This window comes from Kogia breviceps, chromosome 12 (genome assembly GCF_026419965.1).
Source record: "Kogia breviceps isolate mKogBre1 chromosome 12, mKogBre1 haplotype 1, whole genome shotgun sequence".
Lineage (NCBI taxonomy): Eukaryota > Metazoa > Chordata > Mammalia > Artiodactyla > Physeteridae > Kogia > Kogia breviceps.
Genome location: NC_081321.1, coordinates 87,419,620 through 87,663,412, shown reverse-complemented (window position 1 = coordinate 87,663,412; position 243,793 = coordinate 87,419,620). Strand labels below are relative to the sequence as shown.

Here is a 243,793-nt window from a genome sequence, read left to right as displayed (position 1 = left end):
TATCAGGGTGATGTTGGCCTCATAGAATGAGTTTGGGAGTGTTCCTCCCTCTGCTATCTGTTGGAAGAGTTTGAGAAGGATAGGTGTTAGCTCTTCTCTAAATGTTTGATAGAATTCGCCTGTGAAGCCATCTGGTCCTGGACTTTTGTTTGCTGGAAGATTTTTAATCACAGTTTCAATTTCAGTGCTTGTGATTGGTCTGTTCATATTTTCTATTTCTTCCTGGTTCAGTCTCGGCAGGTTGTGCATTTCTAAGAATTTGTCCATTTCTTCCAGGTTGTCCATTTTATTGGCATACAGTTGCTTGTAGTAATCTCTAATAATCTTTTGTATTTCTGCAGTGTCAGTTGTTATATCTCCTTTTTCATTTCTAATTCTATTGATTTGAGTCTTCTCCCTTTTATTCTTGATGAGTCTGGCTAATGGTTTATCAATTTTATTTATCTTCTCAAAGAACCAGCTTTTAGTTTTATTGATCTTTGCTATTGTTTCCTTCACTTCTTTTTCATTTATTTCTGATCTGATCTTTATGATTTCTTTCCTTCTGCTAAATTTGGGGTTTTTTTGTTCTTCTTTCTCTAATTGCTTTAAGTGCAAAGTTAGGTTGTTTATTCGAGATGTTTCCTGTTTCTTAAGGTATGATTGTATTGCTATAAACTTGCCTCTTAGAACTGCTTTTGCTGTATCCCATAGGTTTTGGGTCGTTGTGTCTCCATTGTCATTTGTTTCTAAGTATTTTTTGATTTCCTCTTTGATTTCTTCAGTGATCACTTCGTTATTAAGTAGTGTATTGTTTAGCCTCCATGTGTTTGTATTTTTTACAGATCTTTTCCTATAATTGATATTTAGTCTCATAGCGTTGTGGTCGGAAAAGATACTTGATACGATTTCAATTTTCTTAAATTTGCCAAGGCTAGATTTGTGACCCAATATATGATCAATCCTGGAGAATGTTCCATGAGCACTTGAGAAAAATGTGTATTCTGTTGTTTTTGGATGGAATGTCCTATAAATATCAATTAAGTCCATCTTGTGTAATGTATCATTTAAAGCTTGTGTTTCCTTATTTATTTTCATTTTGGATGATCTGTCCATTGGGGAAAGTGGGGTGTTAAAGTCCCCCATTATAATTGTGTTGCTGTCGATTTCCCCTTTTAAGGCTGTTAGTATTTGCCTTATGTATTGAGGTGCTCCTATGTTGGGTGCATAAATATTTACAATTGTTATATCTTCTTCATGGATCGATCTCTTGATCATTATGTAGTGTCCTTCTTTGTCTCTTGTAATAGTCTTTATTTTAAAGTCTATTTTGTCTGATATGAGAATTGCTACTCCAGCTTTCTTCTGATTTCCATTTGCATGGAATATCTTTTTCCATCCCCTTACTTTCAGTCTGTATGTGTCCCTAGGTCTGAAGTGGGTCTCTTGTAGACAGCATATATATGGGTCTTGTTTTTGTATCCATTCAGCCAGTCTGTGTCTTTTGGTGGGAGCATTTAATCCATTTACATTTAAGGTAATTATCGATATGTATGTTCCTATTACCATTTACTTGTTTCGGGTTGTTCTTGTAGGTCTTTTCCTTCTCTTGTGTTTCTTGCCTAGAGAAGTTCCTTTAGGATTTGTTGTAGAGCTGGTTTGGTGGTGCTGAACTCTCTCAGTTTTTGCTTGTCTGTAAAGGTTTTAATTTCTCCATCAAATCTGAATGAGATCCTCGCTGGGTAGAGTAATCTTGGTTGTAGGTTTTTTTCCTTCATCACTTTAAATATGTCCTGCCACTCCCTTCTGGCTTGTAGAGTTTCTGCTGAAAGATCAGATGTTAATCTTATGGGGATTCCCTTGTGTGTTATTTGTTGTTTTTCCCTTGCTGCTTTTAATATGTTTTCTTTGTATTTAATTTTTGACAGTTTGATTATTATGTGTCGTGGCGTGTTTCTCTTTGGGTTTATCCTGTATGGAACTCTCTGTGCTTCCTGGACTTGATTGACTATTTCCTTTCCTATATTAGGGAAGTTTTCAACTATAATCTCTTCAAATATTTTCTCAGTCCCTTTCTTTTTCTCTTCTTCTTCTGGGACCCCTATAATTCGAATGTTGGTGCGTTTAATGTTGTCCCAGAGGTCTCTGAGACTGTCCTCAGTTCTTTTCATTCTTTTTTCTTTCTTCTGCTCTGCAGTAGTTATTTCCACTATTTTATCTTCCAGGTCACTTATCCGTCCTTCTGCCTCAGTTATTCTGCTATTGATCCCATCTAGAGTATTTTTAATTTCATTTATTGTGTTGCTCATCGTTGCTTGCTTCCTCTTTATTTCTTCTAGGTCCCTGTTAACTGTTTCTTGCAAATTGTCTATTCTATTTCCAAGATTTTGCATCATCTTCACCATCATTATTCTAAATTCTCTTTCAGGTAGATTGGCTATTACCTCTTCATCTGTTAGGTCTGGTGTGTTTTTATCTTGCTCCTTCATCTGTTGTGTGTTTTTCTGTCTTCTCATTTCGCTTATCTTACTGTGTTTGAGGTCTCCTTTTTGCACGCTGCAGGTTCGTAGTTCCTGTTGTTTTTGGTGGCTGTCCCCAGTGGCTAAGGTTGGTTCAGTGGGTTGAGTAGATTCCCTGGTTGGGGGAACTAGTGCCTCTGTTCTGGTGGATGAGGCTGGATCTTGTCCTTCTGGTGGGCAGGTCCTCGTCTGGTGGTGTGTTTGGGGATGTTGGTAACCTTATTATGATTTTAGGCAGTCTCTCTGCTAATGGATGGGGCTGTAGACCTGTCTTGCTCTTTGTTGGGGATAGGGTGTCCAGCACTGTTCTTTGCTGGTCCTTGAGTGAAGCTGGGTCTTGGTGTTGAGATGGAGGTCTCTGGGAGATTTTCGCCGTCTGATATTACGTGGAGCTCGGAGGTCTCTTGTGGACTAGTGTCTTGAGGTTGGTTCTCCCACCTCAGGGACACCGCCCTGGTGCCTGGCTGGGGCGCCAAGAACCTTTAATCCACACGGCTCAAAATAAAAGGTGGAATAAATAGAGAGGAAAGAAAAGGAAGGAAGGAGGGAGGGAGGGAAGGAAGGAAGAAAGGAAGGAAGAAATGAAGGAAGGAAGCAAGAAAGCAAGGACGGAAGGTGCAGAGGAAGAAAGGGAGGAAGGAAGAGAGGAAGGGAGGAAAGAAGGGGGAAGGAAGGAAGAAAGGAGGGAAGGAGGGAAGAAAGGAAGAAAGAAAGGGAGAAGACAGAGTAGTATAAAGTATAGTTATTAAAATAAAAAATAATTATTAAGAAGAAAAATTTCCTTTTAAAAAACAAAAAAAACCAACCAAACAAACAAACAAACAAAAAACAGAAAAATGGGTCGGTCTAACCCTAGGACAAATGGTGCAAGCAAAGCTATACAGACAAAATCTCACACAGCAGCACACACATACACACCCACAAAAAGAAAAAAAAGGGGAAAATAATAGTATATCTTGCTCCCAAAGTCCACCTCCTCAACTTGGGATGATTCGTTGTCTATTCAGGTTTTCAACAGATGCAGGGCACTTCAAGTTGATTGTGGAGCTTTAATCCGCCGCTTCTGAGGCTGTTGGGAGAGATCTCCCCCTCTCCTCTCTGTTCGCACAGCTCCTGGGGTTCAGCTTTGGACTTGGTGCCGCCTCTGCGTGTAGGTTGTCCGAGGGCGACTGCCCTTCGCTCAGACAGGACGATGTTAAAGGAGCAGTTGATTCGGGGGCTCCAGCTCACTCAGGCTGGGGGGAGGAAGTGGCACGGGGGCGGGGCGAGTCCGCGACGTCAGAGGCCGACGTGACGCTGCACAGGCACAAGGTGCGCCGTGCGTTCTCCCGGGGAAGCTGTCCCTGGATCCCGGGACCCCGGCAGTGGCGGACTGCACGGGCTCCCGGGAGGGCCGGTGTGGAGAGTGACCTGTGCTCACACACAGGCCTCTTGGTGGTGGCAGCAGCAACCTTAGCGTCCGACACCCGTCTCTACTGTCCGTGCCGACAGCCGCGGCTCGCGCCCGTTTCTGGAGCTCCTCTACGCGGTGCTCTTAATCCCCTCACCTCACACCCGAGGAAGCAAAGAGGCAAGAAAAAGTCTCTTGTCTCTTCGGCAGCTCCGCGCCCGGTTCTAGGGCTCCTTTAAGCGGCGCACTTAATCCCCTCTCCTCGCGCCCAGGCAGCAAAGAGGGAGGAAAAGGTCTCTTGCCTCTTCGGCAGCTCCAGACTTCTCCCGAACTCCCTCCCGGCCAGCCGTGGCGCACTAGCCCCCTTCAAGCTGTCTTCACTCTGCCAACTCCAGCCCTTTCCCCGGGATCCGACTGAAGCCCGAGCCTCAGCTCCCGGCCCCGCCCGCCCCGGCGGGCGAGCAGACAAGCCTCTCGGGCTGGTGAGCGCCGGTCGGCACCGATCCTCTGTGGGAATCTCTCCGCTTTGCCCTCCGCACCCCTGTGCCTGAGCTGTCCTCCGCGGCTCCGGAGCTTCCCCCTCCAGCGCCCACAGTCTCCGCCCGCGAAGGGGCCTCTAGTGTGTGGGAGTCTTTCCTCCTTCTCGGCTCCCTCCCACTGGCGTAGGTCCCGTCCCTATTCTTTTGTCCCTGTTTATTCTTTTTTCTTTTGCCCTACCCAGATATGTGGGGAGTTTCTTGCCTTTTTGGAGGTCCGAGGTCCTCTGCCAGCGTTCGGTGGGTGCTCTACAGGAGAAGCTCCACGTGTAGATGTATTTCTGATGTCTCTGTGAGGAGGAAGGAGATCTCCGCGTCTTACTCTTCCGCCATCTTTAAGCCGTCTCCAGCAAGAGCTTTTAGCTCAAAGGAATGAAGGAATCACTGTGCAATGATGTGATCAGCAAAAGCTTCAAAGGGTAAGGTAAGGGAGACTTGACCTAGATCTTGAAGAATGACCATATATATTTTTTTGATCATGCCATGTGGCTTAAAGGATCTCAGTTCCCTGACCAGGGGTTGAAGCTGGGCCATGGCAGTGAAAGCCTGGATGCTAACCACTTGGCCACCAGGGAACTCCCAATCTCTTCATATTCTTGATACTTTTTGCATGTCAGAAATGTTTTGTAATGAAAAATTTTTTAAAAGGGGCATGAAACACATAGGGAAACACTCATACTTAAAAAAATTAAATTATAATTAACATAAAATATTATATTAGTTTCAGGTGTACAACAGTGATTTGGTGGTGTTGTACATTATGAAATGATCACCACAAGTCTAATAACCATCTGTCACTGTCCAACATTGTTACAATATTATTGATTATATTCCCTATGCTGTACATTACATCCCATGACTTATTTATTTAGTAAATAGAAGTTTGTACCTCTTATTCCCCTTTACCTATTTCATCTCTTCCCTCCATCCCCTGTCCCTCTGGCAACCACCAGTTTGTTCCCTGTATCTATGACTCTGTTTCTGTTTTGTTTTGTTTGTTTGTTTTGTTTTTTAGATTCTGTGTATAGTGAGATCATATTTGTCTCTCTCTGTCTGACTCATTTCACTTAGCATAATGCCCTCCAGGCCCATCCACATTTGTCTTGCCACAGATGGCAAGATTTCATTCTTTTTTATGGCTGAGTAATATTTCATTGTATATATATATATATATATATATATATATATACACACATCTTCTTTAGCCATTCATCTACTTAGGTTGGTTCCATATCTTGGCTATTGTAAATAATGCTGCAGTGAACATAGGGGTACACATATCTTTTCAAATTCGTGTTTTTATTTTCTTCAGGTAAGTGAAATTGCTGGATCATCTGGTAGCTCTATTTTTGTTTTTTCTGAGGAACCTCCCTACTGTTTTCCATAGTGGCCTCACCACTTTATATTTCCACCAACGGTGGAAGGCGTTCCCTTTTCTCCACATCCTCGCCACTTGTTGTTTCTTGTCTTTTTGATGATAGCCATTCTGACGGTGTGAGGTGATAAACCACACTTTTATTGTTTAAAATAGTGTAGATCAGAAAACAAATGATCATCTCCCTATACTTCATGAGGTGCTATATTTAAACATAACTACTTTTCATGATAGCCAAGCTAAATAGCCATGTGGCAGGCCTTAGAGGGCTAAGGCTGAAAAGGGGTTCCAATGTCCCTTATTTTACAGATCAGGGGAGGGGGGACTGAGTCTCAGAGTGAGGAAGTTGCTCCCCCAAGGTCACAGACTAGCTGTTAAGGAGACAGGGCCTAGTTCCTTCTCTTCTCTCCCTCTAGTTGTTTTGGCTCCATCCCAGGCCTAAGCAAATTTCTGAAATGCCCAGAAGCAAGCAAAGGATCAAGGCAGCTAAGTTCCTACAGGCAGCGAACTGCATTCTGGGCAGGAAAGCGAGTGGCCCCTTGGCTGTGCTGAGCGTATTGGTCATGAACAGCCAGGAGCAATGCACGTTGGGCAATGGGCTGTGGGGTAACCTCAGTCTATCTGCGTATAAGTACCTGATAATATTCTGTTGAAATACCTGTTATCAATCGGGTGTAGCTGCCTGGTATTCAGATGCTTACTGTCCCATGGAGTCACTCTTAGAAACTCAGGAACATAGGTCTACGTTTCTCATGCGCTGGTATTGTCTTGGTTTGCTCTCCTTAGGGGAGTCCCCAGCTGAAGTGTTTTTTTTGTTTGTTTTTTTTTGTTGTTGTTGTGTTTTTTGGCCTTACCCACATGTGGGATCTTAGTTCCCCTACCAGGGATCGAATCTGTGCCCCCCGCAGTGGAAGTGCAGAGTCCTAACCACTGGACCACCAGGAAAGTAACCCCGGCTGGAGTTTTAAGGACAGGAGGCAGGGCGGAAAAGGACCTGGGATCAGGATGCTGGTCTTAGTTCTGGTCTGCTGGCCTGTGTTTCTTTGGATAACTCATCTTCTCTCTCTGGGCCCCTGTCTGCCGTGCTGTCTGTAAAGTTTGGCAGGTGATAAATATAAAATGATCTCCAAGTTCTCTTCCAGCTCCAACTTTCCTTGACTTTATCGTCTTATATGATTCTTTGGGAGCATCTTGTGGGCAGCAGGAGGTCTGAGGGAAAAAGAACTAGAAGGTGGGCAAATCCCTGGAGGTCAAGGATAACTTCTGTCTTAACCAAGGGTGTGGTCCTGGCTCCCATCAGTGTCTGGCATACAGTGGATGCTCAAACATTGTCTTTCTTACTGGGGTGGGGCTAGTGATTTGTTAGATTTGTTATTGGCGATGGCCTCCAGGCTGGGCTGGCATCTTGTATAACCTTATCCAAAGTCTGTTTACTTTTAGAAGATACCCGGATGCACCAGGAACTCAAACTCTTGAACTTTCAGCTGGGGTGTAACCCCAAATCCGTAGGGCTGTAGGAACCAGAGGTGCCACTTGAAGTGAGAATTTAGCGCCATCTAGTGTCTAAATTGGGGATCATAAGAATGATTTCTTCAGTTTTTTAGGTATTGCGTTTCAGAAAGGAGGGATAAATCCAGTTGTGCCATTAAAAGGTACCAAGAAAACCCACTATTTAAAAGACTCATGAGTGTATTGTTATGTGACATGAATACTTTTAAAAATATGTATACTCTCCCCCAAAGGAGCTCCCTCTGAAAACTTAGGTAATGATAAAGGGTTTTGTTAATAGGAATCTTTTGTTAGTAGAGGCTTAGTAAGTCCTAAAGGCCTTATCTTTCCCACGTCCAGCTAGTTCAGAAGGGCAGGCGCTGACCCTTAGAGCAGTCCAATGCTGAATGCCTAGTCATGAACATGAGTAGCAGTCACTCATCATTGTGTATCTGTGTTTTATGTCATGCATTAGGTAAAACACATTTATCTCACTTAATCCTAGAGATTATCCCAGAAAGTAAGAACGGCAGTTCTTACTGATTTGCTGATCATTCACAGCAGCTAAGAAAGTTTTATTAATTTGCCCTGACATCACACAGTAATCGTTAGGGCCAGGATTCAGACTCACATTGGTCTGTCTCTAACGACTGTTCTGTCTACTGAAAATCACATTCTTTTTGCCATAGTGATATAACTGGCATCCCATAATGTCCAAGGATACAACTCTACATGCTTGTACTGTGTATATAATACTGATGGTTAAGGAATTGGGTTCTGGAGCCAGACTCTCTGAGTTCAGATCCTAGCCATGACAATGTCTATCTGTCGGACATAGGGAAAGCTACTCAAGAGCTCCATGCATCAGTTTCCCATTATGAATGAGGATGATGCTAATAACACCTACTTCATAGGGTTGTGTGACCCTTAACATAGTCACTACATCTCAGGTGCTGAGAACAGTGCCCTTCACACAATAAGGTGCTCAGTAAATATGACTTCAAAATTGACTGTAAGGCAGGGAGTTGAAAAATATGAGTCCTGTGAAATGAGCTCGCCTGTTGTTGGCCGACAGAATGCATGCTGAGAGTTTTGAGTCCAAGCACCTCTAGGTGGTCCTGTGTCCTCTAGATCTCACAGTTCCCATCACTAACTCACTTCTGCTTCTCCATCCATTTAGGACCCTTGTCTGGCTCTCAGAGGCATTTGGGATTTTGATTCTTGCAGTGTATGAGATGAATTAATGGCAACTCTCAACCCCGAGAAATGGAAACTTTGGGCTCTTTGTGAATCTCTTTTAAGGCCTGCAACTTCACAGCTTTTTACTTCAGAGAAGATCTTTGGGTTCTTTCGTCGTGCAATATGGTTTCTCCTGCCAAGAACAGGGGCTCTGCTAGCCAAGAACTAGGGCCAGCTCCAGCTCCACCTTACCTCCTTCCACTGATGTCTACTTTCCTCCCATCCTTCCCAGGGAGGAACCAGGCTCCGGAGGTAAGAAGGGGTGCGAGAGAAAGTGAGTGAGATTTGCAGACACAGCCGAGAGCCCCAGTCCCTGGAGTCACTCGGCAGAGAAAGTCTGCCCTGAGGACGCGTCAAAGCCTCAAGAGTCTTGAAAACTACACGCAGACCAAAACGGCAATTTCCCTCCACTGCCAGAAGAGGGCAGTGTAGTGCAGAGGACAGAGAAGATTAGTCCTCGGAGACGGAGGTTCAAGTCCAGAGTCTGCTTGGAAGGACGTAGCTGTGACCTGCACAATAAGCTTGGCCCCATTTTTCCTGATGTACAGCTCTAAGGTTCTGCGATCCTGTCAGGAGAGAATTGGGATGAACTAGCCAAGAACTCCTAGTCAGCCTATGTAAGTAAGAAACCAGAAATGGAGGAGGGGAGTGGGGGGATGGGTGAGAATGGGGTGGTGGTACGTGCAGCTGAGAAGTTGCTTTTGTGAGGGTTCAAACCTCTCTACGTGAATCCAGCAGGGGGAAAAAGGCTTAAAACAGCTCTTTTAGGGCCACATGCTCATGTTGGTGAGGCATGTCAAACCACCCCAAGGAGTCTGGAATCCAGCATTGTAGCCTGCTCCTGCCCTTGTCGGTACCACTGTTTAATCCCGAAAAAAACATTTACAGTTACAAATACCACACGCTGGTGGTTTGCGCATCTCTGCATTGTGTAATAGCAGAGCCTATTTTTTTCTTGATGGAAATTCCTTCCAGAAATGGCTGATGCAGAGCCTGTGGTGGCCTCAGCGTACCCCTAGGCAGAGATAAAAAGTGAGGTCAGCAGGCAAAACCCTTTCTGGCTCAGCAGCTCCACTAAAAGCACCTTGCTATGCTTTAGAAACCCCATCCTGCTAATTTTGGGCAGGGTCTTTTCCCACTGAATTCACTTGATCAGGTGCCCTGGTCGGGTGCCCCAGAAGTCAGGGACAGTGATGTTGTATCTTAAGAGAGCACTAAGGGTCTAGCTTGTCATTAGGAGATGAAGGGGCATTTTTGGTGGTTTGGTGTCTACGCATCTCCATTGGCCTCTAATTCTGCCAGACTCACCCAAAAGCCAGCTGTAAAAGTATAAACTCTGGGCAGGGAGCCTTGTTCAGGAGCTTGCTACCAAGCTTCGCATTTCCCAGCCTGTTTCTACATCTGTTGGCTGTGGACCTCTTACCTCACTTCCTCTTATTACCCTTGGACTTCTTGGAGCTAGTGGGGACAGGATAGCCGAGTAGCTAGGAACACAGGCTCTGGAGCTCAGCTGTCTGGGTGTGTGACTTGGGGCAAGTTACCTAACTTATTTCCCCAGTTCCTCACCTGTAAAATGGGGGTGATTATAATAGTACCTGCCTCACAGAGTATTTGTGAGGATGCAAGTGCTTAGCACAGTATAAGTAGGCACCTGATAAAGATTTGTTGAACATATATATTCATGTCTACATTGCAGACTAATGTATGCAGAGAAAAAAAAAATCCTAGAAGAAAACACATTAAAAAAACCATTATCTCCACTTCCACATCTGGCTGAGGTGGATACAGGGACTGGATTTGCCCATCTACCTGAAACAACTAAATACTAACATATAATAAGTGCTTATTAAATGTTTGCTGATATTATTGTTTTCATGCCTTAACTCACTTATTCGTGACAAGTGTGTGAAGCATTTTATTTTTATTTATTTATTAAAAATTTTTTTCTATTTATTTATTTGGCTGCGTTGGGTCTTCATTGCTGCACGTGGGCTTTCTCTAGTTGCGGCGAGCTGGGCTACTCTTCGTTGCACTGCATGTGCTTCTCATTGTGGTGGCTTCTCTTGTTGCGGAGCATGGGCTCTAGGCGCGCGGGCTTCAGTAGTTGCAGCACGCAGACTCAGTAGTTGTGGCGCACGGGCTTAGTTGCTCCGAGGCATGTGGGATCTTCCTAGACCAGGGCTTGAACCCGTGTCCCCTGCATTGGCAGGCGGATTCTTAACCACTGTGCCACCAGGGAAGCCCATGTGAAGCATTTTAAATCATTAGTCTCATTTTACTGCCAAGGAAATTGAGGGGGAAGAGGCACAGATATTCTCTTTTGTAATTCTCAGCCAATTACAAACTCTTAGCCTAGAGCACTGAACTCTCAGCTCAGCCTTTGAGGTGCAGAGATAATCAGAAGTCATTTACAGTGATACTGAAGAAATCGAGTGTCTAGGATTCAGATGGAAAGTATCCAGGGGTGGCGATTCCCCTGGCAGCATCCACAACATGTTGTTTTCACTTGAACTTTGCTTCTCTCTTGTTTGAATGTTTTTGGTGACGGGGTCTCTAGCCTTTCTTTTGCATCAGTGAGCCACCAGCTATCCTTCCAACCCAGGGCTGTGTTGTGGTGATTGCAGCCAAGACCATGAAATGTACAAGCTTACTAAATTCATTGTGCCTCAAACGAGCCCATTATCTACTCCTCTGAAACCCTCTCCTCCTCCAGTGAACTGTATCAGAGTAAATGGCTTCTCCATCTATCTGGTTTCTCAGGTCAGAAACACGAGACTTACACCTCCCTCTCCCTCACTGTCTACCTCCAGTCACCAGATCTCACTCATACATCTCTCTAAACATTTCTTGAGAACGTTTCCTGCTCTCCACTGCCATGACTATGGTCCAAACCACTGTCTTTTCTTGCCCAGACTCTTGTGATTGCCTCCTGCCTGATGTCCTTGTTTTCCCCAGTCCATCCTTCCCCAAGAAGCCAGAGTGACATTTTAACAAGACAAATCTAATTTTATAACTCCTTTGCTTAAAACCTACAGTGTCTGTGTTGCTCTGAGGGTAAAGTCCAAAATTACACTGGAGTCCCTAAGTTCACACTAGAAGCACATGAATCTTTCAGTTTCCTGCCAATGCAAAACTCCTCATCACCTCAGCAACTTGGCACAATCTGGTTCCTCTGTCTAGAATACTCTTTCCACTACCCACCTTCACCAGGCCAACACTTGGTCATCTTTTTGACCCCAGCTCAAATGCTGCAACTTCATGGAAGTCTTCCTTGATTCTCCAGGCTAAGTCAGATCCTTCTGATATATGGTCTTCTGGCATTCTGGCTTTCTCTGTCTCAGCTCTCATCATAATTGTTATTAATTATTGCTCTAGTTCCTTGATTTTCCAATATTTATATTTCTAAACACTTTAATGTCTCTGAAATCAGGATGCATCTAACAATTGAATGTGCCTCAGAAGTATTATTGGTAGTGTTTTTCTTTTTTAGTTGTATATAAAATAATGGTGCAACTTACAAGCAGTGCCATCTTAGAGCTGATGAACTACGGTAATTATACATTCATTGGTTTGACTGATGTATCTCCTAGACTGTAAGTCATGTCTGTCTTGATGAGCAGTGTATCCCCAACACTACTATAGTACCTGGCACATAGTAGGCACTGGATAAAGATTTGTTGAATATACACACACCTGTATATATTACAGAGACTAATATTTGCCAGGAAAATAATTCCAGAAGAAAATAAACAAAACCCCTCATCATCTCGACTTCTGCTTCTGGGCCAAGGTAGAGTAACAGTATTGGATTTACCCACCCATCTAAGACAACTAAAAAACTGAACCAAATGTGTGAAACAATGATTTTCAAGACATTGGATATCAGACAACAAAGGACAGTGAGCCCTGAGAGAAGGGAAACAAATGAAGTGAGCCCTGGACCTACCCTAATTTGCAGCCTGAAGAGAGTTTCCAGGCTGTGGTGTAGGGAGAGGGAACCCAGGTGGATCTTGGCAGTCTCCCCGAGTTGAGGAGACAGAGGTCTCCTTCTGAGGAGTCCGTAGTGGCTAGCATTTACAGGACAGAGTACTGGGAAGGAGAGAGAACTATGGAATTCTGCAGATAGTCCTCCTTAAGTCTTCAGGTGAACAGCCTTCAGCTCATGTGTTTGAGGAAATACCCAAAGTTAGGGAAAGAACTCCTCAAATGGATGGGAGCTCGCTCAGGGCAGGGAATAGTCTCTGTTCCCACCAGTCAAAGTGAAAACCTCATAATTCACAGGGCATTGGGTAGAGCACTCAGTAGAGTTTTGCCTCAGTAGTAGGAGAAATTAGCCCTAGATTAAACATTAAACTCTCCTTGAGTCCTGCCTAACAAAATTTAAAAGCAAGACTCGAAAATACTGTACTGTTTCTGGGTAACTTAACTATGTTCAAGAACAAAGTTCCAGAGTAATTATAAGACTACAAAAACATCCAACACCCAAAAAGGTAAAATCCACAATGTCTGGCATTTTATAAAACACTAGGAGGTATCTGAAAAAGCAGGAAAATATAATCATAATGAGAAGAAAAATCAATCAATTGAAAGTGACCTAGAAATGCCACAGATATTAGAAATTTTAGACAAGGATATTAAAGTAATTATTATAATTGTATTCTATGTTTTTTAAGAAGCTAGAGGAAAGATTGAACATATTAAATAGAGATATGGAAGTTATAAAAAAGAAGACTGAAGTCGAACTTCTAGAGATGAGAATGACAACGTCCAAAAGGGAACTAATGGCAGATTAAATTTTGAGAAGAAAGATGAATGAACTTGAAGGTATAACAATGAAAACTGTTCCAAAAAACATAGAAAAAAAGACTGAAAAAAATAAATAGAGCTTCAGTAGGCTGTGGTAAAACTACAAGTGACCTGATACAAATGTAATTGGAATCTCTGAAAGAGGAGGGGACAGAAAAGCTGAAAGAATTTATCATTAGCCAACTTGCACTATAAAAAATATTAAGGGAAGTCCTTCAGGAAGAAGGAAAACGATACCAGGTTGAAATTTGGATCTACACAAAGAATGAAGAGCCCCAGAAATGTTAAATTACATGAATAGATATTATTTAAATCCCTCTAAAATATAATTGACTGTTTAAAAAGGAATAACAATGTATTGTGAGATTTATAACATGTAGAAGCAAAATGTATACCAAAAGGAGGAGGGTGAAATAAAAGGATATTGTTGTAAAGTTCTTACATAATATGTGAAGTGGCATTGTATCACTTGGCGGGAGACTGTGATAAGTTAAAGATGATTATTATAAACCCTTGAGCATCCACTAAATTACAAAACAAAGAGTTAAATTATAGCTAATAAGCTAACAAAGGAGACAAAATGTGAAGGGATAGAAAGGAGGGATTCCAAAAGGGTAGGAGAACACTTTGGGGAGGGGGTGATGAATATGATCGCTATATTATCGTGGTGATGGTTTCATGGGTATATACATATATATCAACACTTATTATACTGCACATTTTAAACATATGCCCTTTGTTATACTCAATAAAGCTATTAAAAAGGATATCTCTTGGGGCTTCCCTGGTGGCACAGTGGTTAAGAATACACCTGGGGGCTTCCCTGGTGGCGCAGTGGTTGAGAGTCTGCCTGCCGATGCAGGGGATGCGGGGTCGTGCCCTGGTCCGGGAAGATCCCACATGCTGCGGAGCAGCTGGGCCCGTGAGTCATGGCCGCTGAGCCTGCGCGTCTGGAGCCTGTGCTCCGCAATGGGAGAGGCCACAACAGTGAGAGGCCCACGTACTGCAAAAAAAAAAAAAAAAAAAAAGAATACACCTGCCAATGCAGGGGACATGGGTTCAAGCCCTGGTCCGGGAAGATCCCACATGCTGCAGAGCAACCAAGCCTGTGTGCCACAACTACTGAGCCGGCGCTCTAGAGCTGGCAAGCCACAACTACTGAGCCCACGTGCTACAACTACTGAAGCCCATGTGCCTAGAGCCCATGCTCCGCCATAAGAGAAACCACTGCAATGAGAAACCCACGCACCGCGACGAAGAGTAGCCCCTGCTCGCCACAACTAGAGAAAGCCCATGCGCAGCAATGAAGACCCAACACAGTCAAAAATAAATAAATAAGATAAATACATTTTTTTTAAAAAAAGATATCTCTTGATGGTAAGGTTATGAATCTCTTTTATTTTCCTCATTATCCTTTTCTAAGTTTTCCAGAATGAAGATGGGAAAGAGAAAGCCAATGAATCTGTTTTTGTAAAGCCTCTGTATCTTTCTTCTCCTTTTGAAAATTCGCGAAATTCTCCTGTTTTCCATACTTTTTCCTTTACCTTCTCTGTAATCCATCCAGCCAATGATCACCAGCTTCATTCCCTTAAAAGGCATCTCTCTCTTCAGCTTCCCATCATCTCTAATTTAATGAGGTCCTGAATCCTCCGCTGGGCATTTAACACCAGCAGTTAACCTAGCATCTTTCTAGATGGGGTCTGGTTACCCTATTCCAGTGGGCACATTTTGATAGTTAGGGGCTTGCCTGGAATTTGGGTTTCCATCCTCCAGGGCAGCATGTTTCATCCACTGCAAACCCTGAGGAGGGAAGGAAAACCCAGAGGCTGGGAGCCACTTCCCCACCCCCAATGCATCAGTTCCCAGCAGAGCCCAGTGCCTCGTCAATGGTGGGTGAGTCAGGAAGAGGGGTTTCAAGTGTCAAGTGTCAAGTGTCCCAGAAAAGAGAAAATCTTGAAGTGATGTGAGCTACACAGACCTCTGTATCTCTCAGAATATGTCAGAGCTGGGGGGTGAATATTTTTTCCCAGCTATACATTCTGAAAAATAATCTGTATATCCCAACATTAATGGTTTCTGTCTCCTCCCTCCCTTCCTCCCTTCCATCCTCCCTTCCATCCTTCCCTCCCTCCTTCCTTTGACGGTCTCTCTTTCCGGCTCCTTTTCCTTCTGCATCCACTTCCACCAACGCACCCTTCTCTCCTTACATGAGACTCTTGTTTTCTTTGTCATCACTATTTCTTGGTTTGTCATTTCCAAGTACATGGTCTTAAAACGTGCCCGGTGACTCGAGGGCTCCCTTGCGAGGCTGTTTCCAACAGGTGTGTCCCCTTAAGCCCAGGGCGCCCCCAGCCCAGCCCCGGCCCCCAGCTCTCATTTCCGCCCTGCCCACCTGCCCTGCCCACTCCTTTTCTCTCTCTATCAGCCTCAGCTCTGGCTGAGCACAGTGAGGGCTGCCTTTAGCAGGTGTGCCCCTGGTGAACAGCCTGGCTGCCAAAAGCAATGCCCCTGGTGCCGGGCAATAGCGCTCCGCGTGGCAGAATGTTTATGGAACTTTTCCGCAGAAAAAATCTGGCACCTGACAGTTTTAAACCACGGGGAGGGGTCCCGAAAAACAACTTATTTTTGCACTTTCTCCAAGAACTTTCTCAAAAGCAAAGGCAAATTACATTTTTTATGGAGAAAGAAAGAAAACCACATGGAACCAACAACACAGGGTAATGACAGAGGATGAGGGAAACGCTGTCAGTGATGTGAAAACAGGCTGTCGTTTTTTTTCCCTTAGCACTTTTCACTTTGGAGGCAAAAGAGCCACGGGTCTGCTACATTCCTGTGGACGGTCCTGTTTTTTTGCCAGGATGGATCTGGTTGGGGCAAACTCTTTTGGTTCTGAGTAAGGGTGGAAAGCATAATAAGTGTCTGTTGGAAAGATCATAAATTCCTTGACCTTCTCCAGGCTCTGGGGCTCTGGGGAGATGAGATTCTGAAGCTCCCCGTTCAGTTCTGTGCCATCTGGCTCTGGTCTAATGAAGGTCCAGTGACCCCTGGTTTCTGGGTAATAAAGCTCTGTGTTTATACTTCTCCCCTCTGCGAGAGCTTGAACTACCTGCTGACCTGCAAGGTCACTCACCTTATATGTTAGCGGTGGGGAATTAGGGGCAGGAAAGCAAGCAGGCAGAGACACTTCTAGAGAACATGCACAGAGGGGATCTGTATTGGTTCCCCACGGCTACTGTAACAAATGACTGCAAACATAGTGCTTGAAAACGACACCAATCTATTCTCTCACAGTGCTGGAAGTCGGAGTGTAAAATTGGTTTCACTGGGCTGAAATCAAGGTATCAGCAGGGCTGTGTTCTTTCTGGAGGCTCTGGAGGAGCCTCTGTTTCCTTGCCTTTTCCAGCTTCTAGAGGCTCATGGGCCTGTCATCTGTCTTCACAGCCAGCAGTGTAGCATCTTTGAATCTACATGGCATCACTCTGATACCCGGCTTCATCACGGCATCTCTAACTCTATTAAGGACCCCTGACATTGGACTCACTGAGATGATCCAGAATAATCTCCCCATCCCATCTCAAGGTACTGAACCTAATGACCTCTGCAAAATCCTTTTTGCCATGTTGGGTAACACGTTCCCAGGCTTCAGGGATTAGGGTGTGGGTATCTTTGGGGGTCCATTATCCTGTCTGCCACAGGCCTCTTGGAAAGGCAGTTGCCTTAAGTCATGTGGTGAGACTCAGAGGACAGAGAGGACTTGCTTTAAGTCAGACAGCCTGTCATTGACTGAGATGGGACTCGAATCCTAGTTTAGGACCCCTGTCTTTCCACGGCATTTGGATTTGAGAGTAACCTTTTGAGGATGGGTGGGGATCCTTGCAAAGCAAATGTTAGCCTTCATAGAGAGGAAGCAACGAGACGGCCCAGATGGCGTTGGAAGGGTTCGTTAAAAAATTATGATTGGGCTTCACTTTGTGCAGAGATTATGGTAAGTGATTAAAGGCTTTACTTCACAAAATCGTTCACAAAACACTATGCAGTAGGGATAATTATAAGGTCCATGTTACAACTAAGAAGACCAAGGCTAAGGGAGACTAAATAATTTGCTCAAGAAAGCAGTGAAGCCAGGATGCAATATCAGATCTGTCTGACTTGAAAACCCAGGTTCTTGGACTTCCCTGGTGGTGCAGTGGTTAAGAATCTGCCTGCCAGTGCAGGGGACAAGGGTTCGAGCCCTGGTCCGGGAAGATCCCACATGCTGCAGAGCACATAAGCCCGTGCACCACAACTACTGAGCCTGAGCTCTAGAGCCAGCAAGCCACAACTACTGAGCCCATGTGCCACAACTACTGAAGCCCGCACTCTTAGAGCCCATGCTCTGCAACAAGAGAAACCACCGCGATGAGAAGCCCGCACACCCCAATGAAGAGTAGCCCCTGCTGGCCACAACTAGAGAAAGCCTGCACAAAGGAACAAAGACCCAAGACAGCCATAAGTAAATAAAGAACTAACTAACTAAATAAATAAATAAAATAATCCCTGGTTTTCCTACTCAGGTGTCTCTCATATATGGACCCATAAAATCCTGTCTTTATGACTCTCATTGCATTAGTTAAACTTTATTAAAATTACCTTAAAAAAAACCACACCCAGATTCTCAATGACTGTGGTACCAAGGGAGGACTCATGAAACACCCTCCTGCCAGGAGAAAACTTTGCTGTTCCTCCTAATTTACCTGCAAGGCTGAGTTAATTCAGTACCACTCAGCGGATAGAACAGACATTTATGGAGAAAGTCGAGGTACAGAGAGGTGAATAACTTGTCAAAAGTCACACAGCCAGGCAGAGGCAGGGCCAAGAATAGATGCCTGAAGTCTCTGTGGGGACCTCTGTGCCAAAGATTATTCAAGGTATGAAAGGGACACAGGAGAACTGGCTCCTCCCTCCCTCAACCTTCTCTGCAGGATAGAGAAGGAGGCACAGAGAGGCATCACCTGGATGAAGATAGTAGGATTAAGTCCATCACCATTGCCATGGACAGCAAAGCCCTCCATGATGGCTTGGCTTCTACCTGCCAAGCACGTGTCCTGCCTCTGTCCCCTGGCTTGCCATACCCCATCACACTGGCCTTCTTTCAGTTATGCCAACGCTCCAAAATTCTTGCTAATTTAGGGCCTTTGCACTTGTTACCCCTCTGCCTAGGGCACACTGCCCCGGTTCTTACATGGCTGACAACCTCTTCTCGTTCCAACCAGTCATCTCAAATATCACCTCCTCAGGAGGCCCTCCCTGATCACCCAATCAAAATTATCACAACACTTCCCAACCTTAACCATCACTCTCTGTCATGGAACATTGTTATTTTTCGCTTCACTGCATTTACTACTATTTGATTTTTTAAAAATTTATTTTAATTTTTTTGGCTGCGTTGGGTCTTCGTTGTGCACGGGCTTTCTCTAGCTGCGGCGAGCGGGGGCTACTCTTTGTTGCACTGTGTGGGCTTCTCATTGTGGTGGCTTCTTTTGTTGCGGAGCATGGGCTCTAGGCATGCAGGCTTCAGTAGTTGTGGTTCACAGGCTCAGTAGTTGTGGCTCGTGAGCTCTAGAGTTCAGGCTCAGTAGTTGTGGCTCACAGGCTTAGTTGCTCTGCGGCATGTGGGATCTTCCCGGACCAGGGATTGAATCTGTGTCCCCAGCATTGGCAGGTGGATTCTTAATCATTGAGTCACCAGGGAAGTCCCTACTACTATTTGATTTTCCTACTTACTTTTTTTTTTAACATCCTTATTGGAGTATAATTGCTTTACACTGTTGTGTTAGTTTCTGCTGTATAACAAAGTGAATCAGCTATACATATACATATATCCCCATATCTCCTCCCTCTTGCATCTCCCTCCCACCCTCCCATACCCACTCCTCTAGGTGGTCACAGAGCACGGAGCTGATCTCCCTGTGCTATGTGGCTGCTTCCCACTAGCTGTCTGTTTTACATTTGGTAGTGTATATATGTCCATGCCACTCTCTCACTTCGTCCCAGCTTACCCTTCCCCCTCCCCGTGTCCTCAAGTCCATTATTACTGGTCTCTAACACTCCCCCCACCCCTCCCCATAAGCTTCATTAAGTGCAGGAGTGTTGGTTTGATTATTTACAGCTGTGTCTCCTAATGCCTGGTAGATGGTATGCCCTGAATAAATGTTTGTTGAATGACAAATAAAAGTCAACGAGGTGAATATAGGTGGTGGGGAGACATACTAGAACTCTAGGAAGAGGGAAGAGCGTCTGTGAAGGTCGAGGGCTTTGAGAGAACAAGGGGCAGTGGGTGGTTGGCCAACTGGTGTGGCTGGACCATCTGCCCTGAGATGGTGAGTGGAGGAGATGGAGAGTTGGGCTGGGTGGGGCAGGCTGACGCAGGGTCTTGTCTGCCAACCCAAATAGCTCAGAGCTTATCCCGCAGAGACGGAAAACCACGAAGGAGTTTAGGCAGGGATGTGTCATTGTCAGATTCTCATGTTCTCCTGACCACTTTGGCTGAGTAGGAAGCCTGGATTAGATCAGGGAAAGGCTGGAGCAGGGGTAACAGGTAGGAATGGAGTTGCATGGTCCGGATGAGGGGGTGAGAACCTGAATAACATCTGGGGATGTTGCCCATGGCTTTTGGATGCTTCCTGTAATTGATATGTGTTACACGTACATGTTTGGTTCTCTAGGCGCACTGTCCTTGCTCTTTGTAGAGGATGTTGTTTGTGCTCTCTTCATAGTCTCTGTCCCTCCCGATAGGGACAGGTACCCAGAGCTCTTGGCCTGCCTTGGAGTTAACACGTGGGGAGCAGCCTCAGCCAACAGTCAATGTTGGAGGACAAACACCCCAGCCTCCTGGTACCCCAGGGGAACAGCCCTGAGGCCTCTTCTGCATCGTCTCCCGATGTCCCCAGTGGGACTGAGCCTCAGGGTAACCTAGTCCCTCTAATGGCTTCCTCCTTTCCTTGGCTCTCTTCCTCATTCTCGTCTTAGTGTTTCTGGGGTTGACTACCAACTAAATCACTCACATCCAAATCCTTGTCTCAGGGAGTGCTTCTGGGGGTTCCATCCTGAGACTCTGTTCCTCACACCTCACACCCTCCTTGGCATTTTCTGTCTCTGGATTGTTCTTCCCCCAGGTTTCCAGAAGGCTCACTCCTTTATCTCCTCAGATCTCTCCTGAGATATCACCTTCATTATCAGTCAGGATGGGTTAGTTATGCTGAGGTAACAAGCTGCTTATCTCAGTGACTTAACCAAGGGAGACTTATTTGTCCCCATGCCACGTGCCTCCTGGGGTTTAGCAGGGGTGTTTTGCTCATCAGAGGCCCCCAGGACCCAGGCTGATGGAGGCTCCATGGCCACACGGATTCCACAATCACCACAGCCTGGTATGGACCATGGGGAAGTGACCCTCGCCACTTCTGCTCACGCAGCAGAGGCCAGAGCAAATAAATGGCTGCACCTAGTGGGGGGGGCAGAGCAGTGCAGTCTTCAGGTCCGAGAGGCAGAAAGCTGGAAATATTTGGTCCGCATCCCCAGAGACTCCTACATCTTGGGGAACTTGGCTGTGAGCTGGAACCCCATAGGCACAGGTCATGTCCTGTGTCTTCAACTGGCTACCTGAGTATACGCACTTGGAGAAAGTTTGTTGAGCTGAACAAGCACGATATGTTCGCTTTTCCTTACATGTATGATATTTCAGTAAAAAGTTCAAAAATTGTACTCCTGTACTTGCTGCCTTCTTTCCTCCTTCTTCTCCATAGCATTTATCACCATATAACCAACGACGTATTGTGCTGCTTTATTTCTCTCAACCATTGGAAAGTAAGCTTCATAAAGAGGGAGAGCATTTTCAGTTTTTTTTTTTTTTTTTGGTCCAGGCTTCATTGCTGTTTGATCAGGTTCTGGTATACAGTAGGCATTCATGCATGTGTATTAAATAAATGAATATTTGGAACCAGATGTAATATTCAAAATATGTCATAGGTAGAAAGTAAAGGCCTGATCCACTTGGGGTGGATATTTGCTATAAACAACCAGTACAGTCTTACCGGGCATTCTGGCTGAATATTAGCCCTGACTGAGACACTAAATGGAGCATCTGAGAATCTTATACTCTCACTTTTGCAGTGAATTAGGCATGTTCTGGGAACAGGCATCGCCAGGGCTAATTCTCTGTAATTAGCTGAAGGAAGGGGAACTCACACCTCCTGAGTATTTTACCTGGTGCCAGTCCTGGGCTGGGCCTATTATTATTATTATTATTTTGCGGTATGCGGGCCTCTCACTGTTGTGGCCTCTCCCGTTGCGGAGCACAGGCTCCGGACGCGCAGGCTCAGCGGCCATGGCTCACGGGCCCAGCCGCTCCGCGGCACGTGGGATCCTCCCGGACCGGGGCACGAACCCGCGTCCCCTGCATCGGCAGGCGGACTCTCAACCACTGCGCCACCAGGGAAGCCCTGGGCCTATTATTTAACTTTATGGTCTATGTTGTTTTATTTCAAAATAATCCCCAATTGCATACCCCAACATTCTTTTTCCTCCTGGCCTCCCCTTTCTTCTCTCTGTGCTCACTTTAGCAGTGCACCTGGCAGGTAAAAAGGTGCTCCTGGGGCCTCAGTGGTTGACGAAAACCAGGTTAGGAAAAATGGGCTGTTATGTGGGTCTGGCTGGGACCAGCACCTCCGGCAAAAGCAGAAAAGACAACGCCAAGAGGGCCAAGTGGGCCTCCTTTTCTGTCTGTATTCACACCTCATCTTTCCCTGTCACATGTGACACCTAGAAGATTGTATACTGAAGCTGCCTGGCTGGCCCAGGGGTTCATACATAATGTCCTAGAGCGCTTATTCTTTCAACTCATTATTATTATTGTTTTATTGAAGTAGTGACTTGAGAATGCTAAGTCTGTTCTTTATGAACACTGGCTTGCTTCAAGACTGGGCCTCTGGGTCTGGCTTGGAAAAGAACTTGAGAGTGAACTTCACAGACTACACACTCAGTTCCTCCTGGATTTGCTCACTGGACTCCCCAGTGTATCAGGGAATCAGTCCAAGAACTTGATAGGGTTTGGGTTCTGTTAGGCTTTTAAAAGTTATTGTTGAATTCCCTGGCAGTCCAGTGGTTAGGACTTGGTGCTTTCACTGCCATGGCCTGGGTTCAATCCCTGGTTGGGGAACTAAGATCCTGCAAGCTGCGCAGTGTGGCCAGAAAACAAAAAGAAAGAAATCGCTGGTGGTGATGTGATGGCCCCAGAAAAGAATAGAGGCTTTGGAATCAAGAGCTATAGCAACTCTTATCTGGGAAGATGATTTCATTTCTGTGTTCCTGCCCCACCATCACAGGGCATCAGAGCTAAAAATGAAATTATTTAGTCAATCGAATCAACAAATGGCATCTTCCACTCATCCGGGCACCAGACGTGGAACTGGGGTGCAGCAGTGCACAAATAGAGACATCGTATTTCTCCCGTCATTCCTTCAATGAGTATTTACTGAGTGTACACTGAGGACCAGACCCCGGGTTGGGTGCAGGAAAAGCAGAGATTGATAAGACACAGTCTCTGCCTTATAACCCAGTGGATAAGAACATGAACTGGGGAGTTCATATCCCAGATCTGCCCTCTTCATAGCTGGGTGACCCTGGAAAAGTTGATCCAACTCAGTGTTTTAGTTTCCATGTCTGTAAAGTAGGGATAATAGTAGGACCTATCTTATAGGGTTGTTGTTATTAAAATGACCTAAATGTTAGGTCTTTGGAATAGTATCTAGCAAGTGTTCAGTAAATGTTAGCTATTATTATTAGTAATCATTCTATTGTTTATCCAATCAGGGAGACAAATAGGCCAAATTTTACAATGTGATACAATCTATAATGAATGAAGGGTTAAGGAAACATAGAGAACAATAACTTCTGATGGATTGAGAAAAAGCTTCATATGAAAGGGTATTTTCAGAGGCAGAAGTTGGGTTAGGAGGGAGTGGGGTGGAACCGTCATCAAGGGGAACAAAGTGAGCAAAGACACAGATGTTCGGGAACTCATGATGTGCTTAAGGAGATCAAGAATATTTGAGAAGGAATCATAGGAGGTGAGGCTGGACCAACTTTGTGGAAATAACCTGCATTCTGGAGCCAGGCAGACCTGAGTTCAAATCCTAATTCTGCTACTTACTGCCTGGATGCCTTCTATTAAGTGATTGAAACTTTTGGGGTCCCCTCAAAAGGGTAATACTTTTGCCTGTGTCATATAACCCATGAGAGAAACATGGTGTCACCAACTTGTCCCAAAGAATCTCTGTCTATTCTTTCCCTCTTGAATTTTGTGGAACTACAGACCAGTTCAGAGTTCTGCTCCATGATTTCCAAATAGCTCCCCCCAAATCAATCCTGTGTTCACAGAGTCCTTGTAGCCACCCAGAGATGTTGGCCACATTCTCCTTTCGTCCCTGGCTCTTGTTGAGTTGTCTGCTTCTGTTTGCACTGTTGCATCTGTGCCACTGTAGACTCTTAAAGTCTTGCAGTTATGTCAATAAACAGCTTCCTTAATGACTTTCAATGGAGCCCCCTTGTTTCCGGGTCTCAGGCATTAGTCAGAGACAGCCTGGGGACAGGACCTCGTGCCCAGAATCAACCCTCCCCCCATAACACTGGCCTATCACTCTGGACCCTCTCTACTGTGCTTTCACTCTCTTCCATTGTTCTTAAGCTGTGTGTGTGTGTCTGTGCATCCACACATTCACAGGTACACACATCCTGAACCCATTTGGTGGTTTGGAAAAGCCCATAAATCCCTTCTCAAAGTCCTAGAGGCAGCTAATACTACTGTGGTTTGCTGCCTACACCCTAATGAAAAATATGTTACATTTCAGTTCTAGGTTAGTGAAAATAAAGATGCATGTTTTTCTTCTCCAAATTTTTGGATTCCCTGAGTTCTATTTATAGGCACTTCGGGATATGTGGACCCCAGATGTCCCAGATATATATTATGCTGCATAGTAAGCTACCTCAAAACTTAGTGGCTTAAAGCAATACCGTTTTATTCTTCTGCTCCACATGGTATGAACTAGAATCACTTTGTGGTGACAATTATCTTGTGACTAGTCTGATCTGGAGGCTCCGAGAGCTTAAAAAGAAAATATGAGTCCTCTTTAAGGGCTAGACCAAGAATTGGCATGGCATCACTTTCACTGTACTCTACTGTCAGATAGTCACAGGCCTTCCCAGAGTCAGGGGAGGTGAAATAGATCCCACCTCTCAATGGGTGAAGTGTCAAAGAATTTATGGTTATCTTTCATCTGTCCTACCAGGTGACAGTAAAATCTTTGCTTTTAAAAAATCTTTGTTTCTAAAGCAGTCTATTTCCTAGGGGGCTCCCCGGTCCCTCATGCAAATCAACTTCTGCCAGGCTAGCCCCATAGATCTGCTGAACAAGCCGCACATGTCAACATATTAGATTGAGCAAGACTTAAATGCCTTGGTTGCAACTCCCTTACATTCCTAGGACTATGCAAAGATCAAATGTGATAATATGTGGCAAGTCCCCGGTATAGTAAGTAACTCATGGTCAGATAATGTCAATTCCATTCCCATTCCCTTTCTGTTTTGACAAAACGATAGCAAACACTCTCAGAATTCAGAGAAGGAAGGGTTCGTTTCATGTGGGATATCAGGAAAGCTGCTGCAGGGCTTAACAATAATAACTAATATTTATTTGGTGCCTTCTTTATGCCACATCCTGTGCTAAGTGCCTTACTGGCTCATCTCATTTAGTTGAATCTTCTCTGAGTTGATGAAGCAAGTATTCTTGTTTCCTCATTTTTCAGATGAGGAAACTTAGATTCAGAGACGTTAAATAATTTGTCCAAATCACACAGGAATCAGTGGTCGAGATGAAATTTGAATCCAGGCACTGTAATCATAGAGCCATGCTTTTATTTTTTAATTTTTTTTTTTTTTTTTTTTTTGGCAGTACGCGGGCCTCTCACTGTTGTGGCCTCTCCGGTAGCGGAGCACAGGCTCCGGACGCGCAGGCTCAGCGGCCATGGCTCACGGGCCCAGCCGCTCCGCGGCATGTGGGATCTTCCCGGACCCGGGCACGAACCCGTGTCCCCTGCATCGGCAGGCGGACTCTCAACCACTGCGCCACCAGGGAAGCCCGAGCCACGCTTTTAACCACCATAATATATTAGTTTTCTATTGCTATGTCACAAATTATCCCAAAAGTTATCAGCTTAAAACAACAATGAATATTTATTATCTCACACATTTTCTATAAGTAAGAAACTCAGGAGCTATTTACCTTGGGTGCTAAAGTTCTCCCATGAGGTTAAAATCAAAGTGTCAGCTGGGGCTGCAGCTGTCTGAAGGCTTACTTGAAGCTGCAGGACCCTGTTCTCAGATGGCTTGTGCCCATGGCTGACAGGTCTGAGCTGGCTGTTGGCAGGAGACCTCAGTTCTTCACCGTGTGGACCTCTCCAGAAGGTTGCTGATGTCCTCTCAACATGGTAGCTGACTTTCTACTGAGTGAATGTTCAAAGGGAGATCAAGGTAGAAATTGCAGTTTAAAAAAATGGCCTAGACTCAAAAGTCACACGCCATTTCCACAAAATTCTTTTGGTAACATAGGTCAGCCCTATTCAGTGTGGACGGGAACTGCACAAAGGTGTGAATACCAGAATATGAAGGTCACTGGGGACCATCTTGGAGGCTGGCTACTACAATGTGCTCTTCAACACAGAGAAGGTGTTCAATAAGACATTTCACATCTTTGGAATGGTATCGATGGAAGTGCTAGATTTTTGAGTTGGATCTAGAAGGCTGGACAATATGTTAATAGTTAGAACTGCTGGGAAGTATGAGTCCATCATTTCTCTTTGCTTCTTCACCCCTAATCATCATCGTCATTGTTAACCGATATCATCAATATTGTTGTCCTCATTATCATCAGCAGCAGAAGCACCATCATCGCCGTCATCATCACTCTAGAGATATCCTCGGCTACCTTCACAGGTATTTACAATCTGTGCTTTTAAAGATACGGACAGATGTATATAGAGTCCACACGTGTATAAAGTTAAATCTATACTGTACAGTGCAGAGCAGCGGTTATTCTGGTCGAGTGGGATGGGTGAATTGTGCGCTCTAGCGAAGACCTACTCATTTGCCTTCTGGAAAGCCAGTCTCTATTGAGGCCTAGAAAAGGAGGGACTTGGTACCTTAGCTGAGGGCTGTGAGGGAAATATCTTAGTAAACCAAAGTGGGCTAGCCCCAAATGCCCTTGCTGTATGTTCCCTTGGCACTCTGAATTTGTAATTTCTCGTGTAACAGGATGTTACATTTGACTTTTGGTGTTTTGGCAAAGTACCCAAGGTTGAGACCATCTGTGTAGTACTTGCTAAGAGATTGTGAAATCAGTTGTTGTTTAAAAAAGTGCTTAGCTCATCACCCACATGAGCTAAGACACATGGAGGACAAACAATGGGATAGGAGTGAGGACCGAGGAAGAGAGACTGGAGAGCGAGTAGTCAGAGTGGGGAGAGGAAGGGGCATCCTTCTCTCGCCTTCCTTGGAACCAGATGCGGAGGACTTCTGAGAATCACTTGGAAAAGTCCCTGGCATTGAAGGGACTTAGTGACTGGTGCACAACTACGCCTGGAGGGTCTAAAGAGAGAGTCAGACTGGAATTGCCTTGATGAGAAAGAGAAAGAAAGGGACTTCCCTGGTGGCGCAGTGCTTAGGAAGCTGCCTGCCAATGCAGAGGACACGGGTTCGAGCCCTGGTCCGGGAAGATCCCACATGCCACAGAGCAGCTAAGCCCGTGCGCCACAACTACTGAGCCTGCATGCTACAACTACTGAAGCCCACGCGCCTAGAGCCCTTGCTCCACAACAAGAGAAGCCACTGCAATGAGAAGCCCGCGCACTGCAACAAAGAGTAGCCCCCGCTTGCTGCAACTAGAGAAAGCCCGCGTGCAGCAACGAAGACCCAATGCAGCCAAAAACAAACAAACAAACAAATAAATGAAAAAGAAAGAGGAAGAAGGACCGCACTGGTATGAACAGTCCTCGCATTGCCAATGGGAGCCTGAGTATTGTCCCAAGAAGGAGGAGCCAGGCTTGAGTTATCTTAAGAGGGGCCTCCATCCAAGAGATCCCTTGTGAGGCACAAGGTGACTCCAGTAGAGTGTCTGAATAGGACAGATGGCTGGAAGTGAGGGGTTGAGAGGTCAGCTGGGGAAGGCATGGCCCATATCAGGGAATTATAGGAGGCCAATTCCATCAATGGCAGAAGGGAGTGGAGAGGAAGTCCCTGTGGGAGAAAGAACCAGTGTTTGCACATCTGCATGAATGAGGACATTCGACCAGTACAGATGACCCTGGCTCCATACAACAGTCTCACCTTCTTTACCTCTCTCACCTCTCCTTCCTGCCAGTGAAACAGTGGGTGGGGAAGAAGGGCAAGGATCAGCAAAGGAGCCCATACAATCCCTTTCCCTATTGCAGCTTCCCAGCCTGAGTCAGTACCAAGACGAGGCTGGGGGAGGGCTTTTTAACTGGATGAAAGATTGGAACTTTGCCATTAGACTAAGTGGGACTTTATAAATTACCCAGAACGTGAGATTATTCTTTAATATCTGAGAGTGGCCAGAATAAATATAGGGTCCATTGAAGATACCTAAGATTTCCAAGGAACAGGAAGACAGAGCAGGTTTGAAGAGGCAGCAATGAGAAAATAAAGTTGCTTTCAACTGATTCCAGTTCATTCAGGAATCTGGTTACCTTTTAAAAGATGGTTCTTTTCTGCTGCTCTTTAAGCTCTATGAGGGCAAGAGGGCATGTTCGTCTCCTTCACTGTGGGATTCCTAGCACCGAGGACAGTGTATAGCTTTCAGCAGGTGTTCAGTAAAATTGTGTTTAATTGCACTGAATTGAGTTGAACTCAGGGAGTGGGCAAGAGGTGGGTGAATGTGATGCCAAATCTAGTGATGCAGTGGGAGAGAAAGAAACCACCTTTCCCCCATTTAGGATCCAGTGAGGAATGTATGATATGATGGCAAGAGCGCCATATTGCAAGCCCTGGGTTCTAGGCCTGATTCTGCAGCCAGCAGGCTGATTACCTCGGGCATGTCACTAGAACTCTCTGGGCTTCAGTTTTCTGATCTGGAAAGTGAAGAGTTCAGTTGGATTTGCAAGTAGATTCCAAACAAGGCTGTACATGAGAATCATTTGGGGGTGCTCTGTAAACACAGATTCCTGGACCCTCTCCTATGCTTTTTCCAACTGAGGGTGGTGGGATCTAGAATAGGGTTCCAGATTCTGAAGGGTTTCCTAGGTAATTCTGATATACCTTTCAGCTTTGGAACCACTGGCTGAGATGATTGCTGAGGACTGTTCAAGCTTTAAAGAGTCCAAATTGCTTACCTTATCTGAAAAATGGGAATATTCTTAGTATCTGCCCCAAGGTTGGTATGAGGTTTAGATGAAATAATACATGGGAAGAGTTGAGAGCAGCTTCTGGCACATGCTACCTACTTAGTAAATAATATCTCATGAACTATAAAAATAGAGGTTTGCCAGTAGAGTAGAACTGTCAACTTTAAAATGGGTTTTAAGCCCACAAATATAATGCCAAATCTTTTCCTGTTTTCCTTTTATTCCTTTACACATTTCTAGCCCGGGCCGTACCCTTTCTCCCTCTCATGTGTTTGTAATTATTTTCTCTTTAAAATGTTTTCTTATCCCATCCAGCCACATCCCACGCCTGTAGTGTGTTTCGCCTTACACTGAAATTATGGACATCGCTCACTAATTTTCCAGTTCTCAGGGCAAACTCCCACCAGTACCTCCACCCCAGTGTCCCTGAAATGCAATGTCTTAGAAAGTCCCTGGCACGCGAGGCAAGTTTTCTGTAAGTTGAACAAGAACCGAGGGCAGTGGGTAACTTTGCTTTCACGGTCCAGTCCTGATGGACGGAGGGGTTGCTGTTGTCCTGGCGAATGTTGATCTTGGTCATGCTCAGCTTCCCGGCTGGTTTTCATTGCATCCTGACTTGGCCCAAGCCAAACATTTTGTGCTGGGCCAGCAGTTGTGAAATCCACAGCAGATCCAGTGGTAGTGTGTCTATTTTTAGACATCGTGTCCTCAGGGCCACAGAGAATAGGGGTTCTGTGGTATTTTGCTGCTTCTCTTGGGCCTTGCTGTCAGGGACCTGACTTCATTTTTCACTCACCATCAGTAATTGACTGCAGAACCACTTCTGGATTTCTCCAGAACCATCTCAGACTTTCTCCCTGCACCCTCCCACGACTGAGCTGAAAGTACACTGCCTGATTTCTTGGACGGAAATTAATCCTGGCCTAAGGCACTGCTCCAGTACGGTTTTCTATAGCTGAAGAGGATAGGCCAAAGGTCAGCATATTCTAAATCCCTACAGGTCCCTTGCTTTTGATGAGCTGTTAAGGAAGGGGACGATTGGAATTGGAGAGAGTGGGGTTGGGTAGGCTTATTCCAAGGTTTGTGGATCTCCCTCTGTTATCACCCCTTGACTTCGCATCACTGTAGCACTTAGCCAATTGCACTGTTAGTTGCTTGGGAATTTGTCTGGATTTGCTAGTAGCTTATAAGCCACTATGGTCCAGGCACTTGGTGGGAACTCAGGCAATATCTGTTGAGTGAATTTGGAGTAAACTACATGAGGAGTGGGTCTCATCGACCATTTATTTCCGTTTCACACAGGATTTGGAGGTGGTAGGGACTCTATCCTATCTATGAATGAATGAGTTTCAGCATCTGTGGCTTTGGAGTCTGCCACGTGTGGTTTCAAATGCTGGTTCCACAGCTGTGTGGCCAAAATCTATCAGTTTCCTTTCTGAGCCTCACTTCCTTATCTGCATAATGGAGCTAACAGTATCCATCACTCCGAGCTTATCTTGAGGGTTGGATGAGCTAATGTACCAGTTGAAGAAAAAATTCGGTAGAGAGAGACCCTTAGAACTGATGGTGACTCTGGGAGAAATTAAAATAGAGGCAACAGAGCTGGAGGGGAGACAGTAGGAAGAGAGGCAAAGATACAGTGAGGGCCAGTGAAGGGTATAGAATGTATCCATTTCCCTCAGCTGGTAACCATTACTGGATGCATGGTCCACCCTCTCTTTCTGGATCAGAGACGTAGAGGTCCAGCTAGGGAGACTGGAGAAGTTTCCTGCCTGACTCCACTGAGGGAGTCCCTGCTGGAAGTGATTCTGGGACAGGATGCAGGTCACTGGGTCCAGTGGAATCCCAGAACACTGGGAGGCTGAGCACACACCCAAATACCCCGCCCAGATCTGGAAGATCAGTCCTGGTGGCGCCAAGGTAAATGAGTTTTTCAGACTGTGACTTCTCCAAAATTCTTAATGTCTATGGTTAGTGTTTGAAATATGTTATATGGAATATTTGGCTGTTCAGAAGTCTAAGATAGTAGTATCATGTGATGATAGGGCTTCTCTTATATTTTGTGTAACCTCAGAGGTTCTACAAAAAGAAATTAGGGAGGGGAGAGAAGCATGTCACTTCAGAAATATTTTTTAAAATTCCTAATTTCCCAGGAAAGCTAATACAATAAAGTTAACACATATATCAAATCTATCAGTGTCTAACACCTTCTAGATATTCAAGAACTATTACTTTTTCTTCTCCTCTGCAGCATTAAAATGTGGTTAAAAAAAATCAAGTCACAATAAAAGGAAGGAGCCCCAAACCTCCAATTCCAAATCTAAATCCATTTTTTTAAGACGTTGCAGAATTATAGCTGACGAACGGCTCCTATTAGTCTCATGGCAGAAAGTAACAGAGCGGTAACTGAACCACACGATGGCTCTAAAAGTCTCTTCTCAGTGGTGGCTCTGTCACATCTGCCCACATTCAATTTGCCAAAGCAAGTTTATGGCCAAGCCCAACATCAATGGAAGCACCAAAAGCTGTGTGGCAATGGGCAGGGATGTTTAATCTGCTTACGAGAAAGGCAGTGACTGATTGGAACAGTAACACAATCCACTGTCAAGACTTTGGAGGTGGGACTTCCCTGGCAGTCTAGTGATTAAGACTTCGCCTTCCAATGCAGGGGGTGCAGGTTTGATCCCTGGTCAGGGAGCTAAGATCCCACATGCCTCGCAGCCAGAAAACCAAAACATAAAACAGAAGCAATGTTGTAACAAATTCAGTAAAGACTTTAAAAATGGCCCACATAGGGCTTCCCTGGTGGCACAGTGGTTGAGAGTCCGCCTGCCGATGCAGGGGACACGGGTTCATGTCCCAGTCCGGGAAGATCCCACATGCCGCGGAGCAGCTGGGCCTGTGAGCCATGGCCGCTGAGCCTGTGTGTCCGGAGCCTGTGCTCCACAACAGGAGAGGCCACAACAGTGAGAGGCCCGCGTACTGCAAAAAAAAAAAAAAAAAGGTCCATATTAAAAAACAAAAAAACTTAGCACTTTTCTGGTGGTGCAGTGGTTAAGAATCTGCCTGCCAATGCAGGGGACACAGGTTCGATCCCTGGCCCGGGAAGATCCCACATGCCGCGGAGCAACTAAGCCCGTGCATCACAAATACTGAGCCTGTGCTCTAGAGCCCGTGAGCCACAACTACCGAAGCCTGAGCGCCTAGAGCCCGTGCTCCACAACAAGAGAAGCCACCGCAGTGAGAAGCCCGCACACCACAATGAAGAGTAACCCCCCTCGCCACAACTAGAGAAAGCCCGCGTGCAGCAACGAAGAACCAACGCAGCCAAAAAATAAATTAATTAATAAATTTAAAAAGAAACCTTGGAAAAAAAAGACTTTGGAGGTGATTGGATTCAAGCACTTCACTTGACAGACGGAGAAACTGAGTCCCGGATTAAAGTAACTTGCTCGCAGTCACGTGGGTCACCAGTGGCAGAGTAAGGGCGAGGACCCAGGTCTCTTGTGTCCCAGTCTAGAGCTCTTCCCCGCTCCCCAGCTGCTCCCTTGACGTTCCACTTTGGAGAGTGAGGTGAGATGTTCCCAGTCCTCTGTTCCCTTCCGCTCACTCGCACAGTACGCTTCCCTGCACTGATTGCTGGATGTTGGTCAGGGCAAAAGAGAAAATTCTCCAGAATCATTATCTGAGCTGGTTTCTCCCAGGCATTTAGTGAGAACAGAGAGCAGGTTAGGGCTGATCAAACAAAGTCTAAGAAATTATAATTCTGGGGATCCTGGAATGGGGAAGGTATCCGGAGTGGAGCCACAAGGCCACAGCCCGCCCGCAGCCAACGAGCAACATGAATGAGAAATGCATTTTGGTTGCTGTAGACCATTGGAAGCTTGCGGCTGTCTGTTATGGAAGCCTTTCTTAGAGAAAGTGGGTTAGTACAGTCTCTAGCTTTGAAGTTCTGGGTCTTCCTGCCTCCAGTGCAGGAGCCTCTTGGTCATCCCCCTCCGAACAGATGGCATGCCCATTCTAAAACCAGATTTGATTGTATCCATTAGGGCTCTTTTGGCTGCAAGTTCAAGAAAACCCAACTCAACAGGCAAAAGACCAAAAGAAAAAAAAAAAAAGGAGTTTAAAGTTTATTTAACTAAGAAGTCCAGGATAAATTTGGCCCAGCTTTACCCAGAGGTGCAATAGTATCATCGGGACTCCATGTCTCTCTATCTCTTGACTCTGCTTTCCTGCTTTCTCATTTTTTGCATTAGTTTCAGACTTTCTATGGTAGCAAGAGAGCTATTTTAACCACCTTCTCTAGGTTTAAACCCTTCTAGGTCCAATCTAGCCTAAAAAAGGCACTCTTTTACCAATAGTGCTTGCACGAATCCCAAGAGTCACTTTGAGTGGAACAACTTGGGTGAATATTCCTGAAACAATCCCTATGAAGTCAGGAGGATAGAATTATTGTGATAAGCTTGTCTCTAAATCAATCACTGTGGCTTGGGGAATTCTGTGCTCTGATTGGCTGGGTTTGGGTCACATGCCCTCCCTCTACCTCTAAGGGTTGTAGAGAGGTGGTTCTCCTAAGGAAATCTGAGCTACTACTGCCAGGAGAAAGGGTATGTCCGTTGGGAGGGAAATCAGCAAGTGAGCATTATACTCACTATGTCACTTTTACAACAGTGAAAATAAAATTACCCCCTCACCCCCTATAATTTTCAGGACCAAATCCCAACTCTTTGATCTGGTCCTCATTCACTTTGCTGACCTCATCTTCCTCCCCATCTTCAGTAAATCCGTCCCTCTTGTCCACGTTCACTTCCTCAGAAGTCAAGAGAGGTGTCTTGAAGCCAAATGAACAATTTACTTGGTCCTTTCAGTGAGCTGAGGCACGGAGGGGCCGGGTGACATGGGGACGGGGTGGGGGGAGTGGGGGGTGGCATGGTGGTGCAGCCTTGTTTGAGCTCACCTGTTCCCTTCCCAAGCACTCCCTCTTAATCATCAGGTAAAAAGCCCCTGCTTTTGGTGAAACTCCTAGTGTTTACCTGTTGTCCACCTCCCCGCCCCCATCCTTGTGCTCTCCTCCCCCTCCCTCACACCACACCAGCTTCTCCCTGGTCCAGCTGCAGCAGTGAAGCCCCCCTGGTGGTGTGAGCCCCTTCTGGGGGCAGCTCTGGGGTCCAAGTGGCTGAGCCCAGCAGAGCAGGAGGGCTCCTGCCTCACAATGGCCCCAGAGGCCCTGGGGCTGGGGACAGGCAGGGTGCCAGCTGTTAGTGAATGGGCTGGCGACCTGGCCAATCTCTCTGCTGCCCCTGACCTTGTGCTCTACTGGCCGCTGCGAGCCTGGTCCAGCTGTGAGAGGTCAGCCCCTCTATCCTCGGGCAGGGTGGTTTACATTTAGGCTTTTTTTTTTTTTTTTTTAGGCTTGTTGGAGACTCCCTTCTGAGGGATTCAGACTGGGAGGCTGAGAAGGGGGTGGGAGGTGGAGTTGGAAGGAGTGGGGAGGAAGCAGGAGAGAAGGGGAGGAGAGAATGAGCTTTGTGGGTGAGAGGTCAGCTCTGTCCAGAAACCAGGGCTTTTGGGGATTTGTAACCTCTTGGGCAGCACTTTGCAATAAGGCTAATGGTAATAATAATGAAAATAACACTTATCAAGCATTTGAAACCCTTCAGGACAGTTGTTCTCTGATTTAATCTCATTTGACAGATGAGAGAACTGAGGAACAGAGAGGTTAAGTAACTTGCTCAAGGTCACACAGTAGGTGATAGACCCAGGATTCCAACCCAAGTAATTGGACTTCAAAACCTAAGTCTTTATGAAATAATAAACCCAGATTACCTCATGTGCATGTTGGGAGACCCAAAGGTTAGCTATCACGTATACCCAGTTCATTGCAGAGCTGGAACCTCAGAAATGTAGAGAGGCGGAGTCTTGAGGGTTGCCTCAAAGTCATACATGTGACTGGAGATGGAGCTGTGTAAGAACGTAGTCCTTAACTTCTACTTCAGTCACATGTTAAAAAAAGATCAGGACTCAACTATGCTAAAACAACCAGAATTCCACCTCCCTGGTGACTTCAGATAGAGACTCCAATGAAATATTTCCAGAAAATGTACCACGAGATTCTCTGTGAAAGAAGAGTCCAGAGGTAGATGAAGTCTGGGCAGTGTCTTGCAGAGATTCACAATGCATATTTGTTTACCAAAGGCAAACTCTCTCCATCACTTGATCATGGAGTTTTGGTAAAATGTTTGATTCAGTGGGACTTAGAGAAAAGGACCAGCCACAGCTCAGCTTGGGAAGAAGGGGGTAGGATTCAGATAGAATTGGGAGGGCGTATGGTATGGGGGAAAGGGCGTGGACTTCAGAGTTGGGCAGACTTAGGTACAGACGTTTCCTGTACCACCTGTGTAATGTCGGGCAACCCCTTGGAGACTGTTGCCTCCGTTGGATGAAAATGGTCTGTGTGACCAGTGATAGCTATTAATACTCTTAAAATAGTTAATAGAAGTTCCAAAAGTGTATTAAGAGAATGCAGGGTTTTTTTTTTTTGGAATTGAGAGGTATTACTTGACAAAAGTTTCTGTGGCCAAATAAGTTAGAAAATGCAAGGGATGTAGATTTCTTTCTACAGAACTTCTCAATGCCTTTAGTTGAGTTCTTCTTCAACTCCATCTCTAGTCCTATTTCTTAGGATTCCCAATTCTGATTTTTAAAAAAGGAACACGACTTTCCTATTTATTTTTTGATAACTACTTACCCTTTGGGTCCTCTAAGTCTTAAAGCACCTGGAATCTTTCGTGGTACTCTGAACGTTAACTAGTAAGGTCTCCTGAGCTAAAGGGATGATTATATGTGTGTCACGCCAGGTGTCATGGGGGACAGAACCAGCATTTACTGAGTGAGGGCTTACTATGTGCTGGTTAATTTACACACATAATCTTATTTATTTCTCACAAAAGTCATGTGCCATTTTAGTAACCCCATTTTATAGACTGGGAAACTGAGGCTCAGAAAGCTCAAATATTCAAGGCAACCTGTATAGTGTATGGCTCTGCTGGGCTTAAAATCTAACTTCAGGCTGACTCCAGAGTCCGCATGCTTGGAGAGGTGGTATGAGCACGGACTTTAGGGACGTCAGAAAATAAAAAGTAACGAAATAGAGAAGTGAGAAGCTTCTTGGGCAATGAAGTGTAAATAGAGGAACCCTAGGGGGAAAAGTGAGTTAGCTGGGCCACATGCTTTTCTCTGGCTAAGTGCTGGGGCTGGGGAGATAATTGAATAAATAAAAAGCTGGGTCAAGTTTCCTAAAGGTTGACAAGCCAATAACATGACAGTCTCATCCAGTTGGGGATGGAAAATGGGGCATAATTGAAAGGAATTGGCTATTTCTGCCTCCTTTGGCTAAGCGCTGGACCTTACATGTGTTCAGTTTGGATAGATTGTGATTTTCCTGCCCTGTTCTAGTCTTTTATTTTTTCTTTAATTTCTGAAAAATGATCTTGCAGCCAGTTTCTGAGAGATGATGTTTTCATTTTACATGGGGTTGCTTTAATAACTTAATATTACTTATTGTCATTTGCACGAATCCCTTGAATATTGGAAATAAAATCTTTAGGGGACAAACTTGCCTTCTTTCTCTTTGGGGACTAATGATTGTTCTTCTTAGAAGAATGAAATGGAACCCGGGAGAATGAAGCCTAGAGAGGAAAAATGGAAAGTGAGCTAGAAGCCAAGGCATATGGGGTCCAGTTCTAGCAGAGCTAAGTCAGAGCTAGGAGTAGAGGCACCACTTAGCTGTGTGACCCTAAGAAAGTCCTTTTACTTCTCTGGGTGTCCATTTCCTCATTTGTCGAAGAGACGGTCGAACCAGGTCATTCCTTGGATGCCTTCCAACTCAATATTCCATAACTACAAACTTATTGTATATGCACGGGATAAATAAATACATGGTACAAACTCTGGACTGCTGGTGACATCAGTCTTGGGGTGCTGGGTCTGGGGGCGTATTGGGAGGGGTGGTCTGTGGGAAGACAAGGTCTCCTTCATGATATCAACCTCAGAGCATTAGAGGTGCTCTCCCAACTCTGGATGCTATGCCATACCTTGCACAGACCAGGTGGCATAGTGGTTACAAGGTGTGAATCTCAACCTGGCCATTTTGCTAGCTGGGTGACTTGGCCCAATGACGTCACCATACTTTGAAAGAGGATCCCAGCGTTTGTGATATACAGGTCAGCCTGGGAATCACTGGTGCCACTCAACTCTTCAGTGTTTTCCACCTCTAAAATAGTTTCCAGTCAGTTATCTTCTGAACCTGTGAAACTGAAATAATAAAACTTATAGACCATAGACTCGTAGTGAGGGTTAAGTGAGATCATGTGACTAGTGCCCTGCACACAATAAATGCTGAATAAGATAGCAGTAGCTCAAGGTAGGTGCCCGATTAATGCCTGTCTACTTACTGTGTGTGTATTAGTGCAGCTGCCTGCTCCTGTTTAACCCCAGGCCCTTTCTGTACCACACGCTCCCCCCCAAATACCCTTCTTCCTCGATGCTGTCCCTGTTGTCCACTCTGCTTTCTCCTTTGAGCCTTTATTCCAGAGCAGCTGCCTCTTCCTGGGCACCCGTCTGTTGGCCTGGCCGTTTGGCAGAGCCAGTTTTCCCCTCATGCTCCGGTTCTAGGTCCTCACTGTCTGAGACTAGAATTCTGAAAGTCAGGTTTTCTTTTAAATGAAACAAAGTGTTTCCTCTTTATTATGAGAGCAATTAAGCTTTTAACTGATCATCTGGAAAATGAGAGAAGAAGAAAAACTTAAATCTTCATCAGTCTAAAACTGACAGCCAAGTGTAGTGACTGTAATATCATATTTTTCTCACATTCTTTTTGTCTACACGAAATGTGTTTGAACATAATTGGGACCAGGTAGTATATATAATTGTGTGCCCTTATTTTTCCTATAACATTATAATAAGCCTTTAAGCTATTATCACAAACTCTTCTTAAGTGCACTTAGGAAAGGGCATCTAATACTCCATCAAGAGTGGTGGCCCATCATTTCTTTAACTATTTCGTTTTTGTTCATTTAGGAGGTGTTTGTTGAGGGCTTACTCTGGGTCAGGCACTTTGTGAACCATTAGACATTTAGGTTGTGTTCATTTTTCTAATAGTGTACATAGTCCTGGGATGAACAGTGTTCTACATGAGAAATTATTTTTCAAGTTTGAGATGAACTTCTTAGGCTAGGTTTCTAGAAGTTGGGGGCAGTTGGCTGTAGTTAGTGGAAAAAATCATAGGGCTCTGAGTCAGACAACTGGAGCAGTATCCCAGCTCCATCTTTCAGTAGCTGGATGACTCAGGACAAGTACATTCCCTCTCAGAGCTTTGGTTTCTCGTCTCTACAATATGGGTTAGAACGCATAACCTATCCATATTGTAAGGATTCAGAGGTAAGTGCTGAAATAACGCCTGGTATGTAGGTAGTATTGAACAACAATCACCACAACAAAATATATCGTGTTATTGAGTTTGAGAGTATGAACATTTGGGACATTCTATAGGCTTTATAGGTCAAGGCATCTCTTATTTACTCTTTCCAGCTGTCTTCTCATTTCAGCTAACTCTGGGCCTGGGAAGATCTTAACTAGACTCCTCTCTCTCTCCGTCTACCTAGGAACACCTCTCTGTGAGCCCATAGGGAAAGAAGCGGGCTTTGAGGTCTAATCTACAGAGAACCAAATTCTCTGCCCCGCAACCTGTCTCCCCAGCTGGCCTCCCTTGGTGCCAAAATCTTCACCATGACAGGGGCTTCTCTGGCCCAGAGGCAAGAGCTCTGGCCTTACTACAGGAGGGTGCAGTCTGCAATCTGTCTCTGCCCTGGAAGGTCCCAGGAAGGAGCCTCTCTGAATCCAGCCTCCTCTAGCCTGCAGGAGCCAATGCTCCCTTCCTTCCCCCCAAAGTTGAGAGAGGCCAAAGGGGTGCGCGTAGCCCCCGCCGGCCCGTATCCTGTCAGTTGAGTCTGACGAGGTTTGGCTGCAGAATCCCTTCACCTGCTCAGGCACCCAGCCTTCCACTCAGGTCCAGCTGACTTTCAGCCTGTAGAACTCTTCCCCAGCATTGACAGATCTTCTGCTTTTTAAAATATAAGCTCAAACATCTGGATTTAAAAACACAAAATAATCTCCCAAGTTTGAAATGTTAGCAAACGCTTATTCTTCCTTCAAGACCCTTTCCAGCTCTCAGCTCTTCTGGAGACTCGTCCCTTGTCCTTCAGTCTCCTCTGTGCCACCCACGCCTTCTGCTTCTCTCCACCATCCTCATATCTCATCACCTGTGTAACCACTCGTGGGATGCTTCCCCGTCCGTCTCTCACATTTGACCCTGAGTTATTGAGGGTGACCACCTGGTCTGACTCATTCACTTTCCCTGGGCCCAGCACAGGGCCACGTACAGAGAGATACTCAATAGACTTCTAGAAGGAATCGATGAGTCAGTGACTGAGGAAGAGCTGAAGCAAGCAGATGTTATCTTATGATGCAGAACGTGCAAACCCAAGGACCAGGTTGGTAGAAACAACAACAAAAATCCTTGAAGCTGGCTGCACTTAAGACAACAGGTACCTGGCTGTTGGTAACGCAAACCATCTACCTTCTGCCCTGTTATGTGGGTTAAGCACACTGCCCCACGAAACACACCGGGGGCCACTATTCTGCTATCCTGGCACCTCCTTATGTGGTGATGGATTATACATTATGCTCTGTAAACCAGCTATGCTCAGGTGCAAAGCTGAGAAAAAGAAACAGGATACAAATGACATAGGTTGCTAGAGTAATCAGGATGCTGGTGAGGTTCTTGCCATTAAAAATGTATTATGGGGACTTCCCTGGTGGTGCAGTGGTTAAGAATCCGCCTGCCAATGCAGCGGACATGGGATCGATCCCTGGTCCGGGAAGATCCCACATGCAGCGGAGCAACAAAGCCCGTGCACCACAACTACTGAGCCCACGTGCTACAACTACTGAAGCCCGCGTGCCTAGAGACCGTGCTCCGCAGCAAGAGAAGCCACTGCAATGAGAAGCCCGCACACAGCAACACAGAGTAGGCCCTGCTCGCTGCAACTAGAGGAAGCCTGTGAGCAACAACGAAGACACAACGCAGCCAAAAGGAAATAAATGAATAAATTTTAAAAATGAATTATGGTTATAATGAAAAGTTTGTTTAGTTAGAAAGAATTTTGATAGTGAAACATGCAGAAAGGTACAAAGAACATTACAACAAACATTCACATAGCTGCCACTTTGACCTGCTGTTGACATTTTATCTTTTTTCCCTCAAATCTTTTTATATGAATGAAATTTTAAAATTACTGATACAGTGAAAATTCTCTCCTGCCTTCTTTCTCGGTCTACCTCCTCTACCTCCTTCTTCTCCCCACCTTACCCTCCTCACACACCACAGGCACCGATATCCCTCGTTTGGTGGGTCTCCTTTCCACCTTTTTCACAGTTGTCAATGTCGTTTACAATAATAAATAAAAACGAGAGAACAAAATCATTTTTGCCTTTCTCTATCCAATCCCTATTCTTTTAGATACCAGGATGAGAGGCTTAAAAATCTCAGTTTTGGGGACTAGAATATTCTAGTAGACATCACTAGGAAGAGCATGGTTCTTAGACCTAAGAGATGCTGTATAGGCAGTGTGGTATGTTCAATGGGATTAAATGTGTCCAGTGCAACTAGAGAAATGACGATACATTCAAAGTTTACAACATGGTGGGTACTTTATTATTTTTTATTTTTTTGTCTGCACCATGCAGCATGCGGGATCTTAGTTCCCCGACCAGGGATCGAACCTGTGACCCTGCAGTGGAAGTGCGGAGTCCTAACCACAAAACCCCAGGTAAGTCCCTGGTGGGAACTTTAACTATGTAATCTCATTCAATCTTTCCAGAAGCCTGTGAGGAAAGTATTTCATCCCCATTTTACAGAGGAAGCCGAGGCTTAAGGATGTGATGAGATAGCCCAGGCAACTCCACTAACAATCATAGCTGGATTTGAACCCGGGTCTGTCTGACTTTAATGCTCCTGTAGATGACGGCTGAGTGACACAGGCTGCGAACGGATTCAGGCCTACTGGCCAAGGTTCTTGTTCTCGTTGAATAGAACTTCCACTTGGTTCTCTGTTTTCTTTCACTCACTCAGAATTTTTCTGAAAATTTCTCTCCTTAGGGCAACATTTTCCATCACAGAAGGTGATTTGTTTTGGAAATAGTTGAGTAAAAACAGCTCTGTATTGCTTGCTTTCCAGAGAATGGAAAAACACATGCTCTTCGGTTGTGTTTTTAATAGGTACTTTGAGAAACAACACACAGACATTCACATAAATTATTTCTTCTTTGTTAATCACCCTAAATGCCATCCACAATGTTTCCAATGAACAGCTGGGAATGTGAGTTAAGAAACTGAGTGATTTCTTAACATATTTACTTTCCTTATGAAATCTGTAGCCTTTGCTTTAGAAAGAGAAATGTGTGTGTGATTTCTCATCTTGGAGTTACTTAACATTTTCCAAGGACCAGCAGACTTCCAGGTGATTTTGAGGGGCATTCAAGTAGACATGGGATCTTCAACTTAAAAATCTCATAGGACAGGCAGAGATATAGAAAAATATATGAACGAATAAATGGCTCGTATTTTGCAGTTAAAAAAGCGTTCGCATACCGTATTTCGTCCATAATCCTGGAGGGTAGGGGAGCAGACTGTTATTCCCATTTTACAGCAGAGGCAGGTGGGGTGCTCAGAGGTTGAGTAGCTGGATTAGGTACCGTGACTGGCGAGGGGCAGAGCTACCCCTTCACCCAAGTTCTCCTGAGTCCTGGAGCCACGCTCATTCCCCAGGGAGACAGAGTGATGCGGTTTGAGTCTTGACTCTGATGCTTACCAGACAACGTGCTCTAAACTTCACGTCTTCAACTGTAGAAGGAAGAACTAGGGTGCCTATAAGCAGAGGGATGGGAGAAGAGTCAGTGAGCTAAGGAGAGACTTGAAGGAAGATGTCTTAGATCAGGCTCACCAAGTAGTCTAAGCAAAACGGGGGTCAATAGGAGCATCCTGGGGTGTCTCATGAAAACCAAGTATGAGCTCTCTTTCTTTTTCTCTCCTCCTTCGTTGCTTTTCTTCAATCCCCACCCCCCCACCCCAATGGCTTCTCATCTCTGCTTTTCAATCTGCCAGTCTCTTTTCTTCTTCCTTTCCTCCCTTAGGCTTTCTTGGTTTCTCTGGACACGGGACATGCAGTAGCTACTGCAGTTCTTACCTGTCCTCTTGGTTCAAACACCAACAGAGAAGAACCAGAATTTCTCAGTATCACTTACAAAATTTTAAAAAGACAAGATCTAATTGGCTTAGCTGGGGTCAGGGTTCCTGGAGAGGAGCCATGGGGCCATGGGTCAAGTGGTCAACAAGCATTTAATAATCCCTTAAGTACAGGCAGTGTGCTTACTGCCATGACCTGATCAGATTTTTAAAACCATTGTTAATCGAGTGTTTCTGTAAGTCAGGGATTGTGCCTTGCACCAATTTCATTTCCTCATCACAGCAACTCTTTGAGGGAGACATTATTACCCCCATTTCTTTTAACATACGAAGACATTGAGGCTCAGAGAGATGGAACCATTTTCCTAAGACACATAGGTAGTAAGGGCCAGAGGTAAGATTTGAACTCAGGTCTATCTGACTCCAGAGTAGGCAAGTGTAACCACCAGGAAGTATTGCATGTAAGATATTTATTGCTTCTCCAAATGTAAGGAATGACTGAAGGAATGAGTGACTCAATCACCATTATTTGAAAGATGTACTAGAACAGGGGAAGGTCATGTTTCCTTCCCAAGCTTTCGTGGAGGCTCGTATACTCTGATTCACATAAGGGTCATTCTTGGGTCCCAGTTTAAAGTATTTTTTGAGCCTGTCATGGTACTTCATCTGCTGGCTCTCCACCCTTCTCCTCCTTCAATCCCATCCCCAACTCAAGTAACAGCCAGACCCCCGAAGGCACCCTGCCCTCCATCCTTCACTAAAGTTCCAACTTGCATCTTTTGATCCTCAATACAAAATAATTGACAATATAGGACTTACTAAACAGAGCTAAGCCTTTCTCAGACCCTTGTATGATGGGAAGTCTTGGAGGTTTAGGTGAGACGTCTGTTTCATGACCACAGGGCACTCTAAATAGGCCTGGATGTTCATGGTTTCAGCTACTGAACCATCCCCAGACCCCTTCATGGAGCTTTGCTTGGGGCAGTAGAGGCAACCTGGTTTAAGTGGTAATAAAACCCTGGAGAAAACTCTTGTCTTAGTAGCTGATCAGAGAAGAATTCCTTTTGGGGAAAGGACCTATATAGTTGTGAAAACTGATGAAACTCCTTGGTGTGAGACCCCTTGAAGTTCATACCAAGATTATTAGGAACTCACCAAATTCAAGTGTGGCTCTCTTTTCCAGGCTGGGCCCAACATTTTGATCTTTTAAAATAAGTAACAAAGAAGAAGCTTCTGGACACTGGAAGATGTGACAACCACTCAAAGATTGTTCTCCTGCCCGTCAGTATCAACTTGACCAACATTTGGCTATTACCATGGCACTTCAGCCCTCAGCTTGGGACGTGTGTTCCTTTGTGACCTGTCTGAAGAGATGTCCCAGTCTGGGTAGGGGCATATCCAGAGTTTTTTCCACAAATGGATAGATATCTGCTTCAAAGGGGGAGATGATATTTTTATAAAGTCTCCTGGGGAAAATACTATTGGAGGGATGATATTGGATAATAACTCCAAAACCTCAATTGAGGTAGCATTAATCGTTCCCTCTTAGCTTTTTAAATTGAACATTAAACAAAAAGAATGGCCCAATGATTGAATGACTATTACTTGTAGGCGTGTTCCAAGTACTATATGTACCATTTCATTTAATAATACAAAATATATTTTTCTGAGAAACATGCACACAGATCTTAGTGTGACTCACTGGAGGCAAAGGGAACTAGTTAAATAAATTTTCATTCGCCCCACCCCCAAAAAATAGTAGGGAAAAAAATCTTAAAATGTATGTTGAATTTGAAGAAGTTTGGTCAGGAAATAAAAAAACCATGCTGGGTATTTCTAATACAGGGAATTTAATACAGGGTATTGTTATAAAGATCTTGAAAGGGCTAGAAAAACAGAAATGAGAAGGAGATGGGAGGGAGAACACAAGGGAAGACACCTGGGCACCCAGAGTTGCTGGTGTCTTTGGCAGGAAGCACTGCCTCCCTGGGGAGGTTGTTGCAGTGAGATCTAAGTCAGTTAAAGTGGTGCCTCCTTGGCCCAGGCTGGACTGCTGAAATAGAGCTGCTTCTGCCAGAGTGGTTGGAGTCCAGACTCACCTAACTGGTGCAGCAATTCTACCTGTCAGGGTGCCAGAGCAGGAAGCTTCTCACCAGTGCAATAGCTCTCTCTTGGCAAGGTGTTCTAAGTGAAGTGTTGGTTTTTATGTCTGGCTCCCCTAAGCTCACTTGTGTTCCTTGAAGGGAATGACTTCACTTTATTTGTTGTCTCATTCTTTTTAGTAATTGAGTTTTTACCTGGGCACATGGCTGTCCAGAATATAGACTTCATTTCCCAGCATTCCTTGCAGCAAATATGGCCATGTGATCAAGTTATGAGCAATGGGATATGACTGGAAGTGAGGGAGGAGGTCTGCCTGCCTTCCCCTACCTCTTTCTCCTTTCCACTGGCCAGAATGCGGACATGGTGGTAAACCATTTTGGACCATGTAGATGAAGGCAACATCTCTGTACTAGTTTTCTGGAGCTGCTGTAACAAAGTACCCCAAACTTAGTGGCTTAAGAAACAGAAATTTATTGTCTTGCCTTTCTGGAGGCTAGAAATCCAAAATCAAAGTGTCAGCAGAGTTAGTTTCTCCTGAGGGGTGTGAGAGAGGATCTATTTCATGTCTCTAGACTGGCTTCCGATGGTTTGCTGGCAATCTTTGGCATTCCTTGTCTTGGAGAAGCATCGCCCCAATCTTTGCCTTTGTGGCTTTCTCGCTGTGTGCATTTCTGTGTCCAAGTTTCCCCTTTTTATAAGGACACCAGTCTTATTGGATTAGGGGCCCACCCTACTCTGGGATAAGCTCATCTAAACTTAACAAATTACATCTGCGATGACCCTATTTTTCCAAATAAAGTCACATTCTGAGGCACTGGGGGTGAGGACTTCCATGTATAAACTTTGGAGGGGACACAATTCAGCCCATAACCACCTCACAGTGGATGCTGTGCTTATTATCTTTTAGGACCGAAGGATTTATACCCACAGCTGCCAGCCCCCGGCTTTCAGCCCTTGCTGAGACGTGCCCTCAGCTGAAGAGAGTCTTCTGCTCCAAGGTCACACACCTTCCCTGGGGGCAGACAGTAACCAATGCCCAGTCTCTGTGTGTGTGTATAAAGGCCCAGCCCCATTACCTCAGCTTGGACAACGCTGAAAAGCCATTGCAGCTACAGGGCGCCCCAAAGGGTCGGCTGAGGCCTTGGTCGTGACTGATTCACAGCCCCACTCCTCTCTCCGCTCAATCCAGCCTGCACCCTTTTCCACCGGTGCTCATCCTGCATGTGAACCTCCATTTCTGAGTCTGTTTCCTGAGGAGTTCAAACGGCAACACACCCTAAAGAACCCAAAGCAGAGAAGAACCCTGTGTCCCTGGCCCCAGGGAGCAACCCTCTCAACCTCTACTGTTTACTGTGATATGAGAAAGAAAGAGACTGCTCCTTCATTTAATCCTGAGCTATTTGCAGCCTCTCTTACTGCAGCAGAACCTGTGTCCCAAGAACTTGTTGAGGTGCAGGGGGTGGTACGCACCGAGCAGGTGATTGTGCTTAGTGAGCTCTGATGATCTCTCCAGCCTGGAATTTCCAGGATCCCCAGATTCTGTGAACACTGCGGAGTGGGCAGTGGTCCACAAATCTGTGCATCGCACGGGAAATTAAAAAATGCTTGTTTTGGAGGCTGCATCCAAGACCTCTGGCGTCTTTGCGGAGGGGCTCAGGTGGTTGTGAGGTTGCCAGCTGGGCAGCCATCTGCAGATGACATTTGGGGTGCACTGGTGTGGGGGAACTCATTGAGTTTTGCTTAGGGGACTTCTTCCAGCTCTGAGTGTCTCTCTTCCCAGCTCTGTTATTTTGTCGGGCTTCAGTTTCTCCATCTCTAGCACAGGACTGAGTTATTTGCAAGTCCCTTGCTCTGCCTACTTCAGAACGTTGCACGAGGCCAAATTGAGCCCAGATGAAGGGCTTTGAAAGGTCAGTCGTGCTGTCCAAATACACAAGGTGAGATGATCGTGATTGGTATTGACATTAAAAGGCTGTTTTTGGTCACAGGTTGTGCAAACCAATGCTTGACAGATGGTGTTCCGCTAATGCTCCCAGGAGTCTTGTTACTGGGGGATTTTCCACTGAATGCAGTTTTCTTTCAAAAGTTTTGTTTTGAAACCAGAGAGCCAGTGAGGAGTGTTGGTTAATCCTGGATGTGGGCTGAGCAACTCAAGCTGAGCATGGAGCAGGCCCTTTAGCTAGGCCTGGACCTTTGCGTGACCTGGGAAGAGAAGCTCTTTCAGTCCCTAGGACAGCTGGCTGCGGTTGATCCAATGTGAGCCGCAGGCTTATTGCAGTTTCCAGAAGTCTCTGATCTGAGGTGAGCCAAACTCTCTGCCTTTGTCTTTTTTTTTTTTTTTAATTGAAGTCTAGTTGATTTACAATATCGTGTTAGTTTCAAGTGTACAGTGCAGTGATTCAGTTATATATATATATATATTCTTTTTTTCAGATTCTTTTCCCTTATAGGTTATTACAAAATATTGAGTATAGTTCCCTGTGCTATACAGTAGGTCCCTGTTGGTTATCTATTTTATGTATAGTAGTGTGTATATGTTAATCCCAATCTCCTGTTTTATCCCTCCCCCCCAACCCCCTCTCTGTCTTCGTCTTTTTTTTTAAAGTTATTTTTATTTATTTGTTTTTGGCTGCATTGGGAAGCTGTGCGCGGACTTTCTCTGGTTGCGGCGAGCGGGGGCTACTCTTCGTTGCGGTGCGCGGGCTTCTCATTGCAGTGGCTTCTCTTGTTGTGGAGCACGGGCTCTAGGTGCACAGGCTTCAGTAGCTGCAGCCCGTGGGCTCAGTAGTTGCGGCTTGTGGTCCCTAGAGTGCAGGCTCAGTAGTTGTGGTGCATGTGGGATCTTCCCGGACCAGGGCTCGAACCCATGTCCCCTGCATTGGCAGGCAGATTCTTAACCACTGCGCCACCAGGGAAGTCCCTCTGCTTTCATTTTGATATGCATTCTTTGGGGCAGGGGTATGTGAGGGACAGGGGGACTGGGAGGGGGAGGGAGGGAAAGGAGAGGGAGATCATAGCACACTGGAGCTGGAGGGGACCTTAGAGCCATCTAATCCACTCTCTTCCTATTGCCCGTCATGACACAAGGCTCAGAGAGGTTTATCTTGCCTAATAACATCACACAGCAAATGAGGAGACAGCTGGGTGCAGAACACAGGATTTTAAACTTCTGGGCCTGGGGCTGTTCGCCACCCACAGAAACTGTTGACTGCAGCTTCCTGGAAGGTTCTGCAGAGCTGGGGAGTGGGGTGGAGTGCGGACTCATTTGCTTGGACCCAATTTCCCATCTCAATAGCTGGTTCCTACCTCTGGTGTTGCTAGATCCTTGTTAGAGTAGCTTCTCAGAAGCAGCCATGGGCTGTGACCTGGCTGGTCCTGGTTGACCCTACTTTGAAATGCAGTAGCAAGTTGATTAGGGTCTGGTGCAAGGGCAGTGTGACACCTACTTCTCAACAGACTACCCCAACCACTGCCTGGAGGTGCTCCATTGAAAGGCCCTCTTTGGAGCTGCCTTTCTAAGATTCCTCTATTTCAAAGGTAAATACCCCTGGGAGGCAACACTTTCCCATCTGACCTGCTATTGTTGTCAGGGAGTGTCTCTGATCTCAGAGCTGTTCCCGAGAGAGAATTGAACTGGGTGCAGTGAGGGGGGTGGTAGGGTGACAGAGAGAATATGGAAGTGAGGACCGGGGGCGTGGGAAACTTCTTTTTCTCGCTGCACAACTCTGGTGAGGGCTGGTGGGCTTTGGGACCCAGCCCCTGCCTGGGTGAGGGCCATTTGCCCTTCTTGCCCAGTGATCTTGACCTGACTCCCCAGTTCTGAGGACTGCCTGGGAAACCCTGGCTGTCCTCAGAATTGGGCCCACCTTTGACTCTTCTCACAGGTGGGGAGCAGGGGATTTCAGGGTGGGCTCCGCAGCTGGGCACAGGGGCTACAGGGGTACAAGGGCCCAGGCAGAGGGCTAGAGGACACTTCTGGCCACTTTGGGGGGCAAGGAGGGGCTTGTAACGGCCTTTCCTCTGCTCAAGGCCTCAAGGTGGGCCTTCCCCTCCCTTGGTGGGGAAGCAGGGGTGGGCTCAGAGCTCCATGATGGCCATGGGAAGTCTTGAGGAGGGGTCTTTGCAAAGGCAGGGGAGGTCCCTCTCTTCCTAGTGTTATTTCAGGGGAAACCAGAAGAAGCCCTGACCCCTAAATATATCCACACCCCAACCCCCACACCCCCACCATTGGCTCTGCCTTCTCACCAATGGATCAGCATTTCTTTGAACAAAGAAAGAACATTAAAAAAAAATTGTCATGAATATCATAGAAAATCTAGAAATGCATAAAGAAAAAACAGAAACAATCATCTATAATCCTATTGCCCATAGACAAGCACCGTGAACATTTTGGCTTGTGTCCTCCCAGTATTTGGGCTGTGAGTGTGTGTGTGTGTTTGTGTGTTTGTATGTGTGCATCTGTAGATATATGTGTATGCATGGGTGTATATGTATACATGTGTGTGCGTGTATTCAAACGTGTGTGTACATATGTATCTATGTGTGTATGTGTATACATGTGGTGGTGTGCATGTGTATATATGTGTGCGTGTGTGCGCGTGCGTGTAGGGTCCACCAAAAATAGCCCTCTTCCCCATCTGATGTCTGAACTTCTTGGGAGAGTCTGAAGAGCTGGGACGGAAAGTTTATGAAGAGAAGGGAAGGGAGAATTACAGAGGTGTGGACGGAGTGAAGGAACAGATACGCAGTGGTGTGGCCCTCTAAGGCTAGCAATAGCTGGAAGGCCTTACCTGCCCTATGGATGCCAGGAAGACAGAGGGATTCCATTTAGAGAAGCTGTAGCCGTGGAGGGGGTTATAGGGCAGGATCCCTGGCCACAGGAGGATGCAGAAGTTGCTAGCAGTAGGGCACTTGCCATCCTCTGACCCTTGCTGGTGCCTCCCAATGGCTGAGCCCAACTGAAAGCCAGAAGTCAAGGGGAGTCAGCCTCCCTGGGTCAGAGAAAGAACAGAATGGATAGGTGTTGAGTGGGAGGTGCAAACAATAGGCAACAGAAACTTCCTCCCCTGGGGAGGAGTGAGTGAGGAGCGGGCTTTGGTGGTGGAGCTACTTCACAACCAAGGAAAAGTCAGGAATGGGGGAAAAAGTCCTTCTTCTTCCGCTTCCTCTCCCCCAGTTGTCTGTCAGTCTATCTCTCTCTATCTGTTTACCTGTCTAACTATCATGGCTATCTGTCTCTAAATTCTTCTAGGAGAAAATCGTAGGTGGGATGAAGTAGCAGCTAAGTTCAGGTTTTGACAGCAGGCCGCTTAGGCTGGAGTGCTGGCTGGACCACTTGAGAGCAGTGGGGGAAAAGAAAGCAGTGCGAGTTTGAGCTGCTTATCTCACCGCTCTGAGGCTCGCTTTCTGCATCTCTCAGTGGGGCCGGTGGGAGGATGAGATGAGTGAATACAGGTAAAATGTTCAGAACAGTGTCTGGAATATAGTAGGTGTCAGTTAGTTTGTAGCTGTGCCAACAGCCCATTGTATTAAGGCCTAGTGAATAGTTGGGTAACGCTTCCTCGTGCAAAGCAAAAAAAAGAGCCAGTCACCAGGTCATGGGAATGGGGGCGGGGCTGGGGTCGGCTTGCCCTGTCTCCAGTGTCTCACCCCACGTTAGATTCAGACTTCCCAGTCAGGGCCTCTAGAGGGTCTTTCTGGGCACTTCTGTTCTAGTTCAAGCCTTTGAAAATGAAAATCCTCTAGGGGTAGGAGCTATTCTCACCGAGGTGCTAAGAGTTTCTCAGATCTTGGCAGGTAAGGAGGAGACATTAGTGACTCAGACTGGAAAGGAGGGAAAGGGGAAGGGAAGGAGGAAAAGGAGGAGGAAAGTGCTGCAAAAGGCAGGAAGGAGCACTGTGAGATGCCAAGACCAGTTCTTCTGGACCAGGGTGCACTGGGTCCCTGTCCCCTGAGCCCACCTGGCTGCCTTCCCACGGGTCTCCCCTGCCTGACATGCAGTGAGGCTCAGTGGTCTCAGCCAGGCCTGCCTCAAGGCCCTCTCTGCCCTTCTTAGGTAGCAAGTCATGAAAGGAGCCTCAGTTTCCTCACCTGTAAAATGGGAACAGCAACCCTTCGTTGGCTTGTAGTGAGGTTAAATGCAATACAGTAATGCATCTGTGGAGCTTGCTTGAGTGCCTGGCACAAAACACAAAGGCAGCATATGGTCGTGTAAAAGAAAACCAAAGGACCTGAATAGACATCTCTCCAAAGAAGACATACGGTTGAGCAATCAGCACATGAGAAGATGCTCAGCGTCATTATCATTAGGAAAATGCAAATTAAAACCACACTGAGATATCACCTCACACCCATTAGGATGGCTACTATTACTTTTTTTTTTTTTTTTGCGGCTGTAACTCGTTTCTTGCGGGATCCTAGTTCTCCAACCAGGGATGGAACCTGTGCCCCCTGGAGTGGAAGCTCCACTGGACTGCCAGGGAATTCCCGAAGATGGCTATTATTTAAAAAACGGAAAATGATAACTGTTGATGAGGATATGGAGAAAATAAAACCTTGTGCCCTGATAGTAGGAATGTGAAATGGTGCAGCCACTGTGGAAAACAAAATGGTGGTCCCTCGAAAAATTAAATGTAGAATTACCGTTTGATCCAGCGATTCCATTTCTTCTTTTTTTTTTTTTTAATTTATTTTTGGCTGCGTTGGGTCTTCGTTGCTGTGCGCGGGCTTTCTCTAGTTGCGGCGAGCGGGGGCTACTCTTCATTGCGTTGCGCAGGCTTCTCATTGCCGTGGCTTCCCTTGTTGCGGAGCATGGGCTCTAGGTGCGCAGGCTTCAGTTGTTGTGGCTCGTGGGCTCTAGAGCGCAGGCTCAGTAGTTGTGGCACACGGGCTTATGTGCTCTGCAGCATGTGGGATCTTTCTGGACCAGGGCTCGAACCCGTGTCCCCTGCATTGGCAGGTGGATTCTTAACCACTGCGCCACCAGGGAAGCTCAGCAATTCCGTTTCTGGGTACACACCCAAAAGAAATGAAAGCAGGATCACGAAGAGGTATTTGTATGCTCATGCTCATAGTAACATTATTCAAAGTAGCCAAGATGCGGAAGCAGCAAAGTGTCCATTGATGGATGAAGGGGTAAACAAAATGTGGTATAGACATAAGATGGAACATTATTCAGCTTCAAAAAAAGAATGAAATTCTGACAAAAGCTATAATACAGGTGAACCTTGAAGACATTATGCTAAGTGAAATGAACCAGTCACAAAAGGACAAATTTATTGTTTGATTCCACTTTTACCAGGAACCTAGAGTAGTCAAAATCACAGACAAAACGTCTAATGGTGGTGGCTGGGGGGAGGGTGGAAGGGGAGTTAGTGTTCATGGGTACAGAGTTTCAGTTTGGGAAGATGAAAAAATTCTGGAGATGGATGGTGGAATAACGATTGCACAACAGTGTGAATGTACTTAATGCCACTGAATTGCACACTTAGAAATGATTAAAATGGTAAATGTCATGCTATGCATATTTTGCCACAAAAAAGTAACGAAACCAAACCAAACCAAGGAAGTTACAATAACAATGTTATTTTTAACAACAATTACTGTTATCTTTCTGAAAGTGGATCTTGTTTCTTAACACTCTTGTCTTTCCCAGCCCAGCACAGTTCCAGGCTCTAATGAAAAAAGCCATTGGTAGTTATAAGATCATCTCCTCCTCTTGGTCTTCCTTCTCCATTTCCTTCTTCTTCTGCAGGGCAGGTCCTGGGTCTTTTCCCCATTTATTTCCAGAGCCTAGCACAGTGCCTGCTTACTAGAATTTTTTTTTTCAATGACAAAGGCCATTCCTAGGAAAAGATTTGTCCCTGTTCTCTCACTTATACTCCTAGAAATGCACCTTGAGGCTACTGATGTGGGTTATATAAACGCAGCAGAGCAATGAAGAAGCTAATAAAAAAGACAGTTCCTCTCTTCCAGAGGGATCAGAGCTATCTGTTTATTGAGATAGAACCTGATAGGTGAAAATCGAAAGCTTTGAGGCAGAAGAGCCAAGACTTGGTGAGAGAACAGCAAGGTTTCATCCCTTTATAGAAATGCTGAGTCCTTAATCACTAACCAGAAAAACAGACACGTGTCCTCTCCAAGATTCAAGTCACTTCCAAAGAGACTGGTTTCATTCCCTCAGGAATAAGAGGCTTTCCTGGCACTTTGTTTTATTCATTGAACACTCCTTTGAAATGTTCTAATTTGGGGATACACAATAGTCATTTCTTGGTAGAGCAAAATTTATCTCAGGGTTTGAGAGCTAGTAGGGTAAAACCCTTGGAGACTGGAATGAAAGTCTTGTTTGCCTGTCTGGCTTATTTTCACAGAGCCTTTGGAACCATTGTGGTCCTTTCTCATCTTGTAGACCATGTGACTCATCTTTGGAGTGAGAGGAAAAAAAGAAGATGCAGAACTGGGGGTCTTTGACCTAACTGACAAGGACAGCAGATGGGTTGCTTCTTGCCTCACTTTGTCCTTAAGAGGGTCTGTGTGTGGTTACTGCAAATTTCACTACTCTTCTGTGCACACCAGGGTTGCCAACTGTATTAGTTAGCTTTTGCTGTGTGACAAATGACTCTAAAACGTAGTGGTTTAAAAAAATAGCCATTTATTCAGCTCATGAGACTGGGTGTGACTGGCTGTTTCTCTTATCTGGGCCAGGTATGACTTACAGCTGTTGGGTTCATGCATTTGTGGTCAGCTGTGAGATGACTTGGGGGCTGGCTGGTCTATGGTGGCCACAGCTGGGTTGGCTCATCTCTGCTCCATGTGGCCTCCCATCCTCCAACAGGTTGGCCCAGTCCAGGCTTGTTCCTGTGGCAATTGTCCAAGGCTGAGAGAGAGATAGTAGAAATGGACAAGGTCCCTTGAGGTCCAGGCTTGGAATTGTCTGGATGTCACTCCCACTGCGCTTTATTGGTCAGAGTGAATAATAAAGCCACCCCAGATCCAAGGAGTGGGGAAATCGATTCAAGGAGGGGAATGATGGCAGGCCGTTTTTTGTAAACGATCTATCATTCTAACTGTACAAGTTTGCTATCATCTGGGACATCAGGTGGATGGGAGAAATAATGAAATAGCACTTAGCACAGGGCTTGCCGTTAGCCGTGCTCAGGAAATGCTGAATAACTAAATAAAAACATCTTATTAGGCAGAGAAGATAAAAGTATGAATAAGATGCAGTCCTTGCCCTCAAGAATCTCAGAGCCAAGAGGGAAGACAGATGCATAAACAGATCATTCTGATACAGTGTGGTCAATGTGGCCTTAGCAGTTTGGATGGAGTATTGCAGACACCAATAAGACACAGGTCCCCCTCATCCAGCCTGGGAGTGGGGTGTGGGGAAGCCAGAGGCAGTGAGGTAGAGTGGTTAAGAGTATAGTTTCCAGCCATCTTGCCCAAGTTGAAATCCAGTTCTGATGCTGGATGTGACCTTGGGCAAGTCACTTGACCTCTCTATACCTCAGTTTCCTCATCTTTTACACGCAGATGTTAAAAGCAGTGCTTACTTCATGGTGTTTGCATGAGTTTTAAATGAATTAATATTTGAAAAGTACTTATAACAGTGACTAGCATATAATAAGCATTGTGTGTTAGCTACTATTATTATCAATTATTTTTAATAATTAGTAGGTGTTAGCCAGATGGGGGCTTGCAAGAGGTCAGAGCATTCTAGATGTTGGGGGTTTGGTGAGACCCTGCTGCATTCTCCTCCCTTTTAGTTGTGAACCAACTGAGAAATGAACACAGGAATCAGGTAGAGGTGAGAGGATCCGTTTTACACTGCTGAAGGTGGACTAGAGATCTCAGCTTGACTTTGAGGATGATTGGTCTTCCTGCTCCTTACTACAAAGCTGGCATATATTTAGTGTTCAACACGTTATTATTCATGATTCCACCTTGATGTTAACTACTGGATGTCTTGGTCTATAACTGAACTTTGAATCTACTGGAAATAAAAATTCTGAGAACCTTTCTTGCTTGCCCCCCCACCTCCCTTTTGTCTTTCCCTGCCTCCCTCCACAGAACCTGAATATGCCTGGCATTTGCTTTCCCAGCCTGCTTTGCAGCTAAATGCAACTATATGACAAAGTTCTGGTGGAGGGGGTGGGAAGTATTTTCATCTCTCATAAAAGGAGAGACAGACATATGAAGGAGCTCACACCACTCCAGCGCTTCTTACTTTGAAAGCAATAGTATGAGAATGTGATGTCTGGAGCTATGGCAGCCATCTGTGATCATGAGGTAATAACCCAAGGAAATAAAAAAAAAACAAAAACCAATAAACTAAGAATGGAAGAGAAGAAGAATTGAAAGAGCCTGTGTCCTTGATGTCTTTGTTGAACTGCTGAGCCAGCTCTGGAACAATGTACCTCCAGTCTTCTTGTCATGCAAGATAATAATATGTCTTCATTATTTGTCACTTTTACTTCATTGTTTTGTTCCTTGTTGTTAAAAGCATTCTTATATAAATCCTCTCATTACAGGAGGAAGGTGCATTTTCACTAAGGCTGTTCAAAAGAATGTGCCACATACTAAAAGGTTCTTCCCAAAAAAGGTCCAGTAAGTGTACTCCCCCTTTATGGTGACTACTCTGAAATGGACACCATTCATTTTGGATTTATATGTTTTAATGAATTTTAAAAAATCAGTCTCATTTCTTTATAGTTACACACTTGGGCTTTAGCTCAGCTTATTTCAATATTTACTTAGCACCCATTGTTATCAAACATAGTAATAGCACTAGTGACACACAACGAAGAAGAGACCCAGACCCTGCCCAGTCCAGCGGGGGGAGGATAAACAGATAGTTTCAAAAAATGGACATTTCAATGATGATATGGAAGTACAAAGGAGGGGAAGCAGCCACATGGTTGGGGGAGATGCTGGAGGTAGCAAATCAAACCAGGAAAGAGAATATTTATTGAACACTTACTATGGGGTGTACAGAGTATATGAATGCATGGCTTTTATCTTGAAGTCCCGGTTCTGGAATCCAGATCAGCTCATGAGAACTGCCTTCCTCCCTCGTCTTTTCAACATCATCAGATTAAGGCAGATTAATTTATACCTCCATAAATGACAGAGAGATGGGTGGGGGAAGCACAGTCAGCATGGACACTAATCAACATACCTGGCATCAACATATTAGGGTTTGCTTATCTGCATATAGCCAATCAGAGCAAAAGTGTGAACAGCAGCCCTCCAGTGAAACCAATCACAGAAAAGGAGCCCGGGAACCATGAGCTTTCAAAGCTGGACGGCATTTGTTGACACGATGGGGGCTGTGTGGTGCCCCTCTGCATGGCCCTTCCCCACTGCCCTAAGGAAGCCTTGGGAGACTTTCGTCAGATGCTCTGAATCATGCTCTCATGAGAACTCTTGTACTGGATCCAACCCACACTGATGGCTGAGATAATTGCTGAGGTGAGAGGGAGAACGTCCATTCTTACAGGTGAGTGATTCCTACAGGTACCTTCCTGGACATTAAGGCACTGATAAGGCCTTTTATCCCAAAGGAATATATGTGTTTGCATTAAGGTGAAGGTTTAGTCTAGACAGTTTCAATACTTTTATATTGCAAGATCTTTTAATGTTAAGTAATCTTGTGTGTGTGTGTGTGTGTGTGTGTGTATAATCTGAAAGGCGTCCTCTGATGGGTTTCTACTTATGACAGAGCCAGTGCAATGAACAAAGCCCAGCTCACTGTAGCCTTAAACCACTGTAGCTCTGACCGGGTGCTTGTAAACGGGGACTATGCCAGATACTTCTAAAGTAATGAGGATGGAGTTTGTGGAGTCCACTGTCTCTGCAACTCTGTTGTTTATAGGTTTCACTCAAGAGGCCAGAGCCATAATCAAGGTTGGACTTTACAAATCCAGGACAACATCCTTAGAGGACAAGACCATCCCTGGCCAACATTGCCACATGGGACTTATTTGCAAAAAGGGAAGTTCTCCTTCACCTGCACTGACACTTCTTAAGCTCATCTGGCTATGCTTGAAATTCTATAATTAGAATTTCATCCTTTTGGCTAAAGTCAACCAGGCAATCTATGCCTTGTTAAGTACATTGCTTGGAGAGTGAACCATTACATTTACTAGTCACAAAAGTGATGTTCTCATATTCCTTCCTCTCATTGGATGCCCTGAGCAACCCAGAAAGATAAGTTTGATGATTATACCTGTTTAATTGATGAGGAAACAGAAGCCCAAACAGAAGCCAAAATCTAAACCCTTGGCTTGAATTCCAAATTTCTATGGATGATGTGGGCTCCTGGGTCTCACATTGCTCATGTAAAACTTGGACACAATAATGCAACGACACAACTCTCCTGGACGTCATCAGGGAGACTAAATGAAGCGTGCTGCTCTTTTGCTTGTTAGTCCTTCATTCGCATTTAGTAGGTGGGTCTTTGTAGTTCTGATCTGAGAGGCAGAGGGCTACCAAGATGCATGAGGAGAAATTGCTGTCCCAACAGTAAAAAAATAACAACATCTCCCTTTAATTGAGCCCTTATTATGTGCCAGATGCAAGGCACACTTCAGTATAATTCTCCCCAAATTATTTGTTAGGTATTGTTCCCATTTTGTAGATGCAGAACCTGAGGCCCAGAGAAATTAAGCAATTTGCCCAAGGTCACACAGCTAGCAATGGAGGGAGCTGAGTTTTGACTCAGATCCAGAACTTTCATTCTCCATGTCCATGGCCTCTCCTGCGTTGGACTTCCTCTGCTCTATATTCCCTTTGACATTGGCTGGGCTTGTTTTAGGTAGATGCAGCTGGCGGCCATGGAGCCACGCGGTCAAATGGAGCTCTGACCAGCAGGTAGACCCAGGACCCAAGCAATTTGTTGAGAGCTGCTGGGACGTTTTAGGTACTGGGGCCGAGACTCTCTGGATAATCACTGTATCTTTCTGTGGGTGGGCGTGATGAAGCCGGCTGCCCCCCAGCTCCTGCCTCACAGGAGACCCTTTCCTCGCTTCATGAACTTCCTGGGGGGCTACCCACCGTCCACTCTTGTCAGCGCGGGGATCTAGTCCCTCGGGCCAGAGGTCACTCATCACCCGCCACGTCTGATAGGGGTGGCTGGTCCTGCCGCTGAAGAGAAAGCCCGCTGGTGACGGGAGAAGGCCAGGGGTGAGAAGCAGAGTGAGAGTCTGGAAGGGGACTGACTGCTGGGTGAAAATACCCCGAGGACGCATTAACTTCCCTAAATGCCCTTCCAGCGTAACGAAGGTGTGGAGAAGCCAGTCAGCTGCTCTCTTCAGAGAAGGTCAAGGGGGCTGGTTTTTTTTTTTTTTTTGTGGTACGCGGGCCTCTCACCGCTGCGGCCTCTCCCACTGCGGGGCACAGGCCCCGGACGCGCAGGCTCAGCGGCCATGGCTCACGGGCCCAGCCACTCCGCGGCATGTGGGATCCTCCCGGACCGGGGCACGAACCCGTATCCCCTGCATCGGCAGGCGGACTCCCAACCACTGCGCCACCAGGGAAGCCCTTTTTTTTTTTTTTTTTTTTTTTTTTTTTTTTTTTTTTAATAAATTTATTTAATTTATTTATTTTGGGCTGCGTTGGGTCTTCGTGGCTGCACACGGGCTTTCCCTGGTTGCGGCGGGCAGGGGCTACTCTTCATTGCCCTGCGTGTGCTTCTCATTGCGGTGGCTTCTCTTGTTGCGGAGCACGGGCTCGAGGCGCGAGGGCTTCAGTGGTTGTGGCGCACGGGCTTAGTTGCTCCGTGGTGTGTGGGATCTTCCTGGACCAGGGATCGAACCCATGTCCCCTGCATTGGCAGGGGGGTTCTTTTTTTTTTTTAAACACCTTTATTAGAGTATAATTGCTTTACAATGGTGTGTTAGTTTCTGCTTTATAACAAAGTGAATCAGTTATACATATACACATGTTCCCATATCTCTTCCCTCTTGCGTCTCCCTCCCTCCCACCCTCCCTATCCCTCCCCTCTAGGTGGTCACAAAGCACCCAGCTGATCTCCCTGTGCTATGCAGCTGCTTCCCACTAGCTATCTATTTTACGTTTGGTGGTGTGTATATGTCCATGCCACTCTCTCACTTTGTCCCAGCTTATCCTTTGGCAGGGGGATTCTTAACCACTGTGCTACCAGGGAAGTCCGGAGGTGGCTGTTCTTTTTGAAAGAGCAGGAGGCCAAGCTGAAGCCAGCGAGGGGTTCTTTGTCCTGCCCTTTTAATTCTGGCTCACTGTACTCTAATCTGGAGGCTGAAAGCTCCGTGCATTCCATTTCCTTTATAAAAAGGACATCGAGACCTTGCAACGAACCATGTAGAAAGTATGTCACAAGTGACTTTCACAAACATGCCCCCCACATTTATTTTTCATCTTGACAATGTCCCTACGATGGAGTATTGTTGTCTCCCATTTTACAGGTCACACGGTTAGTGGCAGACCTGGTCCTTTGACTCCATCTTCTATCTCTTTCCATCACGTCACTTCTCCCTGAGTTCTTCAAGTTCTTTGAGTCTGTCCTAGGAGCTGGTCAATTTTTCTGCCTGGCAGTATATATTTTAGGCTTTGATGATCATATGGCCTCTGTTGAAAATACTCAATTCCGCTCTTATAGCTCAAAAGCAGCCATAGACATACATAAATAAATGGGTATGGCTGTGTTCCAAGAAATCTTTATTTACGGCATTGAAATCTGAATTTCATATAATTTGCAGATATCATAAAGCACTGTTCTTATTTTATTTTTCCAACCACTTAGTAATGTGAAAATCAGCCTTAGGTTGTGTAAGACACAAAAACAGGTGGTGCAGGTCCCTGCTCTATCTTTATTCGTAAAACTGGGGAGCACGCATGCCTCTCTCTTAGGCTTGTATGGACTAAATGAGATCATACAGGGGATGCACTTTGCACAGAGGACATCATCGTTCTTATAACCCACCTGTAAGAGCATGAACTTCCCTGGACTTCCATTTCCCCATCTATAAAGAAGGAAGGGTTGGCCACTTGCAGCCCTAGTAGTCTGTGAATTTCTGCCAAATTGCTTCTTAATTTTTAAAATATTTTTGGCCGCACTGCACAGCATATGGGATCTTAGTTCCCCCACCGGGGATCGAACCTGCGCACTCTGCAGAGGAAGCACTGAGTCCTAACCATTGGACCACCAGGGAAGTCCCCCAAATTGCTTCTTGATAAAGAGCTTTGGCTGCCTGCCTTCTCTTGTTCTTGAGGACGTCCATGCCTCCTGGATCGCCCCTGAATTTCTCCACTCCACTTCCATTTTTGCCAAGTTTTTTTCCTCAGTCCTGGTCCTTAGGTATTTTGTGTCATGGCTTGCCCTGAAGTGAATTAGAGTTCTTCTGCCTGTTTCACAGAGATTTTCGTGGGCAGAGGCTCAGCCACTTGGTGGTGCTGTGGGAAAATGTTTCTTCTCATAAAGCCACCTGGAAGTTTCTCCCAGAGAACTTCAGGTTTCAAGGGAGGAACACCAGAAATGGCACTTCTGGGGAAAAAGAGGTGTGGTTCATACCTGGGCATGAGTTTTCTGCCTTGGTCCACATCCTGTTAATTTGGGCAGTCAGGGCTCTGAGTTCTGAGGTTTCAGGAATCCCGAGTGGGGCGCTTGCATTGGAGGGGCTATGGGAAGACAGATCTGGGGAGACTCCCAATTCATCCGAATTCCTGGCTGTTTCCCAGGTGTCCCCTCTTCTGTCTTGCTGGGAGGGGGAGGGAGTCAGTCTCTCTCCTCTCCAAACAAAACATGCAATTCTCTTTGGAGCCATTCAAATGGCCTTTATCTTTCAGTGAGCTGACTTTTTGTGATTTTTATAGAACTGCTGTTTGCGAGATGTGATGTTGCTTGGATACTAGCTGTGGTGGAGCCCAAATACCTGAGTTTGAGTCCTAGCTCCCCATTTGTGAGCTGCCAGAACTTAGATAAGGCACTCGATCGCTTAGCATATCACGTGTATGTGGGGAAAGTAAAAATCTCTAATCTCAAGTAAAATATCATTATGAGAATGAAAAGAAACCAGTCGTGTGAAGGCATTTTGTAAACTGTCAAGCAAGATACTGATGGGAGGTGTTAGAAACTTCCTGAGGGCAGAGGACTCCACCGATTACTCTTGATCCCCAGTCCTGAAACAAGGAGTGCATGTTACAGATGCTCAAGGAACATTTGTTGCATGAATAAATGAAACCGGTGGTTGCAGAGAGCATGAAGGGAAGGGGAGACCGGAAATGGACCTGTGAAAATAAGGGTTTCAAAGGATGAGGCTGTAGAGGGAGCTGGAACAGCAGACCCTTGAGAGGAATTTGGGGCACCTGCCTCATCTGCTGGGAAGGCAGCTAACGCATCCCTCACCAGCTGGCTGCCTGGGCAGCCTGGCTCCGGTTGGCCCCAGCTGTCAGGCCCTGGGCTGTCTAAGGCCTGGGGAACTGCTCTAGAGCAGGTGGACCAGAGAACTTCTGCCATCACAGGCAGGCTGGTGACATGCCTGGAATGCCCTCCCTCTCGGGCCTGCTTTTAGAGCTTAAGTCCCTGGTGACAGAAAACATAATGGATGTAGGGCCTGACACTGAGCTGCCCTGGGTCTTGGCAGGGCAGAGCTGAAGGACCCATATCCCAGGGTTAGAAATACAAACAAAAACAGGACAGGTAAATATAGGTAATTATGTAGGATATCTAGAGCCCAGGACTATTTTTCCCTGACCTAACTGTTTTAGTTTGTTTGTTTGTTTGGGACAGAATTACTTGGGAAACTGTAATTGCTTTACTTGGTTGTTATAGCTGATAGAATAAATTTAATAATATTATTAATTAAACCGTAAGATAGCAGCTCCCAGTTTGTCAGTGCTTACCACATGCCTATGTAGGTATTATGCTTAAACACTTCATAGACATCATCTTATTTAGTCATATAAGGTAAGCATTAACCCTGCAGGATCACATCGCACAACTCTAAAAGGTAAGTATTACTATGATACCCATTTTACAGACGAGGGAACTGAGGTTTAATCTTTAATTACTTACCGGGGTCATGGAGCTAGCAGATGAAAGAGCTGGAACTCAAATTATTCATCCACCCATTCATTTATTCCACAAATAATTATGGAGCACCTATTATATATAAAACCTTGGAGCAGTGGAAAATATTTTTCTGTTAAATACAACTTTATTTTTTTGCTACGGTTACATTTCAGTTTAACCATTGCAAACTTAGCTCTGAATTAATTTTACTGTAAGTGTAAATTATGCAAAAGAAGAATGTAAAATATCTCATCAATAAGTTTTTACATTGAATACATCTTGATTGCATATTGAAATAATATTTTGAACATACTAGGTTAAACAAAATATATGATTAAAAGTAATTTCTCTTGTTTTTCTTTTTAACTCATTTTTAATGTGGCTGCTAGAAAAGTTTAAATGCTATACATGGCTCACATTATATTTCTGTTGGACGGTGCTGTTCTAGACCTGACTACCCTGGAGCTCTCAGGCAACTGGGCAGAGCTGGGCACATAATCGAATAACTGTACTACCATGAGGTAAGCGCTGTAATAGACTCAGGAACTGAGTGCTCAGGGGCGAGAGCCTTCAGTTCTGATTAGCACAGGATCAGAGGCAGAGTGATATCTTAAGCTAGGTGTCCGAGGTGAGTAGGAGTTTGTCATCTGGAGGACAGGAAGGGGGGTGTCCCAGGCATTGGGTGCAGCACGTATAAAGGTGGAGAGAAATGAAACAGTGAGCAGAACCCCAGAAACGATGGGCGCTTGGTGGAAGGAGGTGGTGCGGATATGAATCAGAAGAGGGCCGTTAGGGTCAGACCTTGCAGGGAAAGAGAAGCCGGCATTGCTCAGGAAGAGAAAGACACATGATTGGGCCCCCAGGTGCCAGCCACTATGCCAGATGCTTTCTCCTATGTTAGCCTGTATTAGCTCATTCGTTGACTCCACACAAACTTGTTGAGTACCTACTATGTGCTAGTCATTGTTCTGGATGCTGAATATACAGAGGGAACAAGACAAAGTCTCTGCTTTCAGAGACATGAAGGTCATAATATACAGGACAAGGAGGAAAGAGAAGAAACCAAGGTCAGAGAGGTCGAGTGACTTGGGCAAAGTCACACAGCTGGTGATAGGTAGGACCAGGATTCTGATCCGGGTCTTTCTGATGCTAATGCTGATGCTCTTATTACCCGGTCAAGCTGCCCTGTATGTTAGGCCAAGGAATTTGGACTTTGCCCTGAAGGCCATAGGAGATCAGTAGAGGAGGTAGATACAGGGTCAGATAGACGTTTGTTTTAGGAATGACATGTGGTGACCACGTGGGGGAAGGATGGCAGAAAGGAGACTGACTAAAGAGCTATAGTCCTTGCTTTGTAGTTCTTGCAGATGCCTCTCCTTAGCCCTTGTCAGAGTCACCTGCCCTGTCCCTCTCCAAATCACGCCCCTCCCTCCTCAAGCCTATTTTCAGTACAGTGGCTGCAGGGAGACTTTTCAAACCCAAATCTGATTATGTCACTGCTCTCATCAATTGGTCAATGGCTTCCTGCCTGACTCAGAATAAAACCCAAAGTCCTCCCACCACTCCACAAAGCCCTCTGTTAACTCTCCGGCCTCAACTCCTACTCCTCTCCTCCTATTCCACTCTACTCGCAGTGACCTCCTTACTGTTCCATCAACCTATGCCAAGGACAGTCCTGCCTCAAGGCACTTACTAGACCCTATGGCTGGGAGGGTCTTCCCGCCGCTATCCGTATCATTCCCCAGAGACCCAGATGGTATATTCTCTCTCTTCCTTGGAGCCTCTGATCAAATGTCACCTTATCAGAAAGTCTTTTCCTTACTGCCCTCATCATTCTCTACCTCCTTACCTTGCTTTATTCTTCGTGCTAGCCCTTACCGTTACTGGACACGTAATAATACATTTATTCATCTATCTATAAACCGAACGAAGGCAGGGGCTTCGTTTTTGCTCACTTCTGTATCTCGAGCACCTAGAATCATGGTGAGCCCACGGTAAGCACTTAGCTCACGTGACTGAGTGCATTCGCCCACGCAGGGAGCGAAACGTACAGAATTCTTTGTATTTCCCCAACCTGCCCAGAATGCCCCATGTAACCTCAAGGAAACCCAAAGGCTCTTCCACCGTAGCCAGTTAGAGTTCTTCCCACATGACCCCAGTGCTTCCCTGCATGTGACACGTGTACTCTCCTGACTTTCTGGCAGCCACTCTTTCCAGGGTGGTATGGTATTGTTTGCTCCTGCTGGAGTCCTGCCAGTGTTTTCCCTGTTGATGGGGAATTTATCACATTTCAGTTTCTTTGCTCGATAACAGAACCTTCCAACGAATCCTCGCTGTTGTATTATTCCCACAGGAAGCCGGTATCTTATTATTCAGTATAAAGTTTAGGACAGAGAAAACAAAGCAAATGGAGCTGCTGCCAATCGCCCACTTGCCCCATTCTCTTCACACGTGCATGAAGAAGGGAGGAAGAGAAGGAATGTGCCGGGAATGTACAACTGAAATCTCCAAACGGGATCGCAAATTGTCAGCCCCGAGGGGCAGCTCGCCTGATGACAGGATTCCACAGAGAGGAGAAGGTTCCTGCCCAAAGTCCCACCTCTGGGTACAGCAGGGGCCAGGAGCCCTGTCTCTTGTCCCGTTGGTTGTCCTCATACTCCGGTGGATACCCGAAGTGATGCTTTTCCCAACGGGACCCTTTTGTCCCCTCCGTCACCAAAGAGATGAGAAGAATGGGAAGTAGGCTCTCAGTCTGGGTTATTTCAGTTGAATCCTTGTAATATTAATGGATTGTATTGAAAATTCTGTTTTCTGGTGTCCTCTTTCAGCCCCCCTGAAAAGGTCTTCCCTTGTGTACTTTTATACACATAATGTAATGCCAGTGGGAACATGGCAAAAAATAATAACAGCCAACATTTATTGGATGTTATCTCGTGTTATCTTGTGTTGTTCTTAGTGCCTTTTTTTTTTTTTTTTTTTTTTTTGCATTAACTCAATCAATCCTCAACAGAAACCCTTTGAGCGAGGTATTATTAGCGGCCCATTTTAAAGATGGGGAAACTGAGAAACAAAGAAGTTGCCCAAGATCACACAGTTGAAAGTGGTAGAGCCAGGATTTGAACTCAGCTGGTTCTGATTCTGGAGCCTACGCTCTTAACCACCGTTTTTACTGTTTCTCTAGCCACTTAGCAGGGAGAGAAAGACAGCTTCTGTTTTGATTTACGAGGAAATTTTAGTTTTTATTTTAAGTATATATTCTACTTTCAAATAGCCTGGGCTCTCCCAAGAAGTTTGGTGGCTGGAGGTCAGCTGAAGGCTGTAAATTGTGTTTATTACCCACAGTCTAGAAACTTCAGGAAGATGAGACTAGGCCTGTCTCGTTACAGTGCATTCTCAGCCCCAGATGCCTGGTATGTAGTGAGAAAAAAAGAAATATTGTTGAATGACTAAATTTGTTTCTTACTAGTTTTATGACTATTGAATACTACTCTTGTTTGATCGCAGATACTTGTAACCTGGGAAAAATTAAAGGAAAAACTCTTGCTCCAAATAATAAGCTTTCTCCTTAAATAAGCAAGTAGACAGAGAACATAAAAGTGGCATTTTGGGTTCCAACTATTCAGATGGTTGTTATAACCTTCCATTTTGCTTTTTATATGTAAATACAGACAGTATAAGCTCTATGCCTTAGTTAGGGTAGTACTAGCTGCTGTAACAAAGAAACCCTCTAATTTCAGGGGCTTAACACAATAGAAGTTCACTTCTCACTCATGCACCAGTCTAATATCCTGGTCAGAGGGTGGCTTTATTCTTCAAGGTGATGTAGGGACACAGGCTTCTTTTATTTGCTGACTCCACCATCTTCTGGGGCCTTGGAGTCCTCTGCTTCCAGCTAGGCAAAGTGGGGAAGGTATACCCATTTTTCAACACCCTGGTCTAGAAGTAATGCACATCACTTTTGCTTATATCTCACTAGAGATAACCAGTCACATGGCCACACTGGGATGCAAAGGAGGCTGGGAAATATAACCCCAGCGGAGCAGCTGTGGAAGAAGAAGCATGAATATTTGGCGGGCATCTAGAAATCCGCCACTGTGAAGAATAAGTGCCTGCCTGGGTTGCTTTTCATTGTAGGACGTCTACCAGACAACATAAGTTAGAAATGTCACAACCTTAGGTAACATTCCAAAACCTCATCTAGAAAAATTGAAGACTCGTGTCAACCAAAGCATATGCATTCCTTGACGTGAGCTGGGATGTCAGGCAGCTTGGAACAGGGGTCAGAGCAAAGCCTGATCACAGGTAACTTAACCTCTTTGAGACTCAGCGTTAACAGCCAAGTGGGGATCGTAACACCCATCCTGCGGTTTTATGATGATTAGAGGTAGTACATATAAAGGTCGTGGCAGACAGTAGATAAACCGTAACTGGTATTACTATGTTTTCTGAACAAAAATTTCTCAAGAGCGCAAACACTCTTTCTTTTAAATTGCTTTGAAAATAGAAAGTGTAGTAAAGAACAAGTAGGGAGCCTTATGTAGATATAAGTTGTAGGACAGTGTGGATGTCATGCTTCCAACTGCTGATGTGACGACATTGGTCCCATATCCAGAATGAAGCCAGACATCAGAGTCTAATCAGGCAGTATGATTAACCTGCTTGTAACTGCCTGAATTCTAGTAGGAGCCCTAAGAAGACAAATAAGTATAATATTAATAGCCATGACTTACTGAGTGTATACATTATGTCTCTTAATCCTCACACCAACCCCCTGGGACATACTGTTACCCCTGCCAATACCTCCTATGTTATTACCATTGCCATTTTGCAGATGAGAGAACCGAGAGGCAGGGGAGGAAAAGAATGGCCCAAGATGCTCAGTTATGCCTGGTGGAACAGGGATTTGAACCCAGGCAGTCTGACTCCAGAACTCAAGTTCTTAACCAAGGAGCCTGGGATCTTGGTGGAGGAAATGCTTTATCTATGTGAAAACACTTGAGCACAATGCATGAGAACATTGCGCTGAAGTGTGGTTCAAATTATAAATGCTATAGGAATTCAGTCTGGAGAGGAACTCCCTGTGCTTGGCATGACTGTGTGCCAGGCATTGTACTGTTTCCATCCTTCCCATTTAAGGAGAGGTAGCACAGCATATGTGGAAGAAGAACATACACTTTGGAACTGGACAGGTAGTGTTTAAATCCCGGCACTGCTATTTACAGCCTGTGTAATCCCAGGCAAATTACTTAACCTTTCTGATATGGTTTCCTCAACCGAAAACAGGGTTTCCTGTCATAAAATAGGTTCGGCACATGGTAGGTGTTATTCATGCAACAAATAATGATTAAGTCCCAGGCACTTGGGAGCATCTCTATCAGCCAGAATAAGCAACGTTACGCTGCTATAATAAATAACCCCTATATCTCCCTGGTTTAACATGTGTTTAATATTTGCTCACACTACTTTTTTAATGCAGGTTAACTGGGACAGCTCTGCCATCTTTACAGAGGCCCAGGCTGGATGACGGAGGCTCTATCTCTGTACTTCATGGTTGTCACGATAAGATTGCCAAGACTGAACTTGCAGGATTGTCAAGACATGGGCATTTGCCCATTGGTCCTTAAAAGTTTCTACCTACCTAAAAGCAACGCACATCACTGCTCTCATTCCATTGGCCCATGCAAGTCATATGGCCAAATCTAATTTCAAGAGGATGGGGTAGTAGATTCTTACCATGTCCCTGGGAAGGGAAAGACCCAGAAAATATTTGGTTAACAGTTTTAATTACCGCTACAGTCATGTTCTGTTTATCTGTAAAACAGACCCACTAATCTATACTTTAAGAAGAAACTGAAGCTCTGAGAGGTTGAGTCATTTGACCAAGGTCACACAGCCTATTCACTGGGAAGCCAGGCTCAACCTGCATGTTACTCACTCTGACTTTTTAATCTACAAACACAATGTCTACAGACTTTGTATAAAAGCAGAATAGTTGCAGAATGGGGGCAGGGAGGCCCTGCAAGCATGGAGAACAGAATAGGAATTGAATAAACATGGCCTTTGTGTTTGTATTAAGCAATAACCAGTGTGCTCCTGGGGAAGCCAAGAAGGGACAGCCGGGTTTATGTCAAGCATCAGTAGAAGAGAAGTCTGGACAGAGAAGAATACCAAGCACAGGAGGGTGGCACACAGAGGATATGATGACTGCAGTGTTATAGGCCATGACTCTGGCAGCAGGGAGGGGGTTTGCGGGGAGGACATGCTGTTGCTGGAGTCCACGGTAAGGTGATAAGGGACAGACAGGAGTGAAGACAGCAGGAATGCAGAAGGGATGAACCTGAGAGCTGCAGAGGAAGGGCGAGCCCAGCTCACTGATGAAAAAGTAAGAACCACCGAGCCATCTGCCGAACGCACCAGACATCCTTCACACCTCATCGTCCCATCCTAGTCTGGTATACTGCACCATTTATTAAAAAAAATTCCCAAGGTTTCTTTTCCTCTTGCCTTCTTCTTTATTTTTCCTTGCTGCTTCTTAGAAGAACGGGGAAGCCTGGCTGCAGACGTAGGCCCTTCCTGCCTGACCCTCGCTTGTAGGGGGTAGAGTGCCTGGTACCATGTCCAGGATCTGGCCATTTCAGTTAAAGGAAAACTCTAAAGGCCCAAGGGGCCGAGAGGCCTGCAAGTCGCCTCTGGCTGCAGCAGGCCCCAGGCCCTGCTCCATTCGAGGCCCCTGGTTTGCCCACCTCCAAAGGCAGCCTCGGCGGGCAGGGTGGGCACCCAGCTCTCCTCCTCTGTCAGCCGTCGCCCTCCTCTCTCTGGATGGTGTCGGAGGGCGGCAGTGCGGCGGCGGGCCCCTGATTCAGCCTCCTAGCCTCCCTCCCTCCCCGACTCCGCCCTTCTTCGGGGAGGGCGCGGCGCCGGGCTCAGCGCGCCCCTCTTGGGGTTTTCGGGGGCGCGCAGCTACCGCGGTGGGGGTCTGCGAGGCGGGGGTGCCAGCCCCGGCGGGGCGGAGGGGGTGCGCACCGCGGCTGGGCAGGGGTGGCCGTGACTCACCGCCTGTAACCCAACACCCGCGCTGCTCCCCTCCCCCAGCCTCTCCCCCGTCTCCGGCCTGGCGGCCGCGGCGAAACCCAAAAGAAAATGAAGGGGCGCCCGAGCCCGCGGCGCCCCCGGCCGGATCGCGAGAGGGCCCCGGCGGCCCTCGGCCTCGAGCGCTGTCGCCTGCCCGGCCCCGGGGCTCGGCGAGCCACCGCCGCCGCCAGGGCGAGAGCAGGAAGGGAGGCCGAGCGGCCGGAGCAGGAGTCGGAGGAGGCGGCGGCGGCGGCGGAGGGCCCGCGGTAGTTGCGGCGGGCGAGCCCGGGGAGGGGGCGCCCGGGCTGGGAATCCCCCGTCTCCGTCCCGGCCGAGCGAGGACAAAGCCCGCCGGCCGCCGCCGCCGCGGCCTAGGCGGCGCGGCACAAAGGGCGAGTCGCGACACGCACCCGTCCCCCTCCCAGCTCGGGGTGGCCCCGGGTCCCGGGAGGTGGGGGAAGCCCCGGCCGCCCCGCCCCTCGCCTCCCTCCCCCGGGGCCGGCCCGCGCTCGCCGCCTCCGCCCCCGCCCCGTCTGCGCGTCCTCCCGGGGAGGGGTCCGGGGGCGCGGCGCCCCACATAACACTCCCCCTCCTGCGCTCGGAGCCACCCCTCTCCCCTCCCTCCTGCGAACACCACCGCCTCCCCCGCCACCGCCGCCACCTCGCCCGACGCGCCGCAGCTCGCCGCGGCTGGTGGGCGGTGCGCGGATCGTGCGCGCCGGGGGCGCCAGATGTGCGGTCCCCGCCGCCGCCAGTGACCTAGCCGCAGCCCGGGCGGGAGCCGGCCGCCTACCCAATGCTGCGGGGGCGACCTTGAGCGCGCCCAGGTTTCCCTCGGCGGGGACCCAGACACCGCGAGCGCCGTGCCCTGTCCTGCCCTCTCCGGCCCGGCTCGCCCCGCGTTCGGACATGGAGGGGGCCGCTGCGCCCGCGGTCGGGGACGGCCCGGACTTGGGGCCGGGGGCTCCGGGTTCCCCCCTGGGGGCGGGGGCGACAGCAGCCCCCGCGGCGGCGGCCCCGGAGCCCAGGAAGCCGCACGGGGTGAAGCGGCATCACCACAAGCACAACTTGAAACACCGCTACGAGCTGCAGGAGACCCTGGGCAAAGGCACCTACGGCAAAGTCAAGAGGGCCACCGAGAGGTTTTCGGGCCGAGTGGTGAGTTGGGGGGAAACCCGGGGGGCTCAGGCTAGACGCGGCTGGGGACCCAGCGCGCGCGCGGCGGGGTCTGGGGCGCAGAGGAGGGTCTCTTGTCCGAGAGGGGGCTTCCCGGGAACCCCCAGACAGATTCCTCACTCTCCCCCCAGCTCCCCGTGGCTCAGGCGTGTCTTTCTCCCGAAACACTTGTTACATCCTGTCTGCGCATATTTTGGGGGTTTTGATCCCATCAGCAAAGTAGTGTTTATGATTTGCAAACACTTTGCAACGTCGGGACCGTTGGGGTCTCCCTCGCGGGCACGCATTCATTCCCTGGAATGCCTTATTGCTTTAACTCCAGACAGAACCACCAACTCAGCTCGGAGCTGGTCCCCCAAGCCCCATGTCCTGTAGATGAATGAGACCCCCCTCCCCTGCATCCTCCCACTCGCCGTTACCACGATGCTGCTGTCACTGCAAGGGAGGACGGACTCCTGCCTGTTTTTAAGAGAGAAGGTTAGGAGACAAAAGTAAAGGCTGCTGCATGCCTGAGGGTTGTGACAGTTTGTTGCTGGCTCCTGGGAGGACTGAAATGCCTAGGGCATGGACAGCCACACGGACGTAGAGTTGCAGACTCAATTGCATTTCAGGCCCTGGCTGCAGGGCTACTACATTGCTTAAGGGGTCTGCCCCAGCCACCCCACTCTTTGTGACAGCTGAAACCCTGCCAGGGTCCCAAGACCATTTACACAGCCCCAAGTAGCGCCTCGAGTGCCTTGGGGTCTCTGCATTGTCCCAAACTCGGTGTGTTGTCATTTTCCTGTCTGCAGAACGGGCCCTTGAAATCCACACTGCTTGTGGCTGGAGGTTTGGGTTCAAAGTGACTGACTGTTGCAGAAAGATTTTGTGTGGTGTGTGGCAGGAAATTAACATGGTTCTTTGATTTGCAGCATATCAGATGGATTTTAATCGATTTGGGGCCAAAGTCAGGAACTAATTATGGGACTCCTTGTGTACACTTTTGGGGGCTGTTTCAGGTCCCCGGTTGCTTATAAACTTAACAAATGACCATAGGGAAAAAGCAAAATGGACTGTTGAATGAAGTGGTAATGTCAGTATTTTTCTTTTGCATCTTTGCAGGGACAGTTCTGTGGACAAAATGGGGCATCCGTCAGAAAGTTCAGCCCCCAAATTCTCAAATATTTGGTTACCTGGATAACTCCCTCATTCTAGGCTTCACTCTTTGGGTTGATAGGGCTTTATCCTATAGCCTAAAAAAAGTCTGTTATAGCTTAATTGGAAATTTGAGAGATTGTACCTTGTGTTTTAAAGCTGTCGCCTATCAACAAATTCTATAGCAAGCACGTCGTTGAGAGGGCAGGTGCCATTTTTGTAGGTTGAAAAATTTCAAGAGGAGATGGGTGTAAAGATGACCTTTGAGGAGCACACTTGCAGGTCTGTGGAAGAGGAGGCTGAGAAACGTGGGCTTCATTCATGCTTTTCGTCTGAGGTGATATTCCCCAGGCTGGATGTTGAATAAGCAAAACCTAAGCCTAGCTCCTTGCTCATGTTGTCTTAATAGCTGTTGAAGAATCGCGCTGGGAAGTTGGAAAGCGGAGTAATGAAAACCAGACGCAGTTGGAGCTGCAGGTTGAGGATGTGAGCTTGTGAGGGGTTGAGTGGTAAGGGTGTGTCTGGGATTTGTGAGGGGACACAGATACCAGAAGCCTGGGGAGCCGCCACTCACTGCAAGAGTGAAAGCTTGTCTCATGGCAGACATCTTTCAGAGCTTCACTGGGGCCTCAGGTATTTGTCTTGCTGTCTGATCCACGGACTAGGGTAGAGTGAAAGGGATTGCATCAGTAGACGGGAGCCTGCCTTTCTCTTTTGGTGGGTGTCTTTCCCTTTATTTGCAGAAACTCTGAGCATTCCGTCGGGGTTTAGTCGAGTGGCCACTAGGGGGCGCCCTGAGAACGGAAGAGGCTCATTTCACAGCCGCAAGATTTGAGTCCTGCTCTGGTCTTGTCCAGCCCTAGTTCAGTTTCCCATTGTGCTATTCATTTCACCTCCATCTCATGTTTTACTCAAAAATTATGCAAAGATTTTGAGCCTGGTAGCATATCCACATCCAGAAACTGGCAATCCCCAGACTGCTTTCTACTTGATAGATAAACGGAGGATGTTAGCAAAATCATCTGGTGGAAACCCTGCATTAAGCAGATGGGAAAACCGAGGTTGGGTGAAGGGAAGGCTTCCTTGGCCTGAAGTCCTCCCCCTGCTGAGCACACTGCTCACAGATGGTGTCAGAACTTAAGTGAGAAACAGGAATTGTCAGGTGGAAAATTCCCTGTGCCTGACTGGACAGAAAATAAAACAAACCTCAAAAAAAATTGGTCAGCAAGTTGTTCTTTGCCTGTACAGTGCTTGGTGACTCAGAATCTGTCAAGAGCAGCAAGGAGATTTTCATCTGAAGTGTGAACTTGGAGTTTTCTTCTGGTTCCAAGGATGCACTAAACATCCACAATTTGCTTTTGGGGTGCAGTTTAGGAGAATTCAGAGCACGCTGTCTCAATTCCACCTTTTAGGTCTTTGGGTAGAATTGTGAAGTGATGTTTTATTTTCGTTTGTACCCACGCCCTTCAGAGCACTTCCCAAGAGGAGCTGTGACTTTCAGCCCCTTTGCCAATGCGAGTGGCGGAAATTGGGTGCTGGGTGTCAGGCTCCATGAGATGCTGTGAAATCAGCCCCCCTGAGACACAGAAGTGTTTAAGAATAAGAATGTTGTGGCTTTTAATTGCACGTCTGCAAGGGCCTTCTGAATCAAACAAAAATACCATGCAGCATCAGCGCTCTGTGAAAAGCAGTTCCGTAGAGAGTTGCAGAATCTGGAACTTGGAGTCGGCTGGTCCAGCCCTCTGCGTGGTCCAGGCATCTTCCCCTCTTCGTCCCAAATGTAGTCTTGCTGCTGCTGCCTGAGCATGTCCACGAGAAATGACTCAAAGTGGCTTCTTCCAGAGATTAACAAGCCCCATAAAGGAGGCACTCTTGCAGAAGGGCTAAGAGTCCCGGCTTACGTTCAAGTCCTGACTGATCCCTGACTAGCCTTGTGACTTTGGGCAAGCTGTGTAACTTTCAGAAACCTCCACTTCCTCGTCTGTAAAATGGGCTAATATAGTACCAACTTCATGGACTAGTTGTGAGAATTGAATAAAATAACCTATAGAAAACCTCAAAATGGGAAATTAGCAGATTTACTTTCCTCTTTTAGCAGATGTTTTTTCTCATATCATTTGGACTTTCATTTAGATTTTAAGACCATCAGAGAGGCATGATGCATTGGACAGTTAACTCACTCAGAGAGAGGAAGGAGAAATCATCAACTTTTCAGGTTAATTAGGGAAGTGCACCCATAGGAAGCCACGACAGTCAGCCAGATCTGATAGGATCTGAACACATTTCTAAGGCCTTGAATTTGGGCTTCGTTTATTGCACAACTTTTGTTTTGATACAGTGTCAGGCAGGGCTGTGTAATGAGCCCCAATGTTATAACATGGCAGTTTCTTTGAGCCAAACTCCCTGGACCCTCAGGCTGCACAGAGCATTGCCAAAAAATTCAAGGGCAAAAACAAACAACGTTTTGGGGAGAGATGTTATGCGATCACCTCACCGTCAAGGGCTAGGTTCAACTCTCCCTCTGCACCAGGTTAGCTCCTGTGAGCAGTACGTGACGTGGTGTGAGCAGGAAGCAGGTCTCCGGGAGGGGTCTGGCATGGGAGTGGCAGGGCTGGCGGGCAAATCGTGCCCCCAGTTTGCCATGGTGTGTGGGTGATGGGGCATCCTTGCCCAGCAAAGGAACTGATTTGACTAAAAATGGGTGTTTTAAGCAGTGGCCCAAAGTTATTGATAGCCTGGTGCTGGAAAATTGCAGATCAGGGGTGCAAATTAGTAAGCTGGCCTGCTGAGCCAGGGGTGCATGGCTGTCATACGCATGGTTGCTGAGGTGCTATGTTGCAGCTAAGGCCCAAACCCAGTTTCAGGGAGTAAGGGACTTTGGCAGACACGTGGTCTAAACTTCTCATCCTTGAGGTGGGAAAAATAAGGTACAGAGTTGTTAATTGACTTTTCTGAGGTTGCACAGCTGGTGAGAGACTGGGCTGGGTCTAAGAAACCTGATTCTTAGTTTGGTATCTTTCCGTCACTCATTTAATAAATCTTTACTGGAGCAAGACATGAGCCTCACTCTTAAAGAGCTTATAATCTAGTAGCAAAGACGAAATGTACTTACAACTATTGAACTAATTCTGCTCAGTTCAACAAAGATTTATTACCATCTGCCATATGCTTCTCACCATGTTAAATTCTGGGACATACACATGGATCAGACCCGAGGAACTTACAGTCTGGTGGAAGAGACAGAGTGAGCAGTTGCTAGGCCATGGGTACCTCTTCTATACAGGAATTGATTACTTCTGGAGCTTTTCAAGTTGGAATGTAGCTCATTGAAGATCAGTTCATTAAATTGAGCTCCGTGCTAGACAGGAACAGCCCCTCCTTATTGCTGCTGCTGCCGCTGTTATTACTACCAGTGGATATTTTTGAGGCTTTGTGGTGTGTCACACTGTGCTAAGTGCTTTACAGACATTTTCTATTGTTTGGTCGTCACCACGATCCTAAGAGGTGCGCACTCTTGCTAGACCCATTTAACCAGTGGGGAAATCAATGCTTGGGGAGGTTAAGTAACTTGCCCAGGATCAAACAGCTAGGCAGTGTCAGACAAGTGTACCTATTTTGAGACCCATTGCTGCCGGTGAAATGGAAAACCTTCTTTTTGATGCATAGCACGTGACCTCTGGATTTGGGTGCGGTGTTTCACTCATGAGCCAGAAGATTAGCCGTGGGGAGGTTCTTCTCCGGGGCGGGGGGGTTTCTTGTTGTTCAGGAAGGGTATAGAGAGAGGGCATACTGTAGGATTAGGGAGGGCAAGGGCTGTTGAAGATGACCCTTGATTTGGGATTCTGAAGACTGAAATATGGAAGCTTTCGGGCAGAGGGCAGATTCCAGGGTGAGCAGGCCAGATCTCTTGGAATGCAGGGTGTATGCTGGGACATAGTGGGAGGCAAGGTTGGTGATATGGGATGGGGGGAATAATGATAACATTTAATAATAATAATGATAATAATAGCGGCTAATTCTTCTTGAGTGCTTGTAACATGCCATGTCCATTTAACTAATTTAATTCTCGTGACAATCCTGCAATCGTCTCATTTCCCAGATGAAGAGATGGAGTCACAGAGAGGTTCGCTAATTGCCAGGGTCACACGCAGCAGCAGAGCCAGGGTCTGGACCCAGGCAGCGTGAATGCAGAGACCTTGGCCAGCTCCTTTCCTCTAGGTGGGCTGAGCTGGGCTCTGATTGCAGCAGGGGCTCCGAGCCCATGGGTCTGGTGTGCCGGCTGGGAGCTGGGAGCCGGCCTGGAGGTTTTCGCAGGAGCTGAGCTATGAGAATATAAGGATCAGCAACGGTGCTGGGGGAGAGAGACCTCTGCTTGTTGGGCCAGGGGTATGTTTTAATGAAGCAGGTCAGGGAGCTCTCCTCCTGGGCACACACTTTGTTCTTTGTGCCTTCAGCAGCCTCAGGTTCTGGAATCCCTAGGGGGCCTTGGGAGGTCAGCTGGTTCACTTCCCGGCCGGCCTGCAGACAGAAATGCACCCACCCCACTCCAGGACATCTGATCTCACTTCCTCCTGGGAAGCTGCAGGAGATAAGGATTGAGTTGAGGTGTCTTGTCTGCTGGGAAGCCCTGTCTAACCGTCTTGGACCTACTCTCTGTGCCTAGCAGTGTGCCAGGCACATAGCAGGTCCTGCTCAAAGGCTTGTAGGATGGCACAGAGGGGAATACATTGAGCGAGGGACTGTTTTAGGAGGTGTGGAGGCTGGAGGTCACCACCCCTGACCTCAAGGAGCTTTCTGATTTGTGGGCAAGGAAAAACAATGGCTGGAAATGAATGGCGGGTTACGTAGCAGAGTCTGCAAAGCCAGGCGGACCCTTCCCTGCACGAATTCTCTTTCTGTTACATTTGCTCATGCGCCTGTTAGGGGGAGAGAGCCTTCCTGGCTGTGGCTTCCTGTCCTCAGTGGCTCCGGAGTCAGACAGCCTAAGTCTCATTTGTCTTTCCCACATGAAAGTTCTGGAGCATCTGTAAGTTATGATTTGTGAAGTATCTGCTTTAAAGCAGAATGCATTTATCATTCCGCTGGCCCAGACGCCACTGTACAGAGCAGGAATGAGAAGATCCCAGGCCCCGGCACAGGAGGGGCTGGGCCAGATGACCCACCGTGAGTGGAGTCTGGCTGTATTGATAAAATTCTCTGGAAATGATCCAGAAGCAGCCAGATGTTGACTTCATGGCGAGGCTCTCCGGTAAGCTGTTAACTGCATGTTAAACCGGGGCTGGGCTGAAGATTCCCTGTGATGAAGACACATCCTCCGCTGGGGTTGGTACCCCTTTTCCTTTCAATCTGGCAGTAAACCGGGTGTGTTTCATGAGGGCTTCCTAAAGTGCCCAGGACAGTGGGAAGTTTCAGAGTAGAATATGACCTGCCATCGAGGTCCCGAGAACTTAGTTGGGGCGTGTCATGAACGCATCTGCAATAGTCTGAGAATGATGCAAGGGAGTATATAAATGAGGAGAAAGAAATCATGGCTGTACAATCAGGCAGACTTGGGTTCCTTTGCCTCCCTGCGGCTCGGCAGCTGGAGGAACCTAGGCAAGCCGCAGGTTTCCTCTGAGCTTTTGTTTTCTCATCCTGAAAATGCGGCGACCAGTATCCGACCAAGTGGGATTGCCATGAGAAGTAGGATTTGGAAGCTTGCAACGCACACCCTGTGCATAGTGTCTTGGAAACCAGAGCTAGTATTACTACTTTGTTGAGAAGCGCTAGCACCGAGCACCTGGTGGCCTTCTTATACCAGGTCGTGGCTGTCCCTGCTTTAAACCCTCCCATGGGTTGCTGAGGACGTAGACACTGGATCTGCCACATCCTTCAGGTCCTGACTGGCTGTCCAAACTGTCACTCCCTTGTTCTCCTGTCTTGGCCCTGTGTCGGTTTCCTTCAGAGCTTGTGGGTTTGATGCTTTGTCTGTATACAGCTTCCCCTTCCTCCCCCATTAGAAGAGAAGCAGGGTCACTGTCTGACCACGGCATCCTGGCCTGTAGCCGGGTGCCAGGCCTACAGTAGGTGTTCAGTAAGAAAGAATGAATGGATGAATGAATGCGCGAATGAACAGCTGCATCGAGAGTGCACCAGCAGTCCTGAGAAGGGGGGGACGTCCCCTTGGGCCCCCATCCTCCTGCTCTGGGTCACCCGTCTCCTTACCACCAAGTGGACCGCGGTGGAGAGCCCAGCGCCGCCAGGTGCGTCTCCATTGTGGCTCTGACCGGCTGGAGGGAGGAGGAGGGAAGCCGGTTCCCACCCCTGGCGGCTGCTCCCCGTGGTTCTTTGGAGCTCTGTGGCCTCCTTGGGTCACTCCCACACTTCCGGGAGTCGCCCGCCCCCCCATCCGAGAATCCCCGGGGGGGATCAGCTCTGCAGAGTAGGCAAGCTGGAGACACAAAATGCATTTGCAAGATTTTCAAAACATTTTCTCCCTGGGCTGTAAATCAAGTACTTAAGGAATTGTAAACCGGCTGGAGTGCGGAGTCTAATGTATGTCTGGAAAAAACACCATCGTGATTTGCCTTTTAAACTCGAGAAAAGAATGCCACTTCGCTTACTTTCATTAGAGGTATTGAGAGGCGGCTGGAGATTTCCAGTGGGAGGGTGCTAAGAGGCTGCTGTGGTAGGTTCCCTCCTTCCCTGGAAGGGGAGGGGAAGGGCGGTGTCCAGATGGCTCAGGGCGCAACTTGCAACTCTGTGGCCAAAGGGAGTTTAAAAAAAAGGGAGCTGCTTCTTTGTCAGTGTTTCCTTAAGGCCCCAATTCCCTCTCGATGGTGTCATGCTCCTCGTCGTTCACGTGGCTCGAAAGCCACAAAAGCAGCTGATGGGTGCAGGTTGGAAGGAATCCTTGCTGGCTGTTGTCATTTCATTGTGAGTTGGGCTCAGTTCATGTATGATTCACCCCAGCTGCCAATGACACTCACAGGAAGGTGGAAGGGAAGCGGACAATTCAATCCAGGAATCCAAAAGGGAGTGTGGGGTGATTCTGAGCGCCTGGGTTTGAGGCCCTGCTCCAACCTCCTGTGTAAATTTGAGATGGTCAGCTTGACTCGGTTTCTTCATCTGTGAAATGGGAGTGCTTGTGAGGATAAATGAGTTGTATGTCAAGTTCTTAGAAAAGTGTGTGGCCCACAGAGTATGTTATCCTTGGAAGGAGCCCTCTTGGGAAAGGCAGGATGGGGTCTCAGCTGTCTTTGTCCCTTGGGCAGCCTGGGCACAGGGCATCACAGAGTAGGTGCCCAGGTGTTGAAGCCCCTTTCTTCACCTGTAAATCGAGGGGCCAAACCAAAATGCTCTCCAAGGTCCCTGCCAGCGCATAGGAAGAGAATCCTGGGATTCGCTGAATGCAACTGGTGAGATGTAGACTTCATTTCCTACTGCCTGGTTTTCGGCAGGAGGTCTTGTTGCGGGAAGGGGAAGTATGTTCAGCTCCCCAAACCTTTTTCAGATAGTTAGGTGCGGGCTTTGTCAAGCGTAGGGAGAGTCTGCAGTTCCATTCAGCTCAAGGCAGACATTGCTTTTTAAGCATGTCTGTGAAGTGAGTTCTGGCCTAGGCTCTATGTGAGTTAGACCATTCTCATTTTCAAAGAACCTAATCAGTTTTGTCATCTATAAAGTGGGATGATAACAGAACCTGCCTCCTGGGTTGTCAGGGACAGTGCCGAGAACTGTGCCTGGCATGTAGCCAGTCCTCAATAAAAATTAGCTGTTATTATTTGGGATTCAGAGGAAGCCAAACTCATATTCTGCTGGGTTGCTTGGAGGGATCTTCACTCATTCCTTAGCTACTTTGAGTTTAGGGGACTTTGCTTTTGGTCTCAGTGAGGCTGGAGGCCTGTGGCTGCCTCTGGTCTCCCAGTGCTTTTAGCAGCGACGGGGGGGGTGGTGGTGGGGGGCGTTCAGCATGCAGGGAGCTCCTTCAACCTGGGGACAGGGAGCTGGAGGCTACCTTCCTCGGGGGAGGAAGAGAAGACTAAGGAGGGGTCCTCTCCCCAGTGGAAGGATGTTTTTGGCATCCTCACTTAAAAGGAAGAATTAACCAGTATGTTTACTAGTCTTTCATCCTTAAAGATGAAATTACTCTATCAAGCTCATCTCTGTGGAACACTTTATATTCACCAGGCCTTGGGGTGAGTGCGTTGCCTGCATCATGTTACCGAATTCCTGGTCGTTCTTAGACACCCCCCATCCCAATGAGAGAGATGCTCTCACAACCCCCATTTTACTGCAGAGGGAACTGAGGCCCAGGGACACACTATTTGTGACCTGGGGATGATGGCAGGAATGAAACTCAGTCTGTCTGAGCTCTCGGCTACGACCCCAGACGGCTTCCAAGGAGGAGTAGAAATAGCTGTCGTTTTTCCTTCTACCTCTCCCAGGTTGCATGTTTAAACACATTTATTCAAATATTTGCTGAGCTCCGCCGCTGTGCCAGGCCCTGTGTGGGCACCAGGGAGGTGGCGGGTGGGGCTGGGCAACAGCAACAGGGAACAGCCTCTGCCCCAAAGGAGCTCAGCCACCTCTTGGTTCTAGAACGTGCAGCCACCCCTTGTCATTTCTAGATCCCCAGCCTTTGTGGCCAACGCTTACCCCTCCCTGTTGGTCCATTTAAGGACACTGATTCCCTATCGTATTTTTTGTGTGTGTGCTTTAGTCTCTTAGAATTTCATCCCTTCACATCAAGTACATTCATTATGCAGCCGTGACTTTCTCAGTATCAATTAGAAGAGAAGACAGCAAACTTTGAGAAGCTCTCAGTGGTCCTTGATATAACACTACTACGTTGTCTAGCTCTTGGTAGATTAGCAAGTGAATTACTTCTCCAACTAGCAGAAGCCGTGGGAGGGAAGAGGCTGATACTCGGGTTGATCTGGTGAGCTCAGAGCCCAGCACGTGAATGTATTTGGGTGGAAAGGCAGGGCAGTGATGCACCTGCTCCGGGGAGAACCCCGCTTTGCATCTTCCTTGTGGCTAATTGATACCTGTTTCCCAGGCAGAATCAAATGGAATGCTCGGGGAAGGAACCAGTGTGTGAGTGGATGTGCAGGCAGCTCGTGGCAGAAATCCTGGAGAGGGGAGGAATGAAGTGGAACTCTCCACTGAGTCGTGTCCACCTTCTTGAATGTGTAGGAAGGTCCAGAGCGGAAGGAGGCTCCTTTCCCTAACGGTTGTAATAGCAGGAAACATTTATTGAGTGGCGCGTGTGAGCCAGGCACTGTTCTAACTGCTTCACATGCTATCTCTCCTTTGAGTCTGTATTATTAGTACGTTCATTTTGCAGACCAGGAAGGGGAGGCTTAGAGCGGTCACAAGACTCGCCCAAAGTCACAGAGCTGGGACCTAGGGCTGGGCTGTCTGACTTCAGGGTCAAGGTTGTAAATCGCTGGGCTCCATGGCCTCTCATGGGCGCCGATCCTTGGAGGCTCCTGCAGCTTCCTGCTTTGGTCCTTCACCCACACGCTGTGGGGTGGACTCCCACTTAACCCAGACTTACTGCTCAGAGAACTTGTGTCCAGGCTTGTGAAAATGGCAGTTGGAGGGACTTGGTTCCATGAAGCCAGTTATTCTGTGTCTTACTCATTTATGTCCTCCCCGTGCCTGGTTCTGTGCCTGGTGAACAAGAAGAAGGCACTTTGTGTTTGTGGAACGGCTGTGGAATGTCAGGAGTCTGTGGATGTCGTCAGGAGGCTGGGGGGCCAGTCCCACCATTGCCACAACTTGAGCTGTGTGACCTTGGGCGGATTACACCCCGTCTGTGGCTTCAACTAATTTCTCTGTGAGGTGAGAGTTCTGGGACTGATTTGGAGCTTACTTTCCAGCCCCATCCAGTTTCTGCATTTGGTGAGTCTTCGGGTCTTGTTCCCAAATTGCAAGTGGCAGTCACCAGCTCCTCCCTTGTTTGTCCGACTCCTTCCCTGGAAGGCAGGCTCTTCCAGGGCATGGATTTTCACCAGGTTTGTTTACTGGTGTTACCTCAAGTGCCTTGCATGGTGCCCGGCAAATCAGTACTGGTGACCTGCCTGCATGTATGCCTGAATGAATGAGTCTCTCTCTCTCTTGCTGATGAAATCTCAGCATAGAAAAAATTCTGGGGCTAAAGCCTAAGAAGAAAATGAAGGAGCAAAAGTACCATTTTCCAAGAAAAACACCATCTTTATAAAGGCAAGATGCAGCCGAGACGGGGAAAGTTTATTATCTCTGCTAGCCGAGGGATTAGGGAGTCGGGCAGGATTCCTCATTTTTCATCATCTGGTGATGCTTTTCGCAAACCACAGAGAAAACAAAACAAAAACAAAAACTCTCCCATTCCTTCCCCCCCACCACCCCAGCACCTCCTTTAACTTCAAGCTGAAAAAGCACTTGCTGCTTGAAACAGCTCATGAAGGAAAAAATTATAGCAAATATTTTGCATTTCTCTGGTGGCGGCACAGTCTGAATTCCTCTCAGCCCCACAATGAGTTCTAATTTTATGAAATGTTTGGATTAGCCACCAATTTTCCGGTGGAATTTAGGAGGCTTGTATCTGTGCTTATGCTTGAAGCGAAGAAATCTCGTAAAATCCATGCAGGGCCCAGTGGGACGTTGTAGCCAAGGACAAAATGACCGTCAGCGGAATGACGAGAAAGAGAGAGATCTCTCTGGCAGCTGTGGGCAGGCTTTGCGGATGGTGGTGTGTTCTTGAACCACAGTCTCTGGGGCTTGGCCGGGCTGCATACCACTTCCAACTGATCATGGCCTATAAAAATTCCAGCCCAAGTACAATGCCTTGTACCTGACCTTGTTCTTTCAATTCCTAGAGCCAGAGAACGTTTGGGCATCTGGTAATTGGGTGAGAGGCATTTGATAACACATGGTGCTCTACCCGCCTCCCTCACCCTCATGGCACTGAGTGCCTTGTGTTATAATATGCAGTCTGCTAATCTCTTTCCGCCCCTAGACCTGTGCGCTCTCATGTGGACACACGTGCCTGTTAAAGTTAACATTTAATTACAGTGAAATAAAATTAAAAACGTAAGTTACTTGGGCACACTAGCCACATGTTAAGTGCCGGATAACCCTAGCGGCAACCATCGGACGATGCAGGAAAGATCATTTCCATCATCATAGAAAGTTCTAAAGGGCGGCGCTGCTCTAGAGGCCGAGTTTAATGACTGCAGGGACATGCTCCACCCCTTTCCTCGCTTTATTAGCTCTGCTCACAGCACTTGTCACCATCTTTAATTATCTCTAAACAACCTCATTCATCATGTTCTCTGCATCTCCAGTGTCTAGAACAGTGCCTGGCATATAGCAAGCACGGTGAAGATTTTTAGAATAAATGAATGAAGTTGTCTGTCTGATTTAGCATTGCTTTGCATGTGCCTGCCACCTTCAGAACAACTGACTGACTGCTTATTGAGTTGCAACTCTTGAATGATGTTTGTGGAGCACGTACTAAGTGCAAGCCTCTCAGGCTGTGATGGTTGGCAAATGGACGTGATCCTCTGGTTAAGGAGCTAAGCCAGTCGAAGGGCTCTTCGATTCGTGGGGACATGGGAGTCTCCTGGGTGTGCCAGTTAAAATGCACCATCTTTGGCCCCCACCCCAGAGAGCCTGGTCCAGCAGGGCTGGGGTGCGACTTAGGGAGACCTGAGAATCTTCAGCAGTTTGACCAGGTAACACAAGGGAAGGTGGTGGGCTTGGTCCACGGTCTGTCCTTGGGAAAGACGGTAATGGAAAGCTCGTTGTATTCATCTGAGGATATACCACCCCACTTTCTTCCGTCCACACCTTCTTTTGTGATAACTGGAGGGCCCTAAGACCCCACGCCTTTATATTGGAGCCGTAGTTTGAGGTCTCTTTGCCTGTTATTTTCCCATGGAGTCATAATAATAGCAAACAATTACAGAGCAGGAATTGTGCCAGGCGGTAGGTAGTCTAAGCACGTTGAATCACTGACCTAACTCATCCTCATGGTAACCCTAAGAGATGCACAGCATTACCATCCCCATTTTACGGTGCGTAAACTGAGGCACAGAAAATTAAGTCACTGGCCCCACGTTTGCATTCCTTGAAGTGTAATGCCAGCGTGGAAGTGCTGCGGGGCTGCTGCTCTGTCCCTGGACCTTGAGCTGCTGCCGCCCAAGTGCCGAATGTGCCTTTATATCCTTCTCTGCCAGTTGCTCAGAATCAGAGTCAGGTATATTTATGAAATGCCTGTTCAGGGGGTTAACCCGTGTGGGCCTTAGGAGCTCTGTCGATCTACAAATGCCCATCCCTGGCCTCAAAGAGCATAATTAATTCAGACATTCCCTTGGGCCTACTATACCTCAGCCCTGTGCTGCCAGGTGTAAGAAGAGGCTTGCGGCTAACAGGAGAGACAGAGGCAGAGGCAGGGACTTGCCGAGAAAAGTGTCACACCCAGGTTAGGTCTTCCTCTGGACAGGAAAAGCAAAGCAAATCTTACAAGCTAGGAGTTCCCTCGTTTTGCTGCTTGTGACTCTCCATTCTTCGCATAGTTTTGCGGTAGAATAATATGCCTACTTCACCAGTAGGGGTTCTGAGGGCGTGTATTTTGTATGTGTGATGGGGGGGGGAGATCCAACATAAGGAAAGATGTACCTCCCTCCCGTCCTTTTTTTCCCCACCTAGCAAGGCAGGAAGCCCCTTAAGAGTTGGGAGATGCCCAGACCTCCTGACCCACTTGGGAGAACCTTGAAAGAAGGGCAGCGAAGGGAGAGGAGAGAACATTTGTAGAATGATCACCCTCCATGAGGCCGTTTACGTGCATCGTCTTATTTCACAGCAGCTCTGTCATGAAGGGACTGTCATTCCCACTTTGCAGTTTAAAAAGTTCATGCTCAGAAAGGGAAACTGATTCGCTCAAGTAAGCAAGGTAGCGCCAGAGTGAAAAACTCAGGTCTGTCCGACCCCCCTGTGGGCTCTGCCGGCTGCACCGCTTGTTCTCAGTCCCGGCGGAGCATTAGGGTCACCTAGGGACCTTTTAGCAGCTCTCCGCGTGCGGGGCCCGGGCAGCACCATCTTTACACAGACGCCTAGGTGCACGGCTGGAGCTGAGACCATGGTGGAGCATGGTGATGACAGAGACCCAAGGGTCTGCCCTCCTGGAGGTGTCCCATCCATGCCCGGACCACCTGGGACCTTGCCCACAGCAAGGTGAGGCCCCTCCCCTACGCGGCTCCCGGTGTGCTTCCTCCCGGGAGGGCTGGTGTGTCCAGAGCCATCCCACTGGACCTGAGCCCCGGGGACCTTTTGCTCTGTTGCACCAGAGGCTGCCTGTAAATCAGCAGCCGGTTTGTTTTCTTGTTAGGCTCCAATAGACTTTTGTGTGCTGTTTATTTCAGGGAAATAATTCCGTCCTGCAAAATCGATTCCCAGGGGGCTACAGAAGTACATTTGGAGGGACTTCTTTAACTGGGGTGACCCGAAATGTCCTCTTTCAAAAGAGACTACAGCTGTTCTTTTTCTCCCAAGCCCTGTCTCACTTTGCCCTCTGACACCATGCTCTCAACCTCGTATGTTGAAGGTCTCACTGCAGGGTTCATACTCACACACATTTCTGCATGTGGCCTGTTTGTTAATAATAATAACTTAAAAAGGGACTTTGCAGTATGGACTGTATGTTGGACAGTATTGGGCATTTTTTGTATGTTGTCTCATTGCATTTTGCCTTTTCTTGGCAGTGATGAGAATAAACACGTCTGAAATCTGGGGATCTTTATCCTCAAATGGAAGAAGTTATAATTATACCATGATTTGCTGGTGTTTTGGGAGGACGAGGTGCTCCATGGACTATAGAGGCTGCCATTTTGGGGCAGTTGGCTTGGCTGGGATGGCGGTGGGGAGTTGGCTAGTGAAACAGAGGAGGGTGGGAGAAGCAGAGAGCAGCCCAGCGGCCCTTAGGGTTCAACATGACACGAGCCCAGTCAAGAAAGTGGAGAATTCTTGTTAATCTGATGCATTGGTTAAGTGGAAAAATACTAAAAGGTTATAATAGAGAGCTCTAAATATAGTTTTCCAGGTAATTGAAGCTCGCTTATTTACAAGCCAATCTTTTAAAAAATTGTAGCCATTTCTTATGGAAATCTTTCTCAGTTGGATGCATACTTTCTTGCTTTCTTAAAACAAAGTACCTTCAAAGTAGTTAAACCTTTTCTCGAAGTCTTTTTGGGAACTTCTGAATGGTTCTCAGTACTGTATTTTGGAGTTCTCATGTCTGCTATTTATAGTTTGTCTATCTGCTCCTTCATCAGCTTCCATGCCTTTTTGTGACCCTTTTAAATGATAACATTTTTCTTTTCTCTCTAGCAAAAATAATGCACGCTCAATATTGAAAACTCACAAGACACAGAAAAGTTACAGATGAAAGGTAAAAGCCAGTCGGCCTGTCTTGATTCCACCAGGGAGGCTGTCTCCAGTGGCTTTCTAGTTCCATATTTCCACTTTTCTACAGCTTTGCCATGTCGTCATGGCAAATTGTTAGAATTGTGTTAGCAGGCAAATTGTTAGAATTGTGTTAGCAGGAAAACATTGGGTGACCATCTTCAGGGGCTCAGTGGATGGATTCTATGCCATTTCTTGGGGTGGCTTTTCTAAGAGTTCGTTTCCTTTCTCATACAGTCTTCAGAGCTGAATGGGCCCTGAGAGTGAATCTAATGAGATTCTGTTTTCTCTTGTAAAAGAATGAGCCATTTTGGGGAGAGTTGGTCTGGCCAGGCTCACTCAGTTAGTATGTGGCTGAGCTGCTGAGTCTCTTGACTCAAGGCCCAGTGCATTTCCCATTTCACCACATCTTACCTGTGTTCCAGAGGGACAAGTGACTTCGGAATAAAGGAGCTATTGCTATATTTGGAAAACTAAAACCGAGAGAAAAACCTACCTTCACCTCAATCATCTAGGTTGCTCAAGTGACAGATTTTTAAACTTCTTTTCTGAGGGAGTAAGAAACAGAATGTGGCCTCCTCTTTAGCATGGCAGCCAGACCCACTGTCCTTTTGAACATCAGTCTTAGATTAATACCGAGATGGACTCAGAAACACACTTGAAAGCAACTTGCATTATTATCCGTACATAGCTTACATTTTATGACCTGCTTAAAGATGCAGGGAGCATAAGTCTTGGGGAGGACCGTCTTATTTACTTGTTCTTCTTTTCTGCAGATGGGATGCTTGCATCAGAGCCTGGCTGGCTTCAGATGTCTGCTCCAGGATATTTTAGCTGAACTGTATGAGTCCATTAAACAAATGTAAGAGTTTTTGGGAAAGGAGGGCTGTGTCTCAAACCAAATGTTTTACATGGAGAACATCTGGGGAATATTGGTATTTGTGTGTACAGTACATCAGAAAGCAGTTTGGCGGGGTTCAGCTGGGATGTTTCTGGCCTGCGGTTACTGGATTTGACAGTTGTGTTGTAAGAGAATGGTTCTTATGAAGTGTTGCCATAAAGGCAAGGCTTGGTCCAGGAAGGGGTGTCCTCGTTTAGCCGTGCACTCAAATTGCTCTGATTAGCTCCCCAGCCAGATCGCCCACGACATTTGAACAGTCTGATATCTGAGCTAGTTTTCCCCAGGGTTTAAACAATGGAGAAAAGAAGCGTCACAGTGCCAGGAATTGGGGTGTTTCTCCTTTACCCCGTGGTTGCAGGGATTTCATGACACTTGGAAACAGGTGTGGCCCAGTGGAAGTAGTATTGGCCACAGAATCCAAGTACCTGGGTTGGAACTTGGGGTGTTGCCTTTATGACCTGTGGGGACTCGGAGAGTTCCTTTCTGCAGGATCAGTCTCTTTCTCCTGCAAAATAAGTGGTCTGTCTCATGGGTGGTAGGGAGAGTAAAATCAAGTGAGATGGCACTGTATACGTGGGGGCGGGGGTCATTTGCACACCTTGGTATTGCATACACGGGTTTGCGTCTCACCCGCAAGTGTAGAATCAACGTGGACCGTAGTGGAATCGGGAGTCTGACATCAGCAACTTGTAGATTTTGACCCAGGTTGGTGGCCGTGGGTGGTTGGGTGAGCATTCTTATAAAAATTACGACTGATGAGATTCAGCATGTTTGATTCAGTTCAACTCAACTCGTGTTTATTGAACGTCTGTTACGGGACCAGACTCTTCCCTAGTTGTTGGGGGCGCAGGGGTGAATGACGGTTCCTATCCTGCCGTCTCTGCTTCCTATTCCTGGTATTGACTGTGAATGACTGTCCGTCTTGTTATATTATGTGTTGACTGTGATTTAGGTGGTACAGACAACGGCTGGCGTATTAGTCTGCTTGGGCTGCTGTAACAATACCATGGCCTACGTGGTTTAAATGACAGAAGTTAATTTTCTCACAGTTCTGGAGGCTGGAAGTCTAAGATCAAGGTGCTGGCAGGGTTGGTTTCTGGGGAGACCTCTCTTCCTGGCTTGCAAATGGCTGCCTTCTCCCTGCGGCCTCACATGGCTTTTCCTCAGTGAGCACGTGCTCCTGGGGTCTCTTCCTCTCCCTCCAAGGACTTCAGTCCTGTTAGATCAGGACCCCACCCTTATGACCTCATTCAACCTTAGTCACCTCCTTAAAGGCCCTGCCTCCAAAGAGTCACATTGGGGGTTAGGGCTTCAACATTTGAATTTGCTGGGGGGAGGGGAAGACAGTTCCGTTTATAACAACTGGTAATATTTTATAGGGTAGAACATTATTTGGCAGGGAATATCGTTGGACTTCCTGTACCTTTCTTGCAAGATTGGTCAAAACAACCTGACTGAACCCTCAATCAGCCAGAAAAAACAGACCAAATCCCACAATAATTTACTGTGTCTTTACTGGGGTGAGAGAGGAAATTATTGTAAGAATTAATCTGGATGGGTCCTGAAGATGGTATTTCAACTAGTACCAGTCAAGCGAAGTAGTCAGAGGCCCATCTTATGGAGGGGATGATGGAGTATAAGGCACATGACATGAGTGAGCAAAGATGACGGGGGAGGAGAGTCTCTCCTGGCTCTTGTCAGGGATGGGAAAATTCATACTCTGGGCAAAGTGAGACTCAGTTCTGCTCTTAGGAGCATGAGGGAGACTTGGGGGTGGAAATGGGGGAATGAGGCCCGGAAGGACTTCTACATCAGATTCTGCCTGCGATCTCACAAAAGAGCACTTTGCTGGGACGGGTCTCAGAGTCCTAGGAAGAACATCTCCTTGGCCACATGACTGTAGGTCATGTGTCTCCCCATTGGCACGGGGAGGGTGCAGTCTCTTTAACAGTGGGGTAGGGGTGGTCCCCAGTGCGGTGTCGGGTGCTCCTACTAGTAGAAGGATGAATGGGTGCAGGGCAGGGAGAGCGTGTCCATTGCCCTCTCTGTGGGATTGTAAGCAACTTGAAGGCTAGGTCCATGATCTGCAGGACCTTGATCAGTACCTTATCTAGAGCAGATTTCCCGGGATTGCTTGCTGGAGAATTGACTCACTGTTGCATCATTTTAGGGATGTGCTTCCCAGACCCCCTGGTCCGATTCTTCTTTTTTTTTTTTTTTTTTTTTTTATGTGGTACGCGGGCCTCTCACTGTTGTGGCCTCTCCCGTTGCGGAGCACAGGCTCCGGATGCACAGGCTCAGCGGCCATGGCTCACGGGCCCAGCCGCTCCGCAGCATGTGGGATCCTCCTGGACCGGGGCACGAACCCGTGTCCCCTGCATCGGCAGGCGGACTCCCAACCACTGCGCCACCAGGGAAGCCCCGATTCTGCTTTTTGTTCAGCTGTGTTGCCTGGCCCCGCAGAGAGCAGCAAGGAACAGCAGTGGATGTGCTTTTGAAGATGGGAGCGATTTGAATAAGAAAAGACTTAGGGTGGGGACAAGGTGGTGCGGTGTGGCTTTGGTGGGGCCTGCATCTCCAGAGACTCCGATTCAGCTTTTTTTATAGACACCCACTAAATTCCAGGCACTGTGCTACTTGCTTTGTCAGTGCTGGTACGGAGCTTCAGAGTGTGGTCTTTGGGTTTAGCGAGACCCAGCTCTCCTGTTCATCAGTTGTGTGCCCTAGGGGGCAAGTTACTTCACCTTCCTCGGACTCAGTTTACATTCACTGAGAAAGCAGAATACTGTTTTATTAAGAACTTCATGAATGAGCTGTTGAGAGGTTTAACAGGACGGTGCCCAGTGCTTGGCACACAGTAAGGGCTTGATAACTGGGAATTATCATGATTACCACTAGCTATTGTCGTGAATTCTCTCCCAGCCTTTCTGAAGTGGGCACTGTTATTGCTCCATTTTAAAGATGAGCAAGTTCAGGCTCAATGATTTTGGGACAAGCAGGGATCCAACACTTGAGAGTTTAGCAAGGTCAAAGAAGACTCAGTGGCAGGGGGCTGGGGGCTAGGTTGGGTGGAATCAGATGCCCTATTATTGTTGTATGGTTTCATAAAGGTCCTTCTTAATACTTGGGGACCGTGTCAGCCACAGCTCTTTGGCATATACAGAACACCAGTTACCTGCCAGGCACTGGAGATGTTGCAATGAATAAAACAGAAACGGTCTCTGTGTGAATGAAGCCTGTAAGTAATGGTGAGCAAGGTTATGAAAGGGGACCTATATGTGCGTTTCAGGGGCTCATTGCAGGGGGTGGGTGCGGAGGAAGGGGTCAGCTGGAGAAGTTAGTTGCAGACAGTAGGGTGTGGGGGGATCCGGGCAGAGAAAATGACAGGCACCAATGTCCAGGGGCATGGACACACCCAGGCTGCTCATTAAGTCCCTGTAATGACCACAGACCCCTGCCCCAATCTCCTTGAGGCTAGGCACTGAGTGATGGGTGTGGGTGAGGCCCATGGAGGCAACCGGCCTGATGGGGTGGCAGGAAATGCCCACCCGGGACTGAGCATGCGCCTTGGGGGTTGGGCTGGCAGAGCTGCGTGGGGGCTGTGCCTTTGTAGCCGGAGGTGCTTCTGTGACAACATCCCGGGTAGCAGGTTCGCGGGGCGGTAATTAGCGGGCTGACAAGCATCCAAATGGATTGTGCCGGGGGTGGGGGGGAGGATAGGGAGGAGTGGAGGGGGAGGGGGGAGGGGCTGTGGAGCAGGGATAATAGACACTGAGAGCTGAGAGCTTCCTCTGGAAGGAAGGGGAAGGGGGGGGCGGGGCGGGGACAGACTGCATCCCGGGCTCTTATTCCTTCCTTGTCTGATCCATCTTTTTTTTTTTTTTTTTTTAACATCTTTATTAGAGTATAATTGCTTTACAATGGTGTGTTAGTTCCTGCTTTATAACAAAGTGAATCAGTTATACATATACATATGTCCCCATATCTCTTCCCTCTCTGATCCGTCTTTGCGCTCTAATTGCTATACTCCCGTTTTCCGCCTAAGAGAGATTCTGTCAGGATAAAAATAACCTCTGAGGACTCTTCTCTTTCACTTATCTTTAAAATCACCCATGGTTAAAATATAAAATTTAAAGCCATGCCCTTTAATTTGTGTGTTATATGTATCCTACCATTTTAAGAAATTAAAACCTTTTTTTTTTTCCTTTGTTCTACTCACCTGGATCAGCTAAACTCAGTTGGCTAATTTCCTTTCCCTTTGAAAAACGAATGTTTCTTCAGTCTTTTGTGTCCCTTTTTCATTGGTTCTCAAGGTCAGTGATTCAGTGGCCGCCTGAAGTTAATATTTAAAAGCAATGTTTTCAGTGAATTAAGAAATAATGGGATAAGAACCGCCCAGGTATGCCTGCTCATGTGTGATATCAAATCAGGCTTCAGATATTGGAACAAGGTTCGGACTGAATTGGACTGAAAAGTGTCCCCAGCAGGTCTGTGTGAGGACAGGCCCCTGGCGTCAGATGGAAATGAAATCACGCATCGTGCTGTGAAACGGGTCCTAAATTGCCAGCACGCTTAGGAGTGGCTGTCACCTCCGCCCCACGCCCCCATCTCAGTTTATTAATAATGCAGCAGTTCTGGGGACTTTGCTGTGCTGGGGCCTGCCTCACATGTAAATGTGAATTTAAACCCTTTATTTTGGTGGCAGTTTCAGTCCTGCTGCTCGATGTGGTTTGGAATTTGGTTAGGAATCCCCACCCAGGGTATGATATGTCCAGGAGTGGAGTGGGACTGAGGACCCTTGTTGCCGTTCCAGTGCTGCTGTTAGCTTTGTAAACTTGGGCCTGTACTTTAATCTCCCTGGGACTCGGTTTCCTCATCTGTAAAACGAGCGGGCTGGCATAGAACATTCTGGGGCCCTTGTAGCTCTAACATCTGCCAGTGATAATGTTGCTGGTTATGCCTTCTCGCCCTTCATCACATACACAATCTGATACGATCCCCGCAGCAACCTCGTGGGGTCAGTGCTCTTGTCACCTTATATGCAGATGAGGAAACTGAGGCTTTGACATGTTTGTCCGAGTACCTCCCTGTGCACGGGGCACCTGGGCCAAGTTCCTGTGACTGATGACAGGGCCAAGGGGCTGAGGCTGGCTTGCTTAGCAGTTCTGGCTGAGGCTGTGCTGGGCTTGGAGCTTGATAAATCAAAGTTGCACAATCCTAAGCTTATTCAAGCTGTGGTGTAAACAGTGTCAGAGTGATCAGATGCTACTACTTGAGACTGTCCAACTTAGAAGTAACCTCAGCCCTCTGGTCTGGTCTGTCCTCTCCCCAGAACTATTGAAACCTGGAAGAAGAGATGTTGAGCTTTGGATTTCTGAGTTGGTGTTGCATTTGGCTTTCAGGAATGCGAGAGTCCAAAAATAACCCTCTGCTTGGCCACTCGAGTCCCAACTGAACAAGCCTTGGCGTTTTCAGTATTTTTGTGACTCTGGTGTTGCCTGTGCAGCATCTCTTGTGCTACTGGAGACCATTTCCTGCAGGGGAACTTGGGATCGTTTCTTAGAGATTTCCAGCAGATCCCCGTAAGAGGGGGCCCCTCACAGCCCCGGCTAGACCCTCTCTCACAGAGCAGGCAGGATGGGGGGTTCCAGAGCTCACCTCCTCTCTCCTCCTCTGGACACATTCACTTTGACCAGGCGTGGGAGCTCCAGGTGGCCTGCAGAGCATGAAGTAACCCATGAGCAGCCAGCTTCCGTGGCTTCCGGGCATCCACAGGCCTGCCTCGGGCTAGGATGAGCCAGATGTCCTCTGGGAACAAACCTTCCCTTCCCAGGGACAAATTAACGCAGGTCACTGAGTCCCTTCAAGGAGGTAGCTTGTTTTAAATTCCCCTCTTTATAGATGGGCAGTTCATGAATTTTCCTTGATCATCTAGCATTTAATATGACTGCATAGTATTTAAGTTAGAGAAGGAGTACCATCCGGCCACACTGACTGTGGTTTAAGGTCAAACTACAGAGTGCAGCAGAATCACCGGGCAAGCTTGTAAAAAGTGCCCATCCCAGCTTGTCCGCATCCTCGATGAATTCAGTAGGTCTGGGGTGGGCCCTGGAATCTGCATTATGGCAGTCAACATCCCCCTTTCCTCCTCAGACGGCGGATCTGATGCAGGTGGTACGCCAACCAGCCTTTGGCAAAATGCTGTCTCCTGGAATCTAACTGCGTGCTCGGGGTGGGCTTGTCGCTTGCTCTATCATTGCTGCTGCCGCTAACTTTCCATCGGTTCCTGCCCAGTCAGCCCGGGCCACTGTCTCCTGTTTACAAACCTCAGCGCCATACAGGGAGTGTAAATCTATCTGCCTGCAGTTTCTTAGTCATTAATTCCACTTCCCTTGTGGCATCGACACATGCAATAATGACATGCTTCACTCAAGCCCTTGAAGGGGGCAGGTCCAGAACAAGGGATGACTGTATCTGTAGATAGAAACATCCCAGGCCCTTCTGAGGAGCTCCTAAGTGGGCCTTGGCCCGGTCAAATAAAAATCTGCTTTGGGCTTCCCTGGTGGCACAGTGGTTGAGAGTCCACCTGCCGATGCAGGGGACACGGGTTTGGCCCGGTCCGGGAAGATCCCACATGCCGCAGAGCGGCTGGGCCCGTGAGCCATGGCCGCTGGGCCTACGCGTCCGGAGCCTGTGCTCCGCTACGGGAGAGGCCACAACAAGTGAGAGGCCTGCGTACCGCAAAAAAAAAAAAAAAAAGAAAATCTGCTTTGCTGTTTCAATTCTGGAGATAGAACACATTTTTCATGGCAGGAGAAAACAAAAATCAGGGTCATCTGAGAAAACCCCATCTCTTATGGGGAGTTTTGGGAAATCGAGGATTGAGAGCTGATTTACACAGGATTATATGTTCAGAACCTCTTACAAGGTTAAAAGGCTGGTGGTGGCAAATGGTAGGATGCCGTTTTTTGAAGATAAAGGTCTTTCTTCTATATGCTGTGCTCCCTGGCATCAGGATGCCTCTCCCCAGAGCCTGCCGATACAACTCTTGGCTTCCAACCTGCTTCTGTCTGAAGAAACATCCACGCATCGACATGAATCACGAGGCCGGAGAGGAAGAGGCCCACGGGCCCCATGGTGGAGCTGCCTTGGATTCCCATGGGGCTGGTTGCATCAGGGCAACTTGCTAGAGTGTTGTCCTGAGTTGGCCAGACTCCTCACAAAGAGCTGGGGGTCATTTGATTAATTAGGGGCTTTGGCTGCAAGGTGGCCTCCTGGCTGGTGTCACCGTGGTGATGGCCGGGCACAGCCTTTCTAAGTGAAAGCCGTTTGGTGATCCTGGGGAGCTTTGGACCCGTGGGGCCCATGTGGAGCTGTGCCTGGCCTTGAACTCTGACCATCAACCAGGCCAGGGCAGGAACCCCTTACGCTGGCCTCCAGCTTGACTTGGCTGACCATTCATTCCCAATGCAGATGGCCTCTGGGCCCCTTGGTAAGAAAAGATCCCCTGAGCTTCCTCTGACTCAGTGCCTTGCAGCTCCCGTGGAGCGGTGGAACGTGGCCGGGTGTGATACCACACCTGTGAATGGCAGGGAAGCTGCCAGCTCCTGTTGCCGGGATTAGAACTCAAACTCGTTCTCACTAAGTGATGCTGATGCCGTGTTTATGGCCCTGTTTTTTCGCTGCTGCTCAGGCCCCAACTCCTGACCTCCCAGGACCTCACATGGGACCCTGTAAAAAAACTTCATCTGCTTGGAGGGGGCCCATCACACTGGGCTTTGGGGACTGTTTGGGATCCTTTGAGAGATTCTGTCACCTGCCATGTTTGCTGTCCGTCCCAACTTTGTCCGCAGCCTAAAGAATCAGCAGCCTCTGGGCTCAGCCTGCCTGGGTTCAAGTCCTTGCTCCATCTCTTACAGGCGACGTGACTCTGGGCAATGTTTAGCTCCTCGGTGCCTTGGTGCCGGCCCTGTACAATGTAGTTAGGACTAAATGAGATAAAGTCCACTGACACGTGGTTAACACATGATAGATATTAGTTACTGTTATTAAGAATATCGCCGCTGCTTTCAAGATGTTGATATGCTAGGCCAAAGACAAAGCACTAAGAGCTTGCTGCTCCAAGTGTGGTCCCTGGGCTGACATCACTGGTGTTTGCTAGAAATCCAGAATCCCAGGCCCCACCTTGGACCTCTGGATTCAGAATCTTCATTTTGACCAGATGCCCAGGACCCCTTTGAGAGGCACTGTTCTGGAACCCTCTCTTTAGACTGACAGATGTCAATCAATGAGCATCATGGGAGGTGGCTGTGGAGGGAAGAGGGTAGTGATTCTTTGGGTTGGAGCCTCAAATACACCCAGTCTGCCCGGAATTTTCTCCACTCCCCAAAGCAGCCCAGGAAGATGGCCGGCTGCCCTGCCCTGTGTAGGCATGCAGGCTGGATATTAATGTTAACCTGTTCTTGCCTCAGTACAAATGTGGGGAAGGGAAGGATGTGTGGGGGAGGAATGGGGAGGGGAGAGGCCCGTGTGATGCTGTGCTGTGGGCTTGTCACCCCTTTAAATGTGGCCCCAGACCCTGTATCACTGTGTCGTTCTGACAGGCCTCGTTATAGCCACTGCCATTCAGTGAACACCTGAGGGCCAGGCACTGTACTTACTTCTCCTCCTTACAACAGCCCCAAGAGTTAGGACTTGCTGACCCCATTTTACAGATGAGGAAACTGAGGCCTGTGAGGTTCAGGTTTGCCTGAGGTCATCCAGCCAGCAAAAGCCTGAGCTTTCATCATACTGCTCTGCTCCCAAAAGCCCTGCCTAGATCCCTGAGCTCCTAACATTCACAATGGCCACTGTGGAAAAGGAAGCCCAGCAGGCTGCAGAGCAGGTAGTTTTGGGTGATTATTCAGAAAAGGAAAAACGTCCACTGCAGAAGAGAAGGCTGTTATATTTAGCAAGGGATCAGCATTGGCTGGACTGTTTGCCTCTTAAACAGTCAGGCACCGCAGGGTAGAATTTGCAGGTCTACCACAGCCATAAGGTTTAATCATTCAACGATAGGGTGGCCTCATCTATGAGACACACGGTGATGTCTAGACTTGGGAACACTTAGGAAAGGGGCTGGACTGTGCATCGGGCTTAAACACCTGAGTTCTCGGCTTCAGTCATTTTGAAGGCAGAGTTAAATCTCTCCAACTCCTGCAGGAACAAACTGGACTTTTTTTTGGGGGGGGTGGTGTATGATTTCAGACATTTGGTAACCTCTTTCTGCTGGGCCCTTTCCTTACCTCTGTCTTTCTTTGTAGATGTGGGTGAGGATTGAGGAAAACTGGGGAGGAGGTTTGCTCCATAATATCGGGCATCTCTGTGTATCTCTTTGGTAGCCTTTGGCCACGAAGGTAGTTACATAATTATTGTGTGATTTTTGCTTACTGCCCTTGTGCCCTTGTTCCCCACCCCCACCTTGAGGGCTGGGGCAGAATCATGTTGCATCATGGTATCTCAGCACTGTGCTTGGTACCAGGTGAGTGCTCAAAAGGATTAAGTCAATGAATAGTCAAAATCCAGAAAGGCTGAAGTGGATACCGTTGAGTCAGACTTTTGTCTCTAAGTGGAACATTTGATTCCCTTGTTCACCTGGCAACTATTGGAAGGAGAAAGGAGAAACGGTCCTGAGGTTGCTTTTCGGGTTCTAGTTGTTCGTCCTCCTGTCTGGTCTCAGATTCAGGAGCCACGGATGCTCGTGTGGGCTCGGCTGTTCTGAGCTTCCAGACGTTTCTGATGAGGGTACAATTTAAAGACCTAGGAGAGAGATTCTCCTGCCCTTTTTACACTTTGGGAACAAATGTGGTCTCCATTCCCTAGACCTTCACTTGCTGCCCCACGAGGAGGCAGGAGGAATTCAAGTTTGTTCTCAGGTTGGAGAAAAGGAAGGAAGGCCCTATTTATGGGGTATTCTCTCTGGGTTAAATGTGGCTGACATTTATTAAGCCCTTATCCTGGGCCAGGCATGTTCTAAGCCATTTAATCCTCATAGGGACCTATGAGGCAGGTCCTGTATTTTCCTGCTTGACAGATGAGGAAACTGGAGCACAGAGAGGTTTTGCAACCTGCTCAAGGTCACACAGCTGGTGAATGGTTTTAGCCAGGACTCAAGGCCATGTCCTTAACCATTATGCCATGCTGCCTCACCGTGTGCTGGCTCAGTTTATCCTTCAACTTCACAAAGGAGGCAGTGCATTACATTACAGGAGCTGCATTTATAGATCTCGTTCTCCTTTTTAAACAACTCTTCAAAACTGTTACAACCATTTTTAGCTATCTAGGTCCTATGGAAACATCCTGGGAACTGGATTTGGCCTCAGGCTGAATATGCAGCAAACAAAGAAGCAGGATAATTTCAGACGGTGTGGGAAAGGTGTAGGGAGAGTGTAAGGCCAGGAGTGTCCTTACCGGGTAGAGGGGTCAGGGAAGGCCTCCCTAAGGGACCGTGGAGCTGAAGCTTGAGTGATAAGGATATAAAGCACTTATCACAGTATCTGTACCGTATATTAAGCGCGTTGTGAATGCCGCTATTATTTCTATCCTTATTGCTTTCGTGGTTGGCCATTCATTGGATCTATGACCTTGGGTGAGTCATCTCCTGCTCCCGGGAGTTGCACTGAATGTCTTCCCTCTGGCCTTGACAGTTGCACAGTTCTAAGTGATTTCTAGCATTTGTCTCCCACCATGCCTTTGAAATAGGGAGCAGAATGAGCCCTCTTTTACACTTTCAATAGAAGATTCATTGTCAGAAGTGGGAAGCTTTTGTGGAGGGACAACCACCATGGCTATTAACATTTATGGAGCCTTTTTAGTCTCCTCAGTGCCGAGTGGGGTGTGATTAGAATGTGGGCACTTTCCTTTTCACACCGGGCTGGAAACATCCCTCTGGCAAATACACCGTGGGACCGTTGGCCTCTCGCTCCATGGTTGGGGGGATTGACAAGTCCACTTATTTTCTCACCACCCCCCCAGGATGTCACTACCGTCCCCTGACCTTGGATGGTGAAATAATTTATTTCTATTGTCATTTGACAATAGGGCCTCCCCAAGGCCAAGTTCAGCCTGCTGCATAATCAAAGGGGTAGTTTCAGCACTCGGCCCATCTTCAGTTCCCGGAGGAATGTAGGAGTTGGTCCAAGAGCCACCCACATCCTCCACGGCCTGAGTGTGTTCACTGTCGGCTTCCTCCAGAGCAAGCTCCTGGGATCGCAGGCCCTGCTCAGATAAAATAAAGCCTTCGAGTCATGGCTTTACATTTGACGTAAGCAAAGGCAGGCATTTCTTGCTGCATCCTGAATGGGGCTGTCATGAGGGCCTGGGAGAGCTGGGGGGGCGGGGCTGGCACCCTGGTGAAAGGGGGCCTTGAAGCTGGAAGCTCATTCATCTCTGTGCAGCCTCCTTGTCTCCAGACGCGTGGTCCACCCACACTCTAGGGAGAGTGCTACCTGCCCCTGGGTTTACAGCAGGGCGTCCTGTGTTTCCCGTTTGCTTTCCCCATTCCTCGATTGCCCACGTTAAGTAGGATGCCAAAGAAATCCTAAGTCATCTTCTTGACGTGCCTGTCTCGGTGGTGCTGTTTGACTGGAGTGGTCCCTCCGTTTTTGCTCCAGTTCTACTACCACTTCCCTGGTCTGGCCTCTCATCCACCTAATAACATCGACCCCTGCCCCCCTGCCCTTCTTCCCTCCTTCCCCCTTTCCTCTCTATGTACCTGCCTCCCTGCCCACACTCAGTGTTTTCTCAGGCCTGCCACGCACCAGGCATGGTTTTAAGCGCTGGAGAGAAAACAGTGAACAAGAGCCCCACTAGTGTAGGGTCAGGTAATGACACCAATACTGATTTAATGACACCTGGGGAAAGGTCTGCAAAGGAGAAATCCAGGGACCTGCTAGTTGATTTAACCAGCAAAGAGCAAAATCAAGAACAATAGCTTCCTAAGTCTTGTGGCATCACAGATGGACTGGTTGTATTTTAGGAACATTTCCATGTGCAGCGCTGCATGGGGATCTGGTGCCCAGTCAGAAACTGCAGGTGCTCACAGGTGGGAGTGCATTCCTACTGCAGCCGCCCATGCTTGACCCTGTGATGGGCAAGGTGTGGCCCTGGGCTGCTGCTAACAAGGACATTTTCCTCCAGAGCGCTCCGTGCCTTTGCAATCCGAGGGGTGGTTTTACTTCCTTTCATCCAGGAAAGGTTGCTAAGGTGAGGGTTGAGGTCACAAGAGGACCAGTTTGGAAGGGAGCTAAGCAGGCTTTCAGAGCTGGCAGCAAACCAATTGGCAGGTTCCCTTGTTACCCATGGATAACCCCCTCCTCCAAAGTAGTTTTTGCCCCCCTTAGAGCCAAGGCAGATTAAATTACCAACCAACTTGTTTATGAGCAGAGATGAATTCATTGGCAAACATATTTCTTCCTTATTAGATTCCCATTGTCCTTTAATGTCTTTTTATTTATGTGTTTCTTTTGAGTAATTGCTCTGCGCCTTGGCCCTGGCAACTCTCCGCAGTTTGGATTTGCAGACAACATTGGCACGGAGCTTTTGGAATCAACTGGGGCTGGGCAGGGAGGCTAGCTTAGCTTCCTTGGTTTTACTCTGACTCTTCTCAAGCAGGGCCTTTTGGTCGTATCACTTGCTATCAAAGGTGCCTCAGTGAGAGGAAGGATGCAGGAATGATTTGGCTTCTGAGCAATTGCATCAGCATAGCATAAGCTGGAGTCTTCAAACCCAAGGTTTGAGCAGAACTGGCCTTGAGACAGGCCACACAATAAAGCCTTTTCTATCCATCACTGTGGCAGCTGCATGGTGGGGCTGAGTGATGCTAATTTCACCTCTCCATGTTTAGTCATCGACACCCTGTAAACCAAGCTCTCCTTTTTTCTTTTTTCAAAGGATCAGGATTCCTAGAGTAAATGAATCTGGCCGCGTGAAGCAGCCCTCTGCTTTGTGGGAAAAAAAAGAAAAAAAAAAAAAAAAAAAAGCCACCATCCCAAACCCAGGCTGTTAAAACCTGATGTTTTCTGTTGTCTGGAGAAGGGTGTTTTTGCTATAAATGAAAGATGTGACGGGGGTATTTCGAAGCTTTGCTTTGGTTATTGTCGGTTCTGCCAACAAGTAACATCTGTATTTATTTTCCAAACTCTCCCAATGGCTGATTTGCATCTGTTTAGTTCTCTGAGTAACATTTCATTTCCTGACTTTATAGGTTGCTATAAAATCCATTCGTAAGGACAAAATTAAGGATGAACAAGACATGGTTCACATCAGACGAGAGATCGAGATCATGTCATCCCTCAACCATCCTCATATCATCAGTATTTATGAAGGTCAGTGATTTTTTTTTTCACCCCCGTATCAGTTATCATTTCTCATACCATGGGGCCTGCCAAGATTTTAGGTAATTGCCCTTCTGGGCAGGAGCCAAGTATTTTTCCTCATGATGCAAAAATAGCTGGGTGTTATCTCTTATTTGGTTACCTTGAGTGCAACCAGACACATGTAGCACAGCGCACTTTGGTGATAAAATAGCTCTGGCTGGTGCCTTCTTCTATCTTCCCAGTTTCTTGGTGGTTGCTAAGCAACCCACCTTATTGAAAACCAGGATGTGAGACAGCCATGGTTTCTGGAAAATGGCAGTTTTCTGGGTGGCCAAGTAATGATGGATCTATTGTAAATGTCATTCTCCAAAGCTGATGCTTCAAGGGTGGTGTCATGAGTTATTCAAAGTTAGCCTTTCTGAGTTAGGAATTAACTTCCAGCAGGTCCAAGAGATGCCAAGAAAGAAGAGGGATCTGTTGGTGTGACAGATACTTTGCAAATGCAGTTCAAGTTGTTGGTGTTCGTAGAAGGACAAGGAGGGGAAAAGCTTATAAAGGTGCTCATGCTTCAACTCTTTAGTTCCTCATGGGAAGAAATGGAGAGTATAAACTTCCCAGTCTATCATTTAAAAAAATATCCTTTAAAAAAATTACACATGCAACATGTGTTTATTGCAGAAATGATTGAAATACAACTGTTAAAATTTTAAAAATAATTTCTGCTCTCTCAGTTTGATAAATGGCTCTTTATACATATTTATATTTTTAATCTACTTTTCTGTAGCTGTATGTGGTTTTTATCCAGAGTTAGATCATACTGTTTATACTGGGTTTTAGCTTGATTTTTTTTCATTTTTTATATCATGCATCTCTTCCTATATCAATAAATATTCCACTATAAGGACATTTTAAAAGGCTTTATAGTGTTCCATTTATGGACATACCATAATTTATTGGATCTATTTTCTTCTGTCAAATATGTAAATCGTTTTAAATTTCTGGTTACTATAAACAGGGCTTTAAAGACTCTCCTTGTACATCATGTTTACATTCATTTCTGATTATTTTCTTATGAAAAATCCCTAGTCTTGGATCTACTGAATCAAAACATTTCTGTAGAATATTTTTTAATATATGGTTGAGTCAGAAAAATAAACCTATTTTTAATTTCTGGTCTGTTTATCATAACTTATACAGTAAGGGCTAAGAGGAAACCAGATGGTGACCCTAAAGTTTTTCTGATATTTCAGTTTTCCTTCTTCTGGTTCCCTGCTGGGTTTTGCTATGCTTTTTTCCCCCTGCTATTTCTATTTTTGCTCCTCATGTAGAAATAAATGCTGGTGATATCTTTTATCTTGATTTTTCTAAAGCTCGTTTTTGGGACCCTTGGAGATAGGATTTTTAAGGGAAATTTGCATTTATTCAGTCACTTATTCATTCCACAAACATCTCTTGCAGTGAGTCTCAAACTGCAGTCCCTGGACCAGCAGCATCAGCATAAGTTGGGATTGTTAGAAATGCAGAGTCCCAGGCCCTGCCCAGGACCTGCCGTAGATATGTAAACAATATATTCTGGGACCAAGGGAGCCCAGGCTTAGAAGTTTTCATGGAAATATATGGCATCCAAGCTGGGCCTTGAAGGAGTTTTTTGGAGGAAGAATTGACGAAAGTAGAATTCCAGTCTTATAAAACAAATCTGAATATGCCTGGTAATTGAGGGGAATTTCCAGAAGTGAGAAGTGAGTTGAGATACAACATGCAGGATGAGGGTGAATTTTATTAAATGTGGAGTGTTTTTGCTCTGTGTGGCCCGGTTGCTATGGAAACCTGAAGGCCATCCTGCATGGTGTGGACCAGTGTGGGTCATGTGCTCTGTGTGCAGTTCTGTGAGATTTCTTAGCCTAGAGCTGGAGGCTTCTTTACCAGGAAGCAGAGTTTTAATCCAGCATGAAGTTTCCAGTTCTTTATTTGGGAGACGGTCTGTGGTCACAGAAGTCTGGCATCAAGAAGCCTTCTTCTCTACTAGCATCATGCCCTCCTTGACCTTGGGAATCCTTCAGGCTGAATGGGGAACAGGAGTCTGTCCCCCTTCCAAGGGAAGGCCAGACATGAACCTCAATGGAAGAACATCCTATTATCAAGGTCAAGGCCTTAGTCCAGCCCCTGCTGGAGGCTTCAAGAAGAGAAGCCCGTGCTTGTAACTTTAAAGATGGGTATCAGCATGAATTAAAGTTCTTTGGGTGAAATAACTTTCACCAAGGCCTCAGGTGAGAGCTTGGGCTTCAATTCATAAAACCCTTAGAACTCGTTTTAGGGAGTCAAGGAAGAGCTTGAGTTCTCACCCCAGACATGAGACTTGGAGCAGGATGGTGGGCCTTTCAGTGCCTCAGTGACTGCACCTATAAAATGGGGATAACAATTCTACCCCCTCCTAGGGTTTGTCAGTAGGATTAAATGAGATGATACATATACTGGTAAGCTCAAAAAGGTCATTGTTATGAAGACCCCATAATCATCCTAAGTAGTTCTTAATCTGGGGTCCATTGACAGGGTATTTCATGAGTGAGCTACAGGGGATGTGTAAATCCTCTGAAATTAAGTATGTAACTATGTTGTCTAAGCCACTAGCTACAGATGGATATTAAATTTTTTTTTTTTTTTTTTTTTTTTTTTTTTTTTTTTTTTTTTTTTGTGATACGCAGGCCTCTCACCATTGTGGCCTCTCCCGTTGCGGGGCACTGGCTCCGGACGCACAGGCCCAGCGGCCATGGCTCACAGGCTTATCCGCTCCGTGGCATGTGGGATCCTCCCAGACTGGGGCACGAACCCACGTCCCCTGCATCGGCAGGCAGACTCACAACCAGTGCGCCACCAGGGAAGCCCTATTAAAATTAATTGAAATAAAAATTCAGCTCCTCAGACACTTTAGCCACATTTCAAGTAGCTCAACGGCCACATTTGGCTAGTGGTTGCCATACTGGACAGCATCGTAGTTGTGGAAACTGAGGCTCTGGAAGGTTCATGACTCCCTGGGTGTGTTTGTTTGCTAGGGCTGCTGCCACAGACTGGGTGGCTTAAACAATAGAAATTTATTTTTTCTTGGATTTGGAGGCTTGAAAGTCCAAGACTAAGGTGTCAGTAGAGTTGGCTTCTTCTAAGGCCTCTGTCCTTGGCTTGTAGATTGCCATCTTCTCCCTGTGTCTTCACATCTGTATGTGTCTGTGTCTAAATTTTTCCTTCTTAGAAGGACACTAATCATTTTGGCTTAGGGCCCACGCTAATGACCTCATTTTAACTTGATTACTTCTTTAAAGACTATCTCCAAATAGGATTGCATTCTGAGGAACTAGGCATTAGGACTTCAACATAGCGTTTTCTGTTTGTTTTTTGGCTTTTTTTTTGCAGTGGGGCCAGGATTATTCAGTTTATAATACTGGGTATGCTGGCTAGTTGGTGGCCCTGACACACAAGTCTTACCCCACTTGTTTTTTCCCTCTGCCAGGCCTCATCCCTGTATTTCTGACCTTGTGTCTTCTTTTGCTGGCTCTGCAGCCCACCACTGTGCCCCAGGCATCCCCCTCAGCCTGGCCTTTTCCCTCCTTTTCAACCCTGGGGTGTGGCAGGGGCACAATTGCAGAGGTAGCAATGGTGGTGGGAACTGAGTCTGTGAGTTGATACCCGGGTCCCTCTGTAGCTCACAAAGTGAAACCTTCTCCCTGGGAGCTGATTGGTCGTTTGATGGGCCAATCAGGAGACTTAGCTGAGTGCAGACATGTGTTAATTTTCTGAGTGAAAAATCAATGCCCAGGCATCTAATTGGCTGTTTGGACATTAGCTAAGTGAACTTGACAATTTCTTCTTCAACAAGGACCTTTGTGATTTAAAACACACACACACACACACACACACACACACACACACACACACACATCCTAGCAAAAGCAGCAGTAGCAGTAACAATAATAGCAGCAACCTGACAAAGCAATGATGCACCTAAACCCTGTATGTTTAGGACCTCTGGGGTTTCATGTGGGGAATGCACCATTTTGGACTGTATAATCAGGTGATATTGAAGTAACTAGTTGCAGAGGAATAATTCATTCATTAAGAAAACGAAGTGCCTACTATGTGCCCAGGCCCTGTTCTAGGTACTAGGAATGCAAAGGTGAAGAAGACAGGCTCTGGGCTGTGGAGCTGAAATTTAGTGAATAGACAAGTGAACAGATAAGTGACTTTTGAGCTGAGACCTGAATGGAATGAGAAGTGAGCCCTTCGAAGACCTGGGCATTCCAGGCAGAGGGAACAGTATGTGCAGGTGCTCAGAGGAGGGAAGTGACAGAGGGCCTCTGAGACTGAGGGACTGAATAGGGTGGCAGGAGAGAGGAAATTGGAGAGGGCCAGATTTTGACCACATTGGCTAAAGGAAAGAGTATGGATTTTTTACACCAGGGGTAGGGGGATGCCACTGGTTTTGAGGAGGGAAGTAACATTTTAAAATTGACACTTGAAAATAATACTAATAATAGCTTGGACTTATTGAGTGTTTACCCTGTGCTAGGATATGTGTATGTATGATCTCATTTAATCCTTACATCCATGAAAGATGAATTATTAAGATCCCTATTTTATGGTAAGGAAAATTCAGCTTGGTGGCTAAGTGCATTTTCCAAGGTTATACCAACTACTAGTAACTGGTGGATCTGAGAGTTGAACTTAGCGACACTCTGAAGCTTGTGCTGCTGATACTAAACAGGTATTTGGTGGTCTGCAGCGACCCCTGATTGGGGGCAAGCCTTGTCCTAAACCCTGTGATACAGATAATTCCTGGCCTTTATAGAGGTTACTGTCTTAAATATGTGAGAGTATTAAATCCCAGCTTGGTGGGTACTTTAGAGAATATTTCTGCATACATGTTAGGAAGAAGCTTGGGGGTCCCCAGTCCAGTAAATTCATAGGTCAAGTGTTTTCTAAGCTGCAGTTCATGGAAATGTAAGTTATTTGTATATTATTCACAGTACCTGCAGGCTCATAAAATCTGCAGCTTCACTGAATCAGTGCTGCTGTTCACCAGATCTCAAAAATAATTCCTTTTACATGTTTCTTTCTCAAACCAGATCCTGGGGTTACTCTCCTATTGACACGTAGGTGAAGGTGATTGACCCTCAAATTTGTCAACTCTATGTAAACACACAAACCAGAACTGGCTTTTAATGCTAAGTAAATAAAAGAGGATAGACATACACCTAGCCGTGTGATGCTATAAGGGTAACCTAATCAGAGAGAAAAGGAAGAAAGAAATCTCTGGCACCATCTTGGGATGGACCCCTGTTTTCAGTCAAAAGAATTCCATTCTCTCAGCAGGGAGGTAATTGACAATAAGGAAAGAACAGCTGAAAAGGAAGTGCCCCGGAGCTTTCAACTTGGTTGCCTAGGATGGAAGAGATAAAAACGGTTTTTGCCTGGGGTTCTGATTTCAGGACCCAAGTTCAAACATCAAAGGCACATTGTCTCACCCCCATTTCCCCTTTGGAAGCCCAGGAGACTCAATCTGCAAAACCACGAACCAGCGTCTTGCTGCACAACGCTTCAGGGAAACAGCACAGTCCAGCATGTAAAAGCAAAAAGGTGGGGAGTGGGGGAGATTGGGCTGGTGCCTTCACCTTTATGCTCTTGGTTTTTTTTTGTTCCTGGAAATCTCTTTTCTTGGCCCTGCAAGATTACATCTTCTCTCTCGGCCCTTTTTTACATTGTGATATGCCGGACTGGCCAGCCTTTTCTTCACATCCCCTGTCTTAGGTAAGGGTGAGCCTGGCTTTCTGGGACAAAGTAGGATGGCTATTTGGCATTTGTCAGCTGTGATCTCTTGCCTTTGGGAGAGTCTCTCAAACTTCAAGAACACAGTAGCAAGCAAATGTGTTTCTTTTAATAATCATGTGAGTTTCATGCCCTGGCTCCATGAGCCTTAAACCTGCTGGCCATGAGAAGACGTAAAAGAGTCTATATTCTACTAAATTCTCCGAACTCCTACTGTGGAGACATTTTGGATGAGTTTACTATCAGTTAAAAGCTCCTCCCAGCTTCTTAGAAGTATACATTACAACATGGTTTTTTAAGCTACCTGTGCCTTATGAGATTCCGATAGATCTTTCTGGAAGGGGATCTAGTTCTTGCCTCTTGGTGAAAATCACTGCTTGAAAAATCCAGGCTCTGATGACGGGCGTTCCTGCCTTCTCCTCCCTTGCAACCTGTGGCCAGAGGCAATGGGGCCAGTGCAAGATGTTTCCACAGAACCCCACAGAGGTCCTGGAGTGAGAAACTTTTGCCGCCCCTGGAAGAGAACCCCTTGAGGATGGCAGGATCCCGATAAACTGCTGAATAATACACTTGAGCACCATTCTCAGAGGGTGACCCAGGACCGGCAGCATCAGCCTCTCCTGGAGCCCATCCCAGACCACCTGAGTCAGAAACTCTGCAAGTGGACCTGATGTTCTGTGTAATAACCAGCCCTCCAGGTGACTCTGATGCACTCAAGTTTGAGAAGCACCATATTAGAAAAACCCCTGCTCAGTAGGTTAGAAACTAAAGCAGGGCTTCATTGCGAGCATCAGTGATTTGGAAATACCTACAATGGAAGCGGTTAACATTTTCCTTCTCTGGCTCAAGTGACTTAATCCAGGGTTTTCAGGCAGCAGGCAAATCCTGATTTAGGCTCTTTTGAAGCCAAGGGACAGCTGATTTGCTCTAACAAGGTCTGTGGGTCACTAATACAACCCCGTGTTCTTATTCATTTGCTTACTTAATCATTCATTCATTCAGTCATTCATTTTACAGAGATGTATTGAGCACCTATATTCCAGGTACTGGTCTAGCAGGGTGAATGTGTATGCATTGTCCAAATGGGCTTAGATTTGAATGAATCAATTGCTTTGCCAGTTGCTACTGTGTGACATTGGGGTAGTGACTTAACCTCTCTGAGGCTTGGTTCCCTTAGCTATAAAATGGGGTCAATAGCTAGCTACTTTCTAGATAAGATTGTGAGGATTAAGATAATGAATAAAATGGCTAAGCTTGGTCCCAGGTACATGCTCAATAAACCATACTGATCATTCTTGATGTGACGTTAGTTAGAGATCTGAGAGGTCCTTTCTGGCTGGAATAGAAACTTCTGTTGGGAGGTGGTAGCAGAGAAGGTTGAGGCCAGATGGTCCATTTCAGTGATTCTGAATCCGGATGCACTATAGAATCTCATGGGGCGTTTGCAAGGAGAAATGCTGATGCCTGGGCCTCACCCCTAGGGATTTCAATTTAATTGGCTAGTCTGAGAAAGATGGGCTTGATCCTCCAACCAGGAGGAAGTGAGCCCTGCTCTAGAAACGTGTCTTGGTCCGATCATTTGTCATCAGTGGATTCCAGAGCAGAACATGTGTCTGGCAGCTGTCACCAGTGAGCCGTGCGCGATACCTTTGGGCTTGGGTTTCCTTCCTCAGCCATTTGGTTGCTGCCCTCGTCAGGGACTCAGAGCCCCATGAAACAGTTTGTTGAACTTGGCAAAGTGGTGTATTATGCTTGTGTTTACTCTTCTGAACCCATGGCGAATTGCTGAGCATTTTAACGCAGTCCCTCTGCTGTCAGATTCACAAGTTCCACATGAAGTCTCTTCAGACTGCATCCAAATGAAGGACCCACCCCTGTTACTCACACAGCTCCAGAGTTTTCTTCACTTATAATCAGACCAACAAACTCTTCGCCTGTGAATCTGTCCAGTCACGTTTCTAATGAGTTTCCTATGAAGTTAGCTATTTGACCTTCAAGTGTATTATTTTCATTGTTTTCATTTGATTACACCCAAGTCATTTTTCTAGAGGCTGGAGATTAGAAATAAAACAACCCAACACGCATGCTACTCCCTGGCTGTCCTGCCTCACCCTCTTGGGTTTCCTGGAATTCAGTATTTTCTAGTGCCTCAAATAACACCACTTGTACTTGAAGCTAATTTTTAAAGAAAAAAAAAAAAGGAACTGTATTGCCATGTAACTTAGGGTCTTTTGAAATGAACTGGGATGGCTCTGTTAAGTTGCCGAGGCTGCAAATTAGGAAGGCTCGTGGAGTGTAGAAGGGGGGTCTCTACAATGACCATACCCTACAGAGGAGATTTGGATATTGAAAGGGGGATTGGACTAGATGAACTATAACTTCTAACTTGCAGAGTTTGAGGTTCTTTTGATTTGGGAATTTGTGCTCCGCCCCCTCCAGTGACTTCTGACAGTGGGTTCATCTGGTAGGTACGGCTCCAAGATTGACATCTGTGCTTTGGAACACCACTGGGGACTGAAGAATGGACCGCAGTTAAGAGAACCAGGCTTGCGGAGTCCTTTGATGTCTTTGAGTGTTAGTTCACTCTTTCCTCTGTTCTCCTACCCCTCTCCCATCCCTCAAGGGCACAAATGCAATCTCAAGTGTGGATTCTGCCCATGCAGATCCATAATAATCCTGGATTTGATCCAGGCATGTCTTCGTTTGTTCTTCTTTCTTAAACTAAGATTTGCTGCCTAGTAATAACAGCTGACACTTACATGTCTGCTTACTGCTGCGTGCTGGGGTAATCCTTACAATGAGGAGAGAAGCTTCATTTTAACACATGAAGAAACTGAGGCAACAGAAAGGTTAAGTAACTTGCCAAGGTCACTCAGATGGATAAATGGCAGGACCTGGATTTGCACCCAGGTAGCCTGGCTTCGGGAGTCAAGCTCTTAAGCTCTGCAGTCTGTTGCCCAATGAAGCAGACTAGGATTTAGGGTTGACAGGAGAGCCATACCTCAGGGTCAAGCAGTGGCTAGAACCAGAGGTGTGGTGACCACAAGTTTGTCTTTTCCACCCTAAGTGATAAGGGTGGGATGAAACCATCTAACAAAGCCACCTGTGGGGATTTTCAGGAGAGGGAGACTAAGGCTGTTTTCACAGAGGGTGGGATTTCTATCCCTTCACTGTGCACATTGGGGGAAGGATGCCTTTTTCCAGAAGTTCACTGTGGAGGAGGGTGGAGTCCAATGGTTGGTCCTACACGGTGCCCTGATCCCTTCTCCCACACAGCCCCTCTATCCTGGTCATGTCCCCTGCCCTCCTAGTATTTGCTCTTGGTCTCCCCAGATGACACTAATAAATGGTACTCGGCCAGCCTTTTACATCTGCTCTTCCTCGGGCAGCTTATACACTTTCTTTCATTTCGTCTGCGTTCTGTGGAGTCCACTGCTGGCGGTGGGTGGCCTGCTTGACTCTGGTTCTCCTTGGGCATGCCAGCCGACATCCAGAAAGAGTTTTGGTTTAAGGAAAGACAATGAGTGAACTAAAGAGCCTTTCATTGTCCAAACCAGGAAGCACACTGAGTCAACTCTGACCAACTCACTGATGGTGGGAGAGCTGCCAGTCTAGGTTAATTTTCTCACTCTCACTGCCCTGGGCTTTCAGACTCAAGGGGTTAGAGGACCATCTTGTGAAGGTCTGAGCCCATGAGGTGTCTGAAATTTAGTTCTGCAGAGGGAACTCTTAAAGTATGAATCTTGTATTGACTAAATGACCCAATTAGGCTGCAGACAATTCTCGCCAAGGAAAGATCGCTCCATTTCTGAAATGAAAAAGAAAATGACTTTCTGGGAGGATCTTCCTGAACTTTAATAAAAGAGCATCCTGAGGAGTGGAATGGTACTTCTATCTGAGGGCTTGGGAAAGGAACAAAAATGCTGCTAATGTGAGGAGGCCCTGCCGTGGAGCAAATGGCAGCATATCCTGGAACTGATTTAGGAGATGGAGTCGATGGAAGGCAAAGGCATGAAGAGAACTCAGACTGGTCCATTCTAGGCTCTTGGCCTTTCACTTAAAACCGACAGATGAGTCTTCTTCTCTTGAGGTTACTTACACGTTAAGCAGAAAGAGAGCCTCCATTTTTTTATCACCTGCTTCTCATGGAACGTGCTGTTAATTGATTCTCACCCTCTCCCTCCCCAAGCTCATTTTCTTCCTAAATGGCCTCATATTTGGCTCTAAATGACCAGGGGATGGTTGAAATCCCAAAGATCTCCTCACTCATTGGCGTCTCTCCCAGGCCAGGCCACTGTTTTTATCGTATGCATTTTCTCAAGTTATACAAGTTGTGCTATTAACCCCAAGGGAGGGAGGTTAGGCGTTGGGTAATTAGCGTGGTGGTGAAAGCCAGGCAATCAGAAGGCAGAACTGGACTGTCAAATTGAACATCTGATGAAATTCAGAATTAATTGGGAGAAGTAGCTGTTACTATAGCAGCCAATTCCCACTCTCCCTTGAAATGAAAAATAAACAGAAAACAAGAATAATTCAAGTTGGTATCCGGGAAGAAGGCCCTCCTGCGGAACAGTAGAAGAAAAAGGAGAGAGTCTGGATATTTTAGGATATGCCGAGACAATGGTAAAACCAGCTTGTGCAAACAGAACCCAAGGTGTTTTTGATGGTTCAGTTCCACGCCTGTTTTCTCTAGGAATCTCCTCTGGCCCACTCAGGCTGCCTCACCCATCGTTCTCGCTGCTCATCTGGGGACTTAAAGTCTGTATCCCACAGGTTAGCATTTGATTTATTTTATAAGTACTAGTTTTGTACAACTAGATAGCAACTCCTTGAGAACAAAGACCGCCATATGCTACATTTGGATCTCCTTTAACACATAGCAAAATGTTCAGATAAATGCTTCAGATAGGCTGATAAACAAGGATTGTCAGAAAAGGGAGTGATGTTGGTTCTCCTTAATGAAGGAGAATCTTTACTGAGTATTAGGCAAGGAGAGTAAACCTTTGATGGAGGAAAGTGGTGGGGGGTCGTGGCAAGAGTATAAGCTTTCAAGCCACCCACATTTGGGATCAGATCCTTACTGGTTATCTGCCCAACAGACATGCATACAGAGGAGCATCAAAAGACACACACAACAACACAATTAGCAAAAAATAAGAGACTGGGCTTCCCTGGTGGCGCAGTGGTTGAGAGTCCTCCTGCCGATGCAGGAGACACGGGTTCGTGACCCGGTCAGGGAGGATCCCACGTGCCGCGGAGCGGCTGGGCCCGTGAGCCATGGCCGCTGAGCCTGCGCGTCCGGAGCCTGCGCTCCGCGACGGGAGAGGCCACAGCAGTGAGAGGCCCACGTACCACAAGAAAAATAAAATAAAAATAAAAAGACACACACAGGATTGTTCATAGCAGCATGATTCGTAATGACCCTCACCTGGAAACAGCCCAGATGTCTCTCACCAGTAGAATGGATAAGTAAGCATGACACACTCACAAATTGGAGTACTCTACAGCAAAGAGGATGGACGGTCTTTGACTACATGGGACGGCATGGATTATTCTTAGAAATATAATGTGGAACGAATGAAGCCAGATGCAAAAGAATATACTGTATGCTGCATGATTCCATTTTTAGAAAACTCAAAATCCAAAACTCATCTATGATATTGGCTTATATACATATCCTCGGGGAGATGGTTAGTGACCGAAGAGGACGTGCGGGGCGCTGGCCACATTGTTTCTAGATCTGAGCGCAGGTCCTCTATTTATGAAGTAGGGGTGATATTAATGTCTCATAGGATTATTAGTCTTGGATGTGACAATCCATGGCATGCAGTAATTGCTCAGTAAGTGTGAACTATGGTGATTATGAATCGGCCTTCTAGGAGAGGAGAGGTCACCGTCTGGGGAGGCTCTTGGGGTGATGTGAGCCCTGCACTGTTTTCATGGGTCCAGGATCCTGGATGCTACCCTGTCCCTTGTTCCGTATGTCTGTTGTTCTTGGCGATGTTTGGCTGTGTGTCCGTCAAGCTCCTTGTGGGAATTCAAGGCCTCTGTGTTTCCTTCATAGTCTGTTGCTTCTTTCTCTTGTCGTAGTCCCTGGCACCTGTCCACCCTGGTGGTCCTGCTCTCGGCGCTCCTGTCCCTGCTTCACTCATGTTGCTCCTTTTGCCGGGCTGACCTTTCCTCCCCTTCTTACTCTGGTAAAGATTTCTTCCAATATCCCCAGCGCCGTGCATGTCATGGGTGCTTTGTAAAGTTTCTGTGGCTCTTCTAGAAACCTGGGTCTGCACCACATGGACCTGGCCCCCGCACTGTGGGCTGACTCAAGTTGAGCTCAGTTTCTATTCAGGGCTTTAATTTTCCTGGTAGGCTTGGCATGTCAAGGGCCATAGTTTGCCCTACCATTCTGGAGCCACAGGGCTTCTGGGTAGAACTGTCTGGCCAAGAGACACAGGCTTTCATTTTTCAGAAAGGAAACCCTTCCCAACTGGTGGAAAATAAGCTTTTGCTTAGTGACTAATAACAAAAACACAGACAAGATTTCTGGGCTTATAAATAACCAGTTGTAAAAGTGCCCAAGGGAAGCAGCCCTTTTTGCCAGAAGAATGGCTGAGAGCGTTCCTGTCACCTGGCGGATAGGGACCTCACCACGGGCAAGGAGTCGTGGGCCAGGGGTGCGGAAGCCGGTCATTCTTCAGGACGAATTCCCAAGGCCTTGCTGTTATACATTATAAATCCTGGGCTATTCTGGAAAAATAATAGCTGATCTCTAAGGTTCTTCCTGCTCGAAAATCCTGTGATTCTGCGGAGCCACAGCGTGTTTTAAAGAGTGATGCCGGCCGGGAGAGGAAAGTCTTAGGGTTTTGTTTGCCAGAGCTGCCTAAGAGGCAGATGAAGTAATTATGAGAATAGCTTCCATTGATTGAGCAGCGGCCAGGGCACCGTGCTCAGGGTGCTAGGCCCATGAGCTCACTGAATCCCCCATTACCGTGTGAGGAAGTTGTTAGCCTCCTTTGACTGATGAAGAGACTGAGCTTCAGAGGGATTGACGTATATGGATAGCAGTATGGCGGCTAAGAGGGTGGAGTGTGCCATCAGACCGTGGGCCCAGGCCTTGAGCTTGCTTTGTGGCCGTGGCAGTTATTAACCTTGCTGTACCCGGTACCCGGGCTTTCTCATCTGTAGAACAGAGATACTCATAGGACCAAAGCCATATGAAATAATTCGTGAAAAATGCCATGGGTACAGTGCCTGCACATAGTAGGCCTTCAGTAAATGCTGCTGTTATTAGGAAGGGCTCAGGAATGTATAATACCAGCTGGACTCCTGGATGAATCACTGATGCCCCAAGTCTAGAAATGTCATTTGCATTTAGCTAATGTGCCTGCGATCAGGGCCTTGACCCTGACTCCAGCTGCTTCCTGCTGCAGGGCTGGGGGTGGGATCTCAGAGCCTGGCCTGGCCCCGTGGACACATGGACAGTTCTCTCGCCCGGCTGCCCACCAGCCCTACCAGCAACAGTGAGGCTATCGCCTCGTTCATCCATTGTTTCCCAAACTGGCTCCCAGCTAGGTCAGTAGGAGTACTGCAGTGGCTAAGTCGCCCTGCAAAACTCAGAGTTGAAGAAACTAGATTCTCCAAGGGATGATCAAGTATTAGCATTTTCCAAATATTTTATCTATGTTTTACCATGGAACCCTTCTTTTCCTCCAGAGTGTCTTGTGGGACTAGTGTTCCATGAAACCTGCATTGGAAGCTGTTCCCCAGCCCCCTCTCCAAATGCAGTCAGCAAAGAGGCAAGAGTGAACAGAGGGGAGATCATTCAGAAGGGGGCGGCCGGGGACGTGAGACAGGTGGACAGGATCAGGCTCTATTTTAGAGGTAGGACCAGAAGGGCTTACTGATGGAGGCTGTTTAGTAAAACATTTGACATATTGAACTGTGTCAAACTGAATTGTGTTTATATCTCCTTGATACCAAGTTAGCCGGTTGGAAAGGGATACATCTGGTCACTGAAACAGTCCTTTTGTCTGCCTGCAGCCAGTGACCCACACATTCTGATGGTTACTGAAGGGGCCAGTGGCTTTGACCTCCTTCAAGGATGCATCAGACTCTTTCGGGGTGTGAGGCTCCTTGTTTATTTCCCTGTCAAAGTACTTTCTTTCCCTCTTCCTCCTCCTCCCTGCCCCCACTGGTTTTTAAAATTAGAAAACCCACTGCCCTCTCCAGGGCCTATCACTCTGTCATTTTTAGAGGCTGAGCCATGCATCTTGAGGCAACTTTTCTAGTTTCCAAATTTTATTGTTAATGAAAAGCGCACAACAGGCTGAAATCCCTGGCAAGAGCCAAAGCTGCAGGGCACACCGAGGCCAGCAGATGCAGGAGCAGCCAATTTTTATCTGGCTGTTCCCTCTCCTCCTCCTCCCTGCCCTCCTCCTTCTCTCTTCGTTTTATCAGAGAGGTTTGGCTGGACTTGAAGGAGCCAAAAAGGAACTGGAGGAGCCTGAGCTTCCAGCAGCCAGTGACAAGGTATGGGAGGACAGGGGACCCAGGCTGGGAGCACGTTCCAGTTCATCGAGCGCGTCTGGCTCAGTGCTAGGCCCTGGGGTCCCATAGTAGTGATAATAACATTAATAACTAACGTTATTGAGTGTATGCCATAAATACAAGGCTTGTTTTAAACATTTAACATATCTGATATCAAAAAACCCTCCCAGCAATTCTAGGAAGTACTTACTGATATTATTCACATTTTACCATTGACTAAAGTGTGAGGCACAGAGAGGGTAGGCAACTCCCCCAGAGTCACACAGCAAGTAAGAGGGAGGTCTAGGAATCTACTTAGGAGTGTCTGATTCCAAAACTACAGTTTTTACCTTGCAAGTCCAGGCTCAAAGTCCCGGCAGAGGAAATAAATATGTAAATCAGCAAACATAGCCACAAAGTTCGAAAGTGCTGTGTTGCAAGTATCCATTATGAGAGGTAGAAGGGAGGCAACATAGGCATCAGATTTGAGTTCATCCTTGACTGATGAGTTGGAGTGTCCCTGGCAGGTAAGACAGGTGGGAGTAAAGGCAGAGGGCAGAGCATGGAGGTGGGAAACAGCAGTATGTTTGTGTGTGATTGGGAGAAACAGTGAACAGGCTGGCATCGGTGGGCATAGGGGGCCTGACAGGCAGTGGTAGAAGCCGACGAGATGGAGGGAGGTAGGCAGAGGTCCTTCAGGGAAGGAGGGTCTTGGGTACCCTACCAATGTTTTTATACCACATCCCTTGGAAGGATGGATTTCAACACAATTATTATTTTGTCTTTGCTCAAAGGACATCTTATGTGAAAGCCCCAACTGTAAAGCAGATAGCAGTGGAGTGGCTTTGGCTGAGGTGGAGCTGAGGACCTAGGGCCTGTCCTTCATGATCTCCCCTAACCTACCCCCAGGCATCTGCCTGGAACTCCTAGGACTCAGTCGAGCAGAGTTTGAGCATTACTGCTAGAGAATATCAGGTCTGGGGAGAGAGAAGCATTTAGTGCCATGTAGTTATGTAGTATAATGGTCCAGAATGCATTTATGAAGTTTTGAATTCCCTCATTTAATGAATATTAATTGAGCCCCTTTGCCAAAAGACATTGAGCGCTGGGGATACATCAGTGAATGAAATAAACCAACCCTCATTTAGATTCTAGTGAGGTAGACAGAATAAATGCACAGACTAGATATGTAATAGGGCTAAAAGGGGTCCATAGGACATGTAGGACCTGGTGGCCACATTTGGAACTTCGGGTTTTATTTTGAGTGAGATGGAAAGTCTGGAAGGTTCTCAGCAAAGAGAGGGCAAGTTCTGCCACCCGTTTTGGGGTCCGGGTAGCTGGTCTGTATCAAATGGTTAATAAATGGGTAGTTGTGTCTGTTGTTCCCCATCTACGGGGAGGCAGTTCTGGTGGGAGGGTCTTGTGAGAAATGAACCCGGTAAAGGGAGCAGTGGGGTCCTCAGAAGAGAGAGGCACATTCCCCGTACTATTACAGACGCCAAGTCCAGTAACAGCAGCGATGATGTCATCGTCCACCTGCCTGGGAAACTTGCCCATCTCCTCGTGACGCCGTGGACTGATTTGTTTGTCCAGCGACATCTCTGTTGTCCCCTCTCGCACGGTCTGTAGTCATTAGTGAGCTTGTCAGTTAAACAGGGTGTTTGTGTATCGCCGTTCCTCCCGCAGTGTTCGAGAACAAAGATAAGATTGTGATCATCATGGAGTACGCCAGCAAAGGGGAGCTGTACGACTACATCAGCGAGCGGAGGCGCCTTAGCGAGAGGGAGACCAGACACTTCTTCCGGCAGATCGTCTCCGCCGTGCACTATTGTCACAAGGTACGGCCGGCCCCGCCACAGCTTTGGCCCCAGACGGTTTTCATGGCACCCCGTGATTCTGCTCATATTATGAAGGTGACATCTGTTCATAGTAGTATGGATGGAGAATTCATAAACCAGAAAGAAGAAAATCACCATCACCCAGAATCCAGGGATAACCCACTCTTGACATTTTTGTTTGTTGTTTTCCAATCTTCTTCCCCCTACTCCTCACATTTATTTTTCATTTAAATTCTTAATTTTGAATCATTTTAGATTTACAGCAGAGCTTCCGAGATAGTACAGAGAGTTCCCATGCACCTCTCACTCGGTTTACTCTAATGCTAACATCTTACAGGACTGTAGTACACTTGCTAACATGGAGACACCCACATTCATTTATCGCTATTAACAAAACTCCAGATTTTACTCGGATTTCGCCAGCTTTACACCAGTGACCTTTCTCCCTTCCAGGGTGCAATCCACATGCAATCGATGTGGTACACATTGCATGTAGTTTTACATTTCTGTCTGGCTTTTTCACTTAGGATTTTAATCTAAACATTTTCCCATGTTACTAAAAAGTCTCTGGAATTATTGTGATTGTTGGACACTTAGGCTGGTTCTAATTTCTGGTTATTAGAAATAGCGATTGACATCTTTATACATTAACCTTTTTTCTCTCATTTGAATAATTTCCTTAAGAGAAATTCCAGAAGTGCACTTAGCGGGCCATAGGTTCCGAACCTTTCTATGCCCTGGTTTCTTTGCCTTGCACAGGTTATATCCACAGAGGTTACGTACACACATGTACAATTTTATTGCTACACAACTGATGGGATGTGCTCTTAATCCAGCCAGTTTAGCTACCCTTGGTCTCTGGAGAAGGGAATGAAGTACACAGATAGTTCCAAGCCATACTTCAGCCAATTAGTATTTATCATTTTAGTCCTGATTTCCATCCCATTCATGCTTTTCCCCAGAACTGTCACACCTGGAACAGTCCTTCACTTTGAGGACAGTAGTGACTTGAATCCAGCATGCCATCCAAAACAGAGTCAGCTTCTTCGTTTGAATGATTGCAACACGGGGCCTTCTGGTTTGTTAAATATTCTGGTTAATTGAGAACGAATCTGGAACGATCATCTTCTAATTACTTACAATCGAAAACCCTTAACCCACGTGGACATTATTTAACTTCTCTCTGCTGACTCAAAAGGCACTGATGATTCAGATCGTACAGTGTTTTGTATTGTATCATCAGGCGTCGTCATAAAGCACCACCGATCCTGTTTTCATTATTTGAAGTGTGTGAAACTTGGATTTCGTATGCATGGGGCTTTAGTCGGCGCATTCCATCTTACGACAACTGGGAATGCAACAGTGTAAACCAAACTACTCCCAATATTTAAAATTAAACGAAATCAGCTACCTTGCTTGCCGTATCTTTCCTCCAGGAGCCCTGGTTTGTGCGTTTCTGAATCCCCGAAGATTTGGGTTAGAAAGAGGGGTAGAAATACATGTTTTCACCTCTCCAGTCAAGTGCTTTTAGAGATACTAGGAACTGTCAAATAGAAAGGAAAATAAGCAATAAAGTACCAGCTGTGAACATGCAGATTCTGAACTAAAGACATCCTGAGTGAAAGACAAAGAATTGCTAGCCAGTTGGTTTTCTTGAAAGGGCAGCTTCAATTGCCAAGGTCCTTTATGCTGAATGATGTTAAAAAACGTCCTCCCAGCCCCAATAGCTGGTTCTTTCAGTTTCTCTTCCCCCGCTCACCCGTCCCCTTGAAAGATCATTGGGTTTTACAAAGAATTGAGCAGGACAGTTGTTACTGCTGTATAGACCAACAGCCTATTGGTTAGGGACTTCTTTTCACCCTTCAGCTGGCTGTCTGCTTGTCACTGGGCTCATCTGCCAGCTTTGGCAGCATTTGCTTGAATGGAAAGGTCCCGCAGTATGGCGGCGGCTTGCTTTGATCTCAGTGGCCTCTCCCACCTTCCCCCTTCACTCCACACTGAGTCCTGCCCAGCAGAGAGGAACCTTCCCTCCCGGCTGCTTAGGAAAGAACCCTTGGGAACGCTTCTGTTATCCTCAGGACAGATCTGCATGGTTTCCTGGGTCAGAACAGATTGAGCCAGGCACTGGGGAGACAGGTAGACAGACAGACAAGCAAGGTCTGAGAGCCCCACATTCTGAGTCCCCAGCAGAGTAATCTGCTGCTTCCCTGGGAATTGCATCACAGACAGACAATGTTTGCCACCGCCCGGGACTAGATGGCTTTCACACAGTGGAATTACATTCCGACAAAGAATCCCCCCGCTGTTTTACAGGCTCTGGGGGAGAATGGATTCCTGTCATTTTTCCCTTAACCACACAGCAAGTGACTAATGCTCTCCTGTCGCTGGTGCTGTGCTGGTCGCTGGCAGGGAGCTTCATGACAGCGAGAGAGGCCCTGTAGGATGGGGGTGAAGACCACCGGCGCGCTGGCGCATTTCTTTAATCTGTCAAAGATTTTCCTTTGCTCACTCTCCTCCTCCTTCCTCCCCCTCTCCCACTTTCTCTCTCATCCCAACTGCTCCCATTCAATTCCCTGCCTGTCTTCTCATTTCAGAATGGTGTGGTCCACCGGGACTTGAAGCTGGAAAATATACTGCTCGATGACAGCTGTAATATTAAGGTAAAGCTCTTGCCTCATTGATTGATATGCCAGACCTGGGGTTTACAGCTGGTTGAAGGCTTAAACTCTGCTCCAGGCTGCAGCCTACGAATAAGGCGGCCACTTCCTTCCCGGCAGGCGGGTGGGGAGAATCACTGGGTTTGAGCCCTCAGTTTAGTTCCAGTGGTTGAATTCATTCAACGAGCATTTATCGATCTCTAACGACATGCCAGACATTGTCCTAAAAGTTGACTAGAATACAGTCCCTGCCCTCGGGAAGCTCATAGTCTGTAATTAGCACCGTCAAAATACTTACAACAATAACCTAGTGCATTTGTATTTCGTAGCATCTTTGCCCGATATCACTTAAATTCAATCTTCACAGCAATCATCAGATAGATACGGTTATTTACATCATTTCACAGATAGGGAAACTGAGGCACAGAGACGTTAAGTAACTTTCCTGAGATAACACAGTGGTAGGTAGTGGAGTTGGGGTTTGAACCCATGTCTCTCTGACCCACCGAGCCCAAGTTTGGGAATTTGCCCGCAGGCCCGCAATTTATTATCTCTCTCTGCCACTTCTCTGTCACTTCCACCCCGTCTTCTACTTCTCCCTTCCAACTCCTCCCCACCACCCCCTCACCCCCCCCCCCCACCCCCAGCTGTGGAACTGGGAAGCCTACTGAAATGGTGGCGGTGATGGCTTTTGGGAAAGAACATGCCAGCAAGTGATGGGGTTGACTGTCACGGGGCGTATTATTGCGGGCTGCTGACGGAGCTAGAGAAAGCTCTCCTGGCCCACAGGGTTCAAGTGCCTCCTGCAGAGCACTCCGAATGGCCTTTTGATCATGGCTGCAAAGTAAGCAAATACGGTTTCAAAATAAACTGGAGCTTGCCGCATGGGTTTCATTATGAAATGGCCTTAGTACTCCCAGCACCAGGGGTCCCTCTCATTGGCCGCTGGTGACATTAGTGCCTCATCCCTGGTCCCTTGACCAAGCATGGGAGTGACCTGGCGTCATCCCCTTTTTTTGTTGTTGTTGCTCTCTGTTGGGGGAGTGCATCACAGGGAAGCTGTTTCCTTGCTGGGACGGTTGGAGTTGCTTTGGTGTTTGGATTCTGGTTGCAGATCATGGTGGCAACCATTAGTCACCATCGTCCTTTGAGAGGCCCCTGGAAGCCACATCCGGGTGACCTCTTGTTTTTTGTGAGTGGTTGACCGTGATCACATATTTCTCTGTAGCCCACAGAGTAAGGAGGAAACACTCGGTCAAGTTAGTCTTTCTAGGAACAGGAAGTGAAATCTCAGGGTCTCTCCATTTCTGGCAAAGTGGTTGGATTATTCCAGAAGGAGCAGTGGCTGCAGAGTTAGAAAATTCCATCCTGTGTGGGTTACTAGCTGTTTGACATTGGGAGAGCCACTTAACCTGTTTCCTCAGCCATAAAATGGGGAGAGGGTGATGCCCACAGGCTTGTTTTGAGGACTGAACCAGATGCTCTGCCTTTAGCATTAGCTGAGCACTGTGCAGTGAGTCAAGGTTAAGAGCAGTGGCTTTGGAGTTGCATGGCCTGGGTTTGAAGTGCAACCCTGCCCCTTACTAACGGCAGTGTTTCAGATTACTTATTCACATATCTAAGTCTCAGTTTCCTCATCTGTCTAGTAAGGATGCCAGCCCCTTTCTTTGGGGATTGTTGTTTATCTGTTCATTTTTAAATGAGTATTTGCTGAGTCGTTACCATGTGTCAGGCCCTGTGCCCCGTCCTGGACAGTCAGTGACAAACGTGAGGATTTTAGACAATATGTCATCAACGCACTCAGCACCTACCTATTAACATCCAAGGCCCCAGCTGACAAGGCTGCCCGCTGGGGAGGGAAGTGAACAGGAAGTGAGCTCTCTGAAGGCGCCGGGGCGCGGTGGTCAGGCCACGGCTAGAGAATTGGGTTCTGGTCTGAGGGGCCCATTCTAAGCGTTTGTATCATCCACCCTGGTAACTTTCTCTGCAGAGTCTTCCTGCCACCTGCCCCCGAGCTCTCAAAACGAAATGTGGTCTTTACAAGGCCTGGAATGTGAGCCTCTCGCTTGGGGATCGGGTTCTGTGGTACAGCTTGACCTCATGGTCCCATGATGTCGTCCCAGAAGTGATAAGGCACATAGCTTCCTACGGAGTCATAGAATTCCCCGATGGAGGAGAAGAATGGTCACCATTCTGAAAGCAATTGTGCGGGGGACAATGGGCAGGAGCCTGGGAGAACGGCTCATTTGCATAAAGCAAAAGGGCGATGATGGGGGCCTCCCGGCTCCCAGGACCAAGTCCTTCATCCCAGGGTCCCTAACCGTCAGGTAGGGAAATAACAGATGCATAGAACATTATGAAAAGTAAGGAATCCTTAAGAATGTCTACTTCTGGCGTTTACCAAGGTAAAACACACACACACACACACACACACACACACACACACACACACACACACACACACACACACACACACACACACACCCCTCCCCTTTCTCTGACGCTGTTCGTTCCTTCTGTTTGTTCAAGGAATCCTACGAGGATCTGAGAATCCTAGAGCTTGAAAGAACCTTGAGGGTCCTTTTCCAACCCCTTGTTTCAACGATCATGGCCCAGAAAGTCTAAGTGCTGTGCCTGCCCAAGGTCGTACACAATGAATCAGTATGTCACTGTGTCTTTATTTCCTTGGAATGCTGCACAATGCTTGTCACACGCAGTAAGTCGGTTCTCTAAGCTGTTCGATTTTGGAGAGAAGGGATGACAGCCAGGATTAGAACTCACATGTTTGACTTCCAGGCAGATTCTCTTTATATCATCTCACACCCACTTCCAAGGTTTTTGAAAATGTGTTTCAGCTGCTGTTGATCTGTCTTCCGGCTGCATGTGCTCAGCTCTTCCTGACTCAGCATTTTGCGGGAAACATATTTAGAAAGGGCACTCGTAGCAAAGGGCAGGCAGACACATGGCCACAAGCTGGCCTCCATGCTCAGGAGAGTCCATGTCATCAGTGTCTGCACCAGGGGACCACTGACCCTGAAGGTCTGTTACCAGCCAGCAGAGTATGGGCAGTGAGGGGCTTCTCAAACCGGGTCCATGTTGCCTATTTCGAGGGTGGAGGGCTTTTGCCCAGAAAGCCTATAAACATTGCTACCGGCTGAAACTCGTCGCTGCAGTTTTGGTGTGAGCCGTGGCTCTTGTTCCTCTCCCCCTCCCCGCCTGACGTCGATTTGCAAAGAGCACATCTGGCACTGGGAATTATTTTTCTGGCCACTGCACGAGGGTGTGGCTTCTAAAAATATTCACACAGTCGGGCGGCAGAAAGAATGAGAGCAATGCGCTTCTTTGGGTTGCATTCCGTACTTCGCGGAGAAGCATGTCTACCAAAATAGACACCCAGCACAGCATTAATTTGCAATTAATAAAAATGGGCCAGCTTCACATCCCACTCTCTGGGAGAATGGAATGCGGACAATTCCCATAGACAGCTCCTGTAAAAGTGCCTGACAATGAGAAGAGGGCCAGGCCCCAGGGTCAGCAGACCTCCACAAAGAGGGCTGGGAATTTGGTGAGCTCCCAGGGCTCAGAGTAGAGGGACGTAGGGGAAATGGCCCGTTGCCCCTGATGACAATGGAAGTGCCTGCTGCTGTGGATAAGAAGAGCAGCTTTGAATGGCCAGGGCTGAGTCAAGATGGAAACCCCGAGGCTTAACAAGACCAAGAAGGGCAGCTCAGGGTACGGGCCTCTGGGCTTTGAGTATGTGAATGTGAGGATGCTGCATTCATGCATTAATGAATCCATTCATTTGTTTGTTCATTGGTCCACTCATGTGTATGTGTCTGTATACATACATGTCCATGAATGCCTGCATTCACTCTTCCATTCCTGCACTTATCCATTCAGCAAATTGAATACCTCCCATGAGCACTATTTATTTGCCCACAGATATTTACTAAGTTCCTACGGTATACCTGGCGTGGTGCTGGATGCTGGGAATTTAATAGTGAACCAGATGGCCAGGTCCTTGTCTTCTTGGAGCTCAGAATCTAGCTGTTGTTAAACCAGAAGTAATAATGAGGCATGAGAGAGATACAGAGGTGAATGAGGAAGGTAGGGTACCTGTCCGAATGGACTTAGAATTCCAGTTGGGGACACAAGCAGTAAACAAATATGTAGTGTAATTCTCTGGTGGTGATGAAAATCCATGCAGGATGAGGGTGGGGAATGACAGGTGTTATTTTAGCTAGGGGGTGGGGGGCAGTCAGAGAAGGTCCCTTGCCTAGGACACAACTCCTCAAATCCACCAGACTTTTTGACCTTGGCACACACAGTTGCCTCTGCCTGGAATGCTCTTCCTACTGCTCTTTGCCTACCCTTCCTTAGAGTTTCAGCTTGAAGGCCTCTTCTTCCAGGAAGCCTTCCCTGATCCTCATCTCTTAGGCCCAGGTGGCTCTGCTGTGTGCCTCATAGTCCCTTTGTAATCTGTCGTGGAAGTGCTGAGGAGGAAGTGGTGGGCCTGAACTATGGGCAGATCGGAAAGCCTTTGCCGAGGCAGTGGCAATTGAACTGGGTTTTGAAGGATGGCTAGGAGTTTGATAGAAAGGAATGTGATGATGGCCTTCCAAGGGGAAGGAGCAGCAAGCACAGGAGCAGGGCAGGGCATGGAGGCTAGACAAGGAAAGTAACCTTTCTGGAGCCCCTGCTAGAAGCCAGAACCCTGTGGCAGACCTTCCCCACGCCTTATTTCATCTGGTTCTCAGAATGTCTCCACTGGGGTGGGTCTGGTTACCCCCATTTTACAGATGAGGAAGCTCCTGCAGCTAATAAGCAATGGGTTTGCCTACAAACCTAAGGTTCTTGGACTCCAAAGACCAGGCACCTGATAGATTCTCTACTACACCCACCCAGATTTGCCCTAAATCCAACAGAGCATACTCACACTCGCAAGGGGAGGCCACTTTTTTCATCCTTGCTTCAGCTGGCCTTACCTTGTATATAGGCAGCCTGCAGACAGCTGTCCCTGGGGGAGGCTCTCCAAGTGCCGACGGTGGCCACGGCCAGGTTGCCTGAGTCACCGTGGCCAGAGTAGCCATGCGGGGCTGCCAGGGTCGAATGAGCTGGGTGGTTGCATGTTTGCATCCCCTGAGAGGCTGCGTCTTGGAGGTGCCTCAGTGAAGAGCTTCCCCAGCTGGCTTGGGGTCCCTTATTCCCCATCTCTCTCTCAAGAGGAGGTGTGACCTTAGATCTGACGGTGCAAGCTGACCCCACTCACTTTTTTTTTTTTTTTTTTTTTTTTTTCGGTACTTGGGCCTCTCACTGTTGTGGCCTCTCCCACTGCGGAGCACAGGCGCCAGGCGTGCAGGCTCAGCGACCATGGCTCACGGCCCCAGCCGCTCCGCGGCATGTGGGATCCTCCCGGACCGGGGCACGAACCTGTGTCCCCTGCATCAGCAGGCAGACTCTTAACCACTGCGCCACCAGGGAAGCCCCCCACTCACTTTTGCTCACCATTTCACTCTGTACCCTTCACTTCCTGACAACCCGAGTGAGGCTGTCACGGGAAAGCCACAGCAGTGACCGCCAGGGCCCGACAGAGCCATGGAGTGTGTCTTTCTGGAGAGCGACACAGAAAGCCCGTTTCCTCCTCAGCCACCCGAGAGCAATAACTCCCCTTAATGTGGAGCTTTACAGCCAGTGCAGCTCTTCAGCCACATCTCAGGCCAGCTGCTGTCCTGCCCTGGGCCTCAGCTTTCTCATCTGCAAAATGGAGATAACAGTGGAACCCTGCTCGTTGGGTTGGTGTGAGGATTTAATATACGTCGCGCTCACAGAACAACGACCGGCATGTAGCAGTGCTGCTGTTATTATTATTATCTCATTTAATCTGATTTTGCTTTTCACAACACCGTGTGGTAGAGGCTATTGCAATTCCCTTTTCCAACAAAGGAAACAGAGACTCAGGTGAAAGGAGTGATCGCTAGCATTGACCGAAGGCCCACTATGTGTAAGGTGTGGTTTAAGGCACTTTACATCTATCAATTCATTTGATTTCGTATCCGCCCTGTGAGGTAGGTTACATTATAATCATCACTGCCCCCCCCCATTTTACAGTTGAAGGAACACAGGTTCAGAGTGACTGACGTGCAGCGGCTCCCCTGGGGACCATGTGACAATGCAGTTGCTGACTCAGTAGGTCTGGGGTGGGGCTCCCAGCTGTTGCTGATGCTGCTGGTGCATCTGGTAGAAGGCGAGGTCAGGATTTGAACTCAAACCCAGCATCCCTTACTTCTCCTGTCGTACAGTGCAGCCTCTCACGTTGGACATGCTTATTTCGGAAACGAATGATAGTCATTTCTCTTGGCTCTTTGGTGGGCACTGGCTCCGAGCAAACAGTTGTTAAGTAGACCAAACCACCAGCATTATCCTAATGGCTGTAGTTTATAGAGTCAGCCAGTACCAGGACTCTTCCAGGGGCTTTACGTGCATGTCTTCAATCCTCAGAACAGCTTTAGAGGTGGGTTCTATTATTATTCCCGTTTTGCCGATGAGGAAATTGGTGGCAGTTCCCACCCATGATCTAGCAGTGCCAAGTCCAAGGTTAGCCCCAGGTGCTTCTGGCTTCACAACCTCTGATCTGTCCAGTGCACTTCCTCTCAGACTCTGCCAATAACTGTCAGACCGTTGCTTTTATTATCATCAACATCAGCATCCTTTCCCAGTGGTTAATCATCAGCAAGCTGATCCTTCCTTTTTCACTGGGTGAGCTCACAGGGATTATTCACAGTGATCCGAGGTTAATCCCCTTTTTAAAAAATGGTGGTAAAACATGTGTAATGTAAAGCTTACCATTTTTAGGTTTTCGGTCCAGTGGCATTAATACATTCACATCGTTGTGCAACCATCACCACCATGAATCTCCAGAACTTTTGCATCTTCCCAACCAGAAACTCCGTGCCCATTCACCACTAACTCCCCGTGCCCCCTCCCCCAGCCCCTGGCAACCGCCCTTCTACCTTCTGTCTTGATGAAGTTGACTCCACTAAGTACCTCACATAGGTGGAATTATATACTATTTATCTGTTTGCGTCTGGTTTGTTTCACTTAGCATAATGTCTTCAAAGTTCATCCATGTTGTAGTGAGGTTAATTCTTTTGAAATGTGAATAATCACTTCCCACTTTGTATAACTCTGATTTTCATCCAGCAGGGCACACCTCTAGAAAGGTTTGAAAACAACAAAAACTCCAGAAATTAAGGACATGAGTGTTGATATCCTTTTCAGAGTCCAGGCTGAACTGAATAGCCCAGTGTGAGGACAGAGGGTGGTTCTGAACGGGGCGGGGCAACAGCCCATCACCAGCAAAGTGGTTACCTTTCTCCAAAGGTTACCAGTGTGTCGGCAAAATACAACTTTGAAAGCAAAGCTGGATGCCTCCTTGGTGGAGTCAGCCTCGATACACAACTGATGTTCTGTTACAGAGAATCGTACAGAACCCAACGTTCCCGTAGCTGTTCTGTCTGTGACCTTCGGCGGAGCTTCTGAAGTCCTCTAACCTTCAGTTGCTTCACTTACAGAGCGAGGGGCCAGATTAGTTCACCGCTTACCGCTCCTCCAGGTTGGAACCATTTCTGGGATTCCCTTTTGTTTTATTATGTTTAAAATCATTATTTCCCCAATTTTCCAAATGTCTTTTCTTTTGTTCTCTTCATGGATTTTGCCTTTTCCTAGTATCTTCTGTGCTACTTCACTTTCATACTTTTATTTAGTGCAATTCACTTAAGAAATCATGTGTATTTGAAAAAGAAACCTTACATAATTACCTCCAATGGAAAACCAGTATTGTTTTGAGTATCATGAAGCTAATAAAGCTACCCAGGTGGATTTAAAGGTGGGACACGGATTTGAGCTCCAGCTTTGTAAAATGCTTAAAATAGTCATTGGCACGTACTTTATGTCATTTAATTTTCACTATGACACCGTGGGGGTGGATACTATTCCTACCTCCATTTTACAGATGGGAAATTGAGGCTTTGAGAAGTTTTATACAGTGGCCATTTCCCATCTTATAGTTGATATAAGCTCCATACGGCGTGGAATCTTAGAGCTGCAGCCCAAGTTTAAGTGGCTCACGGATGGAGAACTCTGTGTGTGTGTGTGTGTGTGTGTGTGTTGATTAATATTTCTTTTCCACCGAAGTGCCAAGAACATGGACTAATCTAGATTTCTATTAATCTTATGTCAGCCACAATGACAGTTTAACTGGGAGAGGCTGATAAAGATCAGTCTGTGAGGATGGGAGTGGGCCGAAACATAAACACACTTCTCAGAAGGGCTACAAAGAAAGCAAGAATGCCCAGACTCGGAGCACTGCTGGTGTGTGTGTGGGGATTTGCACGTGGTGGTGGCGGGTGCCTCTCACGTGTGTGTGTGTGTGTGTGTGTGTGCGCGCGCGCGCCTGTGTTTGGAAGCTCACGCAGTGCCCCAGATGCCGCCGACGTTCACGGTGCTGTGTCGGTTCCTGCCTTGGCCGACTTCTCGGGATGTTCCAGGGCTGCAGCTGGTCCCTTCCTGTCCCGATTGACAGCGTACACTTCATAAAGCTTCCAGCCAACTTCCTGCAAGCTGGTCAGGGGCCTCGATAAGAAAGTGGAATTCAGGGCAATTAAGTGCAAGCTGAGCCCCGAGAATGCGTTTTCTGAGGGCGGTTGTGCGCCAGCTGCTTTCAGTGCCGTTCCGTTCATTCAGGGGTGACTTTTACAAAGTAGCCTTCTTCTGGGCGCTGCCTTCAAAACAGAGCCTCAGCTGGGCTGTTGTGTGAATCACTCATCCTGTTCATAAGCTTCAAGTGGACATCAGTTTGGGGCAGGGCGGAGGTCCGCAGAGGCTCAGCGTGGAAGGCTGGCTTAGACTGGGTGAGATCTGCAGATTACCCAGGGGCAGCGCTGGGCAGTGGTGTGAACCTTTAGAGACACTCGGTTTACATTGTTGCTTGCTAGGTAGCTCTCCTGAGACGAATAGCCTAATTTCCCTAAACCTCAGTTTTCTCATCTGTTAAGTGGGTTTTTTAAAATTATGGTAGAATATCCATAACATAAAATTTACCATTTTAACCACTTTTAAATGTAATACATTCACATGGTTGTGTAAATGGGATTTTAGATAGGATTAGAGAGTGTAAGGTGCTTAGAACCATGCCTGATATAATTGGAGGTTGTTCTGTAAGTGGTAACTAAGTTTACTATTATTATTTTGTATTATCTACTAATTGTCTTGTGCTTTTCAAAGTATAATGCCTATTCTGGTGACAGGTGTTTCTTGGGTGAGGGCAGGTGCTCAGCAGTGGATGTTACAGAGATGAGGGGCAGATGTGGAACCGCCACCTGCCTCGGGGGACTCAGCCTAGTAGGCAAGGTGAATTTATATACATAAAATATATATATTTGTATATACATATGTACATACATATGTAAGTACATATGTAATATAACATGAATGTATGTGATATCTGTGATGATATGTACGTGTATGATATATACATTATACACATATATGTGATAATACATATATACGTGTAACATATATACCTTATATGTATATATGATTAGGTGCACACACACACACAGAAGAGCACTGCCATAAGGGATAGCCAAACACTTCAAGAAACCAAAGGAGAAGAGAGTGATTCCAAGGGGTGTGCGATACAAGAGAAGCAAGTTTAGGGAAAACATTTTTTTTTTTTTAACATTTTTATTGGAGTATAATTGTTTTACAATAGTGTGTTAGTTTTTCCTTTACAACAAACGGAATCAGTTATACATATACATATGTTCCCATATCTCTTCCCTCTTGCATCACCCTCTCTCCCACCCTCCCTATCCCACCCCTCTAGGTGGTCACAAAGCACAGAGGTGATCTCCCTGTGCTATGCAGCAGCTTTAGGGAAAACATTTGCCTGGAACTTGCAGACAAAGTTTCAAGGCACTTTTTCGTGCATGTTGATTAATTCTTTTTTAAAAAATCATTCTCACAATAATCCTGTGATCCAGAAGAGGATAGGGGTGATGGGTTTCCATTTTCTGGTGGTAAACTGAGGCTCAGAGTAGCTAAGGGACCTGCCCCATGTCACACAGATGGCTAGTGGCAGAGTTTGGGCTGCAATATGATGGCTCAGAACCCGGTGCTGTGGGTCCATTTCATCTAGGGTCCCAAGGTGGGCAGAATACAGTTCTGATTGGTGCGTAGGTCTATAAAAGGTGCGGATTTCCAGTGCACAGGTAGGTACGTACACCACTGTGGATGAAGGCAGTGAGATTTTAGGTAGGCCACAGACGGACGGGTCTCAGATGAATAGTTACACACTTTAGTGTTCATCAGAAACATCGAGCATGTGATTCTGTGGGTATTTCTCAGGACAAGTCTACACTGACGTGAAAACAGAGTCCTTGCAAGGAGTGACTTTAAGTAACAGAGCATGCAGTGGGTGCCAGGGACTGCAGTCGGGAATCACTGGCCCGCTTGTGCCAACTGGTCCTTTCATGAAAGCTCAGGGCTGCAGAGAAAAGGGTGACCCAGCTGGCAGGGCCACGCAGGGGCGCCTCAGCTGCTTGGGTCTGTGTGGTGTGAGCTGAGTCAATGCAGACGCTGACTGTAATGCTAACAGGCTCCCTGGGTCTTGCTCCTCTTTGTAGATTGCCGACTTTGGGCTTTCCAACCTGTACCAGAAGGACAAGTTCTTGCAAACGTTCTGTGGGAGCCCCCTCTATGCCTCTCCCGAAATTGTCAACGGGAGGCCTTACCGAGGGCCAGAGGTGAGCAGCTTGCCTGGTGTGTATGGTGGGGGGGCTGGAGGGGAGAAAAGAACTGAACCTAGGAATACTTAAAAAACCAAACAAACATAAAAGCAAGCAAACAAAAAACCGTTTCCTTATGATTATAAAAGCCATAATATACACACCTGGGAGAAAAATCCAGAATAGCCTAAAAGAGAAAATAAAGTTGCCTGCAATCTCCCCACAAGAGATAACCACTTAGGGCTTCCCTGGTGGCGCAGCGGTTGAGAATCCGCCTGCCGATGCAGGGCACACGGGTTCGTGCCCCGGTCTGGGAAGATCCCACATGCCGCAGAGCGGCTGGGCCCATGAGCCACGGCCGCTGAACCTGCGCGTCCAGAGCCTGTGCTCTGCAACGGGAGAGGCCACAATAGTGAGAGGCCCACGTACCGCAAAAAAAAAAAAAAGAAGAGATAACCACTTAATATTTATGTGACTTCTTCTTAGGCTTTTTTTTCCAGTGTATATCTTGTATTTCAAATAATTGAGGTCACTATATATGTGTATATCTCGCCTTTTATTACTAACTTAAAATTGTGACTCTTCTGAATTTGTTATTACTAAAAACATGGTTTTTAATGATGACATAATGTTTTATTGTATGAATATACTGTAATTTATTTAATCACTTCCCTAGTGTTAGACAGATTGTTTTCAGTTTTTCCCTAATATAATAAAACAAGCAAAACAGAAAGCAAACAGCCTCACCCTGCAGTGAATCTTTCTGCGTGTATTTTTGACAGCATGTATTTCTGATCAAGGAAATACATTTTAATTGCATCTTCTGATTCATGAGAAATACATTTCTCTATGTGCCTAAAGCTTTCAGGGCCACTGTAAGACACAGGTATGTGAAAACATCATTTTGAAAGTGGGTGAGTTGTGACTGACTCTTCATTTTTAAAGAGATAGTTCTATTTATAGAGAGATTCATCCACTCACGATCCTTTAAGTAGCAGCCATTCAGTGGGTTGAAATGTTTCCTTCCAAATATTTATCTGCTTGAGAGTGTTTGGGGCAGGGCTAGAGGGTAAAGAGATGGATGCCAAGAACCTCCATCACTTGCAGTGAGGAGAAAGTCTTTCCGAAACAAGAATGTAAGGGAGGAGCCTAAGATCCAGTTTACAACATTGCAGAAACTTGACACTGTAAATTTATCACAGATAATGAATGCTACTTTGATCCTCCATGATCCATTTCCGAGGTTACAAGCTGGCAGCCTGTGATCTGGCCAGCAAGAGTGCTTTATTTGGCCATCTTTCTAAAAAAAAATTGAACATTTGATAAATGGGAGATTTCACATAAAAGTCTGTTTTCTGACTTCTCTTGAAACACCAAAGGATCTAGCAGTGCTGGGCCTGTATTACTATGTGACAGCAGCTAGCCAGAGGAGGCTGCCTGTGTAAGATGGGTGAATGCCCTCTACAGTTTATCTTCAAACCAACACTCCACGTGGTACCCCACCGTCTCTCTTTCTTTGTTCATGTTTGTTGTCTGCCTGGCTCTTGTAAGCATTTGAGTTTGCAACCCCTGATCCGTTTGAAGAAGGTGCAGGATTCCTGGATTAGGAGTCAAGAACCCCATGTTCCAGTCTTACCTCCATCACTGGGATGGGGAGGGGCCTCTGGAGAAACCATTTAACTTCCTTGGGCCTCAGTATTCTCATCTGCCAAATAGGGCTGAAAATAATCCGGGGCCCTACCTGTTTCACAAAACTATAGTGAGGATCAAAGAATATCATCTATTCAAGAAAGTTCTTCTATGGGTTGGGACCGTTGGTCTCAGTTTGCAACGAAAAGGTCAGGCTCTGAAACAGGCCCCAGGTGCACTGCATATCAGGTGTCAGGCTGCGGGTGGGAACCTGTCTGCCAGGTGCTAAATTCCATTCCTGGGGTCGTTGAGGGTGGCTGCTCATGGTCTGTGATGCTAATGGTTTGGAAGGGAATCTACTTCCCAGCTCCTATATGTCTTGTCTCTCTGCTCCAGGTGGACAGCTGGGCCCTGGGCGTGTTGCTTTACACTCTCGTTTATGGAACAATGCCCTTCGATGGTTTCGATCACAAAAACCTCATTCGGCAGATCAGCAGCGGAGAGTACCGGGAGCCCACGCAGCCCTCAGGTGTGTGCCCATGGAGGGTCAGCGGTTAAGCCGGGCGAGGCCAGCTCACACCTTCTGCTTCTGTGTCAGTGTCTGTAAGGAGACTCCTGCTTTTCCTCTTTCCTCCCCCCAGATCTTTGCCTTCTGGCAGAGCTGGCTTATTAGGCCACTTTCCCCAAACCTTCCCACTGTGATATTTCCAGAACAGTTGTTCTACTCTGCAGGCTAGGAGTCCTGTTTGCTTGCTGTGTGAACTTGAGCAAGGCCCTTATTACCCTGTTTCGTTTCTGTTTCTCCGCTATAAATTCACATTTTGGAAAAGGTATTACGTGAAGTCCCTTCCAGTCCACGTAGACATAAAACCCCCTCAGTAGACTCTAAGGGTGGAGCTGCTCTTCTGCACACCTTGCCCTGGCCGGGGGGTGTGGCACATGGGTGCTGTTTCATGACCTGTTGCCACAGAACAAGTCTATCCCATCCCGCTCCCACACCCAAACGCAGCAGTTTAAACAACATCTATTAGCTGTTATCTCTTGATTCCCTGGATTGGTTAGAGCTTTTCTGGCCTGCCTTGGGGTTTCTCCTACAGTTGCAATCAGACGGTAGCTGGAGTTGGGGCTGATTGTGGGGACACCTCGGGGCCCCTCTGTGTGGGCTCTCTCCCCATGAGCTGCCTCCCCAGGCCTCTCTCTCTAGGAAGGAGCGTGGACTTCTTACATAGCAGCTCAGGGCTCGAAGATGGAGGAAGAAGCAGCTGCCAGGCCTTCTTAACGTCTGCTTGGAAGCCAGATGATGTCACTTCTGCCACGTTCTATTGGTCAAAGCGACCAAGGCCATAAGCTCCACCTCTTGATGGGAGAGTGTTGTGTGGGTACAGAAGGGGTGTGTACAGATGGCCATATTTGGAATGTGGTTAACAGACACTTCGTATATTGCAGTACACGCATCCTACATGTGTATATACACACACACAGTTGATTCTCATTATTTGCTGCAGTTGTGTCCTATAACATTGCTATGAACACTGAGTTTGTGAATGCGGAAGCGCTAGGGAAATACAGGGCTCGACTCCTGGGAGCCTCTGATCACAGCGTTTTTGTCAGCTGATCAATCTGTATCCTTGTTTTATGTATATTTCTGTTTAAAGACGCCTCATTTAAAATATATTGTTGATTCATGAACATCGAACTTTCGGCCAACAGCACTTTAACTCATGCCTGAATGAGGCTTATCTGACTCATATGTTTCCTCCATAAGGTACATCACTGCCTTCTTGCCCTTAGAATCCCCAGATAGCACTTCAGCACCATGCTTGGGGGCCATTTTAAACAGTGAAATCACCAATACAAAGTGCAAATATGTGAACAGCGTGAACTAAAGGGACTGTGAAGAGGACACTTGCTTACAGCATGAGAGCAGAAACAAGAAGGCAGTGCCTTGTCACCTGATTCTGCTTCAGCTGGGAACACACATGTGCACTGGGGGGGCCAATTCACATTTTTTGCCACTTTGTGGAAAGCACCTTGAGTATTGATTTGGGGGTTACAAACACATTTTAATGAGTAGGCGAATTTACAAATACAGAATCTGTGAATAATGAGCATTGACTATTTTATATGTATCAATAGGTATAGATATGCAGATATCTATATCTGTACATTTTTTCAATAAGCCGTCCCGTGTGTTCTGTTTGTTTGTTTGTTTGTTTTTAGAAAATTCAGGGTGAACTCTATGGCAGCCTTTTTGCCTGACCAGCTAACTTGCGTCAACACAGTTTCTGGTACACTACAGGGGTTCAGAAAATATTTATTGACCTAATGAATGAATATCCTGTTACTTTTCAGGGGTGCAGGGCTCACCCCTGGCTCCATTGCCAGGTCCCGGCCAGCTACTCATTAGCTACATAAGTAGCTGAGGGGAGGTGGCGCCTTCCCAGGATATAATTCAACCCCCATTTGGGGAGCACAGTTTGATCTTAAAAGGCAATTTATAAGCTGTGAGAGTCTGTTGGTTCCTGTGGCCTCCTCAACATCGCTTTGGGGCTTTCCCCTAATTCTTTGGCAGCAGAAATTGACAAATGGAGTTTTTCAGACAGGCGGTAAACTGATGGCAGATAGAGATCAGCTCTCTGATCTGACAGCTTGGTAGGCTATGGCTTATGTCAGAGAGGGACAGGAGGTGAGCATTCGGTGTGGGATTCAGAGCCTGGCCAAGGCCCGGGTCAGGCCAGCCTTGGGGACGGCCCCCTCTCAATGCCAGGTATGAACACCTCTCCATCCTTCTCTGTCTCTCCCTCTCATGAGAAGCCTTTCCCTTGCCACCTGAGCCCTAAATTTCCTTTTTGTGCTGACACATTTTCCTGGTGACCTGAGCGCTGTGCGTTTATATAAACCTAACTTTGGAGGAGTAAAAGCCATGGTAATCCATACCTGTTTTCCCATTTAGTAAAATGATATCCACCGAAGGAATGGTAGGGGCCCCTGCTTGGGGTCGGGTCTGGATTCTTTTGGTTACCTGGCCTTCCCCATTTTATAAAGATCTGAGCTGATGGAAAATCAGCAGTTTGACAGTCCGTCAGTAGCGTGGAGAAACATGCCAGGCTGTGATAGCCCACTGGCCTGTGGCCCTGAGTCTCGATGATGCTTTCTGATGTACAGTCTGGAAGACGACGGCTTTTCCTGCTCCATAGTGTGGCTGCGCCAGGGCTCCATTTAGAGTTTTCCTCAAATGAGTGTGTCTCCTTTGCGCCCCCGGAGCGTCAGCTTTGTAAAGCCCCAGACTCCCGTAATGTGTGTTGTTTCTTCTGCTTCTTGGCTCACAGATGCCCGAGGCCTCATTCGGTGGATGTTGATGGTGAACCCCGACCGCCGGGCCACCATCGAGGACATTGCCAACCACTGGTGGGTGAACTGGGGCTACAAGAGCAGCGTCTGCGACTGCGATGCCCTTCACAGCACCGAGTCCCCGCTCTTAGCCCGCATCATCGACTGGCACCACCGTTCCACAGGGCTACAGGCTGAGGCTGAAGCCAAAATTAAGGGCTTGGCCAAACCCGGGGCCCCCGAGGTCATGCTGGAGCGGCAGCGGTCGCTGAAGAAGTCCAAGAAGGAGAACGACTTTGCTCAGTCCGGCCAGGACTCGGTGCCGGAGAGCCCATCCAAGGTGAGTTCCAAGCGGCCCAAAGGGATCCTGAAGAAGCGGAGCAACAGCGAGCATCGCTCTCACAGCACCGGCTTCATCGAAGGCGTCGTCAGCCCTGCCTTACCCCCCGCTTTCAAGCTGGAGCAGGACTTGTGCCGGACCGCCGTGCCCCTGCCAAGCGCCCCCGAGGCGGAGGTGCCAGCTAAACTCAGCCCCAAACAGTCGGCCACGATGCCCAAGAAAGGCATCTTGAAAAAGACCCAGCAGAGAGAATCGGGTTACTACTCGTCCCCGGAACGCAGCGAGTCTTCGGAGCTGCTGGACAGTAACGATGGGCTGGGTGGCGGTATCCCCTCCCCGAGCCCCCCGGATCCGGCCAGGGTGACGTCCCACAGCCTCTCCTGCCACAGGAAGGGCATCTTGAAACACAGCAGCAAGTACTCAGAGGGCACCATGGACCCGGCCCTGGCCAGCCCCGAAATGCCCACACTGGAATCCTTGCTGGAGCCCGGCATCCCTGCCGAGGGCCTCTCCCGGAGCTACAGCCGTCCTTCCAGCGTCATCAGCGACGACAGCGTCCTGTCCAGCGACTCCTTCGACTTGCTCGACTTGCAGGAGAATCGCCCTGCCTGCCAGCGCATCCGCAGCTGCGTCTCTGCCGAAAACTTCCTCCAGATCCAGGACTTTGAGGGGCTCCAGAACCGGCCCCGGCCCCAGTACCTGAAGCGGTACCGGAACCGGCTGGGAGACAGCAGCTTCTCCCTCCTCACGGACATGGACGATGTGACTCAGGTCTACAAGAAAGCGCTGGAGATCTGTAACAAACTCAACTAGCCCCCCAGGGTGCAGGGGTGGGTCGGGGTGGGTACGAGGGAGGAGTGGGAGCAGTGACTGGGCTACGGACAGAGCTGGTTACCTCTTTGCTGGCCATGACCACAGACTGAAAAAGGATTGGTGCTGTCTTGCTTTGGCCAAATTTGCAGCCTTGAGCCAGTGCCTACGAGGGAGAAGTGGGCTCTTGGCCAGTCCTGCCAACTGCCAGTCAGAAGTGGGATCCTCACGGGCATTTGCTTTATGGCACCTCCTAGAGTCCAGGGGAGGTGGTGTTGGCCAGCACTTAGGGGGTGGGGAGGGAGCGTATGGGAGAGGAAACGTTTCCCTAGTAGTCGTCCACGTGCTTCTGGAGGAGGGCAAGACAGACTGGGACCATCTGCTCTGAGTGAACTCAGAGCTCACTCCTTCTCTCCTCACATTAGCAGGTGTGGTCTGACTGCAGGGGGTGGGCACGTAGATTTCATCTGAGCTTGAATTGGTAATCGATGGATAGGGGCTGCTGGGTGTGCTGGTTTGAGCAGCCCAGACAGTGGGAAGCAGTGCTGTGATTGAATAGTAATGGCTGCCATGGGGATGGGAAGGGGTGCAGTAGCACTCATGCCGTGTAGTTGCGATCCTTGACCTGGCTAAGCCCTGGGAGTGCTAGTGTAGATCCCGTGGGATCTGTGTTATCTCTTTCATGCCACTGGTGTGGCATTTGTTAATTTGCTCCTCTACCTTGAATGGAAGACAGGGCCTTGGTCAGAGAGAGAGAGTGCTCTGAACACTGCTAAGGACTTAAGAGTCAGCCCATGGTGATTTTTTGGCTTTTTGTTGTCTGCCTCTTCCTTCCTGGTGTCTGCCTGGCTCTTCAGCACAACCTCCAAGGGGAGACAGGGAAAAAGAGGTGGTGTCAGAGGTCAAAACTATGGTGTATAACAGAGCTTGGAACCCTCTGTGATCTTTTGCAGATGAGTGGAAGTTGATCCACACCAGCAAGGGGACAGCTTGTCAATTTCTTTAACGTCTCAATATGAACTGGAATGCTGCCTTGTGGGTTCTGACCTGCGTGAATGTTTTGAATTGGATGTGATACCGTCCATAGTCCCCAGAGGAGTAACTCGCTCAACCATTTACCTTGTTTACTCATAGCAAACGGTTTCCCCATCCACTAAGCGTAGAATCCTCAGAGGTAGGCGAGTTTGCTTCTAGGGAGTTAGTGCGTAGGTGGGATATTTGGATGAGGAAAGGTAAGTCAGGCAGAAGATGTTTCCCTGTACGAATCTAGGTATTCTGTGTCCTACCTGCCTAGAACTCCTAGGCTTTAGGGGGAATGTTCCAGCCACTCAGATGAGCAGAGTGGGTTGGGAGGAAGCAGACAGGAGAGGGGACACTTCCCTGGAAGTCCTCCAGATGGTTCTGGAGGAGGCAGAAAAGAGGTGTGACAGGACTCTTAGCTTGAAAGGTAACATAGCTAACATAGTGTAACTTCTAGATACCCGGATTACAGGTGATCAGATGTCACGCCCACAGTGGGGCATCTTCAGATACTGAGTTTGGAATTAATGGTCTTATTTGGGAGTTTGGGACAACTTCAGGTTCTACTGGCTCCAGCTACTTGAAACTCTTGTTTCAGGATGGCTGACTTCTGAAAGCCACCTAGACATTTAAGGAGAACTAGTCTTGAGGGTATTTTGGGGAAAACCAACAGATAATATAGTTCATGGGGAGATGAGAAGGAATTCACCTTCAGGTACTAAGAACATTGATTAGAATGAAACTGCCCTATTCCCTAAGGAGATGGCTCCATTTCTCCCCTTGTCACCAGCTCTGGGGTTTTGGCTTGTGCATCCCTTCGGGCTGAGCTGAGTAGTGTAATATGGGAAGCTTTTTGGGTTTCCCTTCATTCAATTCCACCTCCTTCCTGAACTCCAACATAGGTTCAAAGGGAAACAAATTCTGTAGCTAGCAAACTGTGTATGGGGCGTGTGGGTGTGCGGAGGGCATTCTGCAATCTCTAAAGCTCCCTCCTTGTCTCATTTTACGCAACCTTTTCTGGATAGCCTGCACTGCCACACTGCTGGTCCCTCATGCATGGCAGCCAGCCTGGTTGGTAGCTGTCAGTATGACTTAGGTATAACACCTACCTACTGGTTGGTGTATTTTCCTTTTGCCCAAGTGATTGTGTCTGCTGGGTATTTTCCATCCTTACAATCTTCAAGTAAAAATGACACTATTAAGGAATGTCATTCTACCCCCATCCCCAAAACACATGTATGTTCTCTTTTGTCAATAGAACCAGACAGTGGATTGTGGTGAAGACAGTCCTCCACTCAGAGGAAGAGACCCTGAGTTGAATCCTGGTGTGCTGGTGGCCTTAGGCACCTGCAGTATTTCTGGGGCTGAGTTTTCCCTTCAGTGAGGGCTGGAGGGGTAGATTAGCTGGTCTCTCAGGCCTTGCCTAGTTCTGACATTCTGCTAACATCCTCTGATTCTAGATGTGATGTTGACTCTGTGCTTTTAAGGAGAAACTTGGAATAGAGGGACAAGCCCTCAAAGCAGCTCCATTGCTTCCTGATTAGGTCCTATCATCCCTTCCAGCCAATCCCAGCCAAGGAAATTATGCTTGATTCATTTCCATGGAATTACAAGTGAGAGACACTTTGATGACCTGGTGGACCAAGCAGGAGATTCAAGGTCAGCTCTCCTGGTCCTTTCCTTGCCTCTGTGGGCCTTTCAGTGTCTTAGTTTACACATCTGCCAAAGGAGTAGAATTATACTTCTTTTTACAGGTAAATTTCAAGGCATGATCAGTTTTCAGGAAGTGCTTCAAGACCCGAGGCAAAATGAAAATGCCAAGTACTCTCTGAATTTCCATACCTGTTAGAAGGTGCTGCTTCTGCAGATGACAAGGAGCATCTTTCAGGGTGAGAGACTCTGGTGAGTGTTGGCCACGCCTGCTGTCTTGAGTACAAATGTGAATGACTGACTGACTGCTTATTGCCAAACTGGAAATGTTCTGTAGGGATTTACTGGCATGGTATCATTCCTAGAAGAAAAAAAAAAAAGAGAGAAACTTGACTGCACATTTTTTTTAATCCGTGTTGTGACTTTTATTTAATTTCTATTTTTTTTTTTTTGGTAATAAAAAGTTGACTTTTTTATTTGAATTTGTCTTTTTTATTTATTGGTCTGAAAGGCATTTCAAAGGTATTATAATAATATATTGGTGTAACTTAATCGGTGCAACATGCTTTATGTCTCCAGTCAAAATTGGTTTTCATTCATTTGATTGGTTTGAGCCCAGGACAGCCTACAGGGGAAAAAAAAAAAAAAAGCTGGATAACCACCCAAAGTGTTTGTATTTTCATTGGAAACTGATTTGTCTTTTGTTTTTGTTTCTGTTTTTATTTTTAAATTAAATAAATTGCCATGAACTGAACTGGACTGGGACCTTGCTTCTTTATTTGGTTGTTTTTCTCTTAGTTAAGAGAATGACAGAATGGGTATAAGTAACAGAAACCCACCTGTTAGCTTAAGCACAAAAAGGGAATTTCTTCGAAGTTCTCAGAAGAGGAAACGTAGCTGGCCCTGCCGTTGCAACCAGAAACTGGAAAAGTAGGACCCAGGCCCTCTTTTCTGCTCCTCCTTGCATGCCAGTTTCATTCTTCTCCTTCTGTAGCCTCACTTTCTCCTCCCTGGTTTTATGACCCACCTTGGCTTATCCCATAGCTTCCAAATTTACATGTTCTCAGTTCTGGTTTCCAAAAAGTTGACCCTTTTCCCACAATCTGGACTAGAGATGGCATCAAAGGTTAACCCTTAACCACACTTAACTCCCCACATGTCAGTTTCCTCTGCCTGCCCCCTGCTTTGGCCTCCCTCTATCCCAAGGGCAGACAAAGCAATCTTGTGGTTTCTCTGAGTCCAAATCATTGGGCCATATTTCCTAATGGGGAAGGCCACTGCTCTGCCTATAATAAAATGCTGTCCTTAGTCCCATTTGCCATTGTTTTTTGTGCAAACAGACCCTCAGGAAGCTCTTGGAAAGAGGGATGAATAATAGGGTAAGACTGAGGAGTTCCTGGATCCCAGTCATGATATCAAATGACATCCAATCCTACCCCTAGTCTCTAATATTAGAGAGTCATGCTGTGCACTGAATATCAGTATTGGGGATCCAAGCAAGAGAAGTCTGACTTTCCAGCGGAAGTGCAACTTTCCAGTTTGGACATGATGATAGCTACTGAGTCAAATTTCTTCACCTCTTTGGGCCTCAGTGTTCTCATCTGACCCATGGGTATATTAATTGCTACCTTTGCCAAACTCTAACAGGGCTTTGAAGAAGGAAGGAGAGAATTTCTGTGAAGTTAGCCTGGGAGTAAAACTCATTATGAATGGGAAACTATAGTCCTTTCTTTACAGGCAAGTATTCACTGACTTTTACAATAGGACATTTGAGACAGTCTGCCTGGTCTGGAGACTCTTAATTCTTGCTTTGGTCTCTACTGTTATTAGCAAATGGGCTTGTCAGTCGTGCAGGATAAGAGACTAAGGGGAAGTTCACCTATAAGTGAACCCCTTTGGTTAAATGCTGGAGAGGGTGTGGAGAAAAGGGAACCCTAGTACGCTGTTGGTAGGAATGTAAATTGGTACAGCCACTATGGAGAACAGTATGGAGGTTCCTTAAAAAATTAAAAATAGAGATACCATATGATCTAGCAATCTCACTTCTGGGCATATATCTGGAAAAGGTGAAAACTCTAATTTGAAAAGATACATGCACCCCAATGTTCATAGCAGCACTATTTACAATAGCCAAGACATGGAAGCACCCTAAGTGTCCAGCAGATGAATGGATAAAGAAGATGTGACATATATATATATATATATATACATACACACACACACACACACACACACACACACACACACACTGGAATACTACTCAGCCATAAAAAGAATGAAATGTTGCCATTTACAGCAACATGGATGGACCTAGAGATGATCATATTGAGTGAAGTAACTCAGATAGAGAAATATTACCTGATATCACTTTATGTGGAATCTAAAAAATAATACAAACAGAAACAGACTCACAGACATAGAAAAGAGACTTATGGCTCCCAAAGGGGAAAAGAGGGGGAGGGAGGGATAAATTAGGAGTATGGGATTAATAGTACAAACTACTATGTATAAAGTACATAAACAAAGGATTTACTGTATAGCACAGGGAACTATGTTCAATATCTTATAATAACCTAGAATGGAAAAGAATCTGGAAAAATAAACTGAATCACTTTGCTGTATATCTGACACACAATACTGTATATCAACTATACGTATGTCAATAAAAAAGTAAATGGATAAAAAAATAAAAGTGAACCCCTTTAGAAAGACATAATTTGGCAGTCAAATAAGAGGACTAGCATATGCCTGTTCTAGAGGCTGGACCAGATGTGACATGTAAGGGGTAGAGAGGAAACAGGGGTGGCTGGACTGGCACAGCTGACATGTTGTCAACTGATAGGTCGGTGAGGTTAATGGGAAGTGGTCACTTTGAGGAAAATCAAGAGAATTAATATTTATTGAGCTTCTACATGGTTCTCACTTCATCCTGTTCGGTGGCAAGTGGTACAAAGCCAACTCAGACCATGTTAAGTAATAAGACGAATTTACTGCTTCTTGAAACTGAGAAGTCCAAGATGTATGTCTCAGGCACAGCTGGATCCAGGAGTTCAAGTGATGCCCTTGGCCTCTTTTTCACTCACTCTCGCTGGATGTGGGCTTTATTCTTAGGCAGGCTCTCTCTGCATGGCAGCAAGAGAGCTCCTGGTAGTAACAGCGTTATGAGGTCTTCTTACTGTGTGATCCTAGAGTCAGAGAGAGATTCTTACTATCCTAGCATTTATGTGCCAAGAAAGGACTGTGATTGGCTTTTTGGGGTCATTTGTCTCCCTCTGGGCCAGTCACAGAGTCCAGGTGGAGAGATGCTCCAATTGGCTAGCCTCAATCCCGTGCCTACCCTTGTGGTATACTTGAATGACAAGTCCCTCAGAATCACAGAGTTGGGGAGGGCAGCTGTCCCAAAAGAAGGGATGCAAGCCTGACAAAAAAGTAACCCATGTTAGTTACAACTTTTGGACATTAACTTCCTCATCTATAAAGTAGCATTAAATGATTCCTAACTTTCAGAGTTATTGTGAAGATTAAATAAATCACTTAATACAGGACTTGACACATACAAGGTTTTTCATTTATATGCAAAAGATCAGGAAAGACAATAATATACTATAGAAAGGAGATATATTTGTGAGGAAGATGTTTAGCTGTAAAAATCAGGTATAACATCAGCAAATTCAGCTGAAACTGGTTTAAACACTACAGAGGCTTTATTAGCTCCTATATTTGGAATTTTAGAGTATGGTGGATTTCATGGTTACTTAGGTCTAGGGGGAGAAATGGATAATAAACAAATAAACAAAATCCCTCAGAATTACAGATTGTGTAAGTGCTATAAAGGAAATGGATAGGGTGCAGAGGCAAGAATTAAGGGAGGGGATATCTCTTGGATAAAGGGTAGTCAGGGAAAGCAAACCTGAAGAGGTGACCCTCGGGGAGAGCTCTGAAGATGAAGAATTAGCTATATGAAGAGTGAGCATTCCAGGCAGAGGAAACGGTACATGCAAAGGCCTTGATGTCTTCAAAACAGAGCCTTACGGGATTAATATCTGGTCCATTTGTATATGACAACCATGGTCCAGGAAGTCTGGTGTTTTGCTAAACATATGTGGCCACATTCTAACGTGAACTGGCTGTGATCATTTATGATTTTGTGTATCCTTAATTACAAGTGGCTGCCTCCTTTGACAGGTGGTCCCCAGATGAGACACATGCAATTTTTAAAGGAGAATATGTTTTCACTGCAGAAATTCACTGCTAATTTACTGAAATTTATGGAGAGGATGTTTTTAATCCACAGAATCATGTGAAGTTTGGGGTATGGAAATGGAGCAGCAGTGATGCTCTATAAAGACCAGAAAGTGTGGTCTAAGGTTTTCATGTCATAAAACCTGCCCCATGCTATTACAACTTTCTGGTTCCAGTAGGGAATGGTATAGAAAATTAGCAATCAAGTTTGTCTGAAAATTATGACAATTATTTTCCTATTGATGAAAGTGTACACTGCCCGTCTCTACCTGACTGGGAATATCCACTGTATCTTCACCAGTAGTTTCCTCCATCCGCTCCCTGAGCTAGTTTTCATTTCTGAATTAGTCTGGATGGGCTATGTTATGTTAAAGTAACGAACCCTGAAATGTCAGGGGCACAATATAGTAAAGGACTATTTCTTACTCTCACCAAGTGCAATACAGTTTGGGCAGCTCTTCCTGTCATGCGGTCTCCATGCAGGCACTTCCATCCTGTGGTCCTGCCTCCTTGGGGTCCTTCATCTCCAGCTGTGCCAATGAGGGTGAGAGAGAGCACAAGTCAGGGCCTTTTAAGGAGCAGGCCTGCACGTGGCGTCGATCATTTATGCTCAAATCCCACTGGCTAGAACTCAGTCACCTGACCCCAACCTAACTTCCTGCATAGTCTTCAAGTCTATGGTACTTAAAAAGTGAAAAGTGAAATGGAACCAGATGGACACGTAACAACGCCTGTCACAGCGTCTGTCAGTTTACCGTGGGTTGGCGGGTGGTGGTCCCAGCATAAACAGGAATCATTATTGTTAATATTTACCAAGTGCTGACTGAGCTGCAGGCAGTGTGCCTACCCTTTAATACATCGCCTCTTTTAACGTTCCTTGTGTTCCCTTATCTCCAAGATGGGGAGACAGTGTTGGAAACATACAGTAACTTGCCCAGGTCATCCAATGGTTAAATGTGGAGCTGGATTCAAATACAGGGTGGGCTGACTGGATTCTGAGCCTAAGATTTTAATTGCTCTGTTGTGCGCCTGGGATGATCCTTTTTTCAAGTCAGCCTCCTTGATCATATGCCCCATCCTGTCACCATCCCTGTTCATGGAAGTGGCATTTTCCTGCAGGAGCTAAGCAGATAACATCAGGACTGAAGACACTGGCCCAAGTCTGTGCATTCTCCAAACAGGAGAGCAACTGTCCCCCAGCACCCCATTGGTATCAGGTTCTAGAAGACCCAATCTCAGCAGATGGAGTTAACAGAGTTGATTCAGATTTCTTAATTACCCTAGAGTGAAATGGGTTGGAAGAATGAGTCTTTCCCCATCCTGAGAACGTGCTGTGTCTTAGAACTCAGTAGATGGGACAGTAGGTCTTCAGTGGCTGGGTCCCTTCTGTCCGAAGCTGTGTATTCACATGTACCCCCCCAAGAGAGCTCTACAATTCTTTCCTGTGCTGGTGTGCCTCAGGGGACCCTGCTTCTAGAGAGCTGAGAGCACAAAGCAACTTCTTGGAGCTACATGAAAACACAGGATGTCAGGCTTGGCTGCATGGACCTGCCTGGGGTCAGGCACTGCAACAGCAACTTCTATCACACAAAACACAGAACATTGCCGTGTCTTCAAGGCCTAGAGCAGAGCCATTATACAGGCATGGCCCCAGATTGGGCTTCCAGAGGAACACCTTGCTGTTAGGTGAAACTGAGGGTGGGGAACAGTTCATTTCAGAGGTAGCCGGAGAAAAAGAGCTCCCCAAAAGAGCTATCCTGAGAAAGTTCTGCAAATTGGAACTTGTGAATCACTGAAGCTAAAAAACATCTGATTCAGCAGTGCCTAGGATATTGCAGAAGCTTCAGCCATCAGACTTCAGGGTCTAGACAAAAGGATGTGTGCAAAGCAGAAAGCCAGATGCAGACCTCTGAACCAAGCCTGCTGGTTAGCTCCAAAGAGGCCATGGTTGTGGGTTTAACCCCTATGAAGTACAGATGGTCCGTGGTAGTGGGTGCTGCTTAGGCTGACTTCTCATAAACACCATTTTGGGCATAATGATGATGAAGGAAGAGGCATGGAAAAATGCCTCCCCTTTGAGACAAACAACTCACAATCGCATGGTAAGGTCTTTTGGGGATCCAGAATAGTGGTGGGTGGGAGGAGACAGGCAGTTAACATACAAATAAATAATATGGCAGATGGTGATAAGTCAATGGAAGAAACAAAGCAGGACAAGGAAATGGGGATGGGACGAGGAGCAGTATTTTTGGTAGGGTGGTCAGGGAAAACTTTATTGATTAGGTGACACTTACGCAGTAAGCCCTCCAGCTCTGTATTGAAAAAGTCTTCAGCCAGAGGAAAGCAGCAAGTGCAAAGGCCTTGAGTAAGGAGTACACTTGAGGGGCTCAAGAAACAGCAAAGACCCGGGTGTCTGAAGCCGAGAAAACAGTAGGAAGAATGGCTAGAGATGATGTCAAACAGGTAGCTGGACATCTTAAGCCACAGAACCCCACTGTGGAACATATGGAGAGATTTTTCTTCTTGCAGTTTGCAAGGTATGGTCTGAGGACTGCTAGAAATCCCCCAGACCATCTGCAACTACAGAGCTGCGTGAAGACAGATTTTCTTCTTATTTTTGCAAATTGATGGCTCTAGGGTTTACTGCAGCCATCTTTAATCACAGTCTACCTTCCAATATTATGCCATTTGATATGTAACATTAAAACTTTCATTTCCCCCATTGTTCTTTATGCTACTGTTTTCACATGTTTTAAACCCCACAATACATTATTACTCTTTTTGTTTTAAATTATCTTAGTTATCTTAAAAATTAAAAATCAGACCATATCTTTTATGTTTACCATAATTTCATGTTTGCTGTGTTTTAACTCCTCTGTGTTCCAAGTTCCTCTCTGGTATCATTTTCCTTCTCTATGAAAAACTTTCATTAACATTTCTTCTAGTGATGATTAGCTGGTGAGAACTTCTCTCAGCTTTTGTTTGTCTGAAAAGAAGTCTTTATTTCAACTTCAGTTTGGAAATATATTCTCTGGTTAGAACATTTTCGGTGACAGTTTTTATCTTTTGATCTTTAATCATTCCACTGTCTTCTGGTTTTCATGGTTTCTGATGAGAAGTCTGAGAAAATTTTCCTCTTTGTCTCCATGTATGGTATGTCTTTTTTTCTGTGCAACATTTCATATTTTCTAGTTATCACTTTTTGTTTAGCGATTTGATTGTGATTTCTCTTGGTACGGTTTTCTTTGTGTTTATCCTTCTTTGGGTTCATTGACCTACTTATATCTATATGTTCATTGTTTTTGTGAAATTTTGGATTTTAAAATTGCCATTATGTATTCAAATACTCTTTGTATTTATTCTTCTCTTTCTGGAACTCTAGTTACATAGGTTATACTGCTTGATATTGTTCACTTTTTTTTTTTTTTTGACAATGAGGCTCTGTTGGCATTTTTTCTAGTCTTTTTTTCTTTCTCTGCTTTGTTTTGGATTTTTTTTGGAGGGGGGTATGTCTTCAAGTTCACTGATTTTTTTCTTTGGTAGATTTAATCTGCTTTTAATTCCATCCAGTGAAATTTTCATATATTGTGATTTTCATCTCTAAAAGTTCTCTTGGGTATATATATGAACTCAGCAATATCTCTGTATTCTGGCTGGTGGGAGTTTGAATATTTCCAGCCCTGGGTGAGCTCAGAAGTTCTTTGGCCTGCTGCTCCCCGGCAAGTTCTTATTATGTTATTTTTCTTTGCTCATCCTCATACACTTTCTCCCTACACATTAACAGATTAGTATTTAAAAACTCAAGGTATCCCTCTGCAGATTTCTGGAGGTCTTTCTTTGCATAGGGCCCTCCACTCCAGTACTCTGTGTCCCAAATCTAGCTGACTTGCCTTCTTAGTCTCTCTGATAGCTGTCACTTTCTCTGTTTGGGTTCCCCTCCTTGTGATTCTCACCAGAAACTGCCTCCAGGTTAAATTGTTACCTCATTTTTTCCTTTCTTTTGGAGATCATAGTCCTATGTTGCTTGTTGTCTAATGTCTGAAAACAACTGTTTAATATTTTTATTCTGTCTTGCAGTTTTGTTTATGTTTTTTTTTTTTTTAAACAGTGGGGCAAGGAGTATCCCACAGGAGTTTCTCCTTCATAGATAGAAGTAAAAGTTGAAGTTTAGTCATTTGCCCAATCACAGAAATAATTCATGGCTGAACTGGGTCTTAGTCTCAGATATGACAGACTTCAAAGCCTGTGCCATTCACTGTTATCAGAATCATGTTCTTCTTCACCACCCCCATCCTCTTTTTAAAAACGCATTCCAGAAAGAAGGCAGGTAAAAATCCAATCAGTGAAAGGCAAGTCAGTTATTATGCTTACTGGTAATTCCAGTAAAAAGGATTAGTCAGGGAGTTTGCCATTGTAGTTGGCTACTTCTCAGAGGTGCCCTGCCAAAGTGAGCTTTCACTTATTTTTTCCTTGTGAGGGAAGAATCTATTGGGGCAGCTCTTCACTTATTTGTTCATTCGTTCATTCATTCTATCATTTATTCATCCATTCAAGATTATGGAACAGCTATCACGTTCCAGGCACTAGGCTTTTCTTCACGTTGGGGAGCAAGAAGTAACTCCCAACAGGTTCTCTTTTGCTTTCTTCTTCCTCTCCTTGTTCACTCTCCCAAACCTTTAACATGATCATGTGGGAAAGGCCCAGACGGTGACATTTTCAGTATGTCTCCCAGGACTCTGGTGAAGCTTCTAGTGGTTAGAAGAGAAGTTAGGTTCTCCTTCCCTATTAAACATCAATACCCCTGGGAGGAATCACACATCAAGCCACTAAACCTGAGCCAGCCATGAATGTGTTAGGAGAAATGTATTAAGTGCTGAGAATAAGAATGAAGAACAACATAGGCCTCTTGGGAAACGGGACAGGATGAGAAAGCAAGGGAATTCTCACAGGAAGGGTGGCAAGGGTATCCTCTGAAATTTTACCTCAAGCCGAGCCACTTAAGTATGTGTCTCTTGCCTTCTTTGGTCTGGGTGCCATAATAATAACAAAGTGAGTAATGTTTTGTAGATTATAGTTTTCCCCTCTACACATTTTTTCCTTGAGGCTGCCTTTCAATAGTCCCTGGAGGTAAATAGTAATGCTGCTGAGGAAATGGAAGCTAGGGAAGGGCGGTCATGGGCTCAAGTCATCCAGCTGGTAAGTGCATGGCCTGAATCTGAACTCAGGCCATGTAACTCCAGGGCCTCTGATCCTAATATCTGCTCTGTCATCTAACATGCAAAGTTGCTTGCTATGACCGAATAATCTGTCTTCGTTACTCGTGCAATCAGTTGAGCATTTTGGATGTGCAACCCCTCCATGGAGCACCAGGTTCTGTGCCAAAGGTCATCTGGGCTCTTGCGTGCCATCCAGATGTTTGTTGCCAATCTTGGGAATAATTTCTTCCCCTTTGTGACTGGTTGATTGGAATGGAAGTGAGAAGCAAGTCTGGCCAACGACTGCCCAGGAGACTAAGAAATGACAAACAAAAACATACAAAGATGTTCTCATCTTAAAGCTCTGCACTCCATTTGGGCAACTAAATTGGAAAGAGAGGACTTTTGAGGAAAGGCAGGAATTAAAGGACAGTCTATCACCAGGTTTGCTGCTGCTGGAAAACAAAATGCAATGTATTGGGTTGGCCAAAAAGTTCGTTTGGGTTTTTCTGTAAGATGTTACAGAAAAACCCAAACGAACTTTTTGGCCAACCCAATATTTGCAGGGTGAGGTTGCAGAGCTGTTTCTAAGAGAGGCTTAAGCAGGCCTTAAATGAAGGCTAGATGGGTTAATGAAATAAACGTATTTCCTGCTTCTCCATGATTTATATTTCTAAGGCTGCACCACACAGTAATTCAATGAGGCTGAAATGGCAAGAATGTCTGGCAGATATTTTGGGAATATGATACTTGGCTCATTGCAGTGGTTCAATTTCAGTATCTGGATATGAGTGAGATACAAAGGGACATCAGAAACAAGGCTTTTTTCTTTTCTCTTTCAGCCTCTACTGCCTCAAACATAGCCCACGCCTTCTCAACTTTATTCATGTCAATATAATAGGATATGTACTGAAGGCTTCCTGAAGCTTATGGTCTATTTGAGAATGATGAGCTATTCACTGTCTGCCAGCCCTGGTCCTCGCAGTTACGAAGTTTATGCTTCATTTCGTGGTTTTTTCGTTCCCTCCTGGTGTAACAAGAGACGTTAGCTTTGTCCCCTAAGTAATACTGGGATGGTTCCTCTGCCGTTTTCCAGGGCCCCCAGAGCTGTTTGAATCCTCTTCCTTCTGTGTGTGTATGAGGGCCAGTGAGGCAGGAGAGACAAAGAACTGTATTAATCTTAGGAGAAGATGTTTCCTTTCCATTCTAGTAGCTTTTTTTGACTACAAACTCTGTGCTACTAATGGTTCCGAGGTGGGAATCTGCCCTTTTTGTCACTTCTGCATGTTTTGCATCACTTTGGGGAATAGTCCCGCCCAAAGCAATGTGACTCCAGTGGGGTGTCACCCAGCTGTCATTGCCTTCTACTCTGCAGGGGTAAGCTCTTTACCCATTCTATCTAGTTGGAATTCCTGTTCTCCTGAACCCAGTGAGTGGTCCTGGATTTACTCCAAAACACAAACAAGGCCAATCAGTGCCATTTGGGTGATCAGCTGTGAATGTTGGGAGAGAGAGGTTTGTGTTGTTTTTCTTTTCTTTCTGGAATTGTCATGAGAATGATGTAAACCTAGAGATATGAATGGTGGCAGTTTTATAACCAAGTGAAAAGAAAGATGGCCTGAGAATGAAGCCAAGTGAGAAAAAAAAAAAAAGAACTAAGAAAGTAAATGAAGTGTGCACTGTAGCATTGTTTGAGCTTCTGGGTTCAGCTGTTCCTAAAGCAAACACTAACCCAAGACTACCGTTATGAGAATTAGTCCCTTTTTGGGGGGTGCTTCATTAGTTTGATTCGGATTGATGTCACTTGCAACCAAAGAATTCTTGGCTGATAGAGTTTCTGAGCATAACCTGGGAGATAAAGCCAAAGGGAACTCTTAGTGGTACAGTGGTGATCAAGACAAACTTGGCCTCTGCCCTCATGCTGTTCATGGTCCAAGGGACTGTCATTTCAATGGCTGTATCAGTCAGAGTCCTTAGCTTCAAACATTAGAAACAAGTTCTGATTCTTTTATGAAGAAATGGAAATTATTAAAGGCCGCTTAGTAAACACAGAACCTTCAAGAGGGCCGGACATTGAGACTGCAAGTGCAGAAACCGTTCTGTTGTAGACTTCGTTAGGTGGAGACTCCCCCGCCAGCCCCAGTGGTCACAGACATTGTCCCTTGCCCTGTCAACGTCTGACAGGGTGATGCTGGGGACAGGCCATTAATGATACAATATTCGTCACAGATGCCACTGAAAATTGGAGGTACCTGCCACTGCCCTTCCTAGAATAGACTACACGTGGGGTCTGCCGGTGGGTCAAAGCTGGGCATGGGTTTGTCTAATTGGTGGGGATTGGGTCACATGCCTGTACCCTAGGGGCAAGGGAAGTGACCCTCTGGTTTCTACAGTAACCTCTACCTTGCACTAAGCCTCATACGATGGGGACTTCTTTGGACAAAGGATGAGCGTTCAAAGATGTTAGGCAGCCAGGATGACAAATATCCACAGTGTTGACCATATTAAGGAAGGTTAAGTTTAAACATACAGCTTCTTCAGCCCCAACTACAAGAACTGTGGCGTACGCTGTATGGGAAGACCCAGGTTGGACAGACTTTGCAAAACAGGCTCATATGGCATATTTCCTCAAAAAGCCAAGCAATGAATACTGCTTCTCTTTTGTTTGCAAGTCATCTTTTGGTAGAATAATAATAATAATAATAATGGTGATGATGATGATGATACCAAATTAACTTCTAGTTTAGGATAGGATAACAATTTTCACTTTTTCTGCTCCAGGTTCTAAGTCCATTGAGAAACGGACGCAGGTGTTAGCTTTATTGATGATCAGGCAAAATTAGAGACTACAGCTTGGCCCTTAGGCCATATGGGGCCTTTTTGGCTCCTTATCTTCAGGTGAACTTGTCTAGCTGTGAGAGGCAGAGAAGCCTCCTCCACATAGGGTACCTCACCTGGGGCCAAGGGAAGAAGCTGGGGCTCCTGAGGATGGGTGTTGAGCAAGAGAGTGACCCCAAAAGGCCTTGGGTGGCCTTGCCCTGTGCCCCTTTTCTGGTCTCACCAGCCAGACATTCAATCAGTCTGTGCCACAGGAAAGAGTGGTGAAGAGATGAGATGTGCCCCTCTTCCTAATATTCCCTCTGTTAAGTAGAAAAGGAGTCCCTCTCCCTTTGTCAAAACAAAAGGAATAAACACTCTCCTAGTACTGCCATTAATTGGGGTCTTCCTCTGTGTCAGACACGCTACTGAGCATTTTACAAAAATCATCTCATTAAATGTTCATGAAAACCCTATGAAATAACATATTCAGTCCCTCTCACTGTAAAGCTTGCGCTCACCACTGTCATTCTGGCGCTGGGGCCTTTGGCTGTACCTTACTGCCTCTGAAAAGAGATCCACAGGCTTGTGTGCTAGGCTGGAGGATGGGGATTGACATCGATTGGATTTCTACTTTGCACTGTAATAGGCAATTTACTTGCAACAGGCCTATGGAGACAGGTATTACTGATTTCATTGTATGTGTGAAGAATCTGAGCCTCAGAGAGGTTAAGCAACTTGCTTGAGTCCATACAGCTGGTTAAGGTACTCACCTAAGTCTGTTGGCTTCCTGACCCCATGACCTTTCCACTGTTTCATGGGGCAGGAAGGCAACGTGTATGATTCCGCAGCAGACGGAGACTTAAAAACCACAGGTCGGACTGGGCACAGCCAGCAGGATCTGACTCCTTAGAAGCGCTGTCGGTATGTTTGAGACACTTCTTGTCCTCCCTCCCGTGACTGCACTTCCCACTCCCTCCGAGTGCCTCCGCCCTCCCTTGCTTTTGTGTTCGCTGTTTTTGGCTTTAACTTTTGTTTTCTCAAGGTCCCTCTGCTTCCTCCCGGGACCTGGGGAGGCATGTTCACTGTGATATTCTTTAGACCTTTCCAATGCAATGCATTCAAATTAAAACCATTTTTTCCCCACCCATCAAACCTGCTTTTCTTCCTCCCTGGTTTCCCACTTTGCTTAATGGCACCAGATAAGAAGAATGGAAACTGGGAAGAACCGGCCTTGCTTTATGCCTGGCTTCTCCTCCCCACCCGCCTCCCGACCTCCGTCTACCAGGTGGTTTCTCCCTCACCCTCCATGCCGTCTGCGTCCACGGCCAGGCCCCCCGTTTTCACCCTCATTCTCTCCCACACCAGTTGATTTCCGCGACTGCTTTCTTCCTTCCCCACTCCCTCGTGCACACTGCCACCGAGTCGTCGTCTTTCTAAAATGCAGATCAGACCTCGCTTGAAAACATTTTCTAGGAGAGATCAACAGTCTTAGTGTTACTGAGCAGGGGCTCGCTGCCTGATGTGCAAAGAAGCCAATATTATGGCGCCGGCTTTTGAGAAAAGAAAAGAGCTGTATTGCGAGGTCGACTGGTAAGGAGACAGAAGGCAAAGCTCGCAAACCTATCTCCCCGATCCTGCGTCCAGGGCGAAATTTAAACGGTCGGGGGAATTTCAAACTTGGAGGCTGATTGGCTAGTCTCCAATCCGTCCGTTTTTAGCTATTCGGGCTGCTGGAGGCCAGAATTTCCTTATTGAAGCACTTCTCGCTTCGTGAAGGGGTCTGGTGGCAGCATTTCTATTCTTTGAGCTCCGTAGACTGAAGATTCCCGGGTCATCCTGGAGACCCGGCCTCCCGTCTTGCGCATGTGCAGTGCTGTCTCGGTAAAATAACTCGAGGTTTGACTAATCAATCAACCCATGTAAGGATGCAAACCCCGTTTAAGCTGGTCAGTGTTTTACTGCTGTTTCGTTAGCAAGGGGAGAAATTTGAGGCATGGCAGAGCGGGTTGGGGGGCGAGGGGGTGTTGGGCAGAATTACAGCCCCCGTAAGATTCCAGCCCTAATGGCAGAAGGACTTCATAGATGTGATTTCGGTTAGAATCGGTTGACGTTACGGTAGGAAGATGGGCCCAGGTGGGCCCAGAATAGTCACATGAACCCTTCACAGCAGGAGAAAACAGAAGGGAAAATCAGAGAGATTGGGAGTACGAAAAGAATTCAATAGCCATTGCTGGCTTGTAGATGGAGGAGACCACAGGTCAGGGAAATGGATACCTCAGTCCTACAGAAGCAAGGAATTGAACTGTCAACCTCTCAATGAGCTTGCAAGTGGGTTCTTCCCCAGAGCTTCCAGAAAGGAAGGCAGCTCCGTCAACACCTTGATTGCAGTCTCCCGAGCCCCTGAGGGAACAACTGGGTGTTGCTTTAAGCTCCTAAATTTGGTGTACTTTGCTCTGGCAGCCCTAGCAAACTAACACGACCAGAAGACTGAGTCCGAGGGAGATGAGCATGTGCTGAACGCCTGCTGCTGACCCGGCACTGTGGCAAGTCGTTCCCACTGCTGTGCCAGGGACAGGGCTCTGAGTTGCAAGCAACAGAAAGGAACTCCAGCTGATCTGAGCAGAAAAGGAATTTATGAAAGAATATGAGGCAGCTCCCAGAATCTCCAGGAAGTCTGGGAAACAAGTCTTAGAAAACGGAAAGCTTAGGGATATAGAGGAAGCAAGGTGGCCAGAATTCAGCCAAAATTGGGCCACAGAGCCTGTTTGCTGAGAAGACTGTAGCGGCCATGGCTGGACACTGCCCTCATACTTGCTTTGCCACCATAGCCAGGTCCGACCTCCGGCCCCCGGGCACTGCGGCCCTAGAAAATGCAATGGCCCTGGTCAGAGCTGCTGAAATGAATTCTCCCCCTTCCCTGCTCTGAGGATCCTTATTTTGAGTTTTGAGATCCTGGGCAGGTGTGTCTGATTGTTCTGGCCTGGGTCATAGGCCTAGAGGTTTCAGATGCTGGGAAGCCACAAAATGACTCACAATTAATGACAAATTATCCTACATCGACTCATTTCATCCACATAATAACCCAGCAGGGGGTTACTATTATTCCTATGTAATAGGTGAGGGAACTGAGGGCCTGGGGAGGCGAACCTGCTTTCCTGAGTCCTGAGCTTGCACTGGACAGAGCTAACGCTTGAAGCCAGGCTAAGTCAAAGTCTTGAGCCCACCACTTGGGTTCTCCCTGTTGTGACTTCAGCTGGATGAAAGTCAAGGTTCTGATCCCTTCATACCATTTGGCCCTTGGTCCAGAGGACTCTGGGTAGATAGATGGAATGTGGGCAGAAATGTATCTGGCCAGATACAGTTCTGACCCATTGGCTTGTGAGGCCTGGGCATGGCAGAACTTTATTTTCCCCATTTGGTGAAATACGCCTTCTAACATCTGTTCTGAGTCAGTCCTCTTTGGTTGTTGTTGATTGTGTGACACGGCCTGCCCTCTCTCAACCTCAAATATAGACAAGGGATGTCTGAGGCCCTTCTGGTGAGAACCCCATGGGGAAGCCTCACCCTTCTGTCTGTCTTGCCCACCCACACCAGATACCAGCTCTCCTGTCCCCTTTGCTGTCTTTCTCCACCTGGCATTCATTGCCAGGAAACGGGACGGAGTCCTGAGAATCCCAGTCACCCAGGAATAGCCAGCAGTCACAGCATTCCGTGGGGCACGGGACCCACCTGGTGCGTTCAGCACCCCAGGCACCACCTAGCATCCTTACCACATCCTTTCTTCTCCTGCCCCACGTTCCCTTAGCTCTGAGCCAGGCCAACACCAGAAAGAACAACAACAAAACCCTCTCATTTGGAGCCTCTTTCCTGACTCCGGGTTTTGGGAGCGGGAACCAGGCACAGGACAGTGATTTTAAAAAGGTTTGAGTCACTATACTGGTGCGAGGGCCAGGCTAAATGGAAACAACTAAGCTCAGACACCCGAGAGAGGGAACCCCAATTCAAAAGTGCCTCGGGGGCTTCCCTGGTGGCTCAGTGGTTGAGAGTCCGCCTGCCGATGCAGGGGACACGGGTTCGTGCCCCGGTCCGGGAAGATCCCACGTGCCGCGGAGTGGTGGTTGGGCCCGTGAGCCATGGCCACTGAGCCTGCGCGTCCGGAGCCTGTGCTCCGCAACGGGAGAGGCCACAACAGTGAGAGGCCCGCGTACCGCAAAAACAAAAAAGAGAGTTGAACTCAAAGATGTCTCCTTTCCATCCGTGCCCTCCATCCTATTTCTGGTCCTCATACTCGTAAGAGTAACTATTATTACTGGTTTCTGGTTTCTGTTTCTGGCAAACTTTTTCTTTGGCCAAAGTAAACACATATACATGTACATGTATATATATTCTTATTTCTCTTTCTTATTTCGTGAAATATAGTACATGTATAAACAGTGTTCTATACCTTGTTTTCTTTCACTTAATAATATACCCTGGAGTTACTCCAAGTCAGTATATAGAGCTTTTCTTTTTTTTTGGCTGCACCTCACGACCCACTCCCCGCTCCCCCGGAGGTGGAAGCACAGAGTCTTAACCACCGGGCAGCCAGGGAAGAGTCTCAATTCTTTGTTCTTTTTAGAGTTGCATAGAAACCCATTGTGACAATGTACAATAGTTCTTCAACCAGTTTTCTATTGTTGGAAATTTAGGTTGCTTCCATTTTTTATTGTTACAGACAATGCCACAATGAATAACCCTGGGTATATATTGTATTTATGGAGGTGCGTTTTCAGTGATAGATTCTTAGCGATGGACTTGTCAAAGGACAAATGCTCTATCCCTTTATGAGATATTTTCAAAACCCCTCCATAGCGATTGCATCCTTTACATGATGAAATGCATAGGATGCCAGTTAATCCACAGTACTGCCAATAGAGTGAAATCATACCCATATATTTGTAGCAATCTAATAGGTGAGAAATGGTATCTTACTATAGATTTAATTAGCATTTTTCCTCTTGTTATGAGTGAGGTTGTAGGTGTTTTCCGTGTTTCTGGCTGCTTGCTTATTTTGCATGTTAATACTGCCCCTTTGAAGTCTATCCACGCTGCTCTAGGGATGTATACTTTGTCGATTCTCTTTGTAGCATTGTGTTCCATAGACCACATTCATTATGTTTAACTTGTAATTTCCCCCGGCGCCAACCATTACCATAAAGCATTACTGTGAACCAGAATTTATCTGGGATATACATACCCAGGAGGACGTAGACACATTTAATTTCACTCAGGGCTGACAGATTGCTTTTGGAAATGTCTGAAATGTTTACCTTTCCACCAACAGGGCATAGAGTTTTTATTTTTTGAATTTACTCATTTTACAGATAAGGCAATGAGACCTAGATCAGGGATGGGAGGGTCACAAAGTTTGCCAGTAAAAGCCAGGATTTGAGACCTGGTCTTTTAAGTCCATATTAATCATTGTTTTGTAATGCCTTATTCTATTAAAAAAATGAATTAATTCAACAAGCATTTTTGGAGTGCTTACTGCATGGCAAGAGAGATGCTGGACACTAGAGATACAAAGAGGAGGTTATAGTCTTGGGAGGGGAGATCAGTAAATAAGCAAATGGCCACAGTCAGGATTTATGTTTCTATCTGCAAATGAGCACGTGTCACATGGATGATCTGTGTGAACTGGCCAAGCCAGCCTTTCTCCCTACTCTTGCCCAAGTCAGAGCAGGATGAAGGAGGCTGGTGGTTTTGTTCTTTTGTCTTCTCTAGATTCCCCTTCTGGTCACATGAACATTTTATGAGGTTCTCTGGGAATGTTTCCATATCTAGAAATGTTGACCAACTCACCGGCCATAGTAAGAACCTCTTTGGAAAGTTCAATCCACATATAGTTAGAGAAAAGAAATACATTTGCACCGGCACATCTTCCTCTGGCAATGTCCTTAGGACTGTGAATTTAGAAAAATTGAGTTTTTTCTTTTACAGTTTTGTCCAGCTTGGCTCCCATAATTTCCCACCTTCATTAGAAGCAACAAGATGGGCTGGAGTAGGGTCTCACACTTTTCAATGTCTGGGGACTTTTTTCCAATTCCTTTTCTCTCTGTGTTTTAAAAGATATTGTCTCTGAACAGACTGTTTGTTAAATAATAACCAATTTTCTCTTTCTGCTATTTATGATTCAGATGTATAAATATTTCTGACTATAATATAATAAAATCACATTTTAGGAATTCTTATGATAGCCCTGATAGCCAATCAGGGCTTCTAATCAGTATCTAGTAAGTAGTGCTGGTATATTTGGTCTCCAGGATGGGACTGACAGACCTCAATAATATCTAAGAACTTTTCTGGTTCCATATTTCTGATTTTATCTTTCTGTCATCTATCTATCTATCTATCTTTCTATCTTTCTATTTATCTATCTATCTAGGCTTACATCTAAGGAATTCCTTTGATACACCTAGGATTATTATTAGATAAATTCAGCAGATTCAGTTGACGGGATCTCAGACAAAATCCAAGTATAGTATCTTGGTTAAAACTTTGGTCTGTGAAGTCAGACTATCTGTGTTTGAATCCCAGACCTGCCATTTGCTCCTTGATGGCTGTATGACCTTGAGCATACAAGGTCATATGTATCTCTAAACCTCTGTTTATTCGTCTGTGATTTTAGATATAATGGGGGAGACAGTCACTGCATCTGTTTTGCGGCAGGACAAGGGGTGAGACTTTTCCTTCAGTGTCCTGGGGATGATGTGAACTTTAGTGTGGCAGACAGTGTTTTGTTGGCAGCCAGAGGCTCCTATCGGAGATACTTCACAGGCTCCTGGGGGGAGGCGGGGAGCTGCAGAGGAGGCTAAGTGTTTCCTTTGCTTCCCAAAACACAGGCCTCCCTAAGACCTTCAGCTCAGGCCTCATCACCAAGGTGGAGTCATGTAAGCTTGAAAATAACGGCCTTCAGATATTGAGTAGCTACTGTGTGCCAGGCATGGCTTTAAGCCCTTGGAATATATGTATTATTCAATTAAATGCTCTATTAGTTGGGACTTTTGGCAACAGGTGACATCTTAAACTGGTTTCATCAAAATAAAGATAATTTATTTATTTGCATTGGAAAAGTTTTGGCTTCAGGTATGGCTAGATCCAGGGATTCAGAAAATGTCATCGAGTCCTACTCTTATTTTCTCCATCTCTTGGATCTGCTTCTCAAGCAGGCTGCCTACTGTGACAACATGTCTTCTAGAAGTTCCAGTTTTATTATAATCTACCCACTTCACAATCTGAAGAGATTCTCTCTTTCTGGTAAAGTTCTCAGAATGAGAATAGGTTCACATGTTCACATGTTGGTTTCTGAACAACTCGCTGTGGCTATGGGAATTTCATGCTCAAATCATTCAGGTCTCTGTCAAATGCCGAACTTGGACCTGAGGGTGAGGTCAGTTTCACAACATGGGCTGAGGCTGGAGGCAGGTGGTTTTGCAAGGAATCTCAGGAGCCTATATCCAGAAGGGGGCGTGGATGCTGAGCCTGCCCAAGAAGAGATGATACATCCATTTCACAGACGAGGAAACTGAGGCTAACTTAGACCAAGAGGTTAAGTCACTTGCCCAAGTCACAGCCAGTAAATAGAGCCACCAAGCTTCTGACTCAGGTCTCCCTAACTCCAAAGCCCCCACCCTGCCTGCTACATACTGCTGAAGGCATGCTGCACCACATGCTTCTTTCTGTGCCCTCTCCTCATCACACTCTCCGGCTGCTCCTGGTTCTGAGATCCTACTTTTACTCTCAGGAGGTCTGTACATATGTATTAATCATGCTCTTCTCTCTCTACCCATTTTTTTTTTTTTTTTTTTTGCGGTACGCGGGCCTCTCACTACCGTGGCCTCTCCCGTTGCGGAGCACAGGCTCCGGACGCGCAGGCTCAGAGCACAGGCTCCGCACGCGCAGGCTCAGAGCACAGGCTCCGGACGCGCAGGCTCAGAGCGCAGGCTCCGGACGCGCAGGCTCAGAGCACAGGCTCCGGACGCGCAGGCTCAGCGGCCATGGCTCACGGGCCCAGCCGCTCCGCAGCATGTGGGATCTTCCCGGACCGGGGCACGAACCCTTGTGCCCTGCGTCGGCAGGCGGACTCTCAACCACTGCGCCACCAGGGAAGCCCCCTCTACCCTTATTAATAGGGCTCTGTGGTTTTAGGGACCACCTTGCATTCACTATCTTGTTTCAGCTTGTCCTCACAATAATGCAGGGAGGCAAGCAGAGCTCAGATTATTAACTCAGCTGTTACTGATGTGACAACCACAGCCCAGGGGACCTGAGCAGAGAGGTCCATTGATGGTGGTGTGCAGTGAGTGCCTAATAATGGCATCACAGCCTTGAACATTAATGGTCCCCCTACAAAGCGTTCCCCCCATTTGTCCTTCAAAAAGCAGCAGGAGGTGAGTTAGCTCCGGATCAGATGGCAGACCCATGGGCATCCTAATACCCTGGGATAGACAGATTCCCACCAGGTGACCCAGTGAGGTCAGAGCTGCCGGGAGGTGGGAGAGGAGAATGAATGCTCCAAGTGGGCAACGTGGTCCGGAGAAGCAGGGCAGAGAAAGGAGAAGGGAGGGGAGGGGAGGGGAGGGGAAAGGGCTTCCTTTCGACCTCACCTATCAGGTTAAGTGCCCCCTTCTTCCCTGGGGAGAGGTGGGAGAGGGACCGGAGAAGCTGAGGGTGTTACTCCACGGGAGGGAGAGGAAGTTTCCCCTTCAAGGGTCAGAATTGCTTGCTGATGCAGAGTCCTGGGCTCTGAGATTCATGGAAGGTTCTAGGGAAGCTGCCTTGCCCTAGCCCTCAAATTGTTCACATACCACAGATGTTTGAGGGAAAGAGTTGGTGGGGGGATTGAGGAGGGAGGAGAGGGGAAAACACGGAGGCACTGTAACCACTAAAATCCTATCCTTTTACCCAGCGTGGTGCAGTGGTTATAGCTGCACCGGCTTTGCAGTCCGACAAATGTGGATTTAAATCCCAGCTCTGCCCTTTACTGGGGGATATAGAACACATCCAGTAACCTCTTTGCATTGTATCGTCCTCATCTATAACGCGGCGGTCATGACACGGACCTTGTATGGTTACCCTGAGATTTAAAGAGAGAGTGTCTGTGAAATGCCTGGAACATAATAGGTGCTCAGTAAAACTATGAACAAAATCCAATCTCCTCGACATGGTCTGCAGGCCCCACGTGCTCTGGCCCCTCAGATCTCTCCCATCCCATCTCCTCTCCTCTCCCTGTGGTTTATTACACAGTGTGCAAGCACCAGTCTTTCTCTGGCTCCTCCCACATGCCAAGCAATTTCCAAGCCTTTTCGGGTGCTGTTCCCTCTGCATGGAGAATTGTCCGCATGAATTTTCAGCCTTATGGCTCCTTCTTATCTCTAGGCTCTCACCTCCAAGGATGCTTCCTCTCATCTTCTTATCTAAGCTTTCTCCCCCTTGAGGACCCGAGCTTCTCTCTACCACGTGACCCTGTCTTATCTCTTTCATAACATTTATCATTATCTGACATTTTCTGGAATTGTTTTATTGTCATTCTTCCATGAGGATGGAAGCTCCATGAGGGCAGAAACCTCCTCTGTGTTGCTCATGCTGTAGCCCCACTCGTGTTGGGCACGTAGCTGGTGCTCAATAAAATCTCCTGGAGACGAGAATGATGATGATCATTCTGGCAGTGACACTGGAGGTGATGAGGACTTGTTCATCTCCTCCTTCCCAGGCTTCAGACATTTTTTTCTTTTCTGAACTTCCTCAGCTGCAGAGCCTCTCCCCGTGTCTTGCAGGCGTCTTGAGGATAATAGGCAGTGCAGGTAGAAAAGAAAGCAACCCACGGGAAGAGCTTTCAGGAGGCAGCTCAGCTTTGGGGAAACAATGACGTGAAGCAGCGGGGTTTTCTTGGCTTGAGGCCTGAGATTCTAGAGAGAGTTTATAGAAAGCTATCCCATCATTACCGCTTGTTATTGATCATCTACGTACCTCTCCACATTGGCCAGGATCTTTTACAATGCCTTTTATCAAATTTGCAAAGAGCTTTATACATGTGTTTTATTAGCTATTATTAACCTGGCAGGGGTGTACCTGTGTCAAACGGAATGCTTGCATTTTGTGGGACTGGAATGCTTTTTGTTTTCAGATGTCTGATTTCATCTCCTGAGCTGGTTGTGTAAATATCAAAGAACAAAAGGTCAAGAGAAACATGAGCTTTTTGAAGGTAGGGACTACATCTGAATCATCTTTTTATCCTCAACACAAGACCTGGTGTGTAGTAGGTACTTAGTAAATGTTTCTTGAATTCATAAATAGAATGAACATAAGTTGGTAAGTAATTGAGACATCCCTAGTGTAGACACACATCATATATGGAGGGAGCAGTCATCAAAAGTCAGATCACCCATCTGCAAGTGTTAGCTGCCCCCTCTGTTCCTGGGCTGTGGTCTATGGACCCTTCTTTTTTCCCCACACTTCTCCTCCCCATGCTAACCAGTCCGAGAACAGGAACAAGGGGTCAACCCTGCCAACAGCAAACTTGCAGGTCTCTCTCTCCCTGAAACCAACTATCCAAGCCCAGGTGGCAGAGATGAAAATGTTCTTTTGTTAACTGGCTGTTGATCAACTTGTATATATCACTGTGTTGCAATATAATTTTTGGAATCTCAAAAGACATTTCTAAAATAATTTTAGAAATCCCTAAAAATATGTTACGTGAGTAACACATGCCTCGTGTAGAATAGTTAATAAATATAAAGAAAAAGAAGAAAACAGAAATCACCTGTAATCCTACCATCCAGACCTAATCACTGCTATTTATCAAGGATTTTAAAATATTTATAGATAAATGAATAAATGAATAAATAAATACCTATACATATATATACACCTGTAAGTTTTACCTATATATATTACATATATATATGTAAGTGATTTTTACAAACATGAAATCAAATTGCACTACTAATTGTAATAGCTAATATTTATAGAGGACCTCCTATGGGCAGGTTTTATTTTAATGTCTTTGTATGTTCTAGCTTACTTAATCCTCATAATAACACCATGAGGTAGGTATTAATATGATCATCCTCAACTCAGAGATGAGGAAACTGAGTCATAGAGAGGTTAAATAAGGTGGCACAGCGGTAAGTGATGGAGCCAGTATTTAAACCTTGGCAATTTGACTCCAAACTTCATTTGGCAATAGATGGGAATATCTTGCCATATTAATCATTTTTCTATAGCTATGGCTGTGAAGTTTTTATTGTACTACCCAAGATGGTAGACAGATTTCAAATCATGTGCCAAATTTTAAAAAATAAAGAAAAACTGATGATCAGTTTCAGTCCAAAATTTGAAAAAGAGCTAAGATATTCCCATAATAGTTTGCTAGGGCTGCCATAACAAGACACAATGGAGGCCATAATTTCAAAATCAAGGTGTCAGCAGGGTTGTTTCCTTCTGAAGGCTGTGGGGGAAGGCTCTGTCCCAGGCCTCTCTCCTTGGCTTGTAGATGGCCAACTTTTCCCTGTGTCTCTTCATGTCATCTTCCCTCTTATGGATCTGTGTTTGTGTCCAGATTTCCCCCTTCTTTAAGAATACCAGTCATATTGGATTAGGGTCCACCCTAATGGCCTCGTTTTAACTTGCTTACCTCTGTAAAGACTCTGTCTCCAAATAATATCACATTCTGAGGTCCTGGGAGTTAGGCCTTTGACATAATTTTTGGGGGAAGACACAATTCAATCCATACCATTTCCCAATCACCACCATAAGGACATTTGTCCATATAATTTCTTTTTATTTGTCTTGTTGGAAGTACTGATGTTTTGCAATTGTAGCCTGCTGTGCAAAAAAATTATGAAATATGTTAAGGACTTAGGAAATTGTCTAATAAAACAGAAAGTCATATGCCATGGAATTTCTAGGGCAAAAGTGTCCTTTAAATAAAGATGAAACTGATGAGAAGAATGCAGCCAATGAGAGATCAGGAGAAGATGAACAGCTTCTAGGCAGATGAACAACTTGTACAAAGGTTCCATAGCAAGAAAAACTTGGGAGATTTGGGTGTTGCTATTCAAGAAACAGAAAGGAGGCTGAGGCATATTGGATAAGGGGAGAATCTTGGCAGATAAGGTTGGAGACGTAGAGAAGGGCCAGATTGTGAGGGACATTGTAAGCATGGAGGGCAGGTCCATTAGATGTTCTCCTCACCCTCCTGGACACACAGCTAGACTACATTTCCCAGCTTTCCCTGCAGTTAGGTGTGGTCACGTGACTGAATTCTAGCCAATGGCCCCTCCATTTCCCCAGTGCTTGATGCTCTTTCTTCAACCACAATGTGGTTTAGGAACCACATGTTTAAGATGGTGGAATCATAAGATGGAAGGAGCCCGAATCCTGAATCATTACTTGGATGCCAGCTGCTCATTGACCAGGAACACCTGTTTGGACTTTAAACATTGTCTTAGCTTGGGCTGCCATAACAGAATGGCACACACTGGGTGGCTTTAACAACAGGCATTTATGTCTCACAGTTCTGCAAGCTGAGAAGTCCAAGATCAGGTGCCAGCTCTCTTGCAGATGGCTGCCTTCTTGCTGTATCCTCTAATGGCTGAGAAAGAGAGAGAGAGAGAGAGAAAGCTCTAGTCTCTTCCTCTTCTTAGCAGGACACTAATTCCATCATGGGAGCTGTACCCTCATTATCTCACCTAAAACTAATTACTTCCCAAAGGCCCCAGCTCCAAATACCATCACACTGATGATTAGGGCTTCAACATATGAATTTGGGTGGGTCTGGGGTAGGGGGGACACAAGCATTCAGTCCATAGCACAAGTGTAAGAATTAAACTTCTGTTGGGTTTTGTCACTGAGGTGCTTGATACAGCTGCTAGAGCTGCCTTAACATCTGGATAAGTAGCATGAATTTTTTTTTCTTAAGTGCATGGGAGACCATTAGAAGATTTTTAGCAGAAGCACAAGACCATACAACTTAAGTTGTGGCTGATTTAAAGTTTTGGATGTAGTTAGCTGACTGAGTGACGGGCTAGTGCTAATGAAGTGAGTGAACCTTTCAGTTATCCATACATCTGTGGGTTTCATTCTATTTTTGCAGCCAGAATGCTATCTGACCACTTCCAGAGGGACATCACGACAGAGAGTGGGCGTCCTTGCTCAAACCATCTTTCTTACTGGGCAAATGATCCCAAGTGTCCAGTGTCCTGACGGTCAGTCCCTGCTGTCTCCATTGGACCGAACTTTTGACTCCATCTCACAATCCTTCCAAGCCTACTCCTTTTCCTTCCACTCCTCCACCTCAGTAAATGGCACCCCATCTCCCCAGTTTCTAAGGTCCCCAAACCTAGGAATCATTCAAATGTCTTGCCATGGTCGACAAAGCCCTACATGGTCTGACCACTTTCTACTCTTCCGTCTTCCAACTTTGTCTCTGGCTGTCTTGTTCTCGCTCACTCAGCTCCAGACACACTGGTCTTCTTTCTATTTCTCAGAAAAAAGCCAGTCTGTCCTGGCCTCAGGGTCTTTGCACAACCTTTTCCTTCTGCCTGGAGCACTCTTTCTCCAAGTCCTTTGCATGGCTTCCCATCCTCACGTCTTAGCTCAAATCTTGTTCCTCAGAGAAGACATCATGCTCACATCCCTCAACCTGCCCTCCCCTTGCCCTCAAGTCACAGGCTCTGTCTAAGGCAGAGCCCCAGAAAGAGGCCATGGTAAAAAAATAGGGGGAGATGTTAAGAGGACCATGTCGGTAGCTCTTGTCAGATCCCAGTGACTCAAGGCAACTCAGCGCTGTAGCCTTTGAGAGAGGGGCTGGAACAAATAGTGACTTGAGCTGTGAGCTGCCCCAGCTTATAATGCAGTCAGAGAAGAGAGAGGATGTGATCCCCCAGACACCAGGAGGGCCAGGAGATGCCATCGTGGGAGCAGGAGAAAAGAGAGTGGCCTTTGCTACCTGGTGGCTGAGAGGCGACACTGGTGAGCACATTTGAACCCTGCCAAGGGCTCCCACACTCACTGGGGGGAATGTGATGGTGGTTGGATCTCCCCTGACTGTGTGGGTCTGGAGCCAGAGAAATTCTGTTTGTTACTGGTACTGGGTAGAGCGGGAAACTGTGGCTAAAATGACAAATCCTCTTCTTTAAGGGAGGTGGGGTATGGTTAACTGGACTGAGGCCGAGAGAGTGGTAAGGAATGCTGATTTCACTCGGTCCTCTGCAGTGGGGAAAGGCCAACCCCACAGGACATTTTTGTGGGCCGGCTGTAAAGGGTGATCTTGGTCATGAGGGACTTTTGGGTTTATCGGTCTTCTGGCTGCATCAGTCCGAGGAGCGTTTGGGATGGGAAGGTGGCAGGTGTGTGTTGTGATGTGGAGAGGAATCTTTGGCCAAGTAGAGGCTGGATGCTTTGAGCCAGGAAGCCCTTTCGGAGAAACATTTTCCTCTGTTCTCACATTTCCATGAGGAACTTTTGCTCCACTTTCCAGGAGGTGAAAGTATTTGGAAGTAATGCATTTCCTACCTTTGCTCACTGAATCTTCCCCCAAGTGATGAAGAGGATCTAATCTGACTGGCCAAACCAGGAGAAGGAAGTGAACATGCATACTGACCTCTTCCCCTTTTTCTTCCTTCATTATGGTCGGTCTACAGAACGAAAGTTTTCTCCCAGGGTCCCCACCTGCAGCTGCTCATGTTGTACACTGCAAAACTCCATGTGGTCCTTTGCATAAAGAGAGCAAATGGCACTCCCTAGAGTTGAGCAGGGTGCTAGCCCTGCATTCTCCTCCAACTCCAGCCCCCAGTGACTCCACTGGAGTCACACCTCTGGATCAGGGCTCAGAGACAATTTTTAGAGGCAGGTCTGGAAGTGCATCTCTTGCTGTCCCAGTATAGGGCTCTGTCAGTGGCCAGAATAATGGCTTCCTACTCCCAAAGATGTCCACATTCTAATCCCCAGAACCTTTGAATATGTTACCTTACGTGGCGAAAGGAACTTTGCAGATGTGATTAAGTTAGGGATCCTGAGATGAGAAGCTTATCCTGGATTACCTGGGTGGGTCCAATATAATCACAGGGTCCTTATAAGACAGAAGGTGATGTGACAAGGAAAGAGAGAGACTTGAAGATGCTATACTGGGGGCTTTGAAGATGGAAGAAGGGGCCGTGAGTCAAGGAATGCAAGAAAGATTCTCCCCTAGAGCCTCCAGAAAGGAGCACAGCCCCTGCGATAACGGCGTTTTAACCCAGTGAAATTAATACGTGTTGGGTTTCTGACATTCAGGACTATAAGATAGAAAATTTGTGTTGCTTTAAGCCACTAGGTTTTGGTAATTTGTTACAGCAGTGGTAGATACTAATACAGACTCAATTGGTGTTAAGCAGCAGCTCCCCTTCTTGCTGCCGTGGTGTCTGGCTCTTCTTCATGAGTTGCGCTCCCAGGTCTAGAGCTATGTTGTTCACAGCAGTAGCCACTAGCCATATGTAGCTATTAAAATGAAAATTAAACACAAATTTAAAATTCACTTGCTCCATTGTACTAGCCACGTTTCAACTGCTCAAGAGCCACAGGTGGCTTGTGGCTACCTATTGGACAATATGCAGATACAGGGCATATTCATCACAATAGAAAGCTTGATTGGATGGCACTGGGCTGGACATTGAGGGAAGTCATAGGCACCCCATCAGCCAGGGGGGTATCAGCCATGTTCTCCAGCCAGACAATACCAAGTTGGCAGTTTATCCTCCATTTGACTTCTGTGTTTATAGTTCTAGAGGTATTTTGCCCTGGGGGCAATGGGGCAGAGGTGAGATGGATCCCTTCAAATCCCAACACAATCAAGCGAGGACAAGGGTGTAATAGAACTGGGGACCGAAAGGGGAACTAGAAGGGAGGGGCCCAGCTGCCAAGGATCCGAGGACGTCAGTCCCAGCACACAGTAGGAATCCTTGACCCCCAGAGAGATCTGGGGGAGAGAAAATGGTCAAGTCCGTCAGAAACATAACTCAGACAACAGCTGGATTTCTGGAACCCTTGAGATCCAGATAAGATTGGTTTGAAAACTCGTTCCATTCCCCGGGCAGTCCAACACTCTCCTCCAGACTTCTGGATATTCTTGACATCCTCCAAGCCATTTTTGCCTTGAGACTAACCTCTCTGAACTACATTAACCCCGACCTGACTTCCAGCTGCTACTTTGACTTCAATGCAAAGCAACACCCCCTACTCCATGCCACCCTGCCACCCACCAAGTGTTTGAGAGACAGTGTGGCGTGGCAGTGAAGGGCATGGATCCTGATCAGACTGCCCGGGCCTGTCACTTACAAGCTTTGGGACCTTGGACAACTTACCTAATTCCTCTGTGCCTCAGTTTCCTCATCTGGAAATTTGAGATAATACTTAACTCGTCGTGGGGATTAAATGAGTTAATTTGTGAAAATTCCTAGGACAGTTCCTGGCATGTAATATGTCCTTAAAAGGGGGAGGTTAATGTTTGTAGGTATATTGAAAATTTCGGGTTCACAGAGGGAAATCTGTACCTTGCTGTAAACAATTCAAATAGCCAACTAGCCATTCCTGGCTAATTACATCTGTTCAGCTTCTGCCACTAAAGGTTCTAATTAGCCTGCCCCTGTTTGTGGTATCTGTCTCCTGGTCTTCTTTCTCTCCTTTCTTTGGGAGGCGGTCCCCAGAATGGGTGTCCCAACAGGCTGTAGCAGGGTAAGGGAGTTTAAAATGCAAGTCCCGGACTGCAATTTTACAAGGATTTTTTTTTTCAGTCCAGATTTATTACTCTTTGTGTGTCTATGCCAGGGGCATTTCAGACTAAAATAGCCATTGCTATCTATTTCAGAGGAAGTGGGAGATAGGCGCCTCCAGACACTGTCTGTGAGCAATCGGCTGTGGCTATGAGTCAGTAATTCCTGGTCCCCTTTCTGCAGGGTCTAGGCTGGGGGCTGTCCGGGAGCTAGTCTAAGATTTATTCTAGAGTGTTGCTTAAGCCCAGTGCAAGCACCACCCATCTGAGAGAGAAGACGAAAGGACCTCGAGTGGCAAATAAGGGAGGAATCAGCATTGATCTTAGCGTCCAAAAGATCTAGGTTTTCCCCCAGCTCTGCTCCTTACCAGCTCTGTGACCTTGGGCAAATGACTTCCCCTCTCTGGGCCTCAATTTCCTTACATGCAAAACACACTAGCTACGAGGCTGCCACTATAGTTCAGCATGATAATGTATTTAAAAGGCAATAGTGCGTTTAATGAGCCTGGTATGCAGTAGGTGCTCAATAAACAGTAGTTATAACGTATCTGGTGATCAGAACATTATTATGAGGAAGGTGTTATTGCCCCATTTTGACTGAGCCAACTGCCAGAGCTCACAAAGCTGATAGACGTTGGAGCCAGGACGACAGCCCGACTGACTCCACATGTTATGATTTTCTTTGTCTCTTACACATTACATGAAATTCACGAATGCGTTCTTTTTGTAAGAACTCAATAATCAGAAGCTGAAGAGTGAAAAGTAAAATTTGTCCCTTATCTGTTGACCCTGCTCTCCTCCTCAGAGATAACAACCATTCATAATTCATTATGGATGAGTGTTGCCCATTTTCTATGAACTTCCCTAATAATTTTCACCATGCTCTTTAAATGTGAGTGAGATCTATCATCTGTTATCGATCCCTCGATCCAGTTCTGTGGCTCATTTTTGACACTTAGCTCTATGTCTTGGAAAATTTTCTACACTTGTATATATATGTATATAACTTTGCATTAGTTTTGGTAACCACTGTTAAGATTCCATCAAATGGCTGTAGGGTAAATTATGTAATCAAATTTACTAGTGATTACTCTATTGAGAACGTTTGGGTTGTTTTTAGTGCTTCACCTTTGAATTTCACTTGGTGTTAATGTAACAGGACTTTAAATTTTGATGTAGTTGTGTCTGTCAATCTTTCCTTTACCGCTTCTGAGTTTTGTGTCTTATTTACAAAGGCCTTCTCACCATCTCAAGGTTGTAAAAATATTCTTGCAAGTTCTCTTCTGGTTTACTAAAACCCCATTATGTTCCTGGAAGCGGGGCCTAAAGCGTCACTTAGGAGGTGGGGTTGGTGTTCCAGCGCTGAAGATGAGAATTAATTGCCAATCACTGGTCGTGCTATATCTGAATTCATCTGTTATGGGGGATACTCTGTAGTTTTGGTTTTTATGTTGAAGTCTAAAGCATCTGGGATATATTATTTTGAATGGCATTGAGTAGGATCTAATTTTATTTTTTCCCTTGTAAATGAGAAATTGTGTCAATATCATATATTGGATGGTCTTTTTCCTTCTTAAACTGTCACCTTTATCTAAAAAGTATGATAAGTGTCTAGATATGGGTCTGTCTCTGGAGTCTCCTGTTCCAGTAATATATTTGTAGGCTTAATCATATTCATCCATCTATTTTGTTCTATTGCTCTGTACTTGAGCCAGTACTACATTGGCAAAGAGTTAAATGTCCAAACAATACAATAAGTATTTTTGAATGAGTTGATGTAATGAATTACAGTGATGCATGTCTCGCTCCATGATTCTTGTATTTCTTTTATTACAGTGCTGAATCTGATCTGTTAATATTTTTTTGGCAGTTGTCACCTGTTTTCGTGAATATGGAGTGCGGTTTTTTATTTGCATTCTCTCTCTGTTTAGTTTTGGCAAAAGTGCACAGTCACTGGTTTTGCCACTGGATCACACCTCCTCTCTGTTGCATTTCCACGTATGTTAGTGACACATTTTGTTCCAGCTGTCATGACGGATCTATAGCCCTGGAACATCAGCGAGAGGCTGTAAGGAAAGAAAACTCAGATCTTGGTCCTTGATGAAATCACTAGAAGCAGGGGGTGTAGTGGAGGGGGTCGCAGGCTGGAAGACTCAGCACAACAGAGGAAAGCAGGCCTCGGTTCTAGGGCTCAGCGCTGTGAAGTGGCCTCAAGGGGTGCCAGGGTGCATTCACACCACAGGTGAATGTGTGTGTCTTTTTGTTGTGTATCCTGCATTGGTATTTGTGTATGTGTTTGTGTTATCCTGGGTGCATGAACGTATGTGTATGTGTACATGCCTGTGAACATGTGAATGAGTGTAAGCCCATGTGTGTATGTAGGTGTGTAAGAATGCGTGCATGTGTCGGGGTGCTTGTCTGTGTACTGAAGACATCTCTGCTTCATTCCAAGCTGCTCAGGCAGGACAATGCAGGGATCGCTTAAGCCTTCATGGCTTTTGCGGGAGGATGGGTCAGTGGGCCTAGATAAGGCACACAGTTGGACAAGGCTGAGGTAAGGAAACTGAAGCATGGGACTGGCCGTGTGGCTTTGACAAAGCAACTTAATCTCTTTTAACCTCAGTGTCCCCAGGTAAGACATGGGAGAGGCTCACCCCTGCCCTGTCCCCTCCTCCTGTCCTTAAGCTCGAAGGGAGACTCAAATAAGCTGACATCTGTGAAAGTCCCTTACAGGTTGAGAGGGAAGGAAATGCTATCAAGCTCTGCTTTCTTGTTTCCCGGGTGGGCTGTCACCCACAAGGCTTGGGGCAGTGATGTGGCAGCTCAGCAGTGGCTCTTCCGTTTGCACTGGGCTGTCAAAAAACACGTGGGAATGTGCTTTCCCCAGGAGCCGGTGCCCTCTGGTCCCACGTCAGATGGTTTAGATACTCTTCAAATCAGGCTGGCTTCACTTCTCTGTATCCTGTGGATAGAAGTGCCGGCTCCTCCTACGCCGACCCCATCGGCACACAGGAGCCAAGACAGACAAACTGCATCTCTCTCCAGAGCAGATGCTGGACACGCAGTCCCAGCTTCGGAAGCCATCTGTTGGGGAGGGACAGGAAAACTCTGACCACTTCCTCTGGCTGAACCTGTTAGGCTGGCAGACTCCTCTAACTTTCTCTCAGATAACTGCATTTGTAGGTTTAAAGCTTCCTGGAGTAGACTTAAGCAGAGCAGCCTGACTTGGTTTTTCCTGCTTTAAACGCCGTGGTGTGGGCCAGCCATGTGCTTTGCAGAGGTCTGTAGGCGTGATGCCACCCGTGCCACTTGGTGGCTGAGGACTGGACAGCAAGGGAGAATGTCCACTTTTCAGTATGAAGCAATGTGGCAGAATTCTGCCCAGTGGTGACCCAGCTGACCAAAGGAGGCCAAAAATGTTCAGTCAGAGTGCATATCATGGGAAGTGTATTAGGATTCTTTTTGACAAAAGTGACAAAAAAAAACCCCGCAACCACCCAAGTCAAATTAGCTTCAGGAAAAAGTAAAAGTTGTTGGCTCACGTAACTGGGAAGTCCAAGGTAGGTTTCAGGCGTAGTTGGATCCGGGCCTCACACATCTTCAGAGTGCCCTCTTTTTCTTCATCTCTTTGCTCTTTTTCCCTCTCTGTATTGGCCTTATTTTCTCCTCCTATAGACAGGTTAATTCCCTGTGATGGAGGAAGATGACCGCTGGAAGCCATAACTACACATCCTCCCAAGAACCGCCATAAACAGGAAGTTATCTTCCCAGATTGTTTTAGCGGAAAAGTCTCAGTGAAGACTGATTGGCTTGGCTCAGGTCATGTGTCCACTTCTTGTCCATTCACTGTGGCTGGAGAGATAATGTGTTCTGATTGGCCATCCTGGATTCGTGGACCGCCCCTCTAACAGGAAGAGGGGGTGGGGGTATTGGCAGTCCCCACAGAGTGCTTGGAGTGGCTTAAACAAAAGACATTTATCTCCTCGTAGTTCTGGAGGCTGCAAGTCCCAGATCAAAGTCCAGTAGGATTGGTGTCTAGTCAGAGCCCTCTTAATGGCTTAAACACAGCTGCCTTCTCCCTGTGTCTTTACATGGTGGAGAGCTGTCTGGTGGATGTCTTTTCTTATAAGGACATAATCCCATTGGATCAGATACGCACATTATGACCTTATTTAACCTTAATTACCTCCATTAAAGCCCTATCTCCACTGGGGGTTGCGACTTCCCGCCTTTGAGGGGAAACAAACTTTCAGCCTAGAGGAAGGGGCAGAAAATTTCTTCTTAATCCCACTGAATCTGTCTCCTATGATTATGTGTCAGAAGCTGAGCTAGGTGCTTTATGTGAATTATCTTAATTAACCCTTCCACCTCTATGAAACAGATATTATCTTTACCTCAGTTTCACATAAGAGGCAATAGAGGTTGAAGGCAGTTAAGTAAGTTATCTCAGGTCACAGAACTAGTAAGCGGCAGAGCCAGGACTCCGGTCCAAATCTGCCTAGTTTAAAAACCTACACCTTTAACCATGTTGCTCTCAGCCACTGAAAGCCTACCCCAGTGAGGGTCTAAACCACAATTCTCTTTGAATGTCCAGGCTCCTTGGAAGAATTGGACTTCGGGGTCTGCCTATTTCCTGAAGCACCTAGTTTTGAAACGGTTTCTTATGGATAGAAGAGAGAACTACAGCCTGGGGAGTCAAAAAGCCCTCGGTGGTTTGGTTTTGGAAACGATCTCAGGTGCTCTCGTTTACACTTGGGTATCCTCTGCCCTGCCCACCATGACTGGTTAAACCACGCCCTTATTGGCAGCCCAGCTCTGAAGTTAGGTAGCATCAGGTTCTTGGTTTGACGGAATGACATCAGGAAGCAAAACGTGGAAAACGCAGGAGTTCACGGTCTTAGTTCTCCATTTCCCTCAATGAAGCTAATGAAGCTTTGGGGTCCCTCACTTGCCTAGGGGTGGCCCTGGCTTCGTGTCCACCTGGCCATGTGTTTCTATAAGTGGTTTTAGCTGCAGTGGGCTCAGTCTGCTGTCTCTTTCCTCCTCTCTCCCTCTCCCCTCACACTTCTTGGGGTTAGGTCGTGTTGGGGGGACCACTCTTTCCTTCAAGGCGGTATTGGATGGCTGAGCATATTTTATAGGCCTAGTTTTGTCTGATTTTTCTCAAAAAGCTCCCCCCACCCCGAAGTATAAGCTTCAGGCTCCCCAGACTGATCTGCGTCTTCTTCCCTCTCCTGATGGGTTCTACGACTTAGGATCCTCTTTCCAACTAGCCAAGTACCCGTGAGCAGTCAGTAGGGTGGAGATCACAATGCCTCTGCTTTCATGTCACCCTTGGGGTTCCTTTCAGCTCAAAGAGCAGAGTCAACAGCCAGCAGGCCCCGAGTGACCGCCTGACCCCTGTGCCTCTCAGGAAGGAGCCTATTATTCATTAACAAGCCTGGTTATTTTATGGGACAATTAACTTGGGAGGACATGGAAGGGAAATTCCAACATTGTGCAAGGCTCCTCATCTCTTCTCCCCTCTGTAGTTTGAGTCTCTGCCACTGTTTTAAGCCGATTTGCTATCCCAGCATCTGCAGTTTGATTATTTGACTATGTCCTGGCTCTTGGTCAAACCACTAGGGAGCCCACTAGCCATGATTATAATGGGTTTTTTTTTTTTTAAGTTGGGCCTCTGTTTATGGGCCCACTGGTATTAGAGTGTAGAGTTATTGTAATGAGGTATTAGCCTCATAGAAACAATCATGCAAAGCAAGCGGGCTGAGAAATGCCAGACAAATGCAGTTGATTATTTAGTCAGTACATCTCTGCTTGATTTTTCGTTCTGTTGTGAAAGAGAGTGTGTGGGAAGAGAGGAGACTGGCCGTTACTGAGCACCTACTGTATATCAGGCACAACTTAAGTAACTTTTCCACGTTTTATGTTTTGTTTTGAAATGATTCAGCAAGGTAGCATTATGAGCTTATGTGTATTTACAGAGGAGGCACAGAGACGTTAAGAAACTTGCCCTTAGTCACACAGCAAGCATATGAAGGAGGCATATGCACAGCAGAGTCTGTGACTTCCAGTGCTCCGTTTCTTCCGCTTTAAGCTGACTGATGTGGATATACTAGTAGGGGCACTCTCAGTCCCTCTGAGCCTCTTTTGGTTTGTTTTTGGTCTCAGAGCCTCAGTCTCAGACGTGCTCTGAGGTGGGTGCTGCTTGGCTAGAGGAAACCATGAGAAGCCAGAATTTGGGTGAGGTCCTTTGTAGGAAGAATCACCGGGATCATTTTGGAGGCAACTTGAGGTTGGCGATTTTGCCCCTGACTTCTTAGTGAGCATGGCGCAGCCTCATGAAATGGACAGACCCGCCATCCCGGGAGCGTCTTCTAATTCCGGCTGTGTCACTACTTCTGTGTGTCTTTAGGCAAGTCCACACCTTTCTACCTCTCTGGTCCCCGTCTACTTTCCAGCATTGCCACCTACCCATTCTCTGTCTTGCTCAGGCAGCTTTAGCTTTGCAGAATGCAAGTAGTTTATTTAGTAAGTGATCCCAGGAAATGTGGACGAGGGAGACGGGGCAGGAGACAAGGAAGAGAAGAAAGGCAATAAAGAGTGAGTTATTAGAAATGACCCCTCTGGGCACCCGGAGCTTAATCCTGCTTGGGCTCATGGGAGCCCGTATAGAGCAGCACTTCTCATCCCCCGCCAAGGGCAGAGTGAACTTCTGCGACTTTGGAGAACGCTCTCGAAGAGCTGTACGTTCTGGCCTTTGGAAGACTGGCTAGTGTGCACAGAAGTGTCCACTGGCAAGAGGATATGGGGGTGTCTCCACAGCTTCTAATGCAATCAGAAAAAGAAACCACTATTTCTTGAAGCCACCGTAGTAGGGTTTTCTGTTATTTGCAACAGAAGGGATTCACAAGGTGAGCATTTGTCCAAAGACACGTCACTTTCTTTCAGTCCACCGAACATGTCACTCTTTTTCTTGCGTTAGATAGGGACTCCCCTCATACTCGTGTCTCTGCCTGGTCCACTGTCCCCTCCCCCTCCTCACCCAAGGCCTCACTCCCTCCTTTCAATGCCCTTCAGTTTCCAAAAGGGGCTGTGTCAGACCAACCAATCAAAAGTGGTTTCCCTTCTGCTGTTTGAACTCAGGTCTGACCAAATCCAGATAAAATATAAGTCCAACTTTTAAATTATTATTATTAGATTTATTATTTTTATTTTATTATTAGATTTTTAAAAAATTATTATTAGATTCAACAAACATAAAATCACCCTGGGAAAGCTTCTAAACACTTACTCAATTTTTATACTAACGGGTAACATACAGTTCATTCTCCAGCCCTGGGCCAGGGACCACACTTTGAGTAGCTCTGTTTCATGCAGTTCTGGCCACTGTGTGCCCATCGAATGGGGCTCTGGTTAGCTATTGCTGCATAAAAAAGTCAGTCCCCAAACTTCCCGGCTTAAAACAATTATTTTATTATTATCTCTCATGATGTCTTTGGGTTAGGAATTTGGGGAGGGGCACAGCTGGTCCTTTCTGGTTCGGGGGTCTCTCATGCAGTCAGAGGTGGCTGGAGTTGTAACGGTGTAGGATTGGAGCAGCTGGGGGCTGGTCAGGAACCTCTCTTTCTCTGTGTAGTTTCAGGACCATTTCACGTGGCCCCTCTGCGTGGGCTAATTTGGACTTCCTCCCAGCATGGTGGTCTCAGGGCAGTTGACTGCTGGTGTGGAGGCATAAATGGAGACCAAGGGTATCAAGAGTGAGTGTATAGTGAGCAAAGTGTTATCTGAATCGCCTTTTAGGAATTAGCCGAAGTCATGCAGCATCGCTTCTGCATACTCTATTGATTGAATTAGTCACAAAACACACCCATATTCAAGAGAAGAGATATTAAACCCTACCTTTTGTTGGAGTAGTGGCAAGATTCTAGAAAAATACATGAGATGGGAGATTCTGTAACCATCTTTGGACTATACAATCTGCCTCCTATGGGGTGGTGGCAAAGGATGAAGGCAGAAAGCCTTGTTAGCAAGCTGGTCTGAGTGAAAAGTGGAGTTGGATATCATATAGGCAGTAAGAAAGAAGAGAAGAGAAGGAGGGCCTGATTTGTATTACGTAGGAGGTAGAAATCGCTAGGAAGTGGTGATCAGGAAATGAGGCGTGAAGTAGGAAGTGGAGCAAGGATGTGCCAGCATTCCTGCCTCCTCCGTTTGGGTGAATGGTGGGTCAGTTGCCAAGGTGGAGAATTTAGGAGGAAGAGCAGCAGGAAGCAGGAGGGGGGCTGTCGATGGCTTTGGCTTTGGCCTTGCTGAGTGGGATTCACATTGCCTGATGCATTAAACTTCTTCCCAGTGTAAGACTGAGCAACAGGGTGGAGATTGGAGAAGACTATATCCTGCTCTTAGAAACGCTGCCCAGGAATGTGTCAGGTCCTGGACGCAAACTAGGCAACAGAAGGGCTGGGTTCTCGGGCAGATGGACACACCTGGGTGAGGAGGCTGGTAAACACAGCACAGCGCAGTGTTTGCCAAACTGCCTGATTGTCAGAATCACCGGGGGAGCCTGGTAAAAATAAGAATTCCCAGGCCCCACCCCAAACGTACTGAATCAGCATTTTCAGGGGGGTGAGGCTGGGAACGCCTATTGTATAAACGCCCCAGGTGATGCTGAGGACCAGGCGAGTCTGGCCAACGCTGGGGAAGTGACTTTGTTCATTGCACAACAACGCACAGCGGCAGGAGGTCATCCCATGAACACAATGTTAGCAGTACCGCCAGCGTTGTGCAAATCTAAGTGTAAATGTGGGCTCTACAGCTTCCTCCTGTGTGATGGTGGGAATGTGAATCCACTCGGTCCCAGTTTCTCATCTCTAAAATGCGGATGATTAAAAAAATATACTAAATATCTGTATAATGATTAACTGAGTGCATTCCAACACCAATCCTCTGACAAGTGGGTGTCCTACAGTTCAATTCTGACACGAACTCCCTGGGGTTAGCATTAGATCCCACAAGTTAAACGGTGAGGTCCCCAACAAGACTGCTCTTACTTCAGATGTCAGAAGCAAGTAGGGGTCCCCAGGCTACCCACATCCCATCCGACTTGGCTGCAGATTCAGGGGTTCCCACGATCCCTCTATGCCCCAGTTCTGATAATTTGCTAGAATGATGTTATGGAACTCAGGAAGTTGCTATACTTAATCATTTCCGTTTAAAGGAGGAGGACACAAATGAGCAGCCAGATGAAGTGGTACATACGGCAAAATCTGCAAGGGTCCCGAGTACAGAAGCTTCTGTCCCCAGGCCACGGTGATGTGTGCTGAAGTTGCAGCAGCACTGCCCTATAGCCGCTGTGTGAACAAGTTGTCTAAGCTGTGAGAGGGGAAGGCCAGGTACATTGGATCAGGACGTGGCAGGCACCGTTGGGTTCCTACCCAACAGCTCTCCTTCTGCCTTTGTACTTGCTGGCAGGACAACAATTCACTTTTAGGTAATGGGTGGCTGTTCTGTGCTGGAGAGGCTGGCCCTTACCCATCCTCGAATCCTGATTGGTGAAAGCCAGTCAAGGAGCGCTACTTCCACTTGCCAATGCAGGTCTGAGTGTGGCTAGATGATGCAGTGCTGGCAGGGAGATAGGAGGGGATGTCGGCAGGGGCTTTGGGAATGGCAATCCTTGTGGATTAAATTGGTAAGGAGGAATCACTCCCTTTTCTGCCCTTAGACCTTGGAGTCAGCAAACGATACCTGGAGGTGGAGCAGCCATCTTGGGAACATGAGGAGAGACAGCCTAAGCAGATGGGCCAGCACGGTGAGGATGGCACCGTGAACCCCCCAGCCCACCTCTATGCCCCCCCCAAAGGCTCTTGAAGCACGGTTGAGATGCTAGATTAATCCAGTCTAGAGCTACTCTCCCTCAGGAGCTCTTAATACAAATAATAAGGGATAGATGTCTAATGGGGCTTTTTTTTTTTTTTTTTTTTTTTTTTTTTTTTTGTGTGTGTGTGTGTGTGGTACGCGGGCCTCTCACTGTTGTGGCCTCTCCCGTTGTGGAGCACAGGCTCCGGACGCGCAGGCTCAGCGGCCATGGCTCACGGGCCCAGCCGCTCCGCGGCACGTGGGATCTTCCCGGACCGGGGCACGAACCCGTGTCCCCTGCATCGGCAGGTGGATTCTCAACCACTGCGCCACCAGGGAAGCCCTCTAATGGGGCTTTTTTCTACTCTTGACCGAAGTCCCAAACCTGAGAACTAGAGGCACCTTTCCACTCCCCCCCAACACTATAGAAAGGGAGGTGCTAGACCAGGTTTCTCCATCTTGGCACTATTGATGTTTTGGACCAGATAATTCTTTGTTATGAAGGGCTGTCCCACTCATCATAGGATGTTTAGCAGCATCCTTGCCTCTCAACCCCCTAGAGGCCAGTAACATCCCTCCAAGTGTGACAACCTAAAGTGTCCCCAGACATTGTCAAATGTCCCTGAAGCGGAGGAGATGGGGCACCAAATCGCCCCTAGTTGAGATCCGCCACGCTAGACCGTCCATGTACAGGGCAGTCCCAAGCGAGTTCTGTGATCTGTAGCCAGCACTTGCTTCAGCCAATGTGTAAGAGAAGGTGAGGCAGATCACGGAATGAAGGGGAGGGAGGGTTTCTGTGCAGAAAGTTGTCAGAGACTGAGAGTTTCCCTTCACAGAGAGCAGAGAAGGCCACCAGGAAGGAAACAAATATGTCCCCATCGCTCCCCCACTGGCTGGGCTGTGCAGACTCATGACTCCAGGCCTCCACTGGACTGGAGGTGAGTGTAGTCAGAGAGTTCTTGGGAGAACTTCGGGATGCCTGGATGTTTGGAGAAATCCAGGGACTGTTGCCAGACCCTGGCCTGGAGAAGTTTAAACGCGAGACACTAGCTTGAGTGACCCTTGACAGGACAGCAAGGGGAGAGGGCTACAGTGGCAGAGAAGGGATGGGAAAACCATGGCAGATCATCATGGCAGATTCACCCTTCTGCGTGGAACTTCAAGGTAAGGTGAGGGCTGTGTGGGGTGTATGGGAGAAGGTGGTGGTAATCAGCCGGGGTAGGTCACCTTTGCCAGAGAAGGGGACAGTGGGAAGTACCAAGGAGAGAGTCTCCAATAACCACCAAAGCATCCTCATCTGCTGCACAGATGGCCACCTTTCCAGCACCAACCAAACCTGGTTTTCCTTTCACGCCTGCTCTCCCTCTGCCTTGGAGGGACCAGAAACAGCATTAGCCAGTAAGAGAGGAGCTGGAGCAGGGCTAGAAAAGACCCTTCTGTCCCCACCGCTCACTGGAGGCTTCCTAGCTGGGATGTGGCTTGAACTGAGTGGTGGGGAAGGGCCGGGGTGTGGAGGGAGAAACTTCAGCTTGGGTTAGAACTTGAGGTTTTGATATTCGTTTCTAGGAATTTATCCCTTTCTTCTAGGTTGTCCATTTTATTGGCATATAATTGTTCCTAGTAATCTCTTATGATCCTTTGTATTTCTGTGGTATCATTTTGTAACTTCTTTTTTATTTCTGATTTTATTTATTTGGACCCTCTCTCTTTCTTTCTCGGTGAGTCTGGCTGAAGGTTTATCAATCTTGTCTCTTTTCAAAGAACCATCTCTTACTTTCATTGATCTTTTCTGTTGTTTTTTTTTTTTCATTTCATTTATTTCTGCTCTGATCTGTATTATTTCCTTCCTTCTACTAACTGTGGGCTGTTTGGTTTTGTTTTAAGAAAGTATGGGTGTTTATTTTTATGAGTGAAAAGCATTCTTTTTCCTTCCCACTCCCCACCCAACTCCCTCTGATTTAAGTGACATGTGATCATCCCTCAGGCATAAGATTTCCCTGGACCTCGGCAGAGTAAGTTGGCTCCCTTCCTACATGCCGTGCTGGCACCCTGTACCTCCCTTTCTGGAACATTCTCCAAGCTTTGGTTAACCGCTCCCACTTCACATTCCCTGTGCAAGCTCCATGAGGACAGGTCAGGCTTGCCTCCTTCCCTGCTGGGTCCCTGGCCTGGCTGGCAGCACATAGTAGGTGCTAAACAAATGCTTGCTGACTGAATGAACTGCAGCCTCTCCCGTCGCCTTTGCCATTCCATCCTTCACTCTGGTTCTGTTTTTAAGTGACCTATTGGAGAAAAGGGCAGGGATGATGAAAGTGAGGATGGAAAAAAGGGGTTGAGGAATTTTGCACAAATGAACCACATTCAGCAACAGCAAATTCACCACATTCTTTAGAAGCCTGTGAAAAGCTGGCAGACAAAAGAGGGTTTTGTGAGTGGGTGTCAGATGCTGACTGTAGCCATGAACATTTTTTAGGCGTGGGGAAAGGAGTGAGGAGTTGCTATATCCTCCTGGACTAGAGAGAACAATGCCTTCTAATTTGAAAAGTCTCTCTTTTAAGGTAAAGGGCCCAGTGGATGGTTTAGGAGTATTTTCCCTCTTAGAAAAGCAGATCTATTGTCTTAAGAGCAACAAGGAAGCCTTCTCTGGAATGAAGCTGTGTCTATAGGTGAGACCGTAAGAAAATATACTTCACAGCTAGTATGCTCAGGGACAGCCATGGACAGTGAAAAGAGTGGTTCTTTGTCTTTCTTTTTCCGAAACATTTTATTTCAAAGTGATTCCAGATCTATAGAAAAGTTGCAAGTATAGTACAAGGATCTCCCAATATTCTTTGCTTAGATTTCCCCGAAGTTTACATTTTACCACATTCATTTGATCATTCCCTCTCTATATACATATTATCATTTCTTTTTCTGACCTTCTTGAGAGGAAGTTGCAGACACAATGTCCCTTTACCTCTAGATCCTTCAAGGTGTATTTCCCCCCAAAACAAGGACAGTCTCTTAGAGTGATCAAAATCAGGCAATTTACATTGATATAATGCTATTTGTAATCCACAGACCTTATTCAGTTTTGCCAATTGATGTAATAATATCCTTTATAGCAAAAGAAAACCAATTTTTCTGGCTCTGGATCCATTCCAGGCTCATGTGCTGAATGTAATTGTTAAGTTTCTTTAGTTTCCTGTAACATGGAATAGTCCTCAGGCTTTGTCTTTCATGACCTTGACATTTGTCAAGAGTATGAGCCAGTTATTTTTAAGAATGGTCCACAACTTGGATTTATCTGATGTTTCCTTATAGTTAGATGCAGGTTTGCATTTTGGACAGGAATATCACTGGAATGATGTGGTGTCGTAAAGACTGACTTTGAAAAGGCTAGCATTTCAAAGGGTTTGGCATTCGAGAAAGATTGGAAGCATCACAGAGTGTTTATGACTCCAGGCCTTAGACTCACTTGCTTGAGATGCAGTTTAGAAACGCGACCTTGAGAGAGTCACTTCACCTCTCTCAGGCTTTGTGTTCTAATGTGCAAAATGGGTAGACTGGTACTGGCTTACATTTATTGGGTGCTTACCTATTGCCAGAGGTTGTTCGAAATGTCTTTTTTTTTTTTTTTTTGTGGTACGCGGGCCTCTCACTGCCGTGGCCTGTCCCGTTGCGGAGCACAGGCTCCGGACATGCAGGCTCAGCGGCCATGGCTCACGGGCCCAGCTGCTCCGCGGCACGTGGGATCCTCCCGGACCGGGGCGCGAACCCGCGTCTCCTGCATCGGCAGGCGGACTCTCAACCACTGCGCCACCAGGGAAGCCCCGTTCCAAATGTTTTATATGCAATAGCTCACTTAATCCTCATGACAACCCTCTAACGGAGATGTTTTAAAACATTAATAGAATAATAATGTAAATAATGTAAAAGGAGAGTCCTTTTACAGATAAAGAAACTGAGGCACAGAGAGGTTAAACAACTTGGCCGAAATCACAGCTGGTATGTAGCAGTGATGGGCTTCCAACCAGGTTACTGTGTCTCGAGGCTGCCTGTTTAATTCCCACACCATGTTGACTCCTGGAAGCGATACCTTAGAAGGTTTTTATGAGGACTAAAGAAGGGTATGTAGGGCAAGCACCTAACCCAGTGCCTGACACATAATCGTAGTAAATACTAAGAGATAATTGTTAATATCTCCCTTTACTCCATTTTTTTCTCATTTTAATAAAGGACTGGATGAAGGACATGTTCCAACTTGATGCTATTGAAGCCTGATCGGGAACCTCAGGCTATCCCCTGACCAGCTGACATTTATGAGGCTCCTGGGTCTCAGGAGGCAGGGAAGTCGACCTTGGGCTGTGTTTGGAGGTGAGGGAGAGGAGAGCGTCCCAACGTCTGCACATGGCTGTGGCTCTCGCCAATGCCCAGTGGTGGCTGGTGCAGATGAAGCCCACAGAGGAGACTGATGCCACGTGTATTGGGCTTTGGAAAGCTTTGCAGGTGCTTTGTGTTAATGGCATTTCCTCAGGCGGACATAAAGTGTGTTCACATTTCCTAGCTGCTGGCTAGCTAGCTGTGGGGAGGCAGGGAGAAGCAGGCAGATGAGATACTGCCGGGCAGGAGAACTGATGCTTTGGGATTAGAATGTGTAATGCTGGGGATGGGTGGAGGACATAGTTTGAAGTAAGCTGAGTTCATCACAATTTTGCAGGGATAACCACCCCATGGCCATTTTTTTTCTTGCCTGGATGAGACAGGGATCAAACTTATGGGATGTTACCTGTGTAGGAAAGGGTTATTAAGTGAGTTCCATGGGTAGGTTTCAAGGGTGCTGTGAACTCCTCGAACTGTATGTACAGAAGTGTGAGTGAACATGTATCTATTTACATGTGTTTTTCTAGGGAGAGATTTGCAGTTTTTTATAAAACCCTCAATGTGTTCTGTTATTTAATGCAGAAAAAGAATCCTTGGTGGTCAAGGAGAGGATATGAGAGAGAAAGGGAGGGAAGGAGGGAGGGAGAGAGAGACAGAGACAGAGAAAGCAAAAGACTATTATTTCACAATAGTTATACAAAAAGTTGCTAGGAAACCATTCATTGACTTTGTGAATTATAAACATTTTCTTCTTAACCCCAAATAAATAGACCTCATATCATTCCAATCATGAGAACACAGCTATTTGTGTGTAGGGAGGGAGTGGGGCTGGGTGTTGTGTGTGTGTGTGTGTGTGTGTGTATAGGGAGGGGTAGGGATGGGGGAGAAGGGGATGAAGAGGGGGTGAGTGGAGCAGAGAAGAGGAATGTGAGCTTCTTCCTGTCCTTAAGAAGGAGCACAAATGTCCCTGCAGCCCGCCCTCCATGGATGGCCCAAGATGACGATCCTAGCCTGCAGTGATGGTGGCCACCAGGTGACAGGACCTGTCCTTATTTACCCAATGGATGCTTCTCTTCAAATTTGCAAATCTCACAAATGATTCATGTCCCCTGAAAAGAGAAATGAAAGTAAAATAGACTGTCTAGCTAGTTTGCTTCTCTAGTGGAGCCCTTTGAATTTCTGGGGCCTCATTCTAGGTATGGTTTCAGTCTGTCCCATGTGGGTTATCTGGTTAGTGATCAGAATTCCTGGATTTTTAGGGTGTCCTGGTTTCAAATACTTGGTTCATTTGACAGACCTTCCTGGCTTTGCTCCATCCCTTTGAGGGTCTGTCCTGTTCCTCTTGGAAGATTTCTGGGAGCAGACTCCCTGCTCCCCCAACAGAAGACTCAGAAAACACTCAGCTACTGACTCTCGCCTTCTCTCCAGTGGGGTCTTATTCCATTTTTTTCCTCCTGTTGAAGACATTTACTAGTTCTCTGTCCTTGGCTCTTACAAGTGGTCCTCCCCTCCCTCCCTCCTTCTCCTTCCCCCCTCCCTCCCTCCCTTCCTTCCTTCCTTCCTTCCCTCCCTCCTCTTCCTCCCCCTCATCCCGCATCATTCTCTATCTCCCTCATTTACTCTAAAACACTTATGAAGGCCTAGCAGGTGCCGGGCGCTGGGTGCTGAGCGTTCAGGAGGGCACAGCATAAGGTGTAATCCCTGCTATTACGGCCCTGACACTCACAGACTGCATATAAAAATCTCGTTCTGTCTTCAGGAGGGAGAGAGATTAGAGAGTTGCAGGAGAGAAGGTAGGGAGACCAACTGGGAGGCTAGCAGAATACAAATAGAAATGAGCGGGTCTGAGATAATGCAATGGCAGTTTTCACTTTATGAACACTGATACTCAGCCTCCGGGTCCATAAAAATTAGTGATTTCATTGTAGTGGCGTTTACCTTGTATCAGTTAAAAATGACCCTCTTGGGCTTCCCTGGTGGCGCAGTGGTTGAGAGTCCGCCTGCCGATGCAGGGGACGCGGGTTCGTGCCCCGGTCCGGGAAGATCCCACATGCCGCGGAGCGTCTGGGCCCGTGAGCCGTGGCCGCTGAGCCTGCGCGTCCGGAGCCTGCGCTCCGCGACGGGAGAGGCCACAACAGTGAGAGGCCCGCGTACCAAAAAAAAAAAAAAAAAAAAAAAAAATGACCCTCTTTGTCCCATATTCAGTGCACTTTTGCTTTGCTTTCTGTATCCTCTGGTGTGGTTATTGGCACCCCTGCTTTCTCTTTGTTCATGTCTGCCTTTATATCTGAGGACACAGGGGTTCTGCACTGGACCATGTATTTAAAAAGTTGATTTGTAGAAAAAAATCGAGGTTGGACAACTTCCACACATTTCATTGCTCTTTCGTGGCCAAAAGAGAACACTGGTAGAACAGGAGGATGGCCTTGTCCAGGGAAGATCTTGTGCGCAGTTCTAAGTCAACGAGCTTCGATGGTAACCATAAACGTAGGACAGCATATGCCCAGGTAGGTCTGGATCCTGGGGGCAAGTAAGAGGTGCACAGGCAGTAGGAATCAAAGAAAGGAGCCAGGAGGGAGATGAAAAGATTAGTAATGACTGTGGTAGTTTGCCTTTACTGGCTCCGGTTAGGATTTTCTCTGGAGTTAGTTGCCGCGGTGTCAAACTGAGAATTCATGGATGGGTTCTCACACCAGCACCAGCCCAGACATTGCATGTCAGTTGGTCAACAATGTATATTCATCCATCTTTTTGTTTTTAACCATTTTAGGCCATTTTCTTCTAGGTGAAACTCTTCTAAGTAGCACATGATTCAATATTTTTTTTTTTTCTCTTTTATGCCCCATAAAAGTCTTTGCCATTTAATAGGGTTAATTAACACATTTAGTTTATCGATCTTACTGATGTTATTGGTGCTACATGTGTAATTTTACTTATCCTTTCTGATTTTTACATACTCCTATTTCCTCTCATCTCATCTTTTCCAGGTGATATAGATGGTTTTGTTTGCTACTTATCTTCAGTAGTGATTTGGAAGCTAAGAATTCTGGTTTTATATTCTATTACTGATTTTGTGGGTCTTGAGGTTATGAAATGTCTTGAAATCTATATTTCCCTAATGATCAGATTCGAGAGCCAAACAAAGACTTAATCCTTGAATACCTAAGGGATTTACTTTTCCATTTTCTGCCTCCCCCACCACTCATTTCCTAGTCTTTTATTTGATTTTTAATTTTTAAAATATTTATTTATTTATTTTTGGCTGCGTTCGCTCTTCGTTCCTGCACGCACACTTCCTCTAGTTGCGGCGAGCAGGGGCTACTCTTCATTGCGGTTTGCGGGCTTCTCATTGCGGTGGTTTCTCTTGTTGCACAGCACGGGCTCTAGGCACGCGGGCTTCAGTAGTTGTGGCTCGTGGGCTCTAGAGCACAGGCTCAGTAGTCGTGGTGTGCGGGCTTAGTTGCTCCACGGCATGTGGAATCTTCCCGGACCAGGGCTCGAACCTGTGACCCTTCATTGGCAGGCGGATTCTTAACCACTGCGCCACCAGGGAAGCCCGTCCTAGTCTTTTAAATCTTTAAACTGGAGTTATAGATCCAGCTGCTGCTGCTTCTTCTTATTATTTTACTATAAGAAGTTTATTACTATTTTACTTTTCTTCTTATTTCATTATGTTTATTTTATTATATATTTTAAACCATGCACATCTTATTTTTCATTATAGTTTAGGGCTTTGAGTTAAAATATGTGCAATGGTTATTCCTATGTACCTTAAGCTATTTAGCTAGTGTCCATGTTCACAATCTCTCCCATCCATGCTGTACCAGTACCCATGCCCACCCTCTTCGCCTACCCTATTCTTACTGTAAATGTGGCTTCAATCTAAAACCAACCACTCAAGGACCAACAATTCTCCCCTTTCTCCCCTACATGATCAATCTTTAGCTTTTCTTGTACAGAAGCCACAAACGTACACACGTGCTGTTATCCCTTCCATCTTAAAAACAAATGAGCTTTCTGTGACGGTACTTTCCCAAAGCCTTTCTATTCTTTGCTTCCCTCTGTAGCCAGGTTCCTCCAAAGAGTTGTCTATACTCTGTCTGCATGTCCCCTCCTCCCATTCTCTCTTAAGTCCACTCCAATCTGCCCCATCGTTCCACTGATACAACTGTGGTTAGGATCCCTAATGCCTAACTGAGACCATATCCAAAAGTCACTTAGTTCTTATCTTATTTGGCCTATTAACTGCATGTTATACAGGTTTGCCCTTCTTCACATGTGGATAGGCCTGAGGGAGACCAGTCGTCTCCTGTTCCCACCAATGGGTTCTCTGAGTTATAGGCACTTTGTAGCTACTTTTAAGGACTAAAGGCCAAGAGAAGTCCCCCCACCACCTTGCCCTTGCCTCTTGACTCAGTTCTGTTTCCTTTCATTTGCAATGCACCCAAGTATCCCGAGATGGTAGCATGTTCTATGCTGGGAGTAGTGCTTTCTAGAAGGATCTATAAATGAAGGAGCTGATGTAGGCAAGAAGAGGATCAGGGATCTGGCTGGCTCAGAAGACAGTTTCTGGGTACCTGGAGTAGGGGCACCTCTCTCTTTGGATTCTGGGCCCATAGGGAGAGGCAGTGTGGGTGGGTTAGAGTGTTGGTTTCTGCCTTTTGGGGGGTTCTGCGATTCTGATTCAAGGTAGAGCATGTGAGACAAAGCTCTAGAATGTACTTTGTAGCAGCATCTCCTCCTGTAAAGTGGATGGTGGAACTTCTCCTGGAAATTATGTAATTGACAATCTTTGTTTATCTTCTGTTCACTCCCTTGAGGATGATTTTGTCTTTTGGTGCATCTCTACGGGCATTTAAATTGGAGGTTTAGAGGAGGCATATCTATAAAGTCTCAGCTTCTGTCATGTTAACCCAGGCATTACTCCGCTAATCCACGGTTCATCCTTGTTTACTTTTCTTTGTATTCCAGTACTGCTCTGATTGGCACACGAGACATTTTACCATCTGGGAGTTTGGGGTTAGCAGATGCAAACTAGTATGTATAGGATGGGTAAACACAAGGTCCTACTGTATAACACAGGGAACTATATTCAATATCCTGTGATAAACCATCATGGAAAAGAACATGAAAAAGAATATATATATGTATAACTGAGTCACTTTTCTGTACAGCAGAAATTAACACAATATTGTAAATCAACTATACTCCAATAAAATTAAAAAAAATAATAATGTCTTGACTGGTAGTTTCGAGACACTGTAAAATGTAACTAAAGCAGGTGTGGTGGTTAAGAGCTTGGGAAGCCAGATGACCTGAGTTCAAAACCCAGCTCTGCCACTTCCCAGCTGCGTGAACTTGGATAAGTAAACTCAACCTCCTTAAGCATCAGTTTCTTCCTCCATAAAGTGGGGATAAAATCAGTGTCCACGTCACATGGTTTTGAGACACCTAAATCACACAATGAAAGCAAAGAACTTGGATACTGGACACCCCGTGTGGACCAAGAGCCCTCAACCCTGTTATGTTCCTACCCAAGCCTTCAAGTTGTTACTGCAAGGGAGGGAGAACATAGGGGTTTCTGGCTGTGGCCCACTGGGGAAGTCAGAAGAGGGCGCCCCCTTAAGGTTGTGCCAGGTACCTGCAGTTCTTTCCAGGAAGCGGGCTCATGGACTTAGGTCTTTCCAGGACCACCGTGTTGTCAGGTCACAGTGCCTCTGCCAGAAGGAGCTGACAGGGCAGGACCAAGCATCATGGCTAAACCTTTGGAATCAAACAATTCAATTCCGATTTCCACCCCTTATACCTGTGGGACCCTAGACACATTACTTAACCTTTTTGAGCCTCAGTTTCTTTATCTGTAAAATACAAGTTACAATAAGACCTACTCCGTAGAGTAATGTGAGGGTTAGATGAGATGATTAATGCAAAATAGCTAGTGCCTGGCTCAATAAATGGAAACCATTTTGTATTCAATCAGCAAAAATCATTTGATCATATAATTTAGTAACCAGTTATTGAATATTTACTCTATATCAGATACTGTGCCAGTTACTATGAGGCCACTACTGATTTATTCCATGAATTTTTTGAGTATTTTCTGTATGCTAGACATCATATGAGGTACTTAACCATCAAAACCTTCAGAAGTCTAGATAAAATATCCCCAAGACTCTTCAATTCTACCACTCTGTGAGACCCCAGGTTATGAACCAGTTTTTCTTAATTCATGCAACAAGCATGGTGCCAAGAACTTTGTGAACCTTTGAAAATATAAACAGAAATAAAACTTGGCCCTAACCAGGAGAGGTTTCCAGCCAGGAAGGGCCATTTTGACACCTCTGTCTTATCATTTCTTTCTTTCTTTCTTTGAAAGTAATCTATAGTTGAGTTCTCTTTTGTGGTGTGCTCTATGGTTATATTAATTAATTAATTGGATAGATCTGTGTTGTGTATCTGCTCTGTGCAGCTCATAGTACTGGGTTCTGCTTGGAATATAATAAGGAAATAAGATATAGTCCCTACCTCTAGGAAGTTCTAATTTAGTGATGGAGATTAGGCATCCATGAGAAATCAAACAATAATATAATAATATTTCACTGGACACAATGAAAGCATGAATGAAATGATGACTCTGAAGAAACATCAAGGTGAAAATGCATGGACTTCATAGGCAATTGGATCTGCCTTCCGCCTTGGCTCTGCTCTTAACTAAGTCTTGATTTTGCCAAGTCACTTAATCTCTTTGAAAGGTCTGTTATCTTTAAGGTAGGACGAAACATTGTGAATATTCACTGAGACAGTGGTTGTACATGCTCAGCACAGTCCCTGGCATAGAAAGGCATGACTTTTAGCCATTATTATCAGCATTAATATTATCACTATCATTATCGTATTCATGCACAAACCCTCCCAGTCCTGTGTGTGGTTGTACATGCATATCTGTGCTCACTGTGTTTGTGTGGTTAGACATCTCACTGGTCATTCATAATCCAGTCTGATCAGAGAGATTCACTCAACCATCCGTTCATTGAATAAATATTCACGGAATGCCTACTATGTTCCAGGCACTGTCCCAGGCACTAGGGATACAGTAGTGAGCAGTTGACCCTAAAAGTCAAGGTCTCTGTCCTTACGGAGCTTATCTTGTAGTGGAGAACCCAGAAGATACATATAACACATACATTATCATGTCAGGCAGTGATAAAATGAAGTGTTACGGAGAAAGGGGGTTGAGCATCTTCTCTCTTTCTATGACACAAGGACGATTGTATTCCTGAGCTTGTCTCCCCATATCCAGAGCAATGCATCAGCATGAGTATCTCTGGTCTCCTATGAAGCACATGGGCTGATGCATCTAGGAAAAGAGAGGCTGGGAGATAAAAGGGAAAACCCGAGAGGGGGGACTTTGCAATAACGCTGGAAAAAAATAATTACAGGTGCTCACATTTGATCTGAATATTGGTCAAAACGCATGGCTTGAGTGGCTGGTAGCCAGCAGGGAACCGCTGCTTTTGCTGTCACCGTTCTTTTCAGTTAGAGCGGGAGATGTCCAGTCAGCCTGACGTATTGAACAAGTTAACATCCACTAGATATTCTTTATTTTACCATTATTTATGACTTGCTGAGTCCTGGCATTAAGCTTTGGACAAAATAAGGTGCAGGTGGAAGGCATGGCCTGGAGCTAAGGAGGTTTCAGCGTCAGGAAGGGACAAATCAAAGTGTCCCCAGCTGTCACTAAGTGCATGGGCTGAGAAGGTGGTGACACCTCCAGGGTGTGAGTCTAGCTTGTCCTTCATTCCCTGGATTCCTCACACCTCCGACTCATCCCTGCTTCCTGTTCCTTCCCTGCCTCTCTTCAGGGATGTGTCTTGACCTGGCAGCCAGGTTTTCATGGGGGAAAATGAACCACCCACGTCAGAACCACCCAAGTATCTCAGGGATTTGGCTTGTGAGCCCAGGCATTGCATATTATGTTTATAAAAGTCGGGAAGAAAGAGAGATGGGAGAGGGGAGGCCTGAGGAGGAAGCAGAGACGCACACACGGAGGCCATTTTACTCCCATGGAGCAGATGTTTCTCCTGTTATACTTCCCACCTCTGGAGGGGCTGAGACGCGGGGGTACCATTGCTGGCTTCTCCCAGGGTTCAAGGTGGGGAGTCTGACGGAAGTGGGAGGTGGGTCCGGGCTCTTCCCTTTCCAGCTTTAGTCGCGCACGGGCCCCCCCACCCCGAGGAGACCACGTGCTGTTTACATTCCCTTTCGGGGATCTACTGCGGAAGAAGCTCTCAGATTGCCAAAAACGCCTCACATTACTCCAGACGCCTCCACCTGGAAGCCCATCCAGTTGACCGCAGCCCATCCCATTCCTGACCCCAGCTTGCACACTGAGGGCGGCCTGTTAGACCTTTCCGTCCTCACTCACTCTGGACCAGCATCTCACCTCAGCCTCAGTTGTCCTGGGCTCAGCTGCCCTTCGAATGAGCCTCCATCCCAGACAGACTCCTCCAAGTGGCCTTGGTAGCTTAGCTAGACCCTCCTGAGTGGTCCTATGCACATGAACTGCCGCAGACTAAACACTGGGTCTCTACTCACGCGCTGCTCTCCCCGAAGCTCCGGTTTCAGAGGGAGGACCCGAGGGCTTTACTGAGGGAAATGGTTTCCCCCTTTTCTTGCTGGGTGGTTTTAAGGTGAGGCAAGATTGCTGGGAAAGTTGTGGGTGGTCCAAGGGCCAAGTACTGTGAAGGTGTCCCTGGGTCAGCATTTCGTCTGAGCATCAACCCCGGCCTCTCCCTCCCCGCTACCCCTCCGACCCCCACCAGACTGCAGTCAGGGACAGTGGCTTATTGTATGCCCACTACCTTAGGCTTCCAGAAGGGGAAGTGGCAATCGTGTCACTGATCCCATCCACAGCCCTGCAAGGCAGCCCAGGAAGGGTTCTCCCATTTTGCAGATGAAGAAACAGAGCTCCAGGAGGACAGAGGATTTGTAGCCGAGCTGTGGCTAGAGAGGGCCGGAGGCTGGTCTTGGAGGCAGGTCTCCCAGCCCAGTGCTTTCACCCAGCAGGCGGCTGCAGGAAACAGCTGGAATGTATAATGAGAAGAGAGACTGGGAAACTCAGTGTTGGATTCTTAGGGAAAAAGGAAACTGACCTCCCACAGTGCAGTGAGCAAGTCTTGGCTCACGGGCCAAATGGGCATTTGTTCAGTGGCCTATGCAGTGACCCAAAGGCTGCACTTTTCTGTGGGTGGGGAAGAGTAGCGCAGAATCTGTTGGCTCTTAACATCTTGACCTTGTAGCTCGGCCCCTGGGAATTGGCTTAGCTGGGGCTGGTCCCCTCTGAGCAACCTGGTGAACCTGAATGCTTGGCATGGCCGTCTGAAGATTTGGGTTGATCTGTTCGTGGATGGGAGGGAAGTCTGGCTGTTTTGTATCTCAGCGAGACAGTTCCAGGGTCATGACCAGTCACTGTTAAGGCATTTCCATGAGCTGCCCATCAGAGGGATCCACACTGAGGCGGCAAATTCTCGTCCACGCCATGCGTCGCTATTACACGTCAGCCTTTGCTCTTTCTCCTTTGTCTGCCCCATGTCCATGGACCTATTCATGGATAGAAGGAGGATAGGCGTGGAGAAGGAGTGGAAGGGAAGAGAAGCACTTTATAATTGAGCATGACATACATTTCTGCACCTCTTTAAAGCACAAAAGCCAAAGCCGGAGGATTCCCTTGCATCACATTTCAAATCTTAGGAAAGCATCCAGTAAACATCATCGACCTCCATTCTCTCTCCCATAAAGCCACTCCTCAGGAGTAGAAGTTAATAAAAGGAGAGTCTGACTCAGGCAATGTTCTGAAATATTTTTGACCATGATCCACACATCCATGTAAATGTGACTGAAACAGTTTCACGAAGCGATATTTACCCTTCCTTCCTGCGATAAATTCTAATATGTACTATTCTGCTGTATTAGATCACTAAAAAGAAAAACAAAAAATACTGGTTGAGCCACTAATGCATGATTAGGAGAGCTCTGTTACAGAAATTTTTGTAAAAAATGGCTTCTCAGAAAATGGCTTCACTTATTAGTCAATCCTACAGCCTGGACCCTGTAGACGATGCCAGTTATGGCCAGCCGCTCCCTGCTGCCCACCTACGAGGAGCAGGAGGATGACGGGGAGCAAGGTTTCAAATCCTCAAACAGATTATCACCAAAAAAAAATAATGACTTCACAATAACAAACCATGAGGCTAAATAGGGAAATGGCAAAAGACCACTGAGAATGACCAATTTATGAATGGTCATTTATCCTGCTTCCTGGTCTTTGTGCATGCCGTTCCCGTCTCCTGAAATTTCTCTGGTTCCTCTGCCTCCATCCAAAGTCTCCCGATCTCTCAAGGATCACCTCTTCCAGGAAGTCTTCCCTGACTATCTTTCCCTGCTAGGAGCTTTTGGACAATATCTGACTCTACCATTTATTTGATGTGACATCACACCTTGCCAGCTGAGCTGGAATACCATAACATTATTTATATTTTGTGGTTAATCACTTGTGAGAGTCTGCCCAGCTTCTTGTACTACCTGGAAACCACGTCTGTGAAGCAGTCTCCTGTTTCCTGGTCCCAGTAGAGTGAACTGGAGGGCACTGGCACCACCCAAGCTGGGCCCGTTAGAGCTTTTCCCTGGGAAGTTGGAACTGGAAATGATGGGGAGAGAGAGAGAATGAGAGAGAGAGAGAGAGAGAGAGAGAGGAAACTGCCTTTTTCCTAAGCACTTTCTTATTATCAGTTCTAGAATGATCTGAGGTGCCCCTGCACTCTTGCTCTTGGGCTTTGTGACACAGCCTATATGTGTCTATATTTGTCTTTATGTCTCTATAATCTATTCCTAGGGCTGACTGGTCAACCTGTTGGCTGACCAGTCCTGGTTTATGCCTGTGATCCAAGCATAATTATTTCATTCACTCTTCAGGTGTGCTCGTCTTGAGGATGTGTGACCTCAGCTCACACTAGCTCGACTTGGCTTCTGTTACTATTGCACGTTTATAAGGTCTGTAGCTCACAAAGCAAGTTCACGTACATCACCTCATTCTCTTTCCAAATTCATTATTTTCCCCTCAGAACTGCCCCCCCCCCGCCCCGTGTGCCACCACTAGACCCCTGTATGTCAGCCAGAGACCCTGGTGTTAGCCTAGACCCTTCCATCTTCTTCACCTCATCAATCCCTTTATTCATTTCTTAAAAAAAAATTGAGTGCCCACCAAGGACCAAGCACTGTGCTAGTTGCTGGGTAAATAGTGTGGTGAATGAAACAGAGTCTTTGTCTTTGAATTTATACTACAGCTCAAGAAACACCCCCCAAATATATAGTTTCAAGTTGTGATACATGTGGCAAAGGAAAAGAACTGGCTCTCGGAGAGAGAAGAATGGGCTGGGTATGGGGCGGGCCCACTTTGTACTGGGGGCCCCAGCAAGGCCTCTGTGAGGAAGTAACATTCGAGCTCAGATCTGAAGGGTCAGAAGGAGCCTGTTAATGAAAGGATTTCAGTAGCAGGGGTTGAACGGAGTCTTTACATTTTAGGTTGATCCAAAAACTCTGTGGAGAATGGAGCATAAGGGGTGAAACTGGAAGCCGGAAGGCCAAGGAAGAGGCTATTACAATCGCTCAGACAAGAGTTGATGGTGGCTTACACACCAAGCAGTGGAGATAAGTAAAAGTGGACAGACTGGGGAGATATTTTGGAGCTGAAAATCCTCAGGGTTTGGCAGTGGCTTGGAGGTGGTGGAGGCGAGGGGCTGGTGATGAGGAAGAGAGGTGTCCACAGGTGTGTGATGTCAGCAAGAATAATTTACCGAGATGGGGAGGAGGGGATGCGGAGAACATTTGATGATGGTGGTGGTGGGTAGTTGAAGATGTCGGTTTGGGATGTGTTTAGCTGGAGATGACTGAAAATTCCAAAAGGCTATCTCAGCTGCCTGGGCATGTGAGGGACCCTGCACTCAGAGGAAGGGCCCTGCGCTTGATTTAATTGCCATCTTGAAATGTTTCATCATTTGAACTTGAGTTTTGTGTGTGAAATCTGCTTGGACGATGGAGCATGTGTGCGAGCGGAAGAAACGCGCCTAATATGCATATCTGCCAGCCGTCGCTGCCCCATTCCCATGTATTTGTGATATTCGTAGTATTTGTGATGTCCTGAGCACAAATTTCAGTAGACTCCTGATGTGGAGGCGTTCAGTGAGACTCCAGATAAGTAGAGTAGTACCCCTTATCTGTGGGGGACATGTTCCAAGACCCCCGAAGGATGCCGGAAACCGCAGATAGTACCAAACCCCATAAATACGGCTTTTCCTTACACATACCTACCTATGATAAAGTTCAATTTATAAGTAAGCACAGTAAGAGATTAACAATAATAATTACTAATAAATTAGAACAATTATAACAGTACACCATAATAGAAGGTGTGTGAATGTGGTCTCTCAAAATATCTTGTACAAATTTAATGTCTTTTCCATCTTTTTTTTTTTTTTTCGGTACGAGGGCCTCTCACTGCTGTGGCCTCTCTCGTTGCGGAGCACAGGCTCCGGACGCGCAGGCTCAGCGGCCATGGCTCATGGGCCCAGCCGCTCCGCGGTATGTGGGATCTTCCCGGACCGGGGCACGAACCCGTGTCCCCTGCATGGGCAGGCGGACTCTGAACCACTGCGCCACCAGGGAAGCCCCCTGTCTTTTCCATCTTAACTAAACACTCATCATGCACTGTGGTCGTAACTTTGGCAGTTTGAGGTGCAATAGCAAAACTAGCATAAATGTCTTTTTCCTTCTTCACAATTTCACAGATAGAAGATTTGTTCTTACAATAGATCTTAGCAACCTAGGCTTATGTTTCTTTTCTTTCCTTATTAAGTCGAGAACTGTAAGGATACACTTGTATGGCTTCTCTTTGGCAGATCTGAACTGCCAGCATCACAACTCTTGTCCTTCGGGGACCATTATTAAGCAAAATAAGGGCACTGCGTTACCGGGGCAGGACACGTTGGACAAAGGGATGATTCACATCCCAGATGGGATGGAGCAGGATAGTGTGAGATTTCATCACACAGCTTAGAATGGCATGCAATTTAAAACTTATGAGTTATATATTTCTGGAATTTTCCATATAATATTTTCAGACCTCGGTTGACCACAGGTCACTGAAACTGTGGAAAGAGAAACCATGGATAAGGGGGAACCAGTGTATAACGTAAGTGTGTTATGTCTATGGATGGCTAAGTAGGGGAACTGACCACCCCGAGAGGCCATGCTTTCCATTTTAGACAGAACATTCTTAGGACACAGAAAGAAGACAGTGGTGTTCTAAGAAACAAACAACCAAGGAACACTATCGTACCCTTGCTTAGGCTGAAAATGAAGATAGGGAAGGAAAGGGAAACATAGGGCAACCTGTAATTCCCTTTCCTTTCCTTCCTTCCTTCCTTCCTCATCATTCTTGCTGGATGTGCATGTATTATTAAGAAATGAAAACAATTGGGTTAGCTTTGCGCAGATTTTCTACCCTTCTGGCAAAAACAAAATACATAGGCATGCAAGAGCTCTGAAACAAGAATTGTGCACTTTTGATGATTCTGTGTATGAGTTAAATGCTCTTATATTTGCAGAAGTAACATAAGTGTAAGAGTCTCTGTGAGGGTTGAGCCATTTCTCAGTTTTAGAACTTGTTGGAAGACTACATTTCCCAGCCTCCTTTGCAGTAATATTGGGGTCATGTGACTGGGTTCTGACCAGCGGGATCTGAATAGGAGTGATCCAAGGATGTGAGATGGATATAATAATGCCTAATGGTCTGGGTGGAAAGTCAGACTTATGCAATTTTATGCAAGCTCACTGGGTGATTCTCTTATCAATGTTTCCTTGGGAGATACCAGGGAAGGTGGGCTGTGGAGAGTGATACATCTGGTGGGGGCAAGATGACAGCTTTCTTAAGGGCATAAAAGATATTTGTGGTAAGTTGTTATAATAACGGCCCTGAAGGAATTTCTCCTTCTGGTATCCATGCCATGCCCTTGTGTGGTCCCCTTCCACACTGATGCTGGACTTCACCATGTGACTTGCTGTGGCCAATGGGATGCTGGCAATCATGATGCAGACATAGGACTGGTACATTCTTGTGCTTGTTCTCATGGAAGACAGCCTTCCCAGCTGTCCCAGCTGAGCACAGTCCACAGCCAAGCCACCAGGTGACTGCAGCTGCGCGAGTGAGCCCAACTGAAATCAGCAGAAGAACCACCTGGCCGACCCACAGAACCGTGAGCATTAAAATTATTGTTGTTTTAAATCATTAAGCTCGGGGGCGATAGATAACCAATACAATATCTTATTCATGCTTGTTTCCCTAGAATCTACCGTATTGCCTGGCATATTCCTGCTTTCAACACATTTTTATTGACATAAACTTTATCTTCCCAACAACCCTGTCGGGTAAGTATTACTATCATTTTCTATTTACTTTTTTTTTGCGGTACGCGGGCCTCTCACTGTTGTGGCCTCTCCTGTTGCGGAGCACAGGCTCCGGACGCGCAGGCTCAGCGGCCATGGCTCACGGGCCCAGCCGCTCCGCAGCACGTGGGATCTTCCCGGACCGGGGCACGAACCCATGTCCCCTGCAGCGGCAGGCAGACTCTCAACCACTGTGCCACCAGGGAAGCCCTCTATTTACTTTTTAATTACAAGTGTCGCAGAAACTCTTACTCATCCTGGCCCCACATGCTGAGGGGAACTCTCTGATCATCATCCAGTAATCAAGGTCCAGGAGATGGAGGAATGCATTGGACCACCCCAGCAGGCTTTGATCACCTCTATTATAGGCTCCTTCTCTTAATAAAGAATCGATCATCTTTGGCATAGTGCTTTCTATGTGCCAACTGCTAAGTGCTTTAGGTGTATAGCGGCACTTTCATCCTTGCAAAACCCACATGAAGTAGGCACTATTAGCATCTCATTTTAGAAAAGAAGAAACTGAGGATCAAGAAGGAAATGTGACCAGTTACTAGAGCTGGTAAATGGCAGAACTGAGCCCTGGACCCAGGTCTGTCTGACTCATCACTCTTGTTTTTTTTTTTTTTTTTTAAATTGAAGTCTCGTTGATTTACGGTGTTGTGTTAGTTTCAGGCGTACAGCAAAGTGACTCAATTATACGTATATTATTTCTCTTTTTTTTCAGATTCTTTTCCCTTATAGGTTATTATAAAATATTGAGAATAGTTCTCTGTGCTATACAGTAGGTCCTTGTTATTTATCTATTTTATATATAGTAATGTGTATCTGTTAATCCCAAACTCTTAATTTATCAGTCTTGTTCTTCACCCTTTCACATGATGTGGAGTCAGAGTTCACACGGGGATTAGGTTCCAATGTCAGTGCAACGAGCAACATTCACACACAGTGAGAAGTACTCTTGAAAATCTCCCGTCGTCTTTGAGTTTAAAGTGTAAAATACTTTATTTAGCAACAGAGATGAGGAAATGTATGCTATATTTCAGGGCTGTTTCATGTTTTAGAAATGATTTTCAAGAGTCACACTGTGGCAGAGTCTGGCTAGATGCTCACAAATTCCATTTATTTTCTTTTGGGACTCATAGAAAGACTCCATTTCCTAACTTTATGCAGTTACATTGGGGCCATGTACTAAGCTCTGGCCAATGAACCTGGACAGGAGTGATCTAAGTCATTGATAGAGCTGGCTCTTAATTACTTCCATCATCTATGGCCGATGAACCTGTTTTTGTAAATAAAGTTTTATTGGAACAGTCACACTCATTTGTTTACCTATTGCTTCTGGCTGCTTTCACGCAACAACAGCAGAGAAGAGTAGTTGTGACAGAGACTATGTGGCCTTTTACCAAAGGTCTGCTGACCCCTGCTGTAGTCCCCTTGTGGTGGATGCTGTGATGAGCCACCCAGATATCCCTTTAACAATGAATAACATAATTCCTCAGCTGCTGGGGGTGCTTCTGGAAAATGGTCCACATCTACATCCAGTGACTGAGAAGCACAGAGGTTGAACAGCACAGCCACCCTGCCCCAACCCAAGACAGTTCTGAAAGGCCACCCAGGCCCAGAGTTCTTCACTGGCTTGGAGGAGACATTTTGGGGACTGCATTGCATCTCAGCTTCCCTCTCGGCCCAAGCTTACATCCTTCTCTCCCTTCCGCACGTTTTAATATCAATCCTAAGAGCACTTCGTATTAAACGTCCTGCACTCTCATCTCCATCTCAGAGTCCAACCTGCAGCAGCTTCCAGCCCCTTCCACAGTGTTTCATGTGGCAGTGTCACAGATGGAAGATGCCGGATCCTTGAATCGCTGCTAAGAGGACAGTCACCAAGGAGCACGTCCAGACCCACCTCACATTGTGACTGTGGGTGAGCAGTTAGCCTCTGTTGTGCGACGCCTCTGAGATTTGGTATTGTTTGTTAGAGCAGCTCGCTCTGCTTATTTTGACAAGTATACTCAGCAAGGCAAGATGTTCATAAAATGAGAGGCCCACAGGAGCTGAGACATACTGTGGGAACCACAGATTACGTACACCTTCTCATACCTACTAAAGGGCATCTGCCCTAGGAGTGGGATGGAAGGTCAAGTCACTCATACCCATTATCTTGTTCACTTTTAGTCTCTTTTTTCTCTTTCTCACCCAGCACATAGAGCAGAATTCTTTTTTTTTTTTTTTTTTTTTTTGGTGGTACGCGGGCCTCTCACTGCTGTGGCCTCTCCTGTTGCGGAGCACAGGCTCCGGACGCGCAGGCTCAGCGGCCATGGCCCACGGACCCAGCCGCTCCATGGCATGTGGGACCCTCCCGGACCGGGGCATGAACCCACGTCCCCTGCATCAGCAGGCGGACTCTCAACCACTGAGCCACCAGGGAAGCCCTAGCAGAATTCTTATCAGTTAAATGTGGGTGTGGTTTGACTGCACCTCCATCCCCCTTTGGGGCTCCACCATCAAAGCATCTTTGAGCAGCGTGCATTCTGCTGTGGTTGAAAAATGTAGCATGTGGATGACTGAGAGGTGGGCAAGTAGGGGATCAAATCAAGCCCAGATGTCAGCCAGTCTCCCCCGACCGAAGCCGCCAGTTGGGACAGAATTCAGAGGAAGAGCCCCCAGTGGGGGGGGGGGGTCCCAGGAGCTGAACGTAAACAACCCCATTGCTGACTGCCCACCAGGCATGGCTGCACTTGTGTCTGCTCCACGGTAAGAGTGGCTGCAGAGGCAGCTGGATCCCAACGTGGTCTTTTGTCTCCCTTCTCTCTGAAGTCATCCTGGGACACAGGTGTGCATCCCTCACAGGCAGCCGACAGAGAAGATGAATCAGCTTCCCTGAAAGACGTGCCCCAGAGCAGTCTGTCAGCTGAAACGCGTCTGAAGGAGCACAGTTTCCCTCCTGACCGCAGGATGAAATGAAAATGTGTGGCTTGCCCGGAGAAGAATCTGTGTTATTCTTTAAAGGAACAATGCTAACCACAGATGTGCAACATCTGGCATGCGGTAGGGATTTCCCTGAATGAGGAGAATGTAACTGGACCAGCCAGTACATGAGCTGCCTTTGGGTCCAGGCATGTATTTGCCTACTTTCAGCTGTGGATTTTGGTTCTCAGAAGTCCAAAGGCCTCTTTATATCACTTGGCATTTTTATAATAGGCCTCCTCCCCCTATTTATCTTCTATGGCTCTTGACGAATATGTTGAGACACCCAAAGGCCTATATCCCTGCCTTTAGGTCTTTGCTCATGCCATTCTCCGTGGCTATTCTGTTATCCTTTTTTTTAAAATGAATATCTAATTTGTTAGGACTCTTTCCATTGCAATTAAGAGAAGCCCAATCCAACTTGCCTTGCACGAAAAGCTAAAGTTATTGAGGAATGTAACTTAAAATCCAGGACGATTTAACTTCAAAATCACACATAGTGGGATCCAGAAGTTCAGATAATTTTTCCAGGACCCGGTCTTAGTCTATTTCTCCATGTCTAAACTATGTTTCCTTCTACATTGGTCCAGGTAGGCACTAGATGGGCTGACTTGGCAGCTCCAGGCTTATGTTCTATAGGTTAGTTATTCTACAGAAAGAGATTGTCTCTTTTCCAATAATCCTGGGGATGGGGCTGATTAGACCAACTTGAGACGTACACAGGTTCACTTATGAATGAATCCCTGTCATCAAGGGGCTGGGCTTCCCATTATTTCTCAGGCCTGGGTCCCTTGCTCATCCCTAAGGCCAGGGAGAAGGGTCTTTCCCCAGAAGAAATCAGGATCCTATTAGGAAAAGAAGGTTGAATGGATACAGGACAGGGAAAAATCAACAGACATACAATCCACAGCCTGCTTCTCAATCTCAAGTTGATTCTCAGGCCTTTCTATAACTCTGACCTTCCCATGGAGGCTTTCCTGGTGACCCCAGTCCGTATTCTCCTTTCTTGTCATTGTTACACTTTACAGTTGACCTCCTATGTTCCTTCCATGAGATTGTAGGGTCTTCTTAGGTAATACAGGACATGTGGTGAGATGTGGGTAGGATATGGGGGCTAGAAATCATGCCGTATTTCCTTATTTGAAACTCAGTGAAATAAGATGGAAACAAGGCAGCTTTGAGTTGAGAAAAACATTTACAACAGTTAACGAGCAGTTTGGAACAGGGAAGAAATGGGCCTTAGTGCCAAGGGCTGGGGGCTAACTCCGCTTGTGTGTATGAGTGCACCCCCATCCCACGCTCCCCAGTATCTGCCTCCACGTTCAGGTAGGATGCCCGGATTTGCCATACTCTGGGGCTGGCGGAGCACTTGTGAGGTCTTGGTGGCCAGTGCCCTGTGCCTTTTATTTCTCCTGTACCACCACATGCGGTGAGCTCTTTGTTGAGGCCCTAATAATTACTCAGCAGGTTTTTGTTGGGTTAAATTGTGATTTGGATGCCAGCGGTCCAGCCTGGGAGTCAAGAGGACTGGGTTGTAATCAAGGCTCTTGACCTTGTCCGAACTAAGTAGCCATATACCGAGAGAGCAGTGAACAGGATAACAGATATTTTTGTCCAGTGCTTCTCATGCACAATGATTCATTCTTGGCTCACTCACAGTGACCCTGTGAGATAACCCAAATGCCATGAGGTAAGCTTCTCAAGGGTAAGCCTAAGACAAAAGCAAACAAACAAACAAACCCCCAAACCAAAACTGCTTATAATCGAAATCTCCCTGGAAACTCCTATATATCTTCCATAAAGTAGAGTTTAAATGGCTTTGTGATTACAACCAAATTCAGTCATCCTTGTGAATTGTGTGGGGTGGATATAATAACATATTGCATATTATTTAGTGTGTATACATATTCCAAAGTGCAATATTAAATGATTAACAATGATTTATGCGTTCAGTACAGCAAGGTTTCAAAACCAGGAAGGGGAAGGAGAGTAGTTCCACACCTTCAGTCTTAGCACCAGTCTGGAGCACCGAGTAGATGCATCAAGCAGAATCTTCAGGCCTATTTAAGTTGTTGTTCTCATTTCTCTCTGTTTTTCACTTAGTGCAAATGGGTGGATTTTTGTAAATTAAATGTGTGACGCCCTTCCCCAGTCTTATTCAATTAAAAATGGTGACCATAGATTTAGAAAGTGTCGGGCATTGGGTTGGGTGCAGGAATTTAGTAGTGAATGAAACAGGTAAGATTTCTAGCCTAATGGAATTTACAGTCTTTTGCAGATTATTTTATAGATAAAGAAACTGAAGCTTAGAGAGGTGACTGCCAGAGATTGCCCAGCTAGTAAAGAGCGGGCCTGGGGTTTGAACGCAGGTCTTTTGACTTTAACCCTAAGCTCCTCCCAGCTACTCCCCATTGGTTTCCGTGGCAACCAAAGTCACTTCTAAAGCCAAAGTCAGAATCCTGGAGTCCATTATAGAAGAAACAGGCCACTGGAACTGGCCACTTGGCTTGGCAGTTCGGATCTGGAACTGAGTTCATATTTGGTGTTGAATTGTTCCCTCCAGAAATGGGGTGGGTTGGAGTGGAATGGTAATGAGGGCTCTGTTTGCTCCAGAAGGCCTATTCCCTATCCTGCCCACCAGCCATAATGGTTGACCACCCTCTTTAAGCCCCCTATTGATTACAAAGAGTTGATTTCTCTTGAAGCCAGTGCCTGAGCCAAGAGCATTCAGAGCTGAGCCATGGCCCCCCAAATTACTGCCTTCCGGATGAAATACGTCAGGCAGCTTTCCCAAGAGCCCTTTTTAAGGACAAAGAGGCTGGTTCCGGGCTTGCATCTCCTTTGTTTGGTATCCAGTGTGTGTAGGTTCCTCTCCCATGGGTACCCCGAGCGGCCTGAACACCAGGGTGCCTCCTCTTCCAGAGTCACAGGCCTTCCAAGAGCCTCTCAGTCTCCATCCTAGGAGGAGCCTTGAGGATGCTGCCAACGAGACCCATTGAAAGGCTGTGGTTTGCCCTGGCACTCAGTGTGCTGATCCAGCCCGCCCCAGGGGTGGTGGCACCAGACCCGGGGCTCCTCCTAAGCTGGGCACTGCCATTTGGGTGAGTTAAATAGCAATCTTCATATTGAAAATAGTGGTGACTCCCCTCCCATTCCCTAAACCAGGGTAAATCTGGCTTCATCTGCTCAATTTCATTCAGGAGACATCTTCAGTGAGTGGACATTCAAGTTAGAGGTGACTCCTTTCTATCACTCCTTTCAGAAGAATAAAAATAAGGCATGTAGCCTGGGGAAAGTTGGCTTCTCAAGTAGACTTGTGTATATTCACCCTTTGGAGAAATGTCACTAATGGTATTTTAATAATGCTTTACCTGCCTAGGCACCAGTAATAAGAAGAACTTATTATTTACCAAAGCAACTGCTAGCCCCTTAATGACGGACTAAGTATCAGCTACTGGCAGGATATGTCGTGGGTAAGTGCTGTGTAATTACCAAGCAAATTCATCATTATTTCAGTCTTATAAACCAGAATATGTGTTAAATAATACTTTGGGGCCACTGAAAGTAATTACTGAGCACCATCTCTGTAAGAACATGTAATTTTCCTACAGTTGCCCTGTGTTTACTAAGCAAATCTAGGCAATTATTACCTAAAGCCCAAACCCTGCCCTCGGAGCCACAAAAGTGCACCCGAGGGCAGGTCCGTGTTCAGAGTAGAAGCAGCATGTGCACCGGGTCCTGGAGGATCAGGGCCTCCTTTTCCCAATTCCAGCTCTGCCCTCCTTCCTGGCCTCCAAAAAGCCACAAGCAAGGCTTTTTGAGAAAAGTCGATGATGGTGTCTTCATCTCTCCCCAGCCCAGCCCAGCCCAGCCCAGCCCCTGAACTGGCCTCCCTGCTGTACAGACCCTCCAGGCCCTTCCACTAGACCTGCTGGGACCTCAGCATCTGGCTGTGAAGGGCTCAGTTCAGCAGTTCCAGGACACCCTTTCAGAGGCTCACCTCATGTCAGCAGTCATGCTGGGCTCTGAAGACACGGAGATCAGTGAGACACTGCTTTTGAGGGCCCAGCGGGGAGAGGCAGACAGGTGTCAGGGAGGCTGCATAGCCAGCACCAAGGTCAAGAGCATGGGCTCTGGAGCCAGCTGCCTGGCTTCAGATTTGGTTTTTTTGTTTTGTTTGTTTGTTTGTTTAAATTAGTTTTTATTGGAGTCGAGTTGATTTACAGCGTTGCGTTACTTTCTGCTGTGCAGCAGAGTCAGTTATACATATACATGTAGCCACTCTTTTTGAGATTCTTTTCCCACATAGGTCATTCCAGAGTATTGAGTAGAGTTCCCTGTGCTACACAGTGCGTTCTTATTCGTCACCTATTTTATACCGGGTTCAGATTCGCATTTGCAAAGTGGAGCTCATCAGAGGCCCTCCACTGAGAAAGCACCATGGCAGTTACAGGAGGAAAGTGCTGAGAGCAGTGCTGGGTACACCCAATGGAGGTTCTTTCTGCACCAGCTGGCTATTATTTTAATGTGATAAACACTTGGGGAAAAGCACCTACCGATGGCTCAGCACTCAGATGGCGCCATGAAATAGAGCATTCCCTGATCCCGCCCAAGAGGAGCGTTCTTTCCTCCTTGGAGTATCCTGGAGCATCCCATCCGGATGTCTCTTCTGGCAGCTAGCATTTTCTACCAGACGCTATGTTATCTGGCGCTGATCTCCGACCTCCCTTACTGCATTTCATTGAGTCCCAGTTTGGGTTTTATTCATCTTTGTGTCTCTAACACCAAGCACAGGGCCAGGAGTGCAGTAGGCACTCTTTACACGTTTGTTGAATGAATAGCAGTTACTCAATAAACACTTGTTAAAAAAAGAAAAGAAAGAGCCTTTCAAAGTCCTATTTGACCACGTGGCCAAGGCAATGAGCCCAAAACACAAATTTTAGTCTGTTTTCACTCATGTGGGTATGTGTGCGGCAGCTGGATTTTGAAAGGATTGCAGAAGAGATTTCTTTCCAGCTCAGATGGGTGAACAAAGACTAATTAATGAAAAACAAAGAAACAAAGGCCCTAAGTATTAGACTCCTTTCTGCTCACTTTGGTATTGATGGGTTGACATTTGACTGTGAGGCTGTGTCTCCGAGCAAGACTCCAGCTCCTTTTCAGCAGCCTCAGCCCTGAGCTGGCCCTGGATTGCTGCAGAGCCGAAAGCAGCATTGTTGACTGCTTTTGTTTGAGAGGTCCCCCAGCTGGTCCCGGGTCACCACGCTTCACTGTTTACTTGTATGTTCTTAAGCTGGGGCCCTTGGTATTAGCAAAAGATTAGATTTTTCTTTCTTCATCACCAACTGTTCCTCTCCCACCCCGTTCCCCCGCATCCTCTGTCCCTTTCATTTCTTCGGTCTCAGAAGCTCTCTGGGTGAATGTTAATTAGGTTGAACTCGGGCTGGAAGGTCAATGGCCTGGGCCTCTTCTGTAAGCCACCCTCTCTCTGGTGGATTCTTAAATTTGAGACTAGGAACAATACCTAAACTGGTATAGTTAGCATTTCAAAGAACTTTCCCAAACGTTCTGTCTTCTAATCCGACCAGCAAGACTAGGTGGCAGCTATTTCATTCTTCCCATTTTATGGTTGAGAAAAGTAAGGCTCAGAGACGGTACCTGGCTGGCCCATGATCACAACCAGGGGATTGTAGAAGGGAACTCAATGACACGTTTTCTACTTCCTCACTCTAACGCATCACACTGTCTGTGATGCTCTGAAAGACACAGAAAAGGCTACCTAATGTTTATTAAGCTAAGGACCTTGATGATGAAACAGTTACAGTGGTGAGGACATAACACTCACTGTCATTGCCTTTTAGAACTTTCTGGATGACAGAGTCTTATCATTTCTTGAGTTTGACAGTAGGGTAGATGAGGGTGAGCTGGAGGTCAGTAGGAAGTATCTTAACATGAAAGCTAAATATCTCGAAAATGATTCACCCAACTCCTGTCTGGTCCACTCAACCGAAGAACATTCCGAGCCCAGTGTGTGCTCATCTGGGCGGTTTGGGGCTACAGAGAGGAACCCCCAAATGTATGATTCTTGTGTTCTTAATCGTTGGAGAAGCAAGATGAATAATATCTGACAGAGAAGGTCATATCCCAGTAAATAGTTTAGAAAATACTGCTAAGGGACTTAGAACAAAATGAGGTTTGAGCTAGGCCTAGAAGGATGGTCAGTGCTGGCATATAGGGGTTAAAGTTCTGGCTTGGCCAGTAAGCAAGAAACTCAAGCTTATAGAGCCCTGTGTGTGTGTGTGTAGACTGTGGTAGAATAATGATGACAACCATACATCATTTTATCATACAACCAAATGATAAAAATGAGCATTTATTTAGTGCTGACTATGTATCAGGGCCTGTCCTCAGAGCTTTGCATGGATTAACTCATATAATCAGCACGCTATTATATCCACAATAACAGTGGATACTGTTATTGTCCCCTTAAAAATGATGACATAGAGGCTCAGAAAAGTTAAGTAACTTGCCTGACTTACCCAGCTAGTAAGCTCTGGAACACAGGAAACTGGACTCCAGAGACTGAGTTCTTAAAAATTGCCTGACAGTTTGGAAAAAACATCAGTGGTTCACATAAACTAAGTCTTACTCTGCACTAGACAGACTGAGCATTGCTCATTCAGGTACTAATTCTCCAAACATGTGTTACCCAGAGATAACCGGGGGCCCCATGGCCTGGTTTCTGCATGGTATCACAATCAACGAAACACAGTTTAGCAGCCAATATTTCTTAAAAGCTGCAATCTCTACCGGCATCTCTTGAAGGATATTAGAGGACATCCAATTCATACACCTCAGCAATATTTCTTAAAATCCATTTTTAACATTTCCATCACTTTCGCTATCTCCCAAACTTCACAGCTGTCCCCAACCCCTATTTTTTCCTTCAATACTTGCTCTCGCCTCTCTGCCCAAACCTCTGCTAAAACCCAAACCATGTGACTCCTGACTCTTTAGCCCTTCTTCCCATCTTTTGGGACCTATGCTTTCTTTGTCTTCCTAATAACCCTTTCCCCAGTGTAAATTTGCTCCTGTTTCTTATATTCTTTACCCCACTGATTATCCTGACCCATGCAATCATTTCTAGGAACTCAACTGAAAGACTTAAAATATCTCTCAGAAAAGATGAGGAAACTGAGACTAAGAGAGCAAAACAATTTGCACAAGTTTGCACAGCTAGGAGGTGGTAGAGCTAGGACTCATCATCAGATGGATCTCTTTCCTCTGTCTCCAAGCCACTTGCATCCATGGGAGTCATTTGCTCTTGTGGGTGGTGCTTTATCTGCTCTTGTTCTGCAGGCTGCACTTGCACTACATTTATGAGCTGGGTCAGTGGTATGTGATGTGGTCTCTGACACTATTATGAGAAAGTGTGAGCTAATGAATGGGGTTCTGGGTAGAGGAGGGGGGAGGGAAGGGGACTGGCCCCTAGTTCTAATCACATGCTCCTTTCCTTGTGGGCTGGCTGACTATTGGTTATCCAAAAACTCTCGTCCTTCAAGGGCAGGCCAAGCTCAACATCTTGGGGAACTTTTCTGGCCCCTTCATATTGTTTTGCATTTTCATCCTGAGCTCTTGTGGTATCGTACCTGTGCCTACTGCTGTTTTTGCCTCAGACTCTTGGTGTGATCACCAACTTTCTTGTTTGCCCCTCCTGCTACATGGAGGTAGGCACTGTGTCTTGTTTGTCTGTCTGTCTCTAGCACCTAAGCAGTACCTGACATGCCAAGTAGGTGCTTAATGAGTGTTGGTTGAATGAATGCATGAACACTCATTGCTGTAAGGTGTTCTTCACTCTTGCCTTGCTTTTTTCTCCCCCCCAAGGCTGTAAACATCAGAGATGTAGGAGGGGACCAAGGGTCATAGTGTGTATGTGTGTGTATGTGAGGGATGTGCGTACGGGTATATAACGATGTGTGCACTTAGACAAGGTGGCTCAAGACACCATGAAGCCGATTCCAGTCCAACCTGATCTATTTTCCTTCCGAACATTTTCCGCCCACAATTGTGAGCACACAACCTGCACTAGGTTCTATTTTTACTTATTTATTATACCTCATTTGGGGGGGAGGAAATGGTGCAACAGCGCTTCAAAATAAATAATTGAAACAAAGTGTCCCATGCAGGTCTTCTGGCTCCTGACCCATTTTGTTCATTCTTAATCTTTCCTGACCTTCCTAAATGCACTTGTTGGAAGAAGTTGAAAGTTTTCCTTGAAGGTAATGTCAGTGAAAATCATCAGTAAACAATCTATAATAGGAAGGGAAGAGAGTTTTATCTGAGCCACACTGAGGACTGTAGCCCGGGAGACAGCCTCTCAGATATCTCTGAGGAGCTGCTCTGGAGAAGCATGGTTTTCAGCACAGTTTTATGTCTTGTCAGAACAAAGAACATCAGACAATTCGGGGATACATTCCGCCATGTACACAGCGAGTCAGTATGGCCATGGCACCTGGGAAGGGAGTCTTAGCACTGAAGGAGTACCAGCCTTGGTGTCCCAGGAAGGGAGGCATTTAATCTTTATTTTTAACATGCACATTCTTTACTTCTGGTCAATGCGCCCTTTTCTTTAATAAGTAAAGCAGATGTACAATGTATGTTTGATAAGCCACAAACAGGCTGTTCTAGTTAGCATCAGATTCAAGCTAGCTCACGTATAAGCCAGAACGACTTCCCCATACCGCAAAATGTCGAAATTTCTTTTATCGCTTCCATTTCAGCTCTGAGTTCTGGTTGTGGGAGAGCTCCAGCTCTCCTACACAGTACCGTATCCCCATGGAACGCAAACATTCATCACATCAGAAAACCACAGGTATTTTCTTCTGCTTCACATTTTGAGAAAGCCAGGTAGGATTTATCCTCACTTAACCAACACTCCGTCCTTAACAGCAATTCTGTGGAAAGACAAAGCAGGAGCACAAGAAAGCAAAGCTCTTAGATTTTTCTTCTGTTAGAACTTGTCGCCTGATAGGAAAATGACTTGTTTGCAAGGGCGCCTCTCCCTGTAGACTGTGAACTCCTTGGGGCCAGCCAGAGAGTTGGGGCCACAGCGTATTCTTTTTCATTTTGAATCTCTATAAAGTTCAGCATGGTGTCAGTGGAAGAGATGTAGCTTTGAGTGATGTGACTTGATGCAAAAAGGAACAGAAGTGGTTGGACTGATACTAGAAGAAGCGATACTCACCAAATTCATCACCACCATAAAATAAGGAGAGATTATTGAACCTGATCTAAGGCCCAGCACTATTTTCAGCACTTTACATTTATTAACCCTTGTGTATTCATTTTCTTTGGCTACTGTAACCAATCACAACTTAGTAGTGTAACACAACACATGTATTCTCTTACAGCTCTGTAGGTCAGAGGTCCAGCCAGGGTCTCATTCAAATCAAGGAGCATATTGAGCATGTATCGATTAAATAATCACAGATTAATGATTTTAAAGAATTAAGTCACTCATGAAACAAATACACAGTAGCTTCTTTATAACCTAAAATTTGTCTTTCTGGAATTAGAGAAATTCCATACCCGATGGATTAAAAAGAGATCCAAAGTAAGATATTTTATTGTCCTTTCAGAAGACCAACGAAAAAGAGAAGATCCTGAAAACTTGCTAGTATGGTCTGAATGTTCATGACCCTCCAAAATTTATATGTTGAAAACCTAATGTCCAAAGCAATGGTATTAAGAGGTGGGGCCTTTGAGAGGTGATTAGGTCATGAGGGTGGAACACTCATCATTGGAATTTGTGCCCTTTTGACAAAAGGCCCCGCAGTGCTCCCTCACCCCCTCCACCATGTGAAGATACCACAGAGAAGTCTGCAGCTCCCCTGACCATGCTGGCACCCTGATCTCAGACTTTCAGCCTCCAGAACTGTGAGAAATAAATTTCTATTGTTTATAAGTTAAAAAAAAATAACTTTGCAGGCAGGGCTGCATTGCTTTCTAGAGGCTGTAGAGGAGAGTGCATTCCCTTGCCTGTCCAGCTTCTAGAGGGCACCCTTGGCTCGTGGCCCCCTCTTCTCTCTTCAGAGCCAGCAGTGTTGCATCTCTCTGACCATTCTTCTGTAGTCATCTCTGTCTCTGACTCTACTTTTCTGTCTCCCTCTTCTACTTTTAAGGACCCCTGTGATGACATTGGACCCACTGGATAATCCAGCATCGTTTCCCTATCTTAAGGTCAACTGATTAGCAAACTTAATTCCACCTGAAAGGTTAATTCCCTTTTGCCATGTAACGTAATATACTCGCAGGTCTGGGGATTAGCATGTGGTCATCCGTGGGGGCCGTTTTTCTGCCTACCGTGTCTTGAAAGTGCAGACTGTTTTTATCCCCATTTTACCAGTGAGGAGACCAGGTCACCGAGAGACAAAGTAACTTGCCAAGGTCAAATAGCTAATTGGTGGTGAAATGGAATTGGATTCATCTGAGAGGCCAAGGTGGCCCACACATGTTCCTGAGCTGCTGCTTTGACCTGCCTGACTTCTCAAGAATGAGGAAGTTGAAGGCAAAACGATCCACTTGCTGGGATATGTTTCTCCTTTAAGAACAAACAACAATAATAAACCCTCCCATTCCTCAGCCTCACGTGGCAAGGATAGCTTTCAAAGGCAGTAACAGTATTGTTTCCTCAGACACTTCTTCAGCCGTGGGGGTCCGGTGCAGGGTTGTGGCAGATGGTAACGTTTCCTCTCCTGGCTTGAAACGTGTGGAGCTTCTTATAGTCCTTGGGATAAAAGCTAAACTTCCTCCACATTCCAGAAGACCCTTCGTGACATGGCTCCTACCTCCTTTCCTCCTTGGGCCTCAGTTTCCTCCTTCTCGACAATGTAGAGCAGTGGTTAAAAGCTCAGACTTCGGATTCCGATCTCATGTCTACGTGACTTTCCTTCCCAGCTGTTTGACTTAGGGCAAGTTATTGTTGGAGGGAAACTCTCGGGGTTTCTCCACTGCGACTCCTGCCCACCGTAGACTTGGAAGCAACTGAATGGTAGGCATCCATTCATCAGCTTTATGACTAATAAGGCTGGATGGGGCCTGCAGGCGGAATCAGTCTTCTGAAGTCTAGACGTCTGGATTCATCTATGGGTGAATCTTACCCAGGCGTTCAGAGCAGGCAGAGAACTGCAGGTTTTCCCCTGTGGTTGTACTCGGCTCACCAGACGCAGAGGCGGAGGATGTGTGTGTTGGGGGTGGGTGCTGGGCGGGGACAGCGGCTCTGAAAACGTCGAGAATTGGAAGGGAATAAAGAACACGTGCTCCGAGCTTTTCTCAATCTCCCTAATTGGACACGTCACGTTGGGAGGCGGAGATGAAAGGCGGAAGGACAGGGAGAAGCTCCTTCCCAATCCTCCGGAGAGGCCTGAAGCGTCCGCTGGGTGCACAGGCAGGAAGCCGAGGAGACAAGAGGCTTTGCGCCACTGGATCTCACGTGACTCAGATCCTGTGCTTCGTGTCCAGGTAAACCGAGCGGCCGAGCCCAAAGTAGAGGCAGAGTAGAAACGGTCCGCACCGAGTGGCCGTCAGCCACATCTGCATGCACGCTTTCAACAAACGGTTTATTGAGTTCCCCCTCTTTAATAGACACCCAGGGGATATAAGAATGAATACGACAGGAGCCCTTCTCTCAAGGAGCTCACAGGCTACTGGAGGACAAAAATTGCAAAGGAGTGGGTGCATCAGGGTATTACAGGTGCTATGAGAGGGGTAGGTTCCAGGTATTGGTGCAAACGAGGGCTTGGCTGGTGCAGTGAGGAGGGGGAGTGCTGGAGCTCTAGAGTTAGCCTGCGTTTTTTTGAATCCCAATTTGGTTACTTAGTTGCTCTGGAACTTTGGACGGGTAACTTAAGCTTTCAAAGCCTCAGTTTTGTCATTTATAAAATACAGACGATAATGGTAACTATGTCAAGTGATGATGCATGTAAAGTGCTTAGTGCAATGCTTGGCAGATACCTAGAGCACCGTAAATGCTACCTATCATTACTATTATTATTATTGCTTAGTGGGAGTTCAGAGAGGGAACACCTGAGCTGAGTCATGAAGGATGAATGCGAGTTGGCTTTGCGGAAGTCGGCAAGAAGTCAGGGCCAGTGCACGGCACAGCTGCAAGGGGCATCCTTCCCACTGTAGTCTGTGTGAATGGCTCCCCCTGGAGTTGTGCGGTGCACGGTTTCCATGGCAATAGAATACGCAGTGGCCTGGAAGTAAGGATGTTCCACCAGCAGGAGGAAAGGAGCTAGGTCCCAGCAGGACTTCTCTTCTCCAGGCTGAGTGCTGATATCCTCCACACCAGCTGGTGTCATGGGGACAGAGATGCTTAAGGAATCACAGCAGCTACTGCAAACAGACAGAGAGCATCTTTGGATAATGTGACTTTGAGAGCTACAATTCCTTGTGGAGACCAGGCACACCAGTCAGGACTTCATGACCCAGCCTTGTTCTAAGGCAAGCATCCAGCCACCTTAATCTTATGCTGTTGGTATGAAGCCTAATTTAAGAGAGGTATGTGTTAAGACAGGTTGGACCTCCAGGAGGTCCAAGCGGCCTCTCAGCATCTTGGTCTCTGCCTCTTCAGGGCTGGGCCCAGGTGTAGATCGCCGATGTTGCTCTGGTTACAGTGCCTTGGTGAAGAACAGGGCATCTCTCCCTGACCCATTAGGCTGTATAAATGGAGATTTGGCCGAGGATTAGGGCCCACACCCTGCCTGCTGTGGCCATCTCTGCTGCCTTTCAGAACTCCAGATTCTGGGTCCCAGCTGCCCGATTCAACTCTTGTCTCATTGGACCTGAGATACCATTCTGCTTCTCTCTGACTCAGCTGATTTTGCTGGACTCAAGCTCCGTCTCCTTTAGGAAAGCTGTCAGGTTTGAGGAGCTCACCATTAACCTCTTTTTAAATCCTGGGGCCACCAGTATTTGTGTGTGACCATAGCTCTATACTTAAAATTGTCAAAGCAATCAGTTTCTTTGTGTATAAAGTGGGGATAGTAGCGCTGACCTCATAAGAATGTTGTGAAGATACGTGGGATTTAATAATACAAAGTGCTTAGTGAATGCATATAAAAATAGTTGTTTTCCTCATGTTGGGGGCACTCATACATTCTTCTTGGATGGCTGCTCTGATTGCCCTCCCTGAATGTCTGCCTTGCCCATTGTCCAGAACATCTGGGTACCTGTGACACATAGGTGGTCCCCCTAGCAGCAGGGGCAAAGCCTCCTCCACTTGCCCCATTCTACCGAGCCCCCAATACAGGGAGGCCCCCAAACCTCTAGTATCATTGAATTTTGATTGGAACAAGTTTTTTCCCACTTTTGTTGATTTCCTCTAGAAACTTTCTTTTTCTTAAAGTTCTCGAGTATGTCAGGAATAAAGAATTTGATCCAGTGGGTTGAAAAGTATTTGCCACTATTTTTGCCTTATTCCCTAGATGGCTGACTCAGAAGGCGGGGGTCCCAGCATCGGCCATTCCACTTCCCCCATCTTTGAAGGGATGTTTACCTTCATGCCAGTTTCCTGCAATTTACAACACTAGACATTACTTTTCCCAGATCCTATTGGGGCTTCCAAGAGGGAAGCTGAGTTGACTTGCTAGGAAATCCACCTCTGGTGCAGATAGAAAATAGTTCCAGAGACAATGCACAGAGAGAATATCCCTCATCTTGACGGTCATGGTCATTCCCTAGAGCCCACTCCAGCCTGTCAGAGAGGGGTCTGAGAAGCGTGGGAGAAGGCACCAACCATTTTTTTTTTGTCTAAATCCAGCACTTGAGTGTTCTTCAATAATATTGTTTTTGTAAAACGATACATGATAATGATTAAAGCAAGTCACACAACATAGAAAAATGCAAAGAAGCAAACTAAAGATGACATCCAATCTCACTACTCAGAAATGACCACCTTCAACATCTGTGATCATAATTCCATCCTTTCTCCCTCTCTCTTCTATACGGATAAAGAATAAATAGAAACGAATAGGAGTATCCTATGTGTGTCTTCAAAAACAAAAAAGTATTAAGTTAAATAATCTTCTATTTCGTAGAAGTAAGGAAACTGAGAGAATTACCCAAACCCTCATATAAACATTTATTTACAACGAGTAGTACATTTCTGGAAGAGCCTACCAAAGGCAAAAACATAAAGATGATAAAAAATTAACAGCTTGGGGTTACTATAGTTTTTGAACATGTGCTTTATTTAAATGTAGACAAATCTGTAAGTCCCTGTTATGGCAACCTCAGAAATTAGCATTCTTACACTTCACTTATCCTCTGTCTCCTCTTTGTTATATGGTAATTTTTATATTTTATTTTTAAACTGCAATTATTGTGGCTTGGTAGCTATAGCTTTATATTTTGATATACTCATTTTCACCACCGACACTTTTAAAGACATTTTAAAATCTGATTTTTCTTTTTTCAGAGTTCTTTATTTTGAGTCATCTTTTGGTTGGCTGGATTTGATAAACAATTCTTTTTTTAAATTATTTTCAAAGGGCACATTAAGCTATATTCTCTATTTTCCCCCCCTTTTTTGGTATGTTCCATTTGGCTGTTGCTTTTGAATTTGAAGGACGTCATCCTTGTATGTAAAATTCTTGGGTCACCCTTTATCTCCTTGGAATTTATGATCTCTGTCTTACACTGTTGAGATGTTTGACACCAGCCTGAATTTTACCCTTGTAGGTTAACTTGGTTTCTCTGCTTATGTGTCCATGGTATTTTCTGACAGTGAAGCTAGGGGTGGGGGGATATGTAGGTAGGGGTGAGGCGGTGATGGGAAGATGGGTGAGTATTACATAAGGAAAGGTAGTGTGGTAGGATGTGGGAAAAGAGCAGCCCTAAGGGAGAGGGCACTGAACTGCCTTCTGCATAACTTTGCAACTCCTTAAGAAGAAATAGAGCCAGTTACCAAAGAAGTTGCTCTCTAGGGGACAAGAGTTTTAATGCAAACTGAGCATATGATTGCTTTACCTTGCACAGAAAATGGTCTTCCTTTCTACAGAATCTCTGAGGGAAGACCAGAGGAGAAACGGTACATTTCTGTAAGCAATTGCAGTGGCAAATCTACCATTTTTCCTGTTTAAAGAGTCAAGTTTCACTTTCCTTGCTAGCAGGAAGGCCTTCGGCTCAGATACCTTCAATTATTTTCTGTTTGGCTTTGCAGACCATTAAGCAATGGATTTGGCCACAGGCTCACCCTGCCTAATGATGTTTTTCTTGGGCTAATATGAAAAACCAGTTGGCAATTGCCGAGGAACCACACGATGACAACTTGGAGGGGGGGGGGGGGGACACAAAGGGTCCAGGTGTATGACAAATGGCAGAAAGAAACCAGAATGTGATTTGGACAATACTGAGTCTGCAACGCATTCAAGGTACCGTTAAAGAGACGCCTGTAAATCATTCTCTTGGAGGGTCTGACACAGACGGAGTCTCTGTGGCTCCGGAAAGCAACCATCGCTGCTCTTGAAAGACGAGTGGAAAAAATGACCCTTTGAGTTACAGGCTCCTCCATCCATCGAGGCCTAATTGGTTGTCCTGGCGTTCACGCTGTCAGAAAGCCAAGTTCTCCGATGATGGGCCAGCAGAAAAGAACACATTATCAGCCTCAGCGCCCAAAAAGCCACCATGCAAAAGAAGGGAGGGAAGCGTTTGAAATCTGACTTGCATTCTGATTTTTCCATCTTGAAAAGAAGAAGTTCTGATGGAACTTACAATCTAAATAACGCAAACAGAATGCTTTTGAAATGCTAATGAGAGCTACCATTTCTTGGATATGTACTCCCTGTCTTTCACTAAGTGCCCTTACACATACGTTATCTTATTGGAATCCTATTAACTCTAAGAGGGAAGGATGGTTATGATCTCTGATCCTGCTAACTAGTAACCTCCTCTCTGACCCTAGACTATCTCTAACTCTAGAGGGTGTGATGGGATGATGACCAGGGAAATAGACCTTGGTCTGTGCTCTCTATAAAGGGGTCTCCTTCCTCCACTGGTGATGTCTCAGGTCCCCGCTGGTAACTGGGGAACTGACGGTCTACTCCTCTGCTGTTGCTGAGTGAGCATGCTTGGGACCCTACCTCTAGGCCGGCTCCTTCTTTGCATCTGGCTCATAGTGATGGAGAAGGGTTAGTGAAAATTCAAGCATAGCACCAGAAAGCCACTGCTCTGATCTTCGGCCTCTCTCTTTCCTCATGCACGTGAGAGTGTATCTTACACTACTTCTTTCCCTTGGCAAATTGTCCCCTCTAATTCCTGCACCCCCAGCCCCCTCAACAACCTGGGACTTGGAAAACTCCAGGCCTTGTGGTGAGGCACAGTGCTTTCCCTGCTTGTACAGTGGAGGATGAAATGCTCAGTCCCAGTGGTGACCCCTTCTTGGCCTCGGGCGGGACCATGCTCCAGGTGGCTCTTTCCAATACCGTTGGTTGGCGTTGACTGCAGTGGAAGGGGAAGGAAAGTCCTCTCCTCTAAGGGGTGAGTTGAGAAGGTGGAGGCTTCTAGAGGTGAAAAGACTTGCCTGACTGAACAGACTTAGAATGTGGCAGAGCTGAAATCTGAACCCAGACTCCAAAGCTCGAGCTCTCAACCATCATGGCAGACATGGGGGAGAATTGAAAAAGCTCTTCCAGAAATGACCAGTAGTCATTTCTTTCTGATCTGTCCAGACCTGACTTCTCTGCCAGCAAAGACAAGCCCAGACCTCTGACTTCTTACCGTCATTTCTCCTGCTGGCCCCTTGCCCCCCACCGCCCCTGCGCGTGTCTGCCTCACACTGACAAGATCACGCAGACAACAGCCCATCTTCTGTCTGCACCCCCCGCCTCTCTGTCCAGAGATTCCACTTCTCCTCAACTCCCCTCCTTCCTCCCCCACCCCCCACCAGTATCATCTCTTCTGGATGCAGAGCTGCCTTTGAAGTCAACCAGGAGATTTCATTTGGGGAAAAAAAATATGTCTGGGGAGGGCGGCAGAGGGGAATAGATGGTCAAAGGGCCCGGCGTCCTTCACCCTCTCCTCTCATCTCTGACCGTTCATCTGGTGGAACCGCAGTATTGAAAAGATCTGAGGCCAAGGACGGGGAGCGTGTCAGTTCCCGGGATGGTATTAAGCGCTTGGAAAGGGACAAGAAATCAATTCATCCAGCAGCTTAAAAAAGAAAAAAACAACAACAACAAAAACAAACCAGCAGAAGTAGGAAAAAAGCCCTGCCTTTTCCCCAGTTTCCAAGGAGCCCTTTGATAATGCAATGACTCTAGGCCCTACACATTGGTCACATTATTTATCACTGGAGCATGAATGTCCTAACCACATCCAAGGGCTTTCACTGGGCTCCTTAAATCATCCAGGACCACAGTGAAATGCAAATAGCCTAGTGGAGGCCTGGGAGCAGAGGAAAGGCGGTTCTGGCCCCCAGCCTTCTCCCTCAAATCTGAGGGCAGCCCCAGGGCCCGGCAGGGACTTCCTCCTTTGTTCCCCTGCCCGGCATCCTGTGTTGCTCTGTCTGGCTGGGATGATGGAGTTGGTTTATGCACTGGGTTCTTGGAACTTTTCTTTTTTTGTTGCTTGTTCTCGAAAATTGTTGAGGCCTGCTCCAGGAATGGAGCACCCCTGCAGGTAATTTACTTTCCCCTACATGCCTGGAGAGGGTTTCCATCTTTTCTCCCAGAGGCTTTGTAAGTATGAAAAGGCTCGAGGACAGTTGTAAGCTTTTGGCTAGAAGTGAGTTTCAGGGAAGGAACAAGCCTCTTTAGGGCAGTGGGGTTAGGGTCTAGCTGCTCCTTCCCCGACTCAGCTCACTGTGTGATTCTGAGGGAGTCATGTAACCTCTCTGGTTTCTGTTGCTTCATGTGTAAAGTGAGGGCTGTAATGGATGTTTAAGGACTGCCCCCCCCACCATCCCTCATTTCCCTTATCTACTGTACCCCAAATTCTCCAGCCATGTGGTCTGGGTGAGGCTGACATTCCCCCTAGCTCCAAGGATGGACTCTGGCTTGGACCAAACAGCAGGTAGCATTCTTTCTTCCCATCATGATTGCTTCAGAAATGGGCATATGATCTAAGCCAGTCCAATCAGCGGGAACCTTAGGACTTTTGCTAGAAATGCTGAGACACAGACTCTGTTTCTGCTGGATGTGAATATAGAATCGCGTAACTGTGCGAGCTGTTGCCGGTCATCCTTTTTTTTTTTTTTTTTTTTTTTTGCGGTACACGGGCCTCTCACTGCCGTGGCCTCTCCCATTGCGGAGCACAGGCTCCAGACGCGCAGGCTCAGCGGCCATGGTTCACGGGCCCAGCCGCTCCGCGGCATGTGGGATCCTCCCGGACCGGGGCAGGAACCCACATCCCCTGCATCGGCAGGCGGACTCTCAACCACTGCGCCACCAGGGAAGCCCTCCAGTCATCTTTTAACGCGATGAGGGGACAGACTACTCAAGAATGGAACACACATCAAAGAAAATGGACTACTATTATTTTAAAAAAGAAGAAGAAGAAAGAAATCAAGGCCCCATCTCAAAATATGAATGCTGGATCAAGCTTTGCCTGAAGCTTCACTCGTCCCTGGACCATTCAGTTATGTGAAAATGAATTCCTTTTATTGTTTGAATCTGGTTTTCTAAAGGCTGATGATTTAGGATTGGTCTTAGTGCCAGGGAATAGACATTTTTAGCTTTAGAGCTTCTTCTAGAGGGAAAGGAAAAAAACAACTAAAAAACATTTTTTGTCCTCCTAGTTTGTTCTGTGTTAGGCAGGAGAGAGCACTGGTGAAGAGGCTTTGGTTCTGTAGTTGTACAAATTTGGTTCAGATCCTTCAAACCCCAAAGGTGAGTCAAACTCCAAACCCAAAGGTGAATAGGTCCAAGGCCCTTGAAGTACTTTATCTTCTAAGCTGTATATAAGACCTCGATTGTTCACTTGAGGGATTTGGGTTTCACAGTGTCATGAAAGCTTTAGGTATTTAGCTTAATACAAAGCTCCTTATAGGGTGAGTAAATTTATATGCATTACCCTCGTACTGAGATAATTAATCCTTAAAGTGAAACTAAATACTAATCAGAAAGCTGGCTGATTCATAGAAGCCCATGTAAGTCTCCTTATTTTGGCTCGGGGCTTGGTTGGTTCTCTGAAAGCTGATCAGTACATTAATGTTCACAGGACCCGCTACTTTGCAAATCAGATGAAATCTCACTGTACCAGCTTCCCTGATATCCTGGGGAAAAAATTGGCCAACTACATCTTACTGGGGAGTTAGGTGTGTTTCTAAATCCATTTTCTCTTTGGGGAAAATGGAGATTGGGGTTTGATCAATTGTCAATAACTTGTGGCACTACAGACAGGGTATTTACGAGGACCCAGATTTGGACTTGTTTATTTCCTCAAGTATGTAACATAGGTGCCAAGATTCCCTGTCCCCGCTTGGGATTTACACCAAGGACAGACATTTCTAGGCAGCTGAGCACTCTCGCTAAACATCAAAGGTATCATCACATTTCTCAAGAAAGTGAAAGACACTGCCTGTTTCTTGCACTTGGGATTCTTTGGGCTGTAAGTGCTAGAAAACCCAACCCGCTGTGGTGTGTGCAGAAAGGGGAATTTGATAACTTCTATAACGGAATAGTGTGGAGGCAGATGCTGGACGCAGCAATGGCAGGAGTCGGGGCCCGAATGACATGATAGCCAGACTCTGCTTTATCCCTCAGTTCTGTGTTGCCTTCGTTCCCAGACAGCCCCTACCTTCATAGTTGCAAGGAGCTGCCTTTTCACTGCTAAACTGTTCCTCTCGGGGCATATCTGAAAGGAGCCGTGTGGAAATGGGGTTCTAACAGTTTATGCTGAAGTTAGATCCTGGGGCACTAATGAAGCTTCAGCAGGCTCAGGGGCCTTGAGTTAAGGGCAGTGATTTAGGCCAGTCTGCTCACGAACGAGGATCAGAGGCTCACGTAAAGAAAGGGACTGACTGGTCCACGCTCAATAGCTGTCCCTACTTTGTTTCTCTGGACCCCAGATCCCAGATCTTCACACCAGGATCCATTGATGTCCTGACCCCCATGCTGGCAGATCTGGTTTTATCCCAGTTCCCGAGTAAGCCTGAAAGAGCTTAGAGCGATGTGAGATCTGGAATAAAGTCTATCTGGGTTTCTGTTGCTTCAGCTTTCCTGGAATTTCCTCTTCCTTATTTTGGTGACAGTAAATTTCTTTCCTCTGGGGAAAGAAATTTATTTTATTCCATTTAGATCAGCTGAAGCCAATACTCTTTCACATGAGGTGGGCCTATGACCTTGGTCAACTAAAGTTTATATTCCTCTGGTCACGGTGATTGATTCAGGGAAAGGATGTCACACAGGCTGGGGCAATCAGAGAACTTGCCAGAACTTTTACTCCGGAGCTACTGAGTGAAAAATCTCGCATTCGCCTTCTTGCTCTGCATAAATAGCTACAAGTTTGGAGCTGACAGTCACAGACCGATTTTGCCAGGACGAGCAGGGAGCCTGTTTGGGAACGAAGCCAGCACGAAGGCGAGCAGAGGGGAGAGATGCGCGGAGAGAGAGAGAGACAGGGATTCCTGGATACGTCACTGCCTTGACTTTTTTAAATTATGTGACTTAATAAACTCCCTCTCGTGCTAATTCACATTGACTTGGGTGTCTGTCACTGGCAACACTCAGAATCCTGGCTAATCTGGTTAGGATTTCTTGATGGCCCACCCTGTGGCTCATTGACCGCTTTGATGGCCACCGCGGGGCATTCATAGGTTGGGCGGATGCAGGCAGCAGGAGGGAAAGACGTTGTTGGAGGTGGGAGTGATAAGCCAACATCCTCCCGAGGTGGTTCTATTCAATAAAGCCAGTCCTCTAAGGTGGGTTTAAGGGCAGTAAGAGTCTGGTACCTGGAAGAGGAGGACGCTTGTTTGTCAGCACAGGAGAGGTGGCCCCTTTGGGAGAGGAAATTCTCAGGGATACCTGAGATCTTGCGACAGGGACAGGACTAGAATCACAGAGATACAGTTGATTCCTCTGAACTCAGCCCCATTTTGCCCCGAGGCTGGTGTGTCTTGGAGAAACACCAGGGATGGAAAGGATGGCTTAACCTAGGGATAATCTACAAAGTGTGGTTGCTATGGTGATTATGTTAGATAATGAAAACATTAATCAGATGAAGGACAGTGGGGTGGGTTTCATGGGGAACTAAGAAACCCTCCGGGTTAGAATTCACCTCAGGGAAAGAATAGAGGCACAGAGGTTTGTTTCAGGGGACACAGAAGCATCATAAGACGGTGGGAGCTGTTTATACAGCGTATATTCATCACTGGTTGTGTCACCCAGCACTGAAAGGCTCTTGAGTGTGTCCTCAGGAAATGAGTGCTGAGAATAAAGCAGAAGGAGTTTTTTCAAGAGACTCTAGCAATGGTAGGACATCAAGGCAGGCTGTGACAATGCCAGGGTGTCTAGGGGTGGCTTTGTGAGCTGCAGAGTTTGGGGCAGCAGCAGGAGGGTAATGGAACACTTGTTCATGATCAGCACACCTGAGATCCTCTAGTGACTCCAAAAATGGTGGCGGGACTGGGTAGGGGAACAGAGTTCTACCAGTTTCCCTCGCAGGACTGAAGCTAGAGAACACTCGGTTCTCCTCTTCGGCTCCCTAAGATGAACTCTTGTGCTTTCAGTGAGCCAGGCTTCAGCCTCTCTGTCAACCCGTTGGCCCTCCAGCTGGCTCGCCTGGGTCCCGAAGCCCGAGGAATCCTCATCACTGGTGGCCACTCTGGGCTTATTCAAATCCTTGGGGCAAAGCCTGGTGGGCAGTGTCTCTGGCGATTAAGGTAGTGAAATGAGAGCAGTGGTGGAGGAATATTTTTAGATGTGACAACATTGGGTGTCCTCAGCCTTCCCACCATCCTGCTCTGGCGTAGAACCACTCTTTGTCTTGCTCTTAGATCTGCAGAGTGATACGTCAAATGCCTAAACATGCCCAGCTTGGAAACATGTGATATTTATTGCCGACTGGGAAACCAAATTCCTTTAGAACGCTTGCATAGGTTATGATTCTCTCCTCAGGCAATGGAGTAGTGATTAAGTAGATATTTGCCTACAAAAACACAGATGACACTTCAATCTTTGGGATCTTGGATTGCCGAAACCAACCTGTTAAACTGAGACAGGGCTCACGCCTGTCTCTGAGATCATGGACTGCAACTTGCACACCGGCCCCTCTGAAACGGTTGTAAATTAAAGCCATTCCAGGCTGAAGCTCATACTGAAACTCTGGGCTTTGGTGACACGAGGTTCGTGTTAACTATTTGGGCAGGTCTGTGGGCTTTATATATGGTAACCACACGGTTTGACAAGTCACTTATGGGGAAGACAGGACAGATACCAAGTCTGGAAACTTCCTAAAGCATCTGGTGTGTCTGATTGCCACAGGTATTATCTAGGATGCCGTCCACATCTGATATTCAGGTGGGCAATATCAAGGTGACATTGTTAGTTATTTCTGTGACCTGGCAAGAGCACAGGAGGTGACAATGCAGAGAGACATCCGAAAAGTTAAGAGGATCATGTCTCTCTCCATCAGATGCAAGGGGTTGGATTGCCAAGATGATCAGTCAGTTATCTGGGTCTTATCCCATTCAGTTATAAGTTCCGGAGATGGATAATTTTTTACCTGTCTCAACTAGAGGACAGAGGTAGGTTAAAAATCTAAAAGCCACTCTTGTTCCTCAGGGCAGAGGGTTTATCTCAGTACTTCTTCCAGGGCAGCAGGTTTGCACAGTGCACAGCACACAGCAAGTCTTCAATAAATGTCAGCTTGTGTTGTTAATATGACATGTCACAGAGGTGAAGGCCCTAGTAGAGAATACACGAGCACTGGAATCTGAAACCTGGGTCTGAAATCAGGCTCCACCACTTCCTTGCTGTGTGACCTAGGGCAAGTTACTTAACCATTCTGAGCTTCAGCTCTTCATTTTGTGTTATGGTCAGACTTCCAGGCTCCCAGAGAGCATAATTCCCTGAAAGTAAGTGGTTAATTGTACCCTATATAAGAGAGTCCTCAAGAGGAGAAGGGGGAAGTGAAGAAACAGGAAAAAACTTATGTTCCATTAAACTTGATGGGTGGGTCCTGTTATCTATTGAAATTTCATACAATCTATTCTGACGCAAATCCTCAAACTGGCAAATTTAGCATTGCTGTGCTGTAAACTTCCTATAGATGCTTATTCTCTTTAACATGTTTTCTGCAAAGCAGAGTCCTTTGTGTTGTTTGGTCTTGGGCTGAGTAGTGGCTGGGGGAGAGGGGTTGGGTCAGGACGTGGACTGGGCTGAGAGCTACTCTTTGTGGGGTGGATAGCACTTCATTAGTTTGGATGGTTTAAGTACATGGCTAGTCTAAGCCTGTGCACCATTAAGAATACTTTCCGGGCTTCCCTGGTGGCGCAGTGGTTGAGAATCCGCCTGCCGATGCAGGGGACGCGGGTTCGTGCCCCGGTCTGGGAAGATCCCACATGCCGCGGAGCGGCTGGGACCGTGAGCCATGGCCGCTGAGCCTGTGCGTCCGGAGCCTGTGCTCCGCAACGGGAGAGGCCACAACAGTGAGGCCCGCATACCACAAAAAAAAAAAAAAAAAAGAATACTTTCCTCTCCTTAGCAAGAGTGGTGTCACTAAAAATAACCAGGAAGTTGATGAGAAGAGAGTGGATAGGGTTTGGGAGGGTTGGGGGAGGTGAGGAGACCACTCCATGCAAATCCATTTTATAGCCTGTGGAACCTTCAAGAGAGGCAATAGCAGAGTAGTTAACTACCAAGTGCAGTCCCTGGGCGGGCCCTTTAAGAATCATGCTTCTCGTTATACTAGCCCAAATTTATTTTTAAGAGTCTGTTTTCTACCACAGTTTCTAGTAACTGTCGGGAATTTGGAGAAAAAAAAAAATCTCATAAAGGTTTTGCCTCAAATGCTCTATTCTGGTCCGGTGCCACCCACAATAGGAACTGCACGGTGTGATGGAAACAACGCTTAGTTAGGAGTCGAGGGACCCGCATTCTCCTTCCAACTGTGCTTTTAGTTTGCTTTGCAATCTTGGGCACTTACTTTCCTTCTCTGGTCCTCAGTTTTCCCATGTGTAATAGGAAGATCTTCACCTAGATCACGTGGTTTAAAACTTTACAAAAATGTATCTGTAAGAAATATAAATGAATTCCTTGAAACGAGTCCTTTATGAAAAAAGTAAAAGCTGCCCTGAGTCCCTAAGACTGGGTGCCTGTTGAACCCTGATGAACTCCCAGATTTCAAATTGAAATCATACAAATTGAACGGCAGATTTCAATTTGCAAAACCACATAGCAGAGGATCCTCAACATCATGTTCAGGTCCATCATTCCTTAGACACATGTCCCGTAATGAATACAGGAGATCAGAAGGTTTGGGACTGGGGTGGGAGGGGTGAGGAACGTCTCTGAGCCTGGAGGTCAATGCTAAGTGGGCTCAGGCAGCAGTACCTCTCGATGCACTAGGATCAGAATGCAAGAGGGGCTGGAGGGCCACCTGGGTTCCTGGGAGAGCACAGAAAGCCCCCGCCCGGGCTGGCTGCTGTGGAGGAAGAAACCAGGTGCTAAAACTCTGGCTGCCATTTGGCTGGAGGTGGCTGGGAAATGGTCGGCTGGCTTGGGATCAGGGCACAAGTGGGGCTAGCCCTGCCAGGGCAAGAAAGATGCCTTTGGGTGGTCCTGAAGGCACTGCTCCTCTCTGCTCATTGTCTCTCAATCTGGGCCATTTGAAACCAGCCAGGCAGCTTTTGGAGGTAAGCAGAAAACGCTTCACCTTCCCCTCTGCCAGGACAAATGTCACCGCTCTTTGGGGGTCCAGTTGTACCCCCAAAGCCCTTCCCGACAGTGGCAGCACCTCCGTTTAGCAGCCTCGGTGCATTTTGGGTCTGATCCACTACTGAGTCCACCTGTGGGCCCTGGACCGCCCTAGTTCCCAAACCAGTCCCGGGAAGGGTTGAGAAGTGTTTCACAAAAGATGTTCCACAGAACTCTGCTTCCATAGGAGATGAACACACACTCCATGAAAAACGAAAATCGTGGTCAAATACATTTGGGAAATGCTGAGCTAAAGTTAAACAGGTTTCTTCATCATGAAGCGTCTCAGAGTTTTGAAACTTTAGGAGGCAGGCAGGTAGGTGCAGGCTTTCTAAACTAATTTATTTTAGCCCCTCTCCCTGACCCTCTCGGCCCCTTTTGTTTTCATCCAGCATTTGTTCAGTGATGTAGCATTAACTCTGGCGAAGGAAATGGCAGCCGAATCATGATCGTCCAGTTGCTGAGCTCAACCAACAATTTCTGAGCCTCACCACGATGTGTCGGGCACTTCACTGATGCTGGGAAGACAAGAAAGCGTGAGTTGCACACTCCCTGCCTTCCGGAGTCCATGACCTCCCAAGGCCGTCAAATCAGCAAATAATAGCTGCAAACACAGCATGACAGACTCTCCAGCTGGAGCATCTCCAGCACGGAGCACAGTGCCTGGGACCCGGGAGATGCACCTATCGGCTTGGACTGCCTTCAGCTGTGAGTAACAAACTATCGTCACATAGTATCAATAGTTGACACAAGTAAGGAGTTTATTTTTCCTACTGTGGTAGACTGAATGATGACCCTCAAAGATGCCTTCACCCTAATCCCTGGAACCTGTCAATATGTTCCCTTAAATGGCAAAAGGGACTTTGCAGATGTGATCAAGGATCTTGAGATGGGAGGTTACTCTGGATTACCCTGAGGTCCCCAGTGTATCCTGACGTGGCCTCACACTCACAAGGATCCTTAAAGAGAGATCCAGAAGAGTCCGAGGGAAGAAGATGGTGTGATGGCAGAGGCAGAGATTGGAGTGGAGCATGTTGCAGGCGGAGGAAGGGCCTTGAGCCGAGGAACCCAGGTGGCCATTAGACGCTGAAAAAGGATGGGCTTCCCTGGTGGCGCAGCGGTTGAGAGTCCGCCTGCCGATGCAGGGGACACGGGTTCGAGCCCTGGTCTGGGAGGATCCCACATGCCGCGGAGCAACTAGGCCCATGCGCCACAACTACCGAGCCTGCGCGTCTGCGCTCCGCAACGAGAGAGGCCGGCCGTGATAGTGAGAGGCCCACGCACCGCACCGCGATGAAGAGTGGCCCCCGCTCGCCACAACTAGAGAGCCCTCGCACAGACACGAAGACCCAACACGGCATAAATAAATAAATAAAAGAACTTTATTGAAGCTGAAAAAGGCAAGGAAATGGACTCTTCCTTTGGTGCTAACAGAAGGAATCAGCTCTGCCAACACCTTGGCTTTTACCCCTTGAGACTAATTTTGAACTTCTGGCCTTCAGAACTATAAGAGAGTAAATGTGTGTGAAGTCACTAAGCATACGGTCATTTGTTACAGCAGCAATAGGAAACTAATACACCCACTTCACAAATATCTGGAAGTAGGCAGCCCAAGGCGTGTGCAGCTGCTTGAGAAAGTCATCAAGGGTCTGGTCCCTCTGGCAGCCGGCTGCACCATCCTTAGTGTCTGGCATTCTTCTTCACGGTTGGAAGAAAGTGCTACGTCTCTAGGCATCCTATCCACATTCGAGGCAGGAAGGAGAGGAAGAGGCCCGGGGGAAATGGAAAAAGGTACTTCCTTGGAAGCCTTTTATTCCCATTCAAGGAAAGAAACCCTCCCTCATGCTATCTGCCTACTTCTCATTGGCCAGAACCCTGTCACACAGTTACCTTTAGTTGCGAAGAAGGCTGGGAAGGTGAGATTTTCTTTTTTAAAACTGTGCGTATTACTTTCCTGAATGAACTGGGATTCAGGTGGTAAGGAAGAAGGTGAGGAAAGATATTGGAGGGCAAATCTAGTATGTGCTACAAAGCTCAATAAACACCTGTTGGACTAAAAGAACATGGGAGGAAGGGAAAACTGGAGTCAAGTTGTAGCTCTATTAGCCCAGATGAGAGAGGGGGTGGGGGGGTGTATGAACTACAGCAAGGATGTGGGGATGGGTAGAACGGAGAGATTTCGGAGGTAATTTGGATCCACTGGGCTTGGTGATTGAGTGGAGGGTTAGTGATGATATTGATACATGTCTGACTCAAGTAGCTTGGATGTGAGGTAACTTACCAGGATGTGGAATACAGGATGGGGAGAAGTTCTGGATGGTCTGAGTCCAAGATGTCTGTGTCTAGTCCTTCTCAAGGCTCTTTTGCTCAGAACCTGCAATGTGCCCGAGGTGATTTCTCGGCGAGCACGTACCTCTACTGGGCGATAGTTCTCTTTGCTTTTCCTCATCATCTCTTTCCTGTCTCTCTACCTCTTACAATGATTCAGTCACAGGACCTTATCTTATGCCCCCTGCCTGGCATTCTTGTCACTCCTTCCAGACCTGAGCCCCATCATGAATCCAGCCATGTTCTAGCCTATTCTATAGTTAAATCGCCTCGACGACATCCTGGTGTCCTGCCAGACTCCAGATGTGGGGGACTCTGACTCACTGACTCACTGGCAGAGGTCGTGCTGCATCTGGTCGGTTTGGGGTTTTGTTTTTGCAGGGGAGCAAGGGGGAGGAAGAGCCTCTGTTTATGGTGCTTCTGAGCACTTAGTCATGTTTGGAGTTTTCTGCTTCTGCTGTGGGTTGCTAGCTATAAAACTGGCCCTTCAGGCACCCTTAGCCCTCTTCTAGAATTAGGACCAAGGATGTTGCTGCTCTTTGGATACCGGATTCTATAGCTGTGCATTTGGTGTTGGCCTTTGGAGGTAAGTCTATTTTTTTTTTTTGCACTTGGATGAATGATTTGGGTTTTGTCTTGTGTGGCAGAGATTGTGTGTTCATCAATATCCATGTTTGCCCCAGGTGTCTGGCTAAATGACATTTCCCGGCCTTCCTTGCAGTTAGGAATGGCTGTGTGACTGAATGCTCGAGAGTAAGAGAAATGAGGGGTGCCACTTCCAGGCCTGGCCATAAAATCCTTTGTAGGGAGAGGCCCCCCCCTCCAGGAGATCTCCATAAGAGGACTTCATGGCCCTAGGGAATCGTGGAGGCACAAGATGGGAAAAGTCTGGGTCCCTGGATCACTGTGTGGAAGGGTGCTGGCTGAACACCTGTGTTGAACTGTTACCTGACAGGTGATAAACTTCTGTTGTGTTAAGCTGCTGAGGACTTGGGGCTGTTCATTATAGCATCTGCTGTTGCTTATACATAATTAACACAATCTGGTTTCCTTTCTTCTGAAAGGATGTATAAGAGAATGGTTAAGAGCAGTTACGGGAAGGAGGCTGTCTGAGCTCAAAATCCAGCTCCGCCACTTACCAGCCGTGTGACTTGTGGTAAGTTACTTGACTTCTCTGTACCCAACTCATTCACCCTTAAAATGGGGACAATAACATGACCAACCGCATAGGGTTGTCGTGTGGATGAAAGTGAAAACGTGCGTACAGTGCCTGATGAGTATCTGGCACGTAGTAAACGCAATGTAAGGATTACTTCTCACCTTTTCCTGTCAACCTCAAATGTGAATGATCTCAGGCCCCTTGGGAGGGGGCCAGCCAGACCCTAGGGATCCATTCCATTCCTCCCGAATACCTCTCTCTTCTCAATAATCCCAGGGATCATGGTCCCATCCACCCACATTAGCACTGAGCTACGTGCCTTATCATAAGGCTCTTAACATTTTTATATGACTTTTATCTCTGTTTATGCTGTCTCCTCAGTTAGACTGAAAGCTCTTTGAAAGCAGGAACCATGTTGGAGAATTTTATTTATTCAGAACAATAAACAGCACTGAGGAGATAGTAAGCACTGATTAAAGTTGTACTTTAAGAACCGGATATGTTCTTATCACAATATAGTACTATGCCCATTCATCCTAACACTTTTACAGGACACAGATAAGCAACAACAACAAAAATAGAAAGTGCAGCCGCAATCCAGCATCACTCTCAGAGCACACAGCAGTTTGTAACTGATTGTTCAGAGGTGTTTGGTGCTTTCATAATATGTATACTGGATGCTATGTGATTATCAGTGGTAATATTTATCGACCGTTGACAATTTTCCAAAGACTGTGCTGAGAGCTTTGCTGAATCATCTCTTCTGATACTCATAACAACAGTGGACACTATTATTTTTCCACTTTGAAGATGAAGACACGACATCTAAAAGAGGTTCAATAATGTAGTAAAAGTCACACAGTGAATAAGCCTAAGATCTGGCATTCAAACAGAGATCTGATCGCAAAGACCCTACTTTATCCAGCAATTTCCTGCCCTATTCTTTCCCACGCTGACTCTCCTGGGTGGCCCCAGGCATCAGTGAGATTTGCCCGCTTTGTCAGGGTAGGCATCTGGCCCTACCTGTATTCAGGGCCCCAGGACTCCGCCCCACCTGCTGGGAGCTGGAACTGACTCTTCAGATCCCCTGTGCCCGTGTGTGCCAAGGCAGATGCGAAGCCTTCAGCTGGACAGATTAGCATCTCAGACTCAAATCCGCCCCCGTACCTCATCTCAGACGCATCCAACACCCAGCGGCTCCTGGTGCTGAGGCGGGGCGGCCCAGGAGCCAGACGGTAGCTGGTGTCCGCCCATCGGGGCATTGTCTGAAACCTGCACGGGATTAAGGGGAGAGCCTCCAGGCTCCAAGGGACGCTCCCTCAGCTGGGAGTGACGATGAAGTCAGCAAGTTATCAGAACTTCAAGGGACGGAGAGAAATCTCACGGGGCATCTGTGCTCAAAAGATGCTGGTGAAGGCAGTGAGAAGTTTGCACCGGGTCTCCAAAGTTAAAGAACACACAGGCTCTGACAGCTGCGCCGCCCAGCTCGCCTGGACACCTCCTCTGGAGCCTTTTATTCAGGGCTGGCCCACATTCGTGTCACAGATTCTTACAGGGCTTTTGGGGGGGATGATGAAAAAAATGCTGCTAGGCAATATTTTTTGAGCCTCTACAAGCACTCCGCCAGACACCTTACACACGCACGTCACATTTAACATAGCACGCCGATGAGCAAGGGACTATTGTCACCTTCGTTACGTAAGAGGAAACTGAGGCGCAGAGGAAAGAATTGTCCGTGCTTGTAGAGCTCGGCAGTGTAGGGCCTGGGTTCTCCCTCAGATTTCTCTCATCTTCCAGTAGCCTTGGCCCAGCTGCCCCACGGGCAGATAATCATGACAGCAGCCTGGCCTGAGAGAGGGAACACAAGCTCCGGCATCGCCCAGATCTGGATACAAATCCTGTTCCCACCATACCCTGGTCAGCCTAGTATGCTCCAGCTTTGGCTCCTGATCTGTGAAATGGGAACAGCAGTACCAGCCTTCGAGGGCTGTGAGGATTAATGAAAGAATGCAGCACCCACACACAAAAGAAAAGAATGCAGGAGACGTAGTTTGTGCTGAGCAATGAGTGGTAGCTGTAAGTATTATTATTTTTTTACCTAGGGCACTGACCTCCGTAGTCTAGTGCTTCTGTCTTCTATTAATACAGTCATGTACTCATGGATTCATTCATCAAACACTAAGTGAGAGCTTACTTACGACATCCTAGAAATTGTGTTCTTTGCTGAGGATGCATCCTGTGTGCTGACCAGGTCTTTCTGTTAGGAAGTCTACATGTAGCAGAAACCCAACTGCAGTGGTTTAACCGAAGGAAGGATGATTTTCCTCCCTCGACCCAAAGTTTGGAGACGCGGAATGGGAAGCAGGGTGTGGAAGCTGCACGATTCCATCGATGCCCCAGAATCTATCTTTTTTCTCTACCAGCTTTGGTAAAGAACTTTCATCCTTGTGGTTGTGAGATGGCGGCTGGCTGCTCTACTACAGTAAGTCCCTTACATGCAAACGAGTTCTGCTCTGAGAGCGCATTCGTTAAGTCCAGCAAAGCTAGCCAAGGCACCCAACTAACACAATCGGCTATATAGTACAGCACTGTAATAGGTTTATAATACTTTTCACACAAATAATACATAAAAAACAAACACAAAAAATATTACTGTAAAGTACACAAAAGCACAACCACTTGTAGAGGATGCACGCACGTCACAACATACACCAGACACACGAACTAACGTGACTGGACATGCGAATGCACGTTCGCGTCTTTGAAAGTTCGCAACTTGAAGGTCCATATGTTGGGGACTTACGGTACTAGTTCTTTGGCCGCATTCCAGGAAGAAAGAAGAAGAAAGCAACCAGGAAAAGACACACTTATTTACGACAGAAAAGCAAAACTTCCCTGGATATCCCCAACAGACTTCTGTTGATGCGTCATTGGTCACCTCTAGCTGACGTTGCAAACAGAATTGGGGTCTGTTAGGAAAGGCAACGTAAGCATAGCAGGTGGGAGGCAAGCAGCTGTGTCACCAGCTCAGATTCTGTTGAATAATAATAAGATTCTATTGAAAAGTAGTACGAATCAATGAGTAAATTACTTAAATGCTTTAAAGCAAGCCTAGGCATTTTGCCAAAAACTGTTTGTACTTTGACTTCAATATTGTATTTTATCTCCCTAGATTCTCACCCAAACCAGGTGCAGGAGGTATGTACCCACTCCCTGCTCAGGGCTTCCCATCCCACGGACAAAGGGTCTTGGCCAAGTGTACATTCCAGAGCAGGCGGGTGGGGCTAGCTCTGTCTCCTGCCTCCTTTTCCCAGTCTCAGCTGTGGTATGGCTGAAAGAACAGGGTGTTTGGAGAGGAAGGATGGGGAGGGTGGAGGAAGGTGATGGGCTATGTAGATCACAGGGAGGTGTGAAGGCCCTTGTGGACGATGAGTGAGACCGTGAGCTTTGGAGCTTGACTGCCCAGGTTTGAATCCTGGCTCTGTCACTATTTGTGTGACCTTGGCAAGTTCATAACCTCTAAAGTATAGATAATAGTAGTGGGAATTTAAATAAATTAAGACATGAACAGCTCCTGGCATAAAGCAAGCACACTATGAATATTAATGATTACTTTATCAAGGAGTGTGAATTAGCTCCTAAAGACAATGTTGTAGGGCAAGGGTTGGCAAACTATGACCAGAGGGCTAAATCTGACCTGAAGCTTGTTTTTGTAAATAAAGCTTTATTGAAGCACATTCATGTCCATTCATTTACATATAGTCTAGGGCTGATTTCACGCTATGGATGGCAGTATTGAGTGGTCACAACAGAGAACATATGTCCTGCAAAGCCTAACATATTTACTATCTGGCCTTTTACAAAAGAAGTTTGCTGAGCCCTGTTATAGTGAAACCTGCAATGCTAGTTTAACTTTGGAACTCAAAGAGATCAAGAGTCCAACTTCAGTTTTTCTGCTTACTACTTTTGGGAACTTGGGCAAGTGACAGCTTTTTTTTTTTTTAAGATTTTTTTTGATGTAGACCATTTTTAAAGTCCTTATTGAATTTGTTACAATATTGCTTCTGTTTTATGTTTTGGTTTTTTGGCCCTGAGGCATGTGGGATCCTAGCTCTCCGACCAGGGATTGAACCCACACCCCCCTGCATTGGAAGGCGAAGTCTTAACCATTGGACTGCCAGGGAAGTCCCAAGTGACAGCTTTTTAAAAGATCGTTTTACTTCAACTGAAAAATCAGGAATGGTAATTCCTCTTTCCAGGAATGTTATAAGGATTAGATACAGTGGAGATGGGCCACTGTGCCCTCAGCAGGTGCTTGATAAATAGAACCTATAATTTTCATTATTGTGGAAGGATTTTAAGCAGAGACTGGTATAATCAGATGTGTGTTTAGAAAAAAACCTTGGAGACAGTGTTAATTCACTAGGGCTACTATAATAAAGTACCACAAACTGGGTGGCTTAAACAACAGAAACTTATCTCACTGCCTGGAGGCTAGAAATCTGAGATCAATGTGTCAGCAGAATTGGTTCCTTCTGAAGATATGGGAGGGAATCTGTTCCATGCCTTTCCCCTAGGTTCTGGTAGTTTGCTGGTAATCTTTGGTGTTCCTTGGTTTATAGACACACCTCTGCCTGCATTTTCACATGGCATTCTCCCTGTGTCCGTCTCTGACTCTGTGTTCAAATTGCCCCCTTTTCATAAGGATGCAGTCGTATTGGATTAGGATCTGCCCTAATGACCTCACCTTAACTTGATCATCTACAAAGACCCTATTTCTAAATAAGGCCACATTTACAAGTACTGGGGATTAGGACTTCAACATGTTTTGAGGGGCCATAATTCAGCCCATAACAGAGGATGTGAGGGGCTGTTTTGGTGCTGGCAAAACTCGTGGTTGGACAACCAGAAGAAGGCTCTTTGGATGACCAAGTAAGTCAGAGGTGGTCAGGTGAGAAAAGAGGATGGTTGGAAAAGCATCAGGAATTAGGGTCAAGACAGAAATATGGAGGAGCAGAGGAAGAGTTGACAATGACATTGAGACTTCTTGCTTGGCCAGCGGTTGAGTTGATGAGGCCATTGTTGAAACTGGAAGGAGGTACTTGTTTGGAGAGAGCAATGGTGAGTTCATTGAAAAGGAGAGTGGTTATATGGAGACAAGAGGAGGGAAATTCAGTGAAAAGGGGAGTGGGCAAAAGAAAACAGCATGTATTGAACATGTAGTGTGCTGCGTATCATTCTGGAGTAACAAATGGTAACTTATTGAGGTGAGGCATGATTAATACTTCTTGATGGTGAGATTAAGTCACCCACAGCTAGAGTGGACAAGCTTTGGGGGGAACCGGATGTTGGGAGACTGGCTGGATATCTTCTGACATCATGGCCCTGAACTTCTCTTTAATAACCATATTTAGAAACTCAAAATGGATTAAAGACCTAAATGTAAGGCCAGACACTATCAAACTCTTAGAGGAAAACATAAGCAGAACACTCTATGACATAAATCACAGTAGATCCTTTTTGACCCACCTCCTAGAGAAATGGAAATAAAAACAAAAATAAACAAATGGGACCTAATGAAACTTAAAAGCTTTTGCACAGCAAAAGAAACCATAAACAAGATGAAAAGACAACCCTCTGAATGGGAGAAAATATTTGCAAATGAAGCAACTGACAAAGGAATAATCTCCAAAATTTACAAGCAACTCATGCAGCTCAATATCAAAAAAACAAACAACCCAATCAAAAAATGGGCAGAAGACCTAAATAGACATTTCTCCAAAGAAGATATACAGATTGCCAACAAACACATGAAAGGATGCTCAACATCACTAATCATTAGAGAAATGCAAATCAAAACTACAATGAGGTATCACCTCACACCGGTCAGAATGGCCATCATCAAAAAAATCTACAAACAGTAAATGCTGGAGAGGGTGTGGAGAAAAGGGAACCCTCTTGCACTGTTGGTGGGAATGTAAATTGATACAGTCACTATGGAGAACAGTATGGAGGTTCCTTGAAAAACTAAAAATAGAACTACCATACAACCCAGCAATCCCACTAGTGGGCATATACCCTGAGAAAACCATAATTCAAAAAGAGTCATGTACCACAATGTTCATTGCAGCTCTATTTACGATAGCCAGGACATGGAAGCAACCTAAGTGTCCATTGACAGATGAGTGGATAAAGAAGATGTGGCACATATATACAATGGACTATTACTCAGCCATAAAAAGAAACGAAACTGAGTTATTTGTAGTGAGGTGGATGGACCTAGAGTCTGTCATACAGAGTGAAGTAAGTCAGAAAGACAAAAACAAATACCATATGCTAACACATATATATGGAATCTAAAAAAAAAAAAAAAAAAAGGAAAAAATGGTTCTGAAGAACCTAGGGGCAGGACAGGAATAAAGATGCAGACGTGGAGAGCAGAGCTGAGGACACGGGGAGGGGGAAGGGTAAGGTGGGACGAAGTGCAAGAGTGGCATGGACTTGTATATACACTACCTAATGTAAACTGGATAACTAGTGGGAAGCAGCCGCATAGCACAGGGAGATCAGCTTGGTGCTTTGTGACCACCTCGAGGGGTGGGATAGGGAGGGTGGGAGGGAGACACACGATGGAGGGGATATGAGGATATATGTATACGTATAGCTGATTCACTTTGTTATAAAGCAGAAACTAACACACGATTATAAAGCCATTATACTCCAATAAAGATGTTAAAAGAATAATAACCATATTTAGGCATCAACCCTACTTGCCTCTCAATGAATGTCATTCTGCGCTTGTCAGGAACTGCCCTCATTCCTGCCCAAATGCTTCCTGTTCTGCTGGGTAAGCACACCTGGTGGAATCAGGCCAATGCCACATGTTGGTTGGTTCCTGCCCAGACAGAAAATGTACTGGAGGCTTCCTGGCTAGTGAACACTATTTTTTTTTCTTAAATAAAAGCCCAATCTCTTATTTCTCAGTGTCCCTATCTGTATAATTCAAGATTAAATGAGACAAAGTGAATCAGTTATAAATATATATATATATAAAAAACCACTCTTTTTTAGATACTTTCCCCATATAGATAATTACAGAGTATTGAGAGGAGTTCCCTGTACAGCAGAAACTAACACAACATTGTAAATCAACTATACTCCAATAAAATTTTTAAAAAATAAAATAAAATAATATTCCATCAAAAAAAAAAAGATTAAATGAGACAATGCAGGCCAAGCCTGAGCACAGACCTGGGCATGTTATAAGCACTGAATGCATGTTAGCTTTTCTTATTGCTATTGTTATTTCTGGTTCTGGTGCCTGTATCTGTTCTCTTTTGCTCTGGGTTCTTCTTCCACGTTACTATCGGAAAGAGCTTCCCTAAAATTCAAATCCGACACAGGGACTTTTCTGCTTTTCTTTGCTCGCCAATGCCCAAGGAATAAGATCCAATGAACTCAGCTTGGTGACCACCTCCCTCTCCAATCTCATTACCCATCATGCATCTCCTCAGACTCTGCTCCATCCCCACAGGACATTTGACTCTTCTTGGATAGATCAAGGCTTGTCATCTCTCTGTGCCCTCTCTTATTCTCTTCCCTCTGTTTCCATACCTGGTAAACTCTTAGACTTTCTTCAAGACTCAGACCAACCATGGCCCATCAACCCTCAAGGTCACCTTCAACTACTCCCAGGCAGAGTGATATTCTCCACCTTCTATGGTTCACAGTTCTTAGTCCCTATCACTGAAATAACGCTAACCACATGCCATCAAAATGCTCTGGTTACTCATCTGAAACCAGCAACTTGGGTGCAGGATAGATGTTTTTTTCTCTTGGTAAGCCCTTGAGATTCTTTGCGATTAATGCAGGTGGATGTGGCTGCTCTTTCTGTTGTGAATTCTTCCATTCAATCTTTCTTTCATGTATTTATTTATAAAATCTGGGCATAATTGGTGAATAAAACAGACACATGATCTGCCCTCACAAGGCCCACTAATCTAATTTCTTATCCATTTCTCACATGATTCAACAACAAAAAGGATTTTCCATTTTTGCTTTTGGGAGCTTGTATTATCAAAATGATAGTTTTCCCACTCACTTCCAAGAGTGAAATTACCTTATAATATTGAATTTATTTTTTCCCTTCACTCATATGCTCTTATTTAAGTTTTAATTTTTTAAAAAATCAAAGTCAAGTATGTGTTTGTAATTTAAAAAGCTAAACCTCTGTCCCAGCCTTCCTCACCTGAGTTCCATTCCTTAAACATTTTTTAGCTGTTTCATGCTGTTTTTCTAAGTGTTATGTTTATATTGCTATTCATGACTTATCACTTTGGCTATTGCCTTAACTTTCTATTAAGGAAGATGAAAATTTAGCACCCTTATTCCATCCTCTGCCTTCACTTGCCCTTGCTCCTTCCTCTTGATAGACTTACAGGCTAATGCATGCTAACTCAAAAAGTATTCAGCATTTACAAGTTTGCCAGCCATTAAGCTCAGCTCCAAACCCACCTTCTGCTACTCCTCTCTGTGAGGCTGGTGCTGGGACTTTGTACCTTACATCTTCTCCTTTACCAGCAACTTCACAGAGGAGATTGGGAGGTCGAAGGAGAACTTCTCATTTCTTCTTCTTCCTGTCAAAGTCACCCTGGCAGTTGGTTTCAGCCTCCAGCTTGTTTTAGTACCAGGCCCATGAACCCTCTCAGAGCTACAGCACAAGCCAGGATAACCTCTTTCCCCAACTCTGTGGAGGGCTTCTTCTGCTCTTGCTTCTGTAAGCCCAACCTCTTGACTACTTAGGTGTCCAGCACGATTTACTCAAATGTATATTTTTTGCACCAATGACTTGAGAGGCCACCTTTATCATATACTAAATTTCCAAATGTACTTGGTCTATTTCTGGATTTCCAATTCTATTCCATTGGTCTATTTGTCGATTCATGTGTCAATCCTGTTTTGTTTGTTTGTTTAAATTATACTGGCTTTATAGCATGTTTCAACATCTGGTAGGGTTAGTTTCCCTTTTTTAGTGTTCCCTGGTTCTTCTTCCGTGTTTGTTTCTCCATGTGAACTTTTCTAGTCCTGAAGGTATGGATGATTCTGATAGATTAGTAATGAAGAATTACAATCTTCTGAGTCATTTCACTGCATTCCTGCTGTAAGTGGCACACAACCGAAGTCCCTCTTTGTGCTGAAAGCTACTCATCAATGGATTTACACACCTGGTGATCTATACTGCCCTATTCCACTGTGCAGGTTTGTGGCAAACAACTCACCAATGCGGTGATAGCTTTAGCAAAACATGACTTTTAACTGCAAATCACGGCTCTTTAACAAGGAAAGGTGCTGATGATTTTAAATGGCTATTGGAATATCAAAATAAACAGGGTAAACCTTTAGCTAAAAAATCACACTCAGTTTCAAGGAAAAAGTTACTTAGTAGCAGAACTTATTGCCCCCAAAAGGAAAAGTCACACAGTTGGTCAAAACCTAATAATTCTAGAAAAAATAAAATGAATAAAATGGTAGGAAGAGATACAGGAGGAGAAATGGAAACATTCCACTTTCAAGCCATTTGATTAGTCAATGCACGGATGACACCTCACATGCTGATGCAGAGGTCTGTGTAATAAACCAAGAAACATACGTTTTCTATTGAAGCTGATGAGTCAATAGATTCCACCAGTAAATGTCACGATGTGGTATTTGCAAGATTTGTAAATAATGGTGAAATTCAAGAAAACTTTTACTGCTACCAGAAATGACTGTCTGAAACAAGTGAAAAACCATCTATATATATATTTTTTATAGATACAAGATGTTTTATTTTTATTAATTTGTATATTTGTTTATTGACTATTTTCCTCCAATAGAATGTAATCTTCTTTTTTTAAACATCTTTATTGGAGTATAATTGCTTTACAATGGTGTGTTAGTTTCTGCTTTACAACAAAGTGAATCAGTTATACATATACTTATGTTCCCATATCTCCTCCCTCTTGCATCTCCCTCGCATCCTCCCTATCCCACCTCTCTAGGTGGTCACAAAGCACCAAGCTGATCTCCCTATGCTATGCGGCTGCTTTCCAATAGCTATCTATTTCACATTTGGTAGTGTGTATATGTCCATGCTACTCTCTCACTTCGTCCCAGCTTACCCTTCCCCCCCACACCTCCACCCCGTGTCCTCAAATCCATTTTCTACATGTGCGTCTTTATTCCTGTCCTGCCCCTAGGTTCTTCAGAACCTTTTTTTTTAGATTCCATATATATGTGTTAACATACGGTATTTGTTTTTGTCTTTCTGACTTACTTCACTCTGTATGACAGACTCTAGGTCCATTCACCTCACTACAAATAACTCAATTTCATTTCTTTTTATGGCTGAGTAATAGTCCATTGTATATATGTGCCACATCTTCTTTATCCACTCATCTGTCAATGGACACTTAGGTTGCTTTCATGTCCTGGCTATCATAAATAGTGCTGCAATGAACTTTGGGGTACATGCCTTTTTTTTTTTTTTTTTTTTTTTTCGGTACGTGGGCCTCTCACTGTTGTGGCCTCTCCCGCTGCGGAGCACAGGCTCCGGACGCGCAGGCTCAGCGGCCATGGCCCACGGGTCCAGCCGCTCCGCGGCATGTGGGATCCTCCCGGACCGGGGCACGAACCCGTGTCCCCCGCGTCGGCAGGCCGACTCTCAACCACTGCGCCACCAGGGAAGCCCCATGTCTCTTTTTGAATTATGGTTTTCTCAGGGTATATGCCCACTAGTGGGATTGCTGGGTCGTATGGTAGTTCTATTTTTAGTTTTTCAAGGAACCTCCATACTGTTCTCCATAGTGGCTGTATCAATTTACATTCCCACCAACAGTGCAAGAGGGTTCCCTTTTCTCCACACCCTCTCCAGCATTTGTTGTTTGTAGATTTTTTTGATGATGGCCATTCTGACCGGTGTGAGGTGATACCTCATTGTAGTTTTGATTTGCATTTCTCTAATGATTAGTGATGTTGAGCATCCTTTCATGTGTTTGTTGGCAATCTGTATATCTTCTTTGGAGAAATGTCTATTTAGGTCTTCTGCCCATTTTTTGATTGGGTTTTTTTTTTTTTTTTTTTTTGATATTGAGCTGCATGAGCTGTTTGTAAATTTTGGAGATTAATCCTTTGTCAGTTGCTTCATTTGCAAATATTTTCTCCCATTCAGAGGGTTGTCATTTCATCTTGTTTATGGAAAAACTATCTATATTTAGTGTTTTGTCTTTATATCTAGAAACACAAAGTCTTTCTTGGAGAAACTGTGTTGGTGGCTGTGTTGATACAGGCCCCTTAGCAGTTGGCTCCAGGAGAGGTTTCTTCAAACAGAAATTTAGTGGCTTTGCAGTGGGATTGTTCTCAACAAGAGTTTGGGCTGAAGAGTGAATGGCAGGGGTACTTTCAGGAAAACTGTTGGCCAGATTTGCTGAGATCTTTGAAGGTGAAGAATGGCTGCAGAAATCAGCCTACTTTGAGGACACTTTTCATCACATGGGCCAAGGGAAGAAGTCTCTGCAAAGCCTTAGGAAGAATGCTTTGACTTCAAGTGTGAGATTCTTGGGAAAAATCATGTTGGGAAAGGACTGCTTGACATGTTTCCACTGGTGCTTAGGCTTGCAAGAGAGGAAGGCTAGTGGTGTGCAAGGCTTATCATCAACCACCTAGAAGATCTGCAGGACCAAACTGAGGAGTATTTTACCTCCCTTTGGACACATGTGTCTGCCAGGATGAGGGACCCTTTCTCTGAATCTTCTGCTCTGCCGGAGATCTTGACTTTGAGAGAAGAGGAAGAACTCTGCGAGGGGCAGTCAGATAGTACATTGGAGATGAGGTTTGCTGACCTGCCCCTTACAAGTTCTGGTTTCTGTGAAAAGGAATATCCAGGCTTGCATGGGAAATCAAGGGCCGTTTTGGTACAGTTTTCAGCTTCCTACATGTATGAGCAAGCTTTTCCGTGTGTAACACGCGCCAAAAGCCCGGACATAAACTGTCTCACTTCAGTTGGAAAATCTGTATGTACTGATCTCAGGTTTGACCAAGAATTTAGTATTCATGAAGTAAAAAGAAAAAATTGGCAGACGGCTTAAAGATGGCGGAAGAGTAAGACGCGGAGATCTTCCTCCTCACAGAGACATCAGAAATACATCTACACGTGGAACTTCTCCTATAGAACACCCACCGAACGCTGGCAGAAGACCTCAGACCTCCAAAAAGGCAAGAAACTCCCCACATATCTGGGTAGGGCAAAAGAAAAAAGAATAAACAGGGACAAAACAATAGGGACGGGACCTACGCCAGTGGGAGGGAGCCGTGAAGGAGGAAAGACTCCCACACACTAGAGGCCCCTTCGCGGGCGGAGACTGCGGGCGCCGGAGGGGGAAGCTCCGGAGCCGCGGAGGACAGCTCAGCCACAGGGGTGCGGAGGGCAAAGCGGAGAGATTCCCTCAGAGGATCGGTGCCGACCGGCACTCACCAGCCCGAGAGGCTTGTCTGCTCGCCCGCCGGGGCGGGCGGGGCCGGGAGCTGAGGCTCGGGCTTCAGTCGGATCCCGGGGAAAGGGCTGGAGTTGGCAGAGTGAAGACAGCTTGAAGGGGGCTAGTGCGCCACGGCTGGCCGGGAGGGAGTTCGGGAGAAAGTCTGGAGCTGCCGAAGAGGCAAGAGACCTTTTCCTCCCTCTTTGCTGCCTGGGCGCGAGGAGAGGGGATTAAGTGCGCCGCTTGAAGGAGCCCCAGGGGTGGGCGCGGAGCTGCCGAAGAGACAAGAGACTTTTTCTTGTCTCTTTGCTTCCTCGGGTGTGAGGTGAGGGGATTAAGAGCACCGTGTAGAGGAACTCCAGAAACGGGCGCGAGCCGCGGCTGTCGGCACGGATGGTGGAGACGGGTGTGGGACGCTAGGGTTGCTGCTGCCGCCACCAAGAGGCCTGTGTGCGAGCACAGGTCACTCTCCACACCGCCCCTCCCGGGAGCCCGTGCAGCCCGCCACTGCCGGGGTCCCGGGATCCAGGGACAGCTTCCCCGGAAGAACGCGCGGTGCGCCTCGGGCCGGTGCAGCGTCACGCCGGCCTCTGCCGCCGCAGACTCGCCCCGCCCCCGTGCCACTCCCTCCCCCCAGCCTGAGTGAGCTGGAGCCCCCGAATCAACTGCTCCTTTAACATCGTCCTGTCTGAGCAAAGGGCAGTCGCACTCGGACAACCTACACGCAGAGGCGGGACCAAGTCCAAAGCTGAACCCTAGGAGCTGTGCGAACAGAGAGGAGAGGGGGAGGTCTCTCCCAGCAGCCTCAGAAGCGGCGGATTAAAGCTCCACAATCAACTTTAAGTGCCCTGCAGCTGTTGAAAACCTGAATAGACAACGAATCATCCCAAGTTGAGGAGGTGGACTTTGGGAGCAAGATATACTATTATTTTCCCTTTTTTTTTCTTTTTGTGAGTGTGTATGTGTGTGCTGCTGTGTGAGATTTTATCTGTATAGCTTTGCTTTCACCATTTGTCCTAGGGTTAGACCGACCCATTTTTCTGTTTTTTTTTTTTTTTTAAAGGAAATTTTTCTTCTTAATAATTATTTTTTATTTTAATAACTATACTTTATACTACTCTGTCTTCTCCCTTTCTTTCTTCCTTCCTTTCTTCCCTCCTTCCCTTTCTCCCTTCCTTCCCCCCTTCTTTCCTCCCTTCCTCTCTTCCTTCCTCCCTTTCTTCCTCTGCACCTTCCTTCCTTCCTTTCTTGCTTCCTTCCTTCATTTCTTCCTTCCTTCCCTCCCTCCCTCCTTCCTTCCTTTTCTTTCCTTTCTATTTATTCTACCTTTTATTTTGAGCCGTGTGGATTAAAGGTTCTTGGCGCCCCAGCCAGGCACCAGGGCAGTGTCCCTGAGGTGGGAGAACCAACCTCAAGACACTAGTCCACAAGAGACCTCCCAGCTCCACGTAATATCAGACGGCGAAAATCTCCCAGAGATCTCCATCTCAACACCAAGACCCAGCTTCAATCAAGGACCAGCAAAGAACAGTGCTGGACACCCTATCCCCAACAAAGAGCAAGACAGGTCTACAGCCCCATCCATTAGCAGAGAGGCTGCCTAAAATCATAATAAGGAAACCAACATCCCCAAACACACCACCAGACGAGGACCTGCCCACCAGAAAGACAAGATCCAGCCTCATCCACCAGAACAGAGGCACTACTCCCCCCAACCAGGGAATCTACTCAACCCACTGAACCAACCTTAGCCACTGGGGACAGCCACCAAAAACAACAGGAACTACGAACCTGCAGCGTGCAAAAAGGAGACCCCAAACACAGTAAGATAAGCGAAATGAGAAGACAGAAAAACACACAACAGATGAAGGAGCAAGATAAAAACACACCAGACCTAACAGATGAAGAGGTAATAGCCAATCTACCTGAAAGAGAATTTAGAATAATGATGGTGAAGATGATGCAAAATCTTGGAAATAGAATAGACAATTTGCAAGAAACAGTTAACAGGGACCTAGAAGAAATAAAGAGGAAGCAAGAAACGATGAGCAACACAATAAATGAAATGAAAAATACTCTAGATGGGATCAATAGCAGAATAACTGAGGCAGAAGGACGGATAAGTGACCTGGAAGATAAAATAGTGGAAATAACTACTGCAGAGCAGAAGAAAGAAAAAAAAATGAAAAGAACTGAGGACAGTCTCAGAGACCTCTGGGACAACATTAAACACACCAACATTCAAATTATAGGGGTCCCAGAAGAAGAAGAGAAAAAGAAAGGGACTGAGAAAATATTTGAAGAGATTATAGTTGAAAACTTCCCTAATATAGGAAAGGAAATAATCAATCAAGTCCAGGAAGCACAGAGAGTTCCATACAGGATAAACCCAAAGAGAAACACGCCAAGACACATAATAATCAAACTGTCAAAAATTAAATACAAAGAAAACATATTAAAAGCAGCAAGGGAAAAACAACAAATAACACACAAGGGAATCCCCATAAGATTAACATCTGATCTTTCAGCAGAAACTCTACAAGCCAGAAGGGAGTGGCAGGACATATTTAAAGTGATGAAGGAAAACCCAGCAAGGATCTCATTCAGATTTGATGGAGAAATTAAAACCTTTACAGACAAGCAAAAGCTGAGAGAGTTCAGCACCACCAAACCAGCTCTACAACAAATCCTAAAGGAACTTCTCTAGGCAAGAAACACAAGAGAAGGAAAAGACCTACAAGAACAACCCGAAACAAGTAAATGGTAATAGGAACATACATATCGATAATTACCTTAAATGTAAATGGATTAAATGCTCCCACCAAAAGACACAGACTGGCTGAATGGATACAAAAACAAGACCCATATATATGCTGTCTACAAGAGACCCACTTCAGACCTAGGGACACATACAGACTGAAAGTAAGGGGATGGAAAAAGATATTCCATGCAAATGGAAATCAGAAGAAAGCTGGAGTAGCAATTCTCATATCAGACAAAATAGACTTTAAAATAAAGACTATTACAAGAGACAAAGAAGGACACTACATAATGATCAAGGGATCGATCCATGAAGAAGATATAACAATTGTAAATATTTATGCACCCAACATAGGAGCACCTCAATACATAAGGCAAATACTAACAGCCTTAAAAGGGGAAATTGACAGTAACACAATTATAATGGGGGACTTTAACACCCCACTTTCACCAATGGACAGATCATCCAAAATGAAAATAAATAAGGAAACACAAGCTTTAAATGATACATTACACATGATGGACTTAATTGATATTTATAGGACATTCCATCCAAAAACAACAGAATACACATTTTTCTCAAGTGCTCATGGAACATTCTCCAGGATTGATCATATATTGGGTCACAAATCTAGCCTTGGCAAATTTAAGAAAATTGAAATCGTATCAAGTATCTTTTCCGACCACAACGCTATGAGACTAGATATCAATTACAGGAAAAGATCTGTAAAAAATACAAACACATGGAGGCTAAACAATACACTACTCAATAACGAAGTGATCACTGAAGAAATCATAGAGGAAATCAAAAAGTACTTAGAAACAAATGACAATGGAGACACAATGACCCAAAACCTATGGGATACAGCAAAAGCAGTTCTAAGAGGCAAGTTTATAGCAATACAATCATACCTTAAGAAACAGGAAACATCTCGAATAAACAACCTAACTTTGCACTTAAAGCAATTAGAGAAAGAAGAACAAAAAAACCCCAAATTTAGCAGAAGGAAAGAAATCATAAAGATCAGATCAGAAATAAATGAAAAAGAAGTGAAGGAAACAATAGCAAAGATCAATAAAACTAAAAGCTGGTTCTTTGAGAAGATAAATAAAATTGATAAACCATTAGCCACACTCATCAAGAATAAAAGGGAGAAGACTCAAATCAATAGAATTAGAAATGAAAAAGGAGATGTGACAACTGACACTGCAGAAATACAAAAGATTATTAGAGATTACTACAAGCAACTGTATGCCAATAAAATGGACAACCTGGAAGAAATGGACAAATTCTTAGAAATGCACAACCTGCCGAGACTGAACCAGGAAGAAATAGAAAATATGAACAGACCAATCACAAGCACTGAAATTGAAACTGTGATTAAAAATCTTCCAGCAAACAAAAGCCCAGGACCAGATGGCTTCACAGGCGAATTCTATCAAACATTTAGAGAAGAGCTAACACCTATCCTTCTCAAACTCTTCCAACAGATAGCAGAGGGAGGAACACTCCCAAACTCATTCTATGAGGCCAACATCACCCTGATACCAAAACCAGACAAAGACGTCACGAAGAAAGAAAACTACAGGCCAATATCACTGATGAACATAGATGCAAAAATCCTCAACAAAATATTAGCAAACAGAATCCAACAGCACATTAAAAGGATCATACACCATGATCAAGTGGGGTTTATCCCA

General features: G+C 46.4%; 1 protein-coding gene and 2 long non-coding RNA genes across 4 annotated transcripts; all 3 read left to right on the top strand.

The window, feature by feature from the left end:
• The first annotated feature begins 4,325 nt into the window (after positions 1–4,325).
• On the top strand, positions 4,326–54,541 carry LOC136792289 (uncharacterized). The gene is made up of 5 exons (XR_010835907.1): positions 4,326–4,370; positions 4,610–4,848; positions 8,468–9,143; positions 16,774–16,911; positions 52,554–54,541. It is a non-coding gene; the product is annotated as an uncharacterized lncRNA (long non-coding RNA).
• LOC136792290 (uncharacterized) lies at positions 40,613–45,768 on the top strand. Its single transcript, XR_010835908.1, has 3 exons — positions 40,613–40,666; positions 43,265–43,467; positions 45,092–45,768. It is a non-coding gene; the product is annotated as an uncharacterized lncRNA (long non-coding RNA).
• Positions 54,542–68,231: 13,690 nt separating the features above from the next.
• NUAK1 (NUAK family kinase 1) lies at positions 68,232–138,447 on the top strand. Of its 2 annotated transcripts, none has more exons than XM_059080736.2 (7): positions 68,232–69,460; positions 99,184–99,304; positions 115,319–115,470; positions 118,065–118,130; positions 128,813–128,932; positions 130,940–131,072; positions 133,873–138,447. In XM_059080736.2, the coding sequence occupies exons 1-7, from the start codon at positions 69,212–69,214 to the stop codon at positions 135,024–135,026; spliced, it is 1,995 nt and encodes a 664-aa protein (XP_058936719.1). In that variant the 5' UTR covers positions 68,232–69,211; the 3' UTR covers positions 135,027–138,447. The 2 variants fall into 2 exon arrangements, with proteins under 2 accessions (XP_058936719.1, XP_066866126.1); XM_067010025.1 differs by lacking the exon at positions 68,232–69,460 and adding an exon at positions 89,537–89,589.
• Positions 138,448–243,793: the final 105,346 nt, after the last annotated feature.

What these genes read in the sequence shown, in the direction of transcription:
- NUAK1 (XM_059080736.2), top strand. Translation starts at nt 69,212, where the DNA reads ATGGAGGGGGCCGCTGCGCCCGCGGTCGGGGACGGCCCGGACTTGGGG. An exon ending in AGAGGTTTTCGGGCCGAGTG is followed by an intron (nt 69,461 to 99,183) that starts GTGAGTTGGGGG and finishes CTGACTTTATAG; the next exon opens with GTTGCTATAAAATCCATTCG. An exon ending in ATGACAGCTGTAATATTAAG is followed by an intron (nt 118,131 to 128,812) that starts GTAAAGCTCTTG and finishes TCCTCTTTGTAG; the next exon opens with ATTGCCGACTTTGGGCTTTC.